This window comes from Hemicordylus capensis, chromosome 6, assembly GCF_027244095.1.
Source record: "Hemicordylus capensis ecotype Gifberg chromosome 6, rHemCap1.1.pri, whole genome shotgun sequence".
Lineage (NCBI taxonomy): Eukaryota > Metazoa > Chordata > Lepidosauria > Squamata > Cordylidae > Hemicordylus > Hemicordylus capensis.
The window spans coordinates 90,694,338-90,957,037 of record NC_069662.1 but is presented as its reverse complement, the minus strand read 5'-3'; the positions used below and the strand labels follow the sequence as shown (position 1 = coordinate 90,957,037).

General features: G+C 44.0%; 2 protein-coding genes and 1 long non-coding RNA gene across 6 annotated transcripts; all 3 read right to left on the bottom strand.

The window, feature by feature from the left end:
- Positions 1 to 38,257: 38,257 nt before the first annotated feature.
- On the bottom strand, positions 38,258 to 41,451 carry LOC128331591 (uncharacterized). Its single transcript, XR_008310360.1, has 3 exons — positions 41,389 to 41,451; positions 40,387 to 40,454; positions 38,258 to 39,597 (listed from the first exon to the last, which is right to left on the bottom strand). It is a non-coding gene; the product is annotated as an uncharacterized LOC128331591 (long non-coding RNA).
- Positions 41,452 to 59,439: 17,988 nt separating this feature from the next.
- DPY19L1 (dpy-19 like C-mannosyltransferase 1) lies at positions 59,440 to 167,400 on the bottom strand. 2 transcript variants are annotated; one of them, XM_053260698.1, is made up of 23 exons: positions 166,857 to 167,399; positions 162,161 to 162,226; positions 161,199 to 161,223; positions 159,615 to 159,702; positions 157,628 to 157,765; positions 157,042 to 157,162; positions 155,422 to 155,515; positions 141,903 to 141,960; positions 129,380 to 129,471; positions 126,668 to 126,767; positions 124,431 to 124,508; positions 123,282 to 123,368; positions 115,966 to 116,025; positions 114,667 to 114,747; positions 107,737 to 107,838; positions 103,087 to 103,158; positions 101,835 to 101,875; positions 90,550 to 90,577; positions 80,639 to 80,758; positions 79,575 to 79,749; positions 67,089 to 67,188; positions 61,781 to 61,906; positions 59,440 to 59,792 (listed from the first exon to the last, which is right to left on the bottom strand). In XM_053260698.1, exons 1-23 carry the CDS (start codon positions 167,239 to 167,241, stop codon positions 59,636 to 59,638), a joined length of 2,394 nt encoding a protein of 797 aa, XP_053116673.1. In that variant the 5' UTR covers positions 167,242 to 167,399; the 3' UTR covers positions 59,440 to 59,635. The 2 variants fall into 2 exon arrangements, with proteins under 2 accessions (XP_053116673.1, XP_053116675.1); XM_053260700.1 differs by lacking the exon at positions 123,282 to 123,368 and having other exon boundaries at positions 166,857 to 167,400.
- Positions 167,401 to 191,938: 24,538 nt separating this feature from the next.
- TBX20 (T-box transcription factor 20) lies at positions 191,939 to 247,544 on the bottom strand. 3 transcript variants are annotated; one of them, XM_053265018.1, is made up of 9 exons: positions 247,114 to 247,544; positions 238,214 to 238,454; positions 233,381 to 233,545; positions 223,104 to 223,212; positions 220,152 to 220,310; positions 214,892 to 214,968; positions 204,003 to 204,146; positions 197,059 to 197,171; positions 191,939 to 195,314 (listed from the first exon to the last, which is right to left on the bottom strand). In XM_053265018.1, exons 1-9 carry the CDS (start codon positions 247,238 to 247,240, stop codon positions 194,974 to 194,976), a joined length of 1,476 nt encoding a protein of 491 aa, XP_053120993.1. In that variant the 5' UTR covers positions 247,241 to 247,544; the 3' UTR covers positions 191,939 to 194,973. The 3 variants fall into 3 exon arrangements, with proteins under 3 accessions (XP_053120993.1, XP_053120994.1, XP_053120995.1); XM_053265020.1 differs by having other exon boundaries at positions 195,177 to 195,314; positions 204,098 to 204,146; XM_053265019.1 differs by lacking the exon at positions 204,003 to 204,146.
- Between the last annotated feature and the right edge of the window lie 15,156 nt (positions 247,545 to 262,700).

The following is a 262,700-nucleotide window of genomic DNA, read 5'->3' as shown; positions in this document are numbered from 1 at the left end:
AACCAGCAGCCAGTGCAGCTCTTTCAAAATGGGGGTGATATGTTCCCAACGGGCAGCTCCAGATAAAACCCTCGCTGCCGCGTATTCTTCAAGGGCAGCCCCACGTACAGCGCATTACAGTAATCCAGCTGCGACGTGACTAAGGCGTGGGTAACCGTGGCCAGATCTGCCTTCTCGAGAAAGGGACGCAGCTGGCGCACCAGCCGAAGCCGTGCAAAGCCACCCCTGGCCACCGCCTCCACCTGAGCTTCCAAAAGCAGAGCCGGGTCCCGTAGTACCCCCAAGATGTGTACTTGCTCCTTCAAGGGGAGTGCAACCCCATCCAGAACCGGTAGAATCGCCTCATCCCGATTGGCTCTCCTACTGACCAACAGTACCTCCGTCTTATCCAGATTCAATTTCAGTTTGTTAGCCCACATCCACCCCATCACGGCCTCCAGCCCCCGATTCAGAACATCCACCGCCTCCCTAGGATCAGATGACAAGGAGAGATAGAGCTGAGTGTCATCCGCATATTGCTGACAACTCAGTCCAAGTCCCCGGATGACCTCTCCTAGCGGCTTCATGTAAATGTTAAACAGCATGGGGGACAAGACCGATCCCTGCGGGACCCCACAGGCCAACGGCCACGGGGCCGAGCAGTAGTCCCCCAGCACCACCTTCTGGACCCTCCCCCAAAGAAAGGACTGGAACCACTGCAACGCAGTGTCTCCGATTCCCATACTCGAGAGGCAGCCCAGAAGAATACCATGGTCGATGGTATCGAACGCCGCCGAGAGGTCCAGCAGAACCAACAGGGATGCACTCCCCCTGTCTAGTTCCCGGCGTAGGTCATCCACTAGAGTGACCAAGGCAGTCTCAGTCCCATACCTGGGGCGCAAGCCAGATTGAAAAGGGTCCAGATAATCCGTATCATCCAAGACCCTCTGCAGCTGGGACGCCACCACACGCTCCATCACCTTGCCCAGAAAGGGAAGGTTAGACACAGGTCTATAGTTGTCCAGGTTGGAGGGATCAAGGGAGGGCTTTTTTAATAGTGGTCTTACCACCGCCTCCTTGAGGCACGATGGCATCCTGCCCTCCCTTAATGAAGCATTAACAATCACCTCCAACCATCTGCCCGTCCCCTCCCTGGCAGCTTTTATTAGCCATGAAGGGCAAGGGTCAAGAGCGCACGAAGTCGCCCGCACACTGCCCAGGATCTTGTCCACATCCTCAGGCCGCACCAACCGAAAAGAATCCAACACAACGGGAACAGATGGTACCAGAGGCACGTCTGCCGGAACTGCCAAAACTCTGGAGTCCAGGTCAGCACGGATGCTAGCGACTTTATCTGCAAAGCGACAGGCAAACCGATCACAAAGAGCTGTAGATGACTCCTCCCCCATTGTCTGGGGGGATGTTTGGAGCAAGGTTTTTACCACACGAAACAGCTCTGTTTGTCTGCACTGAGCAGACGCAATGGAGGCGGAGAAAAAGCACTTCTTCGCCGCCCCCACCGCCATGGCATAGTCCGTAAAATGGGCTCTAGCCCGTGTTCGGTCGGATTCGTGGCGACTCTTCCTCCAGCGTCATTCCAGCCGTCGTCCGAGTTGCTTCATTGCCCTAAGCTCCGAGGAAAACCAAGGAGCAGATCGGGCTCCACCAAGCCAGAGAGGGTGTTTAGGAGCAACCGTGTCAACAGCCTGGGCCATCTCTCCATTCCAGAGGTCAACCAGGGCCTTGACAGGGTCACCAGCTCTGGACACTGGAAACTTCCCGAGGGCCGTCTGAAATCCAAGTGGATCCATAAGCCTCCAGGGGCGGACCATCCTAATTGGCCCACCACCCCTGCAGAGGACAGACGGAGCAGTCAAACTAAACCCCACCAGATGATGATCTGTCCATGACAAAGGAGTGATCTTAAATTCCCCCACCTCCAGATCATTTATTTCCCGGTCTGCAAAAACCAGATCCAGAGTGTGTCCCTCCATGTGGGTAGGGCCTGATACCAACTGAGACAGGCCCATGGTTGCCATGGAGGCCCACTAGGGGGGTCTCAGCGTGAACATTTAAATCCCCCAAAACAATAAGCCTGGGGAAACCCAAAGCCACCTCCGAGACCACCCCCGCCAGCTCAGGTAGGGAGACTGAAGTGCAGCGGGGTGGTCGGTACACCAGCAGAATCCCCAGCCTATCTCGGCGGCCCACCCCCAAGGACAAACACTCGAAATTCTGAGATTGCCTGACCGGGCACCTGGAAACGGGGAGAGTCTCTCTAAAGATGACTGCAACGCCTCCTACCCAACCCTCAAGGCGGGGCTGTTGCACAATCTGGAAACCTGGAGGGCGGAGCTGAGAGAGACCAACCCCGCCCAGCGCATCCAACCAGGTCTCCGTCACACATACCAGGTCAGCACGCTCATCCACAATCAAATCGTGGATAAGAGAAGTTTTTGCATTAACTGACCTGGCATTCAGCAGCAGCACCCTAATCCTCGAGGGAGTGTTCTCAGAGCTCCCTGGGGTCAGAGGGTTGGGAGAAGGGCCGGAAAAAGGAACAGGCCTCAATTGCCTGGACCGATTTCCCCTGTAATGGCCTGCCCAACTCCCACCGCCATACCTCCCTCTGCCCGCTACCCGTGATATTGCCGCCCCCTCTCCGTACCCAGTTTTTCGCTCTCCCAGACACATCTCCCCAGACTAACCCACCACGGCTTCTTGGCTTAATAAAAACCAGAACCAGACTCGCGTAATCTTCTGCTGGCTTCTTAATTGTGGGAAGATGGATCTTCAAGGCAGAGGAAAGAGATCTTCTGGGCCCCAGCCAGCTTGCCCCACGGCTGAAAGCCACAAGGATGAGAGCCCTTGTGCTCTCGCCCTTCGGCTCGCGCCAAGAGGCTCGCGCCCTTGGGCCAGCCAGCCCTATATAGCAGCCAAAGCCCCAGCACAGCAACAGCCCAAGGATATGATATTACACACCTGAGGAGGGGCAGAAACACAGACAGCAAAGCAGTCAGTGCCCCACCCAAGCTGTTCCCTCTATGCGCAACAGGAGACCACCTTAAAGATTTCAAGACTTTGTCACTGAATTTTAAATTAATTCAATTCTGGTTCTTATAAAGATACATATTCTATCTAGTAATCTTTTATGTATTGTTGAGAAGTTTGTCCCAGTGGGGATCCTGTAGAGAGAGTATGAGTGAGGGTGGGGGGTGGAGTCAGAAAGGAAAAGGGAGGGAAAGGAGATGGAGGAAATGGAGTTATTTCTGAATAAATTCTGAGTTAAATCTTCATAAGATTACTTTGTATTTATGGGAGAAGCAGCTATAAAACAGATACCCTACATTCTCTCTTGTAATCTATCCTACTTTAGGGATTACTGGTTATATCAGCAGAGGTGTATCTAGAGAAAATAGTGCCTAGGGCAAGCACTGAAATTGCGCCCCCTGTCCAAGCATCTGACACCCATCTTTCAGATAACTTCACCATAATATCAGCTGAAAAATACAAATCAAGTTCGTTAATCTTTTAATATTTCAAAAACTATTTAGCAGTGGACGTAGCCAGACCAAAAAATGCTGGAGAACTACAAATTTCAGTATGCTGGGGCTCATGAAATACCCAAATACTATCTGGAGGTGTACTTGGAAAACTAAACAGAAGTGCCTGTCTAATTCTCTACTATGTATTGTAGCATCACCATTACATAAGTTTTAAAAATCAATGGAGAATTTGACTTTTCCCAGATACTCTGAAAATAATTAAAGGATATGCAGAGTAAACGGTGTCACTGCTCGGAATATATTCTAATATTTCAGAAAGACAGTTAAAATGAGAAAAAGAGAGCAAGAAATTCCCAGTGGGCCTTAATACTATGGATTTCACACTGATTCAAAGACAAACTCACCATTAATAGCCATATTATTAAGACATCACATTTAACTCACTTATCACAAGAAGCAAAGTAAGAGCAAATGAATACAATCCTAGCTCATAAATTTCAGCTCAGTATTCACAAGCCCTGATTCTCTGAACATAGTGCCGATCTGAATATGTGTACAGTGTCTTATATTATATTAATTTTTTTTAAAAAAAAAAATTTACCTGTAGCCCCTTTGGGGGGCTTCCTAAAGGCCATGGGGGGTCTGCAAAGGTTCCCCTCCCCCCTCTGGCCTCTAGGGCCTCACAGAGGCCATCTGAGCATGTGTGGTGGCCATTTTTTTCCCCGGCAGCCTTTTTTTTTTTTTTTTTTAATTAATTTTACAAAATGGTGCCCCCCTTCAAGTGGCACCCGGGGCACGTGCCCTGCCTGCCATACCCTAGATACGCCCCTGCATATCAGCCCATTACTCATACTTTCCTGTGGCTGAGAAGGAACATTTAACTTTGAATACTTTTTTAAGGGCATAAGTCGAGCACCATATGTACTGGAGTGGAATGGAACATGTGTTGTATTCAGGATAAATTAAATGGGCTTCTCTGTTCTGACAGTCTGGCTACTCCAGAATGTCTTCATCATTCATACACTTGGATTTAAAGGATATTCCTCGGACAAAAATAAAAGCCAAAGGGGCATAAACTAAGACATTGAAGTGGGGGTAAAGGAGAAAGTATTGTCCGCTAAAAGATCCAATATGAATGGACTAGCTACCAGGATTGAAGTGTTAATGAAACTGCCTCGAGGGTGATTGGCCTGCACCCCCTAGTTCAGATGAATGTGAGGAATTTAGCTCAAAAGGGGAGACAGTTCCAATCAGCCTTAATTTGTGCAATTGTATTAACTCAAGAAAATCAGCTTGAGAGGTTTGAACTAAATAAAAAAGGAGTTTATTAAAATAAAATCAGACTAGATTACTATGTGGCCCTAGTTTAAAGGCACTACAAATATGCTAAGAAACAAACTATTGTAAGGCACATTTAGCGTAAAGTTCCAAATTATGTGTAAATTCCCAGGCGGGCTAGAGAGGTGCTTTAAGACAGAGGGGCAAGATTTCAGAAATAAGAGAAAGGAATATATTCAGCCCTGAAGGAGCCAGGCAAGAGGCTATATCACCTGCACTGTAGAGGAACACCAAGCTGGTCTGCTGGAGCCTTTTGTTGCAGTCTGCTGGGGACCAGAGCGAGAGGCACTGAGAAGTTTCACAGTGGGAGTCCCAGGTGTAATATACATGAGGAAGCACACTGGGTCATGGAGTTAGGAATACTTATTTCCCAAAACATGTCTTGATGGCACTTGTGTTTTGTCTGACTCTCCTGAACAGGGGAGCCCAGACAACCTTTTTTTAAAAAAATGCATTGTGTCTTAGTCCTTCCTGGGTAGGAATGTGTGTGAATCGCCTATGGCATTCAAGGCTGATTGTGAGGACAATTGGAGTGTGCAGGTGCATTTAACAAATATTCTGTGCTGGGACTGACTCTCCCAGTAATTCTATCATTAGTTTCAATAGGCACACTTTCAAAGTTACATCATGTACTCATCCCTATTGTAATGGAGGCTGCAGATAAGAAACTTGTCTTATCTGCCTTTTCTCCCTGGCCTGATTGCCAGGTATTGTCTCTCTTTGTGAAAGGAAGAGGGAAATTTAGATTTCATTCCAAGGCTGAAATGATCTTAAATGCCAGACACTTGCAGTAGCTAGTCCTGGGAGTCTGCTTAGCTGGGCACCCCCATAGAGAGTGTGAAGCTGATCACCTTTCCAGGTTGTGGGGCTTGCAGCCAAATCAAGGGGCGACCAGTCCACTGCCAACTAAGCAACTTGTCCCCATGTATAACATAAACTTGGAGCTCACATTGTGGTGCAGCTCCTGAGCATAACAAAAGTGCAATCTCCAAGCCTGGAGATGCAGTTGCAACCAGGGAGGCTTCTGGGAGCAGGCAGAATAAGCTCAGCTGGTAACAGAAGACAGCACCCACCAGATGATTATGGTATGATTCTACTTACAGGAGAAATAAATATTGTACTTGATGTAACATAAGGCTGCCAATTTCAGTTGTAGGATTGAGTTCTTTCCATTTCTCCTCCTGTAATGTATAGGCACACTGGTGAACAAAACACACAATGATGCCTTGATATGGGTAAGTGCATAAGCTCTATGGAAAGGTGGGCTTATGGAAAATCACTGTGACAAGCACATTTAGTTCCTCCTTTCTTGTGAAGTAGCAGTGATGGAGAAAAGGGCTTCCTAAATTGGGTTTAGCAACTGCCTAAAATGCAATCCTATTAACAAGATCCCTAATTTCATAGGCTTCATGATTATTTTGATCTACCTCTCTGCATGAGTGACATTTGGGCGAAACCATATGTTATATTAATTGAGTCTGGCCCTGCTGTGCTTCATTTTTCATTGGTAAGTGGCAGACTCAGGGGATATGAGTAGCACTGGGACCATAGTGTGAGCAGAGAAGGCATTAAGCCTCACCATGATCCCAGTTCAGATTTCCCACCCCACCGCTGCCCCTGCTGACAGATCCTTTGCCTTAGGATCTGTCAGCTTCCTTCCTAAGGCAAATAGCAAGTGAGGGGCAACTGATGGGTTTTTTTTTCTTTTATGCAACACAATAAATAACCAATATCATTATATAGTTACTTGCACTGCTCTACAGTTGCATTTGGGCAGACAGATTCCTGCCCTAAGGAGCGTGATCTAAATTTTGACAATGAGGGAGGAAAAGAAAAGGAAGGAAAGAGAGATATAACGAAATGTTTATGCACTTAGTTCATTCACTGACAGTTAAAGTGATCTTCAGGTTGGATTCAAATGCCAGAGTCTGGGATTAAAAAATGCTTTTAAAAAAAAGAAGAGCATTTCTGAGTTACACTTAATTATCTTTTACAGGGCAAGTGAAGAATTAATTGAGATAGAATTAATGGAGAATCAAACATACAAGGGCTAGATGCATGAATATTGATCTGTGATACAAACACCTCCATAATTATATGACTTTCTGCTCAGTTTGTATGTTTTTAAATTACTCTGATCTATCTGCAAGCTTTAAAATGTCGTTTTAATGCCTAAAATAGCTCTCCCTAATGTTTCTAGCACTTTTAAACATTCTCAATCTCTCTGCTTTTACTTTGATATCGCATCTATTATGCACCAGTGCAAATACTGCTGTGAGATGCTTAACCCCTCTATTTGCAGAGGATTTTATAGCCCATCTGCTTCTGAATCGCAAAGAGGTCAATAAACGCAACTTAACAGGGATGATGATGATGATGATGATGATGCTATTTACACACAGCCTACCAGATGTTATTGACTGGATTTGGTACTTTAATTATCAGGCCCTTTCGAAGGGTCTAGGATAACTAAAGAAAAATTAAAGATAGTGTCATAGTATTCATGCAGTCCCAAGTAGTGTGGCCTTCTGTAGCTGATGTGTTATAATTTTATCGATGCCCAAGGTGTCAAGATGGTGTTCAAGTTCTTTTATTTATCTATTATTTATTATTTATTACTGTTTACACAGTCAGACAGGTGTTATTGACTGGTTTGTTTTATCCAGACATCGAGTCCTTCCCAAGGACCTGGGATGCCAGAATTTTATTATCAGTGTTGTTGCTGTTATTATTATAGATGTCGTCGCAGAATATAGGCTGTTCCCAGTAAAGCTGCTTTTTGTAGTTGGCTGATGGTGATTTCTGTGGCCCCTATGGTGTTGAGGTGTTCTTCAAGGTCTTTTGGAAATGCACCTAGTAGGGGTGTGCATTGTGGAATTTTCTTGTTTCGATTTGCATCCAAATCGAAACACCCCTGTTTTGTTTTGTACCCACATTTTCTGAATCAGAATCAGCCCTGTTTTGTTTTGTAGCCAAATTTTCTGAATACAAATCAATTTTGATTTTTAAAAATGGTACCAGGGCAAAAAGAGTGGGTGGTGCTGGTAGTGTCCAATGGGTGGAAGCTACCACCCAAATTTCAAAGGAATTAGGCAAAAGGCTGATTTTTTGTGAATTTTTTAAAGTTTACACATCTTTAAGAATTTTCCCATAGGGAATAATGGGGATTCTGGCAAATGTATCGCTTTAAATCAAGGGGAAAGGGATGACCCAGAGTGGAGTGTGGTGGGTGGTAGTGCCCAAAGGGGGCAAGGAAACTTCCAGAATTATCTCAAAAGAATTAGGAACATAGGAAACTGCCATATACTGAGTCAGACCATTGGTCTATCTAGCTCAGTATTGTCTTCACAGACTGGCAGCGGCTTCTCCAAGGTTGCAGGCAGGAATCTCTCTCAGCCCTATCTTGGAGAAGCCAGGGAGAGAACTTGAAACCTTCTGCTCTTCCCAGAGTGGCTTCATCCCGAGGGGAATATCTTGCAGTGCTCACACATCAAGTCTCCCATTCATATGCAACCAGGGCAGATCCTGCTTAGCTATGGAGACAAGTCATGCTCAACCACAAGACCAGTTCTCTTCTCCATTGGGCAAAGGGCTGATCTTTTGTGAATTGTTGAAGTTTACGTGTCTTTTAAGATTTCTCCCATAGGGAATAATGGAGGTTTCAGCAGCACCATAATTCCACTTGGGGGGCACTGGGGTTTCCCACAGCGAGGGGTTGTGTAGTGCACATAGGGTGCCAACCACCTCCATACCCATAAGCCCTTGGGGTACTGGGTTTTGTGTTTCTGAGGTGTTCATTGTAGATTCTCAGGGAGTATATGAGATTTTCAGTGAAAAACAAGAATCCACTTTCATATGCTACCAGAGAATCTACACTCAGAACACCACAGAAACAACAGAACCCAGCACCCCATGGGTTAGCAACCCTTCGCCTGGCCAATGTGGGGTCAGTAAAGAGTGGGAAGAAGCAAAAGAGCCAATGGGGAACAAGGAGGGAATTGTCAGCAGGTCAGCCCATGATTTAGGTCACCGATCAGAAGGCTGGAAGGGTGGGAAATTCAAAGAGATGTCAAGCACAAAATGGAGACTGACTCAGAGATCACCACAAAATGGAGGTCCGAAAAAACAAAACATTTTGTAGCCGAAATAGGGAGGTTTTGTTTTTATACAAAACTTTTGGATCTGGAAAATAGGTGTTTTGTTTTGTCTACAAAACACCCGAAACAGGCTGTTTTGGGTACAAAATGTTTTGTATCGAAAACGTTTCTCACATCTCTAGCACCTAGGGTGCCAATTACCACTGGGATTATTTTGGTCTTTTTCTGCCACAGCCTTTCAATTTCAATTTGTAGATCTTTGTATTTGGTGATTTTTTCTATTTCTTTTTCTTCTATTCTGCTATCCCCTGGTATTGCTATGTCGATTATTTTAACTTGTTTTTCTTTCTTCTCGACTACAGTTATATCTGGTGTATTGTGTGGCAGATGTTTGTCTGTAGTCGGAAGTCCCATAATATTTTCACATCTTCATTTTCTTCAACTTTTTCAATTTTATGGTCCCACCAATTTTTGGCTAAAGGTGTCATCCTGCTACCTTGTCATGCCTTCGTTTGTAGTCAGTCTGTGCGATCTGTTTACAACAGCTGATTAGGTGGTCCACGGTTTCATCTGCTTCTTTACAAAGGCGGCACTTGCTGTTTGTTGTTGATTTTTTTTACTTTTCCTCTTATTGCATTCATTCTTAGTGCCTGTTCGTGTGCAGCCAGTATTAAACCCTCTGTTTCTTTCTTCAAGTTGCCATTCTTAAGCCATTGCCAGGTCTTGGTGATGTCTGATTTTCCACTTATATTGTGCAAATATAGACCATACAGTAGCTTATTTTTCCATTTTTCTACTTGGTTCTTGACTTGTTCTTTCTTGTAGGCCTGCTTTGTTTCATTGGTGTTGAATAGTTTCTCGTTATTGACCATTTAAAGTGCATCTTCTTCACTGTCCTTGATATATTCTTCAAGGCCTCTTTTCTCCTCCTCTACTGTTTGATGGACTTGCAGCATTCCTCTTCCACCTGAGCTGCGAGGGAGGTAGAGCCTATCTACATCACTGCGGGGGTGCAGAGCATGATGGATGGTCATTATTTTCCTGGTTTTATGATCTAGCGTCTCTAGCTCTGCCTGGGTCCAGTCTATTATCCCTGCAGTGTATCTGATAACAGGTATAGCCCAGGTGTTTATGGCTTGTATGGTGTTCCCGCCATTGAGTTTGGACTTGAGGATTTTTCTAACTCTCCTGATGTATTCACTTCCAATTTTTCTTTTAATTTCAGTGTGTGCAATGTTATCAGCCTGGAGAATGCCCAAGTATTTGTAATGTTCTTTCTCTTCCAGGTTCTTGATCTTGCTTCCATTGGGCAGTTCTATTCCTTCTGTTTTTCTTATTTTCCCTCTGTTCATTATTAATGCAGCACACTTGTCTAGTCCAAACTCCATTGCTATATCGCTGCTGAATATACGGACAGTGTTTAGCAGTGATTCAATTTCTGACTGGGTCTTTCCATACAACTTCAGATCACCCATGTACAGCAGATGGTTGATTTTACTTGATGTTTTAGATGTTTGGTATCCGAGGCCTGTTTTATTTAGTATTTGTGAAAGTGGGGTCATGGCGACTACAAACAACAAAGGAGATACTAAGTCCCCTTGGAAAATGCCTCTTCTAATGCTAACCTGTCCAAGTGTCTCGCCATTGATTGTTTACTGTGTACTCCACATGCTCATTGCTTTTTTTAAATAAATATCTGAATGTTTTTGCTGACACCAGTTGTTTCTAAACATTTTAGTATCCATGTGTGAGGCAACGAATCGAAGGCTTTCTTGTAGTCAATCCATGCAACACTTAGATTTGTTTTTCTTCTCTTGCAGTTTTCTAAAATCATTTTGTCAATCAGCAGCTGGTCTTTTGTGCCTCTGGTGTTCGGGCAATTTCCTTTCTGTTCAACTGGAAGCTGTTTGTTAGTTAATAAGTGTTGCATGACTTCATCTGCTATTATTCCAGTTAATAATTTGAACATGGTTGGAAGGCAGGTTATCGGGCTATAATTACTTGGAACTGTACCTTTTGCAGTTGTTGTTGTTGTTGTTTATTCAATTTCTATACCACCCTTCCAAAAATGGCTCAGGGCAGTTTACTCAGAGAAATAATAAACAAATAAAATGGATCCCTGTCCCCGAAGAGCTCACAATCTAAAAAGAAACATAAGATAGACACCAGCAACAGTCACTGGAGGTAATGTGCTGGGGGTGGATAGGGCCAGTTACTCTCCCCCTGCTAAATAAAGAGAATCACCACATTAAAAGTTGCCTTTTGTCACATTAGCAGGGGATATTCATTAGCCCCAAATATCTAAGGCATACCAATAATTCTTTAAGGCATACCAAAGGCTAATCCTCTGTGTGGCAGCTCTCACGAGAGTTCACGAGCAGAAGCACTGTGGTGATTGGGCAGTGGAGATTTCATATGCAGATAGGGAGGAGGAGCCTGTGAGAGCAGAAGGACCATGGTGATTGGGCCATAGGGATTCCATATGCAGATAGGGAGGAGGAGCTTGTGATGGTTAAGGTCAGTTGGAATGCAACTGTTAATGGTCAGAAGATATCCTTGATTGTAGAGGAGATGAATCTATCTATCTATCTATCTATCAGGATAGTGGGCAGGGGTCTGCGAAGAGAGGGGTCGTGAGGGAGGAAAGAGCCTCTTCAGGAGAAGGAGGCTGCCGTTGCATGAATTAGATGAGGAAACAAGATGAACAAGATCTGTTAATTTAGGAAGAGAGGGAGAGCGAGAGAGTGGGAGGCGGGGAATAGCAATCGGTCCTTCACCTTATAATGTTGCCAGGTTCTGTGGGGAAGCGTGCAAGATCCATCGAGGCCTGATCGCCAGCTGATACCCCTAGCAGCAGATTTTTGATTTTATTAGATTGTATGATGTTAATTTGCTCTACCACTCTTTAGTTTTTATATATTCTTTTTCTATTATATATGTGTTCCATGTAGTTCCTATTTTATGCTTTTAGATACTATTACGTTAACCCTTTAGGTTTTAGAGATATATTTTATCCATTTTAGTTAGCTGCCTTATTATTTTAATTAGATGCTTCAAGCTTTCTTTTAGTATAGCTTAATTTTAAATAGTTTTCATTACACTCTATAGTATATTTTAAATATTTTGTATTTTTTAGATCTTACTTCACCTAGTCGTAACTGTAATATCATTCTCAATCTTAGTAATACATAATCTGATTGCCTTATTCATTTTACTGTATTACTGTATTATAATCTGTGCTGGTCTCAGACTGAAATAAAGATTGATTGATTGGGGAAGAGTGAGTGGAGGAGAGAGAAAGAGAGAAAAAGCAGGGAGAGAAAGAAGGAAGGGCGAGGGATGGGCCCAAGCCTGTCAGCAGCCTGATGGGGAATGAGCGGCCATGGTGGTGCCTATTGGCAGCAAGGAAGGGCCCAGCCAACCACTACAGCTGTTTGGGGCTACCAAGGCCATTGGCGGAGGGAGGCAGGCAGGCAAGGGACAGGACTGAGCCTGTCGGCAGCCTATGGGGAACAAGTAGCCATGGAAGTGGCGCAGGGGCGTAGCAAGGTTGGAATGGGCCCAGAGACAAGATTTTAAAATGGGCCCCCCCGCCCAAAGTCCAGGGCCTCCGCACACCCCAGGCCCCCAAGGATTTAAGTCTGATATTCCAAAATAAGTATGCTGCCTGCAAATACATTTCGCTGAATACACACACACACACGTCACAATATATAGTGATATACATTGAGTACTATACATTTGTATTACTTTTAATGCCTAGAACACACTAGAAAGATGAATTATTAAAATGGGCCCCTCGCTGCAGATTAGCAAAGGAGACTTTCAACCATGCAGGGTGAACCTATGTTTGTTTTCTCAGAATTCTGAACAAATTCAGTCAAGTTTGATTGCAGGAGGTTTTTCACAGGAGGCTTTTAAAGCCCTTTAAGACACATCTCCTCTGGAATGGAGGTGCTGCATTCACATGTTGGCCAGATTGACCCTGAAGTCCCTGCAAGTTATTGGGGAGCAGTTCACACACAAGAAAAATAAAATAAAAGCACCACACATGCTTCACAGTTCTCACTCAGACCTTCTGGGTTGCAAAACAACTTGAACATAAGTGCATTTATAAATGAATGAGTGAATAAATAAAATTAATAAAATACTGTTCCAGAAGTTTTTGCAATTTTCTGCCATGAAACAAGCCACTTATAGGACTTTTTAGATAGTTTTTTTAAAGTCAGCAATTTTTCCAAGCTGTTTCAAAATAAATATTCAGAGACTTCTCGGTCCCTCCCCCACCCCATATCCAAGCCCTATGGCAAGCAGATCCCTATATATGGGGGGGGGGCGGGAAAGGTAACCACAAAAAGGAGTTCACACTCTACCTGGCAAATGCTGGTCTGGGTTAAGCAGGGCAGCAAGGGGTCTTCTGCTGCAGAGAACACTCTGGCTGCCTCCTCCTTCCTGGCTGGCTTGGGCCCTACTCGAGTTCAGGCTTCACTGCGGCCTACACGGAGGCCTCCGTGGAAGCCCCGCCCACCCGCCGATCAGCTGAGAGGCGGGAGAAAAGGGGCTCTTTGCAGCTTGCCTGCTGCTTCGATTGCGGGCCAGCAGAACAAGCAGGAGAGACGGCGAAGAGGGCAAGTGGCTGAGAGGCTATGGGGCTGGGCAGGGGGCAATGGGGAGTCACATGAGGTGCCTCTGGGGTGCCCCTCCAGGCAGTGGGGCCCCCAGACAACTGTCCCCCCTTGCCCTATCATTGTTACGCGCCTGAAGTGGCGGCAGCAAGGAAGGGCCCGGTCAACTGCTGTCGCTGACGCTACTCCTGTCGGGAGGAGCAGGCTTGAATGAGGGTGGGGCGGTATCTGAGGATAGGGGGTTGCAGTTTGGCCAATAGGCATCAGCAACACAGCAGCCGCAACCAAGAAGAATAAGAGGGATGGAGTAATGGGATGGAGGAGTGAGCAAGTGGGGTGAGGGGGATGGAAGCAACTAGATGGAGGAGGAGGAACAGGAGAGTGGCTCAGGTAAATGTGGAGAGATCTCTGAGGTGAGAGGGGCTGTGGCAGGGGGTGAGGGGAGCAATCAAGTACTAGCGCACTGACACATAATTCCAACGGAGCAGCATCAGAACTGTGATGACACTGTGCTTAATAGACACAGTGCACTGCCTCCACAACCAGCACTAGCAGAATGCTGCAGTGTGTGTGCATCTCGCTTAGAATAAAGTAGGCTGCATGGTATATAAGCCACTTTGTGAATTAGGGATGTGCACAAAGCAGTCTGGAGGCCATTGTAGAGGCCTCTGAACTGGTTCGAATGTGGTGCATTTCAAAGGTTCAGCACCGTGGGGTGGCTCTTTAAGCGTGAGGGTGGTGCACTTACCCCTCCCGCTGCTTTTCCCCCACCAGCGCTCCTTTTTAAAAAAACATCTTGGGGTGGCAATGTACCTCCCTGCTGCCCCTGCCCCTGTTTTCAGCTGAAAGTGGCCAGAAGTACTGTGCGTGTGCGCATGACGCGCGTACATGTCAGACATGCAGGAACGCATGACATGCGCACATGCGTGCGGTACTTCCGGCTACTGTGAGAAGCAGTGGGTTCCCCGTGGATCCCTCCACTTTCTTCCTGCCTAACCCCCTTAACATACCTGGCTTTTAGCCAAGGTTAACCTGGCTACCGAGTGTTGTGTGATTTGTTTTTGTTTTTGTTTTTTGTTTTGTTAGCTGGCTATATGTACATACCTAACTAATGGTTAGCTAGGAAACTAGGCAAAACTTTAATCACATAATTGGCCTTGGGCTGCTGGTTTACTTTTTCTCTAAATAGTATGCATGGAGGCGGATCAAGATTGGGTCTCTGGTGGGGAACCTTACCTCCACAATCCAGATTCAGATTAGGGACCTTGTGCATTTTATTTGTAATGGGGAGGGACTTCCATGGGAGCATCCCCCCTCCCACCACCAGAGCAAACTGCATGTCCAAGTGGGGATGGATCAGTACCAAAGTGGAAGTAGGGTTAAAGTTCCTCTATTCCCCTCATCCTCTGGAGAACACATGCTATTTCTAGGAAGGAAGGAAGGAAGTCACATCTAGCTGGGCTCTAATGCATCAATAAATGAATTATCTTCTATGATAAGCACAGATAAAAGGATAGCTTTACATCTATTTTTAGTATTGTTATTTTTGTTGCAATAATAATATACTGCTTTTCAACAACAAAAAAAGTAGATTACACAGAAAAAGAATAATAAAGAAAAGATGGTTTCCTGACTCCAAAGGGCTCACAATCTACAGAGAAATGCAAAGGTAGATACCAGTAATAACCACTGGAGGGATGCTGTGTGCTGAGGTTGAATAGGGACAGTCGCTCTCCCCCTGCTTAATATAAAGAGAATCTTCACTTTGAAAGGGGCCTCTTTGCCCAGGTAGCAAGGTCTATCCTATGTAGCCAGGGAGCAGCTATGTCATGACGAAATCACTTACACATGCAGAAAAGGCCCTCCTTGCCCAAGCTGCTGGGAGAAAACTGAGCTGGGAAGGGCTTGTGTGTTTGTTGCCACCTGGAAGCTTCAGTGAGTTCATTCTACCCCTCCCCCTGCAGGTAATACTTAAGGGAGGCACCTTGCAAAAGGCATGAGCTGAAAGGCAAGAGTCAAAGGAGGGGAAGCTGGCAACCCCTGCCCTGCTGCTATTGGGTGAAGCTCTCTTTTGCTTGATTCCTGAGTTTCTCCTTCTGCTCCACCCTCGGCAGGTACCTCCAGTTCCTCCATAAAGAGACCAGCTTGTGCCAGTGGTGTGAGCCCTCTCAGCTGAGAGAGGAACAGCTGGTGGGCTGTAGGGGTGTGCATGGAACTGGCTGCTCCAGTTCCATTCAAGTCAGAACTGGACCCAAACTGGACTGGGCCAGTTTAGTCTGGTACCCCCTCAAACCCCCTGCCCGGTTCAGTTCTAGGGTGGAGGGGGGGGGTTCTGCAATTTTTAAAAATTATTATTATTTAATTATACTTACCCCTGGGCGAGTTATTCGAGGTGGTGGTGGGTTGGGTTCTGCGGAGGTTTCCCCTCCACCTACCAGTCTCCCTTACGCCATAATCCAGCCGTTCGGCTGCTCGTTGGCCTTCCCCGCCCCAGCGTGGTAGCCTTTTTGGAGACCGTCGCACCTGCGCAATGGGCCTCTGCATGACCCAGGTCCAGTAAAAACCGATTGATTTTTACTGTTAACTGATTTTAAAGTTTAAAATGTGATTTTATGGAGTTTTATTGTATTGTATTGTATTTTAACTTTTGTAAACCACTTTGGGATGTCTTATGAAAGGCAATATAAAAATTGAGCAATAAATACATAAATACATAAATAAAATATGATGCTGACTTCATCGTCAAAATACTACAACAGCAAGCCCTGAAGCTGTCAGTAGAAGAATTTGCATACATCTCTGCTTAGTTCTGGCTGGCAAGTTGGGGTGCTAACAGTGCACAAAATCAATTAACTAAACCATTTTAAAGAATCAACCCTTCTTCTTGAGATTTGGGTATGGCAGTCATCTGATAAAGAAATTCTAGTCAATTAATCATATGAATTCTAATCATTAACAGGTGAAATGTGCATATGGGTAAAGCAATAGTTTTGAAGCACAACAGGCATTATCTGTTGTGCATTATCGCCGCCCAGAGATGTAAGTTTGGGAGGGGTATAAATTTGATAAATAAAATAAAATCTTAGAAGAGACATTCCCTCTTGCCATTTGCAGTTTTTGTGCTAAAGGCACAGAGTATCTGATGGGAAAACTCTTTCTACATAATCATAGGAAGGCCTAACAAGGAATATAAACTTTCTCAGTCACTTTTTCCTCAGGGATCAACATGGCAGTTATTGGCTATTGTGACAAATGAAAGTTGAACAATAGATCCTCTATCATGGGCTCTAACGCATTTACTAAAACATATGAGAAACAATCTTTCTTTAGATTCTTAAGTAAGTAACATATTAGCATTTGGGGACATTAGTTAGTGAATGCATAAGAAAATAATTATGCAAGGTCAATTTATTTTCTACCCAGTAGATAACAAAAGTATTCTTTATAGTTAATTTGTTTTTTCAATTTGCACCAGCACCAGCGGTTTGTAGACAATTAGCTTTTTTATTCCCACAATAATATAGGATTGGAATTTGCTAGCATATTTTATTTTAAACTCCATGATTCCCTCTGTTTGTTTCTGATTAACCTTTCCTGTTTCAATGTGGTTTGTTTCCACGAGCTCAGGAGAATGAGTTGGTGAAAGGAGCCTTTGCTGATATAAAACATTATAAAGGTGGGACAGAATGAGAGATGGGAAAATGCTGAAAATATGTGTTTATATTGGTTTGAATGAGATATTGACTTTCCAGAGCTGAAATATCCTCTTGAGATGTAAAGCCTGTTAACTAAAGTTTTAAAATTTCCAAACTGTTCATATTAGAAGAGCCATTTATTAAAAATAGAAGAAAATCTTGGTTTTCATGACAACAGAATATGCTCATTTTCACCATCCAACCTGTAACCGGTCTCCAGTGCAGTACTTGAGGAGACAAATCGTTCGATTCACAGTCCCACTAAGTTGAAGCTCTGTGCTAAAACTGTTCATTTCAATTGATTTCAATGGGACTTTACTGGCTAAGAAAAACACAACTTTACCTTAATTGGGTTGTCGATCAAGCAAGAAGCATTGCAGTCTATTATTATTATTATTCCTTGTTTACACAGTCAGACAGGTGTTATTGACTGGTTTTTCTTATCCAGACATCGAGTCCTTCCCAAGGACCTGGGATGGCTGGATTTTATTGTCAATGTTGTTGTTGTTGTTGTTATAGATATCGTCACAGAATATAGGCTGTTCCCAGTAAAGTTGCTTTTTGTAATTGGCTGATGGTGATTTCTGTGGCCTCTATGCTGTTGAGGTATTCTTCAAGGTGTTTTGGAATTGCACCTAGGGTGCCAATTACCACTGGGATTACTTTGGTCTTTTTCTGCCACAGCCTTTCAATTTCAATTTGTAGATCTTTGTATTTTCTTATTTTTTCTATTTCTTTTTTTTCTATTCTGCTATCCCCTGGTATTGCTATGTCGATTATTTTGACTTGTTTTTCTTTCTTCTCAACTACAGTTATATCTGGTGTATTGTGTGGATGATGTTTATCTGTCTGTAGTTGGAAGTCCCATAATATTTTTACATCTTCATTTTCTACAATGTTTTCAATTTTATGGTCCCACCAATGTTTGGCTACAGGTAGCTTGTATTTTTTGCAGATGTTCCAGTGTATCATCCCTGCTACCTTGTCATGCCTTTGTTTGTAGTCAGTCTGTGCGATCTTTTTACAGCTGATTAGGTGGTCCACTGTTTCATCTGCTTCTTTACAAAGGCGGCACTTGCTGTTTGTTGTTGATTTTTTTGGCTTTTGCTCTTATTGCATTTGTTCTTAGTGCCTTAGGCACTTAGGACCCCACACACCCAAACTGGACTTTGTCTTCTGAATTCTAAATTGTCCCGGTTTATTTCCAGGTTTTTAAAATCCTGGTTTTAAGTGAGTTTTTCTTAAAACACCATTGCAAATGCCACGGAGAGGCACTGACTAGAGTCTTTACATAATCATTAACATGATTAGATGAAAGCACACTTAAGGAAAGCAAATAGAACTGCCTTGCCTAGATGTGAAGAGTGGAAAAACCACTTTTCAGGAAGCAAGCTCTTTGAAAGTTCTAGTTACAAACCTCTGTGTATGCTCAAGTTGACTTTTTTGAACAATATTAGTCAGCTTGCTTAAGACTAGGTTTTACCAACAAATTGATGTAAAGCACACCACGCATGTGTTGGGGAAAAGGGAAGAAATCTGTGTATACAAATGCTTCCAGTCTAGGATTCGAAGTTTTGCAGGCAACATTATGTTCTTCCCCATGGAGCTCCAAAACACTCACACACATACTCTCTCTTTCCCCCCATCCCACCATTGGCAAGAAGGAAAACACGGAGGCTTGCAATGTGAACCTGCACAAAAAGAAAACCTGAGACCAGAGGGGAGGGACTGCTTCCCTCATGCCACGAGTATAATTTGAAGTGGCTTTGCTCAACATTTAGCCCGAGAGCTAGAAGCTATGTGTGGGGAAGCTCCTGGAGATGGAATGCCTTCTGAAAGAGCATTTATTTGCTTCACTAGCCTTCAAGGATAGACAATGGAACTGACTCATTTAGTTTCATCTTCAGCATCACCCTGTTCTTATAAGAATATAAGAAAAGCCCTGCTGGATCAAGCCCAAGCCTATCTGTTACAGCATCCTGTTTCACACAGTGGCCCACCTGATGCCTCTAAGAAGCACACAGGCAAGAGGTGAGGGCATGCCCCTTCTCCTGCTCCCCTGCAAATGGTATCTTGACTCTTAGGCTGGAGCTGGCCTAAAGCCACTAGACCAGGGATTCTCAAACTTGGGTCCTCAGGTGTTATTGGACTTCAACTCCCATAATCCCCAGCCTCAGTGGCCTTTGGTTGGGGATTATGGGAGTTGAAGTCCAGTAACACCTGAGGACCCAAGTTTGCGAATCACTGCACTAGACTAGTAGCCATTGATAGACCTGTCCTCCATGAATTTGTCTAAGCCCCTTTTTAAGCCACCCAAGCTAGTGGCTATCACCACATCCCATGGCAGAGAGTTCCATAGATTAATTAAGTGCTGTGTGGAAGTACTTCCTTCTGGCAGTCCTAAATTTCCCTACCTTCAGTTTCATGGGGTGAGCTCTGGTTCTAATGTTTTGAGAGAGGGAGAAAAATTTCTCTCTGTCTTCTCTCTCTACTCCATAATTTTATACACCTTGGTCATGTCTCCCTACATTTGCCTCTTTTCCAAACTAAGGCACCCCAGATGCTGTAGCCGTGCCTCATAAGGAAGGTGCTCCAGGTCCCTGATCATCCTAGTTGCCCTCTTCTGCTCCTTTTCCAGTTCTACAATATCCTTCTTAAGATACAGTGACAAGAACTGTACGCAGTATTTCAAATGTGGCATCACCATAGATTTGTATAAGGGCATCATAATATTAGCATTCTTGTTTTCAATCCCCTTCCTTATGATCCCTAGCATGGAATTGGCCTTTTTCACAGCTGCCAGGCACTGAGTCAACACTTTCAACGAGCTGTCTGCCATGACCCCAAGTTCTCTCTCCTGGTCAGTCACTGACAGCTCAGATCCCATCAGTTTATATGTGAAGTTGGGTTTTTTTGCCCCAAAATGCATCACTTTACACTTGCCTACACTGAACCGCATTTGCCGTTTTGTTGCCCACTCACCCAGTTTGGAGAGATCCTTTTGGAGCTCCTCACAATCTCTTTTGGATTTCACTACCCTAAATAGTTTAGTGTCATCTGCATATTTGGCCATTTTGCTGCTTACCCCAACTTCTAGATCATTTATGAAAAAGTTGAAGAGCACTGGTCCCAGTACTGATCCCAGGGGGATCCCACTTCTTTCTTCCTTCCAGTGTGAAAACTATGCATGTATTCCTACCCTCTGTTTCCTGTCTTTCAACCAGTTACCAATCCATACATGAACCTGTGCTCTTATCCCATGACTGCCAAGTTGACTTAAGAGCCTTTAGTGGGGAACTTTGTCAAACGCTTTTTGGAAGTCCAAGTATACTTTGTCAACCAGATCAGCTTCATCCACATGCCTGTTGACACTCTCAAAAAACTCCAAAAGGTTAGTGAGGCAAGACTTGCCCTTGCAGAAGCCATGCTAGTTCTCCTTCAGCAAGGTCTGTTCCTCTATACGTTTAACAATTGTGTCCTTAAATATGCGTTCCATCAATTTATCTGGCACAGAAGTTAAGCTAACCAGCCTGTAATTTCCAGGATCATCTATGGATCCCTTTTTGAAAATTGGAGTTACTTTGGCTAAGTTCCAGTCCTCTGGTACAGAGCCTGATTGTAGGGACAATTTACAATTTTTTTTGCCTGGAGATCAGCAATCTCATATTTGAGTTCCTTCAGAACTCTTGGGTGGATGCCATCTGGCCCTGGCACTTTGTTAATTCTTTAGTTTCTCAAGACAGTTTAGAACATCCTCTCTTGTCACCTCAAATTGGCCCAGTTCTTCAGCCTCCAAGCCTGGGAAGCTCAGTTGCAGAGTGGGGATATGGTCAGTATTCTCGGCTATGAAGACAGATGCAAAGAACTCATTCAGCTTCTCTGCAATCTTCTTAATAATCATTTCATAACCACATAATCTAAGGGTCCAACTGCCTCCCTGGCAGGTTTTCTGCTTTTGATATATTCAAAGCAGTTTTTGTTATTCCCTTGACACTTCTAGCTATATGCTCCTCAAATTCTATTTTTGCATCCTGTATTGTCTCCGTGCATTTCTCCACATTGGCGTCCTCCTGAACTTGGTGGTACATTTCCTTCTTCTTGGTATACATTCCAACTGAGCTTCTATTATTGTGGTTTTAAATATGTTCTATGCTTTCTGGGGTGATTTGATCCTCCTTTCAGCATACTTTTAATCAGTCCCCTCATTTTTGAGAAGTTTCCACTTCTGAAGTCCAACACATCTGTGTTGGACTTCCTTGGCAATGCTCCACTTGCATATAATCTGAACTGAATCACACTATGGTCACTGTTCCCCAATGGTTCCGTGACTCTGACATCTTGTACCAGGTCCTGGGCACCACTCAGGATTAAGTCCAAGGTCACCTTCTCTCAAGTTGCTTCTGTGACTAACTGTTCTAAGGCACAGTCAATTAGCATGTCTAAAAATTTGGCCTCTCTGTTATTACCTGAATGTGACTTTGGCCAGTTGATGTGTGGTGATTGAAGTCACCCTTTATTACCACTCTGTCTCAAAAAAAGAGACTGTATGTGAGTAAAATGGGTGAGTGGGAATGGAGAAACAAACACACATACACAGACAGAGAGAAAACAAAGCTACACAGGGAAAAGAGAGAGAAAACACATGGTTGCAAAGAAGCAACACAGAAAGAGTAGAAAGACAAGGGGCGGGGGGGGAGAGAAAACTATCGTTTGTTCAGTCACATTTATTGCAATACTGCAAGAGAAAAGCAAAGTAGCTCCAACTTCTTGCCTGATTTCTGAATGGTGGGTCCTCTTTCCCACCCAGCCCCAAGTTGCATTAAAAAGCAACAAAAATCCCAAGCCCCCCGCCCCCCAAGTACCTTGGTGTTTTTTTACATCCTTGCAAATTCAGTTGCTTTAATATTGGATTCTTTAGAGATAGAGGGGAGAGTGGGTAAAGAAATATGCGGGATGGAAATATGTTAAACTGCACAAATATACTTGTTTTACATTATTACATTCTTGTGAGTTCAGTTACTGTCTGTGCCCTCAAGAACCCACGTGTTAAAAATACTATGTGTGTCATGTGTGTGCGGTAGGGGGATGATGCTTAACTTGCAGCTGGGGTAGGAGGGCTCCAAAGGGCTTTAGGGGATGATGCTTAATTTGGAGCAGGGGCCTCCAAAGGCCTTTAGGTCCAGGCTCCATGACCTAGGTGCACCACTGCTATACTACTACTAATATTTATATATCACTTTTCAACAAAGTTGTCAAAGTAGTTTACATGGAAAAATAAATGATAAACAAGATGGCTCCTTGTCCCCAAAGGGCTTGAAATCTAAAAAAAAAACACACAAGGTGGATGCCAGCAACAGCCACTGGAGGGATGCTGTGTTGGGGTAGGACAGGGACAGTTGCTCTCCCACTGCTAAATATTAGAGAATCACCACTTTAAAAAGTGCATCTTTGCTCAGTTAGCAGAGTTGATTGAAAACACACTTGTATTTCCCCCTCTTCTGTTCAATGCCCTTTCTTTCCCCTAGCAGCAGCGCCATTTTTTCCTAATAACACATTCTTCATAGATTAATCCTAGCCAATGTGATATTTTGATAGTGTATGACCAGATTTGGCTGCATATTCACATCCTTTAAGGCAAATGAAGCCCTTTCAACATGAAAGCAATAATTCATGAACAAGTGCTGAACTTTGTCCTCTTTTAAAGCAATCACTAAAAAAAAATTAAAAAAAAAAATTCTGGGGATGCTTTTCAAAAACATATGCCTGGAATAAAGATGGTCAAATTATTTGCTTGTAACATCTGCTCCAGAGTCTCTGGTTCATTATTCAGGATTAATTAGTGGGAAGATGGTGTTATTACAGGAACAGAGAGCTGTAGACAACTCCCCACAGACACAACCATAACACCGCCACATTCAGGCCTTTTCAGCCCTTACAGTGGAGTTTAATTAGCAGAGTTGTGTCACACAGGTTTTTTAAAAGACTTTTGGAAACAGGTTTCCACCCCCCACCCCACAAACATCACTGAACTGTTGTTATTTTTTTAGCTTGGTTCCATCCATAGGTATACCTACGCTTACTCAAATCAATGGACTTTAGAGATGTGCAGATCAGTTCGACCTCGAATCATTTTGAGTCAAATCGTGGCAATTTGAGTTGTTCAACCTCAAACTAAATTGCTCTTAACATAAAGGGCCTGATTCAAGGTAGAATAGAATTGCCTCCAATTCAACTTGAAATGATTTGAGTGATTCAAGTGCCATTTTGAGGCCTGTTTTTCCCAGGAGAGCTGGAAAAAGCTGGGCCTCAAAATGGCAGTTTTTCTGGGGATCTCTGGTCTAACAACTGGGGCCGACTGGTAGACCAGCCCTCCACTCTGGACTTGGCATGTCTGCCCACCTCAGAAGACTGGTCTACCAGCTCTCCTGGAAAAACAAGCCTCAAAATGGCAATCAAATCACTTGCATCTATTCAAGTGATTTGAGGTTGATTAGTTGAGAAACTGGCCAAGCTGGCTGTTTTCAACAATTCAATTCAAGGATTTTGCTATTTGATTTGACCTCAAATCAAACCACAAAATCTGATTCATGCACACTTCTAGTGGGCTTAAGCCTAAAGTCTATGTAGGAAGATTTATACTCACAGTCAGTACATCTGGACTTTTTCATGGCTCTGTACAGCTCCTATGGCCCAGTGGGGTGGGATCTTCCAGCTCATACTATCACGTAATGAGACTAGAATTCTAACTCCAAACTCCAAGTTTCCTACTGCAATATGAAATCCTATAACATCTAACATCTTTATATGTGGATTTCTTCTAGAGTGACGCTATGCAAACTAGGACAAGTCTCCTGTACTATAAATAATGGCGAAAAGAGGGCAATTTGGGCAAGTGAAGCTTTTCTTAGACTTGCATGACAAGCTGCCAACACTCTCTCTTCTACACAGTTATCACAGGCTTAGGAGCAGTTAGTTCCACAGTTCATCATTGTTGAAGTATTCTGGAAAGACTACATGAACCAAGGAGGAAGAATGGGGTTTATCTCTCTCTAAACAACATTGAGGCTCTACACACAATCCATGTGTAGAGCCTTACCACGCTCTGTGGAGAGAGCAGGCTTAGCCCTGGGCAGAGCTCGCCCTGGGTATCTGGATCAGCCGGCCACATGGCTACTGGCTCCGTCATGGAGCTGGTAAGGGCAGTGGGGATCAGGGGCCTCCTTGCCACTGAATGCCTCACATGAGTGCACGGGGCATTCTGGGGAGACCCCCCGAGGCCTGGAGGCTTGTTGGAGCCTCCTGGTCAGGGGTCTCCTTGTGAGTCGCCGCAGCATGGAGCCATACCGTGGCAACAAACAATCACCAACAAAGTACTCACTTCGCTAACCTCATTTAAGGGGAGAATTAAGCAGGTTAAGTGCCGAGAGTCGCACAGCTCCCCATGGTTCTCACGATCACTCGAAAGTGGGCTGGGCTCCCTTAGCCCACTTTTGAGCGGTCATATTAATAGCCTCATAATTTATGTTCATAAGTAAATCCTGCTAGTTGAACAAAGAGGCACCTTTTAAAGTGGTAGTTCTCTTATATTTAGCAGCGGGGGGAGCAACTGCCCCATCTAACACCAGCACAGGGGGTTGCTGTTGCTGATGTCTTTGTTGTGTCTTTTTTTTAGGCTATGCAACATTTGGGATAGGGAATCCTTCTTCTTCAAACAACTTTGAGAACTTCTTTTTGCTGAAAAATAGTATATACATAATAAACAAAATTTTAAATGTGCAAACATGAGCAGGGATCAATGGAATCTCTACATATTTGGCATTGCTAATTTTTCTTTAATCACCCTGCAACTATTCCTCTGCTAACTCATGTGCTCTCGCTTTCTCTCTCATATATGAAGGTTAACAGAACAATCAAACTGGCCTCCTTAAGAGAATGCTCCCAGCTGCTATTTGACTGAAATGGTACCAAGGACAACCCTAGGCTGTTTCAACTTCCTTGATTGAAACAATTGACTATTTTCCACGTGTCCACAGAATCAACTCTAGGAAAACTAGTTTAGAGGAGTGAAGGAGTAGCAAATAACATAATTAGGAGGATGAGGATTTTACTATATGTTAAATACTTATAGAAGTATGTTAATATTTTTAGTTTGTTTCCCTTATTAATGAAGCTTGCTTGACACTTTCAAACATTCAGAAAATGAGCCAGATTCCTCTTAGAAAATACTAAGACTATTCACATGACTGGGAGGTGGTCAGGAGGGGGTGGGGTGGAGGTTTTGCACAATGTACCTTCCCCCCCGCCCCCGACAGCCCTGCAACATTGCTGGGAGTGCGGCTCACGCTCCCACACGATCCACACTGCTGCATACAGCGTGGATTTCCAGAGGCAAGGATGATGTGTAGCATCCATGTATCCTGCAATGCACCGCATGATGAGTGTGCGCACACACGATCCCGGCACCACACTTAAGGGCATGCTTGCGCCCTTAATCTCGGCTAAAGCCCAGGCTTAAAAGTCGGGTTAGGCATACAGACAGCACTGGGATATGTGTAGATCCTAGCTCTGTCCTATCCTGGGTTAGGCTGTTTGTGAGAACAGCCTTACTGTATTTCTGAATTAGTCCAAACCTTCCAGTCTGCTTTCCAGGCTAGTTTTCTCTTCCTTTCCAAGACTATGTGGCAGGAAAGACTGAGGTGGGAAGAGAGGTCAGTACTCAGTTAGCTGAAAACTGCAGGGGGGTGGGGGTGGGGGTGGCCCTGCACACATGGTCTTGGCTAGGAACACCCAGTTCTTGGCTAGGAAGAATGCTAAGGGTTTGGCCTGGCTCATGGAGAGCTTTAACAGTCTCCTACCCACATGGCTACACTGGCTTCTGCTGTAAAGGGAATGAGCGAATGAGGTTTCTTTAGACCACGAAAGCCTTTTAAAATAATTAATCCAAGTGATCTTAATATACTATGACTCTATTGGCTTTGCTGTAAAGTTCCAGTCTGGTGGATGGGGGAACAAAATGGGGAGTGGGGGCAAGGGTGTAACAAGGCTGGAGTGGGCCCAGAGACAAAATTTTAAAATGGGCCCCTCGCTGATGCACACACACACTTCACAATATATAGTCATGTGACTTGCCTCATGTGACTTGCCTCTGGGGGGGGCCTCGAGGCGTGGGGGCCCCCAGGCAGCCACCTCCCCTTGCCTAATGGTCGTTACGCCCCTGAGTGGGGGATTTGGGGGGGGAGCACCCACAACCCTTGCTATCCCTTGGAGCCATCTCTCTGTGTCAGGCTAATAATACCACTGGAAATTAAAAGAAGTTTTCTCTGTCCTTTGCCCCTCCCCCCACCCCCAAATACACTCAAGGGCAAACTCACAATCTATTAGCAGAGATGGAATGAGAGGAACAGGAGCTCCTCTACTCTACTGCAAGACTGGGAAGAGAGACTAGAGCTCATGTGCTTTCCATGCAGGATTTGGAGCAGTGTAAGGGCTAAACTAGACATCCTTTGAATACACCATGCTTCAATCCATAAACTTCTCTTATTTATGAAAAAGCTACCGCAGGGGGATCCAATCCATATTGGTACCATGTCCCAGAAGGGGTGTGTGTGTCTGTTTAACTTCCCACCACCACACACACAATTTTTCTACTAGAAATAATCTCTGGCAGAGCTGCTACATGCTCCCAAAGTGACTGTTTGCCTTGGTCCCCCTAACACTAGAGACACCCCCACCCCGCCCTCTTATTTTCAGAAGTCTTTTACTGAGGGGGAGGGGTGAGAGGAGAATATGCCATTTCCTCTGTATCTATGCTCTGGCCAGCAGGAGCAGCTGGTGAGGGCAGCGTGTGTGTGTGGGGGGGGCAGCGAGAGGCAACTTTAAGGAGGGCATAAGCAGGTGCTTAACATTGTGTAAGCAGCACCTGCAAGCTCTAGTGCTCCACCAGCAATCCTGTGCGGGGCAGCTGCACTCCACCTGGCATCCAGCAGAGCCACGGAGTAGTCCTCGCCTCTGCGTGTGCATGGAGCCCTCACGCATGTGCAGAGACCAGGGCCATGCCACAGCCACGCCGGATGCCGGGCAGAGTGCTGCTACCCAGCGCGGGATTGCAGGCGGAGCTTCGCAGCTTGCAATGATGGTAAGCATCTGCTTATTACCTCTTTAAGGGTGCCTCTCGCTCCCCCTCCCCCTGGCGCTATCCTCAGGAGTAGCTGGCCAGGCTGATATCATCTCTTCCTTTTTGAGGGTTGCCAACTTGGGAGCCTGAGCTGAAAGATGGCCAAAAAAACAGGATAGAAATTTTTTAATGAATTAATTGTCAGGGTCTCTTCTCCTGACCCAAAGCAGCTGTACTAGCAAGGCCCCTGAAAAGAATACACAGGGATCAGGACAAGGAGGCGAGGCCAGAGAAGAGGAGACCACCACTTTTGCAGGTCCTGTCGCATAACAACATGCCTAGGAGAGCAAACTGGAGAGGTTCTACGAGACCTCAGCCTGGGAGAGGGAGCTTCATTTGTGTAAGTGTGTGATTAACAGCATTGCTAGTGTCTATTTCAGGCTAAGGAGGAGGGAAGAAGAATGAGCTGGGTGAAACAGCCGGGATCAGGGTAGAGGAGGCTAGAACCCCTTCCTTTTCTCAACACTGAGGCTTGAAAGGGTGGAGTAGCTAGGACTGAAAGCTGAGCAACGCACTTTTATTTTAATTCATTATTATTTTTAATTCATTGGCCATTTCTATACTGCCTCATACTTATGTTTCATGGCGGTTTGCAATATAAACTATAAAACCAGAATTAAAACCAAACATTAAAATAGTTAAAAATTTAAAATTTAAAACTACAGCAGAACAATAAACACCAACTTACAGCTGATCCAAGGCTTGATGAAATATATCAAGCCTTTGACTGAACACTCTTTTAAAGCCTGCTGGAGATGGGGAAGCTCTTACAACAGGGAGTTTGTCCCAGAGCCTTGGGGTAGCTATAGAAAAAGCCTGGCCTTGAGTTGTCACCAGATGAGTTGGGGGCAGCCGCAGGCAGACCTCTCCTGAAGATTGATTAATCAACCAACCAACCTTTCATTCAGCCCCTGAGCCTTTAACTGCAGCTTGATCTGTGGCAATTAGCAAGCAATCATATTTGTTACTGACATGTCCTGAAAAGCTTCACTGAACTACTATTGCCAAAGACCATGCTTCTGTTCAAGGCACAGCTGCAGAGGCAGGCTGAAAAGCTTGGCAGCCTATCCTTCTTGGCTTCCCCTCCTGTCATCCCACTCTCTTCAATCAATTCGGATTGCCTCAGCTAAACCAATCCCTCTCATCACTCCGATCCCTGCTTTCCATAAGCCCTGGCATTTGCTTCTTGACACTGTCTGCATCCATCTCATGAGCCTCTTCATAAAATTCAAGCTGCTCCTCACTGAGTTGCTTTTTACATCTTTCCTTATCATTCATTCTCTCTACACATCTGTCAGCCCCCACTTTGTTTCTCTATTTCCTCACTCCTGCTTCCATTTGCCTGAAAGTATACCTTCTACTTTGTTTTCCTGCCTTACCAGGATCAAGTTAAGGATTACTAGGAAAGTTGACTCAAGTTGCAATCCTATACCTGGAAATAAGCCCCATTGCACCCAGTGAAACTTACTTCTGAGTCAATGAGGCTGTTCTCATGAGCATCAATGCCTAGGCTAGGATATCCTAGCCTGGGCTATGCTGCTTGTGTGGAGCGCTGGGATCCACATGGATCCCAGTATGCCCACCCAGCCTAACCCCACTTCTAAGTCCAGCTTAGGGGTGTAGCTATAATTGAGTGAATGGGTCCAAAGAACCTGGGCCCTCCAGCTCCTGAGGGCCCCCCAGCTCTACCCTTCACTATTTTCTTCATTATCTCCCTCACTCTGAGGGACCACCGCAGAGAGGGGTGAACAAGGGCCCCCTCTTCCCTAGCTACGACCCTGGCCCAGCTCTTAGCCGGGGTTAAGGGAGCACGCTCTGGGCTTGTGTGCTGGGCTTGTGTGTCTGCTGGGCTTGTGTGTCTCCTCGACTCCATGGAGCTGAGAGGACACAGAGATGGGTGCCTAGAGCACCCATCTTATGGGAGAATCCCCCAAGGCACTGCGTTCATCACACGGTGACTTGTGGGATATATGGAGGCTGTGGAAATGAGTCCTTTGCTCCACGCTGCTGGGAGCAGCGTGGATAATCATCTGTGCTGCTCCTGGCAGTGCAAGTCATGTGGGTACCTGGCTTGTGTGCCAAGAGGATAAAGAGGGAACATCTGGGGGAAGGTAGATTGAATCGTGCCTTCCACCCATCTGCTCCATCCTGCTGTCTGCTCAACCTGCCACCCACCCAGTCATGTGAATGGGCTCAGTATATATTTGATTGTGCTGCTCATTGAGTTTACTTCCCTGTTAATCCTTAACTTGATCCTAGCAAGGAAGGAAAATAAAGTAGGTAGTTCCACTAACAGGCAAATGAAAGCAGGATTGAGGAAATGGAGAAGCAAAGTGGGGGGCTAACAGGTGTGTCAAGAGAATCCTCACCATAAAGAAAGATGTACAGTAACAATAGTTTTTTACAAATGAGTTATATGCAGATTTATGGAAGCCACTTTTACAGGCATTTCTTTCTTTATCTTTTCCCCTATGAACATTCAGAATTAGCAGTAGAAAATACAGCTCAAATGGCAGTAATAAAATCCCAGCCCTTGAATAAGTCCTCTCTCTTTGTATCAGTGCAGATGATGCTGGACTCATTGCAAATCACAACTACAGAGATAGCAGATTATTTATTTAAATTTAATGTATTTAAAATATTTAAACCCCACCCCCTCCAGTACACTACTGCTCAGAGTGGCTCATAACAATAAAGAAGCTCACAACAGTTTTTGGTAATTAGGGGTGTGCAGAACCAGTTTGAATTGAACTGGGTTTGATTCGAACCAGGCCAGTTCGAACCTGAATTGAACTGCCGCCACCACCACCAAAGGCCACGCTGCTGGGGGAGGAGGGCCAGGATTTAGAGGAGCTGCCACTGTTGGAGCTGATAAGGTGCCCTTTTGCCACACATACACACCCCAGCTGCCCTTTATTTATTTATTTAACAAATTTTTATACCGCCCCAAACTTACGTCTCTGGGCGGTTCACAACAAGATTATTAAAGGCAGGATTCCCCTTTGCTCCAAACATGCAGCTTACACAATAAACACTTATTTCTACTGCACATTTAGTATTTAAATTGCATGTTTAGGGGCAGTTCAGACATTCTACTCCAAAGTATATGAAGATGGAATGACACCCCAGATGACATGTGCACCTACATGTGCACCTACACTCCTCATGATAGCATCTGATCCAGTCCCTAGTCTTTCGTCAAACCCTTCCCATCTTTTTTCTTTTCTTTATGGCCCAGATTGTAAGCCTCCCAGGCAAAGACCATGCCAAGCAAAGACCATTTCCATGCTCTGTGCAGCACCTAGCACACACTACAAAATGAATATTAAATAAATGCTCATTTGCAATTGTGTTATAAGAGGTGACTCACAGGGACCCTGAACGGTCCAGAAAATGATCAGAAGGCAGATGATGAAGCTGAGCAGGGCTTGCCTGGGAATAGGGTTGTCAACGTATTATGCCATGCTCTTGTGTCTTAATCTGCAGGCATTTGTAGGTGAGAATGCTTATCTCCATGCCATGAAAAAATCACCTGGGAGTTATTCACACATAGCTTTATGCCGTGGGGTATCTGAGGAGCGAATCTACTTCATAGTAGATTTGAGGCAATTTAATTTGGGGAGTCAGATGGACAGTTCACATAGCTGTGGGCTCCTCCCCGCACTCCCTGCGATCTTTCTCCTATGTGCGTTTCCACTCTTTGTGCCAGTTTTTTCCTCCAGCCAATCACATCCCAGGAGGAGATGCGTGACGCCTCCCTTCAGTATAATTATTTTTTTTAAGTTTGACAGCCAGCATTTCCGCAAAAATGATAAGCCAAAACAACAGACTGCTAAACCCCAACTTGCAGTCTCCATTGTTAAGCTTCTAAACATCTGCATATGTAAGTTGTGTTCCTCTGGTGACCAAACTTGAAAGCATAGGAAGACACATATTTTGCTTGTGCTTGTGTTTAATTCAGGAATTTCTCCCTCCCTCCCCTTCTGGACTCCCTTCACAGAATTGCATCAATCTGCCACAAACATACACACACGCCCCGCCCCCAGCACTTGCAGTTGCAAATCACTCAAAGAACACATCAGACTGAACTGTCAAACTCGCCTTTGCTGACACTTGGTGTTACAGAAGTCTACTGAGCAGACATTTTAAAAAATCAAAAATGAAAGTGCAAGCAAGCTGAATTATTGGCTATGGCCCCTTCACACATCAAAGAAATACATAGGAGGATTTTCAAAAGCCACTGGAAATACAGGGGTTTTCTAAGCCGGACATTAGGAGTGTGCATGGTTTTGGTCCGGCATAATTGAACAGGCCGCCAGACCAGTCCGGAGGTCTGGCGGTCCGGCTGGGTGGGGGACTATGACTTTAAGCAGGGGGTGGTAGTACTTACCCCCCCCCACCGCTCTTCCCCCTCCGGCGCTGGTCCTTGCAAAAATCTTCTTGGGGTGGCAGAGCTCCTTTCTGCCACCCCTGCCCCCATCGTTTGGAAAGCCTTAACAGAGACGAGCGCTAGCGGTGCGTATGTGCCCTGCGCGGTGCGCGTGCTCGTCTCTGACACTGCAGCGCGCGTGCTGTATACGTGATGTATACAGCATGCGTGCTGCAGCGTCAGAGATGAGTGCGCCCACTGCGCAGGGCGCATGTGCGCTGCTAGCGCTCGTCTCTGTTAAGGCTTTCCAAACGACGACAGGGGCACCCCAAGAAGATTTTTGCAAGGACCAGTGCCGGAGGGGGAAGAGCGGCGGGGGGGGTAAGTACTACCACCCCCCCGCTTAAAGACACAGTCCCCCCTGCCAGACCGGGGGGGGGACTCCGAGCCATGCACACCCCTACCGGACATACTTCGGGCTAAGCCAGGATGTGCAGCCTCGATTCGGGGGGAAATAGAGTCATGTCTGTACTCATCCCTGATAGCCTGCAAGGACTTCGGGGTAAATACAGATAATATGTGGACTGGCCCACTACATTCCAGAGGAGATTCGGAGTAAAGGCTGTGTGTGTAAAGCCTCCTGGTGATTTCTGTAGTGTTTTTTTGTCCAGTCGGTTAGTGGCTCTGTCTGAGAAACATGCAAGTCATTCCGAGCTCTTTGGCAGAAGAGCAGGATATTAGTGTAATCAATGTCTATGCTGGATTAAACCAACCCTATTGGCTCCAACAGCAGCCAACCAGATTCTTCTGGGAAGTTCACAAGTAAAGCAAGGTAAAGATAGTTATCCCCTAGTATACTTTGCTGTGCCTTTTTCCTTAGTTATGTGTTGCTTAATATGAACTGCTGCCACCTTCGTTGTATGGAATTTCTGTCTGTGATGGCCATTTCACTCATGCAAGCCATCACTGAATGATGTACTCAGGTGAATCTGAAGGGCTAACTTACTGTGGCAGACATGAGATTTGTGGGCAGCCTCATCTGATGTTCTCCCTTGCAGTGAGGAATACTGCAGCACAACTCTGTGCTTGATCAGAAACTGGGGAAGCAGAGTCAGATTCTCCTCATAATAGCTGGTGACTACTCCCCACATGATGATGTACCCACTGTGGCAAGTGAATACTTGGCAAGTATTCAGCTATTGAATGATGAATATAGATGTATGGACTATTCTTCAGCATGACTGATTGACAGATTTGATGGATATAGTCTGGCTTTTCTAAACAGTTTTCTATGTTGTCTGAAATAGCTCCTCAGCCCACACATTGCTTAGAAGACACGCTCATCTGAGGCCACTTGATCTTCCCTGTTTCTTTGGCTCTAGCCTCCTAAGTTCCTACAAAAAGAAACAGGAAGTGCCTGCTGGCAGATTGATCAACACTTCCTATACAGAACTCTCTTGCTGTGCCTGGAGCATTTCTGAGTCTTTTGGTTGTTCTGCCCTAAATCATTCAAACCCCTGCCTGGTTCGGCTGTTTGCCCTCAACTTTCCCTGATCTGCTTATGCCATCCAGGCTCTAATTTCTCTCCTTGAGTCCAGTGCTTTCAGGTTTACTTTTCTACAGGATCTAGCAAGGAAGAAGTTATACTAACTTGTTCATTACATTAGATCTCCAGCCACACCATTTGTTCAAATATAGTTCATCAAATAGAATCAATTACTGTGAGATGTACACTCAGCAGTACTCTTCCCAGGAGGTGCATAAGCAAACTTCCGGAATCTCTGCCAAAACTGCTAATAAGAACATTTTGCTAAGGAGCTTGATGTAGTTTGTGCCTAAATTTTGGAATGCTTTGATCCCACTGAAACATATGTAAACCTGTATTGTATTACCAAATGATCAACATGGAAGATATACCTGTTTGCCTAGGACTAAACAGCTCGGATGCAATGGAGCCCTTGCACCAGTAGAAGACACTTATGCTCATGTAAGAGGAGGGGTCTCTGTCTTCTGCCAACTTCCTCCTGCAGCTGTAGTTTCCTGTGCTTTCTTGTTCAAAAGTGGCTGGTTCAATAATGGCTCCCTCAGGGATGGAGTGGGGATGCAGGGATTTGCAGGGGGAAACAGGGGACTGGAAAGCCCTGTTATGCAAGCAGAATTGCACTTGTGGTTCTTGGGATCTAAGTCATAATGTGGAGGGGGGTGGAAAATATGGGGATGACATAATGAGACTGTTCACGCAACCGAAAACTGGGTAGGACAAATGTGGGTAGGAAACAAATTGGTAGCCGCCCAGTGCAGCTCTTTCAGAATGGGTGTAATATGATCCCAACTGGCAGCTCCAGATAAAATCCTAGCTGCCACATTTTGCACTAGCTGAAGTTTCCAAATAGTCTTCATGAGCAACCCCATGTAGAGCATGTTACAGTAATCCAGCTGTGACATGACTAGGGCATGGGTAACTATGGCCAGATCTGCTTTCTCGAGAAAGTGACGCAGCTGGAGCACTAGCCAAAGCTGTGCGCAAAAGCACCTCTGGCCACTGCCTCCACCTGAGCATCCAAAAGCATAGCAGGGTCCAGCAGTACTCTCAAACTGCACACTTGCTCTTTCAAGTGGAGTGCAACCCCATCCAGAACTCGGATTGGCTCTCCTAATGACCAACAGCACCTCCGTCTTGTCTGGATTCAATCTCAGTTTACTAGCCCACATCCAGCCCATCACAGCCTCCAAGCCCTGATTCAGATTATCCACTGCCTCCCTATGGTCAGGAGATAAGAGATAGAACTGAGTGTCATCCGCATATTGCTGACAACACAGTCCAAGTCCCCAGATGACCTCTCTCAGTGGTTTCATGTAGATGTTTAATGGCATGGGGGACAAGACCAAACCCTACGGGACCCCAAAAATCAATGGACAAGGAGCAGAGCAGTAGTCCCCTGATACCAATTGAGAGAGGTGCATTGTTGCCATGGAGGCCATGAAGTCCTGAGCCACCTCTACAAGGGGGGCATCAACACTGAAATTGAAGTGCCCCCAAACAATAAGTCTGGGGGGATCCAATGCCACTTCCAAAACCACCCCCACCAACTCAGGTAGGGAGACTGAAGTGAAGTGCAGCATGGTGGTCAGGACACCAACAGAACCCCCAGCCTATCTCAGAGGCCCATCCTCAAGGACAAACACTTGAAATTAGGAGATTGCCTAACTGGGCACCTGGAAAGGGGAAAGTCCTATGCTATATGACCACCACACCGCCTCCCTGACCCTTAAGCGGATGCATGATGAGGAAGCCTAGAGGACAACGCTGAAAGAGTAGGGATGTGCGAACCGGTTCGAATTAGAACCGGTTCAAATTCAAACCAGGGTGGTTCGAAGGTTCGAATTCGAACTGAACCAGCCATCAGGTTTGAGCTACAGGTTCGAATTCAAACTGAACCAGGGGGTGGTTCGATTCAAACTGGTTTGAACCAGTTAGAACTAGTTCAGACATCCAAAAATTGGTAGGATGGTAGCTGGCACCCAGGGGTACCTGCCACCCAAACCCCAAAGCAATCGGACACTCGTACGATTTTTTAATGAATTTTTGAAAATAATTTTTATTTTTTTCTCATAGGGTATAATGGGACTAGAACCAGCCCATTATTCCTTATTGTGGAGCACCCATGGGTGCCAACAACCATGCAAACCCCAAAGCAATTGGACACCCCTATGATTTTTTATGAATATTTGAAATATTTTTAATTATTTTTCTCATAGGGTATAATGGGACCTGAACCAGCCCATATCCCCTATTGTGGAGCACCTAGGGGCACAAAGGTGGGGTGGATGGTAGACAAACAGGGGTGTCTACTATCCACAAAGTTCCAAGGCAATTGGACACTCCTTTGATTATTGGTGAATTTTAAAATTATTTTTGAATTCCTCATAGAGAATAATGAGGATTGCAGCAAATGTATAGCTTCACGTCGGGGAGAAAGGGGTGTCCTAGAGCGGAGTGTGGTGGGTGGTAGTTCCTAGGGTGGGCAAGGAAGCTATCAGAATTATTTGAAAGGAATTGGGCAAAAGGCTGATTTTTAAGTAGCAAATGTATAGCTTCATGTTGGGGAGAAAGGGGTGTCCTAGTGCAGAGTGTGGTGGGTGGTAGTTCCTATGGTGGGCAAGAAAGCTATCAGAATTATTTGAAAGGAATTGGACAAAAGGCTGATTTTTAAGTAGCAAATGTATAGCTTCATGTTGGGGAGAAAGGGGTGTCCTAGTGCAGAGTGTGGTGGGTGGTAGTTCCTATGGTGGGCAAGGAAGCTATCAGAATTATTTGAAAGGAATTGGACAAAAGGCTGATTTTTAAGTGATTTTTGAAGACCACCTCTTTGCCCCTGACATGAAGCTATACATTTGCTGACACCTCCATGCTTCTTTATGGAGAAAACCCTTAAAGACGCATAAACTTCAAAAATCACTTAAAAATCAGCCCTGTTTTTGGATATCCAAACTGGTTCGAATTTGAACCGAACCAGGGGGAGATTCGAGCAAAACAAAAACCGAACCACCCCCTCCTGGTTCGAATTCGAACTAAACCGGGCAAACCGGTTTGTGCACATCCCTATGAGAGAGACCAACCCTGCCCAACTCATCCCACTAGGTCTCCATTATACATATCAGGACAGCATGCTCATCCACAATCAAACCATGGATGACAGATGTGTCACCATTTACCGACCTGGCATTCAGCAGCTGCACCCTATTCCTTGAGAGAGTGTTCCCAGAGCTCCCTGGGGCTGCAGGACTGGGTGAAGAGCCAGAAAAAGGAACAAACCTCAGTTGTCTGGACCATTTTCCCTGTAACGGCCTGCCCAGCTCCCACTGCCTGCTGCCTTTGCCTCCCTTTGCCTGCTACCTGAGAGATCACCACCCCCAGACCCTCCTCAATCTTCCACTCTCCCAGACACATTCTTTATCCTAACTAGGTCAGCCCCTATGTGTCCTCAGCACCAAGCCCAAATTACCTTGGTCATGCATAAAACCATAGCCATGCGGCAAGCCTTCCCCCACACTCAAGAATGCTCACACCAATCCTGGAGCTAGTGAAGCACTACAACTGCCCATCCTAATACCACCCCCTGAGTTGAAGGAGAGGGAGATAATTTAAATAAGGCTTCCTGGATGGGGCAAGCCCAGAGTGAGAACCCCTCTCACCAGTCCTCACTCTGCCCTCTTCCCACACCCAAAGCGATCATAGACACCCCCACAGACAACCCCTGTGGGGAATGGCCCCACAGACCTCAAACAAGCAACTAACAGCAATCCTGCCACACATTTCCAAATAGCCAACCCTGTGGAAAAAGCCACACTGGGTGGTTTGGCTTGAAGTCCTTCCACAGCAGGCTATTGCTGGTACACCAAGCTGCTGCTGATAACCGTCTCTTAATACTCTGTAGCCCACATTGTCAAACTTGCAAGGAACAGGCAAACGTTTGACCAAGGTAGGAGGAAAAGCTTTCCTACCCAGCTCCTGTCTCCCACACAATCACTTCTCCCTCCTCCTACCTAGTTGTTTACTCCCACACAACTGGAAATTGGGAGTGCACACAGCTCCCAAACCTGGGAGAGGAGAGCTGGTCTTGTGGTAGCAAGCATGACTTGTCCCCTTAGCTAAGCAGGGTCTGCCCTGGTTGCATATGAAAGGGAGACTAGAAGTGTGAGCACTGTAAGATATTCCCCTTAGGGGATGAAGCTGCTCTGGGAAGAGCTGAAGGTTCCGAGTTCCCTCCCTGGCTTCTCCACGATAGGGCTAAGAGAGATTCCTGCCTGCAACCTTGGAGAAGCTGTTGCCAGTCTGTGTAGACAATCATGAGCTAGATAGACCAATGGTCTGACTCAGTATATGGCAGCTTCCTATGTTCCTATGTTCCTGGGTAGGACACTTGTCCTACCCAGTTTTTGGTGGTGTGAACGGTCTCCATATTAACTAAGCTACAAGCAAAAAGGGTGAAAAGATTAACCAACAGAATAATTTTAAGTGTTCAGAGCAAGAACAAAGCCTATAGGATCTGGAAAATCTATTAGAATAACGGTTTCTTCTCAGCAACCAGAAGCAAAAGGGAAAATCCACAGACAATTGCTGTGCTGCTTTGTACTGGTAGGCAATTACTCACTTGTAAATGAAAAAGGTGCTAATATGAACCATGGAATCAGAGTTGGAGATATCCCGCAGCTCATCTAATTTAACAGCTCTGGCTTAAAATGGGAAATGTCATACTTAAAAGAATTCCCTGTGGATGTTAATCATTGCTTGCACTGATTCATTGCACTGATTCACTGATTGCACTGAATCAACTGCACACTCCTCTAAACAACATATTCTATTGCAGAATCTTATGGCTTGGAAATTTCTTTTAATACAAACTCATGTATTGATTTATTGATTTATTGATTACATTTATAAACCGCCCCATCCAAAGGCTCTGAGCGGTTCACAGCAGCAAAAATAATATCTGTGAATCAGTCATTTAAAAACAATCATTACAAAACCATTTTTAAAACAGTTTAAAACCATTAACAATTAAAACATTTAAAACAGTTTTAAAACTCTGGAAGACCTGGCTCTTCTGAAGTCCAAAAATGAACTCAAGCAACAGATTACGACTGGGAGTGCATTCCACAGCCCAGAAGCAGCTACAGAGAAGGCCCGCCTGAGTCGCCACCAGACCTACCTGGGGTAATGGAGACGGACCTCCTCAGATGACCTTAACATGTGGTGGGGATCATGCAGAAGAAGGTGCTCTCTAAGGTTAAGGGTATTCACACGACCAGGAGGCAGGGAGGGTGGGAGAGGGAGGAAGGCTGTGCTAATTTTACCTTCCCTCCGGATAATTATTCAACACTGTTGGGAACCGGGAAGTGTGTTCCCAGAAGATCCACGCTGCTGTACACAGTGGAGATCTCCGGAGGCCAGGACAATGCATCCCGGCCTCCACATATCCCACAATCCACCGCACAATGAGCACAGTGCATTGGGGGATAATGGGAGGCTGTTCACACAACCCCAGTTAAGGGTGCACTTGCGTCCTCAACCTCGGTAAAAGGCCAGAGTAAAAAGCTGGGTCAGGCGGCCGGGAAGCACCAGAATCCATGCGGATCCGAACACTTCACACACACAGCCTAACCCAGGCTGGGCTGCCCTAGCCTGTGTTAGGCTGTGCATGTTAATACCCTTAATGTCTCTCCTCCTTTTAATATCTGAAAACAATTCTTTCTGCTGCTTTAAGCAAATTTCAAGGAATTGCAGAGAGACTTTTCAAGCAATGGCTCCGACATACCCATTGTTTTTTCAGATTCCAGAAAATTTAACATTCCATTTGAATTTTGCAAACAGGAGTCACGTCCTGTCAGTTAAAAAGCTATACATACATGGCCTGGATTAATTAGCAAAGCCATTATCTGTCTACTGCATTGCTTAATCTTTGTAGTAAGAATGCTGGCTTACCTTATTGGAATACTAGGAGGGTTCACTTACAAGATGCTAGCTGGGCATCAGCTGGCAAGCTTAATGTGTTATATAAATATTTGCTTAATATCATTAACTACATTTGTAGCTCAACATATGTTGAACAAAATATGGAAGTCCAATAACATCTGGGGACCCAACGTTGAGAAACTGTGAAATAGACTATTTCTAGGTAGCTGGTTTCTGAAGAACTACTTGTAATGAGGAGTCCAGGCCAGTTCATACCATCATCTCCTGAGTGGACCAGTCCTGGTTTGAAAGAACTCTTTCTCCAACCTTCCCAGGGGCTGCTTAAGATCTGTGTGCCCTGAGATAAAGGCAGAAGAAGAGAGGCCCGGATCAGGAAGCTCATCACATCAGCTCCTGACTGGGACTACCAATAATAGAGCAAGAGACATTTGGGCAGCTGAGGGCAGTAGATCTGGGGAAGCAAAACTACAGTAGGAAGATCTATCAGAAATAAGGGCCATCTTTGGTGGAATGTGTGCATAAGCACACTCATTCCAGTGTGAATGGAAAAAGTCTACAAGAAACGTTTTTAAAGCCAGAAGAACTTCCCTATGGAACAACAGTCAATGGAAGTTTTGAATGGTATGTTAGTATCTTATTTAATGTTCTTTATGTAACATTCCTTACTTGATTTTTCATATGGCCAAACCTTGGCCAGCAACATCCAAACAACAATCTGTTTCCTGATAACTATAATGGCTGTAATTTGTCTCTCTGTAGGAAAGAAGTGAAGAGATAGGAAAGCCATTGCGATTATTGCAGTTACAGCTACAGTCTGATCGCTGATTGGAGGAACACATAATATGCACAGTTACTTCTTAAAGCAACAGTTTACATCTCTCTAACCTCTAAAATTACTTAGAAATCCCCTGCTAAGTGAGCAGAGAGGCACCTTTTAAAAGTGGTGATTCTCTTTACTTAGCAGGGGGAGAGCATCTGGCGCTATTCATCCCCAGCACAGCATCCCTCCAGTGGCTGTTGTTGGTGTGTATCTTTATGCTTCTTTTATAGATTTTGAGCCCTTTGGGGCAGGGAGCTTTGGGAATTTTGTTGAAAAATGGTAAATATTTGTTGTATTTGTACTTACAAACTAGAAAAACTAATTTGTTGAGCAACCTTTTGATTTCTGCATACACATCTGAGGGCACCATCCCTCTGAAAGGAAAGGAAAAGGAAAGGAAGGAAGTCACTGCCTATATTTACTTTATGCCATAATATGAGGCACTAGCTTGAACAGGGCAAGAACTGGTGACTGTTTGGAGATAACTTGGGCATCAATTCTATTGCTGGACAAAATAAGTTTGCATCAACTTGTTAGTGGAAAGAGAAGCATGCTGCTTCCATTCACTAATGGAATGAAGAGGAGAGGAAAGGAGTCTTCTAATTACTCATTTCACTAACAGCAATAGGCAATCTGGTATCTGTGCCAGCAATATAGAAGCTAGTAAAGGAAGATGTTGCTGCTGAGAAAATCTGTGCACATTTTTTTCAGCAGGCAGGATAAATTGTTAGGAAAGGTCAGCCTACACTCTGCATGACTGCAAAGGTGGGGGGGGGGGGACAGGTTGCTTACCTGTAATTGGTAACAATACTAAACAGGGTTTTATTATGAAATTTGTCTAGCTGCTTGATGTAAAGTACATCATATAAAAGACGAGTCCTTTGCTGCATTTTTGTTTAATTACATCCCAGTAACTCTACAGAGAACCAGCTGAAAGTTTATGCACCGTAGTTCTGATTGTTATTCAAACTAATATTTCTTGTCCTATACATATGGTGAAATATAAAATAACAAAGCTGCTTCACTAGCTGATGAACCCATTCAACCAGCTGATCTTTCAATTTGGCAAAACTGCAGCCACAATTGAAACATAATGCAGATTCTGAAACAAATGCCATTGCATAATAAAATCTTTGGAACTGATGGGGGAATTATCTGATGTTTGTGATGGGACATTCTTTTTTAATGTACTTTATGGAACATCAACCATCATCATCATCAGCTGCTTCTTACAATTACTAGGTCATGCAAGCCCATAGGTCTGAACACACATGATACAATTCAACTATTGAAGTTAAGGAGACCTACCTCTGAGCAGTTCTTGGATGGGAGACCACTTGGGAATCATCTGTAAGCCACTCTAAACTTCTTGGAGGAAATATAAAATGTAAATATAACAAACAACCATTCGGTCAATTAGAAAAACATTTATAAGCAATAAGGAACCTAGTTTACACTTTCTTCTACCATGTATGTAGGTAAGTCACCTTCCAGCCTTTGTTCAGGACTTGAATAGGGTTAGCAGAGTCCCTTGAACGTATATCCTTACACCTGAAATATATGGATGCAGGAGCTGAATTTAATTTGGGACATAAATTAGGATCTGCCTTATAATTAGTGGACCCAGCCCTCTAACATTTGTACTTGATGGTCCATGGTGTTGCCAGACAGCTCGACTTCGGGGTAGCACAGAAAGCATCCCTCTGTGTGATTGTACAAACTGTATGGGACTGTGAGACCACAGTCTCCATTTTAGATGCTGTAGTTCATGGGCTCATGAACTTTTTACCTGGTGCCATGCCCTCATCCTCGGATAGCGAAAAAGAACAGGAGGTTGGCAACCCTCCAGCAGGGGCAGAAGCATCTGAAGGGGAGAGCTCAGCTGTTGGGCCACAGGAGGGAACTGAGATGGGTCCGGACAAAGCTTCTGGACAAGATAAGGCCTGTCTGGGGCAGAGGAGATGGGGGATGGAAGGCCTGAGGACAAACAACCATTAACCCCCTAAGAACGGAGGCATGTAAAATGCCGACAGCAGCTGCAGACACCCAGATGAAGTCAGTGGCTCCTCAGCAAGCACCAAGATAAACACTGAATCTCTAACAGCTGGCCGGAGGAGGAGTACTATAAATCAGTCAGCAGGCAAAGACCAAGTTGCTGGAAGCAATGCTTCGTTTGAGTTTGCTACAGACCAAGCCTTGGCTACATGGAATTCCCAGCTTCATGTTTGGACTCTGGAGACCCAGGCTTCCCTGCTTGAAACCTGATTCCTGAGCAAGACCGGACAGCTTCATCCAGCCTCCATACCTCCCTTGGTGGACAGCTTGGACCTTTGGGCTCAGAACTCTTGGAATCTGGTGAGCGACATAGGTTGCAGGGGAGACAGTGGAACCTGATACTCGGTAGTGATTTGTTCTCTTGTGCTTTCTTACAGACTGGGGTGGATTCCTGTGTTGCCAGCTTCCCCGACAGAGACCTTAGGAACATAGGAACATAGGAAGCTGCCATATACTGACTCAGACCATTGGTCTATCTAGCTCAGTATTGTCTTCACAGGCTGGCAGCAGCTTCTCCAAGGTTGGAGGCAGGAATCTTTCTCAGCCGTATCCTGGAGAAGCCAGGGAGGGAATTTCAAACCTTCTGCTTTTCCCAGAGTGGCTTCATCCCCTGAAGGGAATATCTTGCTCACCTTCTAGTCTCCCATTCATATGCAACCAGGGCAGACACTGCTTAGCTAAGGGGACAAGTCATGCTTGCTACCACAAGACCAGCTCTCCTCCACCTCTCCTTGGCCTGGACAGCAGACAGACAAGCTCACCAGAGTGGATTCCTGAACCACCGGCGTCCTTTGACAGAGACCTTGACATGGATAGCGGACAGACAAGCTTGTGACACCTGCCTGGGTTTAGCAAGACCCACAGCTGGTCACTCAGTATGGACAAAACATGGAGCAACATACCCAAGGTCAGAATAGCAAAGACTGAATGGGCCACTCCATCCCTCCCTTTCACAAAAGAGAAGGCAATAAGCTGGCAAGCAGACCTCAGTTCAAAAGGTGAACCAATCAAGAAAGAAATCCTCTCTTCTCTCAAGGGGTAATGGTGATGTACTTCTTTGGAAGCACACAAGATAAGCAGCACATTTCTCAAACTGATCAGAATTAACAGCTCAGGGGCAATCACTCAGGGAAATGCACATATCAAAACTGGAGATGGGCAATCTTGTACCCCTCAAGGCATCCTGTTCTTAAAATAGCCAGTCCAAACGCAGCTCTATTCCACATGTACTATGATGGAGGAGCCAAGATTGCGACTGTCTTCCAGCTCCATGCACAAGCTCCCATCCTCATCCCCTCTGGGCTAGCCCCCACAGACAAATTATGCCAAAGGCTGAAAAGGGAAGCAGATGAGGATCGACTCCTATCTTCCATTCCCAGAGATGGCATGAAGCATGAGTACCCTGCCTGTCAAGAAGAGATTCACGACTCTGGGCATAGAGAGCCCTCCCTCCTCTCCAAAGGAGTCTGCATTACATGGTGGGCCAACTCAACAACTTAGATTTCCACCACACCTAAACTTGCAGGAGCCCATATTTCCATCCTACATTTATTGATTGATTGATTGATTGATTGATTGATTGTTGCATTTATATACCGCCTTTCGTTAAAAGACAACCCCAAGGCAGTTTACAAAAGTTAAAACATACAATAAAAAGACAATAAAAACAGCAAGCTAAAAAATATAAAAACATAAAATACAGGCATTAAAAAAAATACAACAAGTAAAAACACACAGAAGCTGCAGTAAAAACGATTATGTAAAAGCCTGGGTAAAAAAGCCAAGTTTTAACAAGCTTTCTAGAAGCCATGATGGAGTCCAAGGAGCAAATAGCCACTGGGAGAGCATTCCAAAGTCTGGGAGCAGCAACAGAGAAGGCCATGTCCTGAGTGCACGACAGCCGGGCCTCTCTCATTGTCAGCACCCAGAGCAGGGCCCCCTCAGATGTCCTCGTCAAGCGGGCAGCAACCCTTGGGAGCAGATGATGCAGATGATGCAGCAATACTCTCAAGGGCTCCCATTGGCCATAAACATTGAGGGCTCAGTATTGCAAGGAAGATCCGCTGGAACTTAATTATCATAAAAACAAAATTATGGCCTTTGCTAAAAGACCAAAAATCCACACTTGGTTTATAGAAAGACACAAGATTGAACAGGTACCTTGTTTTAAATGCCTGAGGGTCGTCCTGCACTCCACTGGCACTAGGAAGACACATGGGGACTATATAGTGTTAAATGCACAGAGGAGTACCTCCATCATCTTTAAGTTTCTTTGGACAAAAGGGGGTCAATATATACCCATGTGCAATCAAAGTTCCTAAGAGCAGCCCTTCAAGTTCCAAGATGTGTCTCTAACACCACGTGTCCTGAAGGCCTTGACCCCCTAACCCTGAGCAGTGACTTCCAATCCAGCTGGAAACAGTCAATTTTGATTAAAATATTGCCTCTGGGCCTATCCCCACCTCTCTTAGCTAACATGGGCTACAATCCAGCCAAGGCACTTATCAAACAGCATATTACAGACATAGAGTGACAATCTGATATAGGCAAGGCCCCAGACTTCCTCATCAGTGAAGCACTCAGGTATACTACCGCTCCTGTGGCATATCTAATGCAACTGGAAGTCCCAAAGCACAGGAGGGCCTTCACACTAGCACGTTGCCATGTTCTTCCCTCAGATGTGCTTGAGGGAGGATATAGGAAGATTCCACTCTCAGAACATCAATGGTCCTGAAACGCAGGGCAAGTAGAAACAACAGGGCACATCCTCCTTCAATGTGTGCATTACAGGAACATTCATGCCACCTTCATTCTACCGTTATTACATAACTATCCTGATCATACAGACCAATTTTACACTTCTTTACTGCTTTCTGATAGCAAAGCAATCCCGCCACCACTTACAGTATTGCTAGGTTCTGCGCAGCAGCGATTAAAATCCAGCGGATGATGACCCCCTATTCGTGCCCAGCATCCAACTTTATGGACTAACTCAAACACACCTTTGCCTGCTGCCTCAGAGCACTTCATGGCAGTCCAGCATTCCTACAGTTCTATAGTCCCACAGCTTCTTGTTTTTTTACCTTGCCCTAAATCGATAAAACTCTTACTATGTCTATAGTTGCTCTTGTATGATTTTATATGTCTCCACGTTTTGCATATAACTTTTTCATAAGAACATAAGAATAGCTCTGCTGGATCAGGCATAAGGTCCATCTAGTCCAGCATCCTGTTTCACACAGTGGCTCACCAGATGCCTCTGGGGAGCCCACAGGCAAGAGATATGTGCATGCCCTGTCTCCTGCTGTTGTTCCCCTGCAACTGGTATTGCCTCTGAGGCTAGAGGTGGCCCACAGCTACCAGACTAGTAGCCATTGATAGACCTGTCCTCCATGAATTTGTCTAATCCCCTTTAAAGCCACACAAACTGGTGGCCATCGCCACATTCCATTACAAAGAATTCCATGGATTAAGTATGTGCTGTGTGAAAAAGTACTTCCTCTTGTCAGTCCTAAATTTCCCAACCTTCAGTTTCATGGGTTGACCCCCTGGTTCTAGTGTTGTGAGAGAGGAAGAAAGATTTCTCTCTGTCCACCTTCTCCACTCCATGCATAATTTTATACACCTCGAACATGTCTCCCCTTAGTTGCCTCTTTTCCAAGGTAAAGGACCCCAGATGCTGTAGCATAGTCTCTTTTTTAATTTTTATTTTATTTTATAAAAGATAAAGAGAAAAAAAGAAAGTACATGATTGTTTAGATACAACTCTTGAACAATCAAGTTACAAAAAATACAGATAGATCAATGTAGTCATTCATGGCCCATGAAAACAGAATCATGAAAAAAGAAAAGTTATTTCCACCTTCAAACCTTGGTAATATCATAGCTACAGAAGCACAAAAATTTTAAATAACACCAATCATCCTTGTTAAGCAAGACCAAATCTCGGATGTGGATGATAACCTTGCTGAGTATTAAAACTTATAAAGGTTCCCAAACTGATACAAATGACTCAACGAAAGCAGATTTCAAATAGGCTGTGACTTTAGCTATCAAAGCATAATCCCATAATTTTAATAACCAGTCATATGGTTATTAACGTTTTAATAAAACTTTTAAACTGCATTTATGTCTCCACATCTTTTCCAATACCAAACTTGCTCAAATGTGATACTGGAACCAAACTGCTCCCTCTAGCCAAGCTAATTCCCCACATCAAAAGCACATTCAAAGCATCTAGCCAGTGCTCTGGGGCACTGCTGGTAACAATGGCTTTACAGAAAACTCAGGAAGAGCTATTCCCTGCATTTGCTATCCTTTAAAACCAGAGATTGTACCTGGATGTTCTGCATGGAAAACATGGGTTCAACCACTGAGTTATGGCTAAGTTTGCCAACCCTGATGAAAGTTATTTCTCGGGAAAGTTTTCCAACCAATATTTTTCACCATTATCAAAATCTCCAGGATTATTTTCAGTAGTAACCTACCTTGAGAGACTCAAGTCCAATCCTGCAATGTTGGCAACCCTAATTATAGCCTCTTCTCTCTTGGGTATTTCCTCATTTCAATTCAAATTTGCTTAAAGAATTCGGATTTATTTATCCTGATTATTTGTTTTCTGGGGTTCTCAAATATAGACATCAATAGATTTAGGAAACTGAAAAAATATATAATGCCTACTGTTTCACGGGGAGATGTCCTCCTGATGATGATGAATGCCCTCTGGAAGCCTCTAGAAAATAAAGACTTCAACAGTAACTACAGGTCACTCAGTTCTTTTGTTGTAATACACTAGATTGGGGCAATCAAAATAGATCTAAGCTGTACTATTATGAGTTCTCCTCTCAAAGAATAGCACATTGTGCTGTTCCAAGTTGTCATCAAGTATAAGCTACACTATGACCTTCTCTCCCAATTGTATGAAAACCAGTCTCCATTTCTGACATGACTGCTTATACAGAAGAGCTTCAAGTTCCACTAACCATTTTTTTTTAAGTAACAATGTTTGTGGTTGTTTTGTCAAGAAATTCATTTGCTATATCAATTGCAGAAATGAACCAATTTCATTTTGGTTGCTTTTGTACATTTATGCACTCCCAGCATCACCCTATTGACCAGTGTTAATTCAGGTTATTGTGAGCTTGACTGCAAGCACAGACTAGACTGAACAGGCATTATGAGGACCTAGCAAGAACAGCACGTAGCCTGTGCACTTTGTGTTGGGTATGAACAACTGGGTGTTGTTTTGTATCTTTGGTATGAGGAACATGCTTTGTCTAGTATAGGACTACAGAAGCAGTCAAAATGCACCAACCCTAATAAAACCTTCCAAGAATGCAGTGAAACTTTTATTTTGGCTTGCACTTTTTTGCTGTTGCTGCTTGATTAATCTTCTCTATCATTTTATTTAATCAATGGGCATAAACATTAAGAGGAACTGTGTTAGGGTTTTGTGTTAGCTTGAAGAATACTGCTTCACAAGGTGAGACTTAACTTGCCTCCAGCATGTGGTATGATTTGCAAACTATAAAATACACCACGACAAAAGACCAGAAATCACAAGGTAAATATAACATCTGTATTAGTGCTAATGGATAAGTGTATCAGTGAACTGTATTGGTTCAAGACATCCGTCTTGCCTTTGGTTCCAGCTCACGCATTCCCTCCTTCACTGCCACCTCCAGAAAGTTAAAGTGCCCCACAAACAGGTACCTGAGATGGAATACCATCTTAGGAATCCAGCTGGAGGGTACTTTAAATTATTCCAGCTGGAAGAGGCAGCAAGAATTAGAGGAGCACATAGGGGCAAACTGGATGACTAGAACTCATTAAATGGATGACATTCCATTTGTTGGTAAGCTTATCTGTTAACTCCATTGTGAAACTGGGAAGAACCTTTAGAAAGTCCTCTTTTTATTTTATCCGTCTTCACTCCAGGAAAGGTCAGCCAGTAGTGTTCCATTAACTTCCCAGCTGCTAAAAATAGATTTTCCATAATATTCAATTCCTTCTGGACTACAAATAGGTGGTAGCACTCCCTAAAGTTGCAGAAGTGTCCATTTTGCTTCCTACCTGGAGAAGCATTTGAAAATTTGATGTCTTCAGATGCTGCTCTATTCAGGGGCGTATCTAGGGTGGGGCAGGCAGGGCAAGTGCCCCGGGCGCCACTTGAAGGGGGGCGCAATTTCTTAAATTTTTTTTTTTAAAAAAATGGCCACCAAAAACAAAATGGCCACTGGGCATGCTCAAATGGCCTATGTGAGGCCCTAGGCCATGCCACGCCTCACAGAAGCCATTTGAGCATGCACAGTGGCCATTTTGTTTTCAGCAGCCATTTTTTTTTAAAAAAAATTTATGACCACTGCACATGCTCAAATGGTGCCTGTGAGGCCCTAGAGGCCAGTGGGAGGAGGGGAAAACTTTGCAGACCCCCCACAGCCTTTAGGAAGTCCCCCGAAGGGGTTACAGGTAATTTTTTAAAAAAAAAATTAATATAATATAAGTCACTGTACACATATTCAGATTGGCACTATGAACAGAGAATCAGGGCTTGTGAATACTGAGCTGAAGTTTATGAGCTAAGATTGTATCCATTTGCTCTTACTTTGCTTCTTGTGATAAGTGAGTTAAATGTGATGTCTTAAGAATATGGCTATTAATGGTGAGTTTGTCTTTGAATCAATGTGAAATCCTTAGTATTAAGGCCCACTGGGAGTTTCTTGCTCTTTCTGTCATTTTAACTGTCTTTCTGAAATACTAGAATATATTCCAAGCAGTGACACCGTTTACTCTGCATATCATTTAATTATTTTCAGAGTATCTGGGAAAAGTCAAATTCTCCATTTATTTTTAAAACTTATGTATTCATGATGGTAGCATGAGAATTAGACAGGCACTTCTATTTAGTTTTTCCAAGTACACCTCCACATAATATTTGGGTATTTCATGAGCCCTAGCATACTGAAATTTGTAGTTTTCCAGCATTTTCTTAGTCTGGCTACATCCACTGCTAAATAGTTTTTGAAATATTAAAAGATTAACAAGCTTGACTTGTATTTTTCAGCTGACATTAAGGTAAAGTTATTTGAAAGATGGGTGTCAGATGTTTGGACAGGGGGCGCAATTTCAGTGCTTGCCCTAGGCCCTATTTTGCCTAGATACGCCTCTGGCTCTATTCCCCTTGCAATCAGCAACTAGTTCCCAGTGACCTCTAACTTAAGGTGCATTCCACTACTTAGATCACAATTAGCACTATAGTAAGTAACCTCCTGTTTCAGTTTTGTGGGAAGTAGAAACGCGTGTGCACACACACACGATGCTTTGAGATGAGCATATTCACCCTTTAAAACCTTGTCCAGTGCTATTATTTCCCCTGCTGCTTCGGTACCATTTTTACTCTCCCAGTTACTGCTGGCTGCTTCTTTCTGTATTCGTCCCCTGAGCAATCTCAAAATGTTATTTAGATGAAATGGCATCAGCAAAGAAATGTAGTTCTTAACCATCCCCCTGCCTGTCATTTATTTGCTCCATGCATACCTTTGGAGCCTCACAGGAGGAAAAGCAGCTGGAAGGGATCTGGAGTGGGAAAATGGTGCTCAAGCAAAGAGTTAAGCACCTTCTTTCCTCAATTGCTTAAATAACCTCAACCCTAAGCTATCCTTTCATTTCAAACAAGAAATTCTGGTAAGAACTAATCTGCCTACTTTCCTTTCACTATCCCTACAACTGGACTAAATTTGGTCCAAATCATTTAGGCAGTTAATAAGTTAGCCCACTTGTGCCTCAAATGTTCACACGTCCACCATCTTGAACTGGGAGGTGTGTGACATCATCACAAACTATGCCTTTGAGATGTCCCTACCAGTCTTCCCTCTAACAGGAATTCCCAGATGTTGTTGACTACAACTCCCAGAATTCCCAGCCACAGTGGCTTTTGCTTAGGGATTATGGGAGTTGTAGTAAACAACATCTGGGAATCCCTGTTAGAGGGCACACTGGTCCCTACAACTGTACCAAATTTTGTCCAAATTGCTTCCAATTTGAGCCTAAAACGTTCACACATCTGCCATCTTGAACTGGGGTGGATGACATCATTACAAACTACGCCCTTGAGGCATCCCTATAGCTGTAGCATTGTATTTGGTTCAATTTGGTTAGGCGGTCCTTAAGTTAGCCCACTTGCACCTCAAACATTTACATGACTGCTATCTTTTAATCAGGGTGGCTATCATCACAAACTACACAATTGTGGTGCCCCTATAGCTGTTGTAAATTTAGTTCAAATTGGTTAAATGGTTCACAAATTAGCCCACTTGAGCCTCAAACATTTATACATCTGCCATCTTGAATTGGGGAGGATCAATGATTTGATACAATACATCAATCATTTGCTTCTGGCGTCATCTTTCTTTGAAATTTCTCTGTCTGATACTCTTTGTTTTATTACAGGCATTGGCTGCTAAAGGGCATAAAGCCTCTAGGGACAAGCTACAGTCCTGCCAGAGCAAGGTCAGATATCTTGGCCACTACCTGACTGCAGGACATCATCTTTTGTCCCCTCAGAGGGTCCAGGCCATCCTATCTGTCTTGCAGTGCTCCTTAGTGCTGTAAGGAGTAGCCCATTGATTGCAACACACTCAAGGGAAGGGCAAAGAAGCGCTAAGTGGGGATGGCTAGGGTTTCATGCACCAAGAAGGAATGTGTTTATGGTGTGAAGACTGCAGCTGATCCCTGCAGATGCCCACCTAGGAGTCCCTTGGACTATACCACCATCTGGGAACAACCACGTCTGCTCCATGGGATCACAGCATTCAAATAGCTTTCCATATATTGGACACCTTAGTATTTGTGAGGAGACGAGTGGTTTTCCCTCCCAAAGTACCTGTTGTAGTATACCATAATGAACAATTGTGGTATTGTAGTGTGCAGTTAGAACAGGAATCTGAGGAAGAAATGCCATTGCATCCTCTGATCCTGCGACTTTGATGTATTGGATTGTGTGTTAGGACCTCCAGATCCAGAGGTCGAACTGTATGACTTTATTTTCAATAACGAGCCCAGCGGGTTTAACTAGTTCTAAGTGGGGTATTGAGGCTCAGGCGTTTGAAAGTATACCACCCTGGCCATCTCATGGGAAATGTCTGGACTACTCGGACACCCTATTAGAGTAAAATTTGCTCCTTGGGACCGCACTACAATTTTTATCTAACATTATTTTGCTAGAGTATGTGCATTTGAGACGAGAACAGCTATAAAAACTGCTGAAGTGTCAGTGGTGGTATTTGATGGGAAAAATCATTGGCTTACCAGTGAAAACAGACATATCCCTTGGCATCCACTGGCTAGTTGCTCACCTAGCATACTAAGACAATTGCTAGGACCAGAGTAGTCAGAGGCTGAATTAAACACAATTGATGACTATTTCAGATGAACTGATCCCAAGTACAACACGGAGGGTCTGGGTATAGACTATATTGAGACTCTGAATCAGACTAATCCTGGCATACAACTGGGAGTCATTGGGGCTGGCCTACTGTTCCTACATGTGTGTATTGGCCCTGTGGGACCCCACAATTCATGTAGCTATCCATAGCTCCTCCTTAGGTGTTTTTATACCAAGATTCATAACATTACCTCAAGAAGTGCCTATAGTAGTGTACCATCAGGGACAGTATTGGTATTGCCTAAAGCATTTTAAGGAAGGACAACCTTCAGGAGAAAGGTACATTCCTGGCATCCAGACCCCCTTATTTTTAGTCCCTGTTTGCACCTATGAGGAGTTAGATTATGGGGACCCCACTCCCTGAGGCAGAGGAAAACCCACTCCATTTTCATAATTTTCCTGTTTCGATATAACCCACAACGGCTCCTCGAATAATTACAGACCTGTCTCAGAGCTCTTTTTGGTATATTCACTGTTGGAGTCAATGGTGCAGCCATTAGAGGCACAACAGCCCTAAACCTTTGAGGGCTGTTCTAGACTCTGGTGCAAAAATGGAGAGCTTTATATGGTTGGTGATGACCCTGCTAAGTCTTACTCAGGGAATTCCCAATAACCAGTATATGTCTTTATGCCATGAGGTTGCCCAAAGAACAAATCAATCTGACTGCTGGGTATGCACTTATTTGCCTTTTAGCTCTCATTCTGGGATACTTCTGATAGCAGTGCCTTTTAGCTCAGATGACTATTGCGCCTTCATAGAAGCAATTAACAAGTTCCATCTTGATAAGCAGAAGGAAATCTTCCAGTTTCCGGAGGATCACACATGCAATGGAGGGTTAAAAACATCTCCTTTGACTATAGACTGTCTCTTTCTAAGTTCCAGGATGTCATGAGTATAACAAGAACCCGCCAATTCTATGGATGTCAATATATTCACTGTATGGTAGGAGCTGCACGGCTTACCCCTCTGGAACTAGCATGGGCCCCAAAAGGTATAATGTGTGAAGGACAGTTAACACTACCTGCCCAGTCCCCTACCGTTGTACAGCAAGGGAGTAGCACATGCAAATATTACTTGAACTGTGGAGATACCCGCAAGACTACCATTAGAATGACCATAAAAAACAAATCAGATTTGGTCCAACGGATGGAGAACATCAATGTGCCCTGATTGGACCCACAATTATGAAGGGATGTTCAGGTTCCAGCCTTAAATAGCACTTACTGGATATGCAGGAACAATGTGTAGCCTTGGTTGCCCCCTGAATGGGTGGGCTCCTGCTACCCTGGCTATGTAATCTCAGCCATACGCATTTACCTCAAAGGCCAAGTAACACCAATGTTTTTAACAAAGACACCTACATCTATCACTGGGCTTGGCGTGCCAAGCAGGCCTTGAATACAGAAGGAGAATGGTATGAGGCTATAATGTTTCCTACGTATAGCACTGGCCTTCTAGGAACCCATCTCAATAGCCTTCACTAGGTTTTTGAAAGGGTGGCTAATAAAATTGCCCTGGCTTTGCAGGGATTGAATGCAGAACTCTCAGCACTGAGACAGGCGATCCAACAGAACTGTATGGCCCTGGACATAGTAACTGCTGCCCAGGGAGGCATATGTGCCTTAATAGGATGAGAGTGTTGCATATAGATCCCTGAAAATTCAGGAAATGTCTCTAAGGCCATAAAAGGAATTCATGAAGCTGCTGGAAAACTTCGCCACCCTTCTGGGGACAAGAATTGGAATCCATTTGCATGGTTGTCTTCCTGGTTTGGTTCGGTTCATGGGGAAAGACTATTGTATCTTGGATATTATCTGGTATTCCAATTCTTCCTGGGCTTTATTGTTTGTTCCTTCTAGTAAGTTGTTGTGCTAAGTGTTGCTGTAACCAGCATGTCAAATGTATGAAAATGGGGGAACTTACAGTGCTTGTTCAGACCCTAGGCTCAGCTCAGGAGCCTGGAACTACCTACGTTGCCTTATAGAGTCTTGTATGGGAAGAATCATATGAGAATTTAAGGGGGGAAAGGCTGACCACAGTGTTTATGAAGAAATAGTGCAGCCACAATCAGAATGAATGTTGTACAGGAAGTACAAAAGGAGGAATATCTGAAATACTTATGCCAATTTGCAGATAGATAGATAGATAGATAGATAAAGTTTATTACGGTCTCAGACCAGATTAACAGTTAATAACAAAATTCAAGGAATTCCAAGATTTACAAAATTACAAAATGTTCAAATTACAGTCTTTATGGAGCTTCGACGCCACAAAACAGAACTTTGCCACATTATCTGAAATTACAGGTTTAAAATTTGACAACATAATTTCCAAATAAAATTGGTCTGTGTGGCCAGGATAAACGGTTAAAATGGGTGCAATTAATTTGGTACGAGAGCCCCTTTAGAATCGGCAATAAAGAATAACATGAGTAATAGACTCTATGTCCCCTGAGCCACAGGGGCAACAGTGCTGATCATACAGGAGCCATTTGAATTTACCATCAAGTACTGCCGAAGGGAGAGCGTTCAAACGCGCGAGGGTCAAAAATCTCCTAAATTTTGGTACCAAAATCTGGTCTAAATATTCAGCCGGTTTATGGTTAAAAATTTGAGAACCTAGGTATATTCCCTTGGGCAGCCGTGCAGACTCCTCCTGCAAATCTATATCTCGGAGTCGTTGCTTCACAAAGCAAAGTGCCTGCTCTAATCCTCACCCAATGAGAGCTTCTTGAGATGTGCCCAAGTGATGCAATTTTAAAATCAAAGCTGATTTCCATTTTGAAACAAAAATGTCTGATAACACTAAAGGGGCAAGACCAGCCAGTAAAAAGACCAGGCTTAACCAAAATGTAATTATGCAAAACCATACCTTCTTTTTCAAAGTGGTGACCCCTGCTTCCCTACGAAGGACAGCGTTAGGTATAGGCCTGGGTACTTGAAAAATAGCCCTTAGAAATTTAGTTTGTACTGTTTCGAGCTGAGAGACATTTTCCAGAGGACCAATCTGCACCCCATAAAGAATTTGGAGATGTATCTTGGCCTTCAATAATTTTATAGCTGCTGGTATGAAAAAGCACCCCTGGAGTAATAAAAGGACAATCACATTTGCCCTCTGTTGGGCACCTTGGGAAATGTAACCAAGATGGGCTTTACGTGTTCCAGTTTGGTGGAATACCACCCCTAAATACTTAAAGACCTTGACTTGTTCAATACTGTGCTCATTTATTGTCCATTTAAAAAATTTAGGGTGCTTTGAAAACACTATTATCTTGGCCTTAGAATAATTGATCTTCAAAGCCTCCTTCTCAGTATACTTGCCTAAGGAGGCCAAAGCATGACTGAGACCTATCCTGGTTTGAGATAGAACAGCTGTATCATCTGCATAGAGCAATAATGAAACATGTCTACTAGCAAGTTTGGGGGTGCGGGTGCAAATCCATATCATTAAATTGAGAAACTATTGAATTTATGTAAAAATTAAACAAAACTGGGGCAAGGATACATCCTTGCTGAACTCTTTTATAAGTAGGAATCTCAGTCAAGAGGTGCCCTTTTCTAGAACATTGTACTCTGAGACTGGTATTACAGTGAAAATTGTAAATTAATAAAAGTAAACAGCAGTCTATAGATGATTCCTTTAACTTCAACCAGAGTTTGTCCCTAGATATGGAATCAAATTCTGCCTTGAAGTCTATAAACGCAGTAAACATGGACCATTTAGGTCTAGTGGTATATTTTTCAGCCAAAATTGCAAGGTAAATACTTGATGAATTGCAGAAAAACCTTCTCAAAACCCTGCTTGCTCAGCCATTAAGATACTCTGATCATCCAACCAATCCTGAAATTTCCTCAGAAGATGCCTGGCATATAACTTGCTGATAAGGTAATTAGTTGGATCCTCCCTTAATCCTTTCTTGTAAAATGGTACTATTATCGAAACACCCCAGTCCTCGGAGATTATAACCGAAGCACGTTATGTAAGTAAAGAGAAGCAAGGAGGGGAGCCCTCCAATCAAGATTACTACTAATACAGGTGAAACTCAGAAAATTAGAATATCGTGCAAAAGTCCATTAATTTCAGTAATGCAAATTAAAAGGTGAAACTGATATATGAGACAGACGCATTACATGCAAAGCGAGATAAGTCAAGCCTTAATTTGTTATAATTGTGATGATCATGGCGTACAGTATAAGCATGCATATGTATTCAGTACTTGGTTTGGGCCCCTTTTGCAGCAATTACTGCCTCAATGCGGCGTGGCATGGATGCTATCAGCCTGTGGCACTGATGAGGTATTATGGAAGACCAGGATGCTTCATTAGCGGCCTTCAGCTCTTCTGCATTGTTTGGTCTCATGTCTCTCATCCTTCTCTTGGCAATGCCCCATAGATTCTCTATGGGGTCAGGTCAGGCGAGTTTGCTGGCCAATCAAGCACAGTACACTGTATACTTTTCAGAGGTCCGATATTGTTCTATTCTTCAATCCTTGTCTTCTTCGTTCCATGTAATATTCTAATTTTCTGAGATTGTGGATTTGGGGTTTTCATGAGCTGTACGCCATGATCATCACAATTATAACAAATTAAGGCTTGACTTATCTCGCTTTGCATGTAATGCGTCTGTCTCATATATCAGTTTCACCTTTTAATTTGCATTACTGAAATTAATGGACTTTTGCAAGATATTCTAATTTTCCGAGTTTCACCTGTACATTCAGTTATAACGCAATCATGTCCCAGGGCCTTTCCCTTCTTGCAGTTTTTAACGAGTACTTCGATTTCTGAAACAGTAACCGGATCCCAATTTGGCAATTGATTAGGATTATACTATTGAGATATCAGGTCCTTCTTTTTGATATAAATTAGAGAAATGACATACCCATATTACAGCTGGTATTATTGATATAGAAGAGGAAACCCTACCCAAGGAACTAATTAGTAATTAGATGCCAAAATTGAGTTTTGTTTTTAAGTTTGGAGGCAACTATAAGTTCATCCCATTCAGCTCTCTTAGCCTATAATTTCTTATTTCTTACCAGAGTCTTATACTGATTCTTAAGCATTGTTATAGTTGATGGTATTACATTAGAAGTACCTGTGTCATACAATTTAAGGCACTGGCCAAGTTTTTTCTTAGCCTCCAAACATTCCCGATCAAACCAAGTGTTTGATAGCCTTAGAGGGTGCAGGATTTGTAGCTACTAGAGCCAACATAAAAAAGGCAATCAAACAGTTGTATAATTCAACTAAAGGAGCACTTATACCATTTTGAGAACCTGTAATAATATCTGCCCGAAGACCAACTACTTCAAAGGAGAAAATTATTTTATCTACACATTGTTGGAAAACAGGTGTCCATCTAGATCTAATCCAGCCTGTTTCCATCTCATCAGCAAGATGACGAGCCTCTAAGCGAAAAGATTCATTAAATGCCAGCGACAGGGTCAAAGGGGAATGATTGCTTTCAATACGTGTAATAACCCGAAAATCCTTAATGTAGGGTGGCATGGTTCCTAGAAACTGCCATATAGTCTAGAAGAGATGGTCTGAGTCCTGCCCAATGCAAATATTCTGCTGGATAATCCGAGGCAAGGGCTCTATTTAGTAAATGAAGGTCAACTCTTCTAAAAGTCTGAATAAGATTTAGACCCGCAAAATCCCCCACAGCATCCTTAGATTTCCTAGCAAGTAGGGGGCGGGAATATCATAAGGCGAGGAATGCTGATGAAATTTGGAAAAGAGCAAATCATCACCTACTGCTGTCCTAGCATTAAAATCTCCTGTTACAATTAAGTATGAATTATTCTGCGTTATTTGGAGCTTGTTAATAAATGACTCCATTTTCTGCCAGGTTAATCTTATTTCAGCATGTGTAGAAATAGGGGAGATATAAACATTCAGTAAGGTAAGAGATATGTTACCAAAATCTGCCCTCACCACCAAGGCAAGATGATCCAATCTACCCAGAGGCATAAATTGGAGGGTGGTGGAAATAAAAATTGCTGTGCCTCAACGGGGCACAGGTAGATTCTAATAGCTTTGGGCCTAATGTCAAATGCTTTGAGCCTAAAAATGCTTGCCTGTCATGGAAAGATCCCCAAAGCTGCTGGCTTGCTAGGAAACATGCAATGTTTACAGAAGCATAGAGAAAAGGTGAAATAGAAAGCAAAAGGCTCAAAGCAGAAAGTAAAGATAATTTTGCTTGACTATGGGAAATTTTCCTTTTTCTCTATAAAAGTAGACTGTATACTGCAGATCAGGGCCATTTAGAGCCAACTTGTTCCAAGATGCCCGTTGGTGAAGGGAAACTCTCTGGTCCTTCTTAAGAAGTGCCATTACTCTTTGCAATAAAAGCAACTCAAAGTATTCAAACTGAGAGTAAAGCTTCGTTACTTCCACAGGGCACACTTATGCCCTTAACCTTTGCTAAAGGCCAGGGGTAAAAGTCGGGCTAACTGTGAGGGCAGTGCTAGGATTGGGTTCGATCCAGCAGTGTACATGGGCAGCCAAACCAGTGTTCTCTCTAGTTTTTTTTCATCTGTGTGCAGAATGAATTTTGTTCTGGGCAGTAGTATCATGGCAGTGTGTGTGCACATGCATTGAGTAGGGCATTCCTGATTCAACCTGAGCGGGATCTAAAATTAACTGAGGGGACATTAAAAAATGTGTGAGCGCATGCTTGTTAACACGCCTTAGAGGGAACACTGAGTCAAACCCAGGCTGGGCTGCCTTAGCCTGGGTTTGACTGTTAGTATGCACAGCTGCTTTATGTTTCATTGAATAAAAATGTTGTTTCCTATCAATTGACTCTTTCTAGGATAAAATATGCTCATTCTATTACTTGCATTAAACTCGAACAATGAAAAAAAATGCCTGAAAACATCTGTTTGCTCAAGTTTCATATCTGCAAATTCGTTAGTTTTGACAATCCTGATGCTTTCAAAGTGTTTCAGCAGCATATAGCAAAAGAACAAACCTACTGCAAATGAATTTTAGTGGTATGAAGTAAAGTAGGAGAACGTGTATTCTGTACTTTCTTCATCTACAACATTAAGAGCAAAGTTCAGAATAGCTTTCATGTAGAACAACAGTTTAAAAATAAAACCTCATTCTGAAATGACCTAAAACAAAACAAAAACTGTGGCCTTTCTTGTACTTCAACAGAACAGCAGCTACTTGCACATATTCAAAAAAGGTGCATAAGAGATGCATGTTGGGAGCTAGCATTATATAGTGATGAGAAATCATTTATACTATATACCAGCATGTAATACCTAGCTTCTCAGGATTTAAAGATGCACTAACATTGCTAGGAAAACATCACTGACCACCACAAGCTCTATGTTTTTAAAATCTGGCATTCTTTTCCTCTGGCCATGTTTTGTTCACTTGCTTTGGGTCAGTATTTAGTAAAAAGTGTTCAAACACAAACATTTGCACAGCAAACTTTAAAGAAATGACCCAGAAATGGAAATACACATTTTGACGTTTGAGACTGAGAAATATTTTGAAATGGTATAGTGTATACACATTTCAAAGGTTTGGTACTCATTCAGCATTTAGTACTCTTAACACACTAGAACTTCAATCCTAAACATATTTATTCAGAAGTAATTCTCATTTATTTGTAATGTTCTTACAAATAATTATGCTTAGACTTCTCACCTAAAGACCTGATCCAGTGAAGTCATCTTGTGTATACATGTGAGACTACTCTACTGCTGAATATGGAAAAGAGATCAAGTCTATGTAGATGTGGAACTTCAGTTATCATAATGAAACTCTTGAGAACACAGTGCTTTAAAATGCTCCCCAAGTCTAATGGTGCAATATGTAATCAATTGAAACCAATCTTAAAATGGTCATTAATTGTAATTAATTTATTGTTATATTTTTTATACTGCCTTTCATTAAAAGAATCCCAAGGCGGTTTACAAAACATTTAGAACAATATAAAACTATTAAACAGTTAAACAATAAAAATATTTAATTTTTAATATATGAACAAGAAGTTCACAGAGCTTTAAACAATTCCCAGTTTATAAACAAATACTGTCATTCCTTGGTAACTTCTAATATTTTGAATAATTCATTGTTGAACACTGTTCTGAAATATGGCCTGGAATCTTTGCTTATGATGCTGCATAAGGGGATTTTTCCAACGTTGTTAATGTCTTCTATATCCCAAATTTCTGGAATGCTGCAGCCAGGCCTAGAAAATATGTTAATACAGTCAGCAAATGGGTACATATACCAGCTGGGTAAATGAAACACAAACAGAATGGATCCTGCATAATTGTTTTGCAGATAACAGATGTGATTGTTTTTACAAGTTCCATATCAGTTCCATATCAAAGTTTAAGCTGAAATCTAGGGCATAATACAATGATATTCCGCATCTTAAGCTATACAAGTCCAGCTTGCATAAGTGCATTTAGACTCTCTCATCATAGTAGCATAACAAAACTGAAGGGGCAGGGAGATGGATTGAAATCCTACATACAATTATTTCTCTAAGGGCTCAATGACCAAGCTTTACTAACAAGTACCAAAAATTAAAGATTAATCTCCACATCATTTCAGTCCAGAAGCTAACACTATATTCACAGGGATGTAGTAAAGGCTTCAGAATATCCATGGAGACCAAATAGATCTTATTAATATTCAGAACATAAAAGGCAAGTAAAAAGCATTCAATCATTTTGTACCTAACACACTGGCTACAAAAGGAAAAAAAAAATCTTCTGAAGGTCAATTTCATCCATTAGCACTAAATTGAACACAACCAAGGAGACAGCAGAATTTCAGAGGCAACAATGAAGATTTCCCAGAAATGTAATGTTTCAGAAGGGTTAACCTATTTTGGGATTATTTTAATGAAAAGCAGTATAGAAATGGAACAATAACTAAAATAAAGGATGAGTGACCAAATCAAAGTTTTTACCATCTTGTTACTTTTGCCTGTCCCTTATCCAGCTCATTTACACACACAAACACACTTGAGATAACCAAAACCATACACACTATTTAAAACTTGGCTGCACTCAAGGTTTATAGTATGGCATTATGTTATTTTCTATTTTACTGTCAATCCCTTTCATAGTAATTAATTCCTTTTTTAACTGCGATTACAGAGATAGTTGATGTTTTCGGGGAGTTAACTACAACTCCAAGTTCTCTTCCCCAAGAAGTAACTTTCCCTTTCCCCCCTTGTACTTGATGACACTGGATCTCATCAGGCATTCTGCTGTCATTTCATCAGGTCAAGATGAGAGATGCTTCTGCGAGAGATTCTTTTGCTTGAGATTTCACCATCCTGAATACTTTGGTATCGCCCACAGATTTTGCTAGCTCACTGTTCATCTAGACTGGTCCCAACACAGATTGTTGAGCTGACCCACTTCTTGAGTCATCCCTTTGTGAAAAGTGTCCATTTATTCTTACCCTCCTCCCCCTTTCCCAATCAGTTACTGATCAAGGATTACATATCCTCTTATCCCAGGACTCCTATGTTTTCTTAGGTGTCTTTGATCACAGACTATGTCAAAAGCTTTTGTGGACATTCAAGCATAGAGTCTACTGAATTACCTCTAACTACCATTTCACTAATATTCAACAAATTCAAAAGGTTGGCAAGACAAGACTTTTCTTCGTAGGAATCATGAAGATTTTTCCTTAGCAGGGCTTCTTTTTCAATACGTTCAACAATTCTAGCTTTAATAATGCTGTCCACCACTTCCCTTGGGACAGATCTGTAGTTTTTTACATCTCCCTTGCCGTGAAGACTAATGCTAATAATTCCTTTTAGCATCTTCACAATACCTATGGTCTTCTTTTAGTAATTGTTGTCAGAGGATCCTAATGCCCTGATCAGAAACATGCAACTGGGAGACTGGAACAGAGACTCTTCCAAAAATACTGATGGGAAAAGGACAAATAATGTGTAGCCTTCAGACATCAATAGGAGCCTCACACTGTTGCTAATGCTTAGGGGGAAATACCCAATGTACTTGTAGAGCAACATGTGTTATAACAAGCAACTGAACCAGCACATAGTTCATAACATGTGGTAATAGAATACTATTAGCACTCACTACCACAACTTCAAATGATTCTATCATCAAACTCTATAGATAAAAGATAAGAGATCCAGCAGATAATAAGCCACATTTTGGGAAAATATAGATACCGTTTACTTACTTAGTTCTCTTCAAGCACCAGTATTCTTCCAAGATGTAATAATTTACTCCCAACTTTAGCAATTCTCTTTTAACTTCATTTGCTGGCTTTCGACTGTACATAGAATAAACTATTTTTGTTCTTGCCCTTTGAGGAAGAGAAAGCCATAAATATAGTTGCCAACCAAATAAAGTGCAGAGACAAACTCTGGGGAGGCAGAAGTGTTGAGGGATAGGTCATCATAACGGAGGCTTCTGGTGAAAGGTTTTGATAGGAAAGGATTACCAAGCACTGCCCCCACCCCTACATGCATTTTAATTAGGAAATATGACTTGTGACGTTTCTAGTAAAACAAAACCATTTAAAATACAATGAGGTCATTGACACAACCGGGCAGGTGGGGCAACAGGCCTTCCCCCCAGAAAACTTGCCTTCCCCCCAGAAGTCCATGTTGTTCTGTTAAGATGTGCAAACTGTGAGAGGTGAGCTGGTCTTGTGGTAGCAAGCATGACTTGTCCCCTTAGCTAAGCAGGGTCGACCCTGGTTGCATATGAAAGGGAGACTAGAAGTGTGAGCACTGTAAGATATTCCCCTCAGGGCATGGAGCCGCTCTGGGAAGAGCAGAAGGTTTCAAGTTCCCTCCCTGGCTTCTCCAAGATAGGGCTGAGAGAGACTCCTGCCTGCAACCTTGGAGAAGCTGCTGCCCATCTGTGAAGACAATACTGAGCTGGACAGACCAATGGTCTGACTCAGTATATGGCAGCTTCCTATGTTCCTAAATCTATTTTTTAAGGAGGAGAGCTGGTCTTGTGGTAGCAACCATGACTTGTTCCCATAGTTAAGCAGGGTCTGCCCTGGTTGCATTTGAATGGGAGACTTGATGTGTGAGCACTGCAAGATGTTCCCCTCAGGGGATGGATCCACTCTGGGAAGAGCAGAAGGTTTCAAGTTCCCTCCCTGGCTTCTCCAAGATAGGGCTGAGAGAGATTCCTGCCTGCAACCTTGGAGAAGCCGCTGCCAGTCTGTGAAGACAATACTGAGCGAGATAGACCAGTGGTCTGACTCAGTATATGGCAGCTTCCTATGTTCCTATGTTCCTGTGCTCCCAAACAAGTTGTGCTACATGCCTGCAGCACTGAGCTCCAGGGCACATCCCAGTCCCCAGAGATTCCACAATGCACCGCATGTGGGGAGGTATTGTGGGATCCCCCCAGCGACACTTCAGTACTGGCTGAAACCAGCCGGCGATGGCACACGATCAGGGAAACGTGGTTAAAGGAGTGCTTGCTCCCTAGGCAGGTTTGCCGCCAAGGCGCCACCAAGAGCCTGTCAGCTCCCACGCATTCCCATGGGCAGCCATGCTTGGGCTTAACTGCCTTAGCCCAATCTTGACTGCTGGTAAGGAACAGCCTCAGTATTTTTCACATAAGAAATAGTTGTGTAAACTAAATAGCAGCGGGTAGTGGATGTAAATGTACATTATGCAAGTTAGGGTGTCCATTGGTTGTGTTCCTAGAAAACTGTACCATCAGAGGCATGTGCAATGCATGAAGAAGCTATACAATAAAGAAAGGGCTAAGGTTTGTTGGTTTTTTTTGTTTTTTTTAGAATGTGAGCCCTTTGGGGACAGGGATCCATCTTATTTATTTATTATCTCTCTGTGTAAACTGCCCTGAGCCATTTTTTGGAAGGGCGGTATAGAAATCGAATTAATAATAATAATAATAATACACCAAGGACGTACGTAAACTCAGTTATCATTGTAATGTATTTGGTGTCCATATCAAACACTCACACAATGGAAACTGCAACATTGGTGAGCAGGCTCTGAGGCCCAGAAACTTAGCCCAGGCAATGGGGAGTTGGAATGCTGTGTTTGTATGACTGAATGTGTGTGTGGAGGGGATATTTCTTTCGTTGTTTATTACATCAGTTGAAAAATATATAGGGCAGGATCCTGACTTACTTCTACAGTGGGTATTGAAAAGAATCACCCCTTTCGATAGACCTTAAATTCTGGTTCCCTTACATCCTGAAATGAAAACACAAAGAAAATTCCCTTCACCAGCTGTACTTATCCAATGCAACCTATAACATCCAACTGAAAAACATCACAATTACAGTCCAGAAAAAGTGTCAGAAATAAAAAAACAAGAATTACTGAGATTGAAAAAGGATCACCCCCCCCCCCCAATGTCAATATTTTGTTGAACCACCTTTTGCTTTAATAACAGCCTTGAGTCTGTTGGGATACTTCTCTATCAACCTTGCACATCTAGACGGAGCAATATTTGCCCACTCCTCCATACAGAACTGTTCAAGTTCGGTCACATTGGATGGTAGGTGTTGGTGGACTGCTATCTTCAAGTCTCCCCACAGATTTTCTATGGGATTTAGGTCTGGGCTCTGACTGGGCCACATGAGGACGTTCACTTTTTTCTCCTTCAGCCACTGTGTGGTCAATTTTGCTGTGTGCTTCGGATCGTTGTCATGTTGAAAGGTGAATCTTCTGCCCATCCTCAACTGTCTGGCAGAGGGTAGCAGGTTTTCTTCCAGAATCTGACGGTATTTTGCCCCATCCATTTTTCCTTCTACCCTAACGAGAGCCCCAGTCCCTGAGGCAGAGAAACACCCCCACAACAGGATGCTGCCACCTCCATGCTTCACTGTAGGTATGGTATGTTGTGGATGGTGGGCTGCGTTGGATTTACGCTCTGTCTAGATGTGCAAGGTTGATAGAGAAGTATCCCAACAGACTCAAGGCTGTTATTAAAGCAAAAGGTGGTTCAACAAAATATTGACATTGGGGGGGTGATCCTTTTTCAATCTCAGTAATTCTTGTTTTTTATTTCTGACACTTTTTCTGGACTGTAATTGTGATGTTTTTCAGTTGGATGTTATAGGTTGCATTGGATAAGTACAGCTGGTGAAGGGAATTTTCTTTGTGTTTTCATTTCAGGATGTAAGGGAACCAGAATTTAAGGTCTATCAAAGGGGGTGATTCTTTTCAATACCCACTGTACTTTGAGCAGACCCACAATGACAATGATCATTTATTTTACTTCATCCTTTCTTTACTTTATAGCTATAAAGTAACATATCTTCATGGATTACACATGCCTCTGATCGTACAATTATAAATAAAATAGCATGTATTTGTTAAGTATTAACTAAGAATTTATTTTGGTTTCACATGCATGCTTCATGGCACTTATTGCTGATGCACAGGCTCTAGCTACCACCTTGCACTATTCAAAACAATCTGAAATAATTCTGGGAATTTGTTGAGCCAGCTGAAAGTTCTTAGCTCACTCTCGAACTAAAATTCCCAGAATCCTTTCAAGCTGGTTCCATTTCAGAATGGTTTTCCATGGTTTTCCATTTTCAAAATGGTTTTGAAAATGGTATTGGCTAGAACCTTGGTTGCAACCATTTTATACCTCCTACCCATTGTGCAAATGATCATTAAAAGTAATTCAACTTATTTCATTTTTCTCATACAAACTTCTCCATTACCAAAACAGGGTGTGTGAGATTTCCTGTGGAGCCAATCAGAAGCAGAGTCCACTAACTGGTCCAGGGCCCTTCTGTAGAATACAGAGTGTGCTTGTACAGTTTATTCAAGGACCTGTACCCTGTTTCCCCGAAAGTAAGACCTACCCCGAAAGTAAGACCTAGCAGTAATTTCTGATGTACCACTAATTGCCCTAGTGCATTTTGGGGGGCTAAAATTAATATAAGACACTGCCTTATTTTCGGTGAAACACGGTAGTTCAGAGAGATGTATGGTTCCTATGCAACATGCTCTCAAGCATATGAATGTGCACTGTAATTAATTTTAATGTGAAACTTCTTAAATGCTTTCCTGGCATGGCAAAGGGTGGCACCAGGGCAGTTATTTGATTCTGAGAAACAGTTGCCTCAGGAGAGTTGAGAGGCAGTTGGGGCTAGGGATTGGCATGAAACTGTTCAGAGGCCCTTTTATGGGCCTCCAAACAGGTTTGAAGACTGGAAGGGGCATGGTTCAAAGTTTGAAACCGGGGGGGGGGAGGGTGCCACTTTAAGGATGGGGAAGGGTGCACTCCCCCCCGCTCTTCCCCCACCGGCGCTTGTTTTCCATAAAAGGCCTCGGGGCAGCAGTGTACCTCCCTGCCGCCCCTTCCCCCTCTTCAGCCGGAAGTACCAGGTGTGCATGTGCACGTGCACATCAGATGGGTGCGCACGTGCACCCGGCACTTCTGGCCGAAGAGGGGGAAGGGGCGGCAGGGAGGTACACTGCCGCCCCAAGGGCTTTTATGGAAAACAAGCGCCGGTGGGGGGAAAGCTGGGAGAGGGGTAAGTGCACCCTCCCCTGCCCTTAAAATGGACCCCCCCCCTCGAGCCACCCCCGCCTGGTTCTGTGCACATCCCTAGTTGGGGCTTAGGAGAAGTGAACACAGCCAGAATGTGCACTGCTCACAAATTCTACCTTACAGATTCTTTCCATGTGCAGAGGCAGATGGTTGCATGTGTTGCACTTGCACAGATGGCAACAGAATCCAGGACTAGATGAAATAATCCAATACGCTTTTCCTATTTTCTGAAAAGCAGTAACACAGAATGAATGGAATAATATATAAACTATATATTGGTTCTGCATATAAGAAGTGGTTGCTCAGTGTGTGGATCTCTCTTCTTACCAGATTGTGTCAGCTCTGCAGTTCAAGTTCATGGTACCAAAGAAATGGGTGGAAGAGATGTAAATTATCTTTCATACTGAAAGTGCTATATGAAATTGTGTTTAAGTGAGGGTTCTACAGCGATCACATGATAATTTGTGTTATGTGGTAATTGCTAATACTAGTCATATTATGTTAGTTTGTGGAATGTCACTGTACAAGTATTTCAAGACAACTAAAGAGGGTTCCATGGAACCTCCATGGGTTCCAGTAGTACCACATCAGAGCAGTCAGTAACAGCTTTTAAGTATAGGTTTAGAAACACAACCACTGGACAACACAGCCAATGGATCCCTAACCTGCACAATACACATTTACTTCCACTACCCTCTGTTATTTAATTTACACAACTATTTCATATGTGGAAAGTATTGTATTTTTAAATGCTTGGCTTCTTGCAAACTTTTCTTGTGAAAATTTACTCACAATTGAAGGAGGATTATTTGATTATTTCACAGTGTTTAGAGGTCTGATTTCATTCATCTCTATGCTGACTATAAAAATACAATTTCTTATAAACAGTGGCTACTGGCAGAATGATTAGAACTCTGCAGTAAGTAGGTTCATCACAAAAACATAGCTAATTTTAAAATATGAACTGAAAACCTTACCGCAAACCCGCGTCTTCATAATGTGGATGATTTACGACAGGTCGAAGTGCAGATAATTTTACACTTGCCATTGTAGGCATTGCACCTGCAAAAGCAGCATCTGAAATATATAAAAGAAAACAAAAATATAGGAATAATTGGGGAACATATTATAAAAATGGCTAGTACAGTTTGGATGGTATTCACATTCAAAAAATCAGGATCTAAGAAGGTACATGAAATGTGTTATGTATAAAATGAGTCATAATGTCAGTCATGAAGGCAAATCTATAAATTCATTTACAGGCAACTGCTTTTCCTAGAAATGTATTCTTAGTATTTTATAGTTGCTATTCCTTCATCTCCCACAACTACTCTATTGCCCCAAAGCTCCGGATTTTGCAGAGCAATCTACATTTATAGGTAAACATGTCTGAAAAGAGTTAACTTTATCATTTGTTTAGTCTTATGATACAGTGCAAGAAATACAGGTAGCTCACCTGTAGTTTTGATCTTTTGGTGATCTGGTATCATTTACAACCTAGGCTTTGCACCTGCGCAATAGTCCCTGCAGAAGGATTTCAAGAGATAATGCTTAACAAAATCTAAGTTTGATGACCAGGTAGTGGCTTTCCTTATCTCAGAGAACCCATGGCCCTAGTAGAATGGGCTTTAACATTGTCAGAACACTTTACACCTTGCATATCAACAACAGGTGTGGATTAACTGGACCAGCCATTCCGAGAACCTTTGCCGGGAAATAGGTTGTCCCTTGTTGGTGCCCTCAAAGGCAACAAAAAAATCTATTGGACTGTCTGAAGTCTTTGGTCTTATCCAGAAAAAAACAACAAAAACCACCCTGTGAAAATCAAAAGAATGGAAGCCATATTCTAAGGGCAAGGCAGGGTCCATGAAGAATGTAGGGTGGACAATGTCCTGGTTGATATGGACGTCTGACCACCTTGGGCAGGAATTTAGGGTCAGTCAGCATTACAACCTTATTGGGGGAAAGGTAGTAAAGGGAACGTCAGCGCTTAACGCAGTCAGTTGATGAACCCTCCTAGCAGTGGTTATAATTAGGAAGGTCGTCTTTATGGGGTAGTTTAAGAGAGGCTTTGGACAACAGTGCAAAGGGGACCTCAGTAAGAGTGGAGAATATGAGAGACACTCTCCAGGGTACAAATGGCTGTTGTACTAGTGGGAAAAGATTGTTCAGACCTTTTAGAAATCTCTTGTAGCCAGGATGGGAGAACAATGTTTTAGAGTCCCACCCCGAATGTACTGCAGACAGTCGGCATATGGACCTTAATGGACCAATTATAAAGACCTGAGTCCTTCAAGAAGGTCAAATATAGTAGGACCTGGCATATGAAGACCATGGTTAGTTCGAAGCCTTTAGACTTTGCATAGTTGATAAATCTCTTCCACTTGCAGAGTAGTTATGCCTGGTGGAAGCCTTCCTCTCGTGGAGCAAGATCTGATCTAAAAGTTCACCCTCCAGGCTGATATGTTTAACATGCGGAGGCTATGGTGAAAGACCTTGCCTCTCTCTGTTCAGTGAGAAGAGGTCTGGATGCTGACACAAGCAGTGATGGAGACCTTGGGACAGCTTGAAGAGGAGGGGAAACTATGGCTGTCTTAGCCACCATGGTCTGAGTATTATACATTTTGGTTTTTGTTGAGGGATTTTGCTCACTATACAGTACCGGAGAAGGAAGGGTGGGAAAACATAGGTGCATGTCCCAGGGGATCTGGAAGGCATCTCCCAGGGACCCCGTCCCACCACCTCCCTCGAGCAGAAGAGGGTACTTCTTTTGTTGAGGAGAGTAGGAAAGAGGTCCACTTGGGGAGTTTCCACCAATGGAAGACATTGGAAAGGATGTCGTTGTTGACTTCCCACTCATGTTGGCAGAAAAAACCAATTTCTCTGCAGAGGCTGTCTGCCAGAGTATTGTCGGTGCCCTTGATATGAAGGGCAAGTGAATAAATGTGATGTTTTATGCACTAGTCCCAGAGTTGGATGGACAGGTTGCAAAGGGACCTGGAAACTGTGGCACCCTGGCAATTTATAAAAGCAATGGCAGTGGTGTTGTCCAGAAAGACTTGGACCTTTGGGGCCCTTGGTATTGGTAAAAAGGACTTTATAGCCAGTAGTAAGGCTAAGAGTTCCGGAAACTTTATATGGAGAACTGACTGAAAGCGGTTCCAGAGGTCTTATGCCCGATGTCCTGCACAATGTGCACCTCATCCTATCAAGGAGGCATTTGTCACAAGTCAATATGGTGACAGAAGGATGGAATGGGACACCCGATGTAAGGTTCTCTGGAAGGTCCACCACAGCAGGGAGTCCAGTGTTATTTGTTGCAGCAGCTGCTACATGCACTGGCTGTTCACATTAGGTTTGACGTTATGAGGAGCATGTGAAGCCTGGCATGATGGAAGGTAGCCATGCAAGAAGCCATCAGCCCCAAGAGTTTTTGGATGAACTGTGCGCCTGAGTGGGTTCAGAATGGAAAAAATGAACGATATGTCAGAGGGACACTTGTCCTTCTTCTGGAAGACAGGTATGCTTCAATGTAGCGTCCAACACCAAGCCAATCTACATCAGATATTTCTGAGGCACCAGGACAGACTTTTTGAGATTCAAATGGATGCAGAGATCCTCTAAGAGTATGGGCACTCGTTGGATATGGCTGCTCAGAAGATTTTTTTAATGGAAATGATCAGCCAGTCGTCCAAGAACGAGAAGACAGATATCTTCTATCCTGAGGTGGGCGATGATAGCAGTCATAAACTTGGTAAAAATGTGGAGAGGCCATGGAGAGATTAAAAGGGAGGACTGTATACTGGTAGATCGGGTCTACCGTTGTGAACCAAAGGTACTTCCTGTGCCCAATCAAATCCTAATGTGGCAATAAGCATCTCTGAGGTCCAGAGCGGCAAGCCACTCTTCCTCTGCTAGAAGGGGAAGGAGCTGTTGGAGAGTCAGCATCCAGAATTTGTTTGTATACAGTGGGTATAGGAAAGAATCACCCCCTTTAATAGACCTTAAATTCTGGTTCCCTTACATCCTGAAATGAAAACACAAAGAAAATTCCCTTCACCAGCTGTACTTATCCAATGCAACCTATAACATCCAACTGAAAAACATCACAATTACAGTCCAGAAAAAGTGTCAGAGACAAAAACAAGAATTACTGAGATTGAAAAAGGATCACCCCCCCAATGTCAATATTTTGTTGAACCACCTTTTGCTTTAATAACAGCCTTGAGTCTGTTGGGATACTTCTCTATCAACCTTGCACATCTAGACGGAGCAATATTTGCCCACTCCTCCATACAGAACTGTTCAAGTTCGGTCACATTGGATGGTAGGTGTTGGTGGACTGCTATCTTCAAATCTCTCCACAGATTTTCTATGGGATTTAGGTCTGGGCTCTGACTGGGCCACATGAGGACGTTCACTTTTTTCTCCTTCAGCCACTGTGTGGTCAATTTTGCTGTGTGCTTCGGATCGTTGTCATGTTGAAAGGTGAATCTTCTGCCCATCCTCAACTGTCCGGCAGAGGGTAGCAGGTTTTCTTCCAAAATCTGACGGTATTTTGCCCCATCCATTTTTCCTTCTACCCTAACGAGGGCCCCAGTCCCTGAGGCAGAGAAACACCCCCACAACAGGATGCTGCCACCTCCATGCTTCACTGTAGGTATGGTGTGTTGTGGATGGTGAGCTGCGTTGGATTTACGCCAGGTGTACTGTTTGGTGTTGAGGCCAAATAGTTCAATCTTGGTCTCATCTGACCATAAGACCTTTTCCATTTGGCATCAGAATCTTCAAGGTGCCTTCTGGCAAAGCTCAAATGAGCTTTAATGTGGCCTTTCTTGAGAAGTGGCTTTCTCCTTGCGACCCTCCCAAACAAGCCACATCTGTGGAGCGCTTGTGAAATTGTTGTCACATGCACAGAACAACCACTCTTTGCCATGAAGTCCTTTAACTCCTTCAGAGTGGCCATTGGCCTCTTGGTAACCTCTCTTACCAGTTTCCTCCTTGCTCTTCCATCCAGTTTGGAGGGCCGACCGGATCCAGGGAGGATAGCAGTCCACCAACACCTACCATCCAATGTGACCGAACCTGAACAGTTCTGTATGGAGGAGTGGGCAAATATTGCTCCGTCTAGATGTGCAAGGTTGATAGAGAAGTATCCCAACAGACTCAAGGCTGTTATTAAAGCAAAAGGTGGTTCAACAAAATATTGACATGGGGGGGGGGTTGATCCTTTTTCAATCTCAGTAATTCTTGTTTTTGTCTCTGACACTTTTTCTGGACTGTAATTGTGATGTTTTTCAGTTGGATGTTATAGGTTGCATTGGATAAGTACAGCTGGTGAAGGGAATTTTCTTTGTGTTTTCATTTCAGGATGTAAGGGAACCAGAATTTAAGGTCTATCAAAGGGTGTGTGATTCTTTCCTATACCCACTGTAGATACATTTGTTCAGGGAATGGTGATCTATAATTGTCCAGATACCACCACCTCTTTTGGGTACTTGGAAGTACCTGGTGTAAAAGCTTGCCCATCGGTCTTTTTTGCAGAACAGGTTCTATTGCCCCTTTGGACAAAAGTTTCTTGGACTTCTGCTAGCAGTATAGGAGTTGCTGGGGTGGATTTTATCTGTAGGAATGGGGGAGAAGTATGGAATTCTATAGTGTAGCCAGTGGAGATGATACTTAGCACCCAAGCATTGGCTATGATAAGACACAGAGCTGGAAGGGAAGACTGCAAGTCTTATGGGTGTGGAAGCGGGGGCAAGAAGTCAAAGGCCCTGTTTGGGTTGGTCTTGGTGTTTGTTCTTCAAGTATGGCTTGTTCCTTTGTGAGAAAGAGCATTTCTGGGAGATTTTGCCATCTCTCCAGTTGGACCAAACATATGGGTATCTGGGTCTGTCATACTGCATTGAGAGCAGGCTTGAGGAGTCAAAGATGACATAAATGTTTTGACCACAAACTTTGATTTTTCCCTCATACGCCTCCATAGTTTCATCTCTTTGGGAGCTGAATAGCCCCTCCCTATCAAAAGGGAGGTCTTTGATCTTATCTCTTATGTCAAGAAGAAGAGATGAGGAATGCAACCAGGCATGGCGAATTAAGGAGACAAAGCAAGCCAATGTATGAGACTCTGTTTCCATTAAATGTTTAGTTGTGCTCAGAGTCTGGTATGTGATATCCAGAGATTTTGACAGAAGCTCCCTGAATTTTAGGGATGTAAGGGATGTTTGAACCACAATTCAAACTGAATTTTGAATTCAAACACAATTCAAAATTCAAATCAAATCAGCCTGGTCCGTCTGCTCTGAGTTTGAACCAGTCTGGCCCCAGTTCTAAGAACTGCTTTGTGGGCTGGTTCACCAGGAATCTGGTGATGATTCTCCTTTACAAGTAAAGGAGGCATTCCCTATCCTAAACGTTGGAAGCGCACGAAAGGGTGATCTGTATCTTAGTGGGGGCAGCAGAGACATCGTTGGCAGAAGGCAGTAGTGGCTCCTCCAAGGTCCCCATCAGCCTCCTAAAGGGCAGCCCGGACCAGCTGTGGCCCTGTTTGAGACTCCGTGCACACCCAGGCTGTCCTTCAGGAGGCCGGCGGGGTCAGGGCTTGGAGCCCCCACTGCCACCCCCTGCTGTGTTTGCCATGGCCCCACTAAGGAACAGAGTACTCTTTATCACCACCACCCCGCCTTTAGGATAGAAATGCCCCCTTTTCTTCCTTCCCCTTTACAATTATACCCCTGAACCAGCCCGTGAACCGATTTGGCCCAGTTCAATGTCCAAACCAGACTTGGTTTGGCTGAAACCAGACCGGGCCAGGATTCAAACTGGCTCCAGGCACATCTCTACTGAACCTAGCTTGGATAGTGCCAGATGAATTTTGCAAATAATCCTTGAACTCTTCCCAAACAGAGTAGTGGAATTTAGACATGTATGCCAAGTAACTATTTTCATCAATGAAGATGAAGAGTAGAATTTTATCCCCACAGAATCTAGTTTTCAACCTCCTTTATCAGTGGGAGCATAGTGTTTGTGACCAGATTTGCTTCCCAAAGCACAATTCACAACAAATGAATTCAGTGGAGAGTGCTTGAATAGGAATTTGCAGGAGTCCTCCTGCACCCTGTAGACATTTTCCAACCTTTTGGAGATTGAAGAGGACAAGGATGTGGCTTCCCATGCTGATTTGGCAGAACATATGAGCACTAGAAGCATGGGAAATGCAGCTGGTTGAAACATGGAGGTGGAGATCACAAAATCATAGACCAAAACTTTACAGTATGGATTGAGGTTTTAAGCTGAAAATTGAGGACTTAAACCATCTCAGCTACCTGAATGTGATAAGATTTTATCTTCTCCACTGGGGAGTTGGAAGGGTGGTTTGCACACTGTCTTCCAGTGAAGGGTTCTCATATGTAGAGAACTGACAGTTTTCAGTGCATCAATCAATATTTATTATGGTCATAGACCAGCATAAAGTATAATGGTGATTACATATTAAAAGTGAGAGTAGATAAAAAGTGATTAATTTTTTTTTTTAAACAGTATATATTAATACAAAAAGGACTAAAAATACTAAAAATGGTAGATAATACACCAAAAGCCTGAGAAGTAATAAAAGTCATAAAAAGGCATGAAAGGCATAAAAGGGGTGGGCATAAAAATGGATGTTAAAAGGTTAAATGACATAAGACAGAAGAGTAATAAAACTGGAAAACAGTGAGATTAAAGGTTATAAGGAACAGTAAAAAAGGGAGGCATGTGAGCAATTGCAGGGCCTGCCCAGAGTCACCGAGAGTCAGATTAAGGCTGATAGGACTCACTGCCTGTCATCCGCAGAGGAATGCTGATCGCAGCCACACAGTGCCTTGAGACGCAACATGTGATGGCAGGCTCAGAGTCAGAGAGTAGCAAGGAGCTGTATAATTGGCTCAGACGACCTGGATACTTGCTTATCAATGGAAGGATGAGAGAGGCGTAAATGTCTCTATAGAATAAACAGTAGAAGAGAACATGCTCAGTAGTTTTGATCTGCCCTAGGCCACAGGGGCATAATCGCTCTGCAAATGGGGTCCTTCTATAGTAGCTTTCTAGCACTGCTGAAGGGAGGCCATGACAGTAAGCCAAAGCGAACGCCCTTCTGTGCTTTGGAACCTCCAGTTGGGTGATATATGCTGCTGTAGCAACAGCATATCTAAGCCCGTCACTGATATGAAATTTTGATACCCTGCTGAGATCAGTTTGGCGCTCAATGTCTATAATGTGCTGCCTGATGGTTGCTTTTGCCTGGTCGTAGCCCATGCTGAGCAAGGTCAAGGGGGAAAGGCCCAGGGTAGCTATTTTTGTCTCAATTTTCTGAATCCAGCTAGATTGGTATTCATCACGTAGGGTTAGGGGGGCAAAACCAATTGGGCAAAAGGACAGTCTGAGCCAATAACAGAGGATGGTCATCCACACCTTAGCCTCCAGCTTGATCAGGCCTGTCCCCAGGCGCAGAGAGGCATTGGAGACAGCTCGATACTTGGAGTGCTGATTACAGGAATCTAGACTATACAAGTTCCAGAGTCGCAATGTTGGGGAAGGGGCCCAATTGAGCACCATAAAGGAGCTGAGCTAGCGACTTGGCTGTAAACAGTTCAAGAGCTACGGGTACATAATTGCCTCCTCTTGTCCGCAGGAATTTGAGAATGGCAGAGGAGCTTCTCTGGGCATTTAAAGCCACATGTTCTCCATGAGCTTTCCTAGAGCCACCAGAATGAAAAACTACTCCCAAGTATTTGAAGTGTGCAACTTGCTCGATTTTATGCCCCTCAATACGCCAAGAGTGAAACTTGGGCCTCCTGGCAAAGGCCATAATTTTAGTTCTGTGATAGTTGATTTCCAGGCAGTCCTCCCTACAGAGCAGCATCAGGGCCCTCAGTAAGTACTCTTATAAGGCCAATGGGGGTCTTTGAGAGGATAGCTGCATCTTCTGCATATAACAGGATGGCAATGTGTCTCCCAGCGAGCTTTGGAGGGTGGAAACCTGGATTGCTGAGCTGGCCCACCATAGAGTTAATGTAGAAATTGAAGAGGAGTGGGGACAAAATGCATCCTTGTTTGACGCCCTTCTGAGTTGTAACAGCTCTTGTGAGGTGGCCTTGGGGGCTACATCACACCTTGAGTAATGTGTCTACATGCAGGCTGTGGGAAAGATATAACAGGTGCCAATCAATGGAGGAGGCTTCCAACTTTTCCCATAATTCAAATCAAATCAAATCAAATCAAATCAAATCAAATGCTGCCTTGAGATCAATGAAGGCGGCATAAAGAGAGGTCACCCTACAGGAGGAGTATTTCCCGATGAGGTACTTTAGAACTAGGCACCGATTGATGGTAGAGTGCCATTCCCTGAAGCCCGCTTGTTCCTCAGCAAGAAGATTTTCCTGTTCCAGCCAATCCCTAAATTGCCCGTATAGGTGTCTTGCATAAAGTTTACTAATGGTTTTGAGCAAACTGATGGGTCTGTAATTGGCGGGATAATCCTTCTTGCCCTTTTAAAAAAAAATATAGGGACAATGATAGCTACTCCCCAGTCCTTGGGAATTTGGCCATTCATGTCAATACTAGCCGACCCCGCACAGAGCATCTGTGCGCTCTTTGGGGCCAGCGGTTACCTCTCCCCCCCACCTTCCACCCCAGTCTCCACTTCCAGGCCCAGCTGCCTCTCCTCCCCAACGCCACTTCTGCCCTCCACTTTCTCCCCTCCCCCCGCCCGGGCCTTGCCTCCGCAGCTGGGCTGGGCCCGACGCTGCCTCTGGCCTCTGTGGCCAGGCCTGCTGCTGCCGCGGCAACCAAATCTCCTGGGTGCGCTTCAGCCAATTAGGCCTTTCAGTCTCCCCCCTGCTTCTGCCCCAGTCTCTGCTTCCGGGCCCAGCCACCTCTCCTCCCCACTGCCACTTCTGCCCCCCCCTTTCTTTCCTCCCTCCTGGGCCTTGCTTCCCCGGCTGGGCCCACCACTTCTGGCCACCACGGCTGGGCCGCCGCCACAGCAACCAATCCTCCTGGGTGTGCCTCAGCCAGTCAGCTGGGCTCTGGGATGCACATTCCAAGGCACACCCAGGAGAATTAATATAATAGATAGGTGAAGAGTGATGCCAGGATAGGGGCCCACCAGGCCAGATTATTTTTAACAGCCTCCGGTGGAATAAGGTCCTCCCCTGGAGCCTTCCCCAGTCTTAACTGGGCAACTAGAATGTGGGTCTCTGAAGCTGACACCAGAGTATCCTCAATGGAGTATCCTCAATGACACAGGTGGAGCTTCTGCAAACAGCAGAAGGGTCTTTGTATAGGTCATGAAAGTATTTCTCCCAGATCCCTGGGTGAATGTGACAATCCAACTGGTTTGGACCATAGCTAGGAGAGTGCTTTGTAAGATGCCAAAACATGGCAGAATCTTTGGATCTAATGGCCTGAGTGAGACCCAGCCAGGCATCTTTCATGGCATCTCTTTTCTTACGATCCAACCAAAGTTTGTACTGTCTTTTCTGCTGAAGGAGATTCTGTGCGGTCAACAGTCCAGAACTAGACAGACTTGATAGGTAGTGGCAAGGGCTTTTTTGGCGTTAACACAGTTCTTATCAAACCACTGCTTGGAGGCCTGTTGACTGTACATGTGGCTCACAGTTCTTACAAGAGAGGAACTGTTTTAATTCCTGGACTATTTATTATTATTTATTTATTACATTTATAAACCACCCCATCCAGAGGCTCTGGGCGGTGTACAATAGGGCACTGTAAGACTAGGCACTGTAAGACTCCAAAGGTGCACAATTAGGGTCGTAGTTAGTAGGGATGATTGAATACACAGCAGGTGGCCAGAGGCAAGTAGCTCACTTAATGCTTGATTCAGTTGTGGAGACCATTTAGCATGGCATTATGCTCCTCCCACCAAGGATATGGGGGGGGGATTATAATGGTTCTCTGTGTGGAACTGATGAATATAAGGCTTTAAAGGGAGCGAAATTGGGAGATGATCACTGTCAAATTGGGGGGCCAACCTCAGATCTCTCCACCAGAGGGAGCAGGTTCCCTGAGGTGATAAAGTAATTGATTAGGCTCATTCTGAAGCCGGCCAGATAGGTGAACTCGATGAGATGGTCATTTTCAAGTAAGCCATACAAAATGAAGAGGTTGAGTCTAGTGGTCATTAGACTCTGGCGGAGACCCACATAATGTGACCTTTAGTCCTTTGAAAGGCGAGTAAGAGGGAGCCCATCTGCCTCAGGGCTGGGTGAATAAGCCTTCTGTTGAGTGTATAAAGTATGGTCATCAGGACCCAGCCTAGCATTTAAATCACCACACATCACCACATATACATTAGGAATGGAGAGAAGGTCTACTATGTAGTTTTCAAATTCAGCCCACATTTATCTGACCTGTAATTTCCTCCATTGCAGAGGGAGATAAATATTAATTATCAACAGTTTGCATTGGCTGAATTGAATCAGAACTGCCATAGCATATTGCTTGAGCGGTGGAAGCACTTTCGAGGATGCGCATAGAGAGTTGGCAACAAGCACACCCAGGCCACCATTCTCAGTGTATGTAGATTTGTTAACAGAGTCTGAGGAGGAAGTATAGAAATCAGAGATGAGTGTTTGTGGCACTGGAGCAGGGCCTTCAGATCCCATATGAGGAGCAGACACCTCAGCAGGGGAAACTGGGGACACTGGTTCAGAAGATTGTGGCACGGCCAGTTTAGCAGGCAGTAATGGTACAGCAAGTGGGTCCAATGGCTTGAATGAAGTGTCTGCAGCGAGGCAGGACACAGGATTTTGAGGTGTAATTGACTTAAGCTGGACAAGTTTCCAAAGTCGGAATTCTTCGTAGCCATAAAGTAGGGATGGTGAGGGCATGAAGGCAAGATCTTCGAACCTCCCAATCCTTTTCACATAGCCTGGGTCCAAAGCCCCAGGCAAGTTCCAGTAATTGAAGCGGCTGTGATAAGGTGAATATGCAGGCAATGAGGAGCCTTGTTTTCTATGGTTGGGTAGGAAAACAAGGTGGTGAGCAAAAAGGGGTTACCCTCACCGGAGACGTTGATAGGGTCTTTGGGATCTCTATCACACTGGAATGGTTATCTTCACTGACATCAAGATCATGGAGCAAAAGACCTTTAAAGGTGGCCCTTTAAACGACCTGATGGCATCATTACTGGAAGACCAGGATAGCGTCAATGTCTTGAAAGAGAGTGTTCTCTTGACATGGATGGTGTCAATGGAAAGGTACCTCTGAAGACTGGTTTGCGAGAGCAGCCATAGGAGCAGGAGCATTCTTGGGCTGAGAGATGTTGGAGGAAATCAGTAGGGTCACCAACATTGAAGGACCAACACTGGCAGAGACCAATAGAATTGGGAGGTACTATGTTCGACATCAATGTCATAGGTGCCACAGGCTGAGTAGGTGGGGCTGTCAAAACCTCTCCAATGATCTTGGGTGAAGAGGTCGACGAATGCTAGCCAACCACCTGGACAACTGACATGGATTGTGTCCAGAAGGCAGTCAATGTCAACCACAAGGTCATGAAGAGGGCAACGAGTGGCCTGATACCATACTGGCAGTTATGGACTGTGTCAGAGTCTGTGTATGCACTGGAGAGCCAGATTTTGATGAAGTTGATTGCATCAAGATTGTTGAGGTAGACGATCCAATTTTGTGATGTTTGGGATAAGAGAATGGTTCCTCTTCCCAATGTTTCTGCTTCTTATGGAAATTATGTTCCTCTTTCAACACATCACCAGGCTTTTTGAAAGTAGTCAGTATAGTCACAGTAGAAGAAGTTGATGGAGTTGAGGCCAGCTTCGACATGGTCAATATACACCGAGCCAGCAATGTCAATGAACGCAATGTCAATGAAGGGCCTGTTCATAGAGAGCTGCTCTCAAATGTAACTGTATTTTTCCCTGTTTGCTTACCAAAAATAAGCAAATCTTACAGGTGCAGATGTTATGGTCTTCCCCCAGGTAGAATAGACACTGATCACATTTGTCTGAAGAGGAGAGGGCCCTATGACAAATAGAGCAACATTTGAAGGTCTTTTTAGAGTCCATTAGCAATCAAAGTTAAGGGGTGAGGCAGAGAATGGTCTAAAACAGTTGGAGGTCGGGTAAAACGAGTAAGCAAACTGAGCACAAGGAGTAAGAATCCAAGGGAACAGTTGGAAAGGAACTGAGCTAGGAAGCACTCTGCCTCTGAGGTTAATGAGTGCATTCCGCATGCAAAGGTGGCGCTCCAAATCACTTTGAGGAGCTTGAAATCCTTTCATGGGGACTATTGCGCAGGTGCAAAGCCCACATTGTGAAGAATACTGGATCTCCACTAAGATCCTGATTTTCTGCTTAGCATAGAACACAAGATTTCTATTTGCCATACACTAGATAATATAATAGATACTGTAAAAAGGGGTTTTGTAGAGATATTTTTTTTACCTTGTTTTGTGTTTGCTTTTATCCACAACAACAGTTCTTCTTGTGGAAAGTTGCTGAATTCTCCAACAATATTCCGTTCTTTTTCAAGGTTTGCTATTCCTTCAAATGCCATCATTGCTAAAATGGCAAGGACAAGTGTTCCAGGCTGGACTTTGCTAAAGACCCATCCAAACAGCTGATGCAGGGAAATTGACAGATATTTACATTACACACTACTTAAATTCTACTAGTTTCCAATTCTCAAAAGAGTAATTTAACACACATTAAACTGAAAAGATTTAGACCCCTATACATATTAACTTTAAAGTTAAATGGCAGACTCTATAAACTTCAATATCAATAAGGATGTATAAATTGAGTCAAATATAGCAGACTTAGTTCAATTTGTCTTTTTGTATCACAGAAATTGTTCATCGATATAATATTGTTTAGTACAGTATTGTAGGGAGATGTGGTTTATGAGGCTATGTAAGATATATTTTTAGGAAACTGTGCTGCTGTGTATGTTATTGCTTGTAAACAGCCCTGAGTCCTATGGGAGTAGGGCAACATATTAATCTAAATAAATAAGTAATAAATAAAACCTGTAAAAGCCTATGAAGCTGCCTCCTTTCATACCTCATGAATATTTACACAAGACCATATCTATTTGCTTTTTTAATGCCATCTATGTACCAAGTTGCTACATAAGAGCTTGTGTAGAAAGGCATTCTTGGTAGTTTACACTCCCCCTTTCCCCCTTTTTAGGACTAAGAAAATATATTTTTCTTTAAAATCTGAACCCAATGGCTCCAAACCAAGAGAACAAGGGCAACAGAATATACACTTGTAAATAAACACTACCTAATGCAGAAGAACACTGACTGTGCGGAAATACTTGTGAATGAAAACTAACTTTGCCACTCCCCACTTGGCATGCGACAGGCACTTGCGCACCCAGGGGGATAGATCCACCTGCAGAAACCTGTTTCTGTACATGTATTCATTAGCTGAGACAAAGACGTGGTGTCTGCACTTCAACATTAACCATCCGAAATACTGAGATGTTTCATGTATTGACTTACCTGCTTTGAACATATCAAGGACGTCATAATGCACATATGAGGTGTTAGAAACAACTTTAATCGCATAATTAAAATAGCAAGAATCGCAAAGAAAATAAGCTGCAGTGCATGATATACTATCTGCAAACAAACAAACAAACAAACAAACAAGAAGTCAGAAATATGCATCTCTGGTATTTTCAAATCGAACTTTTCTTTTACATAATACACCTAAAAATAATTGCTTATTAAAATAGCTATCAAAATTTAAGAAAGAACAAACATTTACCTTTTTACTTACACCTTAGTATTGTATATAAATCTATTTTAAAATGTATCCAATATGCAGGGCGGGGGGAGGAGAATGTAAGAGATGATACATTTCAGAAGGATGAGTGGATGAGTGGAGTGGCAGAAAGTAGATTGAAACAGTATTATAATTGCTGTAGTTTTCTACACTTCCTTTATAAAATACAGAATTCATATCAGTTTTATCTCTCCTTCACGTCACAGCAAGCACTCTATCCAAACAACTAACTTGCATGAAATCTGGTTCTGAAGTCCAAATAGGAGTTCTCAGAAGTAGAAGGGTTCACTCATTATTTTAACAGAGGGCACCTCCCTTTGCTGCACGCAGTTCCTCCTTACACTAAAGTGAACGACAAAATCTTGTGCAGGACTTCCATGTATGCAGTACAGGAAGACTAAAGGCCAGCTATGGCTTTGCTTCAGACAGACTGTTGTGCTTGTACATAGCTCTTGTCTTACTTTTTGAGGCTGTTTTGAGGCTCATTTAAATGCAAGTTGGAAAAGTTGCAAGTTGGAAAACAAAAATTGTACTAGTTGAGCCAAGCTAAACTGTGCCTCGAGCCGGCTCACCCACCACTACCTTTTTCTCCCTCCCCCCCCACCCACAGCTTTCTAGCTGGCAGGCCCACCCGCTTCCCCCCCCCACGCTTTCTGGCCGGCAGGTCCACTTCTTCTCCTCCCCTGCTTAGCTGACCAGGCTTTCTGCTTGCCCTGCTTCTTCTCCCCCCCTTCTCCCCCCCTGGGGCTGTCTGGCTGATGGGCCAGTTGGAAAGCCAACCCGCCACCTCCTCCTGTCTGCTCACCAACTCCCGGCAGCGGCTGCCTCCTCCAGCCACTGGCCAGGCTGCGGCCAACTTCTTCAGCCAGGCTGCTACCGCCTCTTCCGGCCATCGGTCGGCATCGCTATTTTCTCCCCTGTATCCATCACTATCCTATCCGGCAGCTACTTGTGAACTCTCGTGAGAGCTGCCACACATGGGATTTGCGACAGGTATGCTTATGAGAATTATATATAAAGCAAGATTATCTTCTTTATATCAATTTCTCTTAGACATACCCATCGCTAATCCCATGCGTGACAGCTCTCATGAGAGTTTGAGCAGCTGCTGGATAGCAACAGGGATGGCTGGGAGGGAAGAAAATGGAGGCGGCTGACCAACTTTAATGTAAACCAACCTGAGCCTTTTAGAAGGGCAGTATAAAAGTTTTAATAATAAATAAATAAATAAATAATAAACAAACTGGCAGGGAAACAAAAGGGTGGCAAGCAGCAGCGGGTGGGTGAAGGAGGGAGGAAGACCAGAAAATAGTGGCGGCGGCAGCAGGTGGGTGGGGGAAGTAGCAGCTGGCAGGCAGATGGGGGAAGCACAGGGGAAAACGGCAGTGGAAGGAAGCGGAGGAGGAAAAAGACTATGACAGTGGTGCGGGGGGGGGGAGTGGCAGTGGTGAACTAGAGGCGCAGATGCTCGGCACCCAGTTCACCTAGTTATTATTATTACTCTAAAAGCAAAGTGAGTTGTTTCTCCCCAAAATGCAAACTTGCATTGCCTTGATTCTTCTTGTTAAAACATTTTCTGTGAAGTACACTGGAGAAAAAAATGACCTTGTGTCATACCCAAGAAGTTTCTTCAATAAAACCAGAAATAAAAATTTAACCAATATAACATATGCCTTTTAAACATCAAAACTGAAAAAAAATGCAGCACATCAACTGCTGAGGCAAGTCACCGAGACCTTATTAATTTAAAAACAATGCACACAGAGAACTGTACATGTGGAAGGCAAGAGTCCTCCAAAGCCAGACATGTTCTTAGTAGTATCTTAAATCCGAGTATCCTTAACAGTCAAAAAGTCAGATTTTGAAACTGTCTCACTTTATAGACAATTTAAACTGAACATAGTCTTTAATTATTGCATTGATCATTACATTCTGAAGTCATCCAATACAACAGTCTATGAACTGATGGATATCTTGGATCCATCAAAGATCACAAAAAAGGAAGAAGAATGGTCTGCATAAGTTTTGAGGGTGTCATTAAACATTCACAATACATTAGATGGAATATAGTAAAATAATATATTCAGTGGCTGTTAATAAGAGTTGCCTATGCCTATTAAGTGACCTCTTAAACACTGGGTTATTTCGCTGACCCTCAGATTTCTTGCTGAAAAATACAGTCTATAAAAACACAAATTAAGCTCTGTCTTTTTCTGTAAAACTAGAAAATTGAGCAAAATATTTTGCTGACATCATGAACAGGAGATGGAAAGTGTGACAGGAATACTTAGCACTACAGAACTACATAAAGATACAGCATCAAAATACACACAAAATTAACAGTTCCCATCCATGTAAAACAACTATGTAAAGAGATTTGTGGCTTTTCCCCTTAAATTCTAAGAACCTTGGGACAAGGAAGCATTTTCTCATACCTTTCGTTAAGTAAATCACTTTGATACTTTTTTGTTAAAAATATTTAATCATCATCATCATCTTGTGCTATCATCTCCTTCTTAATATTGTACATTTTAACTTTTTTAAAGCATGCATTTAATTAATGTTTCCCCACAAAGGCCTTATTTCAAATCTCACCAAAATCTGAGCTGCATTAGGTTAGAACATGGGATAGGGCCTTTACAGTGGCTATACGTCAGTTATGGGATTCCTTTTCAGAAGAGGGCTCACTTTGCCCCTACTCTGTAGGGATGTGCAAATATGTTCGACGTCGAACCAGTTCGGTTCAACTGTTTGGGGCTGAACCAGAACCCACTCCCCCCCGGTATGCAAGTTTTGTTTTTTTAAGCTTTATTTAAAAAACAAAACAAAACTTATCCCCTCCGGGGGCCATGCAAAGGCACAACAGCCTCCAAATGGCCACAGCGCTGAGGGGGAAAGGCCGAAGAATGGCCAATTTCTTAAGTAAGGGAAGCTGGTGGGGGAAGAGGGGACCTCCGTGGATCCCCCCGCTGCCTCAGACAACTCCCCCGGAGGAAATAAGTTAAAAAAACAAAACTCATGAAACCCTCCCCCCAGTTTGAGGGGCTGCTGGACCAAAGTGGCATGGTCCAGTCCAGTTCCAGTTCAGACTCAAACTGGACCAGACCAGCCAGTTCTGTGCACACTCCTACCACTCTGCTGGTTTTCCACAGTCAGATGAAGATAAACAGGTTGCTTACCTGAAACAAATGCTCTGGTAGTGGTTCCATACATTCATAAGTAGTGGGTTCTGCACCTGCGCAGATTAGCTTCGGGAAGAATTCGTTAGCTCCTCACAACGCTGTCAACTGCCCGTTGCACATGACTGCAGTACCCTCTAGTGGCAGTTGGGCGTCTCTGTATTCAGTTTCTTGATGGCCGCCATGGCAGCGTGGCCCATGAAGGTACAGTGGCTTGCTATTTCAGCAGTGGGGACGGACAGACGGGTGTTATGAATGTATGGAACTACTACCAGATCATCTGTTACAGATAAGCAACCTGTTTATCTGGATAGTGGTTCCATCATTCATTTTAGTGGGTGAATTACGAGCTACCCAGTTGGAGGTGGGTATGCATTGCAAGTCACTGTAACACCCTTTTCAGGACTGCCCGTTCAAACTCAGCAGCCTTAGCCGCACGCAGATCTATGGTGTAGTGTTTTATAAACGTCTGATGTGACGACCACGTGGCTGCTGAGCAGATATTTGCGAATCGAATGCCTGCCAGATGAGCCGCAGATGTGGTGTAAGCTCTAGTAGAGTGTGCCCTTTGGTGAGTAGGTAAATACCCTCTGAATTTCCCTTGTAGGTCAATAAACAACGGAGGTGTTTTACAAATACTTCTAGTGGCCTTCAAATAGAAGAGAAGAGCTCGTCAAACATCCAGCAAATGCATTGCCCACTTGAGAGCAGACAAAGGCTCCCTGAAAAAGACAGGCAACACAATCTCGGTATTTAGGTGAAACTCAGTAACAATTTTAGGTCGGAAGTCGGGATCTAAGCACATGACGACCCGTTCTGGATAAATCTTTGTATATGGTTCATCTATACGGAGTGCAAGTAGCTCAATCACATGTCTGGCCGAGGTTATTGCCACCAAAAAGAGTGTCTTTAGGAGTTAAGAGTTTCAGTGACGTAGTTGCCATTGGTTCAAACAGTGGCTCCGTCAGCGACGAGAGTACCAAGGAGACACTCCACTTTTCGGCTGGCAGCCTTACAGGTGGGTATAGGTTATTGATGCCTCTCAAAAAGTCTTTACATCTTGGGTGGGTGAAGACCATTTTTCTGTCCCACCCATTGTGGAATGCAGATATAGCCGCCACATACACCTTTGCTAGGCTGCTCTGCTTCAGAGTGGTCAGGTAGAGGAGAACAGCCTTTAGGCTTGCATCTTTGAGGTCATAGCCCCTGGAGGCAGCATGCGTTGCAAACCTATGCCACTTTGCCCGATAGCTGCGTCTCGTGGACAGCTTATGGGTGTTCAGGAGAATCTTCCTCAGAAGCCTATCCTCCATGCAGTGAGACTCAGTATGGATAAGCTGGGATGAACCACCCTGCCCTGGTCTTGTGTTATCAGATTTGTCCACTGTGGGAGTCTTTTGAATCTGCCTCTGGACAGTCTGAGTAGTTGTGTGTACCATGGTTGCCTTGGCCACCATGGTGCAAGTACAATGGCCCGCGTCTTGTCGTGAAGGAACTTGGCCACCACCCTGGGTAGCAATGGAGTTGGTGGATAGGCATAAAACAGTTCCTGGCTCCACTGATATTGAAAAGCCCTTGGTACGTGGTCTGACTCCCATTCGGGAGCAATATTGATCGCATTTGCTGTTTTCGAATGTCGCAAACAGATCCACCTTTGGCCTGCCCCAAGTATTCCAGTATTTCTGGATTCAATTCCCATTCGTGCTGCTCCAGCACCAGATCTCTGCTCAGCGAGTCCGCCAAACAGTTCATGGTGCCCTTGATATGAATGGCAATGGGATAAATCTTGCGCAGGATGTACAAATTCCATAACTGTAGAATGAGACTGCATAACGATCTGGACACCGTTCTGCCCAGCTTGTTTACATAAGCAATGACTGTTGTATTGTCCATCTGTAGTTGGACAGTTTATCCCACAAGCTGCTCCTGAAAGGTGACTAAGGCCCTGAATGCAGCCAGCAGCTCCAGGAAGTTGATATGTAGAAGTTTCTCCTTTGGAGTCCACTGCACCTGTACCCTGTGTTGTGACGGGTGGGCTCCCCAGCCATGCATGGAAGCATCAGAGGTCACCGTTGTCGACGGTCTCTGTGTTTTGAACTGCATGCCGTTGAGCATGTTCGACTCCTTTGTCCACCAATTCAACGAGTCCAATATCTTTCCTGGAAGTATGACCCGCTTGGCTTGAGGCTCAACTCTTGGTTTGTAGGCCCTTAGAAACCAGAGCTGCAACCTGCGCATCCGTAATCTCACATACAGGACTGTAGTGGTGCAGGACGCCATCAGGCCTAGCATCACCTGGACCGTCCTTGCCTTCTGCACGGGATTCTTCTGACACAAGAGAATGAGCACGTGCTCAAGCGTGCAAACCGTTCCTTCAGGAGAAAAGCCTTTTGGGCTGTCATATCTAACTGTGCGCCGATATACTGCAGGCGCTTTGCTGGTTGTAGAAAGGACTTCTCCCAATTTATCTGTACACCTAAATTGTCCAACAGGGTTGTCACTATGCCTACGTATTCCAGCAGTTGTTCTTGTGTTCTGGCCATCAGAAGCCAGTCGTCCAAAAAAGGGTATATGGACAGGCCCTTTGTCCTGAGATAGGCGATTATCACTGCTACACACTTTGTGAATACCCTTGGGGCGGTGACCAGGCCGAAGGGTAACAGATTGTATTGATAAATTTCGTTCCCCATGGTGAAGCAGAGATATTTGCGATGAGTTTCCTGAATGCCTATTTGGAAGTACACATCCTTCAGATCGAGCGTAGCAATCCAATTCTCCCCGTGGAGGAGCGGAAGGATGGCTTCCAATGTTGTCATCCTGAATTTCTGTACTTTGATGTACTGATTTAGGCCACGAAGATCCATTATAGGTCTTATGCCCCCATTGCGTTCGGAGATTTGGAAATACCAGGAATAAAACCCCCTCTGGCTGAGAGCCCACTGCACCAGTGATATCGCTTCCTTCAACAAGAGCTTCTGCACCTCCTCTCTCAGTACTGGTGTTTTGGGAGTGTATCTCACGCCCAGGAATGGAGGATACTCCTTGAACTACAGCACATAGCCTGTTGAAACCATATGTAAGACCCAGTGATCCGATGTTATATGGTGCCATGCTTGGGCATGGCTTGCCAGTTTGATGGTAACTCTGGCGGAGTTCAAGGAGATGGTGTTCTTTGCATTGATGTTGTTTTTGTTGTGTTGAAGAGGCATGTCTCATGTTGCTGGTGGGCTCAGACCCTCATCAAACCTGCTGCTTTGACTGTGGTGTTCTCTTATTTTGTCCAGACTGGTTCGTCCTGTTCTTAGAATAGAAAGATCGCTTGTTGTTACCGTAGCGCTGGTAGGGGTTCCTGAAGTCTCTTTTATCGGACTGTCAATAAGTGCCTTGACGTCTCTGGTATTGATTGAACTAGTTGTATGTTCGGTATCTGTTGGAATACCGTTGATTTGTAAAGGAACGTGCGGTAATTTGTGACTTCTTCCATGTTTTCGTCGGTCTTGTCTGAGAACAGACCCACACCATCAAAGAGTAGAGTCTCAATATGAGTATCATGTCTTGCTGCAGCCCTGTAGCCTGTAACCAGGCATGTCTTCTCAAAATGATGGATGATGTTAATGTCCGGGACTCGGAAACAGCCAAATGCTTTGCATTCGCCAATTGTTGGCGGGTGGCTGCAGCTGTCTTTGCAAATACAGTCTCAAATATTTTTACAAACTCCCCTGGTTCCAGTATAGCACGTTGATCAAATAACGTCTCCCAGAGTGAATGTGTGTATCTTGCCTGGCATGCCACCTAATTTGCAATTTTGATCGACAAGCATGCTGTAGAATAAGTGCGTCTTCCTAGCACGTCAAATTTGCGGCCCTCCTTGTCCGCTGGTGTCGTATGCCGCTTGCTGCCTTTAGATGTCGTTGCACAATCTACCACCAATGAATTAGGAGCAGGGTGGTGCATAAGGTAAGCATGTTCTTCCTCTTGTATGCAATATAAAGCTTCCAAACGTTTGGAAGCTGGTGCTGAAGTCTGCAGCACCTCCCACGCTGATTTTGCCATCCTGGAGATATGAGGCTGCATAGGTAAGTAAACTAGCTGCAAACCAGAGGCCTATCTCATCATATTATACACAGGGTCTTCTAAGTCGGTGGTTTTCTCTTTCAAGTGTAGACCTAAGACCTGAGCCATTTCCACCACTTGCTGATGATAGCCCTTCATTTCTTCATTGAGTGAAGTAGAAGGAACAGTAGCAACATCAGAATCTGGATCCGGGAGAGCAGGTGTTTCTGGGTCTTCTGGATCAGCTATACTCGAGTCTGAGGTGTAGTCATCCTCTATATCATCATCATCTCCATCTGATGAAACAGGTGAGTTGCCCACGGCTGAAGAAGTCATTCGGACTGGCATTTGAGTATGGGTTGTCTGAGTTGCTGCTTGGTGCTGAGTGGACGGTATCGGCAGTAATGGCTTGTTTGGCATGTTAGCCTGAAGCGAGACAGAACATTGATGTGGCAATGATATTGAGGCTTGGACAGCCGTTTCTGTATGCTGCACAGAAATTACAGTTGTCTGCACGGCCGTCTCCTTCCTCTGAAGTTGCACTATGGGTACTTGTTCCCGTTCTCTTAACCACTCCGTGAATAGGGAGTACTCTTCCCTTGTCACCATTACAGACTCACCCCACCCTCCACTGGGTAGGAGACCCGTGACTGGTGTCTCCCTAGCTGAGAGAGAGGGTGTTTTGGGTATAGCCTCAGACCGGTAGTCACCATCCCGAAATCCCATAAAGGTACCAGTTGAAGGTGTACTTTCCTCTGAATATAACATGTGGGCTAGTCGTCTAGTAGCGAGATCACACATTCCCACTGGGGTCATTAGAGAGGTCTCTGTAGTAGCCTGTACAGGAAGAAGTTCCTCTTCAGAGACTGGATTAACGTAAGCAGAATCTTCCTCGATGTCGGGCTCAATGTTGGGCTCGGCATCGAGTGCCGCGTCTAATATAATTGCAGCTGTCGACTCTGACGCTGCGAGATGGCTCAATGTTGACATAGGCTTGAGTGTCTTTGTGTTCAACGCGTGAGCAACGGGATCCATCCCTGTTTCTTTCGACGTCGTGTGGTGTCGACGTCAAGCAGTCGGTGTCGATGGTTCCAATGTGTGATCCCTAGGGTCCATTCCGGTTTTCTTTGATATTGAGTGGTCTCGATGATGTGTATGTCGATGTTGTGCGGTATGTGTCTGGGGTCTAGGAGTCAGCAGTGACTGATGTGGTGTTGGGGCTGGGGATAAGGAAGCCGCTCGGTGTCAAGAGAACACAAATTCCTGCAGACCTGAAGGCGAAGGGGTATACTCCAAACTCTGATCATGGTGTTTGTGTTTAGGTTTCTTCTGCAGCGGCTCCTGCGTTGAAGCCTTATCCTTGTGCTTTCTCTTCGGGCTAGATCGGCGATCCTCAGGCCACTTAAATGGAGCTTAGGTGCCCACTGCCGTAGCAGTCGACATCGTCACAGTGGTAGACATCGAGGGTTTATTCAACCCCTCTGGGACTTTAGACTGCACTTTTGATGCAGGACCCGGTGTTGTCGCCTTGGAAGCAGTCTTAGGCATCAGAGACTCTTCCAACAAGTACACTTTAAGGAGTGCTGTACGATTTTTAAACGTCTGTTTATTAAAAGTAACACAGACTAAACAGGCTTTCGTATCATGCGTCTCCCCTAAGCACAATAAACAGACGGCATGGCCGTCTGTTGAGGGGATTTTACTGCGGCAATTGGTGCACCTCTTGAAAGTAGTCTTGTCCTTACCAGACTTGCCGGAGCTGCTCACCTTACCAGGCTTGCCTGAGCTGCTCATCTTTGAGAGGATCAGAGTAGTCGTCCGTTCCGTAGTCAAAGGGAGAGGCCTAGATTGAGTCAAATCCGAAGGAGTACCCAAAGAATAGTCAGAGTCCGTTTCCAGAAGTCAAAGAACTTATTATATGAGTAACAAACTTTCTTTGAGGAGCAAACTGTCTCTAAGGACTGATTGCTATGGCGATCAGAAAGAAACTGAATACAGAGCCGCCCAACCACCACTAGAGGGTACAGCAGTCACGTGCAACGGGTGGTTGCCGGCGTAGCGAGGAGCTAAATTCTTCCCAAAGCTGATCTGCGCAAGCGCAGAACCCACTACTTATGAATGATGGAACCATTATCCAGATCTTTTTGTTCAACTAAATCCCTGTTCCCTAATTAATTGTTCAAATTGTTGTTTTGTTTATTTTTTAATGTCAGTCACCTTAAAGACATTCTATTAATACATAAATAAACCTAAGGTCAGCCTATTTTTAGGAAAAGGTATTTTTATAGAAAAGGTCAGTTTCTATTTTTCACAACAGAGTAATTTTCTAATTTATTTGGGGGGGAAATTCTATTAAGACATATTCTAACAGAAATAATGAATGGGATTCTTACCTCTCCATGATTAAAAGGATTTTCCTGTCTGGACAAAAACAACACACCACTATTTGTTTATTGCACATAATCAATATTATCTATTATTAAGATAGTCATTTATGGAAGTGTGTCTTCTGTTTAAAAACTAAACCAAACTCAGAATATTGCAATATTATGAATTTACAGACTCTTAAGATATTACAAAATTATAAAGAGTGAATACCAGTTCAGAGGTTACTCATACAGTATATGCAGATGTCATCGCCATTTCTGGATATTTCAGAGAAAAAAAGAGGTTGCTTATCTGTAACTAGTGATCTGGTAGTGATCTGTTGTAATCCATAAGAATGGGTACTGCACCTATGCAGGGACATCATAGCTGAGTGCTCTGGTTTCTCTCCGCATCCAGACTCCACCCCCACGTGCTCATTGTGGGAGTATAAAAAGCGGGGCTGGATGCACTTCGTCGGTTCCTGGATGACTGCTGTGAGACGATCATCCTTTTCATGATGAGCAGAAGAGAACACTACTGCAGTGGAGATGGCCATGAGGGTCTTATGGATTACAATGGATCACTACCAGATCAATAGTTACAGGTAAACAACCTGTTTATCTGGATTGTGATCTGTTGTAATCCATAAGAATGGGTGTTTAGCCAGCTGCCTGAGGTGGAGGTTGCAGTAGCTATTGCAACACCCTTTAAAATACACTTCTTCCTAAGTTAGCCTCCGCTGCAGAGTGAAGGTCAATAGAATAATGCTTCACAAAAGGCAGCTTTGTAGACCAGGTGGCCACCTTGCAAATACCATTAGAGGAAATTCCTGACTGGTGGGCCGCTGAAGTAGCACAGGCCCTAGTGGAATGAGCCCAAATGTATTTCGGGGGCTCAACCTTCTGAAGTTTATAGACTAACAATAAAAGTTCTACTAGCCAATGAGAGAGGCATTGCCTAGAAACACAGTGACCCTTCAATTTCCCCTTGTAGGAAACAAACAAGTGTTTTGAAAGCCTGAAGGGCTTCGTACTGTCCAAACAGTATAAAAGGAGATTTTCCAACATCTAATGTGTGCATAGCCTTTTCTAGAAGTGTACACAGAGCCCTGAAAAAGGTGGGTGGAACAATGTCCTGGTTTAAATCAATATTTGAGACAACTTTAGCAAGAAACGTATGGTCCATATGCATGTCCACCTCATCTGGGTAAAATTTCATGAAAGGAATATCTATTCTGAGTGCAGTTAGTTTATTCATTCAGCATGCTGTGGTGATGGCCACTAGAAAGGCAGTTTTCAGAGTCACCATTTTTAGTGTTGCTGAGCCCATTGGTTCAAAAGGCTCTAAAGTCAAGACTGACAAGACATAATAGCAATAGCAATAGCAATAGCACTTACATTTATATACCGCTCTATAGCCGAAGCTCTCTAAGCGGTTTACAATGATTTAGCATAAGATATGCTTCATTGGGAGACAGATCATCTTATAGGAGGATATAGGTTATTCAGGCCTTTTAAGAAGTTCTTGCAGCTTGGATGAGTGAAGAGACTTTTCCCATCCCAGCCTGAGTGTCTTGAGGATAAGGCAGCCAGGTTTACTTTGATAGAGACATTTGCCAGGCCGGTAGACTTCAAATAAAGTTAAGTAGAGCAGGACCTGTTGGGTGGTAGCATTTTTTGGTCTAAATCCTTTGTTAGTGGTATAAATCCTGAACCACCTCCACTTGCTTAAATAGTTGGACCTTGTAAAAGGTTTGTTTTTATCAAGATCTTGTTCAGCAGCCGATTTTCCAGGCTGTCAAGTGCAGAGTGGCCACATCTGGGTGGAGCACTAGACTGTGGTCCTGAGACAAGAGATTTGGTAGTTGAGGAAGCTGGAGGTATCTGTGGCGAGACAGTGAGTATCTGTGGTGAGTACCAACAGAAACCAAATTTGGTGTGGCCACCAAGGTGTTACCAGGATGCCCGACACAGGTTTCATCAATAGTCTGGCTACTACTCTGCCAATTAATGGTCATGGAGGAAACATGTACAGAACCTCCTCAGTCCAATCTAGTTGAAAAACATCAACCAGAGAGAGAGGGGGGGAGGGAGGGGGGGCGTGGGTTGTGACCTGCTCTGGAGCAAAACCTTTCGCACTTTGTGCTGTTGCAAGCAAGTCAACCATGGGGTGGCCCAAGATGTGAACAGTGGTCATAGGACCTGGTCATGGATTTCCCATTTGTGTTGATGTTGTTGAGGGAAAGACCAGCTGATGTCGTTGTCCATCCCTTTTATGTGGATGGCAATGGGATGCATCTGTCGACAAATATACCAGTTCCATAGCTGGAGGCTCAGGGCACATAGTGATCTTGAGAGATTGTACCTCCCTGTTGATTTATGTAGGCAATGGCTGTAGTGTTGCCGAGTTGTAGTTGGACTACTTGGCCTTTAAACAGGGGTAGGAAGGCCTTCATTCCCAAGAATACAGCTAGGAGCTCAAGGAAGTTGCTATGTAATTGTCTTTTCTGTAGGATCCAATGACCTTGCACCATCTGGGTGTTGCAGTGTGCTCCCCATCCAGTCAGGGAAACATCCGTTGTGACCCAGATTTCTGGCACACATAGGTAATACAACCATGCTATATGTGGTGTTGAATCGTCCACCAGGTCAGTGATCATAGGATCTGAAACAGCACCATGAGCAGACGTTTCTGATTGTTGAAAATGGGCTCAAAGACTGATAGAACCACAACTGTAGTTTCCGCATCTTTAATCTTGTGAATGGAAATGTTGACTTGCAGGATGCCATGAGTCCCAACAGTCTTTGAATGCGATGGGCCCGCTGCTTCAGCTGGGTTTGGAACTCCAGGAAGAACTCCTTGATGATTTCATTTTGTTTCTTTGGCATGTAAGCTCATTTCATTACTGTGTCCAAAATCACGCCTATGTATGCTATGGACCTTTGAGGTTCCAGGTGCGATTTCTTCCAATTTATTCTGATGCCCAGATCCTATAGAAGATAGTACAGATAAAATCTGAGAATGTAACTCTTCTTTTGTTTTGGAAGTCAGGAGCCAGTTGCCAAGGTACAGGAAGACTGTCATCCCCATAATCCTGAGGTGAGCCACTACAACAGCGATGCATTTTGTAAAAACGTGTAGTGCTGTTGACAATCCAAATGGCAATACTGTATATTGGCATACTGACTCTCCAACTGTGAAGCGTAGGTACTTCTGGTGGTCTTCTCTGATGCCTATATGGAAGTATGCGTCTAAGATCCAGCATCACCAGCCACAGCTCCTGTGGCAGTATATCCTGTAACGCTATCATTCTGAACTTCCGTGTGTGCACAAATTTGTTCAGGTGATACAGGTCCATTATCGAGTGGATTCCCCCATCCCTTTTCAAGATTTGGAAGTACCTGGAATAGAATCTGTCCCTTCTCCATGTCCACTGCAATAGCCTCTTTCTCTAGGAGTGACTTCATCCTCCAGTGGGGAAGTCACCCTCATGAAGCAGATCTCTGAGAAGGAGGGCGTAGTCTTGAATACTATCACATACCCCACCAAAATGATCTTGAGGACCCAGCTGTCCAATGTTATGTCGTGCTATGTAGGGCATGGCATGTCAGATGGATGAGACTGGCATGTGATAGTGGTGGTGTATAGTTGTGACTTGCCAGGAGATGGTGTTGCTGGCGCAGTGGACTGACTGATCCCTCAAAGATGCTGTTTTTGTGAGTCAGCATACTTCTTTTGACCCTAGTCGATCTTGTTTTATTGGAATGGGTGCTTATTGTAGGGTTGGTATTTCCTGAAATCCCTGTGATCATGCTGACGGAATTGTAGTCTTTGCTTCTGGTAGGGCTTGAAGCTCGATTGTGCGGACATCAAAGTGGGCGTGGCAGTGAAGGTTTTTGCTGTATATTTTTATTTATTTATTTCATCTTTTCCATTGTCTGGTCTGTGTCTTCACTAAATAGACCCTTTCTGTCAAAGGATAGATTCTCAGTCATTGTTCCCTGTAAGGCGTGTGCACGTGCGCATGCTCACAAGTTTTTTTTATGTCCGCTCAGTTCAATTTAGACCCTGCTCAGGTTGAATCAGGAGGGCCCCATTCTTAGTGCAGGTGCACACACATTGCCTTAATACTGCCACCCAGAACAAAACTCATTCCGCATAGAGATGGAAAATATTAGAGGGAACACTGTTCTCAATCCTTCCTTTCATGTTGGTTTGAAGGGAGGCAGGTCATAGCCACAGATGCCTACATAAGGAAACCACAGCTGTCATGGCTCTGGATTCATTCTCTGCTAGGTGTTTGGCTGTGCCGAGTTGACATCTTGTAATGGAAGCTGACTTTGCCAACACGTCTGTAAATTTCTGGGCAAATTCCACAGGGGAGAGACTATCCATTTCCTAGTGAAGTGTTTCCCAGAGGGAGTGGCTGTACTTCGTCATACAGGCAGAATAATTGTCATTTGTATTGAAACACATGCTATGGTGTAGACTTTCCTCCCCATTGCATCTAAATTTCTCCCTTCCTTATCCACAGGGGTGGTATGCCGTCAGGTGGACTTGGAGGACATGGCGCAGTCAGAGTTTGGAAGGGGATGCTTTAATAGGTATGTATTATCCCCTTCCTGGACCCAATATAACCCCTCTAGACATTTGGACATGGGAGTAGACGTATTGACAACTTCCTATGCCAACATTGCAGCCTTAGAAATGACAGGGAGTAGAGGTAGATCCATCAGTTGACTGGCCTGCTATGATGCTATGAAGCTGTAGACCGGGTCATCAACAGTTGTAATCTAATGTCTTAAGATCAAGGCCCAAGGCGTTCACCATGTCCTTTATCTGGGCATGATAATGCCTTTAGTTCTTCAATGGGCAATACATATATATAGGGTGGTACATCCTGTGGAGAATCTTCTGATTTGATGGTCTCTGGATCTGATTCGAAAATGGAAGAACCATGGTGCTCTTCCTGTGGAGACAGAGGAGGGGAGTTGGGATCTGTGTTTACAGTCACTTCTGCTGTCTTACACTTTGAAGCTGTCTTTTGAGTTTGAGTGACTTGACTTTTTGGTACCACTGGTAATGGCAGTGTCTGGGTTTTGATAGTGGACGATGGCTTTGGGGCTTTAGGTGGTTCAGTCAGAGTCTGAGTGGTTAAGGACACTAATGTAGGCTTTTCCTGAGGTTGGACAATAGGTGAGATAATTGTAAGAGATACAGCGGTAACAGTAAGTGCCTTTTGTTTTGGTATCGGGGCATCTCCAGCCCCTAGAGTACAGACTTGCAATGGGCCGGGAGAACTGGTGGCCAAAGCAAAAACAGTGGGTATTCCTTCTTTTTGAGCTTTCCAAGGCTTATAAGTCCTCGTAATCATAAGGAAGGCCAGGCAAGGAGGTGCTCATAGACCTGCCGGATAATGACCTAATTGGCGCAGAAGGGTGATGAGAGAAACAACACTGGTGCCATGACGAAACTGATGGGGCAGTTCCTAGTAAGTGGCTTGCTGAGAGAGTCTTGGGGGTACAAGGGGATCCGTTCCTTATGGGGTGGTTGAACGGACATACATTATGTCCTGATTGTCCATCTGTTTGTGTGGTGTACCTTATAAAACCCTTTAAATGTGGTGGTAGAAGGCGTACTGTTGCTGGAGTCAAGGATCGAGAGCAAGGTATGTGCCGTCAATGAGCCTAGTCCCCCTTCTGTATCATCAGATTCAGTTTCCAGATCAAAGATTGGCATCGGATAAGTTGTTTGGTATTGAAGGGCGATGTTCTTTGATGCCAAAAGAATCTGAGTGTGCAGCTTCGGAGAAGTAGCCCTCACCATTCCTGTTGGTACGAAGGTCCTGGTGAATCCGCCAGGGGTCTAATGGTCATAACCACCAGAGATATTGACGCTGGGTGCGGTGGTGCTTGTTTCAGCCCCACAGGAGTTGAGGGTCTGGGTGTCGGAGGTTTCGATACCGCCACACTCAATGTTGAAGACCTTGAAGTTGGAGTGGACTTTGATTTCGGTGGGGGGGGGGAGAGTCTGGAGTCCAGTCGGAGACGGAGTCAACTTCAAGAGCCCATCTTGATGCTTGTGCTTCTACAGTGCTGTAGTTGTTCCATCCTCCAGGTGTGATGCGTGTCTATTGTGTTCCTGTCTCGGAGGAGAGCTATGCAGAGATCTGAACACTGGGGTTGGCGTTTTAGACTGTTTTAGTTGGACAGACCATGAAGCAAAGTGTCCCAATGTCGATGCCTTTGGTGTTCAGGGCCCCCTTCACTTTCTGCTGCCATACCCTCTAGGTCCTGGTCACCATGTGCTGAGTGGCTGATCCCCAGAGGTCACTGCCTGTCAGTCAGATTATCCATCTGAACTGGAAGTGAACCTGGTCCACTCTTTAGGGTAAGGGAAGGGCCTATTGCTACAGCTTGGTGTTCAGGGTGTTACCATACAGCGAGGGCCTGGTTTCAACTTGTTTGCATTGAAAAAGATATGCATATCTTGCATGTCGAAGTATTATGTTGCTCCCCAAGGCATATCAAACAAGAATCATGCCTATCTTGGGTAGGCAACTTAGCTCCACATTCTCCACAACATTTAAAAGACTTTTTTCCATTTTCGAAGCTGTAGCAATCAGCATTTCTCTTATCCTAAAGAGTGAACCAGGTTCACTTCCAGTTCAGATAGACAATCTGACTGACAGGCAGTGACCTCTGGGGATCAGCCACTCAGCACACGGTGACCAGGACCTAGAGGGTGTGGCGGCAGAAAGTGAAGAGGGTCTTTGTCCTCAGAAGGAGCCAGGAGGGGGATGAGACAAGATGGGGAGCAGGCTTCATGAGTACCAGCCATGAAGTCTGGCTGCCTCATGGCCAACAGCCAGCCTGGAGACTTCTCTCATGGAAGGACATCTACAGATCCTTGAGAGACAGGATTGCAGGAAACTTGAATTATCTCCTGGAGTTTGGTGAGTTCAAGAGAAAAAAAGGAAGCCACGGGCTTTGGCTTCAGGGAAAGCTTTAGCCAGGGAACCGTGTGTTAGGTAGCCAGCGTTAGATTTCTTTTGATTTTGTGCTTTTTCAAATCCTTACAATTGGTTTAATGTGTTTTTATCTGCAATGTAACAAAGAGGAACTGACCCTGAGCCCTTTTTATCCAACCAGGGCTCTGTAGAAGTCTCTGTACCCCGGTAAAGGTGCTTTTAAGGGTTTCTTGCACCTGGGGGTGCTTTTTGAATTATTCCTTGCAACTGGGTAACCATGATTGTAAAGTATGTCACTCCAAACACCCCTGGAGTTATCTTTGGAAGTAATCTTGTAAAGTACTGAGTATTTCTTTTTAGCTGTAACTCAAAGCTGAAAGAGCCTCAGACTGAAACAGTCTTTAGTATTTTGAATAAAGCTCTTTTTCTGCCCCACCCCACCCTTTCATTTTACCTGTCTCTGAGCGGATTTTTAACTCAGGAAAAGTGGGGTTTACTCTGGCATGAACATACCTCAATGTTGATTGCTCAGCAACTCACACTAGCAAGTTTGCTCTTCACGTGTAGACTGCACATGGAAGGTTTTCTGTACTTTTCCACTGGTAAACGAAGGAGAGTGTCCCTGGAATTTTGCCACACCAGGGCGCGATTAAACTCTTGTTAAAAAGTAGGGGTGGTGGCAGCAATTATCAAAAGGGACAATTTTAAGTTTTAAAAGAACAGCCTTTGTTGAGCAAACATGGAGGGAATGATGCAGCATTCCCCACTACCACCACCCCGTTGGCTTGCTCTGAGACAAAGGCTGGGCTTAAATCCACTATTCACTACAGAAGCCATGACCGCTCCACATCTTAGCCCACCAATCCAAGATCGTGCCAAAATAGTCCATTCCCCAAAGAACAGCCAAAACTAGTCTAATAGTCACAATTCACAAAGAAAATCCAATGAGTAGTCAAAAAACAGTCCAGGTCAGAAAAAATATATACTATCTCCCCGCCCCCTTTTTTAAAAAAAAAATACAGAAAAAACTCACAAGGAACCAATTCAATGAGGAGCCGGAGCAACCAGTGGTGTGATTGCTACAGCAGTCAGAAAGGAACTGACAAAGTGTGTCTAGCCCCGCCTTTTATACTCCCATGATGAGCATGTAGGGGCAGAGTCTGGACGCTGAGAGGTGCTAGAGCACTCAGCTGCAAGGTCCCCTCGCAGCTCAGTGCACAGTACCCATTCTTATGGATTACAACGGATCAAGATCCAGATTTGCTTCACTTATCCAAGTTCATACTTTATGAAAGTTTAATCCAGATACCATATCTACTGAAGGGAAAGTCCAGCTTTTAGTGCTCAGTAAAAGAGTGATAACCAAGGGCTATATGCAGGTATCTTCCACTGGGGTCTCCTTGCCTCAAGATGCTAGTGCAGCTTTTATGTCATGTTTGGCATTACTAACATGGGCTTTGCTATTAGAGACTGTAGATGGTCCTTCTCCCAAGCCATGAATTCTGAGCAACTAACTTGTTTGTACTCTCTAAATATGTATTATTGCTGTGTTATAATCTTGGCAAGCTCTAGCGGGTGCCAGGTAGATGGCTCAAAACTGTAGACCAGGGCTACACAATGCTGGTCCCCCTGCAGATGTTGCACTACAACTCTCATCATCCCTATTGGCCACTGGGTTTGGGGATGATGGGAGTTGTAAAAAAACTATGTCAGAGGGCTAAATTTGTGCAGCCCTGCTTTAGAGTCTATATTTATCTCTTGTTCTGCTGCTGAGCTGTGAGTTCCAAGAAGTGGGCTATTCATTCACATTTTCATATATTTATTTTTCAACACCCTTTCCTCTGCTCCCATACAGGCAAGTCCCCCTGGATCCTACACTGCAAGAAGGCCTCAAGTATGTCAAAAGATGGTCTGCTCATGGTGCTGCTTGGTTGACATCTCATCCTGAAATATAGAAGTCTGGTGCATAGATGGACCAATTCAGTGTGTCCAGACACCAGAGCCATGGTCCCTAGACCTGTGCAATTATTCAGATTCAAATTTGCTCAGTGAGGAATGCACTGGAAAGGACTGCAGTTTCCAGTGTTTCCCACACGCCTTCCAAAACAGGGCTGAAATACAATAGTGTTCCGTGTTCTTTAAGAGGCCTTTGGAACTGGTAAGTAGTTGATTTGAGAGTTGGGTCCTGCATGCAAGTGCGTGTTGGAAATGCTTGTCTTTGTGAGCTGCCAACAGGCTGTGTACATTCTTTAGTATCCGCTATTTGAAGCCAAATGATTGCACAGGCCTAACTATTACCAAGAGAACACTATATCTAGAAGACAAATCTTGAAGAACCTTGAACACCAAGGGCAGGAATCTGGAATTGTGGCTTTTGGATCCCAAGGAGTTGCCTTTCCATCAACATGTTCTGTTCACCTAGTACTTTGCCGACCAAAAGGTCCAAGATCTGTGCAATCAGGATTTGTGAAAACCTAGACTGTGTCATGCCCTCGCTTGCAGACAGTGAAGAGGAGTCAGAGGCAGGTTACCCTCAAGCAGGTGGGGAGGCACTTGAGGAAGAGCAGTCTAATGTTGGGCCTCAGGAGATAGCTGAGATGGGCCAGGGCAAAGGTTCAGGACAAGAAGGTCCATCAGGAGCAGAAGACTGGGGGGGGGGAGTCAGATCCCGAGCTGGAGGGCGAATGACCTTTAACTCCCCAAGAACGCAGATGTGAAAGGCAGCGACAGCAGGTGCAGGCACTCCAAAGAAGCCAGCGTCAACTCGGAAAGCAGCAAGAAAGACACTAAATCTCCAGCAGCAGGCTGGGGGAGGAGAGTAATTAGCCAAGGACTATAAATCAGGTGGAGTGGGCAGCGAACAAATGCTGGAAACAAAGCGTCGGTTTGTGCTTGCACTGGATCTAGAGCATCTGAAACCTTGGAATTCCAGGCTTTGTGTTAGGACTCCTGAGACCCCGGCTTCCCCTGCATTCAGCCTGAAACCTGAGCTACTGGCTCCTGCAACATAAATCTTGGGCCAGGCGTCGACCGGCAGGCAAGCTCATGACGGACTGGAATGTGTAAAATCCTACTATGTTCTAAAGTTCTTCCTGATTTTTTTTTACCTGTCCTGTGATAAGGTGACCAGGCCAGAGCCCATTCCCTGTCCTAGGCCTCCTGAAGTGTTTTGGTCACCAACCAAACCATCAGTATAGGAAGAGGATGTGGACTGCAAACCTCTCTAAGATTTTTTTTTTTGTTTATTGTTTTTTTAAGGATTGAACTGGGGAAAAGGTGGGAACACAACCCATCCATTGTCTACTGAAGTTCTTTTCAGTAGTGTCTATGTTCCTCAGGCAGTAATTTTCCTCTAAGGCAGGTGTGTCAAAGATCTGGCCCACAGGCTAAATACGGCCTGCTGACCTCAATTGTCTGGCCCCCACAGTGAATCCAAGATGGACCCAGCCTTAGCGACAAGAGGCAGCAGCTCTGCAGGGGGTTAGGAGGAGCCTGGAGGAACAAGAGAGCATGCATCAAGCCAAGTGAGGGCTTGTCGAGTCAGAGGAGGGGCCGGAAGGGAAGAAGCAGACTGGGATCTCACAAGAGCTCAGAATCAACCTGGGTGGGAAATGCACACCTTTTTAATGGAGTGAGTTGATGGCGGCAGCTGCCCTTGCTGTTGCTAGTGTGCTTTTTCTGCCCAGACCCAACTTGCTGTTGCTGCTGAATAGTTGGAGCAAGCCCTATCAGTGCGAGCTGATTAGAGGCAACCCACCATCTGGCTTGCTTTTATCCCTCCTTCTCATTTCAAGGGTGCAGTTCCTGAAAATCACCATTATGTTGGTGAGATGTCAGAATTGCATTCCGATTCCGACCAGCCAACAGTTTTGCTCAGGGCATGTCAGCCTTTTCAATAACTTCTCTGTCAATTCTGATCAGATCTGATATTTCTTATGTTGTTCAGGCCTAGTATTTATATAATTAAATTTAATTTAGCAGGCTTCATAACTCAGACACTAAGATTTCCCTCATTGGTGCTAAAGCCCTTTCTGTGACATGAGCAGCAAAGACAATAGTCATTAGAAGGGATTCATACTTCAAGTCTGCACCAGACAGTCTGCATCTGACAGTCTTGGATTTCCAATACTAAATGCATGCAGCCAGCTCGCTTGCTTACTACAAGATCAAGCAATAACATCAAGAGGGCAGCAAACTCAAATACAACCCTTGGGAAATAACAAGAGCACTGTTAAAGGAAGAGGAAGAAAGATATGAACAACAGTGCAAGGATCAACTACACAGCTCAGCATCACAGATCACTGAAGTCATTTATACACTGCACTCTTCAAGTACATTTACCTTTCAATGAATTTTTTGGAGTACACAATATATTGAAAAACCTGTGGACAAATGAAAAATTAAGAGATGAGACTGTTATACCAATTTGTCTCTAAACACTGCTTAATCACTACAGACCTTAAATATGCCTTATGCAGTGATATCAAATCAATGTACTAGGGATGTTAGAGCCGAATAGATTCTAACCATGGTCAAATCGAGCCGGCCTGGATCAGCCATGCCGAGTTTGAACTGAACCGGCCCTGGTTCTAAGAAACAGTTTGGGGGTATACTTGTCAAGGGGAATCCAGCGAGAAATCCTATTTACAAGTAAAGGGGGCATTCCCAATCCTAAATGTGGTGTGGGCAGAGACACAAGACTCTGAACCTTTAGGAGGCCATGGCAGAGGCGAGGAGAGACATCGGCAGAGGCAGGGTGGTGGCAGCTCCTCCAAGCCCACCGCCAGTCTCCTGAATGACAGCTTTGGGCCTCCACCCACAAACCATTTTCGTGATCTCCATGCATGCACAGAGGCCCAAACCAGGCCGCAGTCAGCCCGAGCTGTCGTTCAGGAGGCCAGCGGGGGGCTTGGAGAAGCCACCACCACCACCACCAATGTCTCTTCACCACATACTTCTAAAGGTACAGAGTACCCTTTCTCTCACCTCTCCCCCTCCCCACCTTTAGGATAGGGAGTACCCCCTTGAGAAGGTGAATACTCCCCAGATTCCCCTTTACAAGTATGCCCTAGAACCAGCCCATGAACCAGTTTGATGGCCGAATCGGACCCAGTTTGGCCAAATGCAGAACTGGGCTGAGTCAGTTTGAATGCAGTCCAGATTTGAACCTAACCGGCCAAACTGGCAGCTCCTAATGTTCTAAATATAAGTACCAAATCCTATGTGCAACTATATCCTACATGCCTTTGTTTCCATGTTGTGTGTCAAAGTAATAAAAGTCCCAAAGGGCCACAAACAAAATTCCAGATGTCTTCAATTAACTATCTTTGAATACCTGCTACTTTAATCACGATTCTTTTTTCATGCTTACATAGGCTATATACCTATATGGGCCATTAATGTGTGCGACACTGAGGTGGAGGAGGAGGTGGAGGAGGAGGAGACATATCTAGGATTTGAACCACATGAACCAGAATGGGATAGAATGTAATTCCATCTACTACAATCCACTCTCTAATTTAAGTGTATTAATTGCCCCTTTTAACCTACCATCTATGCTAAATATAAGCCAGATGAAAAGACAGTGACCTACCTTCACGGCAATTACTACAAATACGATAAGAACTACTGGAAGCAGTAATGTCTTCATATACTTTCCTGGAGTCTGAAATGCAAAGTTTTAACTGGTGGTAAATTTTATGCACACTACTTCACTCCATTCTGCTTCCATAACAACTCTACTTCTGTTTAATTTTGCAAATGTTTCACCAATTTATCTAAAGAATGCATACAAGGGAAGCTTACTAAATGTGTATAAATAGGCCACTGTGCCACTTTCTGAAATGTCACAAAGCACTGTCTTGCCTTAAGACACTGGAGTTGAGATAGCAGATAGACAGATATAGATATATTATATAGGTTTTTTAAAATTATTATTTGATTTCTAGACCGCCCTTCCAAAAATGGCTCAGGGCGGTTCACACAGAGAAATAACAAATAAATAAGATAAACAAAATGGATCCCTGTCCCCAAAGGGCTCACAATCTAAAAAGAAACATAAGATAGACACCAGCAACAGTCACTGGAAGTACTGTGCTGGGGGTGGATAGGGCCAATTACTCTCCCCCTGCTCAATAAAGAGAATCACCATGTTAAAAGGTGCCTCTTTGCCCAGTGAGCAGGGGTTCTGCTAACCCCTGCTCACTGGGCAAAGTGCTAATAGTGCTATAGCACTCTATAGTAGGGATGTGCAAAAAATTCCGGGCACAGATCGATCTGTGCCCGAAATGAGCAATTTCGGGTGATTCGGGGCCGAACCAAATCACCCCCGATGCCCCCCAATATTTTTCGGGGCCAAGCCGAATCACCCGAATTTCGGGGCTGAAAAATTCGGGTGATTCGGCTCATGAACAATTTTTGGGGAATTTCTGAAGTTTTAGTGACTTTGGGGCAGTTCGGGGGCATAGCATGGGATCTGGGCAAAAAGAGTGGGGTGGGGTGGTAGTGCCTAATGGGTGCAGGCTACCACCCCAATTTCAGGGGGATTGGGCAAAGGGCTGATTTTTGGGGAATTTCTGAAGTTTTTGTGTCTTTGGGACAGATTGGGGCATAAAGTGGGGCCTGAGGCAGAAGAGTGGGGTGGGGTAGTAGTGCCCAATGGGGGGGAGGATACCACCCCAATTTAAGGGGGATTGGACAAAGGGCTGATTTTTTTGGGAATTTTTGAAGTTTTGTGTCTTTGGGGAAGTTTGGGGGCAGAAAGTGGATCTGCCCCCAAAAGAGTGGGGTGGGGTGGTAGTGCCTAATGGGTGGAGGCTACCACCCCAATTTCAGGGGTATTGGGCAGAGGGCTGATTTTTTGGGAATTTTTGAAGTTTTTGTGTCTTTGGGGCAGATTGGGGGCAGAAAGTGGATCTGCCCCAAAAGAGTGGGGTGGGCTGGTAGATAGTGCCTAATGGGTGGAGGCTACCACCCGTCCCCAATTTCAGAGTGATTGGGCAGAGGGCTGAATTTTGGTGAATTTCTGATGTTTTTCTTCATAAGGTGTGCTAGATTGATTCATTCATTCATCATATTCATAGTAAGTGAGAGTGTGAAAAAGTGAGAGTGGGGTCAAGAGTTGTTTAATTGGAAAAAAAATCTCTTTTGCTATTTTTTTCCAATTAAACAACTCTTGACCCCACTCTCACTTTTTCACACTCTCGCTTTTTTTAGGACAAAGGAACAATGGAATTTTCTGTTGCAGGACACCCAGCTGACCCCCTCCTTGACTGTTTAGAAAGAAACTATGTTTTATTTCTGCATGCCTTTGGCAGGACCACTTCTTGAGAGGTGTTTAATTTTAATCTCCTGGCTTTTAAAATGTATATTGCCTGTTTGTACTTTAAAGTACGGCTTACTGTTTTTAGATTGTAGTTTGTTTGTTTACTTGCTTACTTAAACAACTTAAATAATACATATTTAAAAATCCAAATCCAAATCCACATCCCATACGTCTCAATGCTATACTATACCTGTAAAATGGATACTGAATGCTTTGTATACCATCCTCATCTCCAGGTGCACTGCATTACATGGGATTCATTCTGAAGCTCTTATGCTTCATTTAAATGTGGCTGTCTGTATATTCAGTTATCTCTTTTTGAGTAGTGATTAGGGCTATGTTTTGTGCTCTTTTTAGAGGCGTAGTGTTTCCTCCCTTCTAATTTCTGTACCAGTCAGCATTAACTCGGAGATACCATATAACTCCAGTATTGAAGGAGCTACACTGGCTGCTGATATATTTCCAGGCAAAATACAAGGTGTTGGTTATCCTCTATAATAAAACCCCTAAGTGTGATCCCGTGACGCCCGTGTCTTTCTTGGCAGTTCTGGGCATGCGCGGAGCGGAGTGCATGCCCAGAACTGCCGAGAAAGATACGGCCGCCCAGACACGGGCGGCCATGTTGGCCAAATCGGCCCAAACAATTGCCGCCGCCAACCGCCCTCCCGCCCTCCCAGCTGCCCAAGTCCTCCTCACCTGCCCAAGTCCTCCTCACCCACATGATTAAGGGCCAAATCGGCCCAAACAATTGCCGCCGCCGCCAACCGTCCGCCCAGCTGCCCAAGTCCTCCTCACCCCGTTAGGCCCGCGTCAGTCGGGCGATCAAAGACCATATTCTGAGAAGGAGAAAGGAGCTCGCAAACAGAGCTCCTCTCTCTGCAAAGCCTCTGCCCGAACTGCCGCTATGGACGCAAAGGACGCAACAGGCGTCCTTTGCGCCCAAAGCGCCAGTTCGGGCAGAGGCTTTGCAGAGAGAGGAGCTCTGTTTGCGAGCTCCTTTCTCCTTCTCAGAATATGGTCTTTGATCGCCCTACTGACGCGGGCCGGGGTTGAGGAGGACTTGGGCAGCTGGGAGGGAGGGAGGGCGGTTGGCGGCGGCCACGGGAACTCCCAGGCAGAACTCTGGCGCTGGCCAGAGACGGAGGGAACGGGAGGTAAGGGGAGGAAAATGCTAGCGCCCATTATTGTAACGGGCTAAAAAACACTAATAACCTATAAAGCCCTAAACAGCTTGGGCCCTGGGTATTTAAGATAATGTCATTCTTCGTCACTGCCCACTGAGATCTGCTGGAGAGGTCTGTCTGCATTTGCCACTGACTTGTCTCGTGGCCACTCAGGGACACGCCTTCTCCGTTGCTGCCCCAAGGCTTTGGAATGCGCTCCCTAGTGAAATAAGAGCCTCTCCATCTCCTAAAGCTTTTCAAAAGTCTTTAAAGATGCATCTGAAGAGCCCCTGGTGGCGCAGTGGTAAAACTGCCACCCTGTAACCAGAAGGTTACAAGTTCGATCCTGACCAGGGGCTCAAGGTTGACTCAGCCTTCCATCCTTCCGAGGTTGGTAAAATGAGTACCCAGAATGTTGGGGGCAATATGCTAAATCATTGTAAACTGCTTAGAGAGCTCCGGCTATAGAGCGGTATATAAAAGTAAGTGCTATTGCTATTGCTATCTGTTCATCCAGGCTTTTAATTAATATTGTTTTAATTGTTTAATGCTGTTTTAAAATATTGTTTTAAAATTTTTAAATTGTTGTAATGTTTTAAACTTCTTGTTTTTGTTTTAACTAATGTTTTACTTTGTTTTTATTTCATAAACCCACCCAGAGATGTACGATTTGGGTGGTATAAAAATAGTTAAATAAATAAATAAATAAATAATCCACACCGTACAAGATCTGGTCAAAGCTGCATAAAAGCCCGTTTCCCTCCTCACTCCACCAAGGGTTGCATATACAGGCAGAGCAATGCAGTGGGGGGAAATGGACCAGTTGGAGCCTGTACAGGCAAAGGAGGGGGAAACCATTAGATTACTGGAATTCTCTGAACATGAGCACTTCTCCTGTGATTATTGTATTGTGCCTGTATTGCTGATAAAGGTTTTCAGCAGAGAAAGTCCTTGTTGCATTGATTACCAGAGCAAGGTAATGAAAAAGTAGTAATTAGAACATATTCCTTTTGTTCAAAGAAACCCATACATATGGTTAAACCACATAGACACTTTTCCACTTAGGGAGCTGTGTGTCTGAAACAACACTCAAGCAAAAAGCATCTTGAAATTACCAGTCAGAAAAAGCTCCCCTTATAGAGAGATTCTCATACAGGGGCTCTCTCAAATCTAGAATGTCAAAGCAAACTTGCCAAAGCTATCATTTTGTCCAATATGGTATATTTGGAATGTTTCATACAAGAACCTTTTCAAGTAACCTGCTTCTCCCAAAAAAATAGCAGAAAAATAATCAAACAATTTTACAATCTCAAAAATAAACACATGAATCTACCTCTAAAGAGTCTTGTAATATACCATATATTGCAGCAATATAGGAAACTGAAGAGCAATTCAAGAAATGAAAGAGCTCAGGAACGTAAACCATAGTACGTCATATTATTAAAATTTATTACCATGTTGAAATGCTTACTCTTATTTAACATTTTTAATTGTGTAATTGTTCATAAAGGTTTTATACTTAACTGATTTTGAAGATAATTTATTGCCTGTGAGAGTTTATATAAGTAAAGTAGTTCTGAAGAGCTCAGGGCCATCTTCCAACCTGTGACATAGCTCAAATCCAATTTTAAGAACATTGCAGAAACGCAGCTGTCCAGCCAAAAATTATTTTTTATGGGTTGGCAAAATTAAGCAGTGGTAGAACAAAATGCAGACATACAACTTTACTGCTTATAATCAATGGAAATTTAATTACCTCTTTCTCCATGAAATCAAATTCCACAGCACAGGTGTATATGGACGTATCAAAATCTCTATAACCAATAAGCTTTGCCTTTAATAGGTTGCTTATATGAGCCTGTTAGAATATAACAATGAAAATGTTTGAAAAACTCTATGCAGAAGTTTAAAATATTCTGCAATTACAGTTTATAAAACAGAAGTAACATATTTTTAGATTAGGCTACATGATTCTAAACTGGTTCAGTACTAAAAAAAAACCCCATGAAAACCTACATGACTGTAGCTAACATAATTTTAAGAACACGACTTGTACACAATATGAAAGATTGATACATAAGTAGCAGAAACATACTTTCTCTTTGATACTATTCATGACACACATAGTTAAAGATGAAACTTAAGGTATTTGAAGGTTACCAAACAGATCTACCGTACACTCATACTTTTAGGCTCAGAGACATATGTTCTATGAAAAAGAGAAACTGGATTCCTTTCGTAAGTGTTTTTTAATTCATTCAAAGAAAAAACCAATCCAGCACATGGCATTTGTCCTTACTATACAGCAACAAGTGTTTCATGACAATGTTTTGAAAAACACTTCATTTTCCAGAAACTATTTGTAGCATCTTTAAAAGTGTAAGTTGTGAATGGCTTTGATTTTGGTTTCTACGTTTGACATTTCTGGTTCATACTAGAAATACGGAAAATTCCAACTCACAACAGAACACCCTTTAAATAAAGGGCATGTCACAGCCTTGGAATGAAACAACCCTGTTCCAACCCAGAATGTTCTGCCATTTGGGGCAGCCAGGGAGGGGCCTGAGGGCAGTGCGGTGCACAGCGGGGGGGGGGAGGTACCTTTTAAGAGTAGTTATTACTGGTGATAGTCCAAGAAGCAATGAGGAGCAGCACTGTGGTGGCATCCTGCATGGTGGAGGCCCTGCCTACGGCATGCAAATGGCAGTCATGCATGTGGAATGCCAGCATGGTGTCGCTTCTTAAAATATCACCGGTAATAACTTTTTAAATAGGTACCTCTCCCCCCCACCGCACTGCCCTCAGCCCCCCCCCCCCCCCCGCTGCACTTCTAGCCCAGATACAAAACCTGGGCTACCCAGCAGAGGAGCACCAGGATCAGTCCAGATCCTGGCACTCCAAACAACCAGCCCTATCCTGTTCGAGCTGTGCACCCCAAAACACTCGGGTAGGGCTGTCATATGAATGGCCCTATATACATTGATCATTCTGTTACCTGGATTGTTAGCCACCTTTCACTGAAGATATTAATTTTAAACTAAGTACATTTTAACACAAAGACACCTTCTTTAACTACAATGGCCATCTAGTCTATAAATACCCCCTTTCATCCCTAAGAACTCTATCTAAAATATCCCCCACATTCTCTGGAAGACTAACCACCTTCTTTGTCACAATACCTATGAATTTAATATGAAAAATAACATCCTTGCTTTTAGGCAAAACTATTGTTACCATATCTACAGGTGAAACTCGGAAAATTAGAATATCGTGCAAAAGTCCATTAATTTCAGTAATGCAAATTAAAAGGTGAAACTGATATATGAGACAGACGCATTACATACAAAGCGAGATAAGTCAAGCCTTAATTTGTTATAATTGTGATGATCATGGCGTACAGCTCATGAAAACCCCAAATCCACAATCTCAGAAAATTAGAATATTACATGGAACCAAGACGACAAGGATTGAAGAATAGAACAATATCGGACCTCTGAAAAGTATAAGCATGCATATGTATTCAGTACTTGGTTTGGGCCCCTTTTGCAGCAATTACTGCCTCAATGCAGTGTGGCATGGATGCTATCAGCCTGTGGCACTGATGGGGTATTATGGAAGACCAGGATGCTTCATTAGCGGCCTTCAGCTCTTCTGCATTGTTTGGTCTCATGTCTCTCATCCTTCTCTTGGCAATGCCCCATAGATTCTCTATGGGGTCAGGTCAGGCGAGTTTTCTGGCCAATCAAGCACACTACACTGTATACTTTTCAGAGGTCCGATATTGTTCTATTCTACAATCCTTGTCTTCTTGGTTCCATGTAATATTCTAATTTTCTGAGATTGTGGATTTGGGGTTTTCATGAGCTGTACGCCATGATCATCACAATTATAACAAATTAAGGCTTGACTTATCTCGCTTTGCATGTAATGCGTCTGTCTCATATATCAGTTTCACCTTTTAATTTGCATTACTGAAATTAATGGACTTTTGCACGATATTCTAATTTTCCGAGTTTCACCTGTACATAGAAGCGCTGGCTAGACACTTCAGTTATACGTTTGGGCTTAAGTGGGGAAATTAACTCAAACTGGAGTGCAATCTTGATACAGCATTAAATATAAGCAAGTAAGGCGTATTGGGGGAAAAGAGAGAAATGTGATTATAGTTTCAAAGCTTTATTAACAGTATGGGAACATGCACAATGCCATGGGATTTTTGTGATGAAAGCTAGTCAGAGAATCTGGTCTGTTGTGCTGATCTTTGAAAGTTGTTAATGAATTAATAATAATAATAATAATTATTATTATTATTATTATTATTCCATTTTTATACTGCCCTTCCAAAATGTCTCAGGGCGGTTTACAATTAAAACAAAACCATTAAAATCAGTTAACAATTAAAACAAAAATTGTAAAACATCCTAAGACAGCAATTAAACAATCACAACAATTAAAAAACCCTGAAGACCACGTTACAACATTAAAACCAATTACAACTATTTAAAAACCCTGGAAGGCCAGGCCAAACAGATAGGTTTTAAGGGCTCTCCTGAAGGACAGTAAAGAATTCAAATTGTGGATTTCTGCTGGGAGTGCATTCCACAGCCCAGGAGCAGCTACAGAAAAGGCCCACCTCTGAGTCGCCACCAGACAAACTGGTAGTAACTGGAGATGGACCTCCTCAGATGACCTTAATGTGCGGTGGGGATCATGCAGAAGAAGGCACTCTCTAAGATAACTCTAAGATAACTATTAAGCAATAGGTAATAAATATTTTTCATGAGTTTTATTACAAGTTTTGCATGAAGTTTTTGTTTTTGTTTTTTTTTACAAAAATGAACTACCTTACACTTAATTAATATTACAGTATATGAAAAATGTTCATAATTTTTTTAAAGGTTTTGGTTTTTTGCACTTTGACGCATCACATTATTATGTGTATTAATTTGCTTCTTCCTAGAGATCCTCGTCGTCATCTTTCTCTAGCTCTTCATCCTCTGGATCTTCATTCTCCATCATGTTGTCACAAGCATCTTCTTGGTTCTGTGTTTTTTGCGATGCCCAGGAACATGTGTCACAGCAGATCAACCCTGCTTTACTACAGCTGCATCTTCCTCCCTGGCATCTGGAGGTAGTGCATCCACACCTCACCAACTGAAGTACAGCCTTTGGAGCTGGGAGTTGATCGGTCATTATTGGTATCCCGACATCACCTTCCATTTTCCAACCATATTTTTCATGCTTCACGGTTTTATTATTCCAAATGAATGCTTGATGGTGTGCTTATAGTATTGCATGGTGTAATAAATCTCTTGTAGGGATGTGCACAAAACTGGTTTGCCCAGTTTGGTTCGAATTCAGACCAGGTTCAAACCAGGAGGAGGAGTTCAGTTTTGGTTTTGCTCAACTTCCCCCCGGTTCAGTTCAAACTGTTTCGAACCAGTTTGAACCTTCCAAAGTGGGAGGGGTGTTAGTTGGTGCCCATGGGTGCCTACCACCCAAACCACAAAGCAATCGGACACTCATACAATTTTTTTAATGAATTTTTGATTTTTTTCTCATAGGGTATAATGGGACTCAAACCAGCCCATTATCCCCTATTGTGGAGCACCTAGGGGCACAAAGATGGGGTGGGTGTAGGCACCCTGGTATGCCTACCACCCACCAAACCCCATGGCAATCTGACACTCCTCTGATTATTGCTGAATTTTTAAATTATTTTTGAATTCCCATAGGGAATAATGAGGATTCCAGCAAATGTATAGCTTTACGTCAGGGGGAAACAGGTGGCCTAGAGTGTGGTGGGTGATAGTTCCCAAGGGGAGCAAGAAAGCTACTAGAATTATTTGAAAAGAATTGGGGAAAGGGCTAATTTTTAAGTGATTTTTGAAGTTTACGTGTCTTTAAGGTTTTTCTCCACAGGGAAGAATAGAGGTTTCAGCAGCTGGGGTGGCCCAGAGCGAGTGGTGGTGTAGTGCACAGAGGGTGCCAACCATCCCCATGGGTTCCTAACCCATGGGGTACTGGGTTTTGTTGTTTCTGAGGTGTTCCGAGTGTAGATTCTCTGGCAGCATATGAGATTTTCAATGACAAACCATGAATCCACTCATTTGCTTCCAGAGAATCTACACTCAGAACACATTTTGCTGGAAACCTCATTATTCCCTATGAGGAATTCAAGAATACTTTAAAAATTCACCAATAATCAGAGGAGTGTCCAATTGCCTTGGGGTTTGGTGGGTGGTAGGGATAATGGGCTGGTTCAAGTCACATTATGCCCTATATTTCAAAAATTCATTTTAAAAAATCACATGAGTGTCCAATTGCTTCAGGGTTTGGGTGGCAGTTGGCACCCATGGGTGCTCCACAATAGGGAATAATGGGCTAGTTCAAGTCCCATTATACTCTATGAGAAATTGTTTTTTAAAAATTCGTAACAAATCGTACGAGTGTCCGATTGTTTTGGGGGTTAGGTGGTAGGCACCCATGGGTGCCAACTACCACCCCACCCACTTTGGGAGGCCCAAACCAGTTCGAATCAAACACACACACACCCTTTTGGTACAAATTCAAACTGGCAGCTCGAACCTAATGGCTGGTTTGGTTCAAATTCGAACCATCAAACCGAACCAGTTCATATTTGAACCAGTTTGCACATCCCTAATCTCTTGTAGGTAGAAGGCTCTCAGACTGGGCTTGTTTCTTGATGAACAGACACCACCTTAACCTATCAACCTGTGAGATGGGTGTACAAGGCAAGTAAACCTGACATATATATTCCTCAAGGGCAGCAAATGTACCATCACAGGGGAGTAAATCCTTCCCCAGACTTGCAAGTGAATTTATAATACAATCATTGGCATTCTTGAAAGCTTTCCAGAAACTTAATTTGTCTTTCCCTGCAAAACCTCCAGTATTGTCTGCACCACTAATAGCATGTAAAGTTAGGCAAAGCAGAAACCTTGTTGGGTCCAAGAGCTTCATATATCAGCAGTTGAGGAATAGTGTGGTACAACTCTCCTTTTCCAGTAACAAAATTCGTGCCAACACATAATTCTGGGTACCATCAAAGAGGTAGCACAAAAACATCAGTGTCTGGTGAGTGAATGTTGATTCTAGAAGCCCGTTTGTTGCATCAGCAGCATGAAGCAAAAGCTTTGTATCCGCTTCTTCCTGATTACTTTGAAGATGGCTCATATATCTGTGTGTAGCTCTGGATTCACATCCTCATGCCTCTAAACCAAATTTTTACCATTTATATGTGCTTTTTTAAGTATCTTCTTTGACAAGTAATGTGTTAGTTCCATCTTTGTTTTCACATGTGAAAAAAGCCACTTCATGGTTAATTTTGCTATGTTTGTTGTATCCGTGATGTGGTAAGCTATCACCGGTTGTTGCCCTTGTCTTCTTTCACGTGTTGCTGAAAAAAGACAAGCATAGCGATCAAATACCACATGTTCATCATAGTTTCTGTATTTTGATAGAAAATCTGTAAAGTGTTCAGCAAGCTGGCCACAGTTTATGCTGTCCAAGCTTATGAAGCGACTGGAGTTCTGCCATCCCATCTACAAGTCCCACCTCAAATCCAGCTGACTGATTAGGCTCACTATGAATGGCTTTTGTTTTTTCTTGTTCATGGCTAGTGGCTCTACATCCTCATCATCAGACAATGTGTCTTCCTGAGCGAGTCATTTTTCCAGAATAGCCAACAGACTGCTTTTGTTTTGGCATTTCAGCATTGTACCGTCAGAAGCAAACATAGACCTTGGTACAACCAAGAGTTCATGTTTCCCTATAGAGTCTTCAAGATTTATTTCTGATCTGGATTTTGTCACCAATAACATTTGAGCAAAAAGATTTCTGTCTTCTCTCAGCTCAATTGTATTATCTTCAGCTATTTATTTTTCCCAAGTGTTTTTAAAAGTCTGTACCTTACATTTTCTCATTGGAGCCCACAGGTTGATGTTTCCCTGGTTTATACACTGATACAAAACTTTCAAGTAGTTTCTTACCAATTTCACTTTGCTTACAAGTATCTTCTTTGACTTTCTCAGGCATAACTGCCTTTGTGGCCAGGTTGAAGAGATCATCACTGTCCTCAGTAAATGCATTTGTAAAGCTGTGAAGAGTGGTAGTTAGTGCTTCAGTGTTTTGATTTTGCTTGAAGTTGACTGATCTAGAATATGTATCTCCTTTCAACTACATCAGGAGGCAAATAGATGCCATCATTGACCAGCATTCTTTCCACAACAGTTGTAGCTACCTGTGCCTCAAGTTTTAAAATCCTGTTATAGTCAACACACAGACCAAGTTGATGCAACATGTTGACAAGCTTCTTGCTCTGAAAAGCTTGGTAAACTGCTATTGCAATTCGCAGTTGTTGAGGTATTTCATGGGTGGTCCTTAAGGTGGTCCCTGTGATTTTTTGTTTTGGACCTGGTCTTGAGACAGAAACAAAGGCACTGCAGTCTGAGCTAAACTCATGGCATGCTGGTTGACTTCAGTCTTTCCCCGCCCCCTGTGAATAGGCTTGTGTTTGGCCCCTTGAGAACCCAAAGGAAGAAGCTCAATTCACTTGGAACAAAATTATGTTGGTGCATGCAATCTGAAAATTTATTGCATGCAATCACATGAACAGATTGGGGAAGTTACAATAAGAACATATGAAACTGAAATTTTTACTTACATCATCTGATATTCCAAATATTAGACACAACAAAGACTTCAAAATAATTGTCCCAAGGAAACAAGAAAGTCCTTCAATGGCCTATAAAATGGATAGAAAAGCTCCACAGTTAATGAAAGAGGCACTCAATATGAAATAAAGATTTCAAGAAGTGTTGCAAGTTTACATGAAGTATATTGCCCATGTGAGCCTAATATTAGAACACTAATAGAATACCGATGAGTGTCATGTAGTGTGAGCCTGTATTTGGGAGCTATAAGACTCTGTTCTACCTCATGAACCCTGTCCAGGAAAGGAGTGGAGGGAACAGATTTTACTTTCATGACAACAGTGTTCGCAAGCTTATAAATGTTTTGATGAGAACACGTGCTTTAAAAATGCAACTATTAGTCATTCCTCCTCCACAGAAATGTTATTCAATTGTCACAGGCAAAGTAGATAGCAGTAGTCTTCCCCTGAGCAATTCCTATTATATGAAAGAGAATTTTTACAAAACTTTCCTTTCAGGCAAATTTTAAACATTAATATTTATGAGGTTAAACAAGCAAAGATGATTAATAACCCACCTATTTTATATAATGTTCTTCCTCACTAAGCCCTTTGCAAAACAAACAGGTAGATTTGCCAAGAGGCTGTTCATGAGGAACACACACACACACACACACACACGAACTATCCTCACTACAAATAAAAAGTTCTTGTGACTACTGAGTCTTGGTTTTCAGAGTTAGCATTCAGTTTTATTATACACCTAAGGAAGAAGGGCTGTGTGACTGTAGAACTAAATATATAAACTACTATATTTAAACCCCACCTTTTCATTGAAAGTAATTCACAATTAAAATAATCAAATAACATAACATAAAAGCAATCTGAAAACAGCATAATGATAACCTAAAACAGCAAATAAAATAAAGTCAGAAGCTGGCAAATTCTTTTATATTGGTTTCAAAGTCTCAAAATCCCAGCAGAACAGAACTGTTTATACCAGGGCTGCTCAACTTTGGTCCTCCAGCTGTTTTTGGACCACAACTCACAGCCACATTGGTCAATAGCCAGGAATTATGGGAGTTGCAGGCCAAGATCTGCAGAAGGGCTGAAGTTGAGCAGCCCTGGTTTATACTTAATAGAAGTCTTGGGATGATTTATTTATTTTTTAGAGTGGCAAAATTTAAAGTTAGGATTTTGTGAAATTGAAAATTCTCAGACATAAGATGTATTTTCGTTCTCTCATCTACATATTATCCTTCTGATTAATAATATGGTAGAATGTATAACATATGAAACATCAGTTCTTACCAATAAAGGAAAGCCATTTGTGTATGTTTTCAGATATTTAGGACCCACCTCAAGAACACCCTAAAATAATGAAATTATTCCATTAATACTATTACTCCCATAATATTTGTACAATACTTCCCTGAACTGTAGAGCAGCAGGTTGAAGCAACAAATACATACTAGTGAATATGAAGGATCACAGAATATACTTGCAGCAGCATTGGAAAAAAGTCAATATAGTCAAACTGATGGATATATTGCAGTAAAGTATAGAACACATCCCATTTTTACTACTCTTTCATCAAGCAGAAGTTGAACTATTCTACTGTCAGCTACAATTTTACTGTATATTGGTGTAAACTATTTGTCATATATTCATCCTTTAGGAGGAGCAATATAGGCCCACTTTTCTGATATAGCCGACAAAGTGCTCAGTACCAAGATCAAAGAAATTGGAATGCACTTAGTTGGTACAGACTTGAAGAGTATCAGATTTTTAACTAGTACCAAAGGACACGGAAAAACAGGTTGCTTACCTGTAACAGATGATCTGGTAGTGATTCCACAGCATTCATAAAAATGGGTTCTGCGCCTTCGCAGACCAGCTTCGGGTAGCCATCGCTAGCTCCTCACAACGCCTTTAACTGCCCCTGCGCAAGGGTGCAGTACCTCATACTGGCGGTTAGGTGTCTCTCTATTCAGTTTCTGGCTGACTGATGTAGCCCAATCTGTGACCCGGCTTAGTGTCCAGCACTAAATGCCCAAAGTGACTACGTTGCATGCAGCCTGCAGCAGGGCCGGATGGGCGGGTATTATGAATGTTGTGGAATCACTACCAGATCAGGTAGTTACAGGTAAGCAACCTGTTTATCTGGATAGTGACTCCGACGACACTCATAAAAATGGGTGAGTAACGAGCTGCCAACCATGGAGACGGGCGCTGCATGCTACTTTAACACCCTCTTCAACACTTCTCTGCCAAATTTCGCCTCCACTACAGACCGTAGGTCTAAGGCATAATGCTTTACAAAAGTGTGATCAGTAGCCCACGACGCTGCCAAGCAGATGTCTGACATCCTAGGCCTGTCAAATTGGTGCTGAAGTTGCATAGGCCCGTGTCAAGTGTGCCTTCAGAGACTTAGGGGCAGTCTTTCCTTGACAGTCATACGTGCATCTAATGGCCTCCACCAGCCAGGCAGACAACTTTTGCCGTGATGGCTGTTCACCCTTGTGGCAACCTTTGATTGCCAGAAAAACGTGGCAGGTTTTCCTAAAGGGTTGAGTCCTCTTTAAGTAGAAGAGGAGAGCTCTTCTGACATCCAAGGAATGCATCATCTTTTCCAATGTGGACAACGGATTCCTGAAGCAAATTGGTAAAACGATGTTGCAGTTAACATGGAAGTTGGACACAATCTTTGGCCGGAAATCCAGATCCAAGCGCATCACCACCTTCTCTGGATGTATTATCGTATATAGCTTATATGACGTATATGGATGTATTCTTGTATATGGCGAAGAGCCCGTAATTCACTAACTCTCTTTGCCGAGGTGATGGCAATAAAAAACAGTGTTTTCATGGTCACAAGTTTCAAGGTAGTGGTTGCCATAGGTTCAAACGGTTCTTGTGTCATAGCAGAAAGAACTAGAGACAGGCTCCATTTCTCAATTGGTGGTCTGATGGGGGATACAAATTATTAATACCTTGCAAGACGTCTTTCATACGTGGATGTGTGAACACCGATTTACCATCCCAGCCCTGGTGGCGGGAGGAAAGTGCAGCTATGAGAACCCTAATTAACACATTTGCCAAGCCTTGAGTTTTCAGGGATGTGAGGTATAGGAGGGCCTCCCTCAATGTGGCATCACGCGGTCGAAACCCTTTGGACTCTGCATAGGCCACAAATCTTTTCCATTTCCCCACATAATTCTTTCTTGTGGACCCCTTCCTGTTATTAATACGAATGCATTTCAGAAGCCTACTTTCCACGCTGTCAGCTTGAGAGTGGATAGGTCTACATGAAGGAGTTCTCACCCTGCCTGGCTTATCTGGTCTGGCCTCTGTGGTAGTCTTCTGTAATTGAGGCCCGCTAGACTTCGTAGTCTCGGAAACCAGGATTGCCTTAGACACCATGGAGCAATGACTATGGCTTTGGTCTTGTCTTGTAGCAATTTGGCCACCACCCTGTTCAGGAGTGGGTATGGCGGGTATAAATAGAAGACACTCTGAGTCCATTGGAACAGGAATGCATCTCCCTTGGAACCTTTTCTGAGACCCATCCATGAACAATATTGTGCACATTTCTTGTTGTCGGCTGTAGCAAAAAGGTCCACCAATGGTGTGGTCCACATTTGGAATAACTCGCCCACTAGTTGCGGGTGTAGTTCCTATTCGTGTTGATATAAAGTCTTGTCTCTGTTCAATGCATCTGCCAGAACATTGTCCTGGCCCTTTATGTGGATGGCTTGAAGGTGGATCCCCCTGGCAATACACCACTTCCAAATCTGTAGGCTTAGGTGGCAAAGAGACATGGACACCGTGCCCCCCTGATTGTTTATGTATGCCACCGCCGTAGTGTTGCCCATTTGTAATAGTAGTGTCTTGCCATGTAACATGTCCTGGAACTCTTTCAGTGCCTTGAACGCGGCCAGAAGTTCCAGGAAGTTGATATGAAGGAGCCGCTCCCGGCCATTCCAGTGCCCTGATTTCCGCTGTCCGCACAAGTTACTCCCCATCCAAGCTGAGACGTGTCTGTAGTGAGTGTCAGTGTAGGATTTGGAGCATGGAAGGGTACCCCCATTAACAGATTTGAGGTCTTTGTCCACCATTGAAGGGATGTCAACACCCTCTCCGGGATCAGCAGCTGTTTGTCCTGCGGGTCTGCATTCGGGCTGAACAAACGAAGAAACCATGTCTTTAACGTCCACATGCAAAGCTTCGCATACAGGACCGTAGTTGTGCAGGAAGCCATCAAACCTAGCAGCACTTGGATGAACCTGGCTTTCTGCAGCGGCTCCAAGTAAAACTGACGCACCATATCATGGATGCGATGGTACCTGTCCATGGGTAAGAACGCCCTCTGCATTGCCATGTCCAATATTGCCCTGAAGTAAGGCAGTCTCTTGGCAGGCGTAAAGTGTGATTTCTTCTGGTAGATACATATCCCCAGGCGCTCTAGAAGTGACGATACTGTTGTCACATGATGCAGTAGCTCCTCTTTTGTTTTTGCCGTCAGAAGCCAGTCGTCTAAAAAGGGAAAGATAGAAATCCCTTTAACCCTGAGATAAGCAATAATCACGCCATACATTTAGTAAACACTCTTGGTGCAGTTACCAGCCCAAAAGGCAGCACATTGTACTCATAAACTTGGGAACCCAGTGTAAAACATAAAAACTTCCTGTGGCTTACTTTTATGCCGATGTGGAAGAAGGCATCCTTTAAATCCAATGTTGCAATCCATCCCTCACCCTGAAGGAGAGGGAGGATTGCTTGCAACGTAATCATACGGAATTTTCTCACATCAACATACTGGTTTAGTTCCCTGAGATCCATGATTGGACGTATGCCACCATCCTTTTGGGGAATCTAGAAATACCTAGAGTAAAATCCACTGTGGCACCTTGACCATGGCACCGGTGAAATTGCTCCCTTATCCAACAAAGAGTTGACCTCCTCTCTGAGAGTATCGGTTTCTGGGGTATACTTGGTACCCGTGAACTCTGGCAGAGTATGGAATTCAATAGCATAACCCGTTTGGACTATGCACAAGACCCATCTGTCTGATGTTATGTTGTGCCATGCAAAGGCATGACTTGCCAGATGGATGGTATTACTGGCTGTGTTCAAGGCAATGTTGGGCCTTGCCGTATGTAAGGAGATGATGGGCCTCACCAATGGTTGGGTCTGTGTCTCCTGTGGGTCAACCAAGGGAGCCGCAGATTCTAGAGTCTGCTGGGATCATAAATGTTGCTTATTTTGTGTGTCAGGTCTTCTGTGTGCCTTCTTGTTCCAACAATTCCAGGACCTACGGTAATCCCTGCGTTCTCGCTGGTAGTTTTGTTGTCACTTATAATAAGTTTGGAATCTGTCTGGATTGTACTTCTGAGTTTGGTTCATAAAGGTCTTTGCAGTGGTCTTCAACTTCCTCCACTGCTCCATTGTTTCATCTGTGGCTTCCGCAAAAAGGCCTTTTCCGTCAAATGCCAGAGACTCGATGCATTCATGCATGTCCTGTTGTAGGAACTTTGAACGGAGCCAACTCAGCATAACAGCTGACGTAAGTGTTCTGGACTCTGACTCCACCAGGTGTTTCGCATTGGCCAATTGCTGGAGTGTTGTAGTCGTGGTTTGCAGGAAAGTGGCCTCAACCTTTTGTTTGAATTCCTCAGGAGAGAGATTGGCTCTTTCTTCATACAACCTCTCCCATAAGCAGTGTGTGTATTTGGCCAAACAGGCTACATAGTTGGTGATTTTAATTGAGAGGCAAGCAGTGGAGTACGTGCACCTCCCCAAGACATCTAACTTCCGACCTTCTTTGTCTGCTGTATGACGCCTCCCTGACTTAGAAGTGGAAGCGCAGTCTATAACCAAGGAGTTAGGAGCCGGGTGTTTATGAAGGTAGACATTGTCAGCTTCTTGGATACAATACAGTGTTTCCAGTTTCTTTGATGTTGGAGTAGATGTCTGCAATACGTCCCAAGCGGATTGAGCTGCATTCGTAATGACTGGCATCATCGGAAGATAAACAGGTTGCAGACCTGGTGTCTTTTTCATGAAGTTGTAGACAGGGTTGTCAAGGTCTGTGGTCTTTGGGCATCATTCAAGGCTAAGAACTTCCGCAATTTCAGCCACCTGCTGGTGATACTTCTTCAGTTGTTCATTTGGCGAGACCGATAAGGGAGGAGGGACCTCCAATGGTAAATCAGGTAATGATGGATCCAGTAAGGAGGGTTCGGAGTCACCCCTTGTGGAATCCAATTCGTCACCTTCATCCTCAGAGGAGTCAGAAGCAGGTGGGTAGGCTATCGGAGAACAAGACGTAGAGCCTGAGTGATCTGGAGTGTCAGATCCCCCTTCAGTCCCCACAGTCACCAATGTGGGTCGGGAAGGGATGCTTTTCTGTATGGTTGTCTGAACTGATACGGTTCTTGCAGCAAGAAGCATAACTGCCTGTATTGCCACAGTCCTTGCCTGTTGGGGTTGTGTCTGGGAGTCGCGGGTATGCAGCAGTGGTTCCCTCATTGGCGTGACTTTGGTGCCGGTATTAGTGCGCTGCTGCCACTTATATGCCATTGCCTAAACAAGGAGTATTCCTCCGATGACAGGGCTGTTGGTCTCCATCCACGACTGGGAAGTAATCCCCCAACTTCTGGCATTTTAGAGATGTTTGATAGAGGATTGCTATCCTCTATCTGATTTTCATCTTCTATGTCCAGTCCCAGATGCAAAAATCCTTGAAATGCTGAGGTGGAGGGAGTAGTTGGAGGGAGTGAAGGTGGTGTGCCAGTAAGGCATCCTCTTGTATATTCACAGGGCTGTCCACAGCTTCAGAAGTGGCGCCTGATGCAGATGGTAGCTCGCTGTCAAAAGGCTCGACCTCGACCTTGAGGGCAACCTCATTTTGAACGCCTCTAATTGAAGTATGTTCTTGCAAAGTTGAAACACAGTCTCTCAACGTTGATGCATAGCCCTTCGATGTCAACGCACGGTTCTTTGATGACTTCTTTTTCTTAGGTGGCTCGCCTGACAATGTTGATGTCGAGCTTGGCTTCGATGTCGAAAGAGCCTTCGACACCAAGATTTCTTTCCCCTTCACTGGGAGTTTAGACTGCGTGGCAGAGGCAGTTCCTGGAACCATATTCGAGCCCGAAGCTGAAGGGCATTGGGCATCCGCCATCAGGGCAACTTTCAGGCGTGCCAATCTATCAAGGGTTTGCTTAGAAAAACCCGCACAGATATCACAAGTTGTGGCAGTATGCCCTTCTCCCATGCAGAGGAGACAGAAACTATGCCCGTCCGTTGACGGTAGTTTGCCGTGGCAGCCCTGGCACTTTTTAAAAAAGTGCTCTTTTCGCAGGTGCCACTCTTTCCACTCTTGGAGCCCGCTCCTCCTCCAAAGAGGCAACAGTTGCAGGCTGTTTGCTCATGGGGTTGTGGGTTTTTGGAGGGTAAGGTGGGGGAAACGCCAAGCAAGCCGTCGTTTACCGTTCTGTAGTTGTATTCGGTGAAAGTTCCGTGTTGTTGGTTTTTTAACACTCTGTGTTCTATGCTTTGTTCAAGGGTTCGTCTGGAGTAGTAGTCAGTCAGTCCAAGGTCAGATCCGAAAATGCTGAGGAGCAGAAAGCTTTCCGAAGCGTCTGAACGTGTAGGCAGTCAGAAAGAAACTGAATAGAGAGACACCTAACCGCCAGTATGAGGTACTGCACCCTCGCGCAGGGGCGGTTAAAGGCGTCGCGAGGAGCTAGCGATGGCTACCTGAAGCTGGTCTGCGCAGGCGCAGAACCCATTTTTATGAGTGTCATCAGAATCACTATCCAGATCCAAAGATACCAAGACCATAATAGTGGTCTGAGGCGTTGAAGGGGCATCTTCATCTGGAATGACAATAGGGGTTGACTCCGCCATTGGTGTGAGGGTTGAAAGAGCCTTTTCCCAGAGAAAGCACAAAGACAGAAGGGTCTACTGAAGTGGGCCTGCTTTATAAATCTGAGGTAATGAATACAAGGCTCAACCATGTGCATTTCCCTGAAGCAAACTAAACAAAGTTGGTGGCCATCAGCAGATGGAAGTTCTGCCCCATGACACACTTTTTAAATGAGACTTTTGTCTCCATAAAATTTAAAATGAAATCTGAATCAAGGAGTGATCAGGGAAGTGTGGTGGGGAAGGGGAATCTAGGTGAAAATCAAAACACTAACACAAAGAAAGAAAACTCTGAGACAAGAAAGACAGGATAAATGAAACTAAATTAATAATAAAGAGAAAGGAATGACTTAGCGATCCAGGAATATTCTCCAACAGTCTGAAGCAATGTGGAACATGCAGCAGACGATGAAGAACTGAAAGGGAGGGACAGTCTCTTTCTCATGTAGCTGGGGGGAAAGACTACCACCAAAAAGTAACAGAGTTTGGAATGTTCCCAACTGGGGCTACTGCTCATGCATGAAGCCAATTTTCAGTGAGGTACAATATCCACTCTGAAGAACAATCTAGATACCAGTCAGTGTCTTTTTACTTCTTAGGCTGTATGAAGTGTTTTGTCTAGATATTCTGTGCATTGTCACAGTATTCCAGTACAGTAAGACAAAGCATTCTTGAGTACACTTTTAGTAACTTACCCAAATAACTACCAAAAAGGCAGCATAATAGGATGTCAGCAACATAGAGTTTCCAAACATCAGGACAAAACATATTGCAAGTGATGCCTAAAAGGATATAAACACATCTAAATAATGAAAACATTTAACTGAAATATTTAAGCCAAAATGAGAGTTAACAGTGTAGGATCTCTGAAAGGTGCTATTTTAATACAGCTCACATTTCAACAATAAATTAAACAACATTAGTCAATATGAGTCTTCACCAGTGTTTTGGCTTCCTTCTTCTTAACAAGTTCTTAGAATATGAAAAATATAAAGGGTTATGCTTAGGGATAGGGCCATAGCTCAATGGTAAAGCATCTGCTCTGCAGGCAGAATGCCCAAAGTTCAGTTCCCTACATCTCCAGGTGGCTGGGAAAGATTCCTGTGCAAAACCTTGGAGAGCTGCTATCAGTTTATGTGGACAATACTGAGGTGGATGGATGGTGAGACTCAGTACAACACAACTTGCTATGTTCCTATGTACCACATTAGAGCTTATTCCTAGTCATTATTCCCCTTCCCATAGACTACATACATAATACTAGCAAGTCTGAAAATAAGTTTGTTTTAAATAATAAAGAAACTTGATTCAAATGGTTTCTTATGTCAATCTTATTCTTTAATTTATATTGATGTAGCATATCAGCTTCTAGTCTTTGTGTAAATCCTTATAAAAGGGTTTTGTCTTTGACAAATACATGTTTAGAACACTTTTAAAACCTCCCTGTCTCTCCCCCTTCTATATTATGGTGATATACTGAATTATAATTTGTCAAGAGAAAAATACAGGTAGTTGTGTTGGTCCTTTAAAACACACACACACCACATTTATTAGGACTAACTGTCAAATGTCAATAACCAATTAGTATGCAGGCTTTTGACTTTCCCAAAAATCTTATTCAGGCAGGATGCTGAGCAAAATAAAAGAGAGGGAGAGTATCAAAAAGCCCCAAAGTCTATGGTTTCTAACCATCTAATGATGAAGTGCAGAAAGTCTGTATAACACATTTTATTCCAATTTTTAAAAACACTGTGGCCATAATGCATATAATCAAAGCTACACGAATTTGACAAAAATTGGTTCTACCCCTAAACATTTAACAAGTTTAAAGAAAAAAGCATTACCATGTGTGCATAAAGTATCTTCTGTAGCTTATATGAATCAATGAAACCTACAACATATATACCAAAAATTGATGCCACCTGCAATTGAAAAGAATAAAGGAATTAGATATATATGTTCTGCCTAAATGTATTAAGAATATCAGCCAGCATGTAAACTACCATACAACTCATTCCATGAGGAGATTCTCATAAGCAGCAGAAACAGGGCTAAGGGAGCCCAGCCTGGGTTCTGTTGCTCGTGTGCAGCAATGAGAGCAGCGCGGCTCCCAGTGGCAACCTCGCTTACGGAGCCCGCCACTTAACCAAGGTTTTGGGTGTAAGTGGCAGGTTAACAGATTGTGTGTCTGACGCGGCTGCCTGCAGACGCAGTGGACACACTCTGGGAAGGGATATGGGGGCGATCTCAGAAATGCACTGCTGCATTTCTGGGGCTCTGGGAGCAGGGCGCTGCACAGCAGCGCCTCCTTTCAGCAGACCCCCAGAGCTCCCGAGCGAGCTGCGGCCAGCCGTGGGAACGCCCATGCAAAGCCACTGCTCATCTGGGAGGGCAACCCACCCGCCCGGGGAGGGGTGTTTGATTGTGTGTAGAGCCTTCATGAGACCAAGGGGGCTCTAGGTTTGTGGGGTTTGTTTTGTTTTTCAAAACAGCATCTGCTATGGAAACTGAGGGGTTAGATAGCATAGAATTTTACATTAATTTACATATATGTCCAATATACAATATGGATTAAATTGCAAGTTCATCTGTATAGACAGAATAAAACTGAATTGTGTATTTATATAAATACATAATGTATATATGTATATAAAATATACATATAAATATTATTATTATTACTACTACTACTACTACTACTACTACATTTATATCCTGCTCTTCCTCCAAGGAGCCCAGAGCGGTGTACTACATACTTAAGTTTCTCTTTCATAACAACCCTGTGAAGTAGGTTAGGCTGAGAGAGAAGTGACTGGCCCAGAGTCACCCAGCTAGTATTATGGCTGAATGGGGATCTGAATTTGGGTCTCCCCAGTCTTAGTCCAGCACTTTAACCACTACACCACGCTGGCATCATGAAAATAGATATATGTATATTTATATACATATAAATATGTGTATTAACCAGCCTAGGCCTCAGAAAAAAAAAGTTAGCTGCTCTGTAAAAAAAACTAATAGTGAAGTCCATTGCTATCAGCAGGCCTTTTCCTCAGCTGGACCTGCCCCCTTTAGCTAGAAAAGGAATACATGAGGGCTGTGCACACCACTGCGGTTGGAGATAGGGAGGGCAGGGAGGCAGGATAGCACTTATCTTCCCCCACACAACCACCAGTGTTCCCTCTAACAGGGATTCCCAGACGGTGTTGACTATAACTCCCAGAACCCCCAAGCAAAAGCCATTGCAGCTTGGGATTCTGGGAGTTGCTGTCAATAATATCTGGGAATCCCTGTTAGAGGGAACACTGACAACCACCTGCTGCAAGTGACACAGCAATCTGGAGGCTAGGGAAGTGAAATCTGGCCACCAGGAATCCCACAATGCACCATACAAGCAGCAAGGCGTATTTGGAAACTCCAGAGGCCTGGTCGCTCCCTCCCCTAGCCTCTATTGTTTTAGTGGCTGTTGGCAGCCCAGCTGCTCACTCTGTTACCTGGCCAAGGAGCACCAGGATCAGGACATATCCCGGTAGTTCTCACAAGCAGCTCTAGCTAGGTAGGGCTGCGCTAGCCCGAGTAGAGCTGGTCATGAGAACAACCTCCCTAATTGACATCCTAACAAAGACATGACACTGCAGGAGGCTTCTCCACTACTGAAGCATGTATAGGCAAAGGGGAGAAAGATTTTCACTCATCTTCCCTGTCTCCAGAAGTGCTCCTTGCTTTCTGAAAGTATGTCCCTCAGGGCTGTGTGATCCTGGGAGACATATTTCCAGAAGGCACAGAACACTTTTGGAGGCAGCTAAGCTAAGATCAGCCAAACACACTCTCCCCCTCCTGCTGAGCCCTCCCTTCATTAGTCAGGATGTCAGCCATTATTTTTATATCGTGTAGGTTTAGAATTCGGCTAAAGGAATTTTAGTGACTCAAATACTCATAAGAATCACCTGTTAAATGTTTGATATTTTATGTATTTGCATCCAGACTTGATAAACACTATTTAGTTCAATTATTTGGTACACTGGGATATTAACAAATATACATAGATAACTATAATTAATCAGATTCATAACAATTAGCTTGCCTGTGTTAGAAGAACAAACTGAGCAAACTGCCACGGAAGCATGAAAAAAACATTAGAAACAGATAGTGCAATCAGGCTTCTTCTATTAACATTCTGAGTCCTTGGGGAAGAAAAATAAAACAGCAGTAAGTTTAACAATATCAAGACTGCTCATTAATGCAAAGAGCAATAGAGAATGAAATATTTCAAATTGCCTTGTATTTTGCCTTAAATAGTCACAGCTATAAAAATACAATTTAAGATGAATGATCAGCCTTCATAATAATACATAAGAAACATCATTTGCACATGTAATATCAAAATATATTTTAACATAGAAATTAAAGTATACAAATCTATCCAAGCTGAAAGGTGTAACGCTGTCTCGTGTCTCAATGGCAGAGGGGGACAGATTAGTGAGTCAGAGGGCTAGAGAGGTCATCCTTTCTCTACTGCTCTAACACTATCCCTTTGATAACCCCTCTTTCTGTTACACCCTGCTAACTTGGCAAAGAGGCACCTTTTACCATGGTGATTCTCTTTATTTAGAAGGGGGAGAGTAACTGGCCCTATCGACCCCCAGCACAGTACTTCCAGTGACTGTTGTTGGTATCTGTCTTATGTTTCTTTTAGATTGTGAGCCCTTTGGGGACAGGGATCCATCTTATTTATTTATTATTTCTCTGTGTAAACTGCCCTGAGCCATTTTTGGAAGGGCGGGATAGAAATCAGATTATTATTATTATTAGTAGTAGTAGTAGTAGATTGCTACTCTCAGGGACTTCCTTCCTTCCTGCTACTTCTTCCTCTTCCCTTTTCTTCTCCTTTGCAACACCCACGCTCCTCTCTCCCTGCACCATGTGTACAGAAATGCAGAAACCATCCCTCTGCATCCAGCTAGATAGACAGATTAGAGATCCTACCTCTCCACTTTACTATCTAGAATGGAGTTCACCAATAAAGACTCCTTATATTGATTTGAAACTATGAACTGGCTCCAAGTTTCTTTTACTCTCAGCATACACACATGCCTAGGCAGACTCCGCTGTGTTTTGCTTCTGTGCACTCTGCTGTAATAGAAGGGTATCTCTTACCAGAGAGAATTCTCAACAGTAAGAGCATCTTATGTGTATGCAGTATTTCTAATAAGCATTACTAGAACTAAGGGTGTGCACGGAACCGCGGAGCTGCGGTCCAGCACTGGGGTGGGGGTTCCATTAAGGACGGGGGGGCTTTACTTACCCCTCCCACGTTTTCCCAACTCTGGCGCCGTCGTTACTGTAAAAATCTGGCGGCAGGATCCCTCCTTGCCGCCCGCTTCAACCTCCTAATCATGGCTCCTCCATGGTAAACAATCGGGCGGCAGGATACCTCCCTGCCGCCCCCCTTGAAGCCCCCTGCCGCCTCCTTCAATCTTGCCCCCACCGCTCGCTCGCGGCAGGGAGATGTCCTCCCGCCCCCTTCTCTGCCGGGTTGCAAAAGTCTTTAAGAAGCCTTTTGCACGCGTGTGCAAAAGGTTTCTTAAAGACTTTTGCAGCCTGGCAGGGAAGGGGGCGGGAGGACATCTCCCTGCCGCGAGCGAGTGGTGGGGGTGGCAGGGGGCTTCAAGGGGGCGGCAGGGAGGTATCCTGCCACCCAATTGTTTACCACGGAGGAGCCATGATTAGGAGATTGAAGCGGGCGGCAAGGAGGGATCCTGCCGACGGATTCTTACATTAACTACGGCGCCGGAGTTGGGAAAACGCGGGAGGGGTAAGTAAAGCCCCCCCCTTAATGGAACCCCCCACCCTAACCCTTCCGAATCCAAACCGCCCCGTGTCCGGACCGGTCTGGAGGCCAGTAGAATGGCCTCCGAACCGGTCCGTGCAAATCCCTAACTAGAACCCTGTGTCAACATAAAGAGAGGAAGGTAGTTATCAATCTCATTTACATTTAATATTGGTCAGATGTTCTTTTCTCAACCTCAGGCTCACACATGTTTACACCAACTAATTCAATTTACCACAGATAGGAAGTAACTACTGATTCAGTAACTTACTGGATTTATTTGTATCCAGAATCACCCTGAATCCACTATTCAGTCAACTGATAAATGAAATAAAATAGCAGTTCCAGGAAGATCCTGTGTACAGATAAAGCCAGTATTCGGCCAGGTCAGATGCTGATTTTCTTTTCCTTAGGAGGCTGTATCCTACAGAAAGCTAACAGAAGTAAAACAATATTTGCTCCATTGGTATTAGAAATGAACAGGGGTCCACATTTAGAAAAACACTTTCCCCTGCCCCCACCATGAATTCTGAAAATGGCCTCCCACTCCTTGGTTTCTATTGCTGCAAACCCTTCCCCTTTCTCTTAAGCCAATGAAGCAGTATTCATTATATATACTTTTATGGAGAAAGAGAAGAAACTGGAAATCAGAAGACTCAAGGATAGGGTGGCACACTTGCAGGAGCCACAATTTTTCTGTGGCTCTGTATGCAGCCTCAAGTGAAGACACGGCCAAAAACCAGTTTCAGAAGGTATGAGAGTTGTATTAGACTATTTCTAACTTACTATTTTTGTGCCAGTGCCACTCACTAGGCCAGTATGTTTAAAAGGCAGAGGTGCTAAGAATCTTTAGTATAGGATATTCTACAGATAACATCATGCTCTCCACAAAATAGGGGTATATAATACCTCATTTGGGGATTTTGGTTTAATTCTTCATATTTAAGTAGTAAGAATGGAAACTACCTGAGAATGTAGGTTAGTAATAGCATCTGAACCACAAGGAATGGATATGAGAAACTTTCACGAAGAGGAGGAGTCCACATCACGCGAGTACTCTGGAAATAAGAATGGGGTTAATTCACAGTATGTCCCAATACATTTCTCCTCAACATAATGAATTTGTTATTGAAGTTCATAGAGCGGCTCCCATGTTCTGCAGCATTATGAAGATGATTCTAAGCCATCCATGCTGCTGCATGCTCCTAAGGAAGTACTGAAGGTCTTGAGCAAGAGTACAAATGCTTAAAGTAGTGTGCCAGCACTTTGAGAGCACTATTTACATTAAGTCAAGCCACATGGGTATACCCAAACAGTAGACTTGCTGAAAGGTTATTTTTTCCTGTCAACAAAATTAGAAAGCATGGGGAAATCCTCATCCTTCTGTAAAGATTAAAATTGGTAAGGGGCGGGGGGGGGGGAATCCTAACATTGGCAATAGCTGCTTTCAGAAATAGGTCTTATTTACTTATTTAATAAATGTGATTTCAAAAACTAGCTTGGCATTTTCAAAGTACTAGAGAGTCAACTTACGTATTTTCATTCAAAAACCAGCAAATAGACATAGAGGCTATTGACACAATTGTAGAAAATCGAGCTAACCTCCACTAGCCCGATTTTCTACAACCGTGAGAACCACCAGGCTCGGCTGCAAGCCTAGTGGGTTCTTAAGCGGGTCACCCGCTTAAGTAGCCCCGTGCTTAAACTGGGCTTGTGGAGTGAGCGCTCCACAAACCCGATTTAAGCAATCGTGAGTTGCCACTGTGCAGCTCCGCACCACAGCAACTCAAGAGAAGACCCCTGGCGGAAAGGCGGAAAGCCACCTCCCAGCTCGGGGGTCTCTCCAGTATGACCCAAGCGCTTGCTCAGGGCATACTGGAGCTTCTGGGGGCCACATGGCCCCCGAACTCCCTAGCCTCCCTCCCTTGTTTGGGCGGCCGCCCAGAGCAGACTGGCTGGTTGTCTGTGGGGAGAGTGGGCTTAGTCCGCTCTCCCTGCTCACCCTCCCCAGGCAGGTCTCTTTGATCGTGAGACCCATCTCATAATGTATTAGTAATGGAAATTGCATACTAAGCCATCGTGAATCAGTATAACTTCAATTATAACTAAAGGACCATACCCACACCTCCTACTTTAAGATCTTCAGGGAAAACTTTGCTCAGGTGCTTCCTCTTTCAGATACAAGGTACATAAGCAGATTAAATATTTTGTGGCACAGTCACATCTAAGCTGTAACGCACAAGAGTACATTCAAACAACCGTTCATTCATTCTATTCAGTTTTCAAAGACAAGACCAGTGGCACTGAGGATCAAGGCCTTTAATGTAGCATTGCCCTCTGGGAAGTTATCTGGTCAGGTAATTAAATTCATCCAAAAAGGCAGTAAGACCTTTCCAGTTAGGAACACATTTGGTGATAGGCAAATGTGTTATGGGCTGGCTCTGCTTGCTGTTCTGGTTTTTGTTTTTTAATCATTGCATGGTAGCTATTTGTTGTTGGCTACAAGGAATACATTTGTGGACTGATTGGTGGATTTTTAAAAAATCTTAAATAGCAAAAATCATGTATTACTGGAAATATCAATATAAGTAGATTCACAAACACCTCAATATTTACTTTTAGACCTTAAGGTGTCACTGGACTCTATAAAGTTTTAAAGATGAATCTAAAAATGCTTCCACTGTTTATTCCTTAAAGGAATATGTGTAACAACTTTTCCTTTTCCATTTTCAAATGTATACATTTTCTTATATTTAGAAAGTCTGAAAAGTTATTTTCCCTGATTTGGGTTTCACAAAAGAAGAAAGCAAAAAACATTCATTTCTTCCTCCAAATACTTCTTGATACAACAGACAAAAAGAGTCACCTGGTACTTTTACTTACAGTTGCAAAAACCAAAATACAAACTGATGCACACAGAAGTACTCCTGTGCAGGCCCTACTGAAATGAATGTAAACTGCAAAAAAGCACTTGTTCATTTATAGAGCAGTTCTGCTGTCGTCTTACACAAACCCATGGATTTCATGGGGCCTTGTAAAGGAAACCTTCATACTGGCTTCTGCTCTTGATCAGTTGTAATTTGCTGTCAGCCAAGTATATCTCAGCATAAAAAGTACAATGACATCAGAATAGCTTTGCTGGATCAGGCCAAGGGCCTATGTAGGCCAGCATCCTATTTCACACAGTAGACCATCAAATGCCTCTTCAAAGCCCACAGACAAGACATGAGGGCATGCCCTCTCTCCTGCTGTTGCTCCCTTGCAACTGGGGTTTAAAGGCATCTTGCCTCTGATGCTGGAGGTGGCCTATAGTCACCAGACTAGTAGCCATTTATTTTATTGTTAAATTTATACCCTGCCTTTCATTAAGAAAATCCCAAGACAGCTCACAATAAAATTTAAAAACAAGATTGTAAAAAAGACACATTAAAATATTGAGCTAAAAAATAAAACACAAATCTGATTTTAAAAAAATTAACACACAAACATAAAAACAGTACAAAATACAAGAAGCAGCAGTGGAGACGATCATATTTAAACTTTAACCCAAAACCTATGTATAATTCTTTTCAGACCCGCATTGATTTATATAAGTTAATAAGATTATTAAAACTGAAATCTTATTTTGGATCCAATACAGAATATCAACAGGATCCATTTAAAGTTCCTTCAGAAAAGAATTATACATAGGTTTTGGGATAAAGTTTAAACTGAACGCTAATACTCTTAATTCATGAGTTATAAACTGTCTAGAACTTAAATTTACAATGGAGGATTCCGGAACCGGAAGTGAGGTCTCCCTCTCCCCTGAAAAACTGATCCATCTTTAACCAATTTGGTTCTATGCTCAAGAAAAGGTCTCTTCCTCATATGAGGATTATCATCCTCCGATGAATTGTAAAATTGAAGCCCTCTGGGTGTCTTATTAAGTGTATATATAGCTCTCTTTCAATGTGACATTTTACATACAAAATGCTATCCTTAGAATGAACACAGAGCTGATAAGGTATGATATTTGAATTGCTGTTTCAATCTTAACAACATTTGTTATATTGTTTATTATAGAATTGATGATAATACTTTTATTCTTTAGTCCTTCATGAGGAAGCCTCGGAGAAAAATACTGAATATCCGTACAGTTTTTAAGGACTTACTAGCGAAAGAATTATTATTACAAGCTTCAGATAACAGAACGGACTATTATTACAACACATCTCTCTATGCTAAGGACCTACTAGCAAAATAATTATTATCCTTACAAGCTCCAGATAACAGAACGGACTATCGTTACAGCACATTTCTCTATGCTGATTTTAAAGGAGTGGAACTTTGCCAACATCTCCTATAAATTTATGTACTTTGGGAAATAGTGAACTTGTTTTGGTGTTCTGTTGTAACATCACAGTCCTTCATACTGATTAAGCAAGATTGGAATACTTTTACCATCTTCATTATTCTGTGCTCTGGGCAACTTTGGACATGTCTTGGTGTTCTTTTGAAATATGTACGTTTATTAAGAGATATATTTAAAGAATTCAGGACACATATATATAAAAATATAATTATTTAATTCCAGATAAAACCCTAGCTGCCGCATTTTGCGTTAGCTGTAGTTTCCGGATATTCTTCAAGGGCAGCCCCATTTAGAGCCCGTTACAGTAATCCAGCCTTGACGTGACTAAGGCATGGGTAACTGTGGCCAGATCTGCCTCAGATCTCGAGAAAGGGAAGCAGCTGGCGTACTAGCTGAAGCCGTGTAAAGGCACCCCTGGCCACCACCTCCACCTGAGCTTCCAAAAGCAGAGCCAGGTCCAGTAGTACCCCCAAGCTGCGTACTTGCTCCTTCAAGGGGAGTGCAACTCCATCCAGAACCGGTAAAATCTCCTTATCCCAATTGGCTCTCCTACTGACCAACAGTGCCTCCATCTTGTCCGGATTCAATTTCAGTTTATTAGCCCACATCCAACCCATCACGGCCTCCAGCCCCCAATTCAGGACATCCACCACCTCCCTGGGATCAGGTGACAAGGAGAGATAGAGCTGAGTGTCATCTGCATATTGCTGACAACTCAGTCCAAGTCCCCGGATGACCTCTCCCAGCGGTTTCATGTATATGTTAAACAGCATGGGGGACAAGACCGAATCATGCGGGACCCCACAGGCCAATGGCCACGGAGCCAAGCAGTAGTCCCTCAGCACCACCTTCTGGACCCTCCCCACAAGAAAGGACTGGAACCACTGCAATGCAGTACCTCCGATTCCCATACTCGAGAGGCGGCCCAGAAGGATACCATGGTCAATGGTATCAAACGCTGCCAAGAGGCTCAGCAGAGCCAACAGGGACACACTCCCCCGTCTAGTTCCTGGTGTAGGTTATCCACTAGAGCGACCAAGGCAGTCTCAGTCCCATATCCGGGGCGGAAGCCAGATTGAAAAGGGTCCAAATAATCTGTATCATCCAAGACCCTCTGCAGCTGAGATGCCACCACACACACTATCACCTTGCCCCAAAAGGGCAGGTTAGAGACCAGTCTATAGTTGTCTAAGTCGGAGGAATCAAGGGAGGGCTTTTTAAATAATGGTCTTACCACCGCCTCCTTGAGGCACGATGGCATTCTGCCCTCTCTTAATGAAGCATTAATAATCACCTCCAACCATCTACCTGTACCCTCCCTGGCAGCTTTTATTAGCTGCCAGGGATAGATGTGTCCTCTGTGAATTTGTCCAAGCCCTTTCTAAAGCCATCCAAGGTAGTAGCTATCACCACATCCCATGGCAGAGAATTCTATAGATAATTATGCCCTCTGTGGGGGCGGGGGGGGCGGGACAGGTTGCTCACCTGTAACTCTTGATCTGGTAGTGATCCGTTGTATTCATAAGGAATGGGTTCTGCACCTGCACAGGGACCTAATGGGTAGACTAACTGGCTCCTCGGAATGCCCATCCAGCCTTGCACATGCACTGTGCTTCCAATGAAATTGGCAGTTGGGGGAGCCATTTCCTCAGTTTCTTGCAGACTGCCCCAATCTGACGATACTTCAAGGTAACCACTTGAAGTGGTAAGGGTTTTCCCCCCCTACTGTAGCAGGGAGGTTCATGAGGGTCTTATGAATACAATGGATCACTACCAGATCAAGCGTTACAGGTGAGCAACCTGTTTTTCTGGATCATGATCTGTTGCATTCATAAAGAATGGGTGATTAGCCAGCTTCTTAAAAGTTGGAGGGCACAGTAGACCCAGAAGCCTATGGCAACACCCTCTTTAATGGCATTGAGGTTTGGCACACCTCCCAAGCAGTTTTTAAGCTCATGTCAGCAGGGAGTGCTCAGAGGCTTTCGCCTCGTGGCAGCAATTAAAACATCCGTTTATCAATCCAATTCATTAGGCAACAGAATGACCTTAAGCAGTTCTGAGGTCAGTAATCCAATAAACCAATATTTCTCTTTTGTTTGTCCATTTCTAGAAATCCGAGGAGCCAGCACCGAGGTGTTGACGCTTTGGCGGTCAAATAGAAATTTAGGAAATGGTGCCCACAACTGCCGATTTCAATGGAAGCACAGTGCACATGCAAGGCAGAGTGGATATCACAAGGAGTTTGTTAGTCTATCCGTGACGTTCCTGCAGAGGAGTAGAAGCCATTCCTTATTAATGCAACAGATCACGATCCAGATTACTTCCTTTTGTTGGTCCTAAATTTTCTGGCATTCAGTTTCATGGGATGACCCAGATTCTAGAGTTGGTATACAATTACTAGGTACTAGGAATAAAATCCTGCTTGACTTTGACTCCACTGCACTGGCGTGATTGCCTGTTTCCTCAACAGCTCCTTGACCACCTCTTTCAAAGTCAGAGTATATTGGGAATATATCTTATTCCCATAAAGAGTGGCAGAGTCACGAATTGTATAGCATATCCCGTCGTGATTATTCTCAGTACCCACTGATCTGATGTTATACGGTGCCATGGTTGAGCATGACATGCCAGTTTGATGGGGACACTGGTGGGCGTCAAGGAGATGTTTTTCTTTGCCCAGATGGTCATTGATGGTGTCCAGCAGCTGGGTGCAGGTGTCCAGCAGCTGGGTGCAGGTGTCCAGCAGCTGGGTGCAGGTGTCCAGCAGCTGGGTGCAGGTGTCCAGCAGCTGGGTGCAGGTGTCCAGCAGCTGGGTGCAGGTGTCCAGCAGCTGGGTGCAGGTGTCCAGCAGCTGGGTGCAGGTGTCCAGCAGCTGGGTGCAGGTGTCCAGCAGCTGGGTGCAGGTGTCCAGCAGCTGGGTGCAGGTGTCCAGCAGCTGGGTGCAGGTGTCCAGCAGCTGGGTGCAGGTGTCCAGCAGCTGGGTGCAGGTGTCCAGCAGCTGGGTGCAGGTGTCCAGCAGCTGGGTGCAGGTGTCCAGCAGCTGGGTGCAGGTGTCCAGCAGCTGGGTGCAGGTGTCCAGCAGCTGGGTGCAGGTGTCCAGCAGCTGGGTGCAGGTGTCCAGCAGCTGGGTGCAGGTGTCCAGCAGCTGGGTGCAGGTGTCCAGCAGCTGGGTGCAGGTGTCCAGCAGCTGGGTGCAGGTGTCCAGCAGCTGGGTGCAGGTGTCCAGCAGCTGGGTGCAGGTGTCCAGCAGCTGGGTGCAGGTGTCCAGCAGCTGGGTGCAGTTTTGTTGGTTTGGCCTTTCTTTAGGAGTGTAAGTTTGGCAGTTAAACCATTGATATGGCCTCCTATAATCTTTTCTTTCCCTCTGGTGGTGACTGTATTGCCTTCTTTAGTAAGTCTGGTATCTTGAGCCCATATATATTTGGGTCATAAAACATTTACTTGTATTCTTTGCTTTCTTCCACTGCTCTACTGTGGTAACTCTTTCCTCAGAAAACAGACCTTTCCCATCAAAATGAAGTCCTTCAATACGCCCTCACATATCCTGCTGTAAGGTGGTCGAACACAGCCATGTCTTATCCTTATTGCCGACATTAAGGTTTGGGATTCAGACTCAGCTAAATGTTTTGCGTTAGCTTGTTGCACATGATGTAGTTCACTATCTTAATAGAAAGGCATGCAGTCAAATACATTCTCCTGCCAAGGACATCCAGTTCATGGCCCTCCTTAGCAGATGGGGTTGTATGGCGTCTTCCCCCTCTGGACAAAGATGCGCAGTCTATGATTAGTGAGTTAGGCATTGGATGCCTCATAAGATATTCGTTATCTTCTTCCTGACTCTGTAGAGAGTTTCCAACCATTTTGATATTGGTGTGCAGGTCTCAACGACCTCCCAGGATGACTTCGCTGCCTTGGTGATAACTGGAAGCATTGGTAAATAAACCAGCTGTAGTCCTGCAGTTCTCTTTGCGAAGTTCTTCATCGGGTTATCGGATGCCTGGATGTCGATGCCAATGATAGCCCAGTGGTCTATGTCGATGATGATTTCAGAGGTAAAGTGTACGATGTCAAAGAAGATTTCGATGTCACAGTAGATTGATCTTTCGGTGTCCATGTCTCCTCAGAGGCTCTATGATGATGAGACGCCAAAGGTTGCTCTCCCGGCCTCAATATCAAAGACATCGATAAAGAGCGCGGCATTGAAGGAAATAGCTGAAGAGTGGGCGCGGGGGAGAGCGATACAGCTTGATGACGCAACTCTGATATTGAATCACGGTGGACACCAGTGGGCCTTTGGTTTGTTGTAACCCCATAGGAGACAGGGTTTTATCCAAGGACTGACTTCGATGTTTTTCTTATGAGTTTTATGTGGGGGTTTTTTGTGGTGGTGCCTCCATTGAGGGTGCACCGTTCCTTTTCGGGCTAGACTGAATGGCAGTTGGCTTTTTGAAAGATGATTCGTCCCTCAAGGTTGAGGCTTTCGGTCCCGACGCCAAGATTTTAGACTGCTTCGAAATTGCTGGTTCTTGGTATTGACTTCGAAGTAGACTCTGAAGGGACTGGGGTTTGGGGCATCAACTTTCCCGGATGGAGCACGTCTTCCATCAAGGCGACCTTTAAACGGGCTGTCCAGTTTTTAAATGTCTGCTTTGAAAAGGCTGAGCAGATTGGGCAGGTTATTGCACTATGGTTCTCCCTGACACACAATAAACAAAGATAGTGCCCGTCGTTTGAAGGGAGTTTCTCTTTACTGTTTTTGCACCTTTTAAAGATGGTCTTCTCCCTAGGAGGTTGTAAACTCATGAGAGGTATTACAAAGAGGGGGGATTTAGCAAAAGAGTAGTTAATTTCAGTCCCGGGTCAAGCCAAATAAATCCGCATGTCTCCAATACCGTTTAGCCATTCCGAAGTCAAAATTCATTTTTTAATATTGATTGATTGATTTGATTTGTATACCGCCCTTCTAAATAAGATGGATCCCTGTCCCCAAAGGGCTCACAACCTAAAAAGAAACATAAGATAGACACAAGCAACAGTCACTGGAACTACTGTCCTGGGGGTGGATAGGGCCAGTTACTTTCCAACTGCTAAATAAAGAGAATCACCACGTTAAAAGGTGCCTCTTTGCCAAGTTAGCAGGGGTATTATAATTTACTATAATTGTCAATATCTGGGAGTAGAGAGCAGAGTAGTCGTGTCCGTTCCAATTTCAAGCCGTTTAAAAGATATTTACTGATCATTTCTGAGAAGCTCTGAACCAAAGATCATCACTAAGGTGGTAGAAAAGAAACTGAAAAGAGGATGCCTAACCACCGCTATAAGGTACTGCAGGGCACGTGCACGAGGCAGTTAAAGGCGTCTCGAGGAGCTAACGAGTTCTACCCGAAGTTGATATACGCAGGCGCAGGACCCATACTTTATGACTGTTGTGGAATTCACTATCCAGATTATTAGCATTTTTATTTTTCAATCTCTTTCCTAATGATCACTAGCATGAAATTTGCCTTTTTTGCAGCTGCTGCACACTGAGACAACACTTTCAACGAGCTGTCTGCAATGACCCCAACTTCTCTCTCCTGGTCAGTCACTAACAGCTCAGACCCCCATCAGTGTATATATGAAGCGGGAGGTTGACGCAATATGCATCGCTTTACACTTGCTTACATTGAACCACATCTGCCTTTTTGTCACTCACTCCTTCAGTTTGGAGAGATCCTTTTCGAGCTCCTCACAATCTCTTTTGGATTTCACTACCCTAAATAGTTTGGTCACTTTGCTGCTTACCCCAACTTCTAGATCATTTATGACAAGTTAAAGTGCACTGTACAGATCCCTGGGGGACCCACTAACTTCCGTCCATTGTGAAAACTGTCCATTTATTCCTATCCTCTGTTCCCTGTCCTTCAACCATTTACCAATTCACACATGAACCTGTCCCCTTATCCCATGACTGCCAAGTTGACTCAAGAGCCTTTGGTAGGGAAGTTTATCAAAAGTTTTTTGGAAGTCCAAGTATACTATTTCAATGGGCCTTCTCCAGGTCTGTTCTTCTATATATTTAACAATTTTGTCCTTAAGTATACTTTCCATCAATTTACCTGGCACAAAAGTTAAGCTAACTGGCCTGTAGTTTCCTAGATCCAATTACACATTCTTTTAAAATAAAACAATACAGTAGACTCTTGGTGCTGAATCTGTAATGCAATTACACATCCTGTAGTATCCCTCCCTGTTAAATCTTTGCATATATACCTTAGCTAATAATCTCTCTAATACATCATTACATCCCCCAACTATTGCAGGTGCAGCTATTCCAATCCTGCTATATGCAGACAATGCTGCCATCATCTCACGAACTCCAGTGGGCCTAAGGAGAGCGCTTAGGCTCCTGGCCACTTATTGCAAGGCAAATCACCTGGTAATTAATTTTCAGAAATCCATAGTGATGGTATTTGCCAAGAGGCCTAAGAGACTTAATTGGCATATATTTATTCATTCATTCAATCAATCAATTTCTATACTGCCCTTAAAAAAGTGGCTCAGGGCGGTTTAAACAGAGAAATAATAAATAAATAAGATGGATTTCTGTTCCCCAAGGGTTCTCAATCTAAAAATAAACATAAGATAGACACAAGCAACAGTCACTGGAGATACTGTACTGGGGTGGATAGGGCCAGTTACTCTCCCCCTGCTAAATAAAGAGAATCACTACATTAAAAGATGCCTCTTTGCCAAGTTAGCAGGGGTTACTATAGAAGGTCATTGTATAGAGCAGATTAATAGTTTTAAATATTTGGGTGTGGTTTTTCATGCCACTGGTCATGGAAGGCCCATGTTGACTATGTTGCCCAACAGCGACAAAGGAGTCCATCAGCAACTTTAAGATTATTTCTCTCCAAAGATGGACAGGTTAGCCCTGCAGTGTTAAAGCTATTTGCTGCTAAATCATTGGCCCAACTCTTACATAGTGCACAAATGGGCCCCTACTACTCTAAGGTGTGCACACATGTACACACTCAATAGTTTTCTGATGTCCGCTCAATTAATTTTAGATCCCACGCAGGTTGAATTAGAAAGGCCCCACTCTGAATGCATGTGCGCACACAGTGCCTTGATTCAGCCGCCAAGAATCAAATTCTTTCTGCACAGAAATGGAAAAAAGCTAGAAGAACCATTGGCCCCTACCCAAATTACAGGCCATTGGAGATTTTCTGCTCTAATAAACTTAGATTGGATATTTAGGGCCCCTCGATGTATTTCCAATGCAGTGTTGAGTTTGGAAATGGGCCTACAGAGAGTGGAAACAAAAGCATGGATTTCAATCCTTAATTATTGGCTGCAGATCCATTTCTCCCCTCTGGGGCTGATCCCTCTTTTGCTGGCTGATAGGTTTTAATCCACCTGGACAAAAGCACTATTGGGCAAATTGTCATTACTTGGCTTTTCTACTTAATATTTGTCATTGTTGGATAACAATCAAAACAAGGAGATCCTCAGAGGATCTTGGACACTGAACACCAGAATGATTTCAGCTGAATTTCGGAAACCATAAGAGGTGACTTTAATCGAGAACCTGCTAGTTACCTACTATCACTTTCCCTACCAAGCCATCAAAGGGTGTTTCTCAGAGCAAGATATGATGCCTTACCATCAGCAGTTCTATCTGGAAGGTTTTTGAAAATTTCCTTGGCCAGTTGGATTTGCCCTTGTGGCTCAATCAGGTTGAATCTGTCCACCATGTGCTGCTGTTCTGTTCTTTTTAGCATGATAATTGGCACAGTTTTATTTCTCCTCTAGTATCACATTTTTCCGGCCGGACCGCTGACTTTTATGCCACACTCCTTCTTACAGATAAGAAAACTTTTATCACCTAAAATGTTGCCAAATTTTGTGCAGCTGATGTTAAGATTCAACAACAGCTAACTTCTAGCCCTACTTCCTAAATGCCCTTACAAGAGGCTTCTATGTTGGTGTATTTTGTATGACTGAATTCTTATCAGAATGTAGTATTATTTGTTTGTACATCTGATCAATGATCGCAATAAAGTTATTCATTCATTCATTCATCCTGTAGAATTGCATTTTTCTGAAATAAGGAACATACCCCAAGCTAGACCTAACTGAAACAGAATGTAGCCAAAAATTACTTCCTATACAGCCAAAGAACATGGTTAATCTTTAGTTTGATAAATTTCTAGGCATTTTGAGAGGGTAGCCTGCTTTCTCCAAGTTATAACTTCAATATAGGATATTTCAATAGATGACAAACTCTTTACACTTATGGTATAGAACAAACAGAATTACATGGGCAGATATTTAATTAACAAAGATTTCAGAAAAAGCAGACAACAGCCAAACGTTGCTCCCACATTAGAATGTTTTCACACACAATTACTTTTGCCAATCCCCCTTTCTCTCTGCTGACTCCAATGTATATCCCCAAGGGCCCCTTGCTCTCAGGGACATATTTTTGGAGGGCATCCGGAATAGGTAGGTGGAGAGGGGAGATGTTTCAATAAAAAGCACGGCATGTACAAAATGTTCTAACACAAAAGTAGCATTAGTCTGGATGCTGCTTGGTAAATGTAAATTTCTTAATGTTATGAAAGATAACATAATGCTTCAATTTCTGTCAACTATGTTCTTTCACTAGAAAAATATGCAATATAGAATAAAGAAAGAAGAGTCAAAGATGTTGTACTAAAGCACCTCAAATATATCTGGATTATATTTGACTTAACAGAACTACTTTATATTCAGTTTAAGAACTCAAGAATATAATGCCATGGAGCAAATCAGCAGCTGCAATTTCTACTGTCGCAGTAAGCAAAATATTGAGCTCAAGAATATTTTTAGAATAGAAATCATTTATATCAATGTATGAGAGTAAGGCTGCAGTCCTTTCCATCATCAGTAGAAAGTAAGTGGGACTTACTCTGAAGCAAACATGATAGGTTCAGGCTGTACATAACATGAGTTTTCTGCATGCAAACATCAGTGTAAGGTCAGTGTTGGCCAGTGTACTGACCAACAACTTAAGACACCTCCAAGTGTCTACCTTTTTTTTAAAAAAAGCTTACTTTGTATGCATGTTATAATTTTTTAAGCAAGTGATCTGAATACGAAATATCTTACCTCTCCGTGGTTAAAAAAGTAGCATGCTACTGTAAGTAACCCTCCAAATCTGCTCCCACTGTGAAAAAGAAATAAATACTATCTTCAGAGGTAGCAGGATCTTTCATAAACTTAGGCTACATCATAAATATGTTGCTTACTTTATGAATAAGATGATATAGTGATGATCTATGCATACTCCCCTACTCCAAACAAGATTTGGGACCCCTTTTAATGCGTAGATAAAACAAATACAAACAGGGATCTTGCAAACTTGAGCAAACACATTTCAATGTTAAAACATCTACCTCAAAACAGCTGGAGACTCTTCAAATTAAATACAGCAACCGAGACTAAATACAGCATTGATTATTTACCAGTAACCAATATATTAAATGCATCAGATTGGTTATTTAGTCTCAGTTGCTGTATTTAATCTTTAGAGATTCCAGCTGTTTTGAGATAGAGCACTGACAAAGGTGTTTTAACAATGAAACAGGTTTGCTTGAGTTTGTAGGATATTTGTTTTATCTATGCATTAAAAGAGGTCTCAAATCCTAGCTTACCTTATGAGCAACAGCAGAAGTTTACATGAACCAAATGCCAAGTAGTTAAAACTAACTTTTAGCAATATTTTCCTTACTGTGTTCCTTAGGAGGCAATTTTTTGGATGTTAAAACATACCCTGCTCTACATCTGCTTACTTTATGACTAAGACAAGTGCTTTATGAATAAGATGAGTGATGAGTGCTTCCAAAGTTCAGGTAATTCCTTCCCATATGCAGAAAAGTAATACTGAAATATCTGGTTCTACCAACTTGTGTATAGGATTGCCCCTATGTTGAATCAGTATGGGTGTGATTTTCAGGGCAAGAAAGATCCTGTATTCAGACAGCGACAAGATCTACTGGCTTGTACATTACTTCATACATGCAGTGAGAAGAGTAGGGAGAAAAGGTAACATTCAAGCAGGACAAGATATCATCTCCTCCCTGCAAGATTCTCATGAATCTGTTTACATTTAAAACATCAAAAGTCTTAACATAAAAGGAAATTAAAATACATGTGACTCTCACAGTTCCTTTATGGCACATATGATGCTGCCTTGTGGTTTTTGGCATAGTCTTTCTTCACTAAAGTTTGCCACTCACACTAAAGAGCTTCTGTGCCTTGTACACTAACACCCAGCTATAATTTTATTTACAATCTGAATCAGCTATTTGAGCATAAACCAGTAATGAGGGGCCATAAGACAAGGTAAATCCAGAGACAATCATGGTGTGGATTCTTAATTTAGCAGAATATAATTTAATTTTAGAGTATCAAGGTGATCAATGACAGCATATTCCATATTAATCTAGTTTTTGCTTATTTAGATAGATAAGAATTCTGTGAAATATACAAGGAAAATTACAATAGTAAATAGTCAAATGGGACTACTTATGTATCTTTGGGTAGAACTCTGTTTACAAGAGGAAGTTTGAGATATTTTCAAAAGGAAATGTGAATATAAATCCATCTTTTGAGCTTCTCTGCTTCATAATTTTATACCAGGCTATCTAGAACAGACTTGTTAAATGTAATGTAATATTCTTCAGTAAATAAATTTGATTGTTAATTTGTTAAAGCAAGAGTTTTAACAGAATACTTTCAAACATATCCAACCAATTGCTTTTTGAACATTGCCATCTAGAGGATGAATGGAACAATTTAAAAAATAAAATGTTTTAAGATGCTTATTTCATTACTAAATTTCAAATTATATTTTTAAACCAATCATAAATATTTTACGTATATTAGGAAACAATACAAAAAGCTTTTTAGAATATAGTAAGAGGTGAGACATTATCATAGAAATAAAAAAATAAAGTTACATCTAAATAGTTTATTGCTTCAAATATAATGAGCAGGGAGCATTTCCCAATACCTATGGTTGTTTTTTAAAGTAGCTTTAAGGAATGTGTTAACGTCATTAGGTAGGTAATATCCCTTTCTGTAAACCATTAAAAATGGGTGCCATTTATTCTAGTTTACAGCTATACAAACTTTAGTTGCTATGAATAAAATTTAATACCAAATTTAAATTTATAATTTCAGCATCTTCAAATACGTAGAACACCACTTCTTTAGGAACACAAAGGAATAAAGTTTCCTGTCATTTCTTGAATATATTTAATATTTCCATCCAAAAATCTGGATATTAAAAAGGGCACAACCAGGAAAAAAAATAGATGGTCAAGGTTTAAAAAACCATTCTCAGCTACCAAACTATTTTACATTTCATTCAACTCCTTTGCAATAACTAAGTTCAGATATGGGATTTCTGTCATCTTTAAATGTCCATTTCAGACTTCATGCAAAAAAAAAAATTCCTAGAAAACTTCTGCCATGCTCCCTTAGTGTTTTTGGTTTTTTGTTGTGTGTTTTTAAACAGTTATAAACACCTTTTTAGAGAGGCTTTTAAATGTTTTATCTACTGCTTATGTTTGATACTTTTTACTTATACCACCATCGATTTTAAACTTTTAAAATGTGTAACTTTTAAATGTGGTTTTAGTTTGGTATTTTAACTTTTAAAATTTTATTAATTTTAAATGTTTTATATGGTATCAGTTCTATTAATTTAGTGAGCCGCTCCAAGCAATAGTATGCCAGAGGAGTGAGATATAAATATTTTGAATGAATCAATAAAAATCTAATGTTTTGTTGATATTGGTAAGCCTCAGCTGCATGCCCTTCATTATAACGATATCCAATAGTTTTGGCCAAAAAAAATCAAGAAATGAAGAGTGTGAACTACACACATTCCTACAGATATGCTTCTTCCAGTGTTTACTCTAAAGTCAGAACTACTGGGGCTTACACTGAAGTAAGAGTGCATGACAGTTTAAACAGGCTTGATGCTAACAAAGATATATTGCTTTTATGCAACTGACGATCTAGGAGTGATCCGTTGACATTCATAGGTCTGGGATAACATGCCTGTGCAGGACCTCGTGGATGGATTCTCATACTCCTTGTAGTCCCCATATTCCACATCTCGTGCTTGATATGTTCATTTATTTTGGCAGTTAGGACACCATTTTGTTGGTTCCTGGATGACTACCATGGATAGAAAATAAAGTCAGAAATCCATTGACAGGTAAGGACTATTTATTCTTTTTATTTGGAGGGAGAAACATACACTTCAGTCTACTGTAGCAGGGAGAAATCAAAGGGTCTTATGAATGTCAATTGATCATTCCCAGATAATCAGCTACAGGTAAGCATCCTATTTATCTGGACCGTAATCCATTGCCATTCATAAGTCTGGGTGATTAGCAAGCTTTCCCAGGCAGCAGATGCAGTAAATTATTGCAATACTCTTTTCAAAACACTCCTCCCAAAATTCATCTCTGCAGCAGAATGGTCAATTGCATAATGCTTTATGGAAGCTAACTGAGGGGACTAAGTTGCTGCCATACAATCTTTATGCCAGATAAATGAGCAGCAGAGGCCCTAGTGCAGGGTTTCTCAACATTGGGTCCCCAGATGTTATTGGACTCCAACTCCCATAATCCCCAGCCCCAGTGGCCTTTGGTTGGGAATTATGGGAACTGAAGTCCAATTACATCTGGGGACCCACACGTTGAGAATCCCTGCCCTAGTGGAATAAGCCTTTATAGAACAAGGCAGCTCTGCCTCCTGAATCCTGTGGGTTAAAGCAATCAACTCAACTAGCCAATGAGGTAGACACTGTCAGGAAACAGGTTTGCCTTTGGCCTTGCCTTTAAATGCTATAAATCGCTGCTTGCTCTTATGAAAGTTTTGATGCTCTTAAGGTAGAAGAGGAGAGACCTTCCGACAGCTAACGAATGTAATGAACGTTCCAGGTCAGGCCTGCTCAACTTCGGCCCTCCTGCAGATGCTGGCCTACAACTCCCATAATCCCTGGCTACTGGCCATTGTGGCTGGGGATTATGGGAGTTGTAGTTCAAAAACAGCTGGGGAGCCTAAGTTGAGCAGGCCTGTTCTAGGTGCATAGCTTGATTAAGAAAGTAGGCAACAAAATGTCCCAATTCAGATGGAAATCAGAAACTATCTTTGGCTGAAACCTCGGTCCATACACATGAGGACTGCGTCAGGGTAGAACCCTGTGTAAGGCGCTTCTATTCTCAGCACCCTCAATTCACTAACCCTTTAGTGAACTAGTAAATCCTTTAGCCACTAGAAAAGCAGTTTTCAAGGTAACAAGTTTAATAGTTGTAGTTGCCAGAGGTCCAAAGGAGTTCTCAGTCAACGTTGAGAGCACTAAGGTGAGGCTTTATAGAAGCACCTGCCAGTTAGTTGCCGTTCTTGGATCAAAGCCATGTGTTCTAGCATAGGTTCAGAAATGCTTCCATTTACTTAAGTAGGTGCATCTAGTAGAAGCTTTCCGATTGAGTAGATTTTGTCTAAAAGCCTGCTCTCTATGCTGTCAAGTGCAGGGTTAAGTTGGGATGGATAATCTTCCCTCCATCCCTTGACAGAAGGTCCAGATACTGAGGCAGGTGGAAGTATTTGCGTCTACACAGTTTGAGTAGCAGTGCGAACCATGATTGGCAGGGCCACCAGGGGTGATCAAGATGCAGGATGTGTTGTCCAGAAGAATTGTCACCAATACCCTGTTTAGTTGACGGCAAGGCAGACATAGACAGGAAACCTGTGTTCAAGATGTGCTGAAAGGCATCTCCCACCTGGGGCATCTTTTATTCCATTGTGTGGCAAACATGTCCATTACTGGGGCTCCCCACATCTTGAAGACCTCTGTGATGTTGCATTCTCACAAGAGACCTGCTTAGATCATATGCCAACACATTCTCTATGTCCTTTGTATGTATGGATTTGATGAATGATGCACTAGTTCCATATCTGGAGAGAGCACACAGCAGGCGGGCGGGCAGGCGACAGACCCTCCCTGTCTGTTAAGGAATGCTATTGTCAAGTTCAACCCATACCATATGTGTTTTCAGTACAGATTAGAATGACTTGAGCCAGGAATACAGCCAGAAGTTTCAGGAAATTGATATGGAGCTGACACTACTGTGCCGTCCAAGAACTCGATAGAAATCGAATTAATAATAATCTCTGTGTCTGACAATCCCAATATAATAATAATAATCTCTGTGTCTGACAATACCCCATAGTGAGCCCCCCATCCTGAGGGGGAAGCATTGGTGGTGACCCACCATGTCTGAGTCAGAATCTGAAATTGAACTCCTATCAGATTGGCCTTTATCGTCCACCATCATAGAAAACATACAACCGGTTCTGGGATGGTGAGATTCATGTGCTGTCTACATTTGGTCTGTAGACCAAGAGAAATCATAATTGAACCTTGTGCATCCAGATATGGGCATGACATGCAGTTGCATTGCAAGAGGTCATGAGGCCTAAATCTCTGGATGTTTCTTGCCCTTTGAGTAGGCCTGTTCCAGAAACACATGATCAAATTCCATATCTGATGGTAACAACCTTTTGGCAAGTATGCCCTTCTGCTTAGTGTGTCCAGCACTGCACCAGTGCAAGTTATTTGTCTAACAGGTTCCAGATGGGATTTCTTCCAATTGAATTGACCTTGGAGGGAAGAGGGCAAAACACACGCTCCAGTCTCCGATGTTGCCATCCCCTACAACCATCCCATATAGCATGGGTTAGTGTGCTGAGTGAGTGAAGCACTGGAGCAGTCAGATGAGTAACTGAAGTTGTCACATTCAATAGAAGAGGAAATGACTGTGTAGGAACAGGAACTTGAGGCAGGGCAGACCCACGTTGTTGACTGGTTAATATCATACAAGGCATTTGGGTGCCAAGACAGAAAGCCAGCACTCTCTGAGGCAGCTGGGCACTAGTTATTTACAGGCCGAATAACTGCCATGCTTTCCATAGTTAATATTTGGCGCAGTCATAGGGTAATCCTGGTAACGTCGAGTGACAGCACCGTCATCCGTACGTAGTAAACCTTGATTTGTCACATAGTCGCTCTGGAACTTCCAAGTTCCAGTGCAGGTTCAGCAAGATCGTGCAGCTGCCGACACTGTAGAACAAGGGACATGAGTTTGTTTTGCTGTAGGTAGTTGCTGAGGTGTCAGTTGCACACGGGACACAGAAAGTGTCTTCAGTTCAAACACAGACACCTCTTTAATGTCACAGTCTACATCCAAGCCTTGACTTAGGAAGCCGCTGAAAGTTAATTCAGAGGGAGTGCTTTCTGTAGCCAAGAAGGGAAAATAGAGACCTTGATGTTGCTGGGTCAGCAGTTTGAAAACCATTGGGGTCAGTGGTCTGAAAACCTGTTCGTAAAATTCTGCTCAGAGAGCACAGTTTTTAAATGTTTGTCTGGAAAATGACGTGCAGATCTTGAAAGACATATTATGGTGTTCACCCAGACATAAGAGGCAGGAGTCGTGACGGATGGAAGGTTCCTGCCACACTGCATACTTCTTGAAAATTTTCTTGATGTCCATTGGCAGAATAAAAGCCTTTTAAATTAACAGCAAGGGAACAAATCCGACATCCGTAATCCAAGAACAGTAAAAACAAACAAAAAACCAACAGTCCAAGTCACTAATAAGCAGATGTTCTCTCACTTACAGATCCAATCTGATAACCAAGGAGCAACAACCAATGAGATGTCAATGCTTTGGCAGTCAGAAAAGAACTAACAAAGTGGCACACTAACTGCTAAAATAAACAAACATGCCAAGTGCAAGAAGTGGAACATGGTTGCCACAAGGAACTAGAGAATCCATCCATGAGATCCTGCACAGGCACAGTACCCCGACCTATAAATGGCAACCAATCATGATCCAGATCAGATCTTCATTACAGTTGAACTGGATATTTGCCCATATGATGGAGCTTTTCAGGAAGTCAAACAAGTCCTCAAACCCACCCACCCCAATCACCTTTTTCCATGCTATTCACTGTTCCGTCAGCAGTTGCTTCAGCACTTTTAGAAGAAACTAGGCTTCTTCATGATCTGTTATCCCAGTCAGTGTAATGATATCATGATGCCACCACACAGTCAAATTTTAAAAAACTAGAGTATCATCGGTGTGCTTAGCCAACATAACAAATATTTATATACTGCTTTTCAACAAAAGTTTCCAAAGTGGTTTACATAGAGAAATAAATAAATAAATAATCCTGAAATCCTATGTCAAAGCTCAGATCATTTATTTAGATGTTTTTATTCCACTTTTCAACCTGAGCTCCCGGAGTGGGTTACAATATTAATAAAATGGAATTTTAAAAAATTAAAACTTCCATAAACATCATCTCCTCTAGTGGAAGGGGCCTGATTAGCTAAAGAAAGGAGTGGCTGCAGATAGGCACAGTTCTTGGGACGAGAGAAGGCAAATAGCAGTTGGTCTTTGTTAGCCAGGACAATAGAGGGCTCTGACCTCTCAGTCAGCTTCAGCTAAACTAACACAAAGGATGTTTAGAAAATCAGAATCAAGAGCTGTAGCATTCTCAAACAAGTGAAAGATTGCCAAAATACTGATTTTAGTTTATGTAGATTCACACTGTAATTCTTTAACCCAGATAACTAATGAACATGCAACTGCATTCTAGTTGCTTAAGGAGAATACTAGTGTAGCACATGAAAAACCTTTAATGTACCACAATGTAACCTTAGTCAATATAATGGCTTAGATCTAAAGAACACAGAGAAGAATTCTGATTTTCTGTGAACTCTTGCACAAGCACTGTAGGAGGCCCTGGAATTCTATGGGGTTTCTGGTCATAGGTGTTGGTAGGAATGTGTCTTTTGGTGCATTTGAAAGTTCTACTTTGTAGCCGTTCCTTATTATGGAAAGCACCCATTGATCCATGGTAGAACCCTCCCAGGCATACCAAAATGCTGAAATACATCCTCCCACAGTTAGCGTGTTGGTGTCAGGATTGTTGTCTGGAATTCTTGGCCTGCAGGGAAAAACTGGGCCTCTGAGACTGGAACTGCTGTCTGCCCTGTTCTTGTTCCACAATGGCCTGCTGGATCTCTGAAACTCCCTATTTCTGAAGGAGGGGTGAAAACCCCGAAACTATTGAGAGAATCTACAATTAATAAGCACAAGGTATTGCCATCCTTCTTTTTAAAAGGGAGGATGGCAGTGCCTTGTGCTTATCCTTAATTTCTATCAAAATGTCCTTCAACGCCTCATCCCCAAATAACTTGGCACCCTTATAGGGTACCACTGTAAAGTTTGCCTTAGAAGTATTGTCCATCCGTCAATGGCGGAGTCAAATGTTGCATCTGGCCAGGAGCTGATACTGTGTAGTGTGGCATCAGAAGTGAATGCCACAGCCCGTTGCAATCTGAGGAGTTTGCGCCTGAGTTTGTTAGGGTCTGTAGGAGGGTTATTCAACTACTTGTCTAGCCATAAAACAGAACCTCTAGAGACTACAGAGGTGGCCACATCTGCCATTGCTGAGGACTTATGAGTCTTATGCATGGCCACCTTGGCCTTCTTATCTGTGGGCTCCTTTAACATGGAGTCTCTGTCGAAAGGGACCACAGCTCCACTTAGTAGAGCTACTATTGGGGTGTCAGTGGGAGGGACCTGTAACAAGTCCAGAATGCACTCCCTGAAAGTTGCAGAATTTATTGGCCATCATAAAAGTTTGTTTAGTGGTGGAAGGTTTATCCCACTCCTGCTTGATTGCATTGATGAAGTCCTCTGGCACAGTGGTTCTAGCCAGTTGTTTCTCAGGAGCGGGTAATATATTTCCCTGATAGCCTTATGTCTTTTAACAGATCTGGCCTCAGATGAGGAGGAAGAAGGGGAGCTATGCCTGCGGTGCTTACATTTCCTCCACCCCCTGGATGCCTCATGGCTGGCCTCAAATGCCTTCTTAATGGCCACAGCCATCCACTCTTGCCAATCAATGGGGTCACTAGAGCCCCCTGGTGAGCTCCTTGCAGGGGGATGCCCTGGTTTGGGTATATCAGTGAGGGGCTTCTCTGTGGTCAAAGATTTTGGGGTTGTATCCCCCAGAGAGTAGGGTAGTGCTCACCAAGCCCTTGGGCGGAGCATCCTTGTCGGATTCATCTGTACTCTCCTCCCCGCTAAGGGTAATGGTCTCCGCTCCATCCAGTGGTTCTTCCTGGAGGCTGGAGCAGGAGGCAAGCAACAGAGTGCACAGATCTGACTCCCTTGATGCATCACCTGGGTCTGCTGTGTGGGGGAGGAAGTGGCGGTGCAAGAGCCTGAAGGCTCATGCCACTGCGCTGGTGACAGGATGGGCGGTGAAGGCAAGGCTGGAGATAATGGCGCCTGGATGAGTTTAGCGGCACCCTCTCAAAGTACAGCTGTTCCTGTTTCCTCTGGTGATGGAGAGAAGTGGTCCCGCTTCTTCTTCTTGCTCACCAGGGAACAGTGCACCTGCAGCCGGCTTTGCCATTCTCATCCTTCCCCTCCAGCATGCTAGAAGCCAATGAGAGGAGCAGGTGGGACCCAGAGGTGCCAGCGGAGCTCCCTCCTGCATCCCATGGTGGGGAGATCTCCCACACTTTAGGCAGGGAAAGTTGAGCTCTGGCATGCTGAGCCCTAAAGGCCAGCATCATCATCTTCCTTTGTTCACCCACCATTGACACCAGTTGCAAGAAGCAGGGGAACACATGGGGGGGGGGGGGATAGAAAGGAAGAATTTTTTTAAGAAAATATACTACAAAAGAGCAAAAAGAAACAAGGAAAACAGCAAAGCCAAACAGAAAGGGGAAATACGTTAGATTTCAGAAAGAGCTACAGGTGAACTAGGACCAACTGGAGTGAAGGCAGGAAATAAGACTAGAAGGAACCACCCTCTGCAGGCTAACCAAGGGTTTCTTCATTTGCATATTTCCTGCCTTCTGGAGCAAATAGGTCACGATGGGTGACCTCCTACACCAGCAGACAATGGCCGGTTGAGTTCTGACATTGATACATTTTGCACATCCCTAGAATAAGGACAGCGCCAGCCCATTACATTTTACTATTCTTAAATAAAGGACCAAGTAGTATTCCTCCTCTCTATTAAAATCATATACCCCTTTCACATCTTTGTCCTTTTTCTATTAGGAATGGAAGAGGAAAATCAGTGTAGCATCATTTCACCTTCCTTCCTGTGCAGGCCATCCATTGGGGGAAAGAGGTACTTTGAGATTATGGGGAACAAACTAAATCTTCTCTTTGAGATATAGATAGATAGATAGATAGATAGATAGATAGATAGATAGATAGATAGATAGATAGATAGATAAAAAATTGGATTTCTATACTACTGTTCTTCATAAAGGTGGTTTACAAGGTTAAAATACAACACTGAAATCTATAAAATCACATTAAAACAACCACCGGTAACAACCATAAAATACAGACAGAGCAACAAGAAATGGAAACCAACAACAATCTATTAATTATGCTGGTATAGAGTAACAAAGCAACAAGAAATATAGAGACCTTAAAAACATTCATAGCTTTACTATTCCTACACCTATAAAAACCATGTGATTATTCAAGTTTTTGAATGTTTTAAACATTTCAGATGGAAATGCTCAACTGCTCAAGCTTTCAGATATGCCTGGAGCATTCAATCAATTACAATCAATTAGAGAATTACAAGAGGAAGGGAACAGTTAATGATTTTTAAATTGCAAATTGTTACAGGCTAGATGTAGCATTAGATGTAATCTTAATCCTGGAGGCGGCAGCCCCTACATTTTGCCCCTCCTCCCCACCCTGAGAAGATGCATGCTTCTGATGCATGCCTTTTCTGCATGAGGGAGAAGAGGAAAAACAGCAACTGTCACTGCTGGCGCACAAAATCATCTTAAATTTTAAGAACGAGAAACTGATCATAATGTTAACACAGTTTAAAAAACACAAACCCAAGCCATATACAACACACACACACACACACACACACCTCTCTCTGGGTCCTAGTATAAATTATACTATTTTTACTACAAATTGAAGCTACAGCTTCAGCTGCTGTCAGAGGCATATCTAAGGTAGGGCAGGCGTGGCACATCCCCTGGGCGCCACTTGAAGGGGCGCCACTGTGCGTCTGCTGCGCCCTGTACCGCACCAAGAGCCGCAGGACCAAGCCCAGCGACAAGATGGGGCGGCAGAGCATGGCCGGCGGTGGGCACAGCATGCAGCACTCTCAGAGCCGGAGTAGCCTTTCCGCCTCCTTTGAGGAGCTGGTCATCTACTTCCCCTGCATGAACTCCCTGCCTCGAGGAGGAGGGAGAGTAGAAGAAAGGCAGCAGAGGTGAGGCTCTGGCTTGGCAAGCGAGGCGTGGCTCCGCTCGGGCTGTGCGTGCCTGAACAGACATTGCAGCAGCCGGTGGGCACTGCGAGAGGGGCAAGCTGAGTTCCCCACCGCTGATGGAAGACCCTTGGTTGGGAGAAAAGGAAGCTGTGACAGGGGCTTGTTGCTCCCTATAGCACGCAGTTACTAAATGTAATGTGATTAATGTCACACAGAGGGACAATCCCTGCACCTCCCCCAGAAGAGGCGCGAGAGCTTCAGTTCCTTCTTCAGCGGGCTTCAGACCAACTTACATCAGTGAAAGCAAGGAAGGTGCAGTTATAATTTTCATGTAGTGCCATAATTTGTTTGTTAAAAAATTAACAAGCTTGACTTGTATTTTTGCGCTGATATTATGGTAAAGTTATCTGAAAGATGGGTGTCAGATGTTTGGACAGGCACCATTTCAGTGCTTGCCATAGGCTCTATTTTCCGTAGATACGCCTCTGGCTGCTGAAGTCAGTGAGACAGTCTCAACACTACACTGTTGGACTTATTTTCACTGTAGCTCCATGCACACCCTTAGCTGTTTTTGACACTGCTTTTCAAAAGACCCAGGCTGACATCCTGAATAAATTACTTGACGGAAGAAGTCCCATTGAACTTAAACATTTACAGTAACTCCTGAGTACGAATGAATATAAGATTAATGTTGTAGCCACAGGTCATAACACACATTAAAATGTACTATTGAGTCTGGATGTCAGCCACAGATAAGCACACCCATGTCTTAAGATACTTGTTCTCCTGAACAGCTTGGGGACTTTTGCCAGCTGTAAAGCAGGCACACATCCTATATAATAGCAATATGTATTTGAAGACACAGCATCACTTGATGAGGCTATTCTCACAATCTGCCAGAAGTGGCTAAGGGAGCCCAGCCCAGTTTGGGGAGGTTGTGTGCTGCAACGAGAGCCATGCAGCTCCCGGCAGCAAACCTCCTTAAATGCCCCTATCCTTAAATGAGGTTAGCAGAGCGAACACTCTGCTAACCCTGTTTTTTCAACTGTTAGTCGCCACGGCGTGGCTCTGCACCACGGCAACTCACGAGGAGACCCCTAACCAGGAGGCTCCCCAGCATGCCCTGCACACTTGTGCAGGGCATGCTGGGACTCCCCGCTGCCCCTACTGGCTCAGTGATGGAGCCAGTAATCGTGTGGGTGGCCAATCCAGCCACGCTGATTGCTCGTGTGCAGGGAGATTGGATCAAGCCTGTTCTCCCCATCTAACCCCATCCGGCTCTCCACACTGCTCGTTTGGAGAGCCTCAACATGTTGAAAGACTACACAGAGAGCACCTCAGATGTAGGCACTAACAAGCTATACACATTAACCCATAATATGGGCAAGCATGTGTTCCTAGCAGGCATGTCATCTGAAGCTGCCAACTGCTGGTTCCCATACCGTTACTGAGATCTTCCCAACTTCCATCCAACGTCTGTAGTGAAGATTTGAAGTTGGGCAGAACAAGTCGAGAGAATCTCGGTACGGGAACTGGTAGTTTAGTTTACACTCACCGGGAACCTCCAGTTCCCATCTTACAAACCTGACGGCAATCCTGTGAAGCCACTCTATGTCAGGAGTTCCCAACTTGTGGTACTCCAGATGTAGCTAAACTACAACTCCCATCATCCCTAGGCACAATAAATTATAGCTGGGGGTTGATGGGAGTTGTAGTTCAGCAACATCTGGAGTACCACAAGTTGGGAACTCCTGCTCTATGTGATAGTCCCACATCTTGCTTCTCAATGTGTAGGCATACTTCTGTTGACATATACAGGTAACAATTTAAATGCATGTTTACAATTATTTCCTACAGGGAAAACACATTCATAAATTGTGTACTGTGTAACGCTCAAAGAGATACATTATAAGAAAAAGTGGTGACGTAGTCTGAGTTTGGCAAAGGAAGACATCAATGACTGAATACGATTATTTTAAAAGTTGGTCAAGATGTAACCAAAATGTACTAGGAAGTGGCAATAGCCTGCTCTTTTATTCTTACTTGCCCTTAACTGAAGTGTTCAATTAAGAAAATTTTCTCTTAAGAAATTTAAAAAAACATGTACAGTCCAGCCATATATTTCTGTCACATTGGTATTAACTTAGCACAAACTCCTTTTAAAATGCATGATGCATGTTTAATAATGTACTATATATACGAGAATGTATAGACCAACAGCAGTTGTCAATATTAATCAAAGTTTTCCTCTTGGGCATCTTACCTTAGGTATGTACCATACAGAAAGAACACTGATACCATTAACCCGTTCAGAAGAAATATCATTGCCACGTAAAAATATGCAGGATCTCCCAATCCTATCAAATAGCAATTAACATTAAAACAAGATTACTAACTCACCTTTTAACTTTTAAATTATATACTATAGGAAATGCTAAGGTATAAAGTATTTTATATTCTCAACTAAACGTTACTTAAGTTTGCAATCTTTAAATGCAGCAGAAATAAATGAGCACCTCCCCCCAAACCCAATGTATTTAATTAGTTGATTCAGAATCACATCAGTCACCAAAACAAACTGTGGAATTCCCTTGTCTTTTCTTTGTATAGAAATTGTATTTTTTCAAGTGTCCAACTCAGCATGAAGGCAAAGAATAAGCCACAGCACTAAGGCCAGAAACTGGCAAAGTAGTCTTCGCTGTAATTTCCTACATGGGAAATCTGTCAAAATTCTTGTATCTGGCAACTCTCATGATCACAGCCCTATTCAAGCATTACAGCAAAGAGCTGTACGCGAGTACAGCATGTAAAACAGGGCCAGAAGTCCCTCCCTGACCCTTTCAGTCATCCGCAGCAGTCCACCACTCACGTTCATCTGAAGAAACAAATGTCATATACATGATGGAAGGTGCTTCCACTATCGGAAGACAGGCACCCACGCCTCCCGATTATGGAAGCACCTACCATCACAGATGTGGCATTCATCTCTTCAGATGAATGCCACTCTAACCATGAGCAGCATGCTGCTCTGAATGACTGATGGGGCCAAGGTGGGGGTTCCAATCCTGTTTTATACGCTGTACTCACATACAGCACTTCACAGTAACGACAGAATAGTGCTACAGTTGCTGATTCTAACAGTATAAGGACACAAGGAGAATTCAAGTACATAGAAGGGACACATGATGCCCCACTAACCAGCTGCAAGGAATCCATGATAAGACTTCACATTAGTTGTTTTCACACTTAAGAAATTGTAATTTAGTAACTTAGTGTAAAAGAGACGGGGCAGTGAAGGCAAATCTGGATCTAGGTGCATTTATTATCTTAAGAATTCAAACATAGGAGCATTGTGGTTGCTAAGGAAAAATCATCATACATTGCAAATGCAAGCTGGGTTTGCTGATGGCTTGACCCCAGGGTTGTATCAAGGGCTCTGAAGCAGTGAGGTGGAGCTCTCTTTCCTCCCATTTCCCTGCCCTGAAGCCCTCAACCCAAACCAATACTAGTATCACTTCAAAAAATGTGGGAGATGGGTCTGTGTGTACACTTCCAGCTCTCTCTGCTCAGGTAGCGTATGATCAAGACACATTATGCTTTTATAATTCCAAGTTTCCAAATTAATGAAAAACAATCTAAAATATGGCTTTTCTTTCCAGGAAGCAGTAGCATTTGTTTAGAACACTTGAGAGAAAGTATGCTTTTTCTTTGATATCTTCAAAATCATCTATACTGCAAGCTACAGGCTCATTTAACAAAAAGTCTTTCATCAATTCAGAGCTGTAGCAGTTTTCTTATTGATCTACAAATCTCACATTTTAAGTCTCACACCTGTCATTTCATATTTCATCTTATGCAACATTCAAGAACAAGCAACACTTGCCTTCACAGCTTTCAATGGGACTCAGACCTTCTCCTCTGTTCACTGTCCAACATGTCTTGGACTGAATACCAATAACATCCATTATTCCTGTGTATATGCGGTACCAACTGGCTAGCACAACCTGTGCAGAAAACAGGATTAAAAATTTCAAAGAAGAACTTGTCTTAGACTATCTCTGTGATTAAAAGAGGCTTATCCATGGCTATTCATCAACGTCTGGCTGGTTTAAGATGTTTTTCTCCCAATATACTACATTTTAACTTTTACAACAGTAGGTTTGCTCACTAAAATATTAATTTAAGCACTGAAGTGTTGTTTTCAATTGCATGAAGAGGTTCTCTCTGCTCTGTGAAAGTATCACCCCTAATCATTGTCTTACATTTCTGACAAACACTAAACACCACACCTTCTAGACACATCTACTTGGAGGTCCAATGATTCCAGTACAGCTTAATTTTAAGAAAAGGTTTTCAATTCTTCCAAGTTATGTCTAATACGTATTATGTATTTTAGTGGGATTTATGCACAAAACTATGTTCCAGAATGGCCTCAACATGAAAAAAGCATCACTTAAGAAGAGGCTTACCTCTGGATAGAGATTAAACCTTTTCAGAGTATTGATCACAAGAGGATATTCAGTTAGCCTGTCATTCATAATCATCCATAGCCCATTCCAAAAAGATGGTGCCTCAGTGATGGTCTTGTAATAGGAATAATAAAGACCCTAAAAGAAGTTTAATTTAGATGAAGTTAATCAAAATAAGTCTTCCAAGATTGCCAAACACACAACTATTGTATTTTCTTACAGCAACAAGAGACAGTATATGTCAGCTATGCATTTATGTCCCACTGAGCCTACTTAATTTTTCTGAATTATAACCAACGACTGTGATAGAATGAAAATAGAATCAACACAACATTCAAAGCATGCTATGGAAAGTAAAAGTTCCTAACTGATCTGCAGTACTGTTATACTATCCTGGACTGCAGTAGCCCAAATCTTTGGCTGATATGTACAGTGGCTGACATAATGCTCAAAGTTTTGTACGTGTGGTAATAGAATATGCACACACTTGTTCAAGAGCGTGTTTTGTACAAATACAAAAACTGAGCAAATGGAGTTGCATGACAGTGAAGCTATTATAGATCCTGGATTCACTACTGTGCAACTCTGTTTGCACAATCTTTGCCCCGCTTGCACAAAGCACACTCTTGTACAACTGCATGCACAGAACTTGGCACAGTATGTCAGCCAATATATGTATTTAAAATTATATATATATTTACATGATACAACTTACATTTCAATTATAGGTAATGTAACTTGTTTGGGGGATGGGTTCATAGCTCATTGACAGAGCATCTGCTTTGCATACGGAAGGTTCCAGGTTCAAGCCTCAGCATCTCCAGATATCGCTGGAAAACACTCCTGCCTGAGACCTTAGAGCCACCTCCAGTCAGTATACACAATACTAAACCACTTTTCCCCTTAGCTAAGCAGGGTCCACCCTGGTTGCATATGAAAGGGAGACTAGAAGTGTGAGCACTGTAAGATATTCCCCTTGGGGATGGAGCCGCTCTGGGAAGAGCTGAAGGTTCCAAGTTCCCTCTCTGGCATCTCCAAGATAGGGCTGAGAGAGATTCCTGCCTGCAACCTTGGAGAAGCTGCTGCCAGACTGTGAGGACAGTGCTGAGCTAGATAGATCAACGGTCTGACTCAGTGTATGGCAACTTCCTATGTTCCTATGATAACAGAGGCTGCCCTGCCTACAGCGCTCACCTGGCCTCTGTGTGCATTCAGCAACCAGTTGCATGGTCAACATGGTTGTGCTGACCACGCAGATGGCTGCCACACTTGCACAGAGGCCAGATGGATGCCAGAGGCATGGCAGCTTCCATGCAAGATGCCAGGTGGGGTGCTGCTGCTTGTGTGGGATGCCAGGTGCAAACCGTACCGAAGGCAATGATTTTTAAAAGTACCTCTCGCCACCCTCACAGGCCACCTCTAGATATAATGCAGCTTCCAATGTTCCTGTATTACATGCAGTACAAACTATTTCAATGAACAACAGCATTAATTCCAAGGCAGCAGCATCTGTTTCAACATTTCCCAACATCAGAAACAGAATTTGTGGAGTGTTCATTCTAAAAAATCTAAAGACTGCAAAAACTGAACTGACATTATAAACTATAAACTTGCACATTCTATGTAAGTTGTGTGAAAACAGAATGAAATAGGCTATTATTCAAATCTTTCTTAGTATCACACCAATGTTTATAAATTCCATTTTGCTCAGAAAGTCACTTTCATAGTAGTTTGAATAAACAAATCTGCATATCAGAATATAGTACTGTATGTTACTATTCTAGAATTGATGTGTACCCAAAGTTGGCTCACTATAAGGGGTCTGACAAATACCTTATGTATTTGATTTATATCTCACCAGCTAAGAGCAACTCACAGGTGTTTTTCTAAAAGTTAGCATTATGGCAGTTAAATTACTAAATTTAAAATTAAGTTACAGCAGTTAACAACTTCAAGAATCGTTTCACATTAAACTATGAGCACTAACCATTTCACTCCGAAAAGCCATTTCCCTTTCTAGGGCTGAAAGATGAGAAAAGTGACGGTCATTTTCAAAGAGAGTTGTTATATGGTACCTAGAAAGGAAAAAAAGAACCCAGAAGTAAATCCAAAAACTAACCAAGTCTGGAACCTAGTGTTATGTTACAATTTCTCACACAGCATTATACAGTTCAGGACTACTTCAAACATTATTGATTTTTCACACAGAAAGCACTTCTGTATAAGGGGGAAAAACAAAAAATGAAACCTACGTATAGATCACCACATATGATGATCTACATGTCGTTTTCCTATACTGTTTCCTGAGTGCCTTCTGTATAGAAAATATTTACCATTTGAATTGGTATTCAGAGAACATGCACCAACACTGATACTGCTGTGTTAGTTTACATTTATCCAGCTTTTTAAAAAAGAAATAAAGAAAGATAGCCATGCAGTCATTTCTCATCCAAACAAACAAACAAAAAACCATAGATCTTGATGAGCAGTTAGGGTCAAGTATTTAAAGCTGGTAACATAACAACAGTTATCGTTAAAGAGAGATTATAAAGTAATACAGCTTTTCTAGGCACGTACGGTGTCTAGATCTGAAAACTAACAGATTCCTTCATGGTACAAGTAGGCAATAACTGGGCAAACAAGTCATTTTTTTTTCTAGATACAGTGCTTAATACGACTGCACTCATACTGAATTAGCAGTCACCTTGAGAACAGCAACCTTTCCCCTTTCTCTCTGCCTGAACAGAAGTATAGTGACAGCAACTAACTAATAAAATAATCTAAAGCAAGTTCTCCCCTACTCAGTAGCAGTGGTGAAAGAGTAAGAAGAAAAACTCGGAATGGTTCTGAAACTAACTTCTGCTCCCTGGCCTAAAAAGAATTATTTTCTCCATATACAAAATCCATCCATGGAAATTCTACCTCACCTCTATCAAGCAAAAAACTATGAGAATAGCAGATACAAGATCTGTAACAAACTTTTGCCTGACCTTCACAAACTTTTATTGTACCATTTCCTGACTGACATGGAAGATCTGCATTATTCTTCCTTGTACAGCAAAGAAGTCCCAAAACAGTATAGTAGTAGGCTGTATGCAGGGGCGCAGCTATAATTGAGCGAAAGGGTTCAAAGAACACGGGCCCCCAGCTCCTGAGGGCCCTCCGGCTCCATCCCTCTCTATTATCTTCATTATCTCCCTCACTCTGGGGGGCCTCCAGAGAGAGGGATGAACACGGGCCCCCTCTCCCCTCACTACGACCCTGGCTGTATGTCTGGCACTGACATCACAAATGGGAAAGAATCAGACCCTAAGCAGGTTATCAGGGAGAGATACTGCTTCCTGGGCAAGGGAAATATGTCATTTCTAGTAGAGAAAAATGAGAGGTGAAAAGGTATGTGCAGAAAAGGTATGAAGAAAGATATGGAGAGAGACTGAAATAATGTATGCTATCAGCAAAGGGAGTATCTGCCTAAACCACATATAGGCAACAACTGTAGTTCTACCACCAAAACCTATACTTTCATCAGACATATCTGCCTGTCGTGGCCCTATGCTACAGACAGACTTACCAATGAAGAATTCCAGCAACAGCAGCTGTATAAAAAAATGGAACAAGATACATCACTTGAATCCCAAGCATTTAAAATCCATTTTTTAAATTTAGCCTAGTTCTCAAGGGCTTTATATGTGACCACCCCAGAAACCTATATGAAATGCTATTACTGTGTACAAGGCTTTCCTATATTTTAATATAGTCTGAATATACCTCTGCAAAAGGTAGAGTGCAACAAAGTTAAAGGGAGATACCTAAACTTAAACTATTCATATCCTGGCTCCACAAAAGACAATGTGATTGTACTATACTGAGAGCATTTCCAATCAGCAACTTCTCAAGGATTCTGTTTGGCACATATACTGTACATTCATGAAGCCAACAATCAGGTGCCTTCATAAACACAGATCTTTTTACACACATACTCTCACAGAGTAACCTTTTCTATGTGGTGTGAACTGGTGAGCAAACAGTGAAAACTGAATTGCTGATGAATGAATATTAACGATCATGTGCTGGATGCACATGTATCTTACTTCAAAACTACTGCCTTGATATGCCCTTCTAATCAGAATGGGGAAAATCCATGGTGTTTGGTCACGAGATATTTAAAAATGCAGCTTCCTTCAAACGTATGCTTATTCCTACACATTCTCAATACAAAGGCTTGTCTTAAAACTCTATATAAAACTGATGGCACTCAAGTTTACAGAGATGTTTAAATCAAATCTGAAAAAAAGAGGTTGAATGCCATTTCGTAACTTTAACAGTGAGTAAAATTATCACAGTAGAATTTGAATAATATGGAGTTAATGATCTGAAATTTAATCTATGGAACTAAAACAGTGATATTAATTTATAACATCTTGTCATAAAACTTAACTTTATCTAGTCTATTCATATTCTCCTTGTGAGACTAAAAATAAAGAGTTCTGAGACACAGAAAATTCAAATTTTTAATCAAAGACTTCTTCTCACCCATTATAAGAGTTAGCCATATCTTGCTATCTGCTCTTGCAAAGATTGCTGTTTCTTTCAGAGTAGCTATTAAAAGAAAAATAAGCTTCATTAGACTTTGTACAGTTCAAACACACACACACACACAGAGCAGTTATACAAATGGAATTAAAAATGTGCTCTGGCCAAAACACACACACACAAATCTGTTTTAAGTGCTTATTTTGGTTCTACGCCCTCTAAACCTAGTTTTCCATCACCCAGTAACAAAGCTGAGTATTTATTATTTATTTATTTATTTGGTGAGTAACCTTGTTACAGTCAGTCATATTGGTGTGAATGCCATTTCCTTTTACTTCAGTATGATCATTAGGATCTATTACTTTAGTATGATATTTAGAATTCAAAACAAAATTTTCTGATATAAACACATGTATATCAATTAAAATTACAACACCTGAAATACTGAAAGTTCCCTAGCTATTACAATATGGTATATGACACATCCTAAACACATTTATTCCCAAGTAAGTGCCACAGAGTTCAATGGGGCTTATTCCCTAGACAGCAAGTATAGGATTTGCAGCCTTATATGCATAGTATTTACACAAATGTAAGATTATTCTGAATTTAAGATGAACCCCTTAAAAACAGGAGGTTAAATGCCAGGGTTGATTTAAAAAATCTATATTTTTAAAAATAAAATAAAAATAGGATTTGATTTTTGTTAACAATTCATTAAAAAACCCTAGGTCAAAGATATCATCCTGAACATTAATCACAGCTTCTCATTATGTTCTATGAACATGTTGAGAGCAGTATATGAGGGTGAGATAACAGACCTGATCAATCCTATTTTGCAGGTGGTATACATGCAGCACATACACACAGTAGAGCCCTTGCCCCCCCCCATCCCCCCTCTCTGAAATGACAATGACAAAAGGTGGTCAGTAAATGAATGAGGATTGGGGGGAGCGGCGGAGCAGACGTAAGCGAGGAGGAGGAGGAGGAGTTCTAAATTATTATAAATGCAAAGGATTGTGGGGTGGGATAGAAAGTGAAAACAAAACTGAACAAAACATATTCATGCAATCCTGAGGAAACCTTTTTGGAGTGTATCCTCCATACACTCCAAAAAAGACACCTATCAGGGCAGTAGGCTGTAAAAGAGACCCCATTTGGGAATATTTTAACAAAATGCAAACAGTTCAACAAAGAAATTTAAGGCCTGTTGCTCAAATGAAACATTATGAGAAGTATGTACCTATTATAGTGTGTGCCTTACCTTCTAAAAATGAAACCTACATCTATCTCTGAATATGTATTAAGGTTATATTTGACAACCAATCAATCAATCTTTATTACGGTCACAGACCAGCAAGAAGTATAAGGGTGATTACATGTGAAAAGTGAGAGTAGATAAAAAGTGATTACATATAAAATGGCACATATATTAATACTAAAAGGACTAAAAATACTAAAAATAGTAGATAATACACCAAAAGCATGAGGGCCTAAACACCTGAGAAATCATAGAAGTCATAAAAATGCATGAAAAGCATAAAGGGGGGGGGGAACATAAAATGGATGTAATGAAGTTAAAAGACATGAGGGGACAGAAATATATAAAACCTTGAGTAATAAAACTGGAAAACTGCCAGATTAAAGGTTATAAGGAGCAGTAAAAAGGGAGGCGTGTGAGCAATTGCAGGGCCTGCCCAGAGTCACCGAGAGTCAGATTAAGGCTGATAGGACTCACTGCCTGTCATCCGCCGACGAATGCTGATCACAGCCACACAGTGCCTGGAGACGCAATATGTGATGGCAGGCTCAGAGTCAGAGAGTAGCAAGGAGCTGTAGAATTGGCTTGGATGGCCTGGATACTTGCTTAGCAATGGCAGGATGAGGGAGGCGAGAATGTCTCTTTAGAACGAGCAGTAGAGGAGAACATGCTCAGTAGTTTTGATCTGCCCTAGGCCACAGGGGCATAGTTGCTCTGCAAATAGGGTCCTTCTAGCACTGCTGAAGGAAGGCCATGAAAGCAAGCCAAAGTGAACACCCTTCTGTGCTTTTGAAACTTCCAATTGGGTGAGGTATGCTGCTGGAGAAGCAGAATATCTAAGCCCGTCACTGACATGAAATTGTGGGAAACTGCTGAGATCTGTTTGGCGCGCAATGTCTATAATGTGCTGCTTGATGGTTGCTTTTGCCTGATCATAGCCCATGCTGAGCAAGGTCAAGGAGGAAAGGCCCAGAGTAGCTATTTTTGTCTCAATTGTCTGAATCCAGCTAGATTGGTAACCATCGTGTAGGGTTAGGGGGGCAAGACCAATCGGGCAAAAGGATAGTCTGAGCCAATAACAGAGAATGGCCACCAACACCCTAGCCTCCAGCTTGATCAGGCCTGTCTCCAGGCGCAGAGTGGCACTGGAAACACATCTCAGTACTTGCAGCGCTGCCCACAGGAATTTAGATTGTACAAGTTCCAGAGTTGCAATGTGTGGAAGGGGCTACTGGACAACAAGAATGTACTTTTACTAGAAAATGATGATTTTCCTAACTAGTAATTTAAATTATTACGATTAAGTAGTTCTGTGAAGCTGTTTAAATCATGATTTAAATCAATTTGATTTAAATAAATCAACTCTGTTAAATAAGCTTATATCTATATTTACCTAAATTCAGGAAGAGGACTCTGAATTTAAGATGCCCTCCCGCCCCCACCGATTTCTAACATCAAAGAACTTGGAAAAAACCTATTTTGGATTCAGGTGAATACAGTATAGCACATCAATAGTTATTAATGACACACTCACAAATAATTTCAATGAGACAGGAAAATGGAAAAAATGGAAAGACCTCTAAAAAAACCCCAGTGTGGCTGCATAAAAAGATAAGCTGGAAATAAGAAAGGACATTTATAAGGAGTGGAAGAAAGGAAGGATAGGTCACCAAGGACAAATATAGACAAGTAGGTCAGATACATAAGGACAGTTTCAGTTATCTAAAGCTCAGAAGGAGCTGATGCTAATGAAGGATGTTACTAGCAATAGCACTTTTTCAGGCATGTCCAAAATTAGAGGAAGAGGAAGGAAACGATAGAAAGAACTGTTTAGACTAAAGAGAAGATAAGAGGGGGCGGGGTGAGAAAGAGAGATGATACAACTCTTCAAGTATCGGAAGGACTGCATAGAAGACGACAGGACTAGTTAATGAGTTTAAGTTACAGGAGGATAGATTTCAGATGAATATTGGGAGAAACTCCTTAGTGGTAAGAGCAGTTCAAACAGTTGAACCTAGGATGGTGATGGACTCTCTCTTCCTCAAGGTCTTCAAGCAGAAGTTGGACAACCATCTATTGGGGATGCTCTAGCTCTGAATTTCCTACATTGAGCAGGGGGTTAGACTAGCACACAAACCTCTCCTCCTCCTGTCTATATACAGCTTTTCACCAAAAAAAGGTCCAATCTACAATGCTAAAAGGCATTCCAGTACCGCATCACAGCAAAGTAAGAGCACAGTCAGCACAATCAAGGTAAGAACACAAGCTCTTCAAGTTTCACCGATATAAAAAACTGAGCAGATAGTGTGAGAGAACACAATGTACAGACAGAATACTACCTTTAAAACCATTGGCATCAGAAATCTAGAAAACATACATCTTTGTCTGAACAACAGGCCATGTTAACACAGGTATGGGTTAAACAAAAAGTTTGCTGTGGTTCTATAAATGGCAACTGAGTACCACTGAAACTGATAGCAAGATTCTCATCACAATTTTATTTAGACTCCGATCCCTGCAATAATCCCATCATATCTGAGAAATACAAAGTCAAGATGTAAATCTTATTGTTTATTATTTATCTGTGTAAACCACCCAGAGCCATTTTTGGAAGGGCAGTATAGAAATTGAATAAATAAATAATAATAAATGAGACCTTAGCAGTTCATGCCTAGAGCAAACAAAGAGTTTATTGCAAACACACTTAAAGCAGCAATTTCTTGTCCCAATGATAGTGAGCAATTTTTATGACAACCCCAGCTGAATCTGGGAATACTGTACATCTCCTGCCAACTTTCTCAGGAATTTGCTTTTTGACCAGGAGGACAGAGCTGCATTCTTCCGATTGTTAACCCGAGGAAATGTTCACAAGATTTCCTCTTCTTCCCATCATCCCTTCTATCCTCAAAATCTCTACAGCAGATTACATTAGAACCACTCCATAACAAAAAGACATGGGAAAGTGGCAGAGACGTTGGGAGAGAGTGAGAAAATCAATTCCTAGCCTACTTTTTCATCTGGCCCAATAGGTCAGTGAAGCGTGTTGCCATCAAAACGAGTAACCAAATATTGAGTAATACCACATGAAGGCTGCGGAGGAACTCTGAGCTTCATTCTCGCTGAACTCAAAGCGATCAGCTTGCTCCCAAGTGAGTGTGCACAAGCGTGCAGTCTTCCAAGTCCGACCCTGTGCACGTGTCAGTCCCCTTGGCTGCAGTCCTTATTCACGCTCACTTGGAGAGAAGCCCCGCTGAATTCGGTGGGACTGGTTTCCGACTCAGGAAACACACACAGGATCGGGCTGCACCAAGTTCAGATTATTTCAGGCAGAGCCGCCTTCTCTCTCTCTCTCTCTCTCCATCCATCCATCCCCCCTCCCGCCTCCCCCACTGCCAAATGCCCTCAGATTCCTCCTCCTTTCCCTTCCGGTCTCACCGCGCAGCCCGTCTCGCCACTGGCAGATCTTTTCGGTTAAGCGGTCCCCCTTTTCCTGCTTCTGGGGGTCGCTTCTGGCCCCCCTCCTGCCGCAGCCGCCACCTCCCTTCCTCATCGCGGGGGCCCCTCCAGGAAGCTGCTGCCCCTCCAGCGATCGTAGCAGCCCGCGGAAGAAGGCGACGCCGATCGGATCCTTCTCAGGGGCTCCTTGCCGGCGGGGGCTGTGCTCGCACTCCCCTTCCTCGCTCGGGCCCTTCTGCTCCTCTTCCGGAGGGGGCGGAGACGGGGGAGGAGCAGTCACGCCGCCGATGTGGTTCCCCCCGCCATAGCCGAAGCAATGGGAGGTCGGCGACGCCTTGCGCCTGCCTCGTTTGGCCGGGGCCATTCTCCTCGGCGCCCCGAAGCAGAAAGCTGGCTAGGCCCGGGAGAAGAGCACGGCAGCAGAGCCCGAGAAGAGGCTTCGGCAGGGCACTCCTCCGGGCTCTGTTATGCTGCCGAGAGGGCGGAGCCGTCACCCTTTCTCCCCATTCCCTCGCGCGATTGGCTAGTTGGGCGCGAGGCGGGAACGGCTTGGAGCACCGTCACGTGCCAGGCAACTGTCACCCGGGCAGCCTCCCCCCCCACCCCACAGAATCCTCCTTGCCCTGCCCTGCCCGTGTCCTGCTCTTATTTATTAGTATTTATTTAAAATATTTATACCTCTCCCCTCCAGTGTAATACTGCTTGGGGCAGCTTACAACAATAAGATAGACACAGATACAAGTAATAAAATTAATTTTTTTAAAAAGTCAGATTAAAAACAATTATTAGGTTCAAATTAAAACTGAAAATTATAAAAAGCTAAAGAAGCGAAAAAACCAGGGGCATAACCATAATAGGGCAAGGAAAGACAGTTGTCTGGGGGCCCACTGCCTTGGGGGGCCCCCCAGAGGCAAGTCACATGATTGACTCCCCCAGCTGCGCACCCACCGGGGCTTCCGTCAGTTGTATTCATCCTCCAAAATTGATGTGAATGTTAAGACGTGGTGCTACCAGAACAGCATGTCTTTCTCTAGTACCATGAAATGACTTGCATCATCCACAATAAAAAAGAATTTCGGATGATGTTCTATTGTGGCACATAAGGGATCTATCTATCTATCTATCTTACTATGCTTTTTGTTACCACTATTCAGCCTCATTTAAGATTTCTTCACTTCATGAGCTGAGCTTCATGGGGTGGGCGCATTTTAAAATCTTGTCTCTGGGCCCACTCCAACCTTGCTATGCCCCTGTAAAGAACCTACCAGATATAGCAAAATAATAATGATTTTTAAAAGCCACCTTAAAAAGGTGTGTTTTAAGACATTTTTTAAAAACGCTGAGGGAGGGAGCATGGCGAAGTTCTTTAGGGAGGACGTTCCAAAGCCGAGGGGCCACAACCGAAAAGGCCCTCTTGCCCAAACACCTTCTCAGGTCTCTATACTGGCTACAGTGAGTAGGCTTGTGCCCGAAACGTTTCGGAGGCCATTGTAAAGGCCTCCGAAACGTTTCGGCGCTGGTGCTTTGGCATTCGGTGCTTTGGCACCAGCGGGGGTAGTGCTTTAAGGGCAGGGGAGGGTGTACTCACCCCCCCGCCGCATTTCCCCCACCGGCGCTCTGCAAATTTCAAGCCCCTCGGGGCGACAGCGTTCCTCCCTGCTGCCCTGTCCCCCCCGTCAGCCGGAGGTGGCTGGAAGTTGCGAGCGCGCTTGCGCCCGTCATGCATGCACGTGCACACCCGTCTGCCGTGCGCGCACCCAACGGGAAGTTGCGGACGCGCACATGTGCTCGCAACTTCCGGCCACTTCCAGCCGACGGGGGGAATGGGGCGGCAGGGAGCTGAGAGGAGGGGAATGGGGCGGCAGGGAGCTGAGAGCTGTAGTCAATATCTGAGAATCCCTGTTACTGGGAAGACTGTAGTGGTGTGCATGGTTCGGTTCGGAGCCATTGGGAAAGCCGCCGGACTGGTCCGGAATTCCAGTGGTTCGGAAGGGTGGGGGGTGTCTCTTTAAGGGGGGGTAGTACTTACACCCCCCCTGCTCCTCTTCCCCCTCCGGCGCTGGTGCTTTTAAAAATCTTCTTGGGGCGGCAGAGTTCCTCTCTACCGCCCCTGCTCCCGTTGTTACCCGTCTATGCCTTAAACGAAGAAGAGCTGGCGGAGCGCATGCGCCCTTTGCGGCGCGCGCACTTGCCTCCGCTGCGGGCGCACACGCGCAGCGTGACATATGCGGCGCATGCCTGCAGCGGAGACGAGCGCGCACCGCGAAGGGCGCATGCACTCCGCCAGCTCTTCTTCGTTTAAGGAGATACCGGCAGATTTGGGGTGACCTGCAAATACATTGGTGTTCAAAATATCTGAAGGGAAAAAACCCTAAGGGAGGCAAAAAACGACCCTATGTAAGTCAGTGGGATAGAATGCTTATGACCTCAGAGTATAGTTAACAGAGGAGCAAGTGGGCAGAGCTAATAGAATTCAATGGTGAGAGGAGGAGAAGGGCTTGTACAAACAGATCTGGAAATTTTTCAGCTTGAAGAATAGTCCCTCAAGACAGTCACAACCCCTTCTGCTTCTGAAGATGAAAGATGTCTACAACTCTTTAGTTTTCTTGCTAGCCATTTCACACCTCTGTGTTTCTGAGGGGAAGGTGTCTGACATATTTAAGCTCTTGTGCAGGGGAGTTATTCCCCTCCCAATAAAGATAAAAACAACTGCAGGTGTGTGAACTCTCCTGAGGAACAGATGCGGAAGTTGCTCACTGAATCTGTTAATCTGCTGATCATTGTATGTGTGCAACATTCACTATTAGTTACATCATTTCCTTCCTTACAACCTCAGCAAATATTGATGAAAAATTAAACTGACCACTCACCATCCATTAACCCCTGAAACTAGGGCTGAATGAAAAGGAGTTGGGACTGAGCACCAGTGCCCACCCAAGAACCCTCCACAATAAAGATAAAAATATTTTTATGGGGACTCTGTTGCTAACTCTTAGGGTTTTTTTCCTCATTGGCCACAGGCTCAAGTAACACACAGGGGTGTAGCTATAATTGAGCGGATGAGTTCAAAGAACCCAGGGCCCCCAGCTCCTGAAGGGTGTAAAGTAAAGTAAAGTTGTGCCTTCGAGTCAGTGTCGGCCACAGAGCCATGTGGTTTTCTTTGGTAGAATACAGGAGAAGTTTACCATTGCCATCTCCTGTGCAATATGAGATGATGCCTTTTAGCATCTTCCTATATCACTGCTGCCCGATATAGGCGTTTCCCATAGTCTGGGAAACATACCAGCAGGGATTCGAACCAGCAACCTCTTGCTCGCTAGGCAAGTTATTTCCCCGCTGTGTCATTAAGTGGCTTTACCCCTCCCTGTTTTCTTCATGATCTCCCTCCAAGGGGCCACCGGGGAGAGGGGTGAACACGGGCCCTTTCTCCCCTAGCTATGCCCCTGGTAACACATACACACCAGGGATTCAGCAACGTTTTATTGTTTATCAAAACTTGTGCCTTAGGATTGTGCATCTATTTATACTCAGGTACATTAGAGACACAATGCATCTGCTCACCCATTTGGAGATTTTATTTCTAGAGACTCGTGTGGAAGCTGAATCCTGAAGAATGACAATTGTAGCATCTTGTGTGGTAAAAACTGAACAAGGCAAAAATAGAGACAGCTGATTTACTGTTTTGTCCCAAGAGACAAAAATAGGGTCAGTCGATTTACCAGGAGCAGATTCCAGAAAATAAGGAGAATTGGAATCTGTGGAACACATGCTTTGCCCGTGGAAGATCTCAAATTCAGTCACTTGGAAAGACCCCTGCTTGAGATCCCGGATAACCTCTACCATTCAGAGTAGACCTGAATGGTGGCATTTTACTAAATAATAATCTACAATACTGGTCTAGCTAGTCCTGCGGTTCCCAACCTGTAGTACTCCAGATGTTGCTGAACTATAACTCCCATCAGCCCCAGTTCAGCAACATCTGGAGTACCACAGGTTGGGTAGTGGTACCAACCTATACTGAATATAGTATAAAGCAGTTTCATAAATTGACATGACTACTTATAGTAATATATTACTAGTAAAATGCAATGTTGGAAAGGATCTTGCTTCAGGTTTCACATTACAATCTACTTTCCATTTTTCCTGGCCCCTGGCAAGCAGGCACAAGTGTCAATCAAGTAGGGGTCAGTCCTTGAAACACAGATGTCCTAAATGACTGCACATTAACTTCCAGTCAGATTTCTCAGTGTTCATAGAGCATTGTGCTATATTTTGCATTTCCCTCCCACCCACCATTTGAAAACAGGTATAGAAGTCAAGCTGGTTTTTTAACTTGAAAGGAAAGTTTGGGCACTGGACATATGAACCAGATTTAAAGCCTTCTTTCACTTAGCTAATTGCTGGCTACTAGCTGGCCCAGGCACAGAGTATCTGCGCCTCTAGTTCTCCCTTGTTCTCAGCCCTCCCCCCTCCTCTTCCCTCTTCCCCCCTCCAATGCCTTTTCTCTCTGGCCAGCCACTTTTTCCAGCCAGCCAACATGTTCTTTCCCCATCCCCCATTGCTGCTTTCTCCCCCCACCCCTGCTGCTTCCACTTTCTCTTCTCCCCCCAGGCTGCTTTTTCTCCCCACCCACCCATTCACTGGCCTGTCTGTTAGCCTTATGTTCCCCGCCACCATCGCTTTCCTCTCCCCCTCCCCTCACTTGCAAACTCTCACAAGAGCTGCCACGCATGGGATTAGCGACGGGTACGTCTAAGAGAATTAGAGAGAGAGAGAGAGAGAGATTCTGGGACTCACATAGCCCTTGATCAAATTAAGCCCCATCCATTCAGTGCTCTTTCTCTGCATATGAAAAACTAGCATGTCAGGAGATATACTACACTAGAGTTCTTGTCCCTAACATCTGTTTTCTGTGTAGATGCATTTTTTCTGTATAGAAATTTCAGCATTCAGTCATGTGAGCTCCCACCTGTAGCTTGAAGTGGTACAGTCTAGATGCAAGTTTACCATTTAAGTACACTGGACTTATTCCATATGCCCTGCTTCTGCCTCTTTCTCCTGCATATAAGAGTGTGTCTGAAGAAAGCACTTTGAACTCCACATTTAACATTATAGGGGGACACACCTGGATTTCTAGGAAGCAAATTCCCACCTTCAAGAACTTGTAGCTGCCAGCTGGGGATGATGGGAGTTGTAGTTCAGCAACATCTGGAGTGTCACAGGTTGGGAGTACCACGTCCCACTGCATTATGGGGTGAGTCTGCTCCAAAAGGGGGGAGTTTAATGGATAAATATTGTATGGTGGCTTTGCCACCACAAAAAAGGTGGAGAAGCAGTGTGTCCCATTTTTCTTTTTTTAATTTAAGCATGCCTTGAGAGGAAAGGTTTGGGAAACACTGCATTAGTTCACTACCTGAAGAGCCACAGAAATTGCAGCCCATTTGCCCTAGCTTGTGTTTCTGACTGAGTATTTGTTTGAGATTTTACTCTGTCATGCCCGCCCACATTCTGGAAGCTTTGTGCTGCTTGCTCTGCCCTCCTACTGCTACAAATAAAGCAGAGCATCTGCTTTGAAATGAAAGCGCCTAGGCATTTTTATTTAGAGCATGAGCTGACACTCTTTGCCTTTTCAGACTTCTTTCTAAAGCAAGAGTTGATCCTTAGCTGCTCTTGTATCCACATAGCTCTACAAAAGTCAATAGATAAACAGTGATTTATGCCAACTGAACATCAAACACTGGATTTAATTGTCTCTGGGTTTTGTGATAAAGGATTTCTTTTCAGATGGATTTCCCTAAACCATAAGCCACACTCTTATTTTCCAAATCTTCTTGCTGCATATATTCACATATTGAGAGCCTTTGTACTATGTGCTCTACTTTAAAGAAGGAAAATTTAAGGCTTTATTCTCACTAGGGATGTGCAGAATCAGTTTGCAGTCGAACCAGTTCACTGTGAACCAGGCTAGTTCACGTGGTTCAATTACGAGCCGCTTTGAGCTGGTTCATCAGTTCGACTGGCCCAGCCAGTTGGTTTGACCAAACTGTATTGCAGAGTGGCGGTTTGGTCCAAATTTGGATCGAACTGCCACAATCAGACCATACACACCCCTAATTCTCACAGGTAGAGCTAACCTTGCAGTAATCTACACCACAGGACCAACTTCCTCTGATCATACACCCGAACTTCATACACAGATATGTGCCTTGTGCTCTTCACTAACTGAATTGGAATAACTCACTCTTTCATTTTGCATCATGTTATGGCCCAGTCTCAACCAGTCCCATGATTTTAATGTTCACCGCTGCCACCAAGTAGTCCTTTATATTTTCTCTGGCTGTGTCTACTGAAACAGCCTTCCAAACCTGTGTTGCATTTGAAGCATGGGGTGAGGGAGACAGAAGCTACAGGTTTTTAAATTCAAAATGAGAAATTTTACTTTAAAACAGTTCAATTCAAAACAGTGGGTTGTTTTGGAAAATGTAGTACAAAGAAAAGAGCAGTCATATGAGCATAAAGGAACAAATAAAGTGGGAGACAAATGCATTCAATCTAACCTGTACCTAATACTTTGTCTTAACCCAGAGTCGTTACCAGGAAGCTTTACACGCAGGGTTTCTACCCCGAATCTCCTTCGGGAGAGAGTGTGTGCATTCACACACCAGCCAAACTTACCCCGAGGTCCCTTCGAGATCCTTGGACCCACTCCACACGTCAGGCTTTGTCTTGCGAATTCTAGCTTATCTCGAAGTATTTCCGGGTTTTTTAAATGCTGGTTTTAAGCTACTTTTTCTGAAAACACCAGAGTAAATGGGGAGAGGCACTGACATAGAATCATTAGCATGATAAGAAGGATACTCTCTTTACAAATGCAGATGTAGCTCTTCAGTACTCTCTCCCTCCCCCAACCCACCACTGGCTAGAAGGGAACACGAAGGAAAACATGTGAACTTGCATGAAAAGCAAACTCAAGAGCAGAGGGGAGGGGTTGCTTCCCTCAATGCCACGAGTGTAGTTTGAAGTGGCTTTGTTCAACATTTACGCCACAGCATGAAGCCATGTGCGAATAACTCCCTGGAGTTTTCTTACAATCACAACCTTGCTTTTTTCCTTGCTCAGCCACAGGCTTTGCTCTTTCTCTCCAGTACTGGTGGGTCCAATTCCGGACTGTTCCTTCAGCTGCTTTGAAGGTGTTTCAGTTCTTAAGAGAGTTTTCAGTTTAACTTTCCCAGTGATTTCTCTATTTTCAGCAGCTCTTCTTAACTCAGCTCTTTTCTCCCGGCTTTCCAAGACTATGTCAACTGCCCAAATCTATCCCTTTTTATGCATGTAACTCCACCCACCTTTGGGGGTGTTCTCAGATCAGAACTAACAAAAACCAGACAATGTTTTTCAATTTCTAGACAGACAAGTTCAACAGAAAGTTTGAACTTTTGACCTTCGTATGCAAGCTATTAGAACACACAGCGGGGAAACAGGCAGCCATTTTAGAACATAAGCAACTTATTTCATATTGTAAAATAAGCAACAACAAAAAATAGAGGATTAACCTTCATCTTTCACACACGTACAATGACTAATGCAAATTAGAATATTTTCTGTGAAGACACTGAAAAATGTGGAGATAAGCAGTCCTGTACCACTCTAATAACATTCTGGTTGTGAGCACAGAAGGAAGGTTAAGGGATATTAAAGGGCTCAACAGTCATCTCAAATCTTCAGCCCTATCAGTATGCTCCAAATCAACCATATTCCTGCCCTTCCAGTGATAGTCAACAGAGAGGTCCATTGCACTTTGAATCCCATATTCTTACAACTATTTATTTCAATTACTTTTTAAAATAGGTTGATAATATAATTTTGTTTTATTGAATTGCACATTGCCTTCATCTTGGAATGGAATCTAATAATATACCTTATAAACAAACATTCATTCAGTGAACATCATGCAGCACCAGTTCCAAAACCTGTTTGTGTTTGGAAGAGGAATTCCATCCTCCAGGCTAGACTGATCTCTTGAAATCCTTTTGTTACATGCATTCCTGAGCAAAACAGACCTTTTACTGAACACAGTAAAATCCTGTGTTTGTTAGGAAACATTTCTTTTCAGGTTTGCAAAACACAGCAAAAATAAGCCTGTAATTATTGTTGTGACAAACTTTACCATGACAGCAAATAAAATATTTATTCAGTACATTTGATTATCTTTGTCTTATTTTAAAATCCACCATGTGTGCCTTTTGTTGCTTCATTTTACAGATTCTAGTCACTCTATATTTTTTCACTGTGCTATGTTTATTTATTTAAAATATTTACACCCCGTCTCTCCAGTACACTACTACTCAGGGTGGCTCACAACAATAAAATAGATATAATGTAGAATAAAAGTAATAAAATTAACCAAATTAAGTAAACAAGCTAAAAGTCAGGCTAAAAACCACAATCAGTATTAAGTTTCAAATTTAAAGTTATTATAAAAGCTAAAAATTGCGAGTTATTAAAAATTCCTAAAAACTAAAGAACCTACCAGATATAACCAAAGATGGAGCCTCTTTAAAGAGATGTGTTTTTTTAAAAAAAACACTGAGGAGGGAGCATGGTGAAGCTCTTCAGGAAGGATGTTCCAAAGCCGAGGAGCCACAACTGAGAAAGCTCTGTTTCTAGTCCCCACCAACCAGAACACTGTTAGTGGTGGGGCCATGAGCTGTGCCTGAGACGATGAGCTGAGGGCCCTGGCAGGTTCATATGGGTGAATAAGGTCCGACTGGTACCCCGACCCCAAGCCAAGTAGAGCTTTAAAAGTCAAGACCAGCACCTTGAATCTAGCCCAGAAGCAGACCAATGAAGCTGCCACAGGATGGGTGTGATATTCATAAAGCAAAGGCCAAGGGGTGGAGCAGGCATCCCCCAGCACCAGCTTCTGAGTATGACCCTCAAGGTAGGAGCGGAGCCACCATATAACCATGCCCCCAAGTCCCAACCCAAAGAGAAGTCCCAGAAGGATACTATGGTTGATGGTATAGTAAGCCAAGAGGTCCAGGAGGATCAACAGAGTCACACTCCCTCTGTCTATCTCCGGGAATCCACCAGGACGACCAAGGCAGTTTCCATCTCATATCCCGGTCGGAAGCCAGACTGGAAAAGATCTAAGTAATCAGATTCATCCAGGACTGCCTTGAACTGAGATGCCACAATGCTCTCCAACACCTTGCCCAAGAAGGGGAGGTTAGAAACTGGTCAAAAGTTAAAGTGATCTGGGTCCAATGAGGGCTTTTTAGGAGGAACCTAATGACTGCCTCTTTCATGCAAGGGGGGACCACCCTCTGCTCCAGAGAGGCATTCACCACCCCCGCCACCCATGGACCCAGTCCCTCCCTAGAAGCCTTCACCAACCATGAAGGTCAAGGGTCAAGGATGCACATGGTAGGCCACAGCCTTCCAAGCAGCCTGTCCACCTCCTCAGGTAACACAGTCTGAAAACCATCCAATTTAACAAGACTAGATGGTGCATTGGCAACATCCAGTTCCAGTGGTGCAACAAATCTTAGTATCCAAGTCAGAACAGGTATGAGTGATTTTGTCCGCAAAATGTAACACACATTGGTCACAGAGGGCTGCCGAGGGTTCTGTTTGATGGTCTTTGGGGTCTTCACCTAAGAGGCCCCGAAACACTCATAAAAGTTCCACTGGACAACATAGAGCTGACAAGATGGTGGTGGAAAAGTAGGATTTCTTCAACGCCATTACCACCATAGAGTAGGCCCTAATATGGGCTCTAGTCCGTGTTCGGTCACAATCATTCTGAGTTTTCTGCCAACGATGCTCAAGCTGTCTACCAGCCTGCTTCATTGTCCGCATTGTCTCACCTGTAAACCAGGGAGTCACTTGGGCTTGGTGGGTCGGGAGAGGACACCTAGGTGCAACCATGTCAATTGCCCAACCCATCTCCTCATACCAAAGGAAGACCAGGGCATCCACTCTCTCAGCAGGAAACTGTCTCAGCAGGAAACTCCCCCAGAGCCATCAGGAATCCATTAGGATCCATAAGCCTCCACGGGCAGGCCATCCTAACTGGTTCCCCATCCCTGCAGAGGTGTATTGGGTCCACCCTCAGTTCAATCTTCACCAGATAGTGATCCGTCCATTATCACAGCATTGAAGCCTCTTGGACTATCCACGGAGCACCACTGTCCACCATTAGACCCAAAGACCAAGTCAAGCGTATGGCCTGCCACATGTGTGGGATCAGAAATCAGTTGAGACAAGCCCATGGTCATCATGGAGAACATGAAGTCCCAAGCTGCACCAGACAAGGTGGCCTCAGCATGGACATTAAAGTCCCACAAGACTAACAGCCGTGGGATCCTCAACACCACATCCAAGACCACCTCAAGCAGCTCAGACAGGGAGACTGTTAGACAGCTGGGTGGGTGATATACCAACAGAATCCCAACTTGTCTCGTGATCCAATCACTACATTCTGACTCAAACTGGTCAGAAAGGCAGACAGTTCATCCGGTAAGGGGGATGGTCTCCCAATAAACCAGGGCAACCCCCCCCCGCCACACTCCGCTTTGGTTGATGCTGCACTCAGAAACCTGGTGGGCACAATTGGGAGAGATTTACATGCCCTCCCCCATCCAAGCAGGTCTCTGTAATGCATGCCAGGTCTGCGTGCTCATCCAGAATAACCTCCTGTGGGTTTTGCATTTATGGACCTGGCATTTAATAGCACCAGCTTCAGGCAAGGTGGGCTGCTGGGAGAGTTACTAGGGTCTCCTTGGATGCGAGAAGGACCAGAGGGCATAATGGCTTTAATATAGCCAGCGTGCCTTCCCCTCATCTGGCACGTCCTACTCCCACTGCCATATCACCCTCTGCCAAGGAACACCTCAATTGGAAAGGCCTCCTCCAAAGTAACATCCACACACACACATTGTGAAGACCAACACCTTGGTAATACCAAGAAATAAAAACTACCCCCTATTAAAACAGAGGCAATATTCTAGCTGATATGGTAGGCCCTATGCAGTTGCTAAAACCTCAGGCAGGTATGGGGAGATCTGAGTTGACTCAGTGCTGCCTTGCAATCCTCCAAGTCCCTGCTGTGCTTCTTTGTCCTTCTGATTCCTGCAGTCCATACGGCTGGGCTTGCACCCCTGGCCCAAGCTGCTCTTTTATGGAGGGCTGGAAGTACCTGCAGAGGGGGTGGAGAAGATGCTTATATTTATAAGAAATAATTGGTGCTTGTGTGTTTAGTTTCCTATGTGATATCTAGATGCTAATACAAAGACACTCTTACCATAGATGGACAATTGTCAGGAGTGGGACATTATAGAATCTAGTCTGGGAGGAACTAAAATGCCATCTATTCAGATCTGTCTTGAGGCAGGACCATCTACAGATCTATTATGCAATGTTATGATTTGTCAAAAGCAGAGACCAGTTGCACTGCAGAAGATAAACGCTTGAGAAGATAAAAGCTCTGCATTGCTAAGGAATCAAACCACTTTGTCAGCACAACAAACAAAATCACTTTTAATCAGAACTAGAAAAAGTTCCTTCACAGATCAAAATAGGACAATCAGCCAAATCCTGGGCTTGAGCATTCCCACCCACAGAAATCTCTCCAGTGAACTGCAGATCTATATTAAGCACAGTCTTTGTGGATCAGTCATGAGATTTTGTGTGCTAGCAAGTAGATAGAGTATGAATGCAGTGTACCAACTGCAGTGTCAACACAATGCATGAAGCACAATGACATACACATATACCCAGCATTTCCTCAGCATGACTCCTCAACAGCAGGCAAATACAAGTACAAACCATGGTATTAGGCAGCTGAAAGAGAATCTGGCCAAGGAGATGCAATGAATCAACTTGTATTTAAAACAGCATGTTTGTAACCTTCGTGATGATGTAACCATTTTCAGAACCTGTAGGGATATCTAATTTTAAGCCTTGTGAGAAGCAAGCTTGAAATGGTACAGTATGTGGTAAATCCACATCTGTGGCCCACCATCCCAAATAGCACTACCAGGAGCATTTAGAGTTAGAGAAGGCAGAGAAGATTTCTTCACCACTGTCACAACATACTATTTCAGGAGGAAGTTCTATGATGCCATTTGTGTCCAGCACAACACAGGTGTCATCTAAGTTGCAATTACAGACCCACCCCTCACCCCCAAACACAACACTTGAAAATGCTATTTGTCCACTATAGGAAGCCAAAGCTGAAGCATTTTGTACTGTAAGGAGATCAGTAACTGGCTTAGAGAAAGCATTTGATTAAAATATGCTTTGCAGGATATTAAATTATGCCTTAAAAACACCACACAAAATATTAAAATGCCTTCTTGTTATTCTATGGATTTAATGCTCTTAAGGTTTTTGTATTGCTCTGGTTTTCTTTGTATATCTCTGTTCTTTTTTTTTAAATTGTCGCTTTACTTATGATACTCTTTTTCTTGCATGTTGTTAGCCACCTTGATAGCCCCTTTAATAAGATGGAAAGGCATGATATTAATGTTTTAAACAAACAAACAAACAAACAAACTTTGTTCAGCCAGCAGTTCAAAGGCAGGGGGATGCTTTTAAAGGTGGGGAAGGGTACTCTAACCCCACCTGCCGCGTTTCCCCCACTTTCAAATGGTCCGGTGGGGTGGCAGTGTACCATCCTGCTGCCCCATTCCCTCATCTAAGACCAGAAGTGGCAGGTAGTACCCCATGTGCGTGCGCACGCCGGGCACATGCACAAGCATGTCACTATCTGCTTTGCACAGGATTTTGCTTTGGTGATTGTTGCACATCAGCTTTGAGATGTAATACGAATACAAATACAATGAATATTTATATACTGCTTTTCAACAAAAGTTCCCAAAGTGGTTCACATAGATATAAATAAATAAATAAAATGTCTCCCTGTACCTAGAGCGCTCACAATCTAAAAAAGAAACATAAGACAGACACCAGCAACAGCCACGGGAGGGATGCTGTGCTGCGGGTGGAGAGGGCCAGTTTCTCTCCCCCTGCTAAATAAAGAGAATCACCACTTTTAAAAAGTGCCTCTTTGCTCATTTAGCTGGGGATAATCAGTTAAAATCGGTTAATAATCAGTTACAATTGGGTTTACTTTCCTGTGTGTTTAGGATTGCAGCCCTAATATATCTTTTTATTGCAAAATTCACACAGAAGCACTATATGTGAGATTAGCACCATGAAACCAACAGATGTCACTGAAGGTGTGCAAAAATGTCAATGCAAGATATTATTTCCTGTTTTTAAATGATTTTGCTTTCTTAATTTCAGGAAAATAGTATTAAAGAACACACATATAAACTTTATTTTAAGCACTGTTTTGGTTAGCAATCATTACATCATATACTGTGGCATGTTATAATTAATAAGTGAGAAATACTACTCCTCTACAGTTATAATTTATTCTTTATTCAGTCAAATACCCTCAAATTCTCTGATTAAATTTCTTAAAACATGTCTTAGCGGGACACTATTTTAGTGAATACTACAACTCATTCTCCCTATGAAGAAAGGCTAAAGAAATTGGGGCTTTTTGAGTACAAGGAATATGTGATGGTGGTTTATAAAATTGTGAATGATGTTGTGGAGAGAGTGAAATAAGAGAAATTCTTTTCTATCTCTCAACATACAAAACCTTGGGACCATAGAATAAAACTGATTGCTAGCAGCTTCTGGACAAAATTTATAACTTACAAAGAATTCATTGCTACACAATCTGATAATGGGCATTAGCTAGGAAGTATTTATGAGAGGATTAAACAAATTAATGGAGAAGAAGTTTACTGGTAGAATATATAGCAGTACCTTTATTGCCAGCAACCCTTGACAGCTCCTTTGGGTCAAGGAGCAGTTATTAATTGGTCTTTCTTTGTCTCTCTGCTTGTCACTCTCAGCCATGACAGCTACATATCAACTTTCCATCAGAGGCAGTATCTATAGATGCTGGGAACATAGCAATAGTGGATGGCTGGGCCTATCATGTGCAAAGAAATTACTTATCCAATAAGGATTACTTATCCTTGTGGGGCAAGGTGATAGAGCGTGTGGTGGCGTCCCAGCTGCAGAGGGTCTTGGATGATATGGATTATCTGGACCCTTTTCAATCTGGCTTCCACCCCAGATATGGGACTGAGACTGCCTTGGTTGCTCTAGTGGATGACCTACACCAGGAACTTTACAGGGGGAGTGCGTCCCTGTTGGTTCTGCTGGACCTCTCGGCGGCATTCGATACCATCGACCATGGTATCCTTCTGGGCCGCCTCTCGAGTATGGGAATCGGAGGTACTGCGTTGCAGTGGTTCCAGTCCTTTCTTGAAGGGAGGGTCCAGAAGGTGGTGCTGGGGGACTACTGCTCAGCTCCATGGCCATTGGCCTGTGGGGTCCCGCAGGGTTCGGTCTTGTCCCCCATGCTGTTTAACATCTACATGAAACTGCTGGGAGAGGTCATCCGGGGACTTGACTGAGTTGTCAGCAATATGCAGATGACACTCAGCTCTATCTCTCCTTGTCACCTGATCCTAGGGAGGCGGTGGATGTCCTGAATCGGGGGCTGGAGGCCGTGATGGTCTGGATGTGGGCTAATAAACTGAAATTGAACCCGGACAAAACGGAGGTAATGTTGGTCAGTAGGAGAGCCAATTGAGATGAGGAGATTTTACTGATTCTGGATGGGGTTACACTCCTCTTGAAACAGCAAGTATGCAGCTTGGGGGTACTACTGGACCCGGCTCTGCTTTTGGAAGCTCAGGTGGAGGCAGTGGCCAGGGGTACCTTTGCACGGCTTTAGCTAGTGCGCCAGCTGCGAGTCCCTTTCTCAAGAAGGCAGATCTGGCCACAGTTACCCATGCCTTAGTCACGTCAAGGCTGGATTACTGTAACGTGCTCTACGTGGGGCTGCCCTTGAAGAACATCCGGAAACTGCAGCTAGTGCAAAATGCGGCAGCTAGGGTTTTATCTGGAGCTGCCCGGTGGGAGTACATCACACCCATTTTGAAAGAGCTGCTGGCTACCAGTTTGTTTCCGGGTCCAATTCAAGGTGCTGGTTCTGACCTTTAAAGCCCTTAATGGTTTGGGCCCAGGATACCTGAGGGACCGCCTGCTCCCAAGGGTTGCTGCCCGCTCAACGAGGTCATCTGAGAGGGCTGTGCTCCAGGTGCCTACAATGAGGGAGGCTTGGTTGTCGTGCACGCGGGACAGGGCCTTCTCTGCTGCTGCCCCCAGACTCTGGAATGCTGTCCCAGTGGCTATTCGCTCCTCGGTCTCCATCACAGCTTTTAGAAAAAGTGTAAAATCTTGGCTTTTTGCCCAGGCATTTATTTGATTCTCTGCTGCTGCTCTTTATAGTCCGTATTGCCTTTATGCTTTTGTTTTAAATTTTTAATCAGATTTGTTTAATTTTTTTCCCACTTAATATTTTAATTGTGTCTTTTTTACCATCTTGTGTTTAAATTTTGGCTGTAAACCGCCTTGGGATTGCTTTAATGAAAGGCAGTATATAAATTCAACAATAAATAAATAAATAAATAAATAAATAAACGAACAGTAAGCCAACTTTAACTGAGAAACAAGAGTTTGATATTTATTACCATTTTTATTAATAATAAATATATCTATCATTATTATTTACTAAACAAAGGCTAAGTAAACAATAGACAGTGTAACCAGCAGTGGAGCCAAGTCCTTGGGAAGGACTCAATGTGTGGGTGGGTCCAAAGAACCCAGCCACCACTCCGTGGAGCCGTCCCATCCAACCTAGCCATGCCCCCTGCATTGGACATCTGATGTAGTGGGCATGGCCATGTGTGGAAATGGGTCTGTGCAGCCCCATTTGCAAGGCACTTCAGCCAGCACTGAATTCCCAGCCTTGCGGGAACGCGTCTCTCTGCCTTTTGAGGCAGGGAAAGGCACTCCTAACCTGGCTAGAAACACAGCACTGGCTGAAGTGCCTTGAGAACAGGGCAGCATGACCCCATTTCCGCATATGGCTATGCCCTCTGCATCTGATGTCAGAAGCAGAAGGTATGGCTAGGTCACCTAACGGTTGCCACCGTGCCGCCAGTGGCTTCCAGCTGCCTGAGGGTAACAGTCTCTTATGCAGAGAGTGAGAGAGAGAACCTCTCAGATTGAATTTAAGTCATCAAGTGAGGAAGAGACAAACAAATACAGTGACTCCACCCCCCCCCAAGCTATTACACAGACATATTCAAAAATAGTCAAGCTAGTCTTACATCAAGAACAGAGACAATGTATATAGCAAATCCCAACATATCCTGCCTTGTGGGCACCAAGCAGTCAGAGATCAGGTTCTGGGCTACATCAGCCTTTGGTCTGATGCAGCAAAGCAGTTCTTGGGTTTGTATGTTAATTTCTGAGTATCCATTCAAAGTTTCAAATTCATTACAATCTGGCAGAAGAATGGATGAAGGTTTCTCCCTCTCAGAAGCATCCCCAAAAGGTGCAGCAATGCCACCTTGTGGCCATTGTTACGCAAAACTGCAATTCTAAAAGAACAGTAAGGCTGTTTGGTTTCATTTATCCTAGAAAAGGGTAGCAAGAAGAACGGCTAACCAGTACAATTTCCCCCTCAGAAGTGAAAAGATATAAGATTGCTGAGGTTAAGACCCAGTGAGGTTGCTAGGAGTCAGAGTCATAATATTATTATTATTATTTCTTGTTTACACAGTCAGACAGGTGTTATTGACTGGTTTGTTTTATCCAGACATCGAGTCCTTCCCAAGGACGTGGGATGGCTGAATTTTATTGTCAATTGTTATAGATATCGTCACAGAATATAGGCTGTTCCCAGTAAAGCTGCTTTTTATAATTGGCTGATGGTGATTTCTGTGGCCCCTATGGTGTTGAGGTACTCTTCAAGTGGTTTTGGAAATGCACCCAGGGCGCCAATGACCACTGGGATTATTTTGGTCTTTTTCTGCCACAGCCTTTCAATTTCAATTTGTAGATCTTTGTATTTGGTGACTTTTTCTGTTTCTTTTTCTTCTATTCTGCGATCCCCTGGTATTGCTAGGTTGATTATTTTCACTTGTTTTTCTTTCTTCTCAACTACAGTTATATCTGGTGTATTGTGTGGCAGATGTTTGTCTGTTTGTAGTCGGAAGTTCCATAATATTTTTACATCTTCATTTTCTTCAACTTTTTCAATGTTATGGTCCCACCAATTTTTGGCTACAGGTAGCTTGTATTTTTTGCAGATGTTCCAGTGTATCATCCCTGCTACTTTGTCATTATTATTATTATTATTTAGTTACACAGTCAGACAGGTGTTATTGACTGGTTTGTTTTATCCAGACATCGAGTCCTTCTCAAGAACTTGGGATGGCTGACTTTTATTGTCAATGTTGTTGCTGTTATTATAGATATCGTCGCAGAATATAGGCTGTTCCCAGTAAAGTTGCTTTTTGTAATTGGCAGATGGTGATTTCTGTGGCCCCTATGGTGTTTAGGTGCTCTTCAAGGTCTTTTGGAACTGCACCCAGGGCACCAATTACCACTGGGATTATTTTGGTCTTTTTCTGCCACAGCCTTTCAATTTCAGTTTGTAGATCTTTGCATTTTGTGATTTTTTCTGTTTCTTTTTCTTCTATTCTGCTATCCCCTGGTATTGCTATGTCGATTATTTTCACTTGTTTTTCTTTCTTCTCGACTACAGTTATATCTGGTGTATTGTGTGGCAGATGTTTGTCTGTTTGTAGTCGGAAGTCCCATAATATTTTTACATCTTCAACTTTTTCAATGTTATGGTCCCACCAATGTTTGGCTACAGGTAGCTTGTATTTTTTGCAGATGTTCCAGTGTATCATCCCTGCTACATTGTCATGCCTTTGTTTGTAGTCAGTCTGTGCAATCTTTTTACAACAGCTGATTAGGTGGTCCACTGTTTCATCTGCTTCTTTACAAAGGCGGCACTTGCTGTTTGTTGTGGATTTTTCAACTTTTGCTCGTATTGCATTTGTTCTTAGTGCCTGTTCTTGCGCAGCCGGTATTAAACCCTCTGTTTCTTTCTTCAAGTAACCATTCTTAGGCCATTGCCAGGTCTTGGTGATGTATGATTTTCCACTTATATTGTGCAAATATTGACCATGCAGGGGCTTATTTTTCTATTTTTCTGCTCAGTTCTTGACTTGTTCTTTCTTTTAGGCCTGCTTTCTTTCATTGGTGTTGAATAGTTTCGCATTATTGACCATTTGAAGTGCATCTTCTTCACTGTCCTTGATATATTCTTCAAGGCCTCTTTTCTCCTCCTCTACTGTTTGATGGACTTGCAGCATTCCTCTTCCTCCTGAGCTGCGAGGGAGGTATAGCCTATCTACATCACTGCGGGGGTGCAGAGCATGATTGATGGTCATGATTTTTCTGGTCTTATGATCTAGCGTCTCTAGCTCTGCCTGGGTCCAGTCTATTATTCCTGCAGTGTATCTGATAACAGGTATAGCCCAGGTGTTTATGGCTTGTATGGTGTTCCCGCCATTGAGTTTGGACTTGAGGATTTTTCAAACTCTCCTGATGTATTCACTTCCAATTTTTCTTTTAACTTCAGTGTGTGCGATGTTATCAGCCTGGAAAATGCCCAAGTATTTGTAATATTCTTTCTCTTCCAGGTTCTTGATGTTGCTTCCATTGGGCAGTTCTATTCCTTCTGTTTTTCTTATTTTCCCTCTGTTCATTATTAATGCAGCACACTTGTCTAGTCCAAACTCCATTGCTATATCGCTACTGAATATACGGAGAGTGTTTAGCAGTGATTCGATTTCTGACTGGGCCTTTCCATACAACTTCAGATCATCCATGTACAGCAGATGGTTGATTTTACTTGATGTTTTAGATGTTGTTGTTGTTGTTGTTGGCTGCTTTGAATGCAGCTACTGTAAAAATCATGTACCCAGTCAAGAACCCAGAATTAAATACATCCGAAAATATCTAGTTCAGGGCTAATTCAAATGTTGATGTACAATATTTGATGTTTCGCCACCCAGTACCCTGTTAACTTGAGGACTTGTAAGTTACCGCTTGATACTCCAGCCTTTGGTGAAAAATCATGGGTAATTCAGCCCTCAGGTTTAAATTAGTTGAATCCTCCTGCATAGGATACATAAGCGTTTCTGTTAATCTTACTTACACCTTCCTGTTGCTCAGTACTATCTGATATTTTGGCCCCTTAGCAGACAAATTTATAGGCTCTATATGGCTTTTGTGGGGGGGAGTGGGGGATACTTTTTTGAATAAAACTTTGTTCAGGATTGTGAGCAGGGGGTGGGAGAGGGTGGAGCTGTGCACCCCTTAGTATTCCCTCCTACCCTAAAAATGAATTAATCTGTATTCAGCAGTAAAAAATCTAGGGGGTAAAAAAATTTCATCTGACACTGTAATAGCTGTGCCTCTGCAATTCAGAAAAACTGGTTTTGATTTGGCTCTCAATTATAAGCCTTTAGAATTGCACTCCCATCACCCACAGAGTATTTTTTGCCTGATAAAGTGCAGTTAAGGCAGATTATGCTACATAACTGTGCATCCTCATCTAAAAGTCCTGAATGTTTTTTCATCACCTCTTTTCTCCCCTACCTGCCCCCAACAACAACAATACATGCTAGTAGAATAGAATAGGATTTTACCCTGTTTGTTTCTTCACATTTAAAATTCTTCTTGCCTGCCCAAGTCATAGATCATAACATAATAAGTCTCAGGACTGGCCTCAGGTCTCCACAAACTGACATAATTCTTCAAGTTATTATGAAAATCCAGCAATCCTGGAGCAAATTTAGGCTTAACACTGGAAAACTTAGCAGGTCCAGGGGAAGAAAACTCCAGGAACAGCTTTAGTCAGAGTCCTACCTCCTTAACATTGTTGGTGGTATGCATTCAACACTCCCCCTTTTTATGAGAGAGAGAGAGAGAGAGAGAGAGCAGTTACATTGGAGGACTCTATAATTATACATTTGGGGTTGAGGGGAGAGCGGTGGAGGAGGAAGATCCATCCAGAACAGAAGGAAAAGCCAAGGATTTGCATGATCTCTCTCTCTCACACACACACACACACACACACACACACTCCTCTTCAAGTTGGTTGGGTTTTGTTTGTTTGTCTGCTCGATGCTAAAGCAACAGGGCACTTACATTTGCATACATCTCAGTGATTTAGCATATGTTGGCCTTTCTCCCCCTTGCTTGCTTCTTCCTCTCTGGGTCACTCAGCACCTCTAACAGGGCACCTGACCAGGTTTGGGAGAGTGCCTTTTGCCAGCAAAGGAAGCAGAGACGGGCAGACTTCACCTTCTCTCTCTCTCTCTCTCTCTCTTTCTCTCTCTCCCCAGTACATTTTCATTGCCTTTGGTGGTGGTGTGGGAAGTCAGGTCCCATCATGGGAGGCAGAGGTGCATCTTTTGCGTGCTCCTCCTCAGCCTCTCAGAAGATCGACTGCCCCTTGTGTTGAACCAGGCTGGGTGTGTGTGTGTGCGTGCCCCCCACCACGACTTGGGGAGCTGGCTGGCCCATATCCAAATAAACTCAGTAAATCCAATTAACTTGAGGCTCACTTAAGTTTGCAGCTTAAAATTAACAATAATTATCTATTTATTTATCTATTTAAATGATTTCAACATGGATTCCCCCTAGTTCAGTCCCTACCCACTGCCACCCCCAGCACCCCTGCCTTCAACTATGATTGTTAAAAGTAAGCAAAAGAACCAGAGCTTTGGAATGGGAAAGGGTTGGAAGTTTGTCTCTTGCCTCTCTTGCTTGGGATGTCTCCAAGCATGGTGCCTCCTCAGAGTGGAGGAGGAGAGAGCTCAACTGCTTCACCGAAATGGTTGCTTCATGGAGCAACCCCCTGCATTGGTGAAGGTGACCCCCACACCCCTTCTCCTCCTCCTCCTCCAACCATCTCTGCCCCCCTTCCTCTTCCTCCTTTGCTACCCCACAAGGGAGACAGAGCGAGCAGGAGAGGAAGAGAGTTCCTAACTGCTTTGCAGATGGGGGTTGTTTGTGCATGCTAACACCATGGAGCAAGCGCTGGTGCCCCCGAGGACTCTGTGTGTGTGACGAGTGGGGTATAAATCCCTCCCACTCTTTCCAAAAGGCTCAGAGTGGCTTTCATTTTAAAAAAATTAATAACCCTGTCCAGAAGGGCCTTGCAGTCTTAAACACACACACCTCAAAATCTTAAAAGCACACTCACACACATCCAGCAGGCAAGCCGAAGCAGGAGGGGGGAGAAAGAGGCGCCAGTCAGTCACGGAGCTCCCCGCCAGCTTCCAGGACTCAGAGCTACCCCCGCCAGCCCTCACCTCACCTCTGCTCAGTCCCACCCAGAAAGAGGACGTCACCTACTCTCCAGCCAAACAACGAGGAGGAGGAGGAGGAGGAGGAGGAGGAGAGTGCATGATGTGCTCAGGCAACCTGCTGCCCGCCCCCCACCTGCGTGTGCCCCAGCTCAGCATGCACCTCCCCTTCCCCCAGTAGTAGGGTGGGGGCTTACAGGGGGCTTGTAGTGGTGTGGGGGCTTCTTGCCAGCCTACCTCGCCTTCCCTGGCACAGCTTTGCCTGTTGTTGTCGCTCCCTCCTCGCATTGGCAGCCAGCCAGGCCATGAACAGCAGCGGCGGCGGTAGCACACACAACATGAGGGCAGCATGCTGTGCTGCTCGTCATCACCCACCCAGCAGCGCGGCACATGCTCTCTGCTCCTCCGCTCACCAGGAGCCAATGGGAGAGCGCCTACCCCACCTGGACAGATCTCACGACTCCAAGGGGGAAAGGGGAGGGGGAGGGGCACCGCCACCAGCCCGGACTCTCAATTTAAAAAAAAAAAATGAAAAATTGTGGGGGGGGGCAGCAGCGTGGCATGGCAGGCACTCTGAGGGGGAGGGGGGAGGGGAAGGGTGCCACCACTTTTTAAAAAATTAAAAAAATTGCCCTCCTTCAGCTCTGCCTAGGGTATGTGCCCTGCCTGCCCCACCCTAGTTACACATCTGATTATGATGCCCTCATTGTCTCCTTGGTTATTGTCTCAAGGTGTGCAAGATGCAGGAGAAAATGTAGCATCTCACAAGGGCAGCTTGGTTTTCCTCCTCCTATCCCAAGAATAGATGGGATAATCATGGCAATGCCACTGTGCTCTTTTTAAACATACAAATTGGTGGTAAGACTACCAGGTAAGAAGTATCTTCTAGAACATTTATAATGGCTGGCGGCAATTTGCAATCAAGTGATCCAATAGATGAGGCAAGTATTTCAACATCTCTAAATGCCAAATCTTTCACTTCCTTTCTTTGTTTGGCTCTGTAAATAACCTTTGCCAAGACTTAATTCTAGAGACAACATACTATGTTGCCTGGAGAAGAATCTTCACTCTGGAAATAGACCAATTTAAACAGGAAACTACAGACAGATGAACAACAATAAGACAACCTTCATTTTGGGAATCATCTGGAAAAGCTGGAAAAAATGATAGATTCCACCAAGTTTAAGAAAATAAACTCATAACAGAAATTATGCTGAAAGGTGAGGAATAATGCAAAGTAAGGAACTTAAGTGTTTAGGGGGTGCAAACTTTATGTCGGGGTGAGTGGGTAATTTCAGAAATGATGTGCATATTTCCAGATCAATACAGTGGAAGCTCTCTGCCCACTCACTCCCTTCTCCTTGCCCCCTCCCCTTTTCTCCTAATGAACATTCCCGCTGATCTGAGCAGTATGCTTCAGTACAGTGGAAGCAGTTATGGCCCTAAGCGCATTAATGGTCTGATTTTGGACTGGCCCCATGTAAAGCAGTCAGACTGGACATTTTAAGATGTAGGAAGGTACTCTCTAACAAATAACAAATGGTATCCATTTCAGCCATATACCTTATCATGTAATTCATAACTCCTATTACCCCTTTTCAGAGGAATCTGAAAATGGTTCAGCCCCAAAAAAGTCAGTCAGATTGGACAGTTTGGAATTATGTATATTCTCCCCCAACAGATACTGCTTGTTTCATCCACGTGCCTTATGATGTAAGTGATGGCCCCAAGAAGGCATTTTGGGGGGCTTGCACCCCCTAAATGCCTCAGCAGCCACTCATAAGAATGGTACTTTTGGAAATGCCAAAACTAGTTTAACTACTCTAGATGGTTCAATCTTCTATACCTTATTACACAAGTTTTTTTGAAACAGGCTCTTGGACTATAATTTGTTGCAGTTTCAGAAAAAGGGAAGTGAAAAACTTCAGATATTGGTGTCAACAACACAGAGGTAAGTGTTTTATTGCTAAAGAAAGCAGGCAGTTGGTTTCTTTTCTAGGGAATGAGAGGCAACACCATCACAATGTGCTTTATTATCAGGAAATAGCTTGACTTGAAATGCATGGTTTTCAATCAGTTTAAGAAAGCAACAAACTCATAACAAGAAGTCTAATGATACATAGTGGCTGTTCTCATGAGCAGCCAAGCCCAAGCTTAAGCAGCCAAGCTTCAGCCTGGCTGTCCATGAGAACTACCGATCTGTGCAGATTCCAGCAGTGATGCTGTGCCAAACCCAGCACTGAAGCCCAGCTCTTAGCCAAGGTTAAGGCCACAAAAATGCCCTTAACCCGGCTCCCAGGATCATGTGAGCTTGCAGCTCACACTGACACAGAGACAGGCATTAGTGTCCATCCCCTGGGGGACTCTCTGTGTGCACTGCACTCAGCAAGTGGTGCACTGTGGGATTCTCAGAGGCAGGGACAATGGATTCTGGCCTTTATTTACCCAGGTTGCTAGGAGCAGTCATCTGGGGGAAGTTATGTTGAACACTGCCTTTCCCCCCACCCGCCTGACCTCACCCATGTGTGTCGTGTGAATAGCCCTATATTGTTGCAATGATACATCTTGTGTCAGAAAGGAAGTGTAAAAGATCACAAGTGGTCACCAACAACATGGAGATAAGTCTTTAAGAGGTAAGTCCTTTCTTGCCCAATAAAATTGCTACTTGGTTTCTTTTCTTGCCCACTGGCCTTTTCAAACCAATGACAGAAAACATCTATCATAGTTAAACTTTAATCTGACCATTCTGATTACTGTTTTGCAGACTGAAAGGTAATTTTCCAGTTTGCAAGGAACTGTAATCTATCTGTTCTCTCAAGACAAAAAGAGATACTTCAAGGTGAATAAAAATACACCTTTGTCTTGCATGAGAACAGACTTGTATAGAGAACTGGATGAGAAGCAATCTTTATATGCAGGAAATGGCTTGGCTTGATCTGCTTCTGGTGCTGGTTATTACCTTTAAAGCCCTAAATGGCTTGGGCCTCAGATATCTTAAAGACCATCTACCCACAAATGAGTCTATCCACCCAGCAGATCTGCTGGTGAGGGGCTCTGCTTCGCATGCAGACACCTTTGGAGACCCAATCGTCATGCACAGGAAATGAGGCCTTCTCTTGGGTTGCACCCAGGCTATGGAATTCCCTCCCTGGGGAGATCCATTCCTTCACCTCCCTCCTAGCCTTCCGTAAGGCAGCTAAAGACTGCTCTATTCAGGTGCACCTTTGGAGAATAGTTGATTGGCACAGGCAGCAGACATTGATTATCTTAGATTTGATCTAGGATGGAGGATGTTCACCTTGATAAGAACCAGCCCTCAGTGCCAAGTCATAAACAGAAATGGCTTCCAACACAGCACAAGGAGCTGTAAGAACATAAGAACAGCCATCCTGGATCAGGCCCAAGGCCAATCTAGCCCAGCATTCTGTTTCACTCAGTGGCCCACCAGATGACTCTGGGAAGCCCACAGGCAAGAGGTAAGGGCACACCTTATCTCCTGCTGTTGCTCCCCTGAAACAACAGGTATTGAGAGGCATTGTGCCTCTGAGGTGTAGTAGCCCAGTCAAGTGAAAAGAATAAAAGCATGAAAGAACGAAGAACAAAACCTAGTGTATAATCCTATAATCTTTGGGATCAAGCTACTAGTCCCTGCTCTGTGTTTTTCCAGAAGTACATTAAATCACCTTAATTGCAAAACATAATGAATGAAGTCCCCCAAAGAAACACATATTTAAAAATCCCAATATTTTAATGAAAGAAAATGAATATCCACACATTTGCACTTATGTACAACTTTGTGATATATATATATAATCATTTTAAGCTGTTTACAAATCACATTTAGTGCTTCAAATATCACATAATGTCGATATTATATTTCTGGCAGAAATAAATATATTGCACTTTAAAAGAAACTTTATTTGTTGGATGTCATTTCCTAATGTATATACTCCACTGGTTTTTCATAAAACATTTTGCCCCCCACCTCCCACATACACACACATACGTCATTAAATGGTGAATGTGCTCACACAAATAATTTTTAAAACAGTTTAACACAGCAAACAACAGACCTTTAATACATTCTGTTAAAATTGAGCATCTCCAGTTTTCACTTACCCTAGGCTTAAAAAAGCATGTTCCTCATATTTCTGATGTTACAGTAAGAAACTAAATGCTTTTTAAAAAATGTGCCAGAGCTAAAATACAGTAATCTGTATATTTTGTCCAAAATCCTTTCAAAAGAGGTTAAAGAACATACTGATTGACTGAAATTACGTTTTTAAAAGAAAAGACAGCAAATTCAAATCCTGCCATTTGTAACCAGAAACTGAAATCAGTGATGGTTTAATTACCATCATAAATAAAAATGTACCCACATTAAGAAATGGGAGGTACTGGAACTAAATATACTGCAACAAATTATGAGAGAAAACCAAGATAAAAAGGAGCAGACTTCACAATAAAATCAAGCTGCAACAATTAAAAAGAAAATATTTCTCAGTGTTTTGGGAACATATTCATCTCAACCCAACAGCTCCAGGGCAAAAATGGGCACATAATACAATGGTGAGCAGAGGCTGTCCCATTTGCTTCTTTGGGGGAATGCTCTGCACATGGCGTGTGGGTGTGTACATGACACATTTGGTGGCGGTGAAGGGAAAGAGGCAACCAGCAGCAGAGGGTCATTAATGCTCCAGACAAATGTGCAGTTGTACACACAATCTGGTCCTCTGACATTGGTATGAGTAATGCTCACATTTGTAGCAAATTATTGGATGAACATGAGATATATAGTCGTGGGATCCAGCCACACCACTGCACTGATACATTAAACTAATGTACTAAATTTAGGATCAGGCCTAAGCGGAGGATACTGGAGTTCTTCAAACTAGTACAGTTTTCAGTAAGATGACACTAAGCAACACCTTGCTTTCATCAGATCCCAGACTGTAGTAACAGATGGGGGAATCAAGCCACAGGTGTGGTTCATTCCCATTCTCCTCTTCCCACTCTGGCTACCTTGCTCTTCCTTGCTTCCCCTGCTGTGACGTTAACCCCAGGCGCATGGGCTGGACTTTTGCCCAGGTTGGGGAACCAGACAAATAGCCAGTCCAAACATGCACCTGGAGTCCACATTATGGCAGGGAAGGCAAGAAAGAGTAAGGCAGCCAGGGTGGGGGAAGCAGGCATGAGTCACACCTACTGCTCATTTTCTGCTTCCCTGTCCCACCCGTACAGGCCGCTACTGTTCCCAGATATTGAGAGCAACATGCAGATAATAAGCATGCTGCACAAGAGGCTAGATGTTCCCATGTGGCACTCCAGCAAGCCAAATAGTAGCCTAACAAGCATCACATGGAGCTCCCACCCAAGACAGCAGGGCTACTGAAAAGGACAAGGCTAAGAGAACCAAGGGGGAATGAGGGTGGGGTCAAGAAGCCAGAGAGCTAGAGATGAGAAACAGAGAGTAAAAGCAGGACAAAGAAAAAGTTGGGGATATGCAAGCCAAGGTAGCCCATTGGCTGGAAGAGAGATAAGGTGGCAAGCCTCTTTTTAGGAATTAGTTAGTCCTGGGGTGGGGGAGGTACACCAGTGGAAAGAGAGGGACTCTATAGGAGAGGTAGGCAATCCAGCTGTTGTTTAACAAAGTTGCCTACCCCTGCTCTAGAGCTTTGGGGGTCCCACTGTAAAGGGAGCAAACTTGTGTGTCCCCAATTCGTATATGGTTTTCTGTTCATTTGAATAAAAGCCAAGTGTCACCAAACTCTGGACGTCTGTGCCCTTATTGAAGATGAAAACAAGCCGCTCTTACAATGTGGAGCTACTCCCATGAGGCCCTGAGCATATATAGTAGACCATGGCTATTTTTGACCAAATGTGAGAGACTTTAAAGTTAAATTCTTCAGACTCTGCCTTGTCCTTCAGTTCCAGCAAACAGATTCTAAATTTATTTATTCCAAGAAATATAAAGAACACATTTCTCAGCTGAACAATTGGTATAGTTCTGTAATGTCCAATATGTGTTGACATAATTTTGTAAACATAATGGAGGAAATTAAAAAAAACTGAAAAATAACCCTAATGGCTCTGCTTTGTGGTTGAATGCACTTATGGTGGAACCAAGAAACATCAATTGGTCATAATCCACCAGAAACATTGCCTGTCCATTTAAATGAAAAAGTTGTCACACAAGAGTGTATTACACTTACACAACTTCCATTTATGTCAAACAGAGTGTGTGCAGGAGAAATTCCAGGGCATTATGCCCAATGTTCTAAATGAACTGGAGTTGGAATTAAAAATGGAGGGGTAAAGAATGGCATTTCCCCTCTACTTCTTTCCTACTAAATTTGATGCTTTAGTAGACTAAACATGCTCAAAACAACCATTTTTTCCTTCATTAGTCATAATGAGTTATAAGCACAGTATTGCCTTTCTTGCCTCTGTTGAGACAGGAAACCTATACACAATACAATTATACAATGCTGCATGAACACAGCCTCTTATCTAGGGTTAAGATGCACCTTCAGATCATTCGGCATTTAGTTACAGACTTTGCAACATTTGGAGTCCCTTTGGCGGTGGCAGACTTCTGAGCCACTCAAAACTGCATACTTCCCTTAACACTGATCCCTCAGAGGAGGAATCCACAATGCAGTTTGTTTGTTTGTTTGTTTGTTTAGCAGTTCCTCTATTGTTTCTCCATGGCCCTTTCCAACAGACCCATAATTATTTTTATAAGAAGTCTTGGTTTAGGTCAGTCATACAAAAGGCGTCATCACTGCAGAGGAATGGCGTAGTCCCTGGATTGCTGCATAAGGCCCTTGCTGGAAGTAATGGTGGTACCTAGGCATGTGAAAAGAAGGAAACGTTGGGCCATTTCCCGGCATTGAGCTGGCAATGGCAGAAGGGGTTAGAGGCATTCCCAGGCGGCTGTAGGGAGGCAGTGGTCCTTGGATGGAGTGAGGAATTGGCGTCGCTATGGATGCAGTGCTGGAACCAAGAGCAGACAAGGCCTGCGGATGCTGGAATCCAGGAAAACTTGACGATGACGAGACCCAGGAACTGAGGGACAAGTTATCAGATGTAGTAAAAGCTGAGCCTACAGACAAAGAAAAATGCTGAAGCTTTAGAGTACAAGCAACTGAATCTAGAGGACAGTTCAACTAAGTAATAACACTATCATAGGAACACTGAACAAAGTTAGAGGGGGAAAGAAGGGCATTGTCAGATATGCAGCAGACAAAGCTGATCTTCTTCAAGTGGCTGTTGCATATCAAGCAGGTGATAAAGGGGAAATAATTCAGCACAATGGCAGTGAGTAATCCCTATGTTAGGGATGTGCAAGCAGGTATGGAACTGAGCAGGTTTGGAACTGAACCAGTTCGATGTCGAACTGGTTTGGTTCAAAGACTCGGGGTTGAGCCGAACTACCCTCAGTTCAGATCGATACTGGACCAAACACACACCCCCGCCCCATTCAGGGGATCCGTGGACCTTTTAGGGGAAATTAATTGTTTTTAACTTAGCCCCTCTGGGGGGCTTCTTCGAGGTGGCGGGGGGTCCACAGAGGTTCCCCCTCCCCCCGCCAGCCTTCCTTTCTTCAAAAACAGACCAGTTCAGCCATTTCCCCCAGCACAGCACTGCCACACCAGCGGAAGGGCCCGAACAAACAGGGCCATTTTTGAAGGAAGGTTGGTTGGCAAGGGAGGGTGAACCTCCATGGACCCCTCACCACGAGCTCAGAGAAACCCCCCAAAGGGGGTAAGTTAAAAAAATTGAAATATCTTTTTCATAAAAGGTCTGTGAAACGCCCCACCCCACCCCGGGGGGTTCCGGACTGAACTGGCCTGGTCCGGTCCTGGTCCAGTTCAGACTCAGACCATACCAGCCAGTTCCATGCACACCCCTACCCTATGAGACTAGTCAAAAATCTGTGTTGAGCAATGCTGTCAGGGCCAATGCAACTTGTTCAGCCAGCACCCACTTGGACAGCAGCTTAGGATACTCAAATGTTTCCATGTTGCAGATACTTGCTGACTTCCTGCACAGTGCAACATGGGGGGTTCTGAACCTGCCATTGCTGCTATGCGCATCTAAGGCAACACTCACAGTGTTTTATTTATTTTTACATTTATATTCTGTTCTTCCTTCAGGGAGCCTAGAACAGTCTACGTAGTTGTGTTTATCCACACAAAAATCTTGAGAGGTAGTTTAGGTTGTGAGATGTGACTGGTCCAGAATCACCCAGTGGGTTTCATGGCCAAATAGAGATTTGAACTTAAGTCCCCCCCCCCCCAATTCTAGTCTGACATTCTAACCATTACACTACACTAGAGCTCTTGTACTAATACTTAAAATTGCACAATCATACATGCACAATGATACTTCCATTATTTCCAATGGAACTATTGTGCAAGTTTGATTGTATAATTAGCACAAGAGAGCACACTTGTGCAAAACCCAATACTTCACAGGCCTAAACCTGACCAGAGGCCTTGAAATTATTCCCCACCCCCACCCCCAATGCCTTCAAGCTTACATGAGTAAGGAAAAGTAGCATCAGATTATGCTTCAGAAACAGCTGTATCTCCTGCCCAATTCTACATACCATTAGGTAACTTGGGCCAATAACAGGCCATTCACAAGCCATGCATTCTGCATGATCAAATTCATGCTGATGTAGGAATCATGTGGGAGAAAGGGGCACCTCCTTTTTCCAAGAAAACCTTCCCCAATTCTTGGTCAACATTTAAGCACCAAACCAAAAGGTTTGTAAGATGCCCTTCCATTCCGTGTACAGCAGGTATGAGCTCCTGTTCTTTCAGTATCAGGCACTCTCTTACCTCTGCTTTGAGTTGTTTGGCTATCATCTCCCAGAACTTCATCCTCTCCTCCATAGGTTCTGATGGGGGATCGTGCATAGGAATGCTTTTGAATAAGGCTCTCCACACTTTCTCTGTGAAAGACAACATATTACATCAGTAGGAACATAGGAAACATAGGAACATAAGAAACTGCCATATACTGAGTCAGACCATTGGTCTATCTAGCTCAGTATTGTCTTCACAGACTGGCAGCGGCTTCTCCAAGGTCGCAGGCAGGAATCTCTCTCAGCCCTATCTTGGAGAAGCCAGGGAGGGAACTTGAAACCTTCTGTTCTTCCCAGAGCGGCTTCATCCCCTGAGGGGAATATCTTGCAGTGCTCACACATCAAGTCTCCCATTCAGATGCAACCAGGGCAGACCCTGCTTAGCTATGGGGACAAGTCATGCTTACTACCACAAGACCAGCTCTCCTCTCGTAACATTTGGAAAGCCATCATCATACTTGCTATACCACTATACTATACTTAATGTGCCACCTTCAAATGCTGTGATTTTTAACCATTTTATTGATTTTTATATTCCATCTTTCTCTCATTCAGTGCCTAAGGTTATTTTATTTATTTATTTTGTTTATATACTGTCTAACTCCAAAGGCTCTAGACGGTTTACAAAAATAAACACAACAGAAACAGAATAAAACCAACTATTAAACAACAATTAAAATTTAAAACATTCAAAGGTTTCAGCAATTAAGCAATTTAGAAAATTTGGAGATTACTAAAAGCCTGGCTAAAAAACATATGTCTTAAGGGCTCTTTTAAAGGCTGGTAAAGATGTTAAGCCACAAATGTCTATAGGGAGAGCATTTCACAGCCTAGGACCAACTATAGAGAAGGCCCACTCCCGAGTCCCCAAGCTGGTGGTATATGGAGATTAACTTCTCTTGATGTTCTTAATGTGCGGTAGAAATCATGCAGAAGAAGGTGCTCTCTCAGGTAACCCAGTCCTAAGCTGTTTGGGGCGTTAAAGGTAATTTAAAGGTAATTGGGGCGTTTAAAGGTAACCAACGCTTTATAATTTGCCCGGAAACCTATTGGCAGACAATGCAGTTGCATTTTGAACTAACTGAAGTTCCTGAACTACATACAAAGGCAGCCCCATGTAGAGCACATTGCAGTAGTCAAGCCTAGAGGTTACCAGAGAGTGCACCCTAGTTCTGAGATCATTATCTTCAAGGAATGGACACAAAACCAATGCTTATTTTTTTTAAAAAAAAAAATACAAGTCAACACCAACAATGTAGCCTATCCAAATATATCATTCTCATCTTGGGTTGTGTTGGATCAAGGCTATCAGGGTTTCTGCACAGGAATCTGCATGTGTGTTTTTTTAGTTCAAAAGAGTTTGAGCATATACCACCACTGACCACCAAGCAGGGGTGTAACTATAATAGGGCAAGGGGAGACAGTTGTCTGGGAGCCCACTGCCTTGGGGGCCCCCCCAGAGGCAAGTCACATGACTGACTCCCCCAGCCGCGCACCCGCCCGGGCTTCCTTCAGTTGTATTCATCCTCCAAAACTGATGTGAGTGTTAAGACCTGGAGCTACCAGAACAGCATCAACAATTTACAAAACCTTTTAAAAATAATTTAGGATGATGTTCTATTGTGGCACATAGGAGATACACACACACACACACACACACACACACACACACACACATATACATGCTTTTTGTTACCACTATTCAGCCTCATTTAAGATTTCTTTACTTCATGAGTTGAACTTCAGTGAGGGGGGGCCCATTTTAAAATCTTGTCTCTGAGCCCACTGCAACCTTGCTATGCCCCTGCCTCCAATCATATGAGCATTCGGCCAATGCTTTGCAGTGCCTCTCAAGAGCTACAGAACTGGACAGCACTGAGTTTCTCAGAGTGGGTGTTCCATTACATTGGAGCCACTACCAAACAGATCCTCCTCTGAGCTCTGATTTTGCAAAATGGGTGGGTGCTATCCAGAAAAAGGCTTCAAGTCTCCAGATGATATTCACAGGCTTTTATGGGAAGATGTGTTCCATAAGATGAGAATCTGATGCCATTAAAATATTTCTGAGTCCATGGGCCCTGGATAGAATCCTTGAACAGAATAAGGCTTGAAAAATGGTAGTCAATCACTATTCATCAATGTGGTTTTTAAGAAGCAGAAGCAAGCGGGAGCTGTTTAGTGATTTAACCTATTTATGAACAAAGCCATTTGAGCTAGCAGGATTCCCTAGAGACTAATCTGACCTGATGCACCTCCAGATCAGCTCTCTGTTCCTGCACTCATAGCCAACCCAGTTAATTGCAGCCGTTTAAATCTGATGTTTGGCAGAGGTCCCTTCTAAACTTGCTATTTGGCAATTCTGGTTTGCTAAAAATGCATCACATTTCAACAATGCATAAAATATGGGGAGGTGCCATTGCCCAATAGTCCAATAAATCACCATTATGGTACATCTTTGTTTACTTTTCTTACAAAGGGACTGCTAAGAGTTGTTTCGTCCTTGGAATATCTCTGGTATCATTTCATATGCGAGTCTCTTGTGGGGGAAATGAGGGGGTAGAGAGAGAATCTTATTGAGGTAATTTACTTGTGGGGACTGGAAGTGGACAGAAAGCAATGGCAGTTGCTACTGAGAGGAGGATATAATTGAATTATTGCCTTTTAAGTGATTAAAGACAGTGGCCATACCAGAGTTATCTCCCAGAAGATCTTACAAAGGAAGGGGGAGAGAGGAGGGGAGGGAGGGGGAGAGAGAGGGAGACTCTGCATTGGTTACATTATGGATTTGATACCTCTTTTTCTTGTTTCTGGCAAAAAGAGAAATGCGAAAAGAATGATCTTTTTAAAAATGAAGAACAATAGTAGCAGTACAGAATGATAAATGAGGATCATCATCATAGCCAAGGGCTTTGGAGTTAATCACTCTTAACAGTTTGGGCTGGTATATGTCTAACATCAGGATAACAATGCTGGATGAACAAAAGCAGGGCCAGCTCCAGGTTTCAGGGGGCCCAAGGCAAACTGCCCTCCATTGGCCCCCCTCTTCCCTGGGTGGGCCCCAAGAGAGTCACTTTGCTGCCGCCGCCACTACCACCACACAAAGACCATGAGCACAAAGGAAACATATGTTAGGGATCAGCAGTGGGTCTTCCTGAGGGCCCCTGGGCCCCTGGCAGCAATGGGGCCCCTGGCAGCAATGTTGACCTCTGATGCTGGCCTTGAAAAAAGCACATGAAGGACATTTACATCCTATATTTTTTTCTTAAGTAAAACTCAAGTGTGAAACCTCTCTGCAAACATCTAGTGCCCTGGCCAGTAACTACTTTGTATGGGAGGGCCACTGAGGAAGTGATGCTGGCCCAAATCCCATTTCTCAAAGAAGGCCTACCAGCATGTCTGTTGTGTTAGCCACCCTTCCCTCCACTCCAAACTTTTGCCTGTGGACTGGCATCTGAGGGTAAAATGGCCAGGTCCACATTACCAAAAAAGAGGTCATGGATCTCTCTCTCTCTCTCTCTCTCTCTCTCTCTCTCTCTCACACACACACACACACACACACACACACCATTTATCAACAAAAAAGAGAACACAAGACAAAAGGGGGGTACTAATTTGCATAAGGTCTGCATATGTTAATATATATGTATAGATGTACATATGAATATACATCATTGTATATGTACATACAAGAGCCAAACCTTTTTCAATGGCAACATTTTTTTAAAAGGCATTGAAGTATAAAATCTGTCGAGTCCTTCCCCACCACCACCACCCACCAAGCTGCCCCAATCTCAGACAAAGCAGCAATCCAGACAAACAATGCTATACTAGATGTATTCTTAGACTTGATTGTCAGTAGGATGGCCAGGTCCACGTTGTCCAAAAAAAAGAGGTCATGGTGGGGAAGAGGACATGATCCCCCCAAAAGAGGATTGTCCTCTATAATGGAGGACATATGGTCACCCGGTCTGGGGGGCCTCCAGTAGCTGGTCACTAATCTACTGCAATTTACCAAGCACAGTGCCTAGACCTCCATTCATTTCTGTAGGACTTGTGTGGGAATTCCATGCAAGCCCCATTGAAATGAATGGAGGTTGCTGTCAGGAACCTCAGTGATCCTCAGCATCACCCACAGTTGGAATGCAAACTCGCCAGAGGCCACTTTATCTTCTCGGCTCTCTTTGGCTCCAACCTCCCAACAGACCCTTTAAAAGGGAAAAAGAAGAGGCTTGCTGGAAGATTGGTCACCAGCAGCTCCTGCTGAGAGTTCCATGATTGTGCCTCGCTTTGAACCTACTTGTGGGTCCCCTTGGGTTTGTTTTTGTTTTTTTGCCTTGCTCTGCCCTGACTCTCCCTGAATCTAGGAATTCAATTGCTGTCAGGCCCACAGCCAAACAGCAATTTATTCCAACATGAACACAAATTGTGATGGAAGATTTTCAGAGGCATGCAAATTACATTAAATGACATTGTGCAATTCCTTAGCTCCATCTGCTGACCATTTGCTGACAATCCGTGAAAATTTGTTTTAAAATATGGATTTCCCATGGACTGCAGCAAATGGTCAACAGAGGGCACTAAAAAAACAAAAGTACAATGTCCTTTAAAGTCATCTGGACACTTTCCAGATTAGACCCTGCAATGGGGTCACATTGGATCTCGGAAGCGTGCTTTCGCACTTCCTGCGTTGTGACACCACAGTCCCTCTGAGGACAGCAGGGTGCCATTAACATTTCCAATGACATGTCTCGAATTAAATCGCTGCGATATAGAGCTAGGATGTCATATATCCAGCGTAAGGAAGTTGCTGTTTTTTCGGGTTGTTAGTTGCTGCGAGACTGCTCTCCCTGATGTTTACGTTTTCAATTAGACTTGCCTGAATGGAGGCATTTTGCTGCTGTTGAGCAGCTAGTCTGGAATGCGTCTTGGATGGCCCCGGAAAAACCTCTCTAAATTGCCGCTAGATAGAGTCTATCTGACAGGCCCTATATGCCTGCCACTTTCCAGCTTGTCCCAAGATTGTTGCACTAGAGCAGTGCTTGGTATATTGCCTGCTTCAATTTTACTATTGTGTCCATTTCTTATGATCCACTTTAATGGAAGTGAGGAGCAGGCAGGGACTAAATCCAGTTCTGGTTCCAAACAGCTAATCAGGACCATCACACTATCTGATCCTACTCATAAATGCTCTACTTTGTTTCCAATTTCACTAAAGCAAGAATTCCACCCTTATGTGTCTGAATAAACTAAAAATCCAGTCCTAAACAGACAGCCCTGCCATAGTATTTTTTTTTTCATATACAGATAATTTTATAAATTAGCAGCAGACAGATCAATATGTTCCCTATTACAATCCTACTCCATAAAAATACTTCAATGGCAATTTGAGACAGAAATTCAATCTGGGGTGTTTTTTATACAGCACGAATGCACATTTTTCAAAAATGAAACAAATTGAGCTGGTCATTTCGTGAATAGTTATACAATTCTACTGTAATCTCAGAAAAGCTTTGGACCGAGCCTTGTTTATGGATAGATATTTATTGCTCCCAATACTTAATCCCATTTTACTCAAAAGATAGCTTTGGCATTACCACCCATTAAATTTTGTTAAGAACTGTCATAAATGCTATTGATATTTCTTCCAGTGATAGGTTACAAGGGGCTGGTATGGACAGTCTGTCTGAGACTGCCCCACCCACCCATGTTTAGGAACATGGACTCCCACTTCCCCCCAGGGCCTGCTCTCGCTGCCCTGAGGCAATTGTCTTGTGGCCTCATGATAGAACTGCCCCTGATAGAAGCAAATTCTATAAATGTATATTTGGAAGAGGGCGGGCCCAGATTTCAGAAAAGCATCAGCAGTGAGTCACCTAAATAGGCTCAGAAGGCACAAAACTAAATTTACCCAGCATCTCAGTGCAGGGGGCGGGGAGGTGGCGGGGGGGGGGATGACTAATAGTGTGACTCTCTTGTTTCCTTTGGATCTCTCCACAGCTTTTGATACCATTGACCATGGTATCCTTCTGGACCACCTGAGGGATTTGGGGATAGGAGGCATTGTTTTACAGTGGTCCCACTCCTATGTCGGGTAGATTTCAGATGGTGGTGCTTGGTGACAGTTGCTCTTCAAAACAGGAGCTACTATATAGTAGCCTGAGCCATTTCAGTAGGGCGGTATAAAAATCGAATAAATACATTCATACATACATACATACATATATAAATATAGAGTCCCTCAGGGTGCCATTCTGTCACCAATACTTTTTAACATCTACACGAGTGAGGTCATCAGGGGATTTGGTGCTGGGTATTATCAATATGCTGATGACACTCAGATCTATTTTTCCGTGTCATCAATATCATAAAATGCCTCTAGCCCCTTTAATGCCTGCCTACAGGCAGTAGTGGACTGAATGAGGGATAATAAAATGAAGCTGAATCCAAGGAAGTCAGATGTGTTCATTGTTGGAAGTCGTAATCTGCAAGACGGGATAGAACTTCTTGTTTTGGGCCAGGTTACACTCCCTCAGAAAGAACAGGTTCATAGCTTGGGAGTGCTCTTAGGCTTGGGTTTCACCCTGGTGCCTCAGGTTGAGGATATGGCCAGGAGCGCTTTTTACCAGCTACAATTGATTCAACAACTCCGTCTGTTCCTTGAGAAGTATTTCCTGAAAACAGTGGTACACCAGCTGGTAACCTCCAGGTTGGACTACTACAATGTTCTCTATACAGGGTTGCCTTTGTATATAGTTGGGAAACTTCAGTTCAAGATGTGGCAGCCAGATAGGCATATCCCAGAGAGACCACATTATGCCTATTCTTAAACAGTTGCACTGGTTGCTGATATGTTTCCAGGCAAAGTACAAAGTGCTAGTTATTACCTGCAAAGCTCTGAATGGCTTAGGTCCGGGTTACCTGAGAGAGCACCTTTCTCTACAAGATCCCCACCGCTCACTAAGATCATCAGGAAGGGCCCATCTTTGGGTGAAACCAATTAATCTGGTGGTGACCTGGGATTGGGCCTTCTCAGTTGTTGCCCCAGGTTGTGGATCGTGCTCCCTGTGGATATAAAAGGATTATCTTCCTTGGAGGCCTTCACAAGAGCCTTAAAGACCTATCTTTTCAGCCTGGCTTTTAATTATATCTAGATTTAATTTTAATCTGGTTTTTTTAAAAAGTTAATTGTTTTATTATGTGCTTTTGGTTTTCATGTCAACCACTCTGAAACACTTTAGGAAGGGTGGTATATAAATTGAATGAATGAATGAATGAATGAATGAATAACTCAACAGATGAACTGAAGTTACAGAACACAAAATGGAACCATTTAAACACCTCTACTGAAAATAAGAGCATCTCTCCCCACTCTCTCTCTCTCACACACACACACACCCCATTCTAACTACTCCCCTATGGCAGGCGCGGCTCGTGAACTCTCCTTGGGGGCGCGGCGGGCGGCTTCTTTAAGGTAAATGGAGCCGGTGCTCCGTGCCACCCAGCAGCCCCCACGATGGGGAATCGCCTCCACCACTCACCTGTCTCCCGTGGAGGCGAGCCCCTGCCAGTGGCCAGGTGAGTGACGGAGATGATTCCCCGCCACGGGGGCTGCTGGGCGGCACGGAGCACCAGCTCCATTTACCTTAAAGAAGCTGCCCGCCGTCCTCCCAGAGGAGAGTTCACGAGCTGCGCCTGCCCTATGGTGCAGTTCCATGCAGTTGCAGTATACAGGCTGGCAAGTGTCTGAAGCACATTGACAGGGCAAAGCATATGGCGTTTTCCAGCTCAGTCATTGCCTGCCTGTCTGCAAGGACAATGACCAGGTGGGAAAGGTTCAACCAAGTGACTCATTTATTTAAAGCTATATAACCCAAATGATCACCAAGGCAGCTTAACCGTGTAACTCTGATATTTGTACACTTAATACCGGATGACTGCATAGGATTGTGCTTCGAGTGCATGTGAAGGGACCTGGACCTACTAAAATACAGCTATGTTCCTATTCATACATTATCTTGTCACTGTGCTGATACAGGTCTTTTTACAGAATAGGATGAATATTTCTCACAGGTGAAAAGGCAATGAACTACTTCAGAAAGAATTTGTTGTTATTTTAAAAAAATGATAGTGAAGCTGAAACTTCAGGAAATAAGCAGCTGTGAACAGGTGATAGCAAACAGCGAAGCTATTCTGATGATCACCAGAAAGCAAGCTAAGGGAACCTTAGTCCCAAGGTGGCTAGCGCACCTAATTCCTCCTCCCCTTAAATGAGGTTAATGGAGCAAGTGCTGCATTAACCTTGTTTTTCTGCTCATGTGCCACCATGACGCAAGGCAATACATGAGTAGACCTCCGACCAGGAGGCTACAAGCAGCCTCCTGTGCTTGGGGGTGCCCCCAGAATGCCCCATGCGCTCGCACGGGGCATCTTGGGATTTCTGGGGGTTGAGTGGCCCCTGATCCCTGCAGCCCCCACTGGCTCCACGACGGAGCCGGTAGTTGTATGGGCAGCTGACCCGGGCCATCGTCTTCGGGGAGAGTGGGGTAAGTCCAGTCTCCCCACAAACCACCTCAATATGCTTCACACTAATCATGTGAAGCGCCTCATCGTGTAGTTAAAGATAATGGGGTAGGAGCCATTAAACATCCATGAGAAACTTCCCCTTTGAGCTCCAAAATGGTCTAGCCCCACTAAATACATATTTTTAATTACAATTTTAATGTAAGCTAAGAACCTGGCGCTGTATATCCCCAGAGATTCTCTTGTGGTAAGCTAGAGACTTAGTTACAAAACTCTCTAGAAGGTTCTTCTATAGAAACCTATATACTAGGGCAATATAAAGCCACAGAGATTCTAGCCTGATTCAGACATTATTGAAAAGCCCCTCTGTAGTCATGTACAGTAGGGAGAGTGGGGGAGGAAGTCTCGCCTTGGCTGCGTCACTCACCTGCGCACCCCACTGTTCATGATTATGACGGGACTTGTCTGAAGAAAGAAAAACCCTCCCTGTGATGATGGGCACATCCGTGATCACAAGCTGCAGAGCGCATGAGTGTGAGTGACATTGTGGGGGTGAGACTTCATCTCCCTTCGCCCCACTGTAAGAACATAAGAACAGCCCTCCTGGATCAGGCCCAAGGCCTATCTAGTCCAGGATCCTGTTTCACACAGTGGCCAGGAAGATGCCACTGGGAAACCCACAGACAAGAGCTGAGGGCATGCCCTCTCAGCAACTGATATTGCTTACTTCCCTGAAACTGGTGTTCAGAGGCATCCTACCTCTGAAGCTGGAGATGGCCTATAGCCCTTGGACTAGTGGCCATTGACAGACTTGTCCTCCATGAATTTATCCAAATCCTTCTTAAAGCCATCCAGGTTGTTGGCTGTCACCACATCCCATGGCAGAGAATTCCATAGGTTAATGATGCATTGTGTGAAAATGTACTTCCTTTTGTGGGTCCTAAATTCTTTGCAATCAGCTTCCTGGCTAGAGGGGCATTTTTATAATGTCTGAAGCCACCTTATCTTTCCTTCCAGTGTGTGGAAGTCAGACATATAGGGTCATAATCTTACCCCCACAAACACACACACACACACACACACACACACACAGCATTGGGACAAAGCAAACATGCCTCAAAGCTGCTTGAACTTAGCAGTACTAGAATGAAGTGTTCTACCATAAAGTATTACTGCTGAAAAATGCAGTAAGAAACAGCCCCAGCATTAGGTGAAGTACTACCTAGCACTGAGTAGAAAGCCTGAAAAATTCCACATTTCTAGGCAATATGGCAATCTATACATAGTGAGCAATGTTTAACTTTTCAAAAAGAAGTGATGGGGCTCAGCCTTCCTAGAAGCCACACATCTGACCTTGTCTGTAAACCCAGATATGAATCTGCCAGTTACAAAGTCCTCAGTGATGCCAGGAATCTGTACATGCTCAGAAGTACCTTAGTTTTAATTGTTATTTAATGTGCTTTGAGACTAAGCTTTGGCACTGAAAACAGTTTGCAGAGCTGTGCTCAAAGATCCCCAAGTTCAGTCATAGCTCAAATTAAACCCTGACAGGGATTGTAAATCTGAAATGGGAAGTTTGAAATTGTTAGAGTCACATATTTATAAAACCATATTCAATTAGGCTAGAAAAGTGCAATTTCTGTCATCATGTCATAAAAAGATGTGTTTTTCTCTCAGATCTACTGTAAGGAAAGCTAGCCTATATTGTTGCAGATAGAGGCTGTTTTCAATCAGTTACAAGGAGCAATCCAATTACTAGATGGTTTAGTGCAGTAACTGACTCCAGCCTAATTTAATTTCTTTAGGTCTCTAAAGATCAATTGATCTGATTTGCTTCCCTCCCTAAAGGCTAGTTAGGAAAAAAAGCAGACTTAAATATCTGGAAATGAAATCCAAAGCTTTGTCCCACATTCACACTATTTAGGTCAACTCAAAGCCTCACAGTGTGTGATGAATGGGAGTTCTCTTAGATGTTTTGAACGGCACAGGTGACCATTATGAAATGCCAATATCTCACATCATTCATACACAAAATTGTGTCTGCCTTAGAAAGCTCATTCACAAAATGGATTATCTGATTACAAGGGCTAATCAAATATCCACCTTTCAAGAAGAAGGTGTGAATGTGAACTTGCGAACAGTCTGTGCCAAAGCATGTAAATGGAACAGATAATATTGTTTATTTTCACAAGTGGCATTTGAGACTCTATTAACTTTGTAACTTGTCTTCAAGGTCCATTAAATGAAATTATTGAAATTGTGTAATGCATAGCTTTTAGTTTCATCTAAAATATACACTAAAGACCCCTTCTAGTGCTTCCAAAGCACAGCTTGATAGATCTATCTTTCTGTTAAGATCCTTTTTATGCCCCTAGCTTGTAGAATTGAATTTTCTCATTTTTGGTCCCTCTCAAGAACATTATACTTCTCCAGAGTGGACCAGTGTCCACAGCATCATATTGGGGCAGTAAGGATGAACTGAATTTTCACAGCAAAATTCATACTCACCAGATTTAGACAATCTATCCCTGGGTAGAAATCCTCCAGATTTTGTTGGCAAGCAAAAGCTCATACGGGCATTTATCTACACATTCATCAGAATGAGGCAACAAAGCTCCGAGATGATAGGATAGCTCTTCAGGTAGCAAGACCATGTTTAAACAATCACCCACAAAAAAAGTTCTGTGCCATGCAGAGGAAAACTGCATGGTGGCAAGAGCAGGTGGGCAAGAGAGCAAAGAACTGTGTGGCAGGGAGAAGGGATGGCTGGCTAGAAGCTGTTTTTTGCTTCCAAGAAGTTTTACTTACATAGCAGAGTATTCAAACATTTATTACCTCACCTACCATCTGATATTATCTCACCTACCATCTGAAATGGTACAGCATTCTTATCACCTCAGATTTTGCCATCTCGTTCCCAACCCATTCTACTGTGTGTATCGAAGCCAGCCTGAAATGGTTGAGAAAATGGAGGATATTTTGGCAAGTTTCAGGGGAAGTGATGGGGAGGGTACACCAGCACTCCTCCTAGCCCCTGTAGACGGACAGCTATTATTTTGTTTTTCCCAGAATCCCTGTCAGAATATTGAACATCCTGATGCAGGTACACTTAGGTAAAGTGTGCCGTTGAGTCGGTGTCAACTCCTGGTGACCACAGAGCCCCGTGGTTGTCTTTGGTAGAATACAGGAGGGGTTTATCATTGCCATCTCCCACACAGTATGAGATGATGCCTTTCAGCATCTTCCTTTATTGTTGCTGCCCGATATAGGTGTTGGGAAACACACCAGCAGGGATTCAAATCGGCAACCTCATGCTTGCTAGGCAAGTCATTTCCCGCTGCACCATTGGGTGGCTCTAGGTACACCTACTCCAGGGCATCTCCAGGGCATTGTGGGGGGGACAAAATGGGGACAACTAGGCAAAAGGGGCCAAGACGAGCACCAGTGAATTCCCACCAGCCCTGAAAATGCCAAACAGGTGAGACAATTTTGCCCCTCTTTTGCTATCCTGGACTTGAATTCCCTCTGCCCTCAAATTTAGCCAAAAGTTATTGATGGGAAACTTTCAGCCCAACCCCAGATCCAGCCTAAGAAATGCAGCTGAACACATTATTTATACAAGCAATCATTTGCTGTGTGGTAACCTCTTGCTAAACCAGAAGCATAAGTAGGAATGTGTGATTAGGGGCATTCACCTGCTGAAAGCACCAGCTAGAATGGGGCACAATATGGACCTCAAGTCATGCCACATATACACTGCCTAATTCTTAACATGTTTACTGCTAGTAGGTACTACTGAATTCATGGAACTTGCTCCTCAGTAAGGAAGGTGGTCTTAAAGTTATTAAAATAATGAATCATGTAGCATGATCTTTTTGAACATGTGTTAGTGATAGGGCCCAATGGGAGAACAGGAGGAAAAGAATTAAAATTGTGCCCCCAGCATAGAAAGGACTAGTTAAAGTACTCTGGTAAGTCTGTTGTCTGAATCTTACTACCTATCAAAAATGTATGAGAAAATACTTGCATTCAACTATTTTAATGGATCAAAACACACTAATAAAAATGGTCAAGCAAAATGTACCAATAAAAATTCTCACTAGTCAATAGGATATCATAAGGGTCCAATTGTAAGAAGGGCACATTACAGAAAATAGATAATACGACTATCCCAACATCTGCACTGGATTCCAGTCACAATTCTTAAATCTCTTTTTTAAAGCTATAAATCCTAAATGACTTAACCCCACATATTTTAGAAACTATATTCTCTCTTAGGATCTATCACATGCTTTATGATCAATCATCTATAAGCTGCTTAAATACAGTACAGTTGCTTTATCCAAACTATATCCATTTCCAACTGTAGCTCACTGAGTAAATAAATATGTTAGGTGGGCCCATATCCTTTTTATTTATTGGTATGCATGAAGTCAACCCAAAGTATTTGGTGTGTTCCTGTCAATCAGGTGGGGTGCACTAGGTATTACACAAGGACAGGAGTTATTTCACCCGAACCACCCATCCACCCCAACCTTCTGTGGCTTCTCAAAGCTTTCTCTTTGCACTATTTGTGCTAGAAGGGGCATTTTCACACTCAGAATCACCAGTGTCCCGTTTTTTCATTGAATCTATGGGGAAATGGCTAAGTTATGAGCAAATGTTGAAAAACAGACATGAAATCTCAAGAACGCAGTTGAGTCTTTCCCCCTAAGGCTGCACTCACACGTAATGAGAAACCACAGTTAAATGGGGCGGAGGTTGGAATTTGTGTACATCCAAATGTGTGAAACCGCAGTTTCACAGCAAAAGCAGCTTGTGGTTTCCCTTGACAAACTCCAATTTGAACCTTTGGTTTGTAGTGAGTTTCGCCTTCCCAACCTGAGATTTTATGGCTGCAGTATTATGTCCGAATGTGGACGCCACCAGAACCACAGTTTTGTGCTGTTTCTGGAACTCTAATCATAGAGAGGGCAGCCCAGACCCACCCAGGATCGCGCCTGCTCAAAGCCTATGGTGCTTCTCACTGGCTGCCTCTCCAAGCACTTGCCTGGCCCTCTTGTGTCCAATTTAATAAAGCAGTTGCCTGACAACAGGGATGCCGCCGTGTCCCATCCCAAGCCTGTAAGCTATCAAACAGGCAAGTCACATGGGGTCACGCCCTCTTCAAATTCTGTCCCTTGTTCCCCCCTCCTGGCATTCAGAAGATAAAGGGGACAGGATGGAATGATGGGCACTGTGTATTTTGCTCTCCAAAAATGAAGTGATAAAGATGTATGTTCACAAGCACGTGCAGTCACAGGGCAACTCCATTAGATCCCATATAATATATGGCAGGTGCAGCAATACCCTGGATCAGTTTAAAAGGTAGCCCTACCCAGGAATTCTTGAATGGCTCTGGTCTATTTTTTTGTACAGTGATGTTGGGAAAGTGGAGTCTAGCCCCTTCCCCTTGGGTTAATGTTTGCGGTCCTTAGGCAAACTCATGAAAAGGTCTGGGCAGCAGGATCAGCATTACCTTCAGTGAAAGGAGTTATTCTACATGTGTGATGATGACAGATGCTACTCCTGAGCAGACTGCTCTCTCATGAGAGTGGAAGGCCATGGGGCCTTCACAACTCATGAGAAGAACAGACCGGAGAGACAGGGGGATTGGGCAGAATCACTAATAATATGTGATGAAAGCCATTCTCCCATGGACCACTTTCTGACAAGAGCGTTAGGTCATGGAGACATGCATGCTGGCAGATGCCACCCAGTCTGGTTGCTCCAAACAAGCAAGCCATGGGGATGGGTACCCCAGCAACACCTCTCCCTGTCTTGGTGGCTGTCACCAAGAATCAGTCAAAGCAGGCCCTTTGCCAGCCTGTCTGCCCATTTGAACATATCCATCTTTATTTTTGCCCAGAATGGCAACCCCACTCTACTGGTGTCACAGACAACCTGGGCTCCCCTTTCCCGTGATTCTCCATGGCAGCAGATCTGCATATGTTGCGATGCCAGTCCAGACCTGGGAAATTTGAATGAGAGTAAATATCTGTCCCCAGTCCTGGTGTTTCCCCAGTCTACCCACCCAACTATGCCCAGACACATGGAGCATCAAATTCTCCTCTGTGTGGGTCACTGTGCAAATGTCCTATCATTAACAAGAGAGAACAGAGGCCTTGCACAGGGGGGCACGCTGACCACTCAAGGGGGCACGCCAACCGTGATCGTGCCTTTTTGGAATGGACCACCCACCCTTGGCAGGGAAAGGGCATTTAAATCCCTTTAAATGCCATGCAAGCCCTTCATATGAAAGTGATTGCACTGTTGTCCTTGTAAGAGCCCCACAACAAAAACAGCCTAACACAAGCAAAATTTCTGGCAGCAGGGGGAATGCTGAGGGGCACTATTTCTCTGTTACTCAGGAAAGGGAAGGGAACATAATTACTTCCAAGGAGGGGGTATGTATATGAGGAAGGGCAAAGGATCCTGGAGTCTGGCCTGTTGTGACCAAGGATGCTCTTGTGATGGCTCACTCCGGCAAAACAGTCCATGGAGACCGCACTGGTAAGAAGCAGAATGGTCTTTTTCCTCACTGAAGACAGGAAAGAGGCCATTCAGCTTCTTACTGGTGTGCGAGCTGGCTGGTGAGCGGGGCCAGTGGCAACAAGAGTGGCAAGAGCAGGTGGGTGAGAGAGCAAAGAAATGGCAGCAGGAGGAGGAGGATCCGTGGCGGCAGCAGTAAGGTGCTGCTGAGGAGCATTTGCATAATAAAGTGCAAAAAAATTCCATGGTGGGGAAGATTTGACAAGGGGCCAAAGTTCATTTATTAAGCACAGGTCCCCCTCTGACCTTGTTACACCACTGCAGAATCCTCCTCCATTTTAAAAAGCAAAGGTATTCAATTAAAGAAAACAATCTTTTGTTTACAGGGGTATTATGGGTGTAGCACCTCCAACTAAGCTCCAAAAAAAATGAGGAAATTCAATGACCCAGGATCCTTCAACTGTAAAAAAATTCCTGTGTTTCTGCAACTCTCTCCCCAAAACACACACACACACACACACACACACACTCCGTTGAATGGAGAGTGAGTTGAATTGTTTTTTGGCCCTTGAGGGTTTCTATAGGAGACAAGATTGCTGTTTCAGGCCTCAGACAAGGCCTGCTTCATTATCCATCTTGTGGAATCCAACACTTTATGAGGTATTGATACTGAAGCTATTCCTACAATCCACAGAGATCAGGCTAAAGGAGCCCAGCCCGGTTTCTGTGGATCGTGAGAACCACCAGGTTCGCAGGTGAGCCCAGTGGTTCCGCGGCAGCTAGCTCGCCTAATTCCCCCTCCCTGTAAACCAGGTTAACAGAGCGAATGCTCCATTAACTGGGGGTGGGGGTTGGTTGTGTGATGCCACAGCGTGTCCCTGTGCTGCAGCAACTCATGAGGACACTCCCAGCCAGGAGGCTCCAACAAGCCTCCCGGCCTCGGGGGTCTCCTCAGGATGCCCCAGGCACTCGGTGTGGCACATCCTGAGACTTCCGGGAGCCAGGCAGCCCCTGATCCCCGCCACCCCTACCGGCTCTGTGATGGAGCCAGTAATCATGTGGGCGGCCAATCCAGCCACCCAGGGACTGCTCCCTGCTCACCTGCTGGGAGAGCCCGGTAAGGCCTCCTTGTGTGAAACTAGTTTGCTTTCATGCTCATTTGACAAATAAATAATAAATAAATTTGAAACTGGTTTTCAAATAATAATAATAATAAATTTATTATTTATTATTATTATTATTATTATTATTTATTTATTATAATAAATAAATAATAAATAAATTTGAAACTGGTTTCATGCTCATGAACAACCACTTTCTGGGGGAATTAAGGTACAGTGTTTGTGTGGGGGCAGTATTAATAAATATGAATAATTTCTTCAAATTGAATTATAAATATTATTTTTAACAGCGATTTCTTTCCATTGCCTCTGAATTCATTTCTGTGTTGGTGTCTGGAGTGTAGACTCTTACTAATTGTGCTGATTGTAGTTGTTGCCTGATGAGGTAACAGCACTCACCATATGTTCAGAGGCACATGTTACCAAATGCCCCAGCTTTTGCTGTTGCCACCAGCATATGCATTGGAGCATAGAGGACTATCCAGTATCATCACTAGAACATACATGGAGAGAGAGATGGCTTGTTTGAAAATGCCCAGTGACAAGTTTTCCCTACACCTTACACCTCAGGGAGAAGGCTAGTCTAGAAGTTGAGTTCAAAAACAAATAAAGATTTATTAAGCAATTAAGACATTGCATACTGAGAGAGACATAGAACAGCATACCCAGACAGGCACTGGCCTTCAACAACAAATGAACAGTTCTGACTCTAACTGACCAAGACAGACCTATTAACATCTCATCATGTCTCTAGTGGCTAGAAGATATTGCTGCAGTGCTAGGAGCAATGCTTTAGAATTCTCACTTCTAACTCTTGCACCTCCAGATCATCTTCGGAGGCTCTCTTCCAAGTGTTCCTGTCATTGGAAGGGATATGGGTGGCAAGAGGGCCTTATTGGTGGTGGCCCCCCACCTGTGGAATCATCTGCATAGAGAGGCTCATTTGGAGGCTACCTTATTGTAATTTTGATACCAAAGACCTTTTCATTGTCTCAAGCCTTTAAATCATAAGATGTGAATTTGATGCTGAAATTTGATGCTGCTTCTTTTAGCCTGCTGGTTATTGATTGTGGTTATTTTATTGTGTGTGTTTTTTACTTTATCACCTTATTCCTTTTATTTTAGGGTGGTATATGAAAAACCACCCTATATATAATGTAGGATCCAGGGAAGACTCTGCTACATGACCTTGCTGAGTATTTTAATCAGCTCGAGTGTTCTAATAGGCTTGGACCAGAGAGATATGAATTGTAAGAACAGACATGAAGAACAGCCTTAGAAGTACCAGAGACTGAAAGGCAAACACAGAAGTTATGCTGCCATCTATTCCTACAGTGTCATACATATTTATATTTGGAAGTCCAGAAATAATAAGTCTGAAAAGCCAGATGAGGAAGATGAACATCATTAGGCATCTGAAACACTAAAAATAGTTCTACCTTCAAACTGTTCAAAAGCATTTGTAAAAAAAACCCCATGAGACAAGACCTCTGATATGCAACATAATCTCCAGATGCATGGCTACTTAAGAACAGAAAGTATATGTTTCATACCAGCTGTCCCCTTATTCCTCCCCCATCCTGCTCCCCCTCATTATCTTATCTGAGGGGAAAGTAAGCAAACAGTCCCAATTACCTCTCAATATCAGTGAGTCTGGAAGAGTCCCTGAATCCTTTAGCAAAAGGGTTGCTGTCAATTTTCAGCTTGGTTATCTGAAAACAAAGAGAAAAGTGCAGTTGCAATCAGCACTTGGCGAAAAACTCTTGCAAGCTAAGAAGTGGGACCCAAAGCCATTCTCATCAAATTCCCCACCCAGTTGACAGATTTTTGTTTTGATTCAGAGGTAGAATGGCAATTAGACAACCTCCTGCTAGGATTGCAATTCAGCTCCATCAATACCATTGATGGACTCAAGAACTAGAGTGGCCATTTAATTTCAGTCAGTGTTCAGCAAATTCAAATTCAAACTCATCATGAAAAACATGAGGAATTTTGCGGAATGGCAAATGGGTTCCAAAAAACTGCAAAGTTTCTGGGGATTGTGGCAGTGAAGGTAGGATGCTACATTCCTACAAAGTATGCATTTCTAGTTTTCATGGTGCCTCTCCAGAGGCTGCTGTTGGTATCTCCCTTGTGTTTCTCTTTTCTTTTTGTTTAGTTTAACATTATGAGCCCTTTGGGGATAGGAAACCATTTTGTATACCTTCTCCTGCATAAACCACTTTCGGAAGTATGACTGTTGAAAAACAGTATATAAATAGTCGTCATAACAACAACAGGGCTAATTCATGAAGATGCTTACTCTGCCTACACACAACTCTCACTACATGAAAGTAGTCTTCAGCACCAACCATGCTCCTGATGTCACATATGAAATAGCAGGAAGGCAGCTTCAAAGTATGTTAGGAGGTGAGGCAGAGTGGGGCAGGATACTTAAGAACTGCAGGATCAGGCAGAAGGCCTATCTAGTCCAGGGTCCTGTTTCACACAAGTGGCCCACCAGATGCCTCTGGGAAGCCCACAGGCAAGAGCCGAGTGGACTCCCTCTCACTTGCTCCCTTGCAACTGGTATCAAAGGACACTTTGAGACCTTCTCTTCCACTTCTGGACAGCCAATACGGATAAGCAAAGTTGCTCCAAATGACACATCCCATGCACAAAATACTCCCTGCACTAACTAGCATACCATGGAAAGGGTTCACCAAAAACCTTCTCTGACATGTTAGTTTTATTTACATATGGAGCATTTTATGTGGTGGGACGTTTAAATATCAGTCCCCCACTAGCAACTTGAAATGGTATGGTCCAACAACAGGTAATCAACTGTTTTGGATCTGGATCAGAGCCCATTGGGTCACAGTAATAAGAACTTGGTAGTGAGAGGGTGTTAACATCAATTGTAGGGTAAGGAAAAATATTTGCACCACTGTCAACATTTCTGAATATATGAATATTTAGCAGCTGTCTTACTAATTATTAGATTCACTTTAGAAAGGGGGAAAATATTGATGAATAAAAATTCAAATTTGTTTACTGGAAAAAAATACAACTAGTTTTGTTCTTATGCCAAGTTTGACATCAGAAATTGGTTTGGTTGGCGTTAGATGATGAAACAGTGCTTTTTATCATGCCACACTGGGAAAAAAATATATACATCAGACCAAATAAACAGAACATCTGCAGGAAAGCTTGTAAAAGTGAAATTTGACCTGCAATTCAACTCTGTTGCAGTGGCTTGACTGTTTAAACAAATGCATGACCTTTAAATCTTAAATGTGAGATAGTTTGTTGAAAGTGTAATGTATTTAGCTCTTATCTAATAACCTGCAGAAATGTAATCAGCTCTCTTAAAACCAGCATTGAAAGAAATGGCAAAAATAAGAGAGGCTCCATTTTCATTAGTCATACATAATAGGACAGCATTTATCTCTAGGATTTCCAGAGAAGTTCCACTGGGAAATTCAGCAGTATTTACGGCATGTGCTTGTGGATCATGCACCATTTCTGTCAATGAGCCCAAATGCTCGGCTCCATGTTTAGACATTACTGTGTTCTGTACAGGCAGGGCTGGTTTCCACTTTCAGAGGGTACTCAACAAACAGCCTTCCATGGGCCCCTGCCTACTGGGTGGAACAACCTACTATTTTTAATAGAGCTTACCTTAGCAGATGGGATGGGAGAGAGGCAGTACAGCAATAACACAGAGATTCTCTTGGTCAAGAGCAGGGCTGCACAGCCTTTGGCCCAGCAGCAACTTGATGGACTACAGCTCCCATCATCCCTGACTATTGGTCAGTATGGCTGGGAATGATGGGAGTTGTAGTCCACCAACAGCTGGAGGGTCAAAGCTGTGCATCCCTTGCCAAGAGAGTCTTTGCCACACTTTGCCACCATTGTATGAAGGCTATAGGTACAAAGGTTATCTTGAGGCTCAGCAGTGTGTCTTTCTGATGGCCTTCAGCAGCTGCCCAACGATGCCAAGCCCTGACACTGACCCTATGAAAGCTGGATGATAGTGCGACAATGTAAGGAGCCCAGTGGAGGTGCAGAGAGCTCAGGAACTTGTGTGCCTTCCTTCCTCTGCTGCCCAGCAGTGGGGTGGGGGAGTGATTTTACCTGTCTTTCCCTCCTTCTTTCAAGGACTATGAAGCCTGCTCCTGTAGATTTGCAAGCAATTTTCCAGACGAATAAACCAGACTGAAATGATCTAGAAAGTGCCTTTGTCCCTTCCACTGCTCTACCTCATTCATACCATTTATCTGCAGCAGTGCCATACACCTGGGTCTCACCAGACCCAGCATTTTGTCAGGGACGGATGCTGAGCCCATATCCAGCTTTGGCTGGATCGTGCCCACTGTCACACTGCTTAATCAGACAACTCAGACATATCTGTATCAGTGAAGTGTTAGAAAAGGCTGCCTTTCAGATATTAAAGAGTGGTCTTGTGATTCTCCAATAACACCTCTCCAGATGGATGGATGTGAGCATTTCATCCAAGATCAGAGGAGGATTCTTCTGACACGGCTTAGAAAACATGTCAGTGAGCTATTTTGAGCTTTAAACAACAGGGAAGGCAGAGAGAGAGAGAGAAAAGAGTCTTCATTCCAAGTTCCTGAAGTGTTCTGGAGAAATAGCATTGCAAAAACTGGCTCAGGAGAAGTCATTTGCCCTATTTGTTCCATGAAACATTTTAGCCATCTATTCAAAACAGAAAGCAAAGCAAACCATTTCCAAAATGATTTTGGAAAACTTCATTCCCTGTAGTTCCATCATTTCATGGATCCCACATTACAACATTAATGAATGCAGGTACATAGCTATAATTGGTCAGACGGGGGGACAAATAGATCTTGGCTGCTGGTGCCCGCAAGACTTCCAGGGGCTGCCAGAAGCTTACCCACCTCCTGTGCTTTGTCTCTTGGGTCACCCAATGTCACTGTGAGCCATGTCACCATGATCCTTCCTACCACCAGGCATGGGGCCTACTGGCAGTCCCCAACAACAGTCTGATCACCCATCCTCCAGAAACCACTGTTACTGCCAGCCCATCTCTCTTGGCCAGCCACAATGCAGTCTAGTGATGTCACAGTGCTGGGAGAAGCAGGTTCAAACCCACACAGCCATGAAGCTCACTAAGTGACTTTGGCCCCATCACTCTGCCTCTCAGCTTAGCTTACATCACAGGGTGGACATGAGCATAAACGAGTGAGGAAGAAACCATATATGCCACCCTAAGTGCATTGGAGGAAGGGAGTGGTGCGGTGGTTAGAGCATCAGAGAAAGACTTGAGAAATCCAGGCATTAAACTCATTGAGGCTATTCACACAAACCTGCAAAATTGGGCAAAGGGAGCCCAGCATGGTTTTACACACGTGAGAACCACTGGGATCGCTCCCGACCCTGGTGGCTACAAGGTGGCAAACCCGCCTAAGTAGCATCCTGCTAAAATGAGGTCAAGGGAGCAAGCGCTCCCTTGACCTCATTTTTTTTTTTTTTTTATTGTGTGAAAAGCAGCCACGGCAGGCACACTTGGGAGGGGAGGGGGGAACCCCAGTAATGCACCATGCACTCATGTGGTACATTATTGGGGCTCCGGGGGGCAAGGTGGGGTGATGCAGCACGTCCCGGCACTTCAATCCCAGAGCTGCCGGGCAAGCTGCAGGGGAAGCCGCCGTTCATCTGGGTGGGCGATCCACCCGCCCAGGGACTAAGCGCCAACCATCTACAGGGAAGGTAAGCTTAACCCTCCTTCCCTGCAGATAGCCCGTGAGCTCTTCTCACAGATCATCAGAAGAGCTCTGCAGGGTGACATTGAGCCAGCCACTCTCTCTCAGCTCAACCGACCTTAAAGGGTTGTGGTGAGGATCAAATGGGAGGCATGTACACTGTACACTGCCCTGTGTTCCTTGAAAGAAGATCAGGAGGGGAAATGAAATGAAATAATAACAACCACCCAAACCAAACACTGTTTTTTGCAACCTCGCTATCCTGGCAGTGGCAGATAGTGAGTGTATCATCATCTTTATTACAGTCACACTGACCAGAGAATAGTGGGTGCATTGTCTCTCCCTGCTCAGAAAGTGACTGTTAGAAGCTCAGATGGAAAGCGGGATCACATGACCTTGCCAGCCTGCAGTACGTGCTATCCCTGGCAGCACACTTGGAGGAAGCACACTAGGAGGCTCTTCACGTGATCAGTGTGAAGAGCCATAAGGGTGTTTGCGGGGAGAGTGGGCTTAGCCCAAAGGCAAATCCAAAGGCAGCCCTGGGAGGCCAGATTGGCCACCCACACGACTGCTGGCTCCGTCACAGAGCCGGCGGGGGCTGCAGGGATCAGGGGCCGCGTAGCCCCCTGAAGTTCCAGGATGACCCGCGCAAGCGTGCAGGGCATCCTGGAGAGACCCCCGAGCCAGGGAGGCTGCTTGCAGCCTCCTGGTCAGGGGTCTACTCATGTGCCGCTATGTGCTGCGGCAACACATGAGCAAAAAGATGAGGTCAATGGAGCACTCGCTCCATTAACCTCATCTAAGAGGAGGGGGACGTAGCGAGGTTTGCTGCTGGGAGCCGTGTGGCTCCTGTTGCAGCACATGATCACCCAAAAGCGGGCTAGGCTCCCTTAGCCTGCTGTTGGGCGATCGTGCGAATCGCCTCTTTGTGGTGCACACAGAGTTCAGTGCAGCTTTCAGAAGGACACCAGAACCGCCTGATGACATGAAGCATGCCAAGCATAGACACAAGACCTCTTCAGCTGGAACTCAGACTAGACAACTTTTTTTTTTTAATGACAGCAGCTGCATCATTGCAGGATTCTGCAACTTCGCCCTTATTTTCATGTTTTGGCCTTGTAGCATTTATCAAGTCAAGAAAAGCTTGAAAACCATTTGGCAACACTCACCAATTGGTTTTGGTAGGCAGTCACAGCAGTAAACACCGTCTCTGGAAATATAAATGTTCTGAATTCTTCAGATTTCAGGTTAAGCAAGGAAGCTGTGTGGTCTTTCTTCTTAATGATGTGCACCCTGGGCTGATATTTGTGCATTGAATTCAAGATTATCTGAATCAAATAAAGAAGCATCATTGCTCAGTTGTAGTCTGTGCCTTTCAACCTCTTCGGCATTTGCAGATTCTGTCGTGAATTTTTACTTTTCATGCACTCAGCACGTCAACTCGGCAATCCAACCTCATCATTTATTTATTCTATAGAAATGATGTGATTTTATATATTTCAGCATTCCAAAAGACCCCAAAACAGTTCTTGTAATTGAGATCTGGTCTATATATCAGCATTATCAAATGGTAGAGCCCTGAGGTGGTAGACTATACAGACCAGTGGCAGCCAGGGCTGGTGGGGGGCAGGCAGAAAACGAGCAGCCGCTGTGACTTGTTCTCACACACACACCCCCCACACACACTTCATTCTCTCTTGCTTCATCCCGCCATGGTGTTTATATGCCTACACACCTTGAGGTTTGGGCAGGTTTGCAATCCCCAACCCAGCAGATACCAGCCTACATGCCTTGCAATGGGGTGAGGCAAGAAAGAGAGAGGCAATTCATTTCCCACCCAGCCTATTTCCAGCCACCACTGATACAGACTACTGGTGGGGAGTGCCATTGTTTGAATGCATACGAATTTCCTGCAGAGAGAAAACTAGCACAGCAGGAAGTGGATGTAAAGTTCCACCTTGATGTGGTAGTTGGGGGGATATTTCTTTTCCTCGCAGAGAGTTCCGTACATAGGAGGCATTTTAAAAGATGATCCCCTCACCTACAAACTGATACAAACTGTGACATATAGTGCATTCTATCCCCTCATTCTGGTTCCTGTGTAAACCAGGCATAAAGTAAAAAAGAATTGTTGGAATAGCAAAGCAATTGGAGGTAGAATGTTTTTTAAAAACCTTTCTCCCCCCTTTTTTTTGGTCTGCTTTTAAAACTTTTCATGGTCTTTTTATGGGAATGCATGCTGTGTCCTATATATATATATCCGGATCAAAGTCAGTAGCTGTCTGCAGAGAAGGATCTACCATAAAAACTCAGTGTGGCGGACTTTACATTCTTTGCTTGGGGCATGCCATGGTTTCCACTCTTACAACTGGAGAAGAGGCAGTCAGGATCCATCTGACAAGTTACAGAGTATTTGCTGCCCTGGGCCCTCAAGTTACATTCTGCGAGGTGGAGAGAGAGCATGTATCTTGCTTTTGTCATATTACTGTATTCCCGGCAGGCTTGCTGGCTATTGCTTTTTGAAAGCACTGGTCTGTTTCTTGGAAATCTCCCTTTAATACCCTTCGCCACACAGATACAGCTACACAACTGACACCTGAGTCAGAAGCTGCCTCTGTCTACAGAATAAAACAATACCCAATAAGTAATATAAATTGTTGGTAGCCATGCTAGTCCCTTAGAAAACTCCAAAAGCATCAGTTTGGTAATAGTATTATTCATTATAATATTAATACCTTTATTAGGCCCAGCCAAAATGACAGAAAGCCATGAACAGCAAGCTATTGAGTTCTCCAGAACTCCTCATCAGGCTGTTAAGCAAAGCAAAACTAGGGGAGGGGAGGGGAAAGTTGAGGATAAAAGCCCAGAAGTCTACAGTTTATACCAGTCTTAAGATGGAGTTCAGGAAGAGTTACATGGGCCTAATTTGTTTAGCCTCTGTTAGGTGCAAGATGGATTTCACTTTGCATTGAGCACGCACATGCCCCAAGCCACACCCCCTGCATCTGATGTCAGCCCCAAGGGGGTAGGCCAGTGCAGAGAACAGGACTGTCACAGCCCTGGCATAGTTTCATTTCCCCTGTCAGGGATTGGTGGAATCGCTGAAAGGGAGCTCCTTTCCTTGGAGCTCCCTTTCAGCAATTCCATCAACCACCAACAAGGGAAATGAGGAGATCAAACTATGCTGGGGATGCAACAGCCCCATTCTCTGCCCTGCTGTGCCCCCCTTGTGTCTGATGCCAGACACAGGGGAGGGGCCAATGCCTGGGGGAAAGGAGAGTCCCTGCCTCCCCAGCCAGTGTGAAATCCTGGCTGGAGAGAAGAGGGGTGTGCCTCGCGCTCCCAGCTGATGAGCACTTTGCTTGACGGCTGCATGCAGGAGGGGACAAGGTGGTGCCCTCGCCAATGGCGAGGGGGTGTCTAGGGGGTCCAGACTCTTGGGGCCTAGGGACAATTGTCCCCCCTTGCTCAGAGGTTGCTACACCTGTGTGTGTGCACACGCACCTGTGTGAGGCTTTTAAGACTGTGAGCACTTTTGGGACAGGGAACCAACTTCTATTTTCTCTTGCTATGTAAAACTGTTCTGAGGACTATTTGCTGAAAAGTGGTCCAATTTTTTTTTTTTTTTAAGATTAATAATAGTAATGGCCAATATGCTGCTCAATAAGCTGCGTCAACGTTTCCAAACCATTGGGGCTGCTGTGCACATGAAAGCCAATTCTGGTGGTGCTGCATGCACAAAAGCACAGTTGTGCAACTATTTTAAAACGAGCGCGGGGACACTTGCACAACACTGCTGCCATGGTTTCCAGTGGAAACAGCACTGCACACTGCATTACATCATTGTGCAACCGCACTCTTGAGCAACACGTCCAGTCCTGGCAGGTCAGAAATGCCATCTTGCTTTGCACAGCTTGTCAGCCATTAATGATAATAATAATGGGGTCAAAATGTTGTAGCCCTCTCCCAAGATCCCCCTCACTTGGCCAGGGAAGTCCTTTAAGTGCTATCTCTATGGCCATCAAGGCGTTCCGCCAGTTTCCAGCAACAGGTGTGCCGGCAGATATCATTGCCAAAGACAGGTAACATTGTTTTCACTTTCCACAGAGCCAGTTACTCACATGACCATGCTGATCCAGCTCGTTGTTTGTTAGTTTCACCTTTTCAAAGGACACCATCTGCTTCAGCAATTGTTCGCCTGTAAATGGAGAATCTGGATGCACGTACAGTCTAGAAAGCCAACAGACACAGGGCTCATCAGTCAAGCAGATCTGTATCATGGCACTTCCTTTTGTAACAAAGTTAGTCAAACACCACACCGTTTCAGCAGTTTTACTAGGCATCACCAGCCAGCCATCCCACTTGCCTTAGGTCCAGGCATTCATCTGAAGGCAGGCGCGTAACAATGATAGGGCAAGGGGAGACAGTTGTCTGGGGGCCCCACTGCCTGGAGGGGCACCCCAGGGGCACCTCATGTGACTCCCCATTGCCCCCTGCCCAGCCCCATAGCCTCTCAGCCACTTGCCCTCTTCGCCGTCTCTCCTGCTTGTTCTGCTGGCCCGCAATCGAAGCAGCAGGCAAGCTGCAAAGAGCTCCTTTTCTCCCGCCTCTCAGCTGATCGGCGGGTGGGCGGGGCTTCCACGGAGGCCTCCGTGTAGGCCGCAGTGAAGCCTGAACTCGAGTAGGGCCCAAGCAAGCCAGGAAGGAGGAGGCAGCCAGAGTGTTCTCTGCAGCAGAAGACCCCTTGCTGCCCTGCTCAACCCAGACCAGCATTTGCCAGGTAGAGTGTGAACTCCTTTTTGTGGTTACCTTTCCCGCCCCCCCCCCCCCATATATAGGGATCTGCTTGCCATAGGGCTTGGATATGGGGGTGGGGGAGGAGGGACCGAGAAGTCTCTGAATATTTATTTTGAAACAGCTTGGAAAATTTGCTGACTTAAAAAAAACTATCTAAAAAGTCCTATAAGTGGCTTGTTTCATGGCAGAAAATTGCAAAAACTTCTGGAACAGTATTTTATTAATTTTATTTATTCATTCATTCATTTATAAATGCACTTATGTTCAAGTTGTTTTGCAACCCAGAAGGTCTGAGTGAGAACTGTGAAGCATGTGTGGTGCTTTTATTTTATTTTTCTTGTGTGTGAACTGCTCCCCAATAACTTGCAGGGACTTCAGGGTCAATCTGGCCAACATGTGAATGCAGCACCTCCATTCCAGAGGAGATGTGTCTTAAAGGGCTTTAAAAGCCTCCTGTGAAAAACCTCCTGCAATCAAACTTGACTGAATTTGTTCAGAATTCTGGGAAAACAAACATAGGTTCACCCTGCATGGTTGAAAGTCTCCTTTGCTAATCTGCAGCGAGGGGCCCATTTTAATAATTCATCTTTCTAGTGTGTTCTAGGCATTAAAAGTAATACAAATGTATAGTACTCAATGTATATCACTATATATTGTGATGTGTGTGTGTGTATTCAGTGAAATGTATTTGCAGGCAGCATACTTATTTTGGAATATCAGACTTAAATCCTTGGGGGCCTGGGGTGTGCGGAGGCCCTGGACTTGGGGGGGGGGGCATTTTAAAATCTTGTCTCTGGGCCCACTCCAACCTTGCTACGCCCCTGTCTGAAGGCTGTTCTATCAATAGGGCAAAAGCAATAAGCTATTCCTCAAACAGCTCATAGAAGGCATTCAAAGTCACATGACACACTTCTATAGTTACAGTTGTGTAGATTCAGTCCTGGTCTACCCTTTGTAGTGGGTAGACTAGGCCTCCACCCCAGACTTAGAGGACTTTACCCACCAATCCCCAATTGGTAGACCAGCTCTCCCCAGAAAAACAGGCCTCAAAATGGTGTTTGAAACACTTGAAAAGTTCTAAGGTTGATTTGCCAAACAAGCCTGCTTGGCTGCTGTTTCAATTTGCTATTCGTTTAGAGCTCAAAACAAATCTGATATGTGTACATCTCTAATGAAATGCTCCTGTGCCTTTAGTAACAGCATAAGAGGAAATTCAGCAAGCAAAGCTTTTCTCATGAGGACAACTACCTGGCCAGGAAAAGGTTCTCTTTCTGAATGTCTGTGTCTCATGCAGTTGTTAAAAACACAGGAATATTGTCTGAGAAAGAAGTTGGCAACACCTCCAGTTGTTAGCTATTGGGATTTTGTCTACTCTAGTCTCAGTTCTCTGCCCCTATCCATTATGACCCCTCTTTCCTCTCTTTAATGAATACCACTAATATTTATATACTGTTTTTCAACAAAAAGTTCCCACAGCAGTTTACATAGATATAAATAAGTAAATTCAGTGTATAGGTCTGCCCTGTTTTCAGGTGCTGCATTCATAACAATAAGGTCTGCATTAAGGAGGGGGAAAATAGGGCCCAATTTTCAAAATGCTAACAATATACATCAAATGATGAAAGAAAAAATGTGCTGCATAAATCTTGTGGCCAAATTCCCTCCTATTCTCTCCTATGGGGATCACCAGGAAACGAGCACCAGGGCTCCTATACCTCTAAAAATTGTGCAGAAGAAGACATTTGGGCAAATGCCTCCCATTCAGGGCTGAAGGGTATACCCACTGAAGTGCCATCTTCTGTACCAGTGTCTCCCAACCAGTGTGCTGTGCTGACTCGGTCTGTGCCAGCTCCAAAAGTGGGTAGTTTAAACTCCTCACTTGTGGAGCTCATTCACCGGGAAAGACACATCCTTCCTGGCGCATTATGCAGTGAGGCATCTCTAAACCAGCTTCCCACTTCTGGAGCTGACTCACCTTGACCCCTTGTTCAGTTATAGCTACACCCCTCCCCTAATTCCATCAACTGGAGCCTTATGCAAAATAGAACCTGGGAAGTTAACATTTACGTACAGTCAGGGCCTTTGGGGAGGGGAAAGGGGGCAACTGGCCCAGCTCCCACATGCAGAGGGGCCTCATCGAAAATATGGTTCAATATCTGAAAGGATCAGATCGATCCTTTTCCTTGAAGGCAGTCGAATCAATCAGTTAAAACATAAGGTTCAAGAGTTCTTTCTGTATCCTGGGTTTTTACATTGACACAGGATGCAGTGGCTGACATACTGCGCAAAGTTACACACATGGTGCTGCTGCACAAATACAAAAATAGCACAAATGGAGTTGTGCAACAGTGCAGACATTATATATAATGGTCACACTGTCATGGATCTCGGTTTGCCCCAGTTTTTGCACTTGCACAACAGCGTTCTTGTGCAACTGATCAAATGCTACATGCCACCGTGTACATAACATTGCACAGAATGTCAGCAGAGAAGAGTGGGGGGCCCTCAAATGAACATTCTGCCCCCGGGCCTCTCTGAGTTTTTAAGAGGCCCTGTTTATAGTTAAGGAACAGTGTGCCTCTAAGCACATGCTCAGCTTTAGAATCCACTCTCAGTACCAGAAGCTCACGAAAACCTACTTCTAGTTCCCCCTACCACCCAGATTTATTTTGTTCAGGAGCCTAATTTAAGGAATGAACTTTTTAGTTGTTGCTATAGTTTAAAAAAATTGAGAGTCTGCGACTGTAAAAAAAAAAATTTTTTAAATATGAGTCAGGAACCTTTCCTCCAAATCATATGGAGATCTATCAGGAGAGTACGATCTCCCTCCTGTCTGGTTCTCCTAGACCCAATCCGCAGCCCCGCCCCCCTTTCCCTGTTGCTGTCTCCCATCCAGCCACCCATATCTAGCAGCCTCTTTTCTTCATCAGTTTGGGGGTTTTCTACATTTTCTATAACCCATCCCTCATTCCCCACAAAAACAACTCAAAGCAAAACAAGGCACAGAGATCATTTCATCTTGGGGCCATAATCCATGCCTAACTTGTGCCTCTAAGAGGAAAGAATTTCCAGTCCTTTAGTCATCAGGGAAATAATAGGAGAGAAATTCCACAGTATGAAAACCTAAGGAGATCTTGTCCACTGAAGATTCCATCATGCCATTATGACCTTGATCAAAAGTATTCACATTCTGCATAAAACCCAGTTTTTATCATCCACAACAATGCACATGAATTAAGTCCTTTTATTCTAATAATATCCCAATTGTTGAATTTGGGTCTTGTGACTGGGTCATGGAACTCCATGCAGCTGAAGTTAGCCTTGTGCAGAATTACTGTATGCATAACTCTATTCTTACCAGCAACCCCAAGTACACCTTCTTGCAAGGAAATTCCAGTGTAATCAATGAGTGGGGTGCAAGGGCAGATTAAGATTTTTGCCACCCAGAGGCAAAAGGGCTTTTGCCACCCTTTTACCTTGAACAAAAAAGGTTTGCCTTTTAAAAAATAAGGTAAAAAGGGGAATTTTCTCCTCACCCACTCCACCCTTGCTGCAGCTGCCCACAGAGAGGGGAGGCAAAATTTGAGGAGGGGCAAAATTTGCTGCTCCTCAAATTTTGCCACCATAGGCAAATGCCTACTCTACCACTGGCGGGCTGAGTGTGTGTGTGGGCACACACACACACACACACACATTAGGGGAGAGGGAGAGAGCATTGAAAAGAGGCTGGAATTCATCATTTGCTGGGCTGCATCATGACTTCCTTTTATTATTTCCGGATCTTTTCATTTTTAAAAAAAATCTTGAGCATAGTTGCTTTCATTTAATATTTCCATTCTAGATTATTATTATTATTATTATTATTAAGCATATTCAATGCTGTGTCTTTTTCCCAAACAGAAGACCAATTGCCTCTGCCCACAGCAGATCTGAGTAGAGCTTCAAATAATAATGATGAATAGCTCATGTAAAGAGGCACAGAACTGGCAGAGTGCCTTCAGAAGCAGGGCAGGGATGGGGCGAGATTTCCTCTCTCTCTTGGCCACCACTGAGCAATAACCATTTCGCCCTGTGTTGGATCATACTGCCAGCATGGTGTAGTGGTTAGAGTTCTGGACTAGGACTGGGGAGACCCGAGTTCAAATCCCCATTCGGCCATGATACTTGCTGGGTGACTCTGGGCCAGTCATTTCTCTCTCAGCCTAACCTACTTCACAGGGTTGTTGTGAGGAGAAACTTAAGTATGTAGTACTTAATTAATACTCTGGGCTCCTTGGAGGAGGAGGAGCGGGATATAAAATGTTAATAATAATAATAATAATAATATTGACTATGGTGGCATATATTTATTCCATAAGAGGTTAATAGCAAAGGGTAGCTTGTATTGTCAAGGGGATTAAACAGTACTTTGTTCTAGTGTTAAAGAAACAAAACAAACCCTCAAAGCGAATAAAATAGATAGAAGATTTAAGTACAAGCTGGAACTCATAAAGCTGATGTTTCTTTCAAACATTTGGTCTGATTGTAAAGCCATTTAAGTTAACTAGGATTCTATGCCAGAGAACCTGGGAAAGCGTCACAATAGATTTTCTAAAAGAATTTTGACTTGCACATTCACAGCAAGAAAATGTTGCCTTGCCTGTTGACAGCAGGAAAAGAAGGATTTAATGGTCATCCCTGGTGAAGTTTTATGAATGGAAATGCTTTCAAATACTATTGGATAATCCTCCTTAATTTCAGCCCCAGCAGTTGTAGTGCTGAAAGTTCTTTCTGTACAGAAATGATGCGGAGAAAGCCTGAGGGTATGAATGTCACCAAGGCTTACCCATACCGACCTCCGTGATGTCTTTTTAAAGCATCACTTATGTAAGAAAACGTATGTATATGGCTTTCTGAGATCAACAAGTTAATGCCATTTGACTCAGTCCTGCAAAACACATACATCACTATTTCAGCACCTGAATTTAAGCATACATATGGATATGCGGTTTGGGTATCAGGGCCTCCGAAACCAGATGGTGATCATAAAAGGTGAATTTAAAACCACTAGAGCTGAATATTAGAGCTCCGTGTTTATTGTTAAAGCCACTGAGAGTTTCAGTTTAATCTACAACAAACCCTAATAATGCAGTAGACAAAGCATGGGGCTAAAAACAGATAAGGTCAGCTTGAACATAAGGCAGGCTGAAGATGCACTGGACCACACCTCGACCAGGTAGGAAAGCTTCCAAGATGTTTTGATAAAAGTGACGCCAAAGACTGAAGAAAAAAACCTTGGTTTCATAGGCCCATAAAGACTGATCCTATGTTTTGTGCAGTTTGATCCTCTGCATGTTTTCTCCCAAATTAAATCTCACTGATTTCAGTAAGACTTTGTCCCAAGTAGGGAATTCAGGGTGGCCAGAACCTAAGGGGTTTACTCATGGTTCAAATGGGCCATAAGCCAGAATCTGGCTTTTAAAAAGCCAAATCTGGCCACCTATGAAGAGCTCATACAGCTACAGGTGGGGTGGGGGGCGGTTCCTTTAAAAAGCAGGTAAGGTCCTGATCCTCCGCTACCCCACCGCTATTCTGGATGTGGCTCTCACTTTTCAAAAAGCCACACACAGCAGCAGCACTGCTCACAACAGTCTGCTGTGGTGTTGGCATGAACATGACACGTCATGTGCATGCTGATGCCGCACGCAGGCTACTGGGAGTAGCACTACAACCATGGCGGGCTTTTGAAGAGCAACCACCACACCCAGAATAGTGGTGGGGTGGCGGACGAGCAGGTAAGGTCCTGCTTACCTGCTTTTTAAAGGAACTTACCTGCTTTTAAAAGCAGGGCCTTCTCTGTGGCTGCTCCCAGGCTGTGGAATGCACTCCCAGCAGAAATTCATAATCTTAACTCCTTACTGACCTTCAAGAGAGTCCTTAAAACTCATCTGTTTGGCCTGGCCTTTCAGGGTTTTTATTAGTTTTAATTGTTTTAATGCTAACCTGGTTTTCAGGGTTTTAATTGTTATGATAGTTTAATTGTTTTTTAAGATGTTTTAATTGGTGTTAATATTTATATCTCTATTTTAATTGTTATTGGTTTTAATGGTTTCTGTTTTTAATTGTAAACCGCCCTGAGCCATTTCGGAAGGGCGGTATAAAATAAAATAAAATAAAATAAAATAAAAGGAACTGACCCCTGAACTGGTTCAAATGCCAGTGCCCGAACCGGTTTGGTGCTTCCCTAAGGAGGCATTGACCAGTTTGGGTGCATCCTTAGTCCCAAGTCAGTGGGCATAACCTTGTAAACTCACAGAGCCAGAAATGCAACAGAAATAGAAGCAAGAGAGAAAAGTGGGTCATTTCTGTTTGAAAAGCTATTTGGGGGCATTTGTAGGAAGAATGCATTATTGTTTTCTCTATTGGCTTGATTTATCTGTACAGTTTAGAAGTCATTCACGAAAAAAGGAGCTTTGACCCAAAGCATGTCAGAGATTTTTAAGTGTCATATAATGGGTTGACAAGCTGGGCTGACAACCAGATGGACATTTTGTACGTGGAATGGAATAAGGAGCAATTTTCACTAATCCCCCCTTCCCTCTGCAACCCTCTGTTCCTCCCAGAAATATATAGCTGAGGATCCCACAACCCTCAGCGTTATAGTAGTCTAAATGTCAGGCCTGTACCTCAATTGTTTTTTAAGATATTGCATCACAACAGTTTATGACTACATTGCTCCATTGTACCACCAGATAAGCTTCCAGAACACAAAAGAGGAAAAGATAACTTAAGTGTACACTGAAAACAGATATGCCTGTGTTATAGAACCACCAGTTTATCACTTCACTAAATAAGCAGGCATACACATTAGGTGCAAATCATAGGAATCAGCCCTCATTGTATTTTGTATTTTGCATATGCAATAGTGATGCTGCCGGGCAGGGGTGTACACAGAACCGGCTTCTGCAGTTAGATTTGAATTTGGATCAGATTCAAATAGGACCACGGTTCCGTGACCTGGTTTGATTGAACCGGTCTCTTTGGCTGAACCGGGGCAAACCAGGCTTGTAAAGAGGAATCCGGTAGGGATTCCCCTTTACAAGCCTGCCAAACCGCCAAACCGATCTGCCACAAACTGGCCGGTTTGGTTCACGATCGGACTGGTTGAATTGGCCCAGTTCGTGCACACCCCTACTGCAGGGCATGCAGAAGAGCCCACAGCAGAGTGGCCAAACTTAATTTTACAGAAAGAGACATTACGGTGACAGGGACAACTGTGGATCAAGCTACCCACTTCCACACAAAGCAGTAGGCTCTGATGGCAGTGGAACTTTAAAAAAATGGGAGCCTACAAAGGTATTACTGGGGGAAAGGAGTGCTTGCAAAAGGAAGACTGGAATGTCCTGCTCTAAAGAGCACGCTCAGTTCATGTGGAGTTGCCGGAGGCCCTCAGTGCTTTGCATGGATCCAGTATGCATCCTAGATGGCTTCCCAGCACCCCCCACAACATGCAGAATTTCCTTGGCACAAGTGGAACATCGGAAGCTGCCTTATACCGAGTCAGACCATTGGTCCATCTAGGCCAGTATTATCTACACAGACTGGCAGCAGCTTCTACAAGGTTGCAGGCAGGAGTCCTCTCTCAGCCCTATCTTGGAGAGGCCCAAGAGGGAACTTGGAACATTCTGCATGCAAGCCTGCAGGCGCTCTTCTCATCCCTTGAGGGGAATATCTTACAGTGCACACACATGTTGTCTCCCATTCAAATGCAAACCAAGGCAGAACCTGCTTAGGAAAGGGGACAATCCATGCTTGCTCCCATGAGTCTATGTTAGAAAGGGTTCCTCAAGGTTCAAAAACCATCTACAAAAAGAGGCTTTTTTTAAAAAAATGTGCCAAAGCTTGAAAATAGAAGGCTTGTAACAAAGAGTCCTTCCAGGCGCATTTTTTGGAGGGTGGGGGTAAAAAGCAGGCCGCAACTCTAAACAATAAGTTCAAGCTTGCTCATAAAACACTTGCCAGGTACCACCGTCCCACAACAACTGCCCTCTTCCTTTCTGCCCTTCTGACATCCACAGTAGGGACTCCATTGCTTTGGAGAGCTGCATTCCCCAGACGTCTGGAATGCTGTCAATGAAGGATTCTTCCAGGCATCAGGGAGGGAGGCAGGCCTCACATAGACGTTTTCAGTGAGACTGTACTGCTGCCCCACCACCATTGAGAGAATGGGTTCAAAGAACCGTGAAGAGACATGCAAAGGGAGCGTGGCCACACACAAAGGGGGGCATGGCACGGGCTCTGGAGAGCTGTGCAAGCTCTCCCGAGCTTATTTCCAGCCAGCTTTTACTGTCTGGCTTTGTTTATTTTCCTTAAACACATCCAGCCAGCAAATGCTAGCTGGAAATGCGGGCGGGCCCTCCAGTAATCAGGCCATGCTCTTTGCATGTGACGTCATGCGGGAGGGACATGGACCGCCCTTCCACTGGCTATGCCACTGCGCTGCCCAAAAACAGATAAATTTGGGCCGAGGAAAGGGTGTGTAGTCTAAGGGTTGTGGGTTCACAGAGTTAGGGAGATGCAGGGGCGTAGCTAGGGGAGAGGGGACCCGTGTTCATCCCTCTCTCGGGCGGCCCCCCAGAGTGAGGGAGACAATGAAGAAAATAGGGAGGGATGGAGTGGAGGGCCCTCAGGAGGTGGGGGCCCGTGTTCTTTGAACCCTTTCGTTCAATTATAGCTACGCCCCTGGGGAGATGTGTTCAGATCCTGTTGTGCTCCTGGTGATATCATGACAAAGTTCAAATCAGGAATTAGGCCCGGGAAGTGGGCGGGAATAATTTTTTTAAAAAACACACACACAATAAAAATAAAAAGCTTTGTTTCAAAAGTTGAAACAAGCAAAAAAAACTCAATCACGACTTTTATTTCCCCTACCACATTATTTAGGAACTGTGTTAACACAGAAGTGGAAAGACATGTGCCTTTGCCTGAAAAATGGATTATGTTCTATTGACTTGCACAGCATGTCAACAATTAATCGACCAGAGTGCATGAATACAACCCATGGTTTAGCCATCCATTGGAAATAATATCATTTCATGAATGGCATCAAGAAGTAATCTAATATTGCTGTTTTGCACTTGGCTAAACATGCCCGGAGTTCTTTGAAATGAGAGAGTGGAAAGCATTATAGCTATATATATATATATAGAGAGAGAGAGAGAGAGAGAGAGAGAGAGAGTTTTAAAAGGCTTTGTTTAAGCTAAAATGAACTGATGTGCTCTTTTCTTGTGCGGGAGCAAATTCTTAGCATCTCTGGGCATGGTCTAGCTAAAAAGAGAACTGCTTAACCCTGGCTGGATCACGCCCAGAGGTTTTAAGGAGTTCCATGGGAGAGAGAAAGAAAAGGACGTTGATATTCCCATTGACATCTGATTACATTTGGTTGGTCATACTGATTGATAGAAACAGAACTTTTGGCTCACTTCCCTCCCCCCCACCCCACCCCCCCAAGCTATTAGTCATTTTTGAAATCAGTCCCTGCTTCATTGTCAGCAAACTGACATTTTAAACAGCAGATATAATCAGGGGGAGGAGAGAAAATACAGCTTATGGGTGGACTGACCTTGCAGGGAGAGGAGGGTCTGCTTTGCCAGCTACCAGCCACGAAGACCTGTGATAGGCGTATCTGTATCTCTTATTGTCCACTGGAACTATATCCATGAGTACGATGAACTTGGCTTCTGGATCCACACCCGAAAAGGAAACCCTAATGGTTGGAAACATTCTTCTGAAATAGACAGACACAAATGAGATGAGGAACATATAAATAAGAGTCCCGAGGAAGCTGATCCGAAACAGACACTATTGTGTGGCCACCAGAGAGAAAGGGAAATTCCAAACATGCTTGTCTATATCTGTTTGCAGATATTTAAAACAATCTGCATCTCCCTACAATATACATTGTGTCCATGTGTGCGCGCGCGTGTGTGTGTGTGTGTTTTATGTACACACACACACACACACACTTTTATATACAGTCAGTGACATGATATGCAGTCATGCACAGAGGTGGATTAACGTAGTAGCAAATGTAGCATTTGCTACGGGCCCCACGTTTTTGAGGGCCCCGCACACCCAGCTTCCAACTGGGAATTAAAGTTAAAACTTTACTTGTTTTATTTGGTCCATGTTAGATAAAATATCCCTTTTCTGCTAAATGTGCCTTTTAAGAGAAGGCCCAATACAGCATCTGTCCAGTGGCTGTTGCTGCTGCCTACCACATTTTTCTTTTTAGAGTGTGAGCCCTTTGGAGACAGAGAAGCATCTATCCACTCTTTGTTTTTCTATGTAAACCACTTTGAGAATTTTGATTGAAAAACGGTATATAAATGTTCACTGTTGTAGTAAGTGTGAGTTTGTGGCTTGGTCTCCCATACTCCAAAATATAGCAAATGAAAAAATTGAATTACTTTACTATGCAAGTAAATATTTTACGTTTTAATATTTATGTGCATTTTTAAAAAAAATTTAGGGCCCCTTTATAACATATGCTACAGGCCCCACACTAACTTAATCCAGCCCTGGTCATGCAGAGCCATAAGGCTCCATCCTGGGGTTGCTGCAGAATTGTAAGCCAACCAGCCTGACACCTTTCAGGAGAAGCCATTTTGCAAGCAGCATTATCACAGCTGATGCAGTAAAGCTGCTTCTGAAGAATGTCCCAGCTGGCTTCTGAGTCTGCACTGCAGCAGCCCCAGGACAGAACCTTATTCCTCTGCACAACTGTGCATCCTGTAACCCATCTCTCTCTCTCTCTCTCTCTCTCTCTCTCTCTCTCTCTCACACACACACACACACACAAACACACACACACACACCCCAAATACAAACCATAACCACCACCTAAAACATACATATGACAAGTTTTCTGGAGAACAACTTCTTAAAATACATTATCAAATGTACCTTTTAAATACAAAGTTATCTTTAAACTGGGAGATTCAGCTTTATATACATTCTCCATTTTAGAACTGTACAGCCATGAGGAAAGCCTTTTTTTTTTTTGCTTCAGCAGTCCTATGTATTTGTGAATCTTTGAGTTTGTCCATTCATGTAAAAATTTGTGTTTGATTAAGTATCAAAATAATTTGTTATCCAGAAAACTCATCTTATGTATGTTTTGTTTGTATTTCCAGTTGTTCGTAGTAATAATACAGATTCTTTTCTATACATTTATTTGTACCTTGGTTTTTGATTGATATTCTAATTTGTGGTTTACCCTTGGTCTTTTTGGAACCTCCTCCTTTGTGGTTGATCACACACATACATGACAAGCCTGTTGGTAAGATGATGTTCAACTTCTTCATTCATACACAACAAGCCTGTTAAGTTGCTTTTCAACTTTTTCATTCATACACACACACACACCCTACAAGACAGGACAAAGGAGCAGCAGGCTGAACAGACAAAGACCATGTAGGAGAGGGGGGAAATCAGGTTATGAGAAACTATAGGATGTACAGATCACAGGGTATTTTTGGATATCATGCAGGTCCTGGAAATGCCTCTGTACTGTGGACTCTGGATGAGATGCAGAAGCATGAGTTACTCAGGCCTCCGTTTTGCATTACATCTAGAGTTTTCAGTGTAACTTTGCTTACTTGCTGTAACTGAGCGTGCAGCACTAGGGATATTTTGCCTTTAATGCTGCACACACAACCCGGTGCTAATAGAACACTATTTAATTTCCACTCAATGGGCTGGGGGAGAGGGGTTGCCTTACAGGGCCAGGGAAGGCATACTTGCATTTTCCATTTCAAGAAGCCTCCACAGGAAATATGCTCAACTGCTGGAGCACACATTCCTCAAGGAACTAAGTTAGCTGGGACCAGCAGCCTTCCACTGCTGTACATCTCAGTGCTCTTCTACCTGGTCATTATAAAGATGATGCCACATGATGCAAGAACTGGTACCTGCATTTGCTTGTTTTAGCTCTTCCTTCCCCAGCACTTTTTCCATTTGTATTTATTAAGGCCAAACTATACATGAAGGTGCAGGTGGCACCAATGAGAGTTTTCCTTTCCAGGCAAGTAACAGCAATGGAGGGGACAAATCCAGATCAGGACTGTGGTGGAGGCCAAGGCTTGAAACTCCCCTTCCCACATGCCATGGTGTGGAATTCAGATTGGGCCCTCACAGCTCTGATTTAAGGGGAAACAATGCAAGTCAGCTCTAGTGACATACTTAGGAGCTGCTGTAGCTAAATGGAAAAGCTCTGTCTGGAGTCGGGTTTCTCTAGTTCAAATCAGGGTTTTTCTAGTTCAGATCTCACCTCTACCATACTCACTAGGTGGACTTAAGCAAGCGGCTCAGCCTCTGTAGCAATATGGGGTTAATACTATTTGCATAGATGATAAAACTGTTGTGATGATAATATCAAAAGTGTACATGTGAAGCACTTTGCACACTTAAAAAGTGCTATGCAAATGCAAATTATTATTATTATCAATAAATAATATTGTACTGTGCAGTTTGTCTTTTTGATTTTTGTATCATTATTTGAAATTGTGAATCACCTTGAGTGTACTGACAGAAAGGCAAATAGATAAATTTAGGCATTTTTTCGGGGGGGGGGGGAGCATTATGGCAAAGAGAAGTTTCCAGAAATCATGAAATGATGGGCATTGCTGCAGAGGAAGGAAGCAGACATGCTGGTGTTCCTTACTATTCTTCAAAGGATAAAGTATTCCCATATGTAAGTGGGACAATGGATGCTCTAAAACTAAAACCTTTTCAAACTGTACATCATTTGCAGCTTTGAGGAGGAGTTGTGTCATTGCTATCTAAGCCATTGGCACTGTACAATAGGTGCCTGTGGCATTCTCACAACCATATTAACACCAAATTCACCATCTCAATGAAATCTGGAGATTTCACTGAGAAATTCTGAACTATCAGGAGGAGGGAGAGTTACATTTTCCCATTGACAAAAATTGCTCTTTAAACCCTGGCTCCATTGTGACTGGGGATGATGGGAGTTATAGTCCAACCACACCTAGGGACCCAAGGTTGGGAACCCCTGATTTGGTTAACCTTCCCGGATGCAGTTCAAGGCACAGCAGAAGAGAGAATTGCTGTCCTAATGCTCTATCATGACATTAATATATACAGCACATTGGTTTGATAAAAACAATGGTGATTTTTCAGCTGTTTTCAGCCATTCTTGATGCTTTGGGTATAGGGCACAGACCATATTTTCTCCATCCCAAACTTAACGGGGGGGAGGGAAATTAGTTAATAACGGGGGGGGGATCCAAGCAAAACCAAAGCTACTTTTTGTAATGCTACTTTGGTGTATCCCTATCTTCTATATTCCCCATACCAATTGAAATAAAAGGGAGCATAAGATTTCTGCACAATCCCCACAGCAACTTAAGGTCCATCTTCAGTTATAACCAGCACGTCTGGTGACGACTCAGAGGCGGGCCTTTTCTGTAGCTGCTTCTGGGCTGTAGAATGCAATCCCAGCAGAAATCCATAATCTGAGTTCATTATTGGCCTTCAGGAGAGCCCTTAAAACCTATCTGTTTGGCCTGGCCTTCCAGGGTTTTTTAACGGTTTTTAAACTGTAAAGGTTTGGCCTGTTTTCCAGGGTTTTAAAAACTGCTTTAATTGTTTTAATAATAGTTTTATGTTGTCTTTACTGTTTTTGATTTTAACAGTTAATTGATTTTAGTTTTATTTTAATGTAAACCTCTCTGAGCCATTTTTTGGAAGGATGGCATAGAAATCAAATAGAAAGATAGATAGATAGATCCTTCTCTGCTTTTTAAAAAATTATCTATTAATTTTTTAAAGTACTATTTATAATATCCCTGTCGAATCTACAAGTCAAAGTCACCAGATGTGGATTATCAGGGCTGCTGCACACATACTGGTTCATCACTCAGCGACTGCAACATCAGCCGATGACAAGCAGGTTTGAAACAGTCATCACAGATCAACCACAGGCGGAGTTCTCATATCATCTGACCCCACCTCAGGCGCATAGCTTTTCAGTGGAAGCAGTTCTCACGTTCAGCTGCTGGATCATCCAATGTCATAGAGTCATGGAGTGATCAGACACTGGGCAGAGATGAGCACATCAGTAGTACCCCTTAATAAACGTTACGGGATATTTTCTAGCACAATCCAAACTGGGGAAACCTGACATTGATTATTCCAGTCCTCACGCTCACGCCTAGAGGCTTCCTTATGGTAAACCCTTTGTTTTCCGGACTTCAGTTTGCAGCTTCTATTCTCGCATTCCTTTTATTTCCCTGCGTGCGGGCGTGTGTTTGTGTGTGTGTGTGTTTCTTTAGAATCCTTTTTCAGATGCAACAGCAACCACGCAATAAAAACAAAATGTTAAACTGGAGGAGGCAGGCCTCCCTTCGGCGCTGCTGCAGCGTCTTACCTGCCCGATTTGGTGATGATCATCTCTGTGCCCAGCTCGTGGAATTTGTCCCACAGCTCCTTGGTCTCCAGACTGCAGGAGATCTTGGCCATTTCCTCGCTGGGGATGATGGGGGTGGTGGGGATGAGGGGTTCGGTGCACAGGGAGGAGGGACTGCCAGTGCTGCCGAAATCCCCAGGCGTGTCCAGGCCGGGCAAGTCGCTCAGAGGCTGAGAACAAGACGACTTCTCCACAAATTGTTCTGAAAGGGGGGCAGAGAGAGGGGCGGGCGGAAAGGGGCAACAGCCCGGTGAGGAGAAGGCTGCTCCTGATGAACAAACAAATCACCGCGGTCAGAGTCCAAGAAAGCCGCTTGGACCGCCCAGAAGGCGGCCAGCAAGACCAGAGAGAGGCGCAACTGACAATCACCGGGAAGAATTCTCGTCTACAGTCAAGAACCAGAAGCGAAATTGACATGCACAGAGAAAAGGCCGGAACAACTCACCGTGAAATTGACACATGCGAAACGGACAAAGTTCTTAGGAGCAGAGAGAAGGAAAGCAATCAAAATTGGGTGTCCTCCAGTGTTCCCTTTAACAAGGTTTCCCAGATGTTGTTGCAATAGCCTTTGCTTGGGGATTATGGGAGGTGTAGTCCACATCTGGGAATCCCTGCAAGAGGGAACACAGGTGTCCTCCCTCTCTCGCCTGACCTGAGAGCCCCATCTTTTACTTGGACTGCAGTCCCGTTGAACACAGTAGGGCTTCCCTCCAGATGAAGAGGTTCTAAGGCTGGGTTACAAACCGGATTTATTTAGCAAGACGTGTGAGAGGCAACATCAAAATCAGTTGGAGCGTGAAGTAAACAGAGAATTTGGAAATGGGGTGGGGGGGCCTCTTCGGCGTTTGCAGCCCGTTTATGGAATAGCGTCTCCAGCGAGGTTTGCCTGGCATCATTACTTTGTCCTTTTAGGTGCCAGGTCTAGAAGAACAACCTTTTTGTTCACACAGGCCTTTTAAATTCGGGTTTTTCGAGATTTGTTGTGATTTTTAACTATTTTTTAAAATGAGTTTTTAAGCTGTTTTGTATTGCATTTTGGATTTTCCTTTTTGTCTGTTATGATGTAATGTGTTATGTGTTTTTTATTGTATGTTTTAATCCTCTGTTGTGAGAAGCCCAATTTGTTATGGGGAAGCTAACAAATAAAGTTTGTTTGTTTGTTTGTTTGTTTGTTATTGAGAGATGCGTTGACATAGGAGTGAGTGAGGCACAGTGGACGACCATACCGTGAGGCACAGTGGACGACCATACCCATGCAACCAAGCTTAAACAGCTGTGGAAGATGTGCAGGTCAGGCCGCCTAGGCATGCATACTCGCAAGTAAGCCCCACTGTGTCTAATGAAGCTTGCTCTCTAGTAAGCGTGTTTAGGACGATAGTCTTAAGCATGTTAGCTCTAATGGCGATCAAGTATGACTAGGGCCGGATCCTGTCCTCGCGGGTTGTCACAGTGAAAGAGCTACAACCTCCCGCTGTTTTGGTTCTGCGTGCAAGTGGCTGTTGAGAGAAAGGTTGCCTTATAGGTTCCCAAGAGATTCCTGCTTAAGCAGAGGAATTGTCTAGCAGAGGGATTCCCCAACAGTACTCCTAGGGGTACTCCCAGGCGGTACTCGGAAGCCGCCTTGCCTCACCACGGGGCAGCCACAGCCGCATTAGACCGTTGCATTTATGGGACATCCAGTAAGTTCAGTTACTCATAAGCAGTCTTGTGACATTAATGGGTCCAGTTTACTTGTCCTATTAATTTCAGTGGGAGTACTCAAGAGTAACTTAGTCTGGATACAAGGTGTACCAGAGTACCACGTCTTAGAATTGTGTGTGTGTGTGTGTGTGTGTGTATAAAATAATTAATTCAGTTTCTATACCGCCCTTCCAAAAATGTCTCAGGGCGGTTTACACAGAGAAATAATAAATAAATAAGATGGATCCCTGTCCCCAAAGGGCTCACAATCTTTAAAAAGCCCCATAAGATTAAAAAAAGTCACCGGAGGTACTGTGCTGGGGGTGGAGACGGCCAGTTACTCTCCCCCTGCTAAATAAAGAGAACCATCAAGTTAAAGGGTGCCTCTTTGCCAAATTAGCAGGGGTTATATGCCACCTAATGACAGCAGGGAAGCAACCTGCTTAGAGAGCAGGAGGCTGTTGGTTCAAATCTCCGCAGGTGTGTTTCCCAGAATATGGGAAACTCCTATACTGGCACCAGTATAGGAAGGTGCTGAAAGGCATCATCTCAGACTGAGTGGGAGAAGGCAATGGTAGACTACTCCTATATTCTACCAAGAAAACCACATGACTCTGTGGTGTCTCTCTCTCTCTCACACACACACACACACACACACACCTGCATTTCACTACAGTGGTATTTTATTTTATTTCAGTATTTTATCTCACTGTTCGTGCAAGGAGTGAGCCCAGAGCTCCTTGGATCTTGGATACTCACAATAACACTGTGAGGTAGGTTCGGGGCTGAGAGAGAAGTGACTGGCCTAGAGCTACCCAGTGAGTTCCATGGCTGAACAGGGATTTGAACTTGGGTCTCAAGTGTTTTAAAAGGTTGAGAACCCCGTCTACTGAACAGTGATCGTTCGATTTGTGTCTCTCAGGCAGCAGGGACATATGCTAAACCGCAGTTTATGTCGCCTAGTTAACCTCTGTCTCCCTCACAGGCTGGGAACTTACTGTATTTACAGACTAGAGCAGAAGATTCGAAGAAACCCCATCGAATCTATTTCAGAGACCCCTCAAAATCATTACACTGATCATTAATTTTCAGGAGATCAGGAGAGCGGTTTGTGTGGAAATAGTAGAGGTTAGAGGATGAAGAGGTCACCTTGCCACGGATTAACAGCCGGTTGTTATTATCCAGCGGCACAACCCGAAGGGGAAGGTCTCCCTTTCATTTGAAAGGTGCTTGCGCAGGAGAACTTTCCCCGTGACTTGCGTTTAGGCGCGTGAGATTCCAGCGGATAAGGCCTCTCGACTGGACGAGTCAGCTTGATGGAAGGCAGGGAGCTTGTCTAATTGCCCCGATTATCGTCGCCCTTCAAAAAAGCAACCACTTGAGGGCCTAGCGTGGGGGGAGGCCTTATCCAGCCGGCCGAGCCAGCAGAGAACTTCGGAAGGGAGGCTCAAAATAGGACTTGCCCTCCTACGGGATTGGAGACCGGCCAGACCCACCGACTGGACTGGAGCGATTCCCGCTCACCTAACAGGGCCGACTCTGTCTCGCGGTCGTCGCGATCACACGGCAGGACTCCAAAGTACCACCGAATGCCAGAATAGCCCCCGCTCTGATCTCGTCTTCTGCACATTTTAAAAGGGACTAGTCTGGAATAAAGTTCGGATTTGAAGCACCATGACTAGCGAGCAAGTCCCACTGAACTTACTTCCGAGTAAACACGTTTAAGATTGTGCTGGAACTAATTCCCAGGTAAATTTGCTTTGGACTGGGATGAAAGCGAAAAGCAAGCCTTATACGTATGGACTTTATCGTGGACCTCAGGGTACAATCCTAAACAGGGGTGTAGCTAACAGGGGTGTAGTTCAAAGAACCTGCACCCCCCCCTCCTGAAGGCCGCCCAGCTCCACCCCTCCCTATTTTCTTCATTATTTCCTTCAGTCTGAGGGGCTGCTGGGGAGAGGGGGTGAACCCGGCCCCCTCTCTCCTAGCTACGCCTCTGATCCTAAACATTTTTAAGGTCATATAACCAATGTTATTCGAAATCTTTCCAGTCCCTATTGAATCGGTGCACAGTCTTATCCACAACTCTCTTTTCGGGTTAGTTTGACTTCAGTAGGCTTGAATAAAAACCCCCATGGGACTCGGCTGCCCATTTAAATCCGAATAATGTTGGTGTTGAAGTTCTGTACCTTACAGAAGACGGTGAACATTTATCTGATTAGCTCCTAACACAGTCAATGTAACACTGAGGCTCGTGTTAACGACAAGGTTGATTCTGAAAGAGGATCTACATTTCCCAGTATACACACGCACTCTAGATCTGGTAGATGGGGGAAATAGATGAACATTTATTATCCAACATGCTATTTGGGGCATAATCCGTACGTAAATTCTTCGCCGCCGTCCCATCGAAAGGAATGCATCCTGCTCATGTACAGTCTAGCTGAAATGGAACTTACACAGCGAAACCTCTAGGTGGATTGTGACCAAATCCCTCTGCTAACATTTCTAACAGCCCATCTATACTCGTTGACACTAATTTAACAGAACGCTAGACCCAAATTTGTGCGCGTAGGGTGACTTCCAAAAAAACTATTGCATAGACTTGGGAGTAACCGCTTCGAACTGGGGGGACTAATTTCCCAGTAAACACGCCCAGAGAACTGCACTCTTGGATTACAGCCTTAGAAAACTCCAAGTTCTTGATTTCAAGAAGAAGGGGAGGGGAGAGAAAAAACCAGCGAAAGGCTTGTCCTACTTAAATGCAACAGATGCACAGCTATGGATAGGACCTGAGGATAAGTTTTGCTAGATATTTAGCTGTGATTTTGATCCTGTTTGCTTACACCCGGATCTCAACGGGACATTCCAGTTAAATTTCCCTAGTATCTTACATTCATGGATAAGATAAAGTTTTAAATATGGAAGAGTCAAACTCGCTTTACAGTTTGACTCTTCAGAAACAAATCTATGTTTACTTGAACAAACATGTGGCATTGCAAACACACACACACCCCAACAACCCTTAACCTTTCGCAGCAAAACGGAGCGGTTTTCTAGCTTCACATATCACGGAGGTTCTCTAGCCTGACCTGACTACAGTAGTCAGCCCCATCGCAGCCCTTCAGGACACTTGGATCTCACGGCTTATTAACCCTCCGCCCCAGATCTGGCAATAATCGGTGGCCCGGATCATAAACATCCATTTGGACGCTGTCCCTTTGGGTTTGCTAGGACCCACTTGTTCGGAACAGGCTGCAGACCGAAGTAAACATCCTGGTGATTTCATTTCAGGGTAATGGGCCTTCCCGTAAAGCCCAGCACTTCTGGGGCTGAAGATCGGGTTTTTATCCGCTGAAATCTCCAGTTGGGGAAGTAGACCGAGCCGGGGAAGTCACAAGTGTGGGGCCAGTCCTTCCCATGAGGGGGCGGCTGGCCTTATTTCAGAGCCGGCAACTAGGTTTGCGCGCGGAATGTACAGGGAGTATATTTGGGACACGATCCAGACACAGTTAAGAACCCTTTCGTGCCATTGACTTCAATGAGGTTATAGAAATGTTAGCCTTTGGTTTTTCCCCGAGCCCAGACCAAAAGAGAAGCAACTTTATTCCGACCTCCTGCTGAATAATCTTAGCGAATTTAGGGAATTTAGAGGATCTGGCCGTTCGGAGTTTCTCCAGACGCGGAGTTTGTCTGGAGAAACACAACAGGAGGACGAAATCAGTGTTTTCTTAAGAGCCCGCGGGAGGGCATGACCGTGCAACATTTGCCACAGGCATAAAGACTGTCATTTTCGTTGGCCGCGAAAAAGTTTAGCAAAGAACTCTAAAGCAAATCCGACCGACCGACCCTCAGAATGAAGCCTTATTTAAAATGTCCTTAAATCGATGACGTTAGGGGATTATTTTCCTGTAAGTAAACAAAGCCCCTTCCGTACCAAACTGGTAAATAACTGCGGACTGGATATAGTATTATGATCTCTTCATTTACCAAAAAACAAAAGCAAAAAACAACACCACCCCAGCAACGTGTTCATTGTCCAAGATGGTCTGGTGTAAATCTTTAAAGTGATCTCTCTCTTTCTTCCCCTCCGAAGTGATCGCTTCCTCTAAACACACATTATTTCTACGAAGGCGGTTAAAGCGAAGTCTCGAGGGATTTATAAAATGGTTGCAAGTTCGTGTGTGCAGACAACTATTAAAAAGCCTACGGAAATTATTTAAGTATGACTCTGAGATAAAGGTTTTCTTCAAGCTTGGAGGGGGGGGGCGTCCAAATGTAGAAGACTGCTGTGCTGTGCAAGTGTTATAAAGTTTAAAGTCTGCAAAACCTAATTTTAAAATAACTCACTTTGGAAGAACAAAGACTCTTGTGGCACCTTAAAGACTAGCAAATATATTACAGCATAAGCTTTTGTGGACTACAGCCCACCTCATCGGATGCATGAAGTGCAGTCCTCAGTAAGCAGAGAAATATACACTGGGAGAGAGAAGCGCATCATGGGCAAAAGGAAATTCAAGAACTACGATTTGTGACAACGGTATATAAAGTTTAAATGTATATAAGGTCAGCACAATAACAATTCACAGCACCAATAATTGGTGAGTATGTTATCATCCTAGCTTTGTTTTAATTCAGGCTTGTAGCGAGAGAGGAAACAATTCTCTCGATTCAGGCCTAAACGAACAAGAATCAAACTTCTTGGTTGATCATATTGTTACAATGATCAGAGATGACATTTTCCTGAAGCTTTGGTTATGAAAGTCAATGAAGCCCCCTTCACTCATAACGCTGTATAGTTTTATTTGTTGTTTTTTTTAAAATGTGTTTCAAAATTACTGTCAGCCTCATCCACTGCCCATGTAATACCAAACGCTTGGATTCTCACGCTAGGTTCTGGAACAGTACTGGGAGTAAGTTCTTGTAGAATCAATGACAGATTTCCACGTGGGATCCGAATATCAGCCGCAGTCCAACCATTTTTATCAGGAAGTCAATTCCACTGAGCTCCATGAGGACTGCTTGCGAGTTAAGCACGTTTCGGACAGGACGGCCACGCAAACCTAGGCTTCACTAGGAGGATGAGGCTGGTGATCCTTCACTAGGAGGATCACAGTTGTAAGCAACACATTGGCTTCCTTCTTTCGGATTGCACTTCAGAACCATCCAAGTTTTGTCACAGACTTCAGCGGGATACGAACCGCACTTTTCATTGGGAAGCTAATCCCATTTTTTCCGAAGATGTTTACTTTTAATCGCCTCATTCTAAGCATCTTTCCTTGGAAGTGTCACACTGATTTATTTCCAGTGGGATTTATTTCCAAGTAAGGATACTCAGGATCGCAGCTCTGGGCACACCATTGGGCTGCGATTGCTGGAAACGAATCACCAATTATTTAAATAAGTCGTGCCTCTGCCTTTACTTGCAGGCGAGTCTTGTTCATTTTAAGTGCAAAGGCTTCCCAATAAGGAACGATTCGGTCTTATGGATATTTACTTTAAAAGCAAGTCCCACCGAGTGGGAAGGTGTCACATGAGTGTGCGCAGATTAACAGCCTTACAATATTTTCTATTGGTTTCCCACGGGGGTACGGAGGCAGAGGTGCACCTGGGCAATTTTGAAGCCTGGACCTAAAGGCCTTTGGAGCCCGCCCCGCTACAAGTTAAGCATATTTTTTTAAACAGGTAGATTCTTGAGGGCACAAACCACACCACCCACGTCAGACTAAAGACTATTTGGGGGCCCCCAGGGGGTGCAGAAGCCCTGAACTTGGCCCGAAGTCCAGGGGTAAGAGCGCCTCTACTCAATCACTTTGCGGGTGTGTGTGTGAGAAAAGACACTTTTGGAGGGGAAGAAAATATGTTTGGCAGATTACAGATATGGGATAGGTTTGGCGGGGGGGGAGTTAAGTAAAGGGGGGGTAACTCCTGAAATACTTGTGGGGGGCACCCCTAAGTTTCCTGAGCCCCTAGTTTTCTAACATCTTTAATTGGATTGTGAATCGGGGTCTCTCTCTCTCTTCTCCCAAATCTATCTCCCTGGTTTAAAGAGCCCCTAAACATGGGATCTAGGCACCAAAAAGAGGACCCGCTTAATCCACGAGTCCTTGGGCTGGTTTTGCAACTGTGCATTTGCTGCTTCCCAAATTTGCCAGCAGCGCTGTATCTGGGTAGAGGGCCCGCCCGAAACGGTTGTTCATATAGCCTTTTTGAAGAGAAAAGAGGCTCTCGGCCCAGTCCCTTCAGGCAGCGGCGGCGGCTCGGACTTTTCTACTTTGCGGCCGAACGGGCGCCCCCTTAGTGGGCTTCTGTTGCCATTAGATTTGATAGATCCCGATCCATCCATAGTTACCCCGAAGGAAGGAAGTCCCACCGTGTTCAATACACCTATGTAAAGAGTGTATAGAACTTACTCGTGCCACGGGACTCTTTATCCTACTTAGGAATATTTGGACGCTGCTTCATCCTCTTGCAGGTTTGGGTTTTTTTTTTAATACACTTGAGTTTCATTTTATTTCACTTTCGATCCGATGTTGATGGTTTGAGTGTCATCAGGACCATCCGGATCAAGGGGAGTTTGGTCAGCGAATCCAATGGGACTTCAAAAGCATCTTGAAGTCCCATTGATGACTGTTTTGAATATGAGAGAGACCCCTACTTCAGAAAGCCCTGTTGAACTCGGTGGGGACTTTCTTCCAAGTAAACATGCAGAGGATCGGGCTACAGTATATATTACATTTCATGTGTTATACTTGCGCGCGGTATGCCATCCCAGAAGAAAGAGCCTCAAAGTCCAATACAAGGAAGCCTGCATGAAATAAACCTCATGCGCTCCATCGCAAGACTGTTACAAACTTCAGGTTTTGAGGACTTTTCCAAGATCACGCCCTCCTTCGCCTCGTCCTCCCTCTCTCCACCTCATTTCTCTTAACATCCAGCCCGATGAAGAGCTCTGGAGGACCCAAAAGCTAGTTTGTGATACTTTCGTTGGGCCTAATAAAAGGTACTCTCTTATTTTGACTCCCGCCCTCCCTGTGGACCCAAACAGCGGCTAGGATTTCCCCCAAAACCAAAACAGGGTCCAAGCAAGCGGGATCTGCAGTGGAAGACACAAACAGCCGCTTAATCGGCCCGGGGGCGGCGCACAGCGTACCCTTGGCGCTGGCACACGAGAGACTTACCCAGCGGTTTGATGGTGTTCTCGGCGCTCTCTTTCTCCTTGGAGCTCCCGCTTGACATGAGCGCCGCGATGGAGAAAGCGTTGGCCCGCGAGGAGAGCTGAGGTTTGGGGGAGGCGGTGTACTCCATGGCTGCGGAGCAAAACTCAAACTCCTGTGGCCGCGCCAAGCCAGACGGTTCCTGCTCCGCTCGCCTCGTTTCCAGGCGGCGCAGAGCTGAATCGCAGCGATCGCCTCGCTCTCCAGCAGCGGGAAGGAATCGCCCAGGTTTGGCCGGGGAGAGAGGGAGGGCAGAAATTTGCCAGTCTCGCGGTTCAGGGAACCAGGCCGGGCAGGGAGGCGGCAGGTGACGCCGCGATCATCCTTTTCCTTCCCTTGAGCGGGCTCGAGGCGACTGCCGGCACTCTTGGGAGGCTAGTAGGACGGAGCCAACTAACCGGGCTGTCGGCGGCTGCCAAGGCAGGAGAGAGCTCACAGTGCGATCGGCCCCCTTCACTCCTCCGCCTTAATTTGCTGGCCGCCTAGATCCTATCGGCTGCCGGCCAATCAGCGCCTGGCCACGTCAGGGCTCCCTGATCCCCCGCAGGAGAGGCGGGGGAGGGCGAGGCCCAGAGGAACTCCTGCACCCTCCCCTCCTCCAGGCCACCGAAGCCCCCAAGGCGCTGGCCCAGCCCTCTGTCAGAAGACCCACTGAAGTGGGGGAAGGGCCGTCTGGAGCATCCACCCCCAGGTTTGAGGGGGCAGGGGGACCATTTAGGAGGAGGGGGTAATGTATTGCGTCCGTCTCCGCCCGCAGGTGGCGATTCCTGGGGGCACCGGCCGCCACCTCTGAGCATCTCAGTGGCTCTCAACGCCGAGCGACCTTTATCAACAGGATAATATAATCCTTGGACTGAGAGTGAAGGATGCAAGGCTAGCGATTCTTACTTGGGATTCAGCCAATGTGGACATCTTCTGGGGAGGGACGCAAATCCCTGGTTGTTTAGAAATCAGTAAACGATTGAGGGGGTGTGACTTTGTTCTGTGCTGATAACCTTGCCTAAGTCTAGTAACTGTGAGGTTTTGGAACGTCACCACAACCCAGGTTCATAATAATTGCACTGGGGTTTTGTTTGGGGTCGTCTTATTTCTCTGTTTTTGCCATTTAACCGGGGATATATACAGAGGCGTAACTAGGGGAAATAGCGTCTAGGGCAAGCACTGAAATTGCGCCCCTGTCCAAACAGGAATGATGGGACTTGTAGTCAACAATATCTGGAAATACCTGTTAAAAAGAACACTGTACCATCTAGACATGGTTGTTGATCGAAACCCGAAAACACGAGCCATCTCTGTAAAAGACTTAGAACAACAGTCATATATTCAGGCGTACATGAGTCTGAAATGGGCGCTTCTGGGATCAAATCGCGTCTGATCGAGGTTCAGGGTGTTAACATCTCCAAGCCACACACTGCTTTGCTGTCTCTCATGAACTCTGAATTAATTTCCTACCCTGAAGTCCAAGCAAGTCCTCCTGTAGTTTGTTCACTACACACGTACCACCTGCAAAACTTATTTCAGATGACTGGAGTCTAGACTTCAGAAAGGGAGTAAACTATTTCTGGACTGTACCATTTCAAGTGAGGTATGATCAGACTGAATGCACCTCCATATCAAACACCCCCTGCACATAGAAATCTAGCAAGACAGGGAATTGTCATGAATTGTCCCCTTTGCTAAGCAAGGTCCATCCTGGTTTGCATTTGAATGGAACACTACATGTGTGGGCACTATAAGATATTGCCTTTAGGGGTGGGGTCGCTGTAGGAAGAACAGACGGTTCCAAGTTCCCTCCCTGGCATCTCCAAGATAGGGCTGAGAGAAACGCCTGCCTGTAACCTTGGAGAAGCTGCTGCCAGACTGCGTAGACAATACTGAGCTACATGGACCCATCTGACTCGGCAGGTTCCTCTCTGTTCAAACAGACAGTTGTAAGACTTTCCATCATGTAACCCCCCTACTTGTGGTATGAAATGGTAAAGCCCAGACCGAGGTTTACCTCCTCATTGACAACTAGTCCTTTCTTCTGCAGATTTCCTGCTCAAACTATACACCCATTTTGACTCTGTTTCTTGGAGGTAAATGGTTTTGGATCCTTAACACCATTTAACTGCATTGTCTTAATTTCAGCCTGATCCTACAGAAATCAGTCCCACTAAATTCAAAGGGCCGTACTCCCAAGTCGTCTAAATAAGATTGCAGTCCTGCAACCACAATGACTAGAGACAGCAATCAGAAGACAAGAGTTTTCTTTCCCTTTCATTGTGTGCTTAGAGGGGGAACGGGATCTGCCGTCTGTATGAATAAGCATGAACGGGGCATAACAGCAATCACTCCACATTAATCACCTCAGCTCTCCAAAAAGAAGCGCTAGGCACATCATGAATTTTGAAAAGGACACATCATGACGCTTTTTAACCACCTTGTTCAGTAGGAGCTTATGGAGACTTACATGTAAGAAAACCCCACTGAACAAAGTAAGACTTAATCCGGAGTGAACATGAATAGGATCTGGCTGCACAAGGGATAGGTTAACCGCAGGACCAGATGTTGACTGAACCCCCCAATCCAGCTGCCTGATGTCGCTGGCTTTCACTAGACTTCCAGTCCCACATTAATCACTGGGTGATTGATCAGGTGGTGGCTTGCACGTCTGTATGAGCCAGTCCAGATTTCACGCCACAGAGCATCATCCCCTCAAAGGTGGAGTCTGCTCACTCGTTCAGCATCAAGTTATCAGCTTCAAGTAATCAAGTGATGACATCTGCGTGAGAACCAGTCCTAAGTGCTTTGGTTTCACAGGGGACTGTGGATCCAGAGCCTGCCTGCAGATGAGAACCGGCATGAATGCCTGATTGTCACACACCCAGTTGACCTCTAGCACTTTCCAGTACTAAAAGCAAAACGCAGACACCTCGCTCTCCCTCTCCCGGCATAATCTAGACTGAGAGTCTTGAAAAGTAGGTGATTTATACTAAACCAGACCATGGGACTTCGTAGCCCAAAGACTGCCTGATATTCTGGATCTAGCGAGGTTTTAGATCTCGGCGATCTAAAAGACAATTCGGACTTTGGAGCAAGTCTCGTTGATTTCAATCTAGAAATTAAAATCCCAGTCAGTGTATTTGGTCGAGAGTGTCAGTGTAAGAAGGCAAGATGATGAGGTGGTGGTAGGAGGAAGGGCAGACTGCAAGCTTTTGACCCTGGAACAATCCCACGGAAAGTTACCTGGCTACTTCAGAGCCAATGGCTTGTGGCTTCTCAGTGAAACTTTGCAGGACAACTCTGATTGAGGTCAATCTCACTGAACTCTGTGTGGAAACGCGTGTGCGGAGTCCGAGGCTGCCAGCAACAGACTAATCCTTCCTCTAAGTAAATGGCAGAAGGATCGTCATTCTTAAATCCATTCGCTTCCCTGCAGCTGACTTTTGGGCTGAATGTCTCTAGTACAAACTGGCCACAAACCCTTCTAGGGACTGCAGAGGCCGCGTCCTCCAAAGTCAATGGCTTGTGTGCTTAAGTATTGAAATGGGACGGCATAGTTTTAATAGATCCTTAAATAAATATGTCCATTGTAAGACAGGGAGCAAGTCCCAGGGATTTTAATACGATTTCTATGTGATCTCTCTGGAAGGGAGGATTCCGTGGCTGCGATTTCCACCAGTGGCAAATGTCAAGATTTTTGTTTCAAGATTTCCCCGTAGGACTTTTTGCTTCCCGTGCCGGATTTAACATGTATTTTAAAAGTAGTAACATAACAGGCCTGTGTTTACTCAGTCCTCGCACCAATTGGTCACTGCAAATCTCAGACAAGTTTACTTAAAGTAATGCAGCATTAATTGGGAGATGACCTCATCTCCTATTACACAGCTTTTTAAAAAGATAATTTTAACAGTGTGGTTTGACCATAAAAAGGTGGCGGGAATTGTAAGTAAAACCTTCGTTGTTATTTTTCTTTTTTCTTTATTGAAAGATCCTAAATAATACTTAAGAAAAGTAAGATCAACCAGTAAATAGATGGCGTCAGTTTCTTTGAAATCAATGTCTGATGAATTTATTAGTAGGATAGAGTGCTAGGGTGCTACTTCCAAAACAGATTTTTAAAAAGCTCTTTTCATCTGGCATACGAAACACCACCTTTTAATTCCCATTGCTCTCCATCGAATTTACATACCCACTTCTAACTCTTCAGATGTAACTTGGTGTTACACCGCGATCTTGGAGTATCTTGTTATATTATATATATAACAGCCCAATCCTAAATCCAGAGTCAAGGGTGAGACTGCAGTCCCCTACGGAATACCAGTAGGATCCACTCAGTGGGACTTACTTCCGAGTAAATAGGCCGAGGAGTCAGGCAGGCTTGCATCTACCATTTCTCTTACCAGCGGTAATAACGCCTTGTGGTTGCTTAAGAAGATTAATGTGTTGAAATCAACGGAACTTCCGAGTGATTGGGAGGCGAGACTCCCGCGCAAGTGAATGACTCAGCTGTGCTGAATTGGGAGTGGGGGCTGTTTGATCATTAGAGTTTATTACCCTACCCCGCAAAGGAAGGGGAACTACTATCCGCTCTCATCGGCTAAAACACTCTCTACGGCCTTTTCGAATTGCATTCGCTGGAATGTATCTGGAAAATGTGAGCTATTTTCCATTGCCCTAGGAACGTTTGGCGATGCCATGCATCCTGCGGTTTCAGACTGAGTTCTCTTATGGTTTATACAACCGCACCACATACCGATGCAGCCAGAGTATTTACACGCAGTCGTAGGATAAGCACCTCGATCCGAAGCATCTTGATTTATTTGGAATTACAATCCGCGGACTTCAATCAAACATACTTGAATGCGTTTACAAGGGTGTTTGCTTTGTCGTTTGCAGGGCGGCACTAAGTATGCATACTCAAAAGAAACTCCACTGAGTTCAACTGGACTTGCTCTTGGGTAAATGTGTAGCCCTGATATGCCAAGTTGAAAGCTTGCTGATCCGCCACCTCCGCTTTAGTTTTTCGGTTTTGTATTTCCGACAAGCGGGGCTAATAAAGGACGTTATTGTAGAAAATCCCAGCGAAGAAATGAGATCCAGTGGCAACGTTCCCTTTAATTTCAATGGATCAGGATCGCATTAGCCAACTCTCTTTGCCCTAGGTTGTAGAAAGTTCCTCTGAACATGTACAGAATGCTTTCATTGAGGGAGTAAATTCCACTTCCTTCCCATATTAGAAAGCAAAGAATCTGGCTGTCTAGTAGGCGTCGACCCATCAGCCACTCTTCAAGGCTGTATGGATCTCAAATACTTCCTGCCTCGGTATACATAGAAAATTATTCACCTACGCTGTTTGACCGATCTTCTGTTCAACGCCAGAGATCCTCTTACAGACGTCAGAATTATAAAGTGTAGAAAGGAACAAAGAACATTTACAAAATGTATAAAGAACTCAGGTTCTCCCCTGCCCTTCGCTCTTTCTTTAAGGAGTACTGTAAGCCGCGGGGGGTAGTTCTCTGAGTGATTTGATGTACACGAGTCAGGATTTCTGACTCCCAATTACTTAACATAAAGCAACACCAAAAAGGCTGCACACCTTGTAGGGTGGCTTCAAAGCCCGATCCGTGGAGAAGTGGTGTATCTTTGAGTTTCCCTCAGGTATAAACGGACTTGATGCTTCAGAGTCACAACTTGCAGCTGCATACAAATCGCAAGGGTGAAACATCTGCCTTGTGCTAATCAGTTATCCCCCGGCCTCCGTTTTCCTCCCCTGTAAAATACAAGGACAGATTACCCTTGGCCAGGTCTTTGTGCAGCTGTACTAATTTTAAAGCTTTGCTTTTGAATTCCTCAACTGCAGTAACTCAGATGTAGATCTGTACTTTTCTTTGCAGGACATAGGAAGCTGCCATATACTGAGTCAGACCATTGGTCTATCTAGCTCAGTATTGTCTTCACAGACTGGCAGCAGCTTCTCCAAGGTTGCAGGCAGGAATCTCTCTCAGCTTTGGTAGTTTGTTGGTTCAATAAAAAAAAATTGTCGTATTAAAAAAAAAAATCTTGTCCTATTTTTTTTTTTTAAAAATCTTGTCCTATCTTGGAGAAGCCAAAGAGGGAACTTGAAACCCTCTGCTCTTCTCAGAGCAGCACCATCCCCTGAGGGGAATATCTTACAGTGCTCACACTTCAATATATGGCTCATGAGTGCAACTCAAAACTGGCTCCGCCCATTTGAATCACAATTTGTACCTGGTTCTGATTGGTGGACCACGGGTTTTAATGAAAAAGAAAGTTGGTCCCAGAAACCTGAAGTCTGTCCATCGCTGGCATAGGTCATCCCGATCTGCTTAAGGGCTCCAGGCAGGGGTGTAGCTATAATTGAGTGGATGGGTTCAAAGAACCCAGTGCCATCCACCCCAGCTCCTGAGGGCCCCCCAGCTCCACCCCTCCCTATTTTCTTCATCATCTCCCTCACTCTGAGAGGCCACTAGAGAGAGGGTTGAACCCAGCCCTCTCTTCCCTAGCCCCTGGCTCCAGGAAGCAAATATGTCATTAGGAGAGGACGAACCATTAACTAATCATCCTATCCAAAAACTGCTTTTACTACTGTTTCTGCTGTGAAACTAGTCTCCATCTTGATCCTGGTCACGATTCAACAAAAAGTAAACACTATTTTAATTCTATTGACTTTGGCTGGAAGACAAGCACGCGTTTAAGGCTGCAATCCTAGGCACACTTACGTGAGAGTAAGCTCCATTGAATCCAGTGATTCAATGTAAATATGCTGAGGAGTGTTGCACACTAAAACCAATTTGACTTAAATGTGTAGCATTATTTGAGTCCTGGCTGTCTTTTTGAAGTAGGGCCTTTTCAAACAACCAAAGGTCTTAGTGGAATTTACTTGAAAGGAAGGTGTTCAGGATTGTAGTGACTGTAATCCCACGGTTTCTGCCAGACTTGGGCAATGTTCCTTCTAAGGCTTGCACATGTGTGTGTGCACACAAGTTTTTTGATGTCTAATCATCAGCTAATGTTAGATCCTGCTCAGGTTGAATCAGGAAGGCTCCACTCTGAATGCATGTGCGCGCACACTGCCTTGATACTGCCCAGAACAAAACTCATTCTGCACAGAGAAAGAAAGAAAAATTAGAGGGAAGACTGGATTTGAGTGCCTAGTGGCTCTCAGAGTCAGAATATTATACTTGCTAGTTTGAATAAGCAAGTCACATTAAGCTTTGCTTTGAGGCAGGATCTGTCAGACCTCACTTTGCTCAGGCCCCTTTTGTTTCCCTTATGTAGACAGGAATAGGAAGGCAACAAACAAACAAACATTCTTTAGCATGTTTGCTAATCTGAGAGCGTATCCCTTCCACAAGAACTACTACCAGCTCCTTCGAGGAACTGCAGTGCAGGAAGGGAATGCACTCTATACCTGCATTTCCTCCAAGTGGTTCTGCTGCTTCTGCATTTCCTTGCTGCGCATGCCCTAAATTCAGCCAATTGAGGAAGCTGATTCATCAGAGAGGCGGCAGTTCTTCCTCGACCTCCTCTGCTGCATGCGCTGTCTTGGAAAGGGTGTCTAGAACATGACTTTCATTGTATGCAGCCATAACCAATCTGTAGCAGTTACTACCTCCTGGTTCTGGATGTGGATTCCCATTCTCAGGGGCGTAGCAAAGTGGTAGTGGGCCCAGAGACAAGATTTTAAAATGCCCCCCGTACTGAAGCTGAGCTCATGAAGTAAAGAAATCTTAAATGAGGCTGAATAGCAGTAACAAAAAGCATAGTAAAATGTGTGTGTGTGTGTGTAGAGATAGAGATAGAGATAGAGATAGAGATAGAGATAGAGATAGAGATAGAGATAGAGATATAAACAAACCTATGTGCCAAAATAGAACATCATCCTTAATTTTTTTTTTAAAGGTTTTGTAAATTGTGGACGATGCAAGTCATTTAATGGTACTAGAGAAAGACATGCTGTTCTGGTAGCTCCAGGTCTTAACACTCACATCAATTTCGGAGGATGAATACAATTGAAGGAAGCCCGGGCGGGTGCGCAGCTGGGGGAGTCAGTCATGTGACTTGCCTCTGGGGGGCCCTCCAAGGCAGTGGGCCCCCAGACAACTGTCTCCCCTTGAACATAAGAACATAAGAACAGCCCTGCTGGATCAGGCCCAAGGCCCATCTAGTCCAGCATCCTGTTTCGCACAGTGGCCCACCAGATGCTGGTGGAAGCCACAGGCAGGAGTTGAGGGCATGCCCTCTCTCCTGCTGTTACTCCCCTGCAACTGGTATTCAGAGGCATCCTGCCTTTGAGGCTGGAGGTGGCCCATAGCCCTCTGATTGGTAGCTGTTGATGGACCTCTCCTCCATGAAGTTATCCAAACCCCTCTTAAAGCCATCCAGGTTGTTGAATGTCACCACATCTTGTGGCAGAGAATTCCACAAGGGGATTATGTGTTGTGTGAAAAAGTACTTCCGTTTGCTGGTCCTAAATTTCCCAGCAATCAATTTCATGGGATGACCCCTGGTTCTAGTGTTATGTGAGATGGAGCAGAATTTCTCTCTATCCACTTTCTCCACACCATGCATGATCTTATAGACCTCTATCACGTCTCCCCACAGTCATCTTGCCCTATTATAGCTTGCCCTATTGTCTTGCCCTATTATAGCTTGCTCTATTATAGTTACGCCCCCGCCCATTCTCGGGGGCGTACCGTCCATTAGGCAAGGGGAGACAGTTGTCTCCTGGCCCGCTGCCTCAAAGGGCCCCCCTGAGGCCAGTCACACACACCTGTCCCCTATGGCTGCAGTGGCCATTCTTTGTGATGCATCTGAAGTGTTATTCATCACAGTTCTAACATGGTTGCATTGATTGACATATTAACTTTATTCAGTGGCAGATAACATCAGTTTATGAATAAATGTGCCACCAGATTTCTCTCCCAGATGTCCTACCTAGCCAGCCTCTCTGCCCCCCCTCCATGAGAAGCAGTCCCTTTCTATGGCACCAGGAAGAGTGGAGGGGGCTGAGTGAAATGCTGGCAGAGGCTGGTACCACTTATGTGCTCTCCATTAACTTTGGTCTCATTAAATATCCACAGCGGTGTAGACATGTAATAAATAAATGCCATTATCCAGCAAAACCTTTCCAAATATGCATGCAGGAAGTTGGGAGGCACACTGTGTGTGTGTGTGTGTGTGTGTGTGTGTGTGTGTGTGTGTGTGTCCGTGCCTGTGCCTACCCTTCTCATTTAGCAAACACTTTTCCATCCCTCTAAGTGCTGTTTAAGCTCACTAAAGTCCAGAGAGTTGGACTCAGACTTGGGAAATGTGTGTGTGCTCAACTACCATTCATGGAGGGTAAGTCACAAATCAGCCAAACTTAGTTTCCCCATCTGCATAAATGTGGCCCAACCCAGCCTTGCTAGACCATTGGAAGCATTTGTCCATGGTTGGTCTTCAGACAAATGCTGGAAGCCTGGACAATGAGCAGGTGGTGCTTCTGCGTGCACCAGCATGGGGACTAATCCCCAAGGTGTGCTCTCAGGACACTGTGCATGAGTACTGTGTCCCTGCTTTATTTTTTAAAATCATCTGAAGAGGGCAGTAAGTGTTGTATAAGTGTTGTATAAATTAGTGATAGTCAGCTTCTTTGCCCTTGGGGGCTGGACAATCCAGTGAGAGGAGTTGGATCACATGCCCCCGCCCCGCTCTCCATGCATCAATTTGAGTGTCTCTAAGGAGTCCTTGTGTGTACCTGCATTGGGCTCTCTCCACATGATTCGGAATGCCGCTTTTTCAGATTTCCTGATTGCTCAAGGAGAGCCCACTGTGTATACAGCTATGCATGCAGTTCTGTGCAGTGGCCCACTCACTGTTATGCATGTGGTCACTTGATGTTCTGGTCATTATGTGTTGACTGCATTTGTGAAGCAGGCTGATAAATGCTTCTTGGGTGATGAGTGGGATCTCAGTATGCTAATAAAACAGCACAAAGAGCCTTGCAAGATAGGCCCCCTGTCACACACATTTGGTGGACGCAGAGCTGAGGCCAGATCAGGATTCTCTCTAATTTTTTCCATCTGTCTGCAGAATGGTTTTTGTTCTAGGCGGCAGTGTGAGAATACTATTTCCACCATGCTAATTTGAATATTGAAGTATTATCACTTTAAGTAACTGTTTGCTGAAATATTGCCTTGTTTTTATTGTACTTTGTGATAAAATAGAGTAGAATTGTAAAATACAATTCTTTTTCCTTCCATATTTATGGTGCATATTTATGGTGCTTAGTAATTAATAACTAGTCTCAGTGTTGATTAATAAGCTGCAGAAGAAGAGATGTGGGGGCCTGGGGTGGGGGGAGATTAAAAAAAATTAAAATTAAAATTAAAAGTGGGGCGGGGGCAGCCACTTTTTTCGTTGTCCCAGTGCCCCCCTACCCTGTACTGAGATCTGTTCTGCACCTCGTAGAAGGTGAAGGAGAGGGAGACAGCGAAGAAGGGCCCATTTTACAATCTTGTCTCCGGACCCACTCCAACCTTGGTACGCCCCTGCCCATTCTGTTCCTAAACATGAGAAGATTGGGGGCAGGGAGAGCCCACACTTTTGACGGCTTTTAAAGCTATTTACTTGAACTAAATAGGCCTGAGAAGGCATGCATAGAATTGTGCTGTTAGTGGTCTTGGGTAGACTGAGGGTGGTTCTTAAGGGCTGTGGCATTTTCTCACACATAATGCGTAGCTATAATTGAGCGGATGGGTTCAAAGACCCCCCCCCATTCCACCCCCTCCCTATTTTCTTCATTATCTCCCTCACTCCAAGGGGCTGTGGGGGGGAGGGGTGAACACAGGCCCCCTCTCCCCTGGCTACACCCCTGTACATGTTGCCGTACATCCACACCATATTTAATTTTTAAGAAGTCCTTGCCGCTTAGTAGGATGCTACGCTACAGATTGATCTAACTGTCCCAGTGAATGAACTCACTGCGGGTTCTTCTGTGGGCTCCTTGATTATTATTATTATTATACATTTATATCCTGCTCTTCCTCCAAGGAGCCCACAGCAGTGTACTACATACGTGAGATTCTCTTTCACAACAACCCTGTGAAGTAGGTTAGGCTGAGAGAGAAGTGACTGGCCCAGAGTCACCCAGCTAGTTTCATGGCTGAATGGGGATTTGAACTTGGGTCTCCTCGGTCCTAGTCCAGCACTCTAACCACTACACCATGCTGGCTCCTATTATTTATTTATTTATTTTAATTATTTTTTTAAAATTATTATTATTATTATTATTATTATTGATAGAAAACGTGGCTTTGGAGGCACATTTCCTAGAGCAATCTCGGAGAAGAATCACATTTGTCTGGAGAAAAAAGTTGCTGTGGGGATATATATCCCGCTCTTACCCCTGGACTTCAGGGCCTCTCCACACCCCCTGGGGGCCCCCAAATCCTCTCTAGTCTGTCCTGGGTGGTATGGTTTGTGTCCTCAAGAACCTACGGAAATGAAAAATGATGCTTAACTTGCGGGGGGCGGGGGGCCCTCCAAAAATCTTTAGGTCCAGGCTCCAAAATTACTTCTGATGCACCTCTGGTGCTGGAGCAAAAAAGGTACAAGTAGAAAGGGAAGAAGTCCGAGAGGGGCACAAAATGGGTAATAATATTTGTGGGCTCATTGATCATGAGAAAAGACCAGTTTGATCCAGGTAGCGGTACCAGTTCAATCCTAACCAGTTCCTTCTAATGTAGGTCGGTCCTGTAGATGCTGAGGGCTTTATAGCCCATTCTTCAATGTAAAACATTTCTAGGGAGCTTTACAAAAGCCATAACACTTCCAAACAACGGCAATGAAAATAAAATCAAAACCACGACAGATCCTAGAACTTACTCTCTAGTGCGTGTACATAGGATCATGTCCTTAAAGTTTACAGCCCAATCCTTTTTCTCGGGAGTAAAGTAAATTCCTCTAGGACCTGCCTTGAAGATGGTAGTTTGAGATTCTTTGGAAGTCAACTCCATTGATTCCATGCCATGCAGCCCGGCCGCACCGAATACTTCTACCCACCCCAGCTGAGCTCAGCCTTTCCTGGGCGGACCGTACTTCCATGGAGCACCAGCTTGCCGCATTCCTGAAACGTCTTTCCTGCTTCAATAAGGAAAAGGGATACTTCTGGAATTCACCCAGTCTACTGCCACCACGTGCCAGCTGTCAGTAGTTGCAGTCGCTTTCGCAGCGCAGGCAAGTCTAAAAGCAAGACGACTAAGGAAGTATGAATGCATTCAATTATCTGCTGCTTTTATTTGACTAGTGACGGGAATCCTCCAAATGCACCGCACAAGCGCCTATGCTTGGCCGTACAATATCCCCCTAACCATCCATATAGAACCAACACAGCACATGTTTCTAGTCCTCATGATTCGAAATATAAGTTTGGAGGACAATGCTTGGCAAAACCTCAGGAGCTAGAATGGACTAGATCTCCATGTGAGTCTCGATAATTCAGTCCCTTCGTTAAGATAAACCACACACAAAATAAATTATACAACACATGCATATGTATGCAATTTATATTTAACTACTCCACCATTAACCACCGTAAGGTTAAAATATCGTATTAGGACTGGGGAGATCAAAGTTCAAATTTCTATTCAGTTATGAAGCTCATTGGGTGACTCTTGTCCAGTCACTTATCTCTCAGGCTAACCTACCTCACAGGGTTGTTGTGAGGATAAGCAGAACTATGTAGGTGGCTATGATGGCCTCCTTGAAGGAAGTGCGGGGTATACATGTAAATGAATACATGAAAGCTTCACATCCAGATGGGTTGGCAATGCCAGAACCTAAGGGGTATACTCGTGAGTCAAATGGGCCGTAACCCAAAATTTGGCTTTAAAAAAGCCAAATCTGGCAACAGAGGACTTGACATGTTAGTGTGTTGCGGTAAAATAAAGTTTTTTAAAAGCGTCTTGAGGCCTCTTAAGGACTAACGAATTTATCAGAGCATAGACTTTGGTGGACTGCGGTCCACTTCATCAGAAGCAGCGATAGTTCATGAAAGTGTATGCAACAATAATCTGGTTAATCTTAAAGAGGCCACAAGATTCCTCCTCATTATTTTCCAAGCTTTACAGGTAATGGCCGTCGAATGACTAGCTAACATAGGATGTGCTCACACAAGCAGTTGTCACTCGACTTCAACACGAATGAAGGCTTGTGTGGCACGCGTGACCGAGCAAGATTAAGACACGCGACGTGGACGATGAACCGCCCCCACATCTAGAGCGTTCAAGTCACTGGATTTCAGCTTAGATTTTGATACAGTCCACACACTGTCCAGTTTGCTCAAACGATGGAAGATCAGTATATGTATTGAAAAACATCTACATCGCGTTTAACCAGCTCTATCTGGCTCTCGAAGCGGTCCTCCCAAGAAAAATGACGAGCCTGAACGTATGAATCAAGCCCCCCGCTGGGGTCATTTCCACTGCTAAATATCTCTTGTGTATATCAACATCTCTCCTCTCTTTCCACAGACTCGCTTTGGCTTAACATTATTAACCATTTATACACCACTTTTCAGTGTCTGACCATCATCTCCTTTTCTTCACTTGAGCGGTTGATGATGGCGCTTCTATGCCTGATACCTAGAGATGAAAGCCAGAAAGGGGAGATTCGGACGCCAGTGTCTTGGGAAAAAAACAACAACCCCCGTTTTATTATCTTACTTAGGCACTTACAAAAACAAACAAAACTTAGAAGAACACGTTTTTGCTTACTGTTTCAGGGGGAAAAGTGGTTTTAAATCGATAGCTGCTGAGTAACGTAAAATTGCTTTATACAAAACAAACACCATACAAGATACTCCCCCTGCCCTTTAGGAAACATTATTCTAGTTCAGTTCTCCACCTGGAGTTCTCCTCTGAAATGGTGTACCACCCAGTAGTAAACGCATGAGCATGATCCTACCATGACTGTTAAGCAGTTTATAAAAGAGAATTAAGCATGTCTAATCATTGGATCTTAGAGCTTTGACCGGACCTTGGCCGTGAATTAAGACACCATCGCTTGCAAGAGAATTCCCCTTCCTTCCTTCCAAACAAGCAAGCGCGCTTAGTATCCGTGTTTTATGGGCCGTGAAAGGGCTGATTTAGCTTGTTCGACTTTGCATGATAGGAAACACTCCCTGGTTTGAATCTTTAATTAATTAAACCAACAAATCTTTTCCTCCAGAGCGATCCGCACAAAATGGCTTAAATGGTCACCCGTTGTGGAGAATTAAAGGTTGCCGCACCCTTGAGCAGACTCAGTAGGGTGATGGGACTCAGTGCGTCTTCCTACTGGGAAGCCCCTGCGGAGGATCGCACTGCACATTTCCTCTGGAAATCGATTGGACTGTCTACGGCTTTGGCTGGATCATCCCTTAAGTGATCTGGAAAACTGAAGCAGCGCGCGTGGACATGGGGTGTGTGTGGGAGTGGGGAAGTCCCACTTCCTGTGTTTTCAAACGTCTTTCTCTCTGGGCTCATTAAACTAAAAGCATTGTCTGTCACTTAACTGCCTGAAATTGACAGGAAGGGTCCCTCTTTCCGCCACTGGGGTGGACGATGCGCAACATCTCCTCCCCCGCCCCTTCCTCATTTCATCCCACCACCCTCTCTCCTACGATCCGATCTCTTCCATATCCTTGCGCTCAGGGGGACGCATCCTTTCCCCTTCCTCTTCCGTTGATATCGCTACGGCGTTTGCAAATGTCGTGTACTCATCGTGTACTCCGGTACTAAAGCACCCTTGTCTGTAGTAAACTCCCTCGCAAGTCTCAACAGACGGCCCGGGCCGCAGGTTCCAAAAGAATGAACACTGAACTGGTCAGACAGCCATCCGTCTTGGGCACGATCATCCAACCAAGTTAAGCGGCTTTAAGTACCATTGGTTTCAGTGGCGGGGGGCGAATATTGCGGGTGTTTTCAGATCGAAATCAATGGGATTTAAAAGTGCTTAGTTGGGGGGGGGGCTTGTCCTCTTCCTGCACAGCCCTCCACGGTGTTCAATGACACTGTCTTCCCAAGTCAGCGTGCACCGTTTTTGTCTCTGATAATTGAACATCTTCCGACTTTGCCCTCAAATCTGGGAGCTGCGATTACATTTCCGGAGGTTTCTGCTCAATCAAAATATGCTGGGCTGCAACAGGGCAGCCAATCTCTTCCCTTCCCTTCCCTTCGCCTTCTTTCTCTCTCAGGAGAAGGCAGCGCGCCCGTTCGCGTTCAAGGTCAGACAGCGCACTCCCTTCGGTAGACCTCGCCTCTCTACACTAATCCCGCAGGACTCACGTAAAACTCACAGAAGTCATCGGAAGAAACGACTTGCTGTACACTCCAGTTGTGAGACTGTTTTCTCGGAAGTCAGTTCTGCTAACTGCGCGAATAGACAACACCTTTCAAATCGGCAATTCTCTTTATGCACGCATGGGAAGAACAAGTGGCCCAGTCCAGCCACAGCACAGCATTCCTCCCGTGGCTGTGTTGCTTTGTCTTTCCAGTGGCCGCATTTCTTGCTAGATTGTGAGC

Coding starts and splice junctions, on each gene's coding strand:
- TBX20 (XM_053265018.1), bottom strand. CDS start 247,240: ATGGAGTACACCGCCTCCCCCAAACCTCAGCTCTCCTCGCGGGCCAAC. Junction 204,147..214,891: donor AGACTCACTGATATTGAGAG/GTAATTGGGACT, acceptor TTATATCCACAG/GGAGCACGATCCACAACCTG. Junction 197,172..204,002: donor AGAGAAAGGTGCTCTCTCAG/GTAACCCGGACC, acceptor TGTCTTTCACAG/AGAAAGTGTGGAGAGCCTTA.
- DPY19L1 (XM_053260698.1), bottom strand. CDS start 167,241: ATGGCCCCGGCCAAACGAGGCAGGCGCAAGGCGTCGCCGACCTCCCAT. Junction 114,748..115,965: donor CAAATGGCTTTCCTTTATTG/GTAAGAACTGAT, acceptor TCCATTTTATAG/GCCATTGAAGGACTTTCTTG. Junction 59,793..61,780: donor TGGTGCTTGAAGAGAACTAA/GTAAGTAAACGG, acceptor CATATTTTCTAG/GCCTGGCTGCAGCATTCCAG.